General features: G+C 30.4%; 27 protein-coding genes across 55 annotated transcripts; 15 read left to right on the forward strand and 12 right to left on the reverse strand.

Moving 5' to 3' along the window:
• Positions 1 to 4,319: 4,319 nt before the first annotated feature.
• On the forward strand, positions 4,320 to 29,178 carry LOC126832955 (uncharacterized). 5 transcript variants are annotated; one of them, XM_050564022.1, is made up of 5 exons: positions 4,320 to 5,127; positions 17,627 to 17,958; positions 25,814 to 25,954; positions 27,548 to 28,021; positions 28,263 to 29,178. In XM_050564022.1, exons 2-5 carry the CDS (start codon positions 17,716 to 17,718, stop codon positions 28,560 to 28,562), a joined length of 1,158 nt encoding a protein of 385 aa, XP_050419979.1. In that variant the 5' UTR covers positions 4,320 to 5,127; positions 17,627 to 17,715; the 3' UTR covers positions 28,563 to 29,178. The 5 variants fall into 5 exon arrangements, with proteins under 5 accessions (XP_050419979.1, XP_050419978.1, XP_050419980.1 ...); XM_050564021.1 differs by having other exon boundaries at positions 17,644 to 17,958; XM_050564023.1 differs by having other exon boundaries at positions 17,654 to 17,958.
• A 1,220-nt stretch (positions 29,179 to 30,398) lies between these two features.
• Positions 30,399 to 38,491, forward strand: LOC126832954 (importin-4-like). Its single transcript, XM_050564020.1, has 19 exons — positions 30,399 to 30,603; positions 30,761 to 30,933; positions 31,020 to 31,194; positions 31,802 to 31,987; positions 32,047 to 32,304; positions 32,375 to 32,557; positions 33,353 to 33,571; positions 33,641 to 33,905; positions 34,187 to 34,303; positions 34,368 to 34,618; positions 34,688 to 34,805; positions 34,870 to 34,948; positions 35,505 to 35,656; positions 35,740 to 35,924; positions 36,075 to 36,242; positions 36,790 to 36,998; positions 37,070 to 37,202; positions 37,545 to 37,725; positions 38,143 to 38,491. Exons 1-19 carry the CDS (start codon positions 30,532 to 30,534, stop codon positions 38,253 to 38,255), a joined length of 3,237 nt encoding a protein of 1,078 aa, XP_050419977.1. The 5' UTR covers positions 30,399 to 30,531; the 3' UTR covers positions 38,256 to 38,491.
• A 1,264-nt stretch (positions 38,492 to 39,755) lies between these two features.
• LOC126832739 (serine/threonine-protein phosphatase 6 regulatory subunit 3) lies at positions 39,756 to 46,642 on the forward strand. The gene is made up of 16 exons (XM_050563634.1): positions 39,756 to 40,174; positions 40,255 to 40,334; positions 41,773 to 42,049; positions 42,290 to 42,460; positions 42,548 to 42,708; positions 42,776 to 42,892; positions 42,955 to 43,069; positions 43,150 to 43,302; positions 43,396 to 43,512; positions 43,581 to 43,630; positions 43,717 to 43,918; positions 44,022 to 44,191; positions 44,270 to 44,482; positions 44,553 to 44,656; positions 45,255 to 45,485; positions 45,557 to 46,642. Exons 1-16 carry the CDS (start codon positions 40,121 to 40,123, stop codon positions 45,778 to 45,780), a joined length of 2,439 nt encoding a protein of 812 aa, XP_050419591.1. The 5' UTR covers positions 39,756 to 40,120; the 3' UTR covers positions 45,781 to 46,642.
• A 457-nt stretch (positions 46,643 to 47,099) lies between these two features.
• Positions 47,100 to 62,347, reverse strand: LOC126832724 (JNK-interacting protein 3). 6 transcript variants are annotated; one of them, XM_050563602.1, is made up of 26 exons: positions 61,833 to 62,347; positions 61,642 to 61,762; positions 60,278 to 60,467; positions 60,009 to 60,165; positions 59,740 to 59,930; positions 59,251 to 59,345; positions 58,954 to 58,989; positions 58,755 to 58,793; positions 55,577 to 55,594; positions 55,384 to 55,498; positions 54,999 to 55,143; positions 54,756 to 54,937; positions 54,410 to 54,607; positions 53,597 to 53,834; positions 53,327 to 53,512; positions 53,070 to 53,247; positions 52,058 to 52,300; positions 51,845 to 51,955; positions 51,070 to 51,229; positions 50,749 to 50,968; positions 50,514 to 50,685; positions 49,815 to 49,928; positions 49,579 to 49,743; positions 49,388 to 49,519; positions 49,145 to 49,275; positions 47,614 to 47,730 (listed from the first exon to the last, which is right to left on the reverse strand). In XM_050563602.1, exons 1-25 carry the CDS (start codon positions 62,124 to 62,126, stop codon positions 49,190 to 49,192), a joined length of 3,786 nt encoding a protein of 1,261 aa, XP_050419559.1. In that variant the 5' UTR covers positions 62,127 to 62,347; the 3' UTR covers positions 47,614 to 47,730; positions 49,145 to 49,189. The 6 variants fall into 6 exon arrangements, with proteins under 6 accessions (XP_050419563.1, XP_050419557.1, XP_050419561.1 ...); XM_050563600.1 differs by lacking the exon at positions 49,145 to 49,275 and having other exon boundaries at positions 47,102 to 47,730; XM_050563606.1 differs by lacking the exons at positions 49,145 to 49,275; positions 51,845 to 51,955 and having other exon boundaries at positions 47,100 to 47,730.
• Positions 62,348 to 63,587: 1,240 nt separating this feature from the next.
• Positions 63,588 to 68,051, reverse strand: LOC126832775 (uncharacterized). Of its 5 annotated transcripts, XM_050563710.1 has the most exons (13): positions 67,870 to 68,051; positions 67,668 to 67,785; positions 67,415 to 67,596; positions 67,067 to 67,336; positions 66,543 to 66,988; positions 66,154 to 66,481; positions 65,936 to 66,088; positions 65,609 to 65,868; positions 64,961 to 65,126; positions 64,517 to 64,804; positions 64,308 to 64,455; positions 64,011 to 64,084; positions 63,588 to 63,927 (listed from the first exon to the last, which is right to left on the reverse strand). In XM_050563710.1, exons 3-13 carry the CDS (start codon positions 67,541 to 67,543, stop codon positions 63,772 to 63,774), a joined length of 2,418 nt encoding a protein of 805 aa, XP_050419667.1. In that variant the 5' UTR covers positions 67,544 to 67,596; positions 67,668 to 67,785; positions 67,870 to 68,051; the 3' UTR covers positions 63,588 to 63,771. The 5 variants fall into 5 exon arrangements, with proteins under 5 accessions (XP_050419667.1, XP_050419666.1, XP_050419669.1 ...); XM_050563709.1 differs by lacking the exon at positions 67,668 to 67,785 and having other exon boundaries at positions 63,589 to 63,927; XM_050563712.1 differs by lacking the exon at positions 67,668 to 67,785 and having other exon boundaries at positions 63,589 to 63,927; positions 67,415 to 67,663.
• Positions 68,052 to 68,440: 389 nt separating this feature from the next.
• LOC126832744 (RNA-binding protein 45) lies at positions 68,441 to 78,353 on the forward strand. 4 transcript variants are annotated; one of them, XM_050563643.1, is made up of 12 exons: positions 68,441 to 68,497; positions 72,201 to 72,363; positions 72,779 to 72,893; positions 72,967 to 73,152; positions 73,219 to 73,349; positions 73,407 to 73,570; positions 73,857 to 73,993; positions 74,965 to 75,071; positions 75,147 to 75,243; positions 76,197 to 76,353; positions 76,432 to 76,539; positions 78,086 to 78,353. In XM_050563643.1, exons 1-11 carry the CDS (start codon positions 68,456 to 68,458, stop codon positions 76,528 to 76,530), a joined length of 1,398 nt encoding a protein of 465 aa, XP_050419600.1. In that variant the 5' UTR covers positions 68,441 to 68,455; the 3' UTR covers positions 76,531 to 76,539; positions 78,086 to 78,353. The 4 variants fall into 4 exon arrangements, with proteins under 4 accessions (XP_050419600.1, XP_050419599.1, XP_050419598.1 ...); XM_050563642.1 differs by lacking the exon at positions 68,441 to 68,497 and adding an exon at positions 69,281 to 69,526 and having other exon boundaries at positions 73,413 to 73,570; XM_050563641.1 differs by lacking the exon at positions 68,441 to 68,497 and adding an exon at positions 69,285 to 69,526.
• A 9,850-nt stretch (positions 78,354 to 88,203) lies between these two features.
• On the forward strand, positions 88,204 to 95,135 carry LOC126832745 (transcription factor HES-1-like). Its single transcript, XM_050563645.1, has 6 exons — positions 88,204 to 88,557; positions 93,180 to 93,275; positions 93,362 to 93,493; positions 93,591 to 93,770; positions 94,161 to 94,364; positions 94,480 to 95,135. Exons 1-6 carry the CDS (start codon positions 88,339 to 88,341, stop codon positions 94,645 to 94,647), a joined length of 999 nt encoding a protein of 332 aa, XP_050419602.1. The 5' UTR covers positions 88,204 to 88,338; the 3' UTR covers positions 94,648 to 95,135.
• A 784-nt stretch (positions 95,136 to 95,919) lies between these two features.
• Positions 95,920 to 106,140, reverse strand: LOC126832828 (uncharacterized). 3 transcript variants are annotated; one of them, XM_050563815.1, is made up of 10 exons: positions 106,066 to 106,140; positions 104,419 to 104,801; positions 101,052 to 101,284; positions 100,861 to 100,975; positions 99,253 to 99,379; positions 98,208 to 98,394; positions 97,921 to 98,065; positions 97,118 to 97,231; positions 96,499 to 96,594; positions 95,920 to 96,414 (listed from the first exon to the last, which is right to left on the reverse strand). In XM_050563815.1, exons 2-10 carry the CDS (start codon positions 104,470 to 104,472, stop codon positions 96,274 to 96,276), a joined length of 1,212 nt encoding a protein of 403 aa, XP_050419772.1. In that variant the 5' UTR covers positions 104,473 to 104,801; positions 106,066 to 106,140; the 3' UTR covers positions 95,920 to 96,273. The 3 variants fall into 3 exon arrangements, with proteins under 3 accessions (XP_050419772.1, XP_050419773.1, XP_050419774.1); XM_050563816.1 differs by having other exon boundaries at positions 96,254 to 96,410; XM_050563817.1 differs by having other exon boundaries at positions 96,320 to 96,429.
• Positions 106,141 to 107,463: 1,323 nt separating this feature from the next.
• On the forward strand, positions 107,464 to 114,381 carry LOC126832827 (GTPase-activating protein skywalker-like). 4 transcript variants are annotated; one of them, XM_050563812.1, is made up of 9 exons: positions 107,467 to 107,773; positions 110,279 to 110,410; positions 110,484 to 110,606; positions 111,879 to 112,021; positions 112,093 to 112,262; positions 112,331 to 112,507; positions 112,580 to 112,620; positions 112,699 to 112,815; positions 113,616 to 114,381. In XM_050563812.1, the coding sequence occupies exons 1-9, from the start codon at positions 107,701 to 107,703 to the stop codon at positions 114,014 to 114,016; spliced, it is 1,377 nt and encodes a 458-aa protein (XP_050419769.1). In that variant the 5' UTR covers positions 107,467 to 107,700; the 3' UTR covers positions 114,017 to 114,381. The 4 variants fall into 4 exon arrangements, with proteins under 4 accessions (XP_050419771.1, XP_050419769.1, XP_050419768.1 ...); XM_050563813.1 differs by lacking the exon at positions 107,467 to 107,773 and adding an exon at positions 110,090 to 110,213 and having other exon boundaries at positions 113,616 to 114,379; XM_050563814.1 differs by lacking the exons at positions 111,879 to 112,021; positions 112,331 to 112,507; positions 112,580 to 112,620; positions 112,699 to 112,815; positions 113,616 to 114,381 and having other exon boundaries at positions 107,464 to 107,773; positions 112,093 to 112,232.
• Positions 114,382 to 117,763: 3,382 nt separating this feature from the next.
• LOC126832888 (glutamine synthetase 2 cytoplasmic) lies at positions 117,764 to 131,036 on the forward strand. Of its 2 annotated transcripts, none has more exons than XM_050563919.1 (8): positions 117,764 to 117,905; positions 127,244 to 127,437; positions 129,096 to 129,257; positions 129,351 to 129,496; positions 129,571 to 129,699; positions 129,845 to 130,044; positions 130,467 to 130,606; positions 130,824 to 131,036. In XM_050563919.1, exons 2-8 carry the CDS (start codon positions 127,251 to 127,253, stop codon positions 130,970 to 130,972), a joined length of 1,113 nt encoding a protein of 370 aa, XP_050419876.1. In that variant the 5' UTR covers positions 117,764 to 117,905; positions 127,244 to 127,250; the 3' UTR covers positions 130,973 to 131,036. The 2 variants fall into 2 exon arrangements, with proteins under 2 accessions (XP_050419876.1, XP_050419877.1); XM_050563920.1 differs by lacking the exon at positions 117,764 to 117,905 and adding an exon at positions 125,393 to 125,521.
• Positions 131,037 to 134,481: 3,445 nt separating this feature from the next.
• LOC126832890 (N(G),N(G)-dimethylarginine dimethylaminohydrolase 1) lies at positions 134,482 to 137,356 on the forward strand. Its single transcript, XM_050563922.1, has 6 exons — positions 134,482 to 134,908; positions 135,315 to 135,417; positions 135,809 to 135,906; positions 135,970 to 136,065; positions 136,729 to 136,857; positions 136,920 to 137,356. Exons 1-6 carry the CDS (start codon positions 134,648 to 134,650, stop codon positions 137,049 to 137,051), a joined length of 819 nt encoding a protein of 272 aa, XP_050419879.1. The 5' UTR covers positions 134,482 to 134,647; the 3' UTR covers positions 137,052 to 137,356.
• LOC126832891 (NADH dehydrogenase [ubiquinone] iron-sulfur protein 3, mitochondrial) lies at positions 135,025 to 139,857 on the reverse strand. Its single transcript, XM_050563923.1, has 6 exons — positions 139,685 to 139,857; positions 139,457 to 139,540; positions 138,415 to 138,662; positions 137,734 to 137,979; positions 137,490 to 137,666; positions 135,025 to 135,381 (listed from the first exon to the last, which is right to left on the reverse strand). Exons 1-5 carry the CDS (start codon positions 139,743 to 139,745, stop codon positions 137,505 to 137,507), a joined length of 801 nt encoding a protein of 266 aa, XP_050419880.1. The 5' UTR covers positions 139,746 to 139,857; the 3' UTR covers positions 135,025 to 135,381; positions 137,490 to 137,504.
• Positions 139,858 to 140,878: 1,021 nt separating this feature from the next.
• LOC126832889 (nucleoporin SEH1) lies at positions 140,879 to 143,308 on the reverse strand. The gene is made up of 6 exons (XM_050563921.1): positions 143,067 to 143,308; positions 142,848 to 143,004; positions 141,890 to 142,148; positions 141,584 to 141,823; positions 141,379 to 141,524; positions 140,879 to 141,277 (listed from the first exon to the last, which is right to left on the reverse strand). The coding sequence occupies exons 1-6, from the start codon at positions 143,175 to 143,177 to the stop codon at positions 141,120 to 141,122; spliced, it is 1,071 nt and encodes a 356-aa protein (XP_050419878.1). The 5' UTR covers positions 143,178 to 143,308; the 3' UTR covers positions 140,879 to 141,119.
• Positions 143,309 to 148,986: 5,678 nt separating this feature from the next.
• LOC126832892 (membrane-bound transcription factor site-1 protease) lies at positions 148,987 to 155,339 on the forward strand. Of its 2 annotated transcripts, XM_050563924.1 has the most exons (16): positions 148,987 to 149,605; positions 149,906 to 150,057; positions 150,120 to 150,275; positions 150,341 to 150,461; positions 150,540 to 150,760; positions 150,819 to 151,003; positions 151,069 to 151,185; positions 151,240 to 151,377; positions 151,445 to 151,621; positions 153,072 to 153,579; positions 153,641 to 153,859; positions 153,923 to 154,151; positions 154,211 to 154,342; positions 154,549 to 154,693; positions 154,753 to 154,863; positions 154,922 to 155,339. In XM_050563924.1, the coding sequence occupies exons 1-16, from the start codon at positions 149,512 to 149,514 to the stop codon at positions 155,262 to 155,264; spliced, it is 3,048 nt and encodes a 1,015-aa protein (XP_050419881.1). In that variant the 5' UTR covers positions 148,987 to 149,511; the 3' UTR covers positions 155,265 to 155,339. The 2 variants fall into 2 exon arrangements, with proteins under 2 accessions (XP_050419881.1, XP_050419882.1); XM_050563925.1 differs by lacking the exon at positions 149,906 to 150,057.
• Positions 155,340 to 155,739: 400 nt separating this feature from the next.
• On the reverse strand, positions 155,740 to 160,522 carry LOC126832897 (testis-expressed protein 2). The gene is made up of 14 exons (XM_050563931.1): positions 160,045 to 160,522; positions 159,755 to 159,841; positions 159,369 to 159,573; positions 158,893 to 159,241; positions 158,635 to 158,820; positions 158,317 to 158,555; positions 158,110 to 158,255; positions 157,940 to 158,052; positions 157,350 to 157,679; positions 157,046 to 157,201; positions 156,761 to 156,978; positions 156,388 to 156,699; positions 156,206 to 156,329; positions 155,740 to 156,137 (listed from the first exon to the last, which is right to left on the reverse strand). The coding sequence occupies exons 1-14, from the start codon at positions 160,082 to 160,084 to the stop codon at positions 156,075 to 156,077; spliced, it is 2,568 nt and encodes an 855-aa protein (XP_050419888.1). The 5' UTR covers positions 160,085 to 160,522; the 3' UTR covers positions 155,740 to 156,074.
• LOC126832893 (uncharacterized) lies at positions 160,344 to 169,659 on the forward strand. Of its 3 annotated transcripts, none has more exons than XM_050563927.1 (23): positions 160,344 to 160,790; positions 160,857 to 161,114; positions 161,194 to 161,271; positions 162,005 to 162,113; positions 162,199 to 162,349; positions 162,418 to 162,489; positions 162,692 to 162,915; positions 162,986 to 163,083; positions 163,162 to 163,302; positions 164,040 to 164,207; positions 164,403 to 164,542; positions 164,628 to 164,754; positions 164,819 to 164,938; positions 165,000 to 165,191; positions 165,794 to 165,916; positions 166,004 to 166,208; positions 166,280 to 166,436; positions 166,507 to 166,709; positions 166,848 to 167,305; positions 167,367 to 167,576; positions 167,658 to 167,857; positions 167,924 to 168,190; positions 168,726 to 169,659. In XM_050563927.1, the coding sequence occupies exons 2-23, from the start codon at positions 161,097 to 161,099 to the stop codon at positions 168,994 to 168,996; spliced, it is 3,732 nt and encodes a 1,243-aa protein (XP_050419884.1). In that variant the 5' UTR covers positions 160,344 to 160,790; positions 160,857 to 161,096; the 3' UTR covers positions 168,997 to 169,659. The 3 variants fall into 3 exon arrangements, with proteins under 3 accessions (XP_050419884.1, XP_050419883.1, XP_050419885.1); XM_050563926.1 differs by having other exon boundaries at positions 160,983 to 161,114; XM_050563928.1 differs by lacking the exon at positions 162,418 to 162,489 and having other exon boundaries at positions 160,345 to 160,790; positions 160,983 to 161,114; positions 168,726 to 169,657.
• A 3,314-nt stretch (positions 169,660 to 172,973) lies between these two features.
• LOC126832919 (uncharacterized) lies at positions 172,974 to 178,455 on the forward strand. Its single transcript, XM_050563959.1, is given in 10 exon segments — positions 172,974 to 173,062; positions 173,132 to 173,286; positions 173,542 to 173,741; positions 174,243 to 174,546; positions 175,465 to 175,628; positions 175,710 to 175,901; positions 176,001 to 176,189; positions 177,373 to 177,590; positions 177,665 to 177,741; positions 177,744 to 178,455. Coding segments are annotated over 10 exon segments (2,133 nt in total). The 3' UTR covers positions 178,289 to 178,455.
• LOC126832900 (uncharacterized) lies at positions 178,273 to 195,696 on the reverse strand. Its single transcript, XM_050563936.1, has 8 exons — positions 195,513 to 195,696; positions 182,730 to 182,894; positions 181,449 to 182,538; positions 179,824 to 180,395; positions 179,615 to 179,744; positions 179,015 to 179,528; positions 178,764 to 178,944; positions 178,273 to 178,408 (listed from the first exon to the last, which is right to left on the reverse strand). Exons 2-6 carry the CDS (start codon positions 182,884 to 182,886, stop codon positions 179,486 to 179,488), a joined length of 1,992 nt encoding a protein of 663 aa, XP_050419893.1. The 5' UTR covers positions 182,887 to 182,894; positions 195,513 to 195,696; the 3' UTR covers positions 178,273 to 178,408; positions 178,764 to 178,944; positions 179,015 to 179,485.
• Positions 195,697 to 206,412: 10,716 nt separating this feature from the next.
• On the reverse strand, positions 206,413 to 209,693 carry LOC126832905 (WD repeat-containing protein 89). Its single transcript, XM_050563944.1, has 10 exons — positions 209,484 to 209,693; positions 209,090 to 209,315; positions 208,896 to 209,018; positions 208,639 to 208,748; positions 207,760 to 207,935; positions 207,546 to 207,677; positions 207,328 to 207,471; positions 207,175 to 207,269; positions 207,003 to 207,108; positions 206,413 to 206,677 (listed from the first exon to the last, which is right to left on the reverse strand). Exons 1-10 carry the CDS (start codon positions 209,506 to 209,508, stop codon positions 206,528 to 206,530), a joined length of 1,287 nt encoding a protein of 428 aa, XP_050419901.1. The 5' UTR covers positions 209,509 to 209,693; the 3' UTR covers positions 206,413 to 206,527.
• Positions 209,694 to 210,433: 740 nt separating this feature from the next.
• Positions 210,434 to 213,431, forward strand: LOC126832896 (DNA replication licensing factor MCM4). Its single transcript, XM_050563930.1, has 2 exons — positions 210,434 to 210,658; positions 210,748 to 213,431. The coding sequence occupies exon 2, from the start codon at positions 210,750 to 210,752 to the stop codon at positions 213,318 to 213,320; it is 2,571 nt and encodes an 856-aa protein (XP_050419887.1). The 5' UTR covers positions 210,434 to 210,658; positions 210,748 to 210,749; the 3' UTR covers positions 213,321 to 213,431.
• A 333-nt stretch (positions 213,432 to 213,764) lies between these two features.
• Positions 213,765 to 216,524, reverse strand: LOC126832903 (dnaJ homolog subfamily C member 2). 2 transcript variants are annotated; one of them, XM_050563939.1, is made up of 3 exons: positions 216,389 to 216,524; positions 215,852 to 216,133; positions 213,765 to 215,588 (listed from the first exon to the last, which is right to left on the reverse strand). In XM_050563939.1, exons 2-3 carry the CDS (start codon positions 216,079 to 216,081, stop codon positions 214,091 to 214,093), a joined length of 1,728 nt encoding a protein of 575 aa, XP_050419896.1. In that variant the 5' UTR covers positions 216,082 to 216,133; positions 216,389 to 216,524; the 3' UTR covers positions 213,765 to 214,090. The 2 variants fall into 2 exon arrangements, with proteins under 2 accessions (XP_050419896.1, XP_050419897.1); XM_050563940.1 differs by lacking the exon at positions 216,389 to 216,524 and adding an exon at positions 216,246 to 216,382.
• Positions 216,525 to 217,216: 692 nt separating this feature from the next.
• Positions 217,217 to 218,441, forward strand: LOC126832908 (barrier-to-autointegration factor-like). Its single transcript, XM_050563946.1, has 2 exons — positions 217,217 to 217,521; positions 218,062 to 218,441. The coding sequence occupies exons 1-2, from the start codon at positions 217,399 to 217,401 to the stop codon at positions 218,206 to 218,208; spliced, it is 270 nt and encodes an 89-aa protein (XP_050419903.1). The 5' UTR covers positions 217,217 to 217,398; the 3' UTR covers positions 218,209 to 218,441.
• LOC126832907 (diphthine methyltransferase) lies at positions 217,934 to 223,027 on the reverse strand. The gene is made up of 5 exons (XM_050563945.1): positions 222,859 to 223,027; positions 219,446 to 219,758; positions 219,126 to 219,386; positions 218,872 to 219,010; positions 217,934 to 218,805 (listed from the first exon to the last, which is right to left on the reverse strand). Exons 2-5 carry the CDS (start codon positions 219,756 to 219,758, stop codon positions 218,439 to 218,441), a joined length of 1,080 nt encoding a protein of 359 aa, XP_050419902.1. The 5' UTR covers positions 222,859 to 223,027; the 3' UTR covers positions 217,934 to 218,438.
• On the reverse strand, positions 219,915 to 222,517 carry LOC126832899 (DNA replication licensing factor mcm5). The gene is made up of 3 exons (XM_050563935.1): positions 221,559 to 222,517; positions 220,744 to 221,471; positions 219,915 to 220,637 (listed from the first exon to the last, which is right to left on the reverse strand). The coding sequence occupies exons 1-3, from the start codon at positions 222,357 to 222,359 to the stop codon at positions 219,977 to 219,979; spliced, it is 2,190 nt and encodes a 729-aa protein (XP_050419892.1). The 5' UTR covers positions 222,360 to 222,517; the 3' UTR covers positions 219,915 to 219,976.
• On the forward strand, positions 222,640 to 226,115 carry LOC126832902 (zinc finger protein 883-like). 2 transcript variants are annotated; one of them, XM_050563938.1, is made up of 4 exons: positions 222,640 to 223,306; positions 223,375 to 223,429; positions 223,735 to 223,983; positions 224,076 to 226,115. In XM_050563938.1, exons 3-4 carry the CDS (start codon positions 223,757 to 223,759, stop codon positions 225,721 to 225,723), a joined length of 1,875 nt encoding a protein of 624 aa, XP_050419895.1. In that variant the 5' UTR covers positions 222,640 to 223,306; positions 223,375 to 223,429; positions 223,735 to 223,756; the 3' UTR covers positions 225,724 to 226,115. The 2 variants fall into 2 exon arrangements, with proteins under 2 accessions (XP_050419895.1, XP_050419894.1); XM_050563937.1 differs by lacking the exon at positions 223,375 to 223,429.
• A 1,779-nt stretch (positions 226,116 to 227,894) lies between these two features.
• Positions 227,895 to 271,258, reverse strand: LOC126832898 (V-type proton ATPase 116 kDa subunit a 1-like). 2 transcript variants are annotated; one of them, XM_050563933.1, is made up of 19 exons: positions 270,773 to 271,258; positions 255,581 to 255,700; positions 247,793 to 247,975; positions 246,742 to 246,870; positions 241,457 to 241,477; positions 240,038 to 240,141; positions 238,111 to 238,237; positions 237,698 to 237,874; positions 236,754 to 236,966; positions 235,818 to 235,968; positions 235,599 to 235,738; positions 234,125 to 234,361; positions 233,063 to 233,172; positions 232,856 to 232,980; positions 232,677 to 232,792; positions 232,059 to 232,169; positions 231,747 to 231,957; positions 230,910 to 231,081; positions 227,895 to 229,741 (listed from the first exon to the last, which is right to left on the reverse strand). In XM_050563933.1, exons 2-19 carry the CDS (start codon positions 255,695 to 255,697, stop codon positions 229,642 to 229,644), a joined length of 2,544 nt encoding a protein of 847 aa, XP_050419890.1. In that variant the 5' UTR covers positions 255,698 to 255,700; positions 270,773 to 271,258; the 3' UTR covers positions 227,895 to 229,641. The 2 variants fall into 2 exon arrangements, with proteins under 2 accessions (XP_050419890.1, XP_050419891.1); XM_050563934.1 differs by lacking the exon at positions 241,457 to 241,477.
• Positions 271,259 to 271,690: 432 nt separating this feature from the next.
• LOC126832895 (putative leucine-rich repeat-containing protein DDB_G0290503) lies at positions 271,691 to 278,230 on the forward strand. The gene is made up of 18 exons (XM_050563929.1): positions 271,691 to 271,833; positions 271,975 to 272,464; positions 272,568 to 272,658; positions 273,355 to 273,492; positions 273,569 to 273,673; positions 273,763 to 273,957; positions 274,312 to 274,400; positions 274,468 to 274,668; positions 274,747 to 274,986; positions 275,047 to 275,280; positions 275,451 to 275,725; positions 276,051 to 276,223; positions 276,290 to 276,369; positions 276,585 to 276,788; positions 276,868 to 277,096; positions 277,180 to 277,373; positions 277,452 to 277,628; positions 277,717 to 278,230. Exons 2-18 carry the CDS (start codon positions 272,327 to 272,329, stop codon positions 278,023 to 278,025), a joined length of 3,072 nt encoding a protein of 1,023 aa, XP_050419886.1. The 5' UTR covers positions 271,691 to 271,833; positions 271,975 to 272,326; the 3' UTR covers positions 278,026 to 278,230.
• The last annotated feature ends 2,374 nt before the right edge of the window (positions 278,231 to 280,604 follow it).

Raw genomic sequence — 280,604 nt, forward strand, 5'->3', positions numbered from 1 at the left:
TTGTTTCGGCCATCTTCGATCATGATTCATGACGTAATCTAAATATTCATAATGGACTGAATGGACACGCTTTCCATTGTTTAATTTGTACACTGTACGTTTTGTTTTTGCCAAAAACTCTGACTCTGGGAGTCTAGAATATGATACAATAAACTATGTATCTGACAACTCGAATAGTATGTATATCAACAGTGAATAGTGTTACTTGAATAATATAAATCATAAAGGTAAATAATAAGCTGTACCAATCAAAACAATGAAAAATATACCATACAGTTATGTCATAAATATTTAGCACACATAACTCATTCAACGGACAAATATTATCTTAACGTATTTTAAAACATGGCCTACTATTAGTTATTATAATAATTAGTTTACTGAAATGGACCTGAAAACAATTAGCTACCTAATCATTTCTAATGGTCAGATATCACTATACTACTATAATTTGTTTATGTAATTGTACTACTTATAAGTTTGATTACTGACGTTACTAAAAAAATCGCACTAAGTGTAATTAAGTTCATGTGGACAATCTATTGGTTTTAATACTGGTCTATGTGGTTATGTACTTTTATCACACTCTCACCCGTACTGCGGTGACATGCGAAATGTAGGTTATAATTTGTCAGTACACGATATAAAATGATTATTCGGAATTCTAATTTGCTTTTGTGATTTATGAATGATGCATGGATTTTTTAATGTGGGGCAACATTTAAAAATATTTTATTTACTCAAGGTATACAATAATATTATTGCGTTTATGGCATTATACGCTTGTGACAACATTGTATTTAAAGTTTTAATTACTTCAGTTTGTTTTATGATAAACGTTGTCACAATTAATACAATTAAAACGACACAATCAAACATATTCAAAATAGTTGACATTTTCTATGGGCAGTGTATTAATATACTATATTAATGTATACATTGCAGACATATTTATTGGAGTCAAGATCCCGGACCCGTCTTTCAGTTAGTAGTTGTTCGACGTTAAGTTTTATCATTTACCCAACTCTCCCGACCCCTCCAACCTGTTAACGGAGTTCATATATTTTCCGTCTCTATTAAAATGTTAAAAATATATCATCTCCAAAAAGGAGCACAAGGACTCCGTACGTAAACAATATTTTTATCAATTAACCTATTAGTTCGTTTTTCTACTGTTGTTTAATGAACGTCCGTGAATCAATAGCCATTTCGTGACCCTTGATTGGTCCATTAAACTTAAAGGAACCATTAAATTTATCAATTTTTTATGTAACTAGACATTTTATTTTAGAATTACTACTGATCAGTGCTTATAATGATTGACATAAACACGCTGTTTACATTCCTTTCGTCCACGTACAGCGTACTATGTCACAGGTTAAGGTAGCATTTTTATTTTACTAATGGTATTATAAAAAAAAAATATATATATTCGTACTAATAGTCATCAGGATACTACGCGCACACGTTCGGTCTATATAGTGGCATTGTCATACGGTAAATAACTCACTATTATATTCGGTTAAGCACGGCTAATTAAATAGGCGAAGCGAGTACATTATATTATTATTAAGGCGCGTGACCCGTTATTAAAAGAATATCATAAATATTTTTGAAATTCCACGATCAAAGACCGTACATCACCGTTAAATATTTTATATCCAGGCCAGGATCCAGGCGCGCTTATTTATTTTATTTTGATCACTTATTAAAACGCTTGCACTTGTGAAAACAATATTGGTGTCTTGTGGCTTTTGGTTTGGTTAACAAATACAGACATGGTTGATTTTCGTTTAATTTTGAAAACGTGCATGGGAATAGAAATAAACATGAAGGGGTACCGGGCAAAAAATTTCTTTTCCATCCAATTTAATGTTTTTTTTTTTTAACAATTTCATAGTTGGCGGAAAATATTAACCGAGCAAACCGTTCATTTAATTTTAAATATATAGATTATTTGTATGTGGACTTGTGGAAATCTCTGAAATAGTGTTTTTTTTTTCAAAGGAAAATACGACAGAGTTTTTTTTATTGATAAATAACAATTAGTGAGTATGATAAGTCCGCGTTTTCCTGCTTGTTTCATAAGTACCGTCAATCGCGACGTGTTCTCGGAAACAAAAAATATGGTGTGGGGTCAATGCTGTTATATTAAAAATAGTAATTAGTATAATTATGATTATAAAAATATACTTCATAGTTCATACTTCTGAATGCTAAATCATACACGTCACATCAGAAATCATAATATTTTATGGCCACGTTCATGATCAATGGTCGTTGAAAGTCACGTTTCCATTGTAAGATAAATTCCTACTATCCATATAAACGCACACGCTTATTGTAACTTACCGACATAATATTAGACATTATTTTATTTTTAATTGTCACCGAAAACGGTGTCAACGAAGAAAAATCCATATGATTTTTTAATTAAACATTAATGTACCATATGCCGATAAACACATAAATATATATATATATATATATTTTTTTGAAACTATCCAATACAATTATTACATTTTTTGTTTCAACTTAGCATTGTGCAAATGACTTTTAAAAATACATTTATCATATTTACAACATATTGTAAACATTACATTACAAAAATACGTTTCAATTATATCGGTTTGCAGTTTGCTGTATTTCAACCATTTACATTTATGGCTTATTTTCAACTACACGTTATAGTGACAATTACCTCAGGTATTGATGATGAATTTAATAAATGTCGAGCGTGTCTGTATTCTAAACAAAAATACCCACTTAATATTTTATTACACATTATGCATTACGTAATGTCTAATAACCAATTTAACTGATCGATTTTTTGGCTTTACTTTTATAAAATATGCTTCACAGTTCACACCGTTTTGTTTTTTAGTATTTACTCAAATTCTTTGCGTTTTTCTTTTATTACTTATTATAAAGTTTTTATATGTTACACACAATTATTAAAATATACTTTTCACCTACCCAATAGTATTTTTATAATACTTCAGCAATATTTTTGAAACATTGGACCTGGATAAAAACATTTTAAAGATGATACTTAACAGTACTAAAACAATAATTAAAAAATGTCCCTTAATAAATGTTCACCCGCAAGGTTCTTAAAATCGGTTCAGTAGTTCTTATACATATTTGTATTAGAACTAGCTGTTGTACCTAATTTCGCATGGGTAGTGGAATTATATTTCCCTATTTACCCTCAGACCTTGGAGAATCCCCTCCATCATGCTTTTCAACGCTTCAAAGCAGGGATTTAATGTCAAAAATCGACCCCTTACTTAAGTAAGGTGTGGACGGGGTAGATGGCCGGATAGTGCTTAGGTGTAATATTGATATCACGGTTATAGGCAAAGTAAATAGAGCACCTTGGTGTTATTTTCTTTGACTTTTTTCCTTACATTTAAACTTACCTATGTTCTTTTCTGAAAATCATCTACAAAATAAAATAAAAAAACACATGTAAAATGTAAATAGCATCACTAGTTTCGAAGATAAATAAAGGACTCTCTTTTGTATATAAAGATAAGAAGAGAAGATTTGTATCTTTAGTGTACATACAAAACAGAGAATCTTATTTTTTCCATCAATTCTTTCAACTATTAACACTTTTATTTCACTTTTTTTCTCTCGCTATATTAGCTCTACTCAGATTTGAGATTGTTAATCAGTTATGAGTGACTGATTGAGAGGTCTACGAACCTAATAAGTAATAATGTTAATATTTTTCCTTTAATAGCTCTTCTGGCGCCTTTCGTTATTTAATATGTTACGGACAGATCTAAAATTTAAAAGCCAATGTCTAAATGTCCAACAGCTGTCTCGTCAATGACAAATGTTTAACAAAAAACTAAATGAATTAAAAGAAATATTTAACCTAATCTAACCTTAACCCAAAATCGACGTGTCAAATAATTTTTTTATGTCACCAAACGGTTTTTTTTATCTTTTTAATTACCGATTCTTTAACCTAATCTATCAAACATTATTTGCGAGTTGAAATGCTATTATGCTACGTAACGATTATGGGTTCTGATATTTAATTATAACGACAGTAGAGTATAGGCTTCGATTTGTATACTTTATAAATTCTCGAAAAATATCCACTTTCTTGTGTAATCGTTATCATTACAAGGGTCAACTTCCCGAACGGCGATTAGGGATATCCTGTGGGCCACACTGCACCGCAGCCGACTACTACAACTCCTCCCCGACTTCCTTGTCAGCATAGACAGCGTGCTGCCGTGCTTCCTATATATTATGGCAACAATATCGATACAGCGTGGTCGGCAGGGCGCGCATGGCCATAATATACAACATTATGCGCCAACGATAGACGACACACCGCGGACTTTGTGTAGTACGTTGCATATTAAAATGTATTTAGTTCTCGGTTTTTCGGACACGAACGATAAAAAAAAACTCTGTCAACAAGTTAACGTTATCTCAAATGTGCGGTGATGTGTGTGGCGGATTTCAAGTGGTGTATGTCTGTGTGCGGGTGTACAGTGTGCCCTGCGCGTCGATAAAATCCAGGGACTTACGCGGCGAGGGGAAGCGACGGCGGAGGTGTGTGGTGACGGCGAGGGAATCTCGGCGCGGGGCATTGCGCAGGAATGCTTATGATAGTCTGCAAGAAAAAAAAAACAACAACAACTACTAAACAGAAAACCCAAAGAGGAAAGGAGCGAAAATCGTTTACGATCATCGTAGTATATGCAAAACGCGTGTTGAGGGTATTAAGGATTTTCCGTTCATTGTACAAGACATTATACCGACTGTATTATCACACACAAACACACACACACACGCCGATTTACTGTACACTTTCCTTAACGATTATTATTATTATTTTCGGTGCATATACCTATACGCACGCAGGACACGGTTCTGTTTTTGATTTATTTACTCGGGTGATTTTTTTTTTTTCGTTAATAAATCGTTATCCTATTACATGATTTAGTTTACCTACGTGATAATACACCGTATTTATTGTAATAATTTCTCTTTCTGTTTTCTTTAATAATACGTTTTTTGTTTTGTGTTCAACTAACACGTTTTTTTTTTTTTGATAACGCTTCCGTTATTAATCATGTGCTGAACTTTTGCCGATGGAAGGTGAGTAAGTCGAATGGCCTACTGTCGAACATTTAATTAGAGTAGCGTACATAGAGTAGATGCAGTTTCAGTAGATGATAATATTATAATGTTTTTATAGCGTTTAGTCTGTAGTAAAACCTGGACAAAAAACATCACCAGGTGTTTCGATTGTTTTTTTTTTTTTAATTTTTACAAAACATCCTACATAGTAGGTCATTCGGGTTTTTGACCCTTTAAACCACCGGCATTTTTTTTTCGCTGTGACAAAACAAAAGCGCTGTATAGTTATTGCGTTATAAGCATTTAGTATGTTGTGTATGCAACTGGCAGTGCATTTGTGTAGATCAGTACGACCGTCTGATCAAACATTTGGCGCATTCGATGCTAGTTTTTTAGGTAACCAAACTTTTATACAAAGTATAGAATTTCACAATATTAACTTGTAAACTACTTTCCGTTAAATTGTATCGAGTTTATGATAATTATATCGATAATTCTACTCAAGTTAGTAACAAAGAAAAAAAAAAAGAGCTGACAAGCCAGCTGTAACTGATAATATTAACTAACTACCTGTATTGATTGATTTATTGATGAAATACACTACCGCGTAATTATTAGATACAAATTTTGCAATTCTTCCGCAATTAATATTTTGCACTAATTTTAAATCAATGGTTTTGGAGAGCTTTATTTTTTTAATAAATTATAGCTCAGCGATTATAGGAAATATTAACGATGAAATACACTATGACTACATAGTAAACAGGATAACACAAATCCTTCTGTTGAGAAATAACATAAATTACCGTAAGCAAGTAAAATATTTTAATAATATCGTCATCATGTCGTTATTTTAGCAATACTTATGATACAGATTTAACAGTTTTGTGCGACGTATATACATAATGAGCTCTATGGCATGCATGCGTCCACCTACATTGCAAAACTATTTTGTTAAAACAAAGCTAGAGGGCGTTAGTGTTATACTCTTACTTATAACATAATAATATTTGATGTTTATAAGCACGTGAATACCAAGTTAAAACAAATATTTGATACTAGAATCAGAATGTGTATTTTAATAAATGTTTCCCAGGACAAAATCAGTTACATTTAATGACTGTATATCATGGTCGTAATTTCTAATTAGTATTAAATCTAGGACGAGGAACATTTTGGAGAAACGGGAAAAATATTGGATTAGATAACTTTTAAAATAATATCAAACACTTTAAAATGTACAGTTTTCTAGTAAAATATTACTGATTTTTCAATGTTATTAAAGTTATTTGGGTTTAAATGTTATTACGGAATGTAGAGTGCAGATGTCTAATGCGTACGGAAAAAAAAATAATATTTCCCTCCACCTTTGAAAGTAAATATTTAAAAATGGTTATCGACCAGTTAACATTTTCAGCAAATTATTCTTATTTTAAAAAGTTAACTCAATATGTACGTTAAGTTTCGAAACTTATTAGCGTTCTGGAAAAGACTAGAGTTTGAAAAATTGATAAATAAGTCACTTGTGGAATTCATAAATACATTTTAGATAAATATTATTATACTAACAACTTATTAGTTATAACTTTAAATGTTTCCTGAATCCTGAGTGCTATCGTACATAAAACCCAATCTGCAATAATAGTTGATAATACTATTAGTCACGTAAATATCCTTATTATAACCGATATATTGCGCTAATGTTGTTTCAGGTGTCAACAAATGTTTCTCGAGTTCATTAAAAGAATCATTATAGAGTCTAGTGACGGTTATATTTCTAAATGATGGGACATATAGCATTTTTTCATAACGGGCCGATGTTATGGTGTCCTACCGTGTCTTTATTGATTCCACGATTGGACAACACATGTTATTTATTTATTTAACACATTATTAGCTACATCGTTAGTAAAATTTTCAAAACTTTTAGCAGCTAGCAGAACGGTTTTATATAGTATATTATTATTTGTTAGAACTAACGTGTCAACAAATTCCAATGCATCGCTCATAAACTTAAACGTCGACGAATCTTTGTCCATTTTAGTGAGTAGTATAATAAAGCAATAATAAAACAAGTATAAATTACTTACTTTAGATTTACCTCTACAAGTTCTTTACCCAAATCCTATGCAATACATGAACTCGATTACTACACATCTGACTAAAAAACTAACTGTATATGTATCTACAACGCTAGAGAGCGTTAGTGTGTTATAACAGATGTAATAATGTTCAAAATTTCTACCCAAATATCTTTAACATTAATATCAGAATATCAATTATTAATGCTTGATTTTATCAATCAACTTGGTAATGTAAACAAATTAGATAAAAGTTGTATTATATTTTTAATTACAAAAGAGTAGTGTACCTCCATCCGAGATTCAAAAAGACAAAAACATGTCCATTTTGAACGTATATAAATATGAATCTCACTTTACAAAATTGATAGAGTTTTTAAAAATTCTTAATATATTTTTACCATACATTTAATTTTTATGTTTACAAATACCTATTTAAGCGTCGAACTTGGTTTACGAAACTAAAAGATTGAAAATATTAATTCAACGAATTAATGTTTATATTCTTAAAATTTTAACATAAGTTTAAACTTTAAAATATACACAAAGGTTTTTGAAATATTAGTAAATCGAAAAATAGTATCTATCATCAACGGGCAGTAGTATTCGTACAATCAAAAAAATGTTTGTTAAATTATTTTTTAGAAAAAAAGAGGTTTGTCTTATAAGTATAATCAAATTTATACAAAAGTGATAAACCCTTACACAATATTATTTTAGTATTTTTTCACTGATATTATTTTTAATCCGAGTGTAGATATTAACTCTAACTTTTTTAAGTTTCTATGTGGAAAGTGGCAATTGGTATTGTGTATCGTGTACTAATGGTGTAAACTGAAAACCATTAGTTTTTTGTAATTACGCAATGAAAATTTTAAGTGAAGGACTGTATTAAAAACAGTAAACGGTAAACTAATGAATTCATCTGTATGTCTTATGTGGGTTTATGAAGTTGAGATAAATGGGTTTTTAACTAGTGGTTATAACAAATTATTACTTCCCATAAGCGTTGACGGTTGTTTTATATTCCTAACCATAAAAACATAGAATAATTTTTATTTAAGTATCTATTGGCCGTAAATTAAATGTAGAGTTTGCATAAAAATAATGATGCAGGATTTTGTTTAGTTTTTATAGATTATTTTTTATGAGTTCACTTCACACTATAATAATTAAATTGTCTTTAGATAAACTTATAAACTTTTTTATAAACCGTTCCAATAATTATACTTACGTTTTAAACGTTAAAACAATTATAGTTTGAAAATACATTTTTATTATTAGAATTAAGGGTGTTATTATATCTTAGTGTCAGCGGTAGTGCTTAGGAATTTTACCATTCGTTATTAAAGGATATTTTTAAATTTTATTTTAAAGTGCTTTTAACTTTAAGTAGTTTTAAATACCCACTAGCCGAAATTATGTATTTATATTATATACAACTCTAATGGTTTTACTTTTTAATTTTGGTAGTATATTCATAACAAAACAGTTACAACTTATAATTTTAATAGTACATTTTACTATTTTAGCTGGACGAATAATGAAATATTATACCAGACTATTAAGAAAGTAATAACTATAACAATAATATTACATTTTAGTCTTTATGTAAAATTTAATTTTTTTTCTTATTCTTCTGCCGAACAAGGACATGTTATCATACAATTTTGTTCATTCATATGCTGGGCTTCGTGAAATAAATATACACAACTCACAAGTGCAAACAATTTGTTGACAACCTAGTATTTATTATAACGTCAAAACCTACTTGTTTCAACTTAGTTTAAACATACATAGAGGAGTAGTATAAATGTTGTTTATGAGTGTGAAATTATATCTAATGTATAACTAAACTGTAATTCTAAAATTACAAACATGTCCTTCTCAAAAAAAAAAATCATAAATGTATAATACTGTAGTTTCTACCTTTTTAAATTTTATCAGCAATTTTCTGGTCATTAAAATATCATAGAAATCCAAACTTATTTCCATTTTCGTTTATTGCCGTTATTCGAGTCAACCCGAATCGTGATCGACTATGATCGAGAGTATTAGTTGTATAACCGCGATTGAACGTTTTTTTTATTAATAGTTTGGTAGATTTGACGTCCATAAATAAAGTCTTACAATGAATTATAAAAAGACCCTTAAAAGTATGTATCCAAAATTGGTTATCGACCAGTCAATATATTCAGTAAATTATTAAAAAAGTTAGTTAAATATTATATACGTTAACATTTTAAGTTTTAATGGTGGTCTGGAAAATACTAAAATAGGTAAACGTCTAGTAATTTTATAATATTGTATAATACTACATACGCAACAATGTTTTCAAAATAAAAAACTACAAAGTTACAATTTATTATTTCCGAGAAAATTAGTGTTTTACGTTAAAATTGACGACACTGTATGTAGTGCGCCTTCAACTGTGTTGTCTCCGAGCAAGTATCGACTATATTATGTACATCGATTAAGTATTGTATAAGACCGACAATAACGTCATCAATGGCAGCATTGAAGAACCAGCGTGATAAAAGTAAAACAAAAATAATAGCATTGCCGTTTAATATCGCGAGAGACATTTCCCACACGTTCTGCGGCTTAAAAACACCGATATGTACTCCCTCGCAAATTGTCTTATTCGTCGAACCGAAAATACCAATTATGCTTTTGCCCCAACTCGTTTTTCGTTTATAGTTACTATTATATAATATGAAGGACACAGGGGAAGAACGGTAGTAGTCCATTTATGAACATTTTAGAGTAAAGCAAAACCAAAGTTCGTGAATTCCTCTCCCTCTTACATAAGAACAAAAAAAAAATCACATTGAATGCTATCCTAATAAAAAATGTATTTATTTTAACAATCTATTGACATAAATAAAAAAAAATTAATGGCATATATTGAAAAAAACTATTTGAAAACGATTTTTTCCATAGATTGACTACTACCGTTCTTCCCCTGTGCCCTTCTTATAATATTAATAAATTTAACAAAATCCGAGAACTGGACCATTAGACTATTAAAAACGCAGTTTTTTTACGTTACACCTACTAATAAAAAACCCCATACTGTTTTGGTTAAATATACTCTGAGCTCAAAGTTGATAGTTGATTACACTAACTGCCGCTGTTTTTTCTTTTATACCTAATTACCTACTGCAGACAACCACGATACAAACTCGAGTCGTGAATAACACCTTTCGGACTGTCGAGTGTGTAAAAAACACTGAGCACATGACCTACATGTGCAAATGAAAACTGTTTTTTTAATATTATTCCCATCGGACGGCCACCGGACGACTTTCCTCGGTAAACCACTCTTCCGCTATAAAGCCCAGCCCCATTCAGAATAGTCTATAATATGTAACCTTCCGAATGCGCCCGTCCTACCCTAGAGCGTATGTCTTCGAACGCGGTTTGCCAAGTCTATAAAAAATCCCACTGTGGACGGATATCGTGCAACACGCGAACGCTGCTTCGCTAAAGCAACAGTCATATCACGAAAATATTAACATCCCCAAGGTATTATATTATAACATACCGACATATTTTGATTACCGGCATTCGATCGCCGTCCGCTCTATATTCAAACACACGAGCACTGACGTATAGGCACATCCATACCTACTATGAACATCTTAATGTATCACATTTGACTATCATTGAGAGCATTTGCCAGGCTATCATCTATAGCTTAGGAAATTTGCCTTCAACGTGCACAAGTGATTAAACGGGACGAACCCGCTACATATTAAATGCATGCAACCTTTCGGATAGGAGTGTCAACAGATCTGATGTACCGTACACGTTTGCGTTGCATTATGAAAATCAGTAGTAGACTAAGTAATAGCACCGTTATTCCTGCCCAGACAAAAAGCTATTGTATTTGTAGTCGAGACGCTTTCACCCCCATTACACTGTCATAAACCTATCTTTTCGGATCTGTATACCGTCATTTACCGCAGACACAAACCAATCAACTAAAACCCAGCGTCAGAGTTAAACCGCGTAGTTTTCCAATAAAAACAATCGCGAAACAACCGAAGAATTCGATACGGTTAATTCTTTTCAGCGAATTGCCGTCCATCCAATTTTCTTAACTCGGACACATAATAATAAATCTCGCGGGAAAACTCGAGCTTGCGTAGCGTGTTGCTAACAACACACACACGATCCTACATATGTACAATAATATGTGATTAGTATTAAAAGTTCATACAGCCTTTATCCACGAGACTTCTAATGAAACAATCGTTATATTGTTTATCACGATCGTCGAGGGTGTGCATTATAAATTGTTGTACAATGTCTCGTACACACTATTCGGTTATCCATTATTTATCAGTAGAAAATTGAAAAGATACCGGTCGTAAAACGCCCGACGTTAAAACTATAGGCAATCGCATATGCTTATTCGAATAACGCGTTTATTAATCATAACAATTAGTGTCAATTTTCCATAGAGAAAACTCAAATGCTGTAAAAAAAAAAATGATTTTTTTGTGACTAAAGACGGATTAGGTAAAAATAAGACTACGGTCTTAGAAAATGAAAAGGCTTCATGGGAAAAATCACTGATTATTATTGTTCAGATCGAAAATCCTTGTTGAAAAGTTAAACGTAGGTAACATACTGGTCAAAAATATGTCAGGCTTTTATTAATTTTATTATCTATTCATCACATGTGGGCATTGATTTACTACGCAAGCATTAAATTATTTTAATTTAAGTATAATATATGTATGCGATTTAATAAAAGCGTACCGACTAGCGTTATTAAAATTTCAAGGTGTCCATAAACGTTTGTCATTGGCATGGAAATAGCGTTCACAACATACCATTAATAATTTCTATATTATTGGATAACAGTTTTGCTATGGCATCTAACCCAACCCGATTTCGATTCTTTAACGTCCTCATACAATTATTATTATAATTATGTTTACATAGTACGAAAAGAAAACGTCACAATAATATCGTTCGTTCACAATCACAAAACTTAAATATTAAATTTATGTTATTTTATTCTTGATTCGACAGCTATAACAAAGCATTAAAAATACTGTTACTTATGAGCTTTTACCTTTCGTGTTAAAAATCAAGTTCGCTATGAAACTGATCGATTTATTTTGACCAACCGTGTGAAATCAACAACTGTTAGACGCAGTGTTTACTGTTACTACATAGTATATGTGTAGAATATTATTATATACACGTATAGAGAGTACTTCATTTGGTCTATACACATATACGTATACATAACTAGTTAAAATACACCTTTCGGTTTTTTTAATTTCAATACAAGTGTTTCGAAATCGACTAATGCAATACAGAGGCGAGAATATATTTTTTCTTTTTAATGTAGGTGAGCAAAAACGATACTTGGACGCTACCATAAATCATATACCTGAGTATAAATAAATATATATATATATATATGTGTGTGTGTGTGTGTGTGTGTGTATGTGTATTATAAAAGAAGCTATAAAAAAGATATAAATATGTTTTTTTTCGCACCGTCTGTTTGTCATTTGAAAAATTATCATTTATCTTGCTCGAACGCGTACTTACTCGAACGAGCCTCCACTTGTAGCAGCGATATAGGCACTTACTATACTAAACTGAATAAGCCACTGTACGCTTAACCACATCCCCGCAGCTGTAGTACACACATATTGCTAGTGTCTTACCTTTGTATAATACACGGTGTTTACGGCGGTTTTCTATCTATAACAAATGTTTGTAGAAGTCTTGAGTCGATGAGCGTTTGGTTTAATTTCATTATAGTGTTCACAGTCGAATGAATAACATATACCACCCAGAGTTGCTACATGTACATGCGTATACTACTTTCGATTAAATCTTTTGAGACACGACATAGACAAAGTGCCTATATCGAGTACCCTGAAGCCTTGTCGTCGAACCGAGGAGGCGTTCATTGTTTAAAGTTTGGCATTCGAAGACGGTGATGGAGTGTCGTCTGTGTCGAATGGCCGTCAACCGTTTAACCCAATTTCGTTTTATTGTTTTTATGACGACAGCGGTTTAGTGGGAAGCGAAAAACGCAAAAACGATGACGCCCACCTTACGGCCAGGTAATCCGTTACGCCGGAACTAGTCCCAGCTTTCACACCGTCATCTGCTAGGTATTTTATTAAAAAAAAAATATGATCCTCGCCGGAAAGTATAGAGGGCGAAGTATTATGATGAATAAAACCGCCAGAGGTTATTTTTGTGTCGACGACGATAAGCCAGGCGCAGACTAAGGATTTTCAGTTTTCCCGTCACGTCTGCCGGTAGCATAAAGGGTGGTCTGGGGACAAATAATAATAATGAAGGTCCTACATCAATAACCCTATTATAACCGCTTGAAGTATACGAAGTCTATGTTCCTAAGGAAAGAGCGAAAAGCGTGTAGGCCGCAGACCTATACTTGGAAGACGACAAATCTCACGTTTCGATCAAAAACGTAATCGGGTTACCCGCTCTAAATTGTGATATATTCAAATGCACCAACATACTAATAATTACTATACACTTTCTACCCGGAATGGGTGAATGGTAAGGATAACAATAAAAAATAATAGATTTCAAAAATACTTTAAGATATTAGGTTGCAGAACACATATTCCACAAAAATATTAACATCTAAATATAACTACCACTCATTTTGAATAAATTTAAGATAAAAAGGAAAAAACCATTTTCAAAATAAAACTTGGCTTGGTTGATATTTGCGGCTATCCTCAAAATAAAAGTCATGTTCATAATTCAAAATATCTTAAAAATAAATTATCCTTCCATATACGAAAAAACTTGGAATTTTCATTTATAATAAACATATTTTACTGCACGTGTCAAGTCTACAAATTTCCTAATGAATACATTTTCGTCGTATAATTCTCAATTAGCGGTCTGGAAAAAAAATAGTGTTTTAATTAATAACTGATCCACTATATACCTAGCGTATTATACATTTATACAATTTCAGTCTTTAGCGCACTTTAAGTACGTCTTACATAAAACCTAAAATATTATTTTTTTCATAAGAGCACACGCTTTAAATACATTGTTATGGAGATATAACGGTTTACTGGGCGAGCTAAAAAACCAACGACGTCTTGCCTATGTGCAGATGTAGCAGATGTAAGTATGCAGACCGCTTGTCTACATATTTTTTGTTCAATGATAATATTGTCCTGACGACGAGAGTCAATAACGACAACGTGATACGCCCAGACTTGATTAGTGTACAAAACGATTAATAACACTTATATACGTACAATTACTTATGTATAATACTTTGTCGGTTGTCTTCTCAAAAACTGTTGATCGCCAACGGCCGGCCAAAAGGGACATGCGCTCGTTCGGGCTTTTCCACATAACACGCCTGGCGACCATAGACGACAGCTAAGTAGAAACAGTGCCGCGTTGGTATAATAGCGTTTAACAACCCCGCAGTTGTTCAGTATACGTTGGGGCCCTCGTGCTCGTCGCTTTCCTTCCGTCTGCACCGCATTAGTATACGAAATGTGTATTAGACATTGTAAATTATAATATACTACAGTCTGGGCGTATTACTTGCACTCTTTTAAAACACACACACCCTCAAATACAGAATGACCGGAATCGTGTGGCATGAGACAACCTGTTGACCGCCTTCGTGCCCGTTTCGTCGTACAGAATTATTACGTTTGTTCTATACTCTCGCATACATATTATATTAACATTGTACTTAATAGTTATGGATCTAAGCGATCATAAGTTCAGGCCGCAGGGTTCGACCGCTATTAGGAACCCGAAAGCCGCGACAATGTTTTGCCAACGTTCTTGGACGCTCGTCGAAAACGATTTTCGAAAAAGAAAAAAAAAATAATTCGCAATTGGTATTTAATTTGGTAAACGCCGGTTTTTTCTTTATGTCCATCGAAATCAAGTGAGTGAATTTTCAATAACGCGCATTAACGTTTTGAATTATTAACGAGTACATATTACAGTCGATGCGGATCAAAAGTTGTGTTTACGTCCCTATTATACGCCTGTCAAAATGTTACATAATAAACACCGCAAAATTAAAATCATATTTTACAAGTAAATGTTATTTTATACGTGTAGGTTACGGCTGTATATTATTGGCCGGGTATTTGCACACGGTCTTTTGCCTAATGGATTTTTAGAAATTAAAAGCTACTATTAAGTGCTCTGTTTATAAGGCAATTTCATATAGATAGGCGAGTGTTTATATATACGCCTATATACATTAACGGCACGCGTAAAACGGACTTTTCTAAGCACCTAATGACACGATTGCCATCGAGGGCGAGGAAACTGGGCTAGTGCAAGATAATAAAACGACAGAAAAGTCATTTTCATCTAATTGAAAATATCTAGTTCTAAAAGCAAGTGTTACGTCTTGTCCTATCGTTTTGCATTTGTGGAATACACAATAAATTTGAATTGACATCGCTTAATTACGCAATACCATAACGCATAACATTTTAAATATTTTCTAGTATAATATATTATAATATTTAAATGATATTTAAACAATATTTTGTAAATAAAGTTTTCGAAACATTGAATTTCGTTGTAAAATGTTTTTAAAACGCAAATATTAATATTTTGATTATAGGTAATGAAAAATAGTTGATAAAAGAAATAAAACTATTGGATACAAATGTTATTTTTCGATGTAAAATACCTCAAATCGAAGAATTGAAAATGTCAGATTTGTAGACTTGGAATTTGGTATACCTATCATATAGTAAACTATTATAACCATTATTTAGATCAACATTTAAAAATTATTTATCTGAAACTTTTTTTTTTTAACGAAATAGTATTATTTCTAACAATATGATATAATGTTACTACATATCTTAGTTGTCTAAAACTTGTTGAGTGGATTTAGATTGATACATTTTTCAAAAATACATACTATTATATTTAACTTCACATTCGTCAGTTGGTGTTTTCTTTATTTGTTATCAACTCTTAAATTGGGTTATGTCATTCCTATACTAGTTTTCTCGTAATTGAGATGATTTCATTTACCTATCACTAAGGTTATCATTTATTTGGTGGTTTCCTCATACTTTTCACATAGCTGTGCTATTTTTAGTACTAAATTACTTCCAGATTTGCTGCCTTATCGTTACTAGTTTCTTTTATTCGCTTTTTATGGTGGACAGCCGATACCTCATTTCTACTATGGAAAACAAGGATTGGTGTATTACGGTTATATATGATGGATTTACATAAATAATACATCATGTTATTAAGTGATTGATAATAATCTTGATATACCCAATATATTTGAATATATTCGCTCCTTACGAAAACTAGCGTCTAGCAAGTATCAAATTGCCAACATGTTCGTTGGCAACACTTTTGCATGGATAAGCACGCACTGTTGAAGTGTACTTCTTCGTGAAATTTACTTAGTGCAAACAGACTTCAGGAAAGTACTTTTGTAAATTTATAGGCATATCGTTACAACTTAAGGTCCGTGAATACCTAGAAAAATTGAATGAACTATTGTTACCTTTAAAAGTAAGTAACTGATGTTTTCAACAAAAAATAAAACTTTTTTTAAATACCAGCTATGGGTTGTATAAACATGGGTTATTAAAAGTAGCAACTATTTTAATATTACACACCTCTATATTTGACGAGTTGAGAATTGAAAATACATAAAAATAGAAATAGAAAAGCTATCAAGTATTACAAAATGTAACCTCTTGGGGTTTTACCAATTTTATTATGTACATAATAAAAATAAAAATATGATATATTATATAACATAAACGGTATTGTTTTTGGTGTCAGTAAAGCCTTGAAACCCAAGACTTTTCGAACATATAAAACAAATTTGAATTGAGTATTAAATGATTCTTATCTAAGTTTTTCTTTACCATAAACACCAGTAACTGGAGCATATATTATGTATATTCAGACACTAACGTACTAGGCGAACTGTTAACATATAATGGTATATGACATTATGCAACGTGCATATCTTATAGGTCGTTTGCGAAGCGCGATGATGACACAATAACATAATAGATTATGATATTTGTTTTTTTTTTTTTATTAAATTACACAAACTCCGTGTACATTACAGGGATTTCGGACAATATAATCTTATCGAAAGATCGTTATGGAATATATAATTATTAAGGGACTAATGCATAAGCCCGTGCGTTAGTCTTATTACCCGTACCTATTAAACACTAAGTTCGTCAAATGTCAATACAGCGTATAGGGTGTTTTTTGAGTTCGGAAATGACGTACTAGCTGTAAATTCAGAATACAAAAGCTAGTTATGTTTTGTCCAGCGAAAAAAAAAATGCCAAAGACATGTGTTGTTTTAGCTTCAGTGCGATAGTTGAGAAGGTATTGGTTTTATAATGATGTTTTTTTTCGTTCAGATTCTGTTATTTTCCAGAGTGAAAAAGTTTCAAAAGTAAAGCCCTAAGTGAAAACATCCTCAACCTGAGTTGAACTCGACCCGGCCACCATGTATGCGGCAGCGGGAGGTGCGTCGCTGGCCAGCAGGCGGCATAAGCACAAACAGCGAAACACGGCTGATACGGATGCTTTGATACATCAGCAGTTCCAAAAACGGTTCCAACAGCACCAGCAACAGTATGCACCCGCCTCGATGGACCATCACCTGCGCGCCTCTTCAACGCTTACTCCGTCCACGCCCATAACGCCATTCGGTCAAGTCCGGCTGCCGGGTCCGTTCGATCCCGCCGAGGTAACACCCGATGTAGTGGCTTAACCGGCATTTGTTTTTGGGAAGGGGTTAAGAGTCAGGGTCCCCCTGACAAGTTACTAGATTGGGAGGTTGAGTGGTTGCAGCAAACGAACGCTTTTTCCATAATATTCTTATGTCACTCCTTGCACGAAAATGGCGACAAATTTCAACGCGGAATTTCCACTTTCAACGATAAAGTTGCCTCGTTATTGCTTAGACGGGTGGAATTCAAGTGACACCATCACATCCGCCCATGACGAGGCATCTCCACCGTGGAAAGCGAGAAACCCATACAATCACATAAAATCGATCGCCGTTATTATGTACGTATACTACATTGTATCAATGCTAAAAATAATCGACTGCCAGTACAATGAACCTTCATTAATTAGCGCATATTCCATACATTTTTCTCACTAAATTTTCAACCCTGCAAGTGTTTCGGTTTTGACAATCGTCACGTTTTGCAAACAAAATCTCTTAATTATTATTTTAAGTGTCCCCCCAAACCATAATTTTTATGGATTTGGTCACTTTATTTTTGTATGGAAGACCGCGTGTTTCGTGTTTGCGAACACTTGCGAAGACCTGCTAACGTTGTAGTACGTATATCGTGTACTATAGGCACTATAGATATATAAGAGTAAAGATAGTATAGATAGTGAAAGTTTCGTGACGTTTGAATAATATTGTATACAACATATCATTTTTTGTACGCTTTTACGGTTGTCGGTAATGGGTTTAATATTTGACGAGCACTTCAGAAGCAACAACGCAACGATCATATAGTACAAAATCAAGATAAAAATTGCCATGGTAAACGATCGCACAGGCTTACGTTTTATACTTAAGTACAACACGTGGGAAGGAGAAAGTCAGTACATTTATGTACAAAATGTCGTATACTCATTGTCCACTACGAACCTTCAGTCACGTGAAACCGATTATTCGCATTTAACTGTCCGACTTAGGTCACATAAGGTTTTGTACAACATTTTTCAACCCACGCGATCACAGCAAAGACATAAAATACAACGCGGGTGCTCTTTCTTATCTTTGACGTCCAAGTTTTGCTCTTTACTATCGTTTACACTATACAGTTGTAAGTATTCAAAAGGATAACGCATCGAGTAATAGCTACAAAATCGTTGAAAACGGCATTTTAAATTTATAATTCTTCTTTTCCTTTATGAAAGGTTAATGCCGATTAGTCCAAAAGCCAGACCCTTTCAGTGGCGTTTAAATCATAGGCGCGACTAGAGCTCAAATATTGGGGGTGCTGAAATTATGTCATCCTCGCAAATATGTAATTCACAATTGTTTTTGCATACACATATATATTGGTAGAAGCGACTAAAAAATATGTTTACTGTTTTTGTTAAAAAAAAAAAAACACAAATTATTTTTAAATATTTTTAAAAAATACCTAATAAATAAAAATCTCATTATTTTTCGGATTTTCCTAGTATTATACAAAAAGTCGCCTAAAAATGTACAACAGTATGATATGTTGAATTTTTCAAAATCGATCAATTCGAACGGGCGTTAAGTGTAAGGTGAATGGGTTTTGATAGTCAATCGCGTTTACGGTAAAATGTCAAAATTGATAGATCGTTTTCGGTTTGCTTATAATATACTTTTCTTTTCGTTGGAGCTTGACATTTTGTTATGTAGTTTCCGGCGAAACGACGTTCGACCTCACCTTATACATGCTTAAAACAACGCCAAACTTAGAGTACAGTTCCGGATATATTAGCAAAATCGACATTTTTTGCACGCGCGACAGTGAATACAAATTCGGCCGGCGTAAGTACTCTCAAATGTGTCAGATAATTTTCTATGAATTGATGAAATGCATATTTCAATGTACATACTTACGCGTCGATAAAAAAGTCGAAGAAAAATTCCCGAACAGAGCTGATTTATCACAGACTGACAACCGTGGACCTAATACCTTTGAGACACTCGACTGGACCATATACTAATTACGGTTTAATTGAAACGGTTCGGGCAAGCGTATATAATAATATACATTAATAATTGAACATTGAAATCCGTCTCATTTGTTTTGAAACTCGAGCTAGTCGCCACGATGGTTCCTTGGTTATCTGCTCGGAAGTAATGGCACTTCAGAGGGTATCAACGGCGCACGATAGGTCGATTAACAAATTATAATTATTACAAACATTTTTACCATTCTTTAGCGTAGCAATTTATTGTATTATGTATAAATAACAACAATACATGGATAATTTATTCGCGTAGAATAATAACTCAGCGGCATCAAATAGAATAAAATTATTTCACAACTGTTTGCATTCAATGCAGTGTTCGACGTTGTGACTGACTTCAATTATTCTGTTTACCCGTAGAGTTAAAGGGGTGCACTTTTCTCCACACAATTCTATCGGTATTCATTATGTAATCTGTGCATTAGCTACCCCAAGCGACCACCGCTGTATATTAGCATGCAATCAAATTATAACACACGCCGCGCGTTATGGACATTTGTTAGTAATTCAAATACAATGCATAAGTGATTGCATTTTAAATAATTACTTAAAAGAGTTGCTTTGTTTTTATTATTTTACACGATAATTATTATTTCGCGTAATGTACTCATTGGCTTATGACCACACAGGTTTGGCGTTGCGTGCTTACTGCAATGCCGCAACAGTACATTGTGTTGTGACCTATATTTTAACTAAAATAACTCATCAACAAGTCATGATCAAAATTTCCGTATTGCCAACAAATATTTTTATGAACACAGTGCCAGGACAGTGATCGTTTGAAAACAAACTGGAAATACCAAATGATTCTTTAACAATAAAAATGCCGTCTCACTTAAATTTCTCTTTTATACAATGTACATTTTTTATTTGAAACATTTACTTCAATCAAAAGTTTAAATTAATCATTACATAACTTCATCAAAACAACTAAATTGAGTTTTATATACTATTTGGGTTATTATTATGGGAAAAATCAAAACGGCGAAACGAATAGGCAATGTTGGTACTGTGGTGTAATGAACGTTAATAGTATGTTGCTACGCAATAATTGTGTTGCATGTCTGCTATTGTACTTACTTATAATTATTATTTTCAAAATCGTACAAATAAATGAATTCTACTTGTAGAAAAACATTAGGGCATCATTTTTAATTTTGAGACATTACAAGCAAGCAAACGCATATTATTTTCAAAAAATAATTTCTAAAAACACGTTAAGATTTTTCTATTGAGATAGTAGGCAAATTGATCGAAATCAATACGCGCTGGTTTAAGTGTGCTAAAGTAGTTTTTTATGTTGTCATTTACGCCGATAAAATATTCATGTACCTAAGCCATTAAAAACCAAATCATTACACCACATCTATCCGGTTGGGTTATTGTTGTTAGCGTTATTGATCGATGAGAATATTTAAATAGGCATCCATATTTTATAGGGAATCTTCCTCGAACACTCGACACGGTAAACATGTTATTATTGTCGGTATTAAACTTATTATTAAAATTATTTATTGAAATATGCACCGAGTCGACAGCGGAGTACAAAACAACAATAGTAATTAATTGATACCGTCTCTAAATGCAAAAATGCCTAGTGGGAAAATTCTTGAGACGCAACCGCCGATAATTAGGTAAAGATTTGTACTGTAATTGTATTCCAGTGAGCGGCAAAAAAAACATAAATGCATTAAAAAAAATAACGTCGAGGCGAGTAACTAACACTCTCCCGCAGACTTTTTTCCTACTGTCACACTGTGCACACTATCACACACTACTATTATAGTATTAAAATATGCAATATGCCCGCTTATAGTGTATAGGCACACTGTATTTTCTACAATCATTATTACATGTTATTATAAATGCTATTACAATATTTTGTGCTGTGACATTCAAATAACCTTTTATCGGGGCTCTACACTTTTTTTTTTTTATAATATTATAATTAACGTACCATCAAACAGGTTCTGAAAATAATATCATACTGTCTATGTAGGTGAGCTTTTTGTTTAAAATCAAAAAGCGTTGAAGAACGTTGGCAAAACATATATAAAGCGCAAAATGGGTTCTTTTTTATATTATTTACAATTATAGCTAAATCTGAATAGATTTCATGGTATTTTTAAGAGGATTTTGGCGCCGTGCCACACACGTTAACCTATAGAGTACCTATGATAATTCTTATAGGTCATGCCAGTACCTTCAAAAAATTTGCTACATTCGAAAAATTTCATTTTGACTTTCATATCACCAACACGTTTCCCCCAAGATCAAAGTATTATTTTTAAAAGTATTTTCCAGTTACTCAAATTGTTTTAAATATTTGTGTAAAACATTAGCAAAATGTTTTATGCCAAAAGATCTGCACTCGGACGAGCGTTCTGATTGTAGCGCGCCAACATCCTCTTATTGTCAGAAAGATAACATCAATCTTGATTTTTTAGCCTGTTGTGTTCCACCTTTAATGTGATACCGTGTGATTTACAAACAACTAGGTGATGTCGTTGTTCAGTCGTCCTTATCTGTCTGTCAATCAAAATTTAACTTAGCGTCATACTACGGTCCAAAAAATAATACAAACAAAAAATAACCAGTATCAACGTGTAGCGCGCGACAAACACCAAAAATGTCTTAGACGCGCAAAGGGTTAAACGCCGCACCGCAGTAACATGCCGACCGGCGAAACGGTGGAAGCCATGTTACCCGCTTGTGTGTACTAGTGATGGCCAGCTCTGGTATGCAGGCCGCACTTTACATACGAGAGAGGCAGAAGATCCGCGTGAAAAAGATCCGCCGGGATAGATTTCAGTTGCCGAGTCATGTGGCAACCAAAAACATTGCTCGGTTCCCAGAATTCCCACCTACCACGTGGGTAAGTATTGAACAAACTAAAAAAATCTACACTGCTTAAAAATATTTAAAGCTTACATTTATACTTCGAGGTAATAACATGTTTCGCATATTTCGCATATTATTTCGTTCTATCCTATTAATCCAACTTCTCTTCGAACTCAAAATTACCATATTTTTCCAACTTCTCTGATTTGAATTTTATTTATTATTTTCATAAACTGTTACACTATTTTCTTCATTACTGTTTTGAAGTATACAATTTCACTCTAATTTTATTTGGATGTTTTTCAGAATTTTAGCATAAGTTTTTTTTATAAATTGATTGGAGTTCGTATAGAGTTTTTTTTTGAAATATGTACATGGTTAACTACATGGACTACGCCTATATATTTTACAAATTATCTGGAAGCTTTTCATCTTCCTTCTTCAGGGCTTTGTTGCGTGCCGGTTACAATGTAGTTCGCTCCTCTGCTGCCTATAGACTGAAGCGATCTTGTCCTCGGGCGTAGTTCATATATATCCGATGCATGTTCTATCCCCACTATTCTTTTCTTGTTACATACCTTATTGTTTGTCTTTCACTGCCGCAGGTTCTACCGCTGCCACCAGCTTCTCCTGTCCCATCGTTCTACCCCCTCTCCGTGGCTCTTCTCCCCCTCCCTCTCCGCCTGTTGTACCCCTTGTGTCCCCAAGTCATCCTTCGGATAAACATCCAGAGAAGTGAAGAGAAATAGAGTAGAGAAGAAGGAGGAACGTCCATGAAAAAACGTTCTCGGTCATTTAAACCAAGTTGGTATCGTACCTTTATGAACCTAACCGATCGCGGTTAGGTTGATAAACGCACAGTCTTTCGTCAAAGGCAATTAACGGATAAAATATAGTAATTTAAAAATAGCACGTGTACCTTGACAGATGATCGCAGAATTAATCCAAAATATTTAGGGTAATAGTGACATGATCAAAAACAACCGACTGCTATATACATTTTTCATCGCAATAACTTTTAACACATGCTATGTCCTATGATGATCATTGCTTTAGCCTTTCTATGTAGAAGAAGAAAAAAATTCGAAAAACACTTGAGCTAATTACAGAAACTGATCGTGTTCTGGCGGGAAGGTCTTTTGTGTTTTACGGTAAATTACCCGATTATCGAAATCACTTGTTTCGAGGTATTCGTCTAGGCAGTAGACCGTTTCAAACGGTAAAACTGCTTTTTTTTTGGGCCTTGGATCGCTTTTTATTCATCGAAATAGAAAACCAAAGTTATTTCGTTCTATCGAATAAACGTATTCTAATACGTTATAGCAAGGCCTGTCGAAATTGCGTTGTTACAAATTTAATAAAAGATCAACCATATTATGTTAAATCAGAAACGAAACTCTTATTGTTCCTTCTAAAAAAGCATCACCAAAACTACCGAAGGTTTTTTTTTCCCATTATGTGAAATGTTTTAACGAACAATTCGTCTCCAACTATTAGACGCCATTAACCTCTGTTTTTTCTTCTATAATTTAATTCGTATTTGTTGTACATACATACCTCGCGTTCGCTCCGAATTCCCAAAGCATACTCGATATAATTACATTGTTTGAAATTCCTAGTTAAACTACTATACTATCACACTAAATGCATTGCGAGTGCCTATAATGCCGTCGCGTTAAGCTCGGCTTAGTCGTAGGCGATAAAAGGGCCACCAAATTAATTCCACAATTTGCAATAGCTAGAACAAAATTTGTATCCTTATTTTGAAAATTTAGTACAAATCGCGTGTAAATTAATAATTGTATTCAATAGAAATTATTAATTTGCCAACGACATTTTCAAATATTATATTGTTGACAACTAGTAAAAAACACAAGACCTATTATTTTATAGTTCTTATTTTTCCATTTCTTACTCTTAATACTTATCTAATGAATAAAACTTCAAAATACGTTTAAATTCTCTGAATAAAACCATAAGTTAAGCATAGTTAAGATTGGGAAATGCAAGGTGAGTCACGTAATACTTATCGAATGTCATGAGCTCAGATCAAGTGGTATTTTTTTCTTGTTTTCTTTAAGACTTCAACTAGTCTCTTAATTTTCTTTTCCATCAAACCGAAGCACAAAAATTATACATAATAAAAAAGATTTTGCAAAACCTATACGGAAATTATGCTTCAAAATAAGTATGTTCTTATAAAACATACTGTGGCATAATATTTATTATTTTGTGTGCATTTCGGATAAGCTCGTGTCTAATAAAACTTTGATGGAACGCCCACCACTATACCCGTACTCGACACATTCCTAGCTGTTCTCTACCGAAATGCAATAAAAATACCTCTGAAACTATATAATTATATTCAAATACAGTTACCGTTAAGTCCAATTAGCACGAGCGCGGTTATTTAAATATGTGTAAACATTTTTGATTTCCTCGCTAGCATTCGTGACCAATTATTAATTTTATGTAAATTTGATTCCTATAATTAGTTGAATTGCCAGTGTGAGCTGGAAACAGAACATATTCTTTTGCTAACATAATAACTAATTTCATACTAAACTTAATTGTGATTGTTGCAATTCTACATGGTTTTCATTTTCCCACATAAAAAAAGGTTTAACCTAATCAGTCTGGTGGTCATATGTATACATGTATCTTTACTCTTAATGGTGTACTCAGCAGAGCTGAGAATGAATTGGTAAAAAATGTTTTCCATCGAACGAAATCTAGAAATAAACTTTAAAAATTATCATATTTTTCAAATTTTTTTTTTATAGATTTCAGTGCAAGGATAGCGGAAACTACTAATATGTGTATCGTTCAAAGTAGACAGCTGAAGCCCCGTGCCAGTTGGCTTAGAGATTATAACCCCTTCCCCTAAAAAACAAATATCTGAGTACGCTACTGCCTTCAATCCTTACTCGGCGGTCAATCGTTGCAACTTGCACTGTAATATGAACTAGCTGTAATGTTGTTGTTTATTATGGTTTTCGCAGAATAAAACAGCAGGGGCGTCCGTGGCTTGGCCGGGACCCGTTGGTCAGACTCCGGACAGCGAACTAGGTACTGCACCGGACGGTTCCATACTTCTTCCCTTACCTGGCGATCCGCAAAAGAAATGGACGAAAAAAAACAAGGCAAGTAAAAAATAACTAAACGAACATAACAACAATCTCCGAAGATTAAACAAATGGCTTCGAACAAAAAGTAACGAGGTGGTTTACTCTTACAGTGTACACTACTCTTGGAGTAAGGTATATAGAACTGTCCAAAAAGAATATAGATAAAAATATTCGGTAAAAAAAAAATATCCATAGGCATAAAAATCCAAGTAATAAAATGTTTTTTTTTAACCGGTTAACATATACAAAATTACATAATTATAGGTAGTATTTAAAAAGAGTTAATCACTTTTTTTTCCGTCGATTCAATATTTCGCACCCCGAGATAAAATGGTTCGCATGCCTTATTTTGCAGGCTGTTTTTGAGTACTGTTTTCTAACCGTGCCCGCAAATGAATTCCATTGTCGATTTTCTCATCGCACGTCGTTCCACAATGCAAACGTTCCGAATTTTATAAGTACAATATGCCTTAGACGTTGACGTTTAATATTATCTCGGTCACACGTCCTTTATAACTGATGTTTGGCATTTTTTAATAACGGCCACGAAATCGATATCGGCGCTTTTTCGTTTACTGCATATTAAATAATATTATAAGTATGTGAATTGTGGACCGTTAAACGTAAAGCCTTTATAAAGAATAGACGTAGTGTTTTTGTAGGTACTTAAAAAAAAAAAGTCACGCCATTCGCATAATAACCCAGCGCATGTGTGTGTGTGTGTGTGGTGTGGGTGTTTGGAAAAAATCAGTGGGTACGTGACATTATTTTTAAATGTAGATTCAGTGGTGCAATATTATTTCCGTTATGAGAAAGAGGAAATGACGTGCTTTAGCTTAGATTTTCAACCTGTCCGAGCCACGTCAAAAGTAACGGCGTGTTAAAGAGGAGGTACTTTATTTAAAACGAAAAACTTTTTCTAAGGAAAGTCTATAATAAAATGGATACATGTACTACATTGTAGTAATAAATTAACGCTGTTGGAAAAAATAGGAGTCTTGATAAAAAGTCAACATTTTCAAGAACAGGATTTAAATACAACTAGGAACAATATTGGTTCTTATTACTTCGACAGTTCGACTAATAAGCGAAAAATACTTAATGTAAAATATAAAAACTTAATTTTGAAAAACAAATTTCCCTATACTATTCATTGTGCCATATGAGTTAGGTAAAATGGTCTTCTCAAGTGTAATTGGCCGCAAGAATCATAAATCCAGAAACTTTTGTAGTATTTTAAGAACTAGATTTTTTTAATGCACTTGTTTTGTTGCTCCAATGCTAATTAATACGACCGTATAGCAAAACAATAGTGCTCCTACGAGCTTCCGAGTAACACACAGAAAATTGTATGTGGGTGTTACGAGGTTTCTCATATCGGCTGATTGAGTAATTATTGTTGTTATGTCATGTGCACCGCACCGAGCCGAAAGTTTCACGACAAAAACTTTGCGGAACGCGGTCGTTTAAAAACTCATTATACTTAACCGCAGCGGGAATGTGGTATGGTGAGCTGGCCTGCGATCGGTTTTTTAATTATAATTTATAACTATAATGCAATATCGTTGTAAAATTATTTTTTAATTACACCATGTCGCTGTCGTGTAGATCCACGACGCGTTGTCGTTCGGCGACAGCAGTGGCGACCGTCGCCTGTACGAGCTGCAACAAGGAGCGGCGGCCAACACGTTGTTGTACGTGGGCCTGTGCTCGGTGGCGCTAGGGCTGATCATATCGTTCGTTGGCACCGGCGAGAAGGGCTTCAAGACCGTTCAACTAAGGTTCATCGGGCCCGGCATGATTGTCATCGGCGTATGCTGTTGCGCCGTCCGCATCATGTTGTGCTTCTGCCCGGCTTTTTGTTTCAAGCGGCGGAGGCACAAGGGCCCATCCGGTAAGATGGCCGAGTTCTACAAGTACATGCCGTTCCGCAATCACCCACTGGCGGCCGCCCCGGCTACCGAAGCGGTGCCTATGACCGTCCTAAAGCCGGCGCTCAAACGTACGTGTGATGCGGCGGTAACTTCCACGGCCCCTACCACGACAGCTAACAGCCAACACTTACAAAAGTGCCAACAGTCGGTAAATAAGCATATACGTGTACATGGTAGAGTATAAAAAATACATTTTTTTTTGGTTAAATAAATCTCGAAATAAAGCTATTCGGACTTGCTAGTTAGGATTGTACAGTATATTGAATTCAGATATACTCCGCATATGTATAATAATATATATTACGTATACACACGCGCATATCATTTGTGGACACAAACGTCGCTAGTTCTAATCGGTTTTACTCATCAGTTTTTTTTTTTTTGTGTAGGTCATGCGGCCGTTTCCCATGGCCACGCCTGAGGCCAGTCTGGAAAGCAGCCTAGAGCACCTGATCGAAGAAGACGACCATTTGTACACCAAGGACGAAATGGACTCCAAGAAGAATCTGTCGAGTCTGAAATCGACCATCACGTTCGAGGACTCGCTGAACGTGGGCACCGAAATGATGGTCAAGTCGTTTGAGGAGCTGCACGACACGTCTTCCTTGCCCGGCGGTAGCGGCGGCGGGGGGCCTGCAACAGTCGACCCGCAAGAGCTGGTACTGAGCGCGGCTAATCTACCAAAATAATCGCTTCATCGTATCGGAGTCCATGCACGGCTGGACGCATTTGGCTGTGATCGATGTACTCGTACTTATGTATAATATTACTGTACAGACTTGGGAAAAATCTACATTTGTACGGCACAAACTCAAATAATAACCCCTAAACGCAACAAAAATACATAAACGACACTTGTAAACAATTTAATATCTTTCTAGATTGTATTGTTTCTGATTTACGTGTAAACGGATAAACCATAAAGGTCTAGAAATTAGAATACAGTCATTACTAGTATTGTACGACGCGTGTAGCCTGTAGAGTTCAAAACCAATATAGATGCAAGTTACAACGTTTTGTAAATGTTAAGTTTGCGTTAGGTATAATAAATGATAATAGTGTACCTACCCACGAAACGGGTCGGCCAATAATTGGTATGTACACCAATAAACTATCCATAGCATGTAGAATATCATACCATACATCTCAATCTTATTGATAACTGCCGACTAATTATTATTTAGTGTTTACTTGCAAATGTTAGTGTTACGATTAGTTATGATCATGATCATTATGCAATTTATAAATTATATCAAACGTTTACATTTATTATTGTTATGACTTATGAGTGAAGTGGTAAAAACACAAAAGCAATTATATGTTTACTTTTGTTGACCAATGAATAAAATATATGTTTTAATAAAAATGTAATTATATATTATTTTATTGAGAATACTATTAAACTATATACTTAAAGGTACATGCACAATGCGCAGTGATCCAGAAAATGTAAAAATTGAACTAAGTACAAAGAAAATAATAACTAGGTTATAAATTATAAAATATGATCTAGAAAAATACTTAAGCGACACTTGTGCTCAGATCCGTGCTGGCGACCTCTAGGGGGCGCTGGAAAATTCAACTTCAATATTATTGGAATCCGTTTTTTTTGTAAAAACGATGCAATTTTCCAAAACTTAAGTTTATTTAGTAGGGCTTTTTGTAAAACTTGTTAGTATTTAAAAACCCAAAATGAAAAAATATTGAATATTTTTAAAACCGCGATAGTTGTATGGCTTTTTAAGAGTGATTCCCCCTATAAATTATAAATAGGGAATACATGGTTTGGTTAACTATGTTCAAGGCCATACATATTCAATTGAACTTATAGCAATATTTTAGCTTTGATGCAAATCTGAGAAGCTATTAATTTTACAATGATGTGTTTCTATTTTTGTGTTTGGACAATAAATTGGACCTACAATATTTCCTAAACCGCCATAATCGATTTATTCGTGTAGAAAGTCATGCTGCATCTCATAGTACTATATTCATCCCAGTCATTAACCAGCACCACAACAGCGTGATTTTTCTATTCGAACGATTTAAGATAGTCGTTGAGTGTCCTGCGATATTATGTTAAATTCTGATAACAGCGGCTATTGCCGCCCAAGATTTTTAGCTTAGATCATAATAACACTGTATAAAATCAAGGGTTTTTAGATATTACTTTTATTATCTAAAGTTATGTATATCTAAAAATCTTAATTGCCGCCACAACTACAAAGGTACACAATTGGCCGATGTTAATACGTGTTCCAAAGACGCAGTTCAGTAGAAATCCTAGGGGATACCAGCTGTCGGTTGTACTTAAGTAAAATATTAAATTAATTTCTGTTAAGATTATTAAATTAAAATTATGTTAAATTTATTGTTTAACAACAATGGAGACTAGAGTAAAAAAAAATGTATTTATTTTGTTGATCATTTAACTGTGTTGGTCTCACTGGATTTTGTTATGTCAATGTGGAATTCTCAGCCAATGACTTGTTTGCTGATATCTGATAAGGTTGCCGATGATAAGGAAGAACCGCCGACCGCGCCATGTGATTTCCGCCATCTACCGTATTTTCTTTCTTTCTTTTCGGTTGTCAATTGTACACGAGTAATTTTGATATTTATATTTTTAATTTTCGTTAAGGCATAGATATTATTACAATGACGGATATTGCGGAAATGGAACGCATTTTAAAATGCTTGCTGGAACCGGACAACGAAGTCATTAAACAGGTATCTAACTTTTATGAGAATAATGTCAAGCTTATTAGCATGATTTAAGTATTAGAATAAGTCGTTGTGATTCCTCAGAAGAGATTTTTAAATATAATTTAATAATTAGACATTATTAATGTGTTTTTTAATACATTGTTTGATCGTACATTTGTAGGCCACAGATGAACTAACAGCAGCATTGAAAAATCCTCAGGCTTACGTAGTATTGTGTTCAGTCTTAAGTTCTAGCAAAGAAGACAGGCTAAAAGAATATGCAGCTCTCGTAATTAGAAAAAAATTACATAAACGCAATGCATGGATGAATATATCTCAAGAAATCCGCCAACAGTATTAATGATTTATTATAATTAAAAAACATATTGTTTGTTGAACTGTTGTTAATTTTTTTTTATTATTAATTTTACAATCTATAGAATGAAGCAATTTTTGTTGAAAGTTATCATCGATGAACCTAGTCTTCATGTGAAAAAACATATTCTTCAGTTGATTGCAGTAATTGCAAAACATGAACTCATGAGAGGTACATGGAATGAATTGTTCAGCTTCATTGAAACGTACATCAAGAGCAATGATATTGCCGAAAGACAGGTAAATATTGTTAGGTTCAGGGGCAGACAACGTTATACCACCTAACTGATAAACGATTGTGCGCTACCTTTTTACTCAACTAATTTGTCTTTAAAATAGTGATGTCGTGAAGGTACGTCAAAGAAAGTGGAAAGGATCACCTGCTCAAAACTAGCAGATACCGTGATGCGAAGTGTGTAAGATGTGTGAGGGAAAATTTGAATAAATAAACAAAATAGTAAAATTATAAAATTGCTATTGAACGCAAATAATAAATTAAAAAAAATATATAATAATATAAATTTGCCCTTCTGACCCATCTGATTCTTTTAAATATAATATTTTGGATAAGGCGCGATAATGTGTTAGCACTCACCGTCGCCGGTTCCCATACTCCTGTCATGGGCACTTTGTTTGTCGGGCGAGCAGCCCATTAAAAAGGAGCCGCCATCCTCCTCTCCAGCGGCGGACTGACGACCCGTGTCAGACAGCGAATTCGTCTAGAAACTAACACCATCTGAAGGCCTCCTTAAAGGCCCATTAAGCTGATGATGTTGATGACTGACAATTTTATAAAAAAAAAAAGTATAAAATAAATAATTAATTTAATTTATTTATTTTTACATAGTTTGGAATGTTTGTCATCAGAAACTTGTCAGATTATATTCCACAAATGTTTGAATCTCATATTGTAACGTTTGTGAATTATTTCACTACCATGTTGTGCTCCGTTGAAGATTGCACGTCATCTACTGTTTATGATGCTATATCAGCAATGAACAATATCTTGGAATTAGCAGTTCAAGTTCCTGAGGTAAGTAGTATTACTTCTTGGAAATTTTTGTTCATCTATAAAATTGTTGCATATTTTAGGTTATACAAGTATATTCAAATTCTGTGCCTCGTGTATTAGATGTGATAATTGCACTTTCAACAACCAACCCTGATCACGCTTGTGATTGTTACCAATTACTTGCGTCAATGTGTGAGTTTTCTATTCAAGCCTTATTACCACATTTGAAACCGGTTGTCCAAGTTTCTGCACAACTGGCTGGTAACAAAGACTTGGATGAAACTTTAAGGTGCAACAGTATAAACCTTATTTCTACTATAATCAGAAGCAAAAAAAAAGTAAGTAATAATTTTTAACACGAAAACAATATAACAGTTAATAAAGTCTTATATAAAATTATTATTTTAGATTTTAGTCAAATTAAATCTGTTACAACCGATAATAGAATTGATGTTCAGTATACTGAGTGAAGAAACTGACGATGACACTTGGTTCTTAGAAGAGTATGCGTTAAATCCCATGAATTCGGCTGGTGACTGTATGGCAGCGATTGCTGATGAAATATCTGCAGCTGCTTTTATGCCAATAATGGTATGATTTAGATTTTTAAAAACCATTTTAACTAGAAATATTGAGAAAGAACAGAGGTGGTATATGTAATATAATATACTCTACTCAACTTAGATGACAATATTTTGGAGACAATGTCATATCCTTTTTTTGATAAACTTTATATTTAACATTTAAAATCACATTTTTTTACTTTTTAAAATAGCTTTAACTTCTTTTCATGCTTTTTTCAAAATCGGATATGACATTGTCTCCAAAATATTGTTATTTTTCGATTTCATAATAGGCGTTTTTGCTCTTAAACAGCTATGTACTTGGTAAAACCGCATTTTTGCGTTACTATGTTTAGATGAAAACAAATATTTAAAACTGCTGACATTAATGCTGTGATAGTCCGAAAAATAAATTAACTACCAAAATAGAGTTATAATTAGTAAACTAATAATTAAAAATTACAGTCTAAGCTTTTAATTAAGATTTCGCTGACAAATTGTCTATACCTAACTCCTTAATAGATAAGGGGTATTACGTCCTCTTAAGAAACACAGTGTGCCGAAACTAAAATACATTTACATTTTTCAATGCTTTCTTACGGGATGAGTAGCTTGTGCTGTTGTGTGTGTCTACTGCAGTCCGCAGTGCTGTGTGTCCTAATGCACGTTGTCTATATGCGTTTTGGCTCCTGCACGCTACGTTTCTTAAGTTGAATAGAGTATCAAATAATAATATAGAATTAATGAGCTTATATTAAAACTATTAATGTCAAAATTGTTGTCTTAATTTAATTACTATTAATATTTTTTATTTATTATTTAGATTAAATTGATAGATGCTGCGTATAGCTCACAAGATCCAAATGCGTTAAAAGCATCATATATGACCATGGCTTATGTCTCTGACGGTTGTTCTGAATATTTAAAAAAGAGTTATTTAAAGCAATTTGTAACGGCCATTAAAATGGGATTAAACAGTTCCAACGAAACAGTAAAATCGGCAGCCATGTATGCGCTGGGTGAAGTTTCTCAATACGTTCAAGTTAGTAATTTAATTGTAATTTGAAAGTAATTAAAAATTGTAAATATTTATGTATATTTCTTTTTTTAGCCTCAAGTTAGTACATACGCATCGGAAGTGTTGCCTGAGTTAATGAAAATGTTTAAAGAAAAATTAATCAAGGAATATACTCAGCCGGAGTGTAGTTCGGAAGTTCGCATGATATTTTTCGCTCTTGATAAGTACATCGATAGTATGGAAAATGGAATTGAAGAGTATATACCAGAAATGACTGGGATTGTTATGGACATATTAAGAAATGAACAATGTTGTATTGAGCTGAAGGATAAAGCTATCACTATAATGTGTAGCATTGGTACATAATGAACTAACATGCGGATTTTATTAAATAAATTTAGATAGTCAAAATGGATCAAAAAATGCAATAACTTAAACGGAGTAAAAAATATCTTTTGATCTGAAAACTAACCTAGAAAAATTAAAAGACAATTTTTCTGTTAGATTCCCAAAACATTAACCATGTCTACCTAAAACCCAACAAATTTAGACCAGTTTTGGCTCTCTTGTTTATTTTTAATTAATTTATCTCGTAATAAAATGCTGATTAATACAAGTTATTTTTATATTATGCTATAGTTAAAGCTGGTGGACATTTAGTGGCCCCATACTTTATCCCCATAATGGAACTTCTAAATGATTATTTGAAACCAGGAATTAATGAAAATCTAGAAAGTATTCAGATTATGGTGATTCGTAAGTTTTTTTATCGCCTAGATGCATTAAATCTTCTTAACAAATGTTTAAATTGTATTTTCAGAGTTACTTTCTGAATTTGTGGACGCACTTGACCCCAAACTTTTCGAGCCCTATTTAGATGCAAGTTTAAAATGTGGACTAGCGCTGCTACAAGAAGCTAAGGATGATCAACCAGAAGTCAGAGCTGTGTGCTATGGTCTTTTCAGTACTGTTGCCAAAGTTTCGGTTGATCATTTAGTACCTTACATGGATGTTGTCATGCAGCACATAATGAAAAGCTTGGAAAATTCAATCGACAGTGAATATACTGAGGTTAATATATAGTAATAAAATAAAATCACAGTTTATACAGTGGTCATTACATAAATCTTTAAAACTTAGAAAAACAGCTACAATGCTTACGATAACAATGAAGAAGACGAAGAAGATCTAGATGAGTCATTGGATACCGATGAACAAATTGATATTGCTGACAACAGTGACGATGACAGCGAACAATGTTTGTAGAACTTGACTTTGTTTTTATTGATTTTTTTTTTTTAATTATTTTATATTTATTTTAGTTGTCTACGTCGATGCCCACGTAACTGAGGAAAAGGATAATGCTTGTAGAACAATAGCTCAAATAGCAAATGTTACTGGGTAATTACATTATTTCTGTGTTTGGATGGTAAACTTTAATATGTCACTTTTTTCTAACTTTTGGGAAAGTGCAAGTTAATTGTTATTTAAATTCTAATATAGTTTTTCAAAATTGATTTTTGGTTAACATAATATGTTGACAGAAGGGAGAGAAGGACATACAAGAAAAATTGACTTATAAGCTGTCGAGAGCAAAAGTTTTGTAAGTCACAGAAGTTCATAGTTGAGAAATGAAAGGTTAAAATCAAAATGCTGTACATTTTTTACGAGAATGTAAAAGTTCTGCCATCTAACGTAAAAACAAACAAAGCAGGACTCGCACTACTTTCGCAGGCAATAGATTGTAGGTAGAATGATAATGCCTGGTTGTGTTTTTTCAGATTGTGTGTAAACGTGACTTATACTACTTTGACTCTCAACAGCTCACATCAACAGTTTCACTTATAATCTTATCACAATTTTGTATGAACATGAGTTTTACTCATAATTTTGTGTAGAAAATTTTAGATTATCGAATTAATAATCATAATATTGGTGTTTGTTGTTTTAATTTTAGCGATAAGTTTTTACCTTACTTGAAAGATAGTTACAATATAATATCAAAGCTATTGGAAGAAGACGATGAAGACACTATTGATTCAGCACTTGAAGCATACGGGCAATTATGCATTAATTTTTCGAGATTATCTGATCCTGCTAGTCAAGAACGTAAGTTTTTTATTTTAATATTAAAAACGAAATGTTATTATCTAAATAAACAAAATTAATACTTGTCCTTTTTTTTTTTTTAGTTTTAGAAAAAGCTTTAGAAGGTTTCTTAAGTTACGGACAAAAGAAAGTACAAGATGATGGATTGGAATCTTTAGATATGACATTTTTTGAAGTATTAGCCGAAATGCTAAAAGAAATTAAAAGCCGGATGTCAAAATACGCAGAGCCAATTATGATGCTTTCTAAAAATATTTTGGCTTTAAAGGTTAGTAATAAAATTATTTTTTCTTTTTTTTTAATTATAATTCTTATTTATTATTAGTGTTTGAAAACAAAGTTGTGCCGTAAAATTTCATCAATAAAATAAAATTATAATTTTATAATTAATATAGTATATTTATATATTTTTTTGTAGATTGGAGATGCTAGCAGCCCGGGTGAGTTAGACGAGTTAGATAGTGAGAATAATGAAATACCAATAGAATATGCTGGAAATGTCATTTCAAATTTAAGTTACGTTGTTCCCCCTCAAACGTTTACGACTTATTTTATTTCATTGGTACCGTTATTGAAGAAACTACTGGTGAGTTTGTTGATCGTTTGTTAACCCAAAAAATACAAATATTCAATCGTTAAGTGCCTTGTTGTGGATATTTGTTAAGGGTAAAATTTTAGTAAGGCACTATTTGAAAAAATTGTTTCAGTGTCAATTTATTTGTGTTAATTTGTAAAGCATTGGAGTATATCTATAATGTAGACAAATTTTTCTTTATGTCATAGCCATTGTGTTGGTGAGAAATGATTACAGCAAAAACATAGTGTTCTGATCAATCATTTTTTTTTTACTAAAGATTGAAGGGTGAATAAAAAAGTACAGTGCTGACGGAGCATTTTGGGGCATGGGAGGTCACAAGTCTATATGAATAAAATAAAATCACTTTTAAATAAATGCTTTGATATGAATCTGAAATGGTAGAAATACAAATATCGATAAAAGCATTGTACCTAATGACAATATTGTGCTAAAATCTATATTTTTAGTATTAGGATAGATAAGATTAGGACAACAGGCAACATTAAGACTATTATTAAAATTAAAAAAAAATTATTTATATTTTTTTTATTTATAGTCAAAGGAGTCTTCGGATATATTGCGAGCTAGTGGATTAGCGACTATTGGAGAGTCTGTGAAAGGTTTGGGAGAAAACGCTGGAGAGATATCAGAACTTATGCTTCCTCTTGTGTTGCCACTTATCGAAACTAACGATGATTCGGTTAGAAATAACGCTGTATTTGCTTTGGGCGAAATTGCATTTTACGGAAAAGGAGCCATCTATAAGTTTGTCTTACATTTATTTAGAAATAAAAGAAAAAATGAAAACATTATGAAAACAATTACCATTATTTTAGATATTATCCAACAATATTAAGCACATTTTCTCAAGTTGTTGCAACAGAGCAACGTTCCAAAGTCTTGGACAATGTGTATGGAGCACTGGCAAGAATGATTATTACAAATATTGAAGGAGTACCTTTGGATCATGTAATTATTTTAATTTACTTATATTTTACTTTCAACTTGATTGTTTTTAGCTTTGATACGGATCTGAGAAGGTATTGTATCTACAATGATGAGTTTTCATTTAATTTTTTTTAACATTTTTTTGTGCTATCTTTTAAACCACTAAACGAATTTCTTCAATAGGTACAATTTCTGATCTATAGAGTTAGATCAGAAATTGTATCTATTAGGTACTTTATTGGGCCAAGAATTTAATAAGTTTCATCTCTTCCCTTCAAAATCATTTATACCCAAAAAATTTACATATTTTTAAACTTAAAATTACAGCAGTCTATAACTTTTTATTATTTATGTTTTTATTAGGTGGTGCCTGTAATGATTAATTATTTACCGTTGCATGAAGATTTTGTGGAAAACCTGACCGTGTTTCGTTGTTTAGTATATTTATATGAAATTGGTAATCAGTATATGGTATCTCTCTCCGAGACCGTTGTTAAAGCATCACTAGTCACACTAAGCGATAAACGGAAATATTGTGATGAGGGTAAGATAATTTTAAATAAAATACACATTACTTAGAATGTTTTGTAAAATAATTTTAACAAGAAAATTAACGGGAACTTACACTGAAGTTATATATTGTAATTAATTATTTTGCTGTTGGCTCATTAATGTAAGTATGCATGGTAGAGTTAATTAATGCCACCCAAAGTATATTTTAATTCTAAATAGTATAACCCTCACTATAGATTCGTTTTTGGGCGTTTTTTACTAACTTTAACACTAATTAACACAACTAACTTTTAAATTAATTACTATTTTTAAACTTTTAGTACCCTCAACAGCTCTGTTTATTTTTTTTATATATAATAATTTTGAATGATAAAAAAACATTGTTTAAGTACACAAAATGCATTTTAATAAGTATTATATTAGTTATACCATTTTTAAAAAATTATAGAAGTCAAAGGAGAAATCATCAAACTTCTGCAAATGTACAAGAGAGATTTTCCTGAAAAATGTATGGCTTTAGTTTTACCGGAAGACCAGGGAAGACTATTTAATGAAATTTAGCTTTATTAAAGCATACTACATGTTTTTTATTTCTTACATTATGTTATGACTCTTCCTTTATTATTCATTTTGCCGTTACATTATTCCAAATATTAAGTATTTAATTTGTTTTGATGTTTATATTACTTATGTTGTTTTAAAAGAAAATACTTCAAGTTCTTTTTAATTAAAAAAAGTTAATTTGTCAAATATTGTGAGATAAAACAAATAACATTTTTACAATAAAATCAATGTTAAGTTAAATTTGTTGTTATTAACATTTTATTTGAAGTTGAAATATTTTCATAGCTGTTATTAAATTACAATCCTATTGTTTTTAATATATAATTAATATTTTGATTGTTTTTTTAATTGCTTTAATTACAATATATATAAGTAAATGTCATTATCATACAACGTTCTTGTAACCCATGCTCTATTTGTGTTAACTAAATTGTACTGTTGTAACAGACATTTTATATTTGAAAATAAATGTAAAATTTTACATGTTAAATTGATATCCATGATTTCTTTTAAAATAATAGGCCAAAAATATGTTATTAGTTGTTTTGATGATATTACACGCAGTTTTAGCATCGACATCTTTATTTGTCTGCACTATGTTGTTTATCTTATTGTAGGTTATGGGCTTTCTCATATGAATTGTCCGATACTCGAATGTAAAAGCTATAACCATGAATATATGCTAACAAAAATAAACAACTTATCTAGATCGGTGTAGGATTATACCTGAGTACCAAAAAAACTAGTTTTTGGAAACTTGGCGCACAATATGCTGTTTTAGGTTAAATAACATGCGAGTTTGTATTGCTTTTTTTTTGAAAGAGTAAACTTTTCAACTTAGCATTATTACCTAAGTCCTTAAAAGTATTTTAATACTTGATTTCGAAAAATTTTTTTGTAAATACTTACATCTAATAAACATAATTAAAAACAAACAGTTATAAAACGTTTATTCAAAAAGTAATAACAATTTTTTTTTTTTTATTATTAAAAAGTTCATATAAAAGAGTTATGAGTTGTAATAGAAGCTTAAGAATAAATAAAAGTTTATACACTTAAACTTATTTTATAATGTAAAAGTTTTATTTTATTTGATCCCTGATTTAAAATTTTTTTTTAAACAGCATTTGTATTTCAAGTGTACATAATTTATATTTTTAAAAGTATTAACAAGTTACTGTCATTACTGTCAATGATTTTAGATCCATGCGGACAATAATATCTTTGCGACTTTAAAAGTATCGCTACGGTGTACTTTGAGCGTGAAGAATCGAAATTTGGCGGTTAGGTTAGCTTAATGCCTATGTAAAATTGACAAATAAGTTTTATTGAAATGTTACATTATTTCATTTAATAAAAAAATGTTTGGAATTTGAAATAAGCAGTGATGTCGAAGAAACGTCGGTGATTAGTTTATTACATAAGACCACACTGTTTACAAATTTACCGACCGCCATTTCGTGATAGTCGATACGATACGACGTAGGTAATAAGTATTTGTTTCTATACAATTTTTCTACATGTTTTTTTTATTAGATATAATATTCTGCATTTGTTTTTCTTTAATGTTGATATTATGTAGGTAAATGCAATTTAGACGTGAATAATAATATTAATTACAATAATTGTATGTTAAAGTGTTTATGCTGTAAAACTTTGTCTACATTAGACGTTCAGGGTTTTCCAGATGTGATAACCAACATTTTTTTGGAAGTGATTTTTTTGTTTTTGTTCGAACAAATAGCCGTTTTGTTGATTTTCGATTATTCATCGAAAACGGTCGTTCAATTAGAAAACGCCGTAATTAGTTACTTTTTTTATTATTATTTTTAATTTACCCAGACCTGTGATACGTTTCGACCATGTACTGGAAAAATAATCCAGCATCTAATTGGGATTCAATATTCGATAGAGAGGTATTTACATTGTATTTTCCTAATTTTGTTTTGTTCTTTTCACTCATTTATAATAATACATTATTTTTACAATGTGTTAGGATGTGTGCCTCAACGATCTCATGAGAGAACAAAATCTCTTGGAAGAACTCAAGGGTCAAAACAAGAAACTGATTGATTTGTAAGTGTTTTTGTGTTTTATATTTTGCTATAAAGCTGCAGTATATTAAGGATTATAGTGTATATATATACAATGGATATAATATATTAAAAGTCGTAAAAGTAATCTATAAGAACAAATATTTACTCATTGACCTTTTAATTGATTAACAAAGTCAAAAGAATGTCAATATATTTAAAAATTTATGTTAGATAAATAATTATTGGTTTGATAATATTTTATCATAGATATCAATGAAATCATTATGTTTACTTAAAAATAATTGACGTTATAAAAAAATGCAGTACATACTTTTTTATACACAGTCAAACTGTACCTATATTATAATTTATTAAACATAGTTTGGACATTAAAAATGTATGGTTTTATAAATCTCCATGAAGCTTATATAACTTGATCAATCCAAGTATAATTAACTCATAAATAAATTTAAAAGTTTTAAAACTTTAAGTCAATTTACTTTAATTAGTTTTATAGTCTCTTTAAATATTATTTACGTGCTAAATATATAATTGTACTATAAAATTGTTTACTTGTAAAGAACTGTTGAGCAGCAATATGTTAAGACACTTGAAAATCCTTGTTAAAAGCTTAAGAAATGGCCAATTTCTCTAATATCTTAATGTACGCTTTAAATAAATGTAAGCAGACTTACAGTTGTACTGCAGAACGCCTGACAGTTATATTACTGTGTGTAAAAAATTTTCCATTAGCATACAAATAATTTGTGAAAAATTAAAAATAGTTGAGATTTAACTATTAGTTACTTAATTACTTGAACATTTTAACTTAATACTAATTTATGATTAATAAATGTACTTAATAGATATAAAACAATTTTGTTTTTTTTTTTTTCAATTTTACATTGGTTAGCTCCCTTGAAAAACTCATATCTGTCCTGAACAGTGTTAATATATAAATCGCTTTAAATGTTGTCTAAATAATTTGCCAGATCACATGATATTTAAATACTTTTGTATAATACTTTAGTAGGCTAGAAATTTGTTTTGGTCATCAACATTTGTTTAATTTATTTGACCTTCATCAAAAACAAGAAAAACACCTATTATACATAAGCTAATGTATATTTAGGAAAATGCAATTAATTTTGCCCTATTGCAAAATTAAAAGTATTATAATCATCAACAGTTTTTTATTGTTTTTATTTTATATTTCAACTTTTTAATCACTTTCATTTTAATTGACTTACTGATGCAAATAGTTATTTAAATATTTCAAAAGTTTTTTGTCTGCCATATGATTTACGATTTGATCAAAATTTCTTAAATATTTCATTATTTTATTTCTTAACTTTATATAACCACAAATGTTGCTTGAGATTTTTCTAGACTAACTCAATAACATCTGACATAAATCAACTATTATTGCATAAAAAAATATTTACTGAAACATCATGTTTTTTTGTATTTTATTGTAGCTTAACTAAGCCAGATATCGCGTTGGAGTTGGTTCGTCTGGTAACTCAAGAGCCTACCGATAACACCAAACCAGAAACTCGGTTTGTTTTGCCAAATTTGGCGTGTGAAATACTAACTAGTGATATTCAGCCAATGTATAATGTACTCTCACACGAAGAAGACATTTGGAAATGTTTCTTCAGTTTTTTAGAAGACAATGAACCTCCTCTTAACCCTTTGATGGCATCATATTTCAGTCGAACAATATGTAGCCTAATTCTAAAAACTGGTAGTCAAGTAAGTAGTGTTTCCTATTGTCAAGTAATAATATTTATTACTTAATAAATACTCTTTGCCTTATCTTATTAAAATAAGGTTAAAAAAAACTAGAAACTAGATAAAATTGTAAACTAAAAAATTATTATTTAGTGTACAAATTCATTAAAAAAAAAATGTTAATAATAATAATTTGTTGTATAATTAACTATTCCCCCAAAAAATTTACACATTAATTTTGTTATTTATAATTTAATCTAGGATTGGTATACATATCAATTTAATTGTTTGAAAGCTCTTGAAAAAGTGTCTGATAAAGGAGACTTTATAAATTTATTACTAAAACATCTCGACACATCTGCCATCATGGATCTCATCATAAAGATATCAACACTTTTGGAAGGACCTCCACTGCGGAGTAACATTTTTACTGTAAGGTTCTTTTTTATTTCTAAGGTTATTTCTAATTATATAATTTGTTCAAACTCTTTATCTAAATTGCTTTCTATGAATTTGCAGTTATTTGAAAAAGAGCAGCTAGTATTAAAATTAGTGGATACATTAGATACTACCAGCGTTCCGGTAAGGCAGTTAAATGCTGCAGAAATAATTTGTGCTATTGAAGTCGCGTCAGAACTGCATCCATTGGAACTAAATCCACTTGTCGCATCAATTGAATCGTAAGCATTCACTTTTTAGATTTTATACTAATGATTTTAACATTTTTTTTTTACTATTGCCGTACAGGCCAGAGACTGTAAACAGGTTGTTGGTCAAGATGTTTGGCCAGCCCGAGAAGACTGAGAGTACATTATTGGGCGGTATCTCAATATTGCAAACATTGTTGATGGCTACAAAATTTAAGTATGAACCCATTTTTTTAAGTCAATTATTTAAAATATATAATTTTCATTCTTTTCTATCAGGGGTGACGATTCCAATGAGGTTTATACTAAAAAACAATCGATGGCTGAAATTTTATGCATCACAATTTTACCATTTTTAGAACATATTCACAACGTATTACTGGTTCCCCCTAAGGTATTTATTTTTTATGGCAATATTAATTTTGTCCACTAATACTGTGAATGTACATCCATATTATTATGTACTTTAAACAGATAGAGAGTCTGGATTGTATGGGTGATGTAATTAAAAGTCCGTTCGGTAATGTTCGATTGCAAATCGTCAAACTGATAAGTTCACTGTTAAGTATGCATAATCAACAAATTAACGAACGATTTGCTCAACTCAACACCATTAAAATACTTCTAGTAAGTACACTTTTAAAATTGTGAACCTTTTTTTATATTTTTAAATGTACTTTCTTGTTAATACCTAGTATTTTTCTTTTTTTATTTACTAAGGATTGTTTCTTTAATTATGATTTAAATAATTTTCTCCACACACAAGTGGTGCAATGCTTCCATGAAATCATGTGTTGTAATCATTCGGTTGCAGAAAACAGCACATTTATTGCTCACGTAAGAAAAAATAAAAATACACTACTTTTAACTGTGACTACATTAGTATGTTATGTTGTTATTATTAGGTTATTAAAGATTGTAAACTAATTGAATCCATACTTGATAATGAAGAATGGTAAGTTTGCATAAATTAATAGTTGACATTGTTTTCATATTTGTTAAGCACTTAATAAAATGGTCAAGTTAATTTTATGTTAACAGTATTAAGCCAGGAAAAAAGAGAAAGGGCTACATTGGTCATTTAGCAGCAATCGCTAAAAGCTTGCACAACACTGAAGCATTTTACTCGGACCATTTTAGAGGTATAATTGTAAATACATTAGATTCGTCTATTGTTGAAAGATGGGATTTGTTTACATCCACAACTTTAGAAGAAAATGATGAGCGAATTTCATCATGTTTGGTAAGTATGTTTGTATTTTATAGTGTGTGTGTGTTTCTCTCTTTCTATATAATACCTTATTTTTAGTTTACTGTTAATAATGACATTTGTTTATAATTAATAGGGCGGGCTACATCCGAGGGATGAAATAGCGATAATGAATGTAAGAAAGGACGAGGACGAAGCAATATATGGACGACCGGAAATTGAATTTAATAGTAATGACAATCAACTAGGCGTTTCCAGAGTAGATATTAATTTTGATGATGACGATGAAGACGATGATGACGACAAGTAAGTTCTTGCGTTGTTAATTTACAAATATTTAACAAATTTTGTATGGTTTATTTTACTTACATTTAACATTACTAGAAATTCAATGGAAATGTTTGATCGCATGTGTTCCGTACGATCGTCTGAAATGACTCTCGACGATACAGGTTTTAAAGGTGCGATAATTTCTAGTGATTTCAATGTTGATGATAACGAAATGTGGAAGGATGAAGAAGAAGACGAATCAAATAAAACAGACTTCCCTTCAGATATCTTCAAGTCAGCTGGTTTACACTCTACGGCAAATGATTTGTGAGATTATATTATTATGATACTAATTCAATCTAGTTATAAATCAATATTTTTAATATATCATTTTTAGGTATTGGTCACCAGAAACAACTGATTGGGAGACATTTAGTGCTAAAATGAATTCAAAATTACACGCAACGAGTGAAATGAAATCAAAAGATAACACAATAAGCAGTGAGTTTAAAGTAGAACTTAATAAAATAGTTATAAAAACTTAGTTTACATCTCAAAATCTCCAATATGCATCAATAATTTTGAAATTTGTCCTAGACTAGCAATTATTATTTCTAGAGTACTTACGCTGAGTAACTAACAACAACTTTATTTCAAGTATTTTTCATTTAAAATATACCTATTTTTTCGATTTTATTTGCTGAATTCAGAACTAGGCCCAAAATTAATGTAGAATTTTCAATATATTTTTTTTCATTTCAAATGGAGTATTATAAAATTACCATTTTTGTTTTGTAAGTTATTTACAACATTATAGGTGATTTCATTTAGAGAAACAAATTTTTTTTTAAATATTTAGATTTTAGATTTAGTCTTAAAATATGTAATACAAGTCAGAGAATGATGCGCTACAAAGACTGTGTTAATTTATTTACATAGAAAAATCAATATATTTCATAAAACTAAATTCTACAATATTTCAACTTTATTATTACAGTGAAATTGATAAATTGTTTTTTTACAATTTTGTTCACAATAAATTGGTTTTGGCACAGAAATATATGACATAAAGTTCATAATAAATTTGTGGTTATTTCAGACTGTGCTTGTCCTTGGGGAGAAAACGCCACAGAGCAAAGTCCAAAATTAGAAACAGGGTGGGCTAATTTCGATTCTAGTTTTGGTGAACCTATAGTGCTCAACGGAGAATCGGGAATAGATCAAGAATTGTTTACTCATTTGACCGACGACTATGTCCAAGATATTATAACTTCTCCAATCAAACCTGCCGAAGAAAACCAAACTTTGTCTCCAGTAAACAATTCATCACGTGAGGAAGAATTTACTAATAATATTTAGCAATTGAAAAATAATAAGTATATTTATTGCGTGCGTTTATAGATTCTCAAATCGAACAACAGAATATTGTCTCCAATAATGGTGAGATTGTAGAAAATCCATTATCGCCTAAAGAATTGGTTTCTCCTTTGAAAGAAGATGCTACTAATCCGTTAAGTAGTAGTAACGATTTATTGTCGGAAGTGTTGGTAACATCGCCAACTAATACCACATCTGATATTCCTTTAATTACCGACAAACCTAGTTTGAAGTCTGTTGATAGATAAAAGATTTAGTGATAATATTTATTTATACTATTTTATATATAGCTATAAAATTATTCAATAATTATGTGGCATTACTATACTTTGAAATATATTTTTTTTTAACAGCAAAGTGAAAAAGTAAATACAATTTTAAATTTTAAAAAAATATAATAATACGATTTTAACATTTTAATTATTTATCATATATATTATGATTAAACATTTTCATGTTTTGTTTTGTTTTGGTTTTTTTTAAAGGTCCGTCCGTTTTATATTTAACCGTTTTGTTTTTTTATGTACATCCTCAACATTACAAATTATAATTGAATGAAATTTTATATATATTTATTATATAAACAAAAAGACAATTTGTGTTACCTTCGTTATTATTTTAACTACTGTGTTAAATTAGGTAAATTAATTAGTGTATGAATTACAGGGATTGTAAAAAAAAATATTATTTTAAGAGATATTTTTGTTAAGTTGTAATAATATAACTAAAGTAGAAGTTTCAAAAAAAAATTATTAATGCTTTTATTATCTTGAAAAAGTATTTGATTGAATTGTAACTTTTATTTATACCCACCTTATTATTTTTTATTTGTATGTTCAACTTCTTCAAGTATAAATATTTACTTATTATTAATTTATCATGTTAAAAATGATTATATATTTATGTATTTTTTTTCTCTCGATCTTCTGTTATTAAGTGCATGTTTTCGAATTATTGCATTGTTTTTGTGTTATATGATTTTAATTATTATTGTACATGGTGAATTCGTTTTATTTGTATTATTTGCACATTATTCAGTTTAAACCTTAAAAAAGATCGTACAAAATACAAATATACTGTGATATGGGTATCCATGTTTGTGAAATAAAAGTTACGCTACTACTAAACAATTTTTTTTTTTAAATTTGTTGTGCTTCAGCCAGAGGGAAATCTCTGGTGAGCGGTTTGGTTTAGTCTTGTGTAATTTTTGCATGTCACAAATTTTATATTTCGTGATTATGTTAAAAAGTTATACCAAAATAATAAAACACCTGGAATTAAAATTGCACTATATATTTTCTTTCACTAAATTATAATATAATACAATAAATTACTAAATAAATAAAAATAACTCAAAACAATACATACAACTTGATTACAAAAATGTATAATAAAATAATTTTTATATATATATATATATATATGTACAAAATAATGTCAGTAAACAAATTTAGAAATATTTATTAATAAAATAAAAGTTGTAACATTCAACTAAAAGGAGTATTTTAGATTTTTCTATGTAGGTATATTATAAATAATAATATATAAGTACATAGAAAATGTTTATGATTAATAAACATTTTTGCCTTAAAATTAGTAATATTGTTTAATGAAGGCTAATAAAACAAAAGATTAACAAATATGCATGCACTAAAAACATAAGACATTGGATGTGATACTATAGTTTTTAATTCATAGTAAAAATAAATAATTAAAACGAATTGAATTGTTTAAAGTTGGTTCAAAAACAATTCAATTCGTTCTAATTATATATAATAAAAAAAAAACAAAATTTTTCGTCACAAAAACAATAATACATAGTTAATTGTACTTATTGAGATATAAATCACAGCACAAACATGATAGCATATAAATAAAATAAAAACAAAAAACAAGGGTATATTTAAGATGTAAGGTAACAAAATAGCTGTTAGCATAATATAAAAAGGATGTATAATAGTTAATAATATGAGAAAAAAATCTTATAAAAACAGATTAAAATAAATAATGGCACTTTAAAATGGAAAAAAAAACCATAACATATATATTTATCTTTTTTTTTTAATTGTCAACCATCTTTTATTTGATAATGGAATCCATTTTTGTCCTAGATTTATTCTTAATTTCCGATAAAACTTCCCAGAGGAATAACTGGTGTTTTTCTGTACGGTCGAGGTAGTCGCTGTCTTCTTGTTCATCTAAAATATTCAAGTTGTTTTTAGAACATACGTTTGTGTTTTGTCGTTAAATTCACACACAAAGTTAGTTAAACTATAGAGTTGTACTGAATTATTACGAGAAATCAATCGATAATAATGTCGTTCACAAATACGGACCAGATAAAAATGTATTTATGTACAATATTCGGTGGCGCAACTAGACACTTAGAGGACCTAAAACCATATTATATAAATTGGATGCCCCTCCTCGACAAGTATAAATAGTCTCAAATAAATTAAGACACTACTAAATATAAATTATTGCTAGTTGCTTATTTTGATACCACCCATCAAAAGTATTTTTTTCAAACCATTCCCGAGACATGACTTTTTAAAACACAATTACTATTTCTAATATTGGGTCAACTAAGAACTTGGTTGACTTCCTAATTGGATCATTTAATCGTTTTGATGTGTAAATTCGTTTTGAATTATATAAAAAAACGTTTCATTATTTTTTCGATTTTAACAATCAAATTGTGTTTTGTATGTAGTAATCGATTTTTTTCAGCATTTTAGTCATACTATTGACCATTTGTCATTTTTTAAGATCAACCCTATTGTGGAGAAAAAATGTTATCTATTTTTTCTTCAATAATTTTAAGTTTTTATTTCACTTTTTTATTACTATTAACAGAACATTTTAAATTGTTTGTTTTACTTTTACTTAATTTTTTAGAAATGTATACACAACTGAAAAAGGACTACGGACTACCAATAGTTCAAAATTAAAAATGGAATAAGTTATGGTCGGGTACTTTTTATCGCTTGTAACATGGGTGACCACTTGCCATTTGTGAGCCCTAAAAATCTAAACTTTTTCTCTAGATGCGCCACTGAGTCAAGGTTAACATATTTTAATTAGTCCTAAATTGAAGGTCCATAAATTGTGTGGAACTACTAAAATGTTTAGTTTTATCTTCTATTTCTGCTGTATAACTTAACATATTTTAAATGTTGGATATACAAAAACATAACAGGTATAGTTTCATCGAGCATTTTGTGATTTGTGAATATATACATTCCAATTACTAATCTAGTAAAAAATAAAATATACTTTTATGTGTGGACACGTTAAATGGCTGTTATTTTTACAATATAAAATACAAAATATATTTTAATAGAATATACAACGATGAATATTGTAGACGATAGAGCAAATTGCTAATTACACAAAGCTATTTTTGTAGTAACTTGAGCAACCAAACTATATTAAAAGAGTGTAAAAATCTCTCCATTTTTAATTATATTTTAAAAATTTTAACTATATCAATATTGTATTAGTGCTTATGTCAATAATTTAGGACAGAAATCAAGAATGAAATGCCGCAACAGTATATTATTAGTGAAAATCAAATGCCAAAGCTAATTATGGACCGACGATTATAAATACCAGTTTAACTTTTGAAGGAAACTATATTTAGAACGTTTTTTTTTATTAACAACTGTTCTGTTCTATAATTCTAGACAACATGGACCAGGCGAGCAAGTGGCCAGTCGAGTCGTTGGTTTCTTCCCCATCAGCTACAGACAAAACATTTAAAAAATATTTCTTTTCCTACAAGTTTCTAATTTTTTTTTTTTTATTTAATAAAAGAAAAATATTAATAAATAGATAAAGGAAAATAGAACATACCAGATCTAAAATCTATGTAGCCTTCGCCACCGGCAATGATTAAAGTCGATATCAAATGTTCGGCGTCTGGTACACTTTCAACAATAGGACCATCCTGTTGAATGGCTGTTGCGGCTGAAAAACCTCCGGATCCTAAGAGTCATAAAATTTAGTTAACGGCTGTTCATACTCAACATCACTATAACACTTACCGGGTACTGAAACAAAGAATTTTACTGAATCTCTAAAGCCGTGCACAGACAATTGAGCTTGAGACATTGAGCAATAAGGTGTAAAACTACTGGGAGTCACTTCTTGAGTTTTAGGCTCAGAAAAAACTTTTGCTTCTTTATTAATCGAGAAGCCCAATAGACCTTCTAATTGTTGAAAAAAAGTTAAGTTTAATTGTGTTTCATTATAAAATTAAGAGTTTTAACTGCACACTTACTATCTAATAGAGGAACTGATATAACAACACCAATTCCAGTACCGATCCAGAGTCTATTTGAAGCAACTAACATAGCTGTGATGCGAATACACGATAAATGAGGTTTATCTGAACCTTTAGAAGTAAAAATATAAATTAATATAATGAATTAGTTATTAAATAATAATTATTATTTTATCACTATTTGGAAAATGCAATCATAAACAAATTATAAGAATGAGTTGACAAACTTGTTCAGCTTTACATCTAACATAAATTATTTTTGAATCGTTCATTTCCATGATGACATAAAGTTAGTTTAAATATAATTTTTAACACTAAAAATATTTTTTGGGAACTGTCCTAAGTTTTTTACAATTTTGCTTAGAATAAAATTGCCATATAGTTAGAAATATTTTTGAAACATTAACCCAATAGGCCAAAAACTTTTCAAATGTTTAAAACAAAATTTAGACATTTACATTATTTCCTGTACAGGTTTAATATTTGATAATGATTTAAAAATATGTACCAAGCACCTAAATAAAATAAAATGAAGAACTTTATTATTAGAAATAATACGAGACTTATTTTTTGTTAGTATGTCAACATAGTTTATTTGGGCAATGAAAGTGAATGTAACGATTTTAACTTTTAAGAGAACGTTCATAACACTGACTACATATATTCTGTAACATAAGACTGAATGAAACATTTTACCAAGCATTTTTATTATAAATGGTTGTACGTCCACATCTTGTAAATGGGAATAGTTGTATGCATGATATAGTCGTATTGTGGAATCCAGACGTATGGACACCCATACACCATCTCCCACCCAAACCATAGTGCGTACTTTGCTCTCTTTATGAGGATGAGCTTCTAGAGTATGCTGTAAATTTAAATATTTATTATGTTAAGTATAAAAAATTTGACTTGTATATGTATTACATACAATAACTACTAATGATCGAGGATGTAAAATGTGAATTTTGTTTTTATAACCGCACCAAACTCTTTTACTGTTGACGGATACTAAACACCGCGCTGCATTCTGAGGCGGTCCTAAAGTGACGCTGTAGTATTTACTTAAATCCCAACAACCGTCTGCATCACGTTGAAACACAACCACAGTACCATTGGCCAAAGCACATAATACGCGACTATCGACATAACTAAAAGAACAACATAATAAATGCTATCAAAATTAGAAACAAGACATTTATTTTTTATTATAAATAAGAATACACTTTTTTAAAACAAAGATCACGCTTACACAATGCTAAGAACGGCGTCTTTTAATTTGACTGAATGTAAACATTTTCTCCATTGCGATTTAGCCGAATGAACAAAAATACAACCGTTTTCAAAACCCAACCACACGGTAGGTAAAACGCTAGACATTTTATCCAAGTCTTCTTTAGCCACTCCAATATCTAATATATTAAATATAATTACTTATGATAACATCTGGTTAAATAAAAATGTCACTTTAATCAACTAATACGCCAAAACCATTATCGCATAATCTAAGTTAGTATAAATAAGTTAGTAGTAATAAAACTATAGTAAAAAGCATCGTAACACAAATAGTTGTCAGTATTAAATACACAATAGCTCATTATTTCTTGCAACATTTTAATTGCTCTCAATTGTTCATTCACTTAACACAACTTATGTCAATTTATTTGAGTTATAATTTACAGGATTAACGACCAAAGTAACTTGAGTATAATTCTAATTAATAATTTAGCTAACAGTTTGTTAGGTTGAATTTTTCATATATTTTAAGAACACATTTGATATAATTACGGAAAGGCATAACTATAATAATTTTACCGTTATTTCAGCAGTTAAAAACAATGGACAAATGTAAAATGAGGTGAATATATTTAAAGATATTTATATAAGATCAGGTTGGAAAAACTGTTTTAAACAGAAATTCAGCAATAAAATATAAGTCAACGACATAAAAATCACATGCTAATAATTAGGTAAGTGTCAATTCATTTTTTTTTAAATTGATTTATAAAAATTAATTGTATGTTTACCATTAGGCGGGTCGAGTAATCCATCCTTTATGATACCTTCTTTCATAATACTAGATTTCTTTGGTACGATATTATTACTATCTGGCTGATCAGTCTCTGTTACGCTATCGTCTAAGAGCAAACAATAACAAAAAAAAAGACAATAGCACAAAACAAAAAGCAGTGATATTTAGGCACTGAAAAACAAGCAAATTACAATTAACTAATTCTTACCACATAAAGCTTCTATACCAGACGAATTTTCTTCACTTTGAGGAAGTTCTTCGTTTTCATTTTCTTTGATTATATTACTTTCTTCGCTTCCCGTTGCACAGCTGACAAAAACTATTTTACCAATTTCCACATCGCGTTTATTCTCTTCCGGTACTTGTTTATCTTTTTCAGTAACCTCTTCAGTTTTTTCAAGTTCACAATTTATAACATCATTTTTATCTGTATAATCACTCTCTAAAGCACCTATAAAAATATTATTATCATAATTTGATCATTAAAATAAAAGTTTAAATTTGAACGGACTTGGAGAAAGGTATTGGTTTTACAATGTTTTTATTTTTTCTATTTTTGTGCTGGATATCACTAATCCGCTAAACTGATTTCTTCATATAGCACAATAACAGATCAGAAATCATACCCAAAGAAACTCTATAAGGCAAAAAGTGGAAAAGTTTACCCTTTCCTTCAAAATCAGGAAAAACACTTTAAAAATGTATTAAAAAAAGTCTAATTACTTTCAAACTTGTGTGGGATATTCTTTAGAAATAGTACACCAATATACACCGAAATAACAAGAAAATATCATAAACCCTTTCTTTCAGAAGTTTTAAGACTTTAGGTCTAAAAAATAGACTGAAGTTTAATCTAGCGTGGCTCTATAACACGCACAAACATTTGTAATCAATATAATTTTTTATTAATGAAAAGAAAAAAACTAAAAGGTCGAATACAAAATGTTTATAAAAGTTTATATTGTTATCTGTTGATACTTATTTATTATGATTTTTCCTGATATTAGATTTTTTTCATGTGTACAAGATGATTAATTTAATGACACTTTAGTATTAAAAACTAATAGCTATTTTGCAGTTTTTTTTAGAGCTTTTTTTGATCATCAATTGAGATTTAAAGTTTTTAGTAGATTATTCCAAATTTAATAAGTTAATGACCCACATATTGTGCTTGTTTTTTTATTACTATTTAATTCGCACGATTATAGTGGTATTCATACCTGGTACTGAAGCTATACAACCAATATGAGCCTGACAAGATATATTGAACGTCTCTAATACAATATCAGGTTTGTTTGCATCAATGATAACTACTTTGCTGTTATTATTGGACGTAGTACAAATCCATATTAGTGAAGACAACACCATCTCAGATTCTATATTCGTTCTACTATTTTCCTAGGAAATATGAATTGGATCATTAATAATATTATTTTCAGTCGCCTTAAGGCCAATATTATTAAGTTTTCAATTTTACCATTAATTCGTCATCTAATTTTTTCATTTCCATACTTTCGTCTGTAATCTCTAGTTTTTCATTATCGTCATCTTTACTATCATTTTTATCTGTACCATTGTCTTTGTAAAATACGCTAGCTCCAACAATTGATCCACCGTCGCGTGTAACACCACCACTGAGATTGACTCCAGTTGCACACCACATCTTAAATATAAAACAAATTATAGTTAGATTGCGGGTTAAAAGTTATGATATATTTTGCATTCATAAAGTAATGATAAAATTTACTTTCATTCCGGGTTCTGTGTCTGCAAGAGGTGAACAACAATTAACTAGAACCGGAACTGGGTAGCTTGTTCCTGAATTGTCGGGTTGTTGTGGTGTGTTTAACATGGGTCTGCTTGCTGACGTATCAGCTGGCATACTCCACCCGTAGGCTTGTAACCAACTATCCTCCCTAGGTATATGAGTGCGAATACGACTAAAATGTACTCGTCTATCAGGTCTCTTTGATTTATCTGCATATCTGTAGAATATTAAAACAAGAATACCATTATTGATAGTAAACGAGTGATAATTATTCTCTAGGACCAACCTAATATGAATGTACATAACTTTACACTTATAAGTTCAAATTGCTCAGATATGAATTTGTTTGAACAAAGGTTTTAAAAAATAATATTCCAATCTGTAACCGAATAATTTGTATTTATGAAAAACAAAAACAAATAAAAATCTTAATTTTCCAAAATTTCAGTGAGTATTAAAATCAGGGGTCCGAAAGTCAATACCTATTTGACTCCTATCACCAATAGTGTTCCGAACTATTTATAGACCAAATAAAGTCTATTCGTTCCTTTTGTTACTAGTTCCGGAGAAAATAACAGAAAAAACAAATAGATTTTATTTGTTCCAGAACAAATACAAAAGGGAGGTAAGTAGGTATTTATATAAGTTTCGGATCACTGATTAAATTTCATTTGTCATTATCAGATGTTAAATATAGCACAACCGCCAGCCCCATTGGCCATGCATAAGTTAGTCCTTGAGAACGACAACACAATATTAATTAAATAAATCCCAAATTAGATATAAACTCACATATCGTCTTCGTATCGACCATATCGTCCACCTTCAATCATACTACGTCTTTTCATTATACTAGATGGTCCCACCTGATGTGACGATGGGTCATAATGAATAGATCTAGGACGCTGTGCCATTACGCCTCCTCCGCTACTTCCACTTCCAAGTCCTGTATCATTAGGTTTGGCACCACTTCCAAACAAGCTGCTAAACCTTTAAATCAAAAAACAAAATGTTATTATAGTAACTGAACTAGGTGATTAATGTTAGAAGCTGAGAAACAGAATACCAAAACACCGATAGCCATACATCTACACTATACATCGTACACCATTCAGAATCCTGATGTTAAAACACTTACAGTCTCCACACACCCTGTTTTTTTTTCTCGTTTGGCTCCAACCGAATTGCACGTACAGTTTCTTGCCAACGAAGTGATTCCTCCAAATCCATAAGCTGTTCTTTAAATTTGTTACGCTCCAGAATGACTCTGGCCATTTCGACACGAGTAAAACGTTTACGTTCCGCATATGATTTTTCTTCCTAAAACGCAAATTACAAGCTTGTGAATAAGAGCAGTAAATTATTGAAAAATAATAATTACATCAGAATCGGATTTATTAGCTTTTAGCTGTTCTAATTCTTGTTTTGTTTTTTTCAAATCTTCTTCAGCTTCGTCAGCTTTTTGAGTTAAGCGAACATTAACAGTTTGCAACGCTTTGACTTGTTCACGTAAAATATGTTGTTCACTAAATATTTAAATGATGAAATTACTATATATTAATAATAATTATAAAAATAGTTAAGTAATAAAATAATAACAGACTGTCTGTTGTGAGCATTGTTACCGAAGTATGAGTATTAACTATTTTTGAAAGTGAATCATGGTGAAAGGCAGTTTTAATATTTTATTACTGAACTATGTATAACCACGTTTTTTCTAGATGAATTATAAAAATATCTCTATGTAATAGTAGAAAAAAAATTACCTTGTTAATTCATCTACTTTAATAATTAAATCATCTTTAACAATATTGAGGGCATTTTTGGTTGCCAACAGCTCTGTATTTTCTTTTATGAGATTTTCAACTTCTTTTCCCATTCCTTCAATTGCCAAAAAAAAAATTAATAACAAAAAAATATTACTTTTTTAAATTTGTTAATGTTAGATGTTAGTCTTACCGAAAAAGTTATCGTTAACTGTTTTATTTTTCGGACGAACACAAGAATGCATTGTTTGAGTAACAGCCATAAAACATAAATGAAAAAGTTAATTTTAGTTAAACATTAATTATAGGTAAATTAGTAATACTATATTAGTTTACAACACAAATTAAACTATTAATTTAATAAATACAGGATCCGGCAGAAAAAGCTCCCCGTTTTTAATGACTTGTTGCTTTAGGTGTGAAGAGGGTACATTAGTGGGGACCACGGCTTTGTTTTTGTTGACACATGCCGTTTTTAGTAAACAGCGTGGCATGGTTAGGAGAGCATTGCGCTTTTGTCGTCTAAGAGTTTATTAAAAATGGCGGTTCACCACAACACATCAGTCCTATTGTATATGGACCAAAACATGTGACCTTTGTAAGAGCTTTCATTGCGCAGATCTGCAGAGAAACACACAGCTACCTTGTAGATGGACAACTGTCGAGAGTGCATAAACCAATGTATTGCCAACAGAAACCACAACTTAAGTGATATTTTATTCAAGCTAAATAATTTAAAATCGCATTATGTATGGTTCTTGTAAATAAATTTTCTTTTTGTTTCAAATTTCGTTTGGTTTTTATTAGTAACAATAATCGGGAAGCTATTTCTGCTGGACCTTGTATAAGAGAATGCAAATTATTTAAAAAAATTAACATGTTGTAATGTTGCCTGAAGTGTAATTTAATTATTTTCTATAAGCCATAACAATCAAATGTTAGTAATAGCTACAAAACAAATGCAAACACTATTCACCTATAGTATCTACCTTCTACTTGTTATATTTGTAAACTAAGAGTTCTCCAATACAATGTAACCAAAATTCTTAATATTGATTTAACAAAACCAGATTTAAACAAAACTACCAAGTAGATTTCCAATTCAATTTAAAACGGTCAAAATATATTTTTCATAGTTTGTTTAATTAAACACACAAATTAATAGGTGTTTTTTATAACAAGCAAGGCTATAATAAATGAGCCACATTTTAGGGAATTCTTTATAAACGGTTTAAATTTTAAACTGAAAAGGTAGGTTGCATAATGTATAATATATGTTTTTATCAATAATAAGTAAAAATAAGTTTTGCGCAAACCGCCATCGTAAAGATTTAAATGTTCATTGTGTTGTCGCTTTTTTTATTCTGCTATCAATTATCGACCATCCTTGTAAAGCAGTCTTGTTAAATATGATGTAATTTTTTATTATATTTAAAAAAATCGGATTCAATATAGATTGTGATACAGTTTAATTAGGAGAGTTCGAAAACCTGTTTTAATAAAGGGTGTATACCACAGAATAAGCAGAAGAGAAACTTCATAAAATACATAGATACATCAATAAATTATTAAATACTATTTTTAGTGACAAATAAGAGCATTTAGCACATAGAAGCAATAAATAAATTTTATTCAATCATTGCGCATGCACGAAAATGAGAATAAATTATTGTAAAATATCAAATGTTTGAGGTCCCTTATCTATCCATATAATATATAAAATTTTTGTGAAACTGAAAAACAATAATAACTATAGTCTATAACTTGTTGAAATTCCCATGTTGTTTAAACATAAAACTTTAAATCGATTTTCACATGGATTAATTTTGAGATACAGATAGGTAATTTTGAAAGTTTTTTTTTTAAGCATATAAAACCAAAAAATGTTGTGAAATATATTGTAATACTTTTTTTATGCAAACACTAATTCAATTTTTAGTTATGATTTTCCAAATTCAAAACAACACCCAACTTCTAAAATTAATACTGTTTTTTAGACATTGTAATATAACAAAATTATACACATAGAAAAAATAGGTGATTTCAATAGTAAGAAATAAAATTGTTAATAAAAGCAAATGTATATCTTGTATATTAAAATAGCAAAAACACAACACTTGAAGTTTAAAAAAAAGGTAAAATCATTGATAGCTATAGTAGTGTTATTATTATTATTCTTACATGAGGTATCTAGTTTCAAAACCAGCTAAAAATTTTTTAGAAAATGTTCACTAACAAATAATTTTTTAAAATAGCCGATTTTAAAACCAACTAAGATTTTCTTAACACAGTTTGAGTTAGTTATAATCTTTATTTGATATTCAATAATAGTTTTACATACCATGTAATACAGTGTGGTAGCTTAAAAAAACATTATTTTCAAAATGTCTTAGCTGGTTTTGAAACTAGAGGCCTCATATAAAATATATGTATCATGGCCAGAGTTGTGCATCATTCGAATAAAACGTTATCTAAATAATATTCAAGTAAAAGTTATCGAAATAATTTAAAAAATAATTATTCGAATAATTCCAATTCAATTATTTGAATCAATTGTGTAAATATTACTGAAATAACATTTTATTCAAATAATTTTTATTCGAATAAATTTTTAAAAAGTTATTCCAATAATGTTTCATTTGCTATAAGAATAAAAATGTATTATTTTTATTCTTATAAGAATTTGCCAGCTCTGGTTATGGCACTCTACTATTAATCAATTTCTTTAGTAGGTTAATATTTATTTTAAACAGGTAGACATTTCAAAAAACTCTGAAAAAGAAGAAAAGAAATATATAGTAAAGTGATATTACTCTTAACCCTCAGGCACCCACACTTTCTCTCAGATGTCTCAGTATGTGGCATGGAGTGCAGTCGCATGGGCACCCAAGGGTTAAATAAATAAAGTGATAAACACTTTTTTCTATACATTTTATACTTAAAAGTGTATATTTGCAATAAGCTATTATAACTAATTAATAAAAAATGTGAATCATTACTTAAAAAGTTAAAAGATTATTACTAACTCAATTTGACCGATTTTTTATGTCAAAAAAAAGTTAAAATAGAATGTTTTTAACAATAAAAATTTAAGGTAATATAAAAGGGCTGATTAAGAAATAATTAGCTAAATCAAATCTCAATTTCATTTGATATTGTACTATGCATTTTAGTTATTATTTTTCAAATGTTTCTATTTTACATAAACACAAAAAAAAATTTCCGAAATGTCTAATTTATGAAATATTCATTAATATTTAAACAGACGATTTCATGAAAAATTAGCCTTAGTAAAACAAAGTAAACCATAAAAAACCGGTCTCTAATCAAAAAGTAAACTAAATGAATAAGTTTATAGAGGAAGCTCATACCTATTGAGAGCGGAGTCTCAGGTTCAGTCTCACTGCTGACTGTAGTTGAAAAATTATGAAAATAAACCATGCAAAATAAAAAGTATAATAAAGGCTGTGCACCATAAATAAAAAAATAATAAAATCAAAGCCAAGCTAAAAAGGCAATGAAAATAGTTAAATCAAAACGTTTTTGCAGCTTAAAAAAAAAAATTCATACCTGAAGATGCATAATCACCGGGATGTACCCAATTGCCTAAAATAAATAATATATATATGATAAATAATATTAATATTAATAATAAAAGTATGCTGACACTCCTTAGAAAAACAACACTTCAGTTAGGATAAAAAAATTGCCGAAGTGTTGTTTTTCTTTTGGCAGTTAAAATAATTATTTTTTAGTGACAAAGTGTATACTATTATTATATTTTTTTATGTATTTTTAATTTTATTAGACTTATAATCTTTTGTTTTCTTCATTTATATTAATGAATTCCTTTTTTTCAATATGTACCTGTAATATCCGGCATTTCTTCGATTTCATTTTGACCTTCGTTATCTTGAAAACTAAATTCTTGGTATAGAACATTAGAAGCAGTCCTCTGTTCTCTAAATTAAAAATTAAACATGTTTTGTATAAACCACAGGCATTAAATGTAAGATAGAAAGTATGTTTAATTTATCAATATTATTATCTCAACACAATCTCTACAAACTACACAATAATAACTCTAATGTTAAAACATGTAAGGGAAAGCAGATCAAATACCGGATTGACTGCCTTGCACGGACGCACCTTGTTAAATTAAGTAATTTGTATTAAATTTATTCACTTCCAGGCTGATTTGCTTTGTAATTACTATTCAATAGATAAACAGCGCAAAATATAATTGTTCTTATTTATATTAGTTCTACTATTATCGCTCACATTGTTAGACTCCCCTCACCCCTCCAAATTTACAGATCAAATATTTTTACAACTAAATCTGCATTATGAACTCACCTTTGTGTATGACTTCGACCACTCTGCATTAAAACAGAATTTCTAGGTGTTGTTTCAGCTTCTTCTACTATTTCAGGCACTTCATCGGGACTACTATCCGCTTTGCTCATAGAATTTAAGGTTTCAGACCATCCCCGTTCCGATAGTGGATCATTACGAAGACGAGATTCTGCTTCAGAGTTTTCTTGATCCTTTTTTAAAAAATAATATATGGTTCACAACTTTAAGTATGTAAACAGTCATTTAAAAAATATTTTATTAACTATTACCTGAATTTGCAGTTCATTTTTAAGACTAGAATTAGATTGCATACTTCCAGGTGGTGAATTAGAAGCAATTATTGGATATTCATTGGACACATCAATTGATTTGAGCGTAGACGGTCCTTCGAGAGAACTGAATCCAAAAGAAACGGGCCCTGAAGATCTATAAATATGTATTTATTATTTAGAATATATATTATATTACTGCATTCATTTCAATAAGTAATAAAAATACTATTTAATAAAATAATGGGCATTTTTTTTTTTTTAGTTACCGGCTCATGTGTGCCATGCTCATAAACGGCATTCGAATGCTTCTAGTGCTGTCCATGCGATCACCGGATCCCATTAGCATTTTGGCTCTTTCTATGTGATCCATATGTGTTTTGAACAATTCCGTATAACGTTCATGCAATTTTGTGTACTCTTGTTTCATGTCTTGTTCTTTTTCTTCTAACCTGTAGACTGTGAAGAAAAATGATAAATATTAAGAACACTTTACAATTTTTACAAGTAACTAAAAATGTTAACAAATTAGAAACTGTAAGAATAATGAATAAGTAATAAGAACAACACAAATATTATGACAAAAACAATTAAAAAATATACTGAATGTAATGTTATTTCAAAATGCACTCTACTTAAATTAAATAGCTAATGCTAGCTGCTTCCAATAATTACCAACTATATTTTCTAGGGTAGTCTTAAAAATTTGATTAAACACCTTTAATATGGGTAAGCTAATAAAAATATTTTTGCTATCTAATATAAACTATCTAAATTCAATTTAAGAAGAAAACAAATTTATATGAGTAAATAAAAATTTAATAATTTTTAATATTTTTGGATAGTACAAATTGTATTATTTTAATAAGTGGTTAATATAAATATTAGTTAACTGCTGCCTAGAAAAATATTCTAGTTAGGACATATTATTATGAAAATATTTTAGTTTTGTAAAGATTTGTGTAATCAACATATAATAACATTCAAACAAAATATTAAGAATTATAATAGACTATAAAAAAACAGGATGTGATCAATAACTGTATCTTCAAAGTAATTAATTTAATTGTATTTTTTTTAAATTATACAAGAATTAACAATTAGAATCTTATCTTAACATATAACCCCTGTACAACCGGCAGCTGCTGCACAATTGTTTATAATTTTATTGCTGTCCATAATTAAAATATAGTTGACCTTCATGAACCATACTAAGTGTTATCTACTGAAGTAATAGGTCTAAAATACGTTATGTTCTGCCGCCGGCGTGCTTACTTGTTCATTGAGATTTTTTTTATAATAATAAAATTATTTTATTTTAGGTGTTAAAAAAATGTTCACTAAAATTTAAACAGTCAAAATTTCCATTTAACATTGTCATAATAAAGTAAATAATACATGGTTCGAATTTTTTGTCCTCAACGCCATGATAAAATTATATAAAACATAGAATAGAAGACAATATTGAATAATATTATTTAAACACAAAAACAATGATTATTTAATCATAAATTATTTAATTAATCATAATTTATGACAAAAGGAAACAAACAAATATTCACTCATCAACATTAAAAGAAAAAAATGATCAAAGATTGAAACATTCTAAAATGCATGTTATGATAAAACTTACCATGATCCGAAGCGTTCTTAGCTTTTAGTTCTAGCATTCTAACAATCGATTCTAGACTTTCAATTTTACTTTGGTATTCTTTTTTAAAATCATCCAATTCGTAATCCATTTCCAATAATTTCTGCAAAGTAAATAGCCTTTCTAATAAATGAAAATACAAGTAGAATTTTTACATGACATTGTTACATTACCTGCTCAGCAGATTTCCGTAGTTGTTTCTCTCTTTCATATTGGGTAACAAGTTGTTCGTTGTCTTCACGTAACAACTCAACTTCCACTTCATGTTCTTGATTTTCTGTATGTGACAGGTCTAAACACTCCAACACATTGACTACCAAAGGCATCAAGTTTTTAACCACTTCTTCATCGTACTTGGCTATCATCTTCTCGAACTCTTGATATATGCTGCCTGCCAATGATTGCACCTTTTCAGACATGACGATGTGGCTGTCATCCTGTGTTCCATACACAATTTCATTCGCCATTTAAAAAGAGATAGCCTTAAATAATTAGTTTAAAAAAATTTTAAAAAATCAATATCAAATTGATATTAATTGAATTGCGTACAAACAAAATTATAAAGATTTAAGTATTTTCTAAACATTATAAAAAAATATATATAAAACACTTAAGCTACATTTAAAAATAATGTAAAACAAAAATTGCGTATTAAAAGTAAACTATGAAGACTGAAATGGAAATTATGGTCTAAAAATTAGGATGTTTCAGATAATTGATTACAAGTTACAACACACTGATATTGATAATGGCGTAGCAAATAATAAACATATGGAATGTTACAGTGTCGCCATGACTAAACGTTTTTAAGATGTTGTATTTCACATTGTTTCTACTTTTTTTAAATTTTAATTTTCTAACCGAAATTTTTTTATTTTTAATATTGTTTTTATTTTGAACAGAAAAAGTAGACCGTGTGTTGGGCATTGGCTTCTTAAATGTTCATGTAACATTTTTAGTTTGGTAAACTGATTTTTGACTTGGTAGGTACATTTTTTTTCTATTTTAACCGATTGTCATTTATTACATTCAGGTGTCCAAAGATTTTCATTTTTCCGTATAATAATAAACTAATAATAATTAGGGATCCGTTATTCATTGATAAAAAATAACTAAACATTTTTTTTTTCAATATTCATTAGATAAAATAATTTTCTAAAAAAAATGTGTTTTTATTTTGTTCTATTTAGATTTTGGAACAAAATTGATCAATAATCGAACAACCAATAACCAAATAATAAATATTATACAAAATACCCTAGATTAAATATACCACTTAACAAAAAAAATCAAGAATTATAAATTATACAATACCTATAAATAGCTTCAATTAATACATAAAATAATTGTTTTTATTTGAATAATGTTCAATTGAATATAGTATGACATTACAGATTGATTCATAACCGTTCTTTGGTATTAATATACAATAGTATCAATACTACATAGTGACCTTATAGCACTTATCAAAAATATGTTAAATCAAATGTTAACTTTCTTGGCAATTTATTCTTAAAAATAGGTATGTTAATACATAGTTGATTACTTACCCATCACTTAATTTTACTATTGAAATGTCGTCTTATCATAGTTAGCACATATAATATTAAACTAAAAACAACTTCTCTCTTTGATTAATGTGAGGCATTTATTTAGTATGCATTATAATATGAATTGTTATAACTTGTGCTGAATTAAAGCAGGGAAAATTTAATAGACATTTAAAATTTTCTGGTGTCTTTGTAAAAACATAATTATACAAATATTATACAAATTTTCGCTTAGATTGTGACAAGATTAATTTGATGTTTTTATCAACTGGCAAAAGAAATGAAATACCCCATAACTTAACAATAATATTATGATTTTTAACTATAGAACACCAAAAAGGTAATAATTTTTAGGCTAAAATATACATTCATATATAATATAATACATCATATATACTTTACATATAAAGAATTTATTAAGATTCAGTAAAAATTCAAGTCAATTATAAAACATCATAATTAATTAAAATTAAATAAATTATACAATAAAAAAAATTGAATTTTAGTTATGAATAATACTAAAAATTATAGTAATAAAATTACATTGTCACTTAACACAAATTTAAGGTTTACTGGATGTAGCAGCTAACATCTGACTAATCATTTCCCGAACTCTATGTTGTTCTTCGAGTTGCTTACGTAAATCATTTATGTCTTTCTCTCGATCAGAGATATTATTTTCCAAATTTTTAATAAGAGATTTCTTACTATCAATTTCCTGAAATAATAAACAACAAAATATAAATAATAGATAAATTAATTAATGTATGCAGTCTCAAGTTAGTAAATAATTATTTGTACTTCGACTTTTTCATTTATGAAACATTGTTTTTCTGTCAACTGTTGTTCTAAGTTCGAGACTTGTTTCTTAGTTTCTAAAAAGATAAAATCGCAAAATTAAATAGTAGAGAATTAGAGTAGCCTATTAATTGAAAATTACTTAAGTAGTAACTCTCAAAATGTACACATTCGTGACAGCCAGTGTAGTAAAACTGTCTTTGTTGAATAATTGAAGACTTCAAATTTAATAACCATTAGTATAATTGGCTTCTTGTTAAAAATTATTTTACATTAAAAGAAATTAATAAAAGTTCTTACCCATTTTTTCGTTTTGCAACTGATTTAATAAGTCCTCTCTCATTCGGGTACTTTCTATATGCAGCTCTTCTAATTGTTTTTCAATTTTTTTAATAGTTTCATCTTGTTCTTTGATCATTTGACGTTTTGATTCATAATTTTGAGTCAACTACAAAAAAATAGCATTTGTAATGAACATGTGATAATAATTTAACTAGTATTTAGATTACATTTGCTAAATTATTATTGGCAATAGAAAGTTGTTCGGTAAGTTTATTAAACTTATATTTTAGTTCATTATTTTCCATAGTTAATGCATCAATTGATTGATGGCTTTCTAGTAAGATATGGTGCAGTTGTGAAGACTCATTGTGTAAGCCTACTATTTTATGGTTTAAATGTGTAATTTCTTTAGAAGCATTATTTAAGCTTTGCTTTAACCAACTTTCTGAATGCTGTATCAAATTCACTTTGCTCTGATACAACTGTATAACACGACTTGTAGTTACATTTTGAATCTAAAATTGTACACAGAAATTAAATTTTAAAGGAGTTAACAGTTATAATACATTTTTATAGTTGAATAAAATAAAAGTTATTCCCTTTTTTTAAGTAAACTTTTTTTATTAGGTATTGAAATAGTTCAATTGTTAAAACTTAATAGAATATCTTACATTATCACAAGTAAACATATTATCTAACTGATTGATGTATGTTTGTATCTGGTTTTCTTGAGCTAAAGTACATAACGGTTTCATTTCGATGTCTGATGAATATGAGTTTATTTGTTTTTGTGGTATTTGATTAAGTTCTTCCAGACATTCAGACAACATTAGAGTACTAAAATAATTGCAAAACCATAACTATATCAATATTATTATAAAGTCTAATATTTTTATATATATCACACTGGGGTTGAAATTTTCAGGACCCTCTTTAGAAAAACTTCAATCTTGATGCAGCACGTGAAAGGGTTAAGTAATCGAACCCAAATTTTCACAAAATTATTTTTTTATATTATAGAAAAAAATGGGGAGGTGCTGCAAACAAAATTCTAAAGTAAGGTTTTTTTAACCATATATATATATATATATATATATATATATATATATCAGTTTGTAAATGGCTTTACAAATTCATACTAATTCCAAATTAAGTATTTGTAGAATAAAGGACTCCTTTTATACAATGTATGCATGATAATAGCTAATGCCGTTATGACCAGCACTGAAATGTCATTTTCCCTTAACGGCCATGCTGAAAAGTACTATTCCCATAAAATTATATGTTATAATGTTATTAAAAAGTACTATTTTATTTACCTCTGCTGTGAAAATTTAGTAATTAAATCCAGAACTCTTTGTTTCATTTTTTTGGAACCGTTATAGATAACAAACGCTAGTATGTAATAAACATGTTTTTGATTCAATACTTCTGAATATAAACTCATCCATTTTGGATTTTTATTAACTAAATCTGATAGAAGGCAAAGGGCTTCTACGTAAACAAATTGAATATTTTCTAAATTGCACGGAATCTTTATATCAACTAACATCAATGAATGAAATAATAATTGTAGGGACTGTAAAAATAATAAAAATTAATCTAAAACAATTAATTTAACACATGCTTTATTTAGCAGTACTTACAGAACAATTAAGTTTATCATCAATTTTTTCATACAAATTACGTAACTTTAACATCTCTTGCAAAAGTCGAAAGCATACTGTATACTTTTCCCATGTTTTGTTATTGCACGAAATCTCTAAATTACTGTTATTATCGAACAAATTAAATAGTACCTAAAAATATAGATAATAAAGTATTATTATTCTCATAGAAAAATAATTTTAAAAATAATAATTACATTTAAGCTTTGCTCGAGTTTGGAATTGACGCTGTTCAGAAGATTTAATTCTATTGAACTGTTTCGATTTCGAATATCATACGTGATACTTTGCAGAATTGGCAATGTTATCGTACAGAGTTCATCAAATTGAGCCCAGTAACTTATATGCAATATAATATCAGGATATAAAATATCCGCAATTCCAATTTTTAACTGAATAACATAATGAATAAATTGTAAAACCAAATGAACACATTGCAAAGTAGTATTGTTTCCATTTTGAAAACTATCACGATTTTCAGCATTTTTCATAATTTGTAATAAACTTGTTAGTTTTGATTTGTAACTAGAACAAAGTATGTAATATAATTGAAATATTAATTGCACTAGATTATGTTTTATCTTACTTAGAATATGTTACAACCGAATCTTTCCAATGTGAATGATCACATATATCAACAAAAAAATCTACAACATGGCGTAAAACACAGACATTTTGTAATTTCAATCCTTCTTCTAAAACGGCAAAGGTTACATCAATAAAATGATTGACATCTACATGTGGTACTTGGCCAGAAACTTGCTCCAAAACCAATAATAATTTATAAACTTGAACTCTAATAAAAATGTTGTTGGATTGAATTTTTAAAAGCAAACGCATAAAAGATTTAGAATCTGTGCATTTCACTAAAGTAAACATTGCAAGCTTGTTTTTACAACACACATTAACTAGAACACCTAAAGAAAACGATACCAAATCTTTATCGTTATTTGATATCCACTTTACCAATAAAGAAATTAATTCAGGCAAGTAACTTTCTTGCCATTGCGTTTTCTGACCGTAAGTCAATTCCTTGAAACAAATAAAAATTACATTTATTAATAATTAAAATTATATATATATATATATTTATAATTAAGAAACATTTACTTGCAGTAATTTAAGCACTTTAATTTTTCGATCTAATGATAATTGATCCTTGAGAACTTTGGTCAGAATTAACGTAAAATTGTATTTATGTATGATTGAAGGTTCTGTGAATTCCTGCTTGATTATTACTTGTAAAACATTAATAGCAGCCCAAATTATTTCAGAATTGTCATTGATTTCATTCATAAGTTCATACAAGTTAATAAAAAATTCTTGTTCTAATGTACCAGCAACATTGAGTAAAAATTGATCAGAAGGCTGACCAAGTATCTAACAAATCAATAAACAACATGTACACAACAATAATGAAATAATTAAAACTAGTAATATTAAATATTTATGAATTACTTTTAGAGCACATAATAGACCATTTGATGATGGATCATCGCGACAATTTGAATACTTTTTAGCAGCTAGAATAAAATTCTTTATATGTGTTTGAAATGATGATGTTGACAAATGATCCATTTTCGACATATTGTAAAAATTTCCGAAAGTGAGTGTTTACTGGGCAGAAGCCAGGAAACCGTCTAGTGAAAAAGAATTGGTGACAAACTGAAGCATCAATCTTGGGTATTCAAATTCATCAGATAATCCCTACATGGGATGTTGAAGCTATTTCTTTACTTATGATCAATTTAGCTTATTTCTACCATGTACTATCTTGATCTTTTTCTCTCTTCACGCTCAAACTTTCCTAGCCTAGCTTATTCTCTCTACTTAAATTACACAATTGTTTTATATTACTTTTATTTACATGTTATTTTTCAATGTATGACGTTTAGATAAAAAACAATACTTACTATTGATTCAATGATTTAAAAAAAAAGAGCTATTTATTGTTACACTGTGATAAATATAAAAAATTATTTCACAAAATTTTAGATTTAAAACGTCGAATTAAATAAAATACTCTCAACTCCATAAAAATAATAATGATTGGTAAACATTATATTTTTTTATAAATGTAATCCCAATTCTCATATTACTTAATAGTAAATACAAAAATGTATTATTACTGTTTACTTTTTTAAATGTTATCAATAATCTGTTAACGGTTGAAATTTTTGTGATAAGGGAATTGATGATTTAAACTTCAACAATAGCAATAATTTTACAAAAAAAAAACTGTAATGACTTGTCACTTAAATTTTGATACAATTTGTGAAGTGACATTCCATTTTTTGTGAGGAATAGACTATTAGCCAATAGGTAAAAAAGTTTGTCCGGGTAATTCATTTGTGAAAATTGTAACAAACCTAACTGTGATAGTAGAATAATTAAGTTGTAATCCATGAAGTGTCTTCATGAATCATGGTATTATCATTGAGCTCATAGATAATATATTAATATGTTGTTTAGTTACTAAAATTCTGAGGACGCGAAACCATGCGTATTTCAGCCGTAACTTGTGCGCGGGACAAGTATGTGGTATGTGCGTGCAATATTTATAATAGCCTTATAAAATGTTTACAATGTATAGAGAAAAACTTATCAATATAGTAGCATTTTAATTTTTTTGATAAACAATAAAAATTATTCGTTTTTTAAAGAATCATTGTTTTTCAATTGTTTATGAAAAAATAGTGAGTATAGATATCAAAGTAATTAAAACGCTATGGCTTAGATAAAGTTCTACTCTATAAAACTAATAAATAGACTATAGGTACGTCTAAAACGAGGAAACGTGAAAAAACGTTTATTCTGGCGAGAGCCTCACATACTTTTCCCGCGCAAAGCAGTTATGATGAGAAAAAAATTGTGATTTATCCTAAAGAAATTACTGATAGTTTGAAAAAAAAAATTAGCATTCAAACTCTGAATTAATATTTTGCAATACATTTCTAATTTTATACTGCTTAATAAATGGGTGGTTTGGCGTCCGTAATAATTTGAGGGAGGCTCAGGTATACCATATTCAGATGACGTATACTCATACTAATAATAGAGGCTCCCAAAGTTATTTTGAAAAATGGCAAACGTGACAAATCATTTAATGCACAAAAACTAAATATTTTGTTAACTGTAGTTGACCAATGATGATTCAGTTGAAATTTCATACTTCGTCAGCATAATTAATACTAAATACATTTACAATGATGTGTCGTGTATTTTTCGAGGCAGTAACATTTTAACCACCATTTTGTTTGGAGTGGGTACTAATCAGTGGGTTTCTTAAAACTTAACCTCAACATTATCCATCTCGGTATTATTTTCAGTTTACACATTTATTATATTATTTTGTAAATTGTTTAGATCTAACGTTTTTATTTACTCGTCTTCTAATCATTTTTATACCGGATTAGGTGGTACCATTTTTTTTAGTTACCAAAACTATAATATACACATCTAACTTAAAAATGTCATTTGTGTACTACCTCAATGCGACAACATCGATCAAACAAGGATCACACCGCACACGGAAAAAAAATTACTAATACCAGTTTCAATACAGAACAGGTAAACTAATGAGTTTATCAGTTTTAACCGCCGTATTTACTTTTTGAGTTATAACAAAAAAAAAACACGAATATGCGGTGTTTCATAACACGTTACCATCATATACCTTCATTTTTACATATTAATTTCAAATGTGATAGCTCAGATATTTTTACTTAAAATAAAATAATTTTAGTCATGAAGCGTCACTGTGATATTATGATATCGAAGACTTCCCTACATGATACATCACAGTATACAATATAGGTATATTTGTTTCTTCACGCGTGCTTGGTCCGTAACGTGTTCGTTGTATTGAGATAATGAGTTACTTTGTGAGAAATGAATCTATGAAATCAAGGCCCCGTTCACACGGTAGCTGACCGACAGGTCGAAGAGTTATTTTAAAATTATGTTGTAGTATTATATTGTAGTAAACACTAAACAGTCAAATTTTCCCGCATGGCACGAAAAGTTAGATAAGCTCCCGGCTCCTCCGTTTAATGCAAAGTGCCGTTCTAACCGTTACCGAGCTGTAACGCTTTTTTTCTCTCTCGTTTCCAAGTATCTACCGGTATAAACCTACATTATTTGTCTATGTAAATTATACTATTAGATATAAATCAATGGTTACAGCGAATTTTTTGTTAATTATATCGAAGTAGCCGCCGACGGATTGTGGTTGAGAATAGTAAGTAGAAATCTTTAAAAAAAAAAAAATAGAACTATCAATTTTTCTACCTGTAAACTTAGATACATATATACAATATATTAAGAAAATTATTTTCTTTTGAAAATATAATAATAATACGTTTCACTAGAACACAATGAGTTATTACGAGTATTCAACTTCGATCAAATATGCTTACATTTTGAAAAATCGCATTGATCTTTCCTATTTAAAAAATAAATGATGATAGTTAATATACAATATTCCTTCCCTCTTATTGGTTTTTTGTTTAATTTAGAAACTACTTATTCGAAAAAATTAACTGAGTTTTATTTAACTTTTATAGACCACTCATAGTTTTTTTACACCTGAGATAGCGATTTCCGGTTTATTGTTAAAATAATTTATTAAATAATAATATTTAATAAAACATCTTCCAGTAAAAAATTGTATAATTGTTTTTTTTAAGTTTTCAGAATAAATCATTGACACGGATATATCTGAAAATCATCCACGTGGTTATTTATTTATTTCGAGCGTGCATTTACCTAGATTAATCTTTAATTGATTTATTATTTTTAATTTAAATTAACAAAAAACAGTTACTTTTCGAAATGTTTGGTTGTGGGTCGAGTAATTTTTAAAAGTATAGCACTGCAGTAAAACGTATTATTTCAAATTGGAATCATTTTTAAAAAACTGTTTGTTTTGTAATACGGCTTTAAACTTCAACAGCAAAGGTTAGCCTAGGATATTTATGACATAAGTTGTTTTATAGAAAAAAACTCCAGCAACATTCGTGGTTGCGTAATATATGGTAAAAAAATTTAAATATTAAAAAAAAAACTTATCACAAAAAATAATAATACCTATGCTTTTTAGCGTATAAGATTACTTCGGTTGCAATGCTGCTATTTCTTATTTCTTTAGGTTGTTTTTACAATTTATTTACATTATATTTTATTAATAAGGATTTGTTACTTCCATTAATAGTACTATGTTTAGTGTGGTTCTCGAGTTTTGAAATTTAGGGCATTACGTGACCATATGCAATTGAGAGTGGTAGATGCAGAGGTGGAGGTGTGTACATTGTTCACATATTGGACGAGATTCTTTTGTAATGAGATATATCTTTAGATGTGATGACGTGTGATATATAGATGTGTAAATGGAGTATGACCTTATGCGAATGATGATGAATTGTTGGTAACGAGTGAAACCCGGTTGAAGGAAAATAATTGTACTTATATTTTAAACAAATGGGGCAAATATAAATTTAATTTGTATGATAAAATATCGTACTTTTTTAGTTGTTATTAAACAATTACAAACAAAACGTTTTTTTAACTTCGAGAAAACATTTATAAGTCTTGATATTCCTACTTACCTATGCCAACTTATAAAAATATTTACTGAATGGTAACCCTTATTTTAGAAAATGTTGGCCAATTGTAATACAATCTGGCCTAATTACTAAAAAATCAGTCCTCTTTGTAATAGTCCTCTATATAACAGCGATTAACTTATGAGCTTCCAATCTATTCCGCACTGCCTCCTAGGCTTTATTTTAGTATCCATAATTGAAACCTACCCCCCTGGGGTACGTCAATAAGTAACTGGCAAGAGCAAAAAATTTTTTACAGGACACAAGCTGGATAAAATCTGTTATTTATTACAATAATAATATTAAAATTAAATTTGGTTAATTTCTATTCTTTGATTGTATCCTAAATACTAATTCGCTATCAATCGTGAGATGAGAGATCTTGACAAAATATAACAACGTATCTTCTATCAATACTTTGGCCACACTGTTTTTTCTAAGATAAGAATGATAGTGGACGACAATCGCCACATAAAATATTTGGAGACTCGAAAGTCAAAACTCGGTAGCCAGGTCCCAGGATAGCGTTGGGGACTCTTATATAAATTTCGTTCGTTATATATTATTGATCTCAAAATTGCTCGTGATATATGATTGTTTAAAATAGTGGACAATTTTTTTAACTTATTATTAAAATGAAGGATGAACAAAATGATACCAATGAGCCAGAAAATTCAAGAATATTTGTTCTATACGACAAAAACAATCCAATATCAGAGAATGAATTCAGTGACATGTTTGGCAAATTTGGAGTTGTGCAAAATATTTACATAGTAAAGGATCGCAACAATGACAGTGTTAAAGGTATGATATAATGCTTTAGTAACGATCAGTCAAAAGCCAATAAAATTAAAAACTACATTAAAGTGCCCAAGTCTAAGTTTTCTAAAATTATTATATTGTTAAATATAATAGACATTAATTAATAATTTAAAAAATATAAATGTATTATTTATAAATAACTTTTTAAAAAATAACACTAAATTATGATTTTTTAAAACTTCTGGTTTTTATATTTGTTTTTAAATAGTTGATTAGTATTAAATAGTAATATTCTTATTCATTTTTTTTTTGGCTTACAAATGTTTATATATTTTTTAGTTTTTTACATCTCAATTTATAGTTAATAGTTTAATATCATGATATTTATATTAATGTATAAATCTAACTGATCTCTAAAATAATATATTAAAAGATTTATGTGATGTTTTTCGAACAGGTGTTGCTTATATTAAATATTCAAAAGCGTCAGAAGCTTTCAAAGCTATTGAGGAAATGAATGGTTACAAAATGGAGTCCACACATCGTCGTATGAAAGTATTAATGGCAACAAGGTAAATATATATTTTTGTTTTTTACATAACTGATATAGAGCTAATAAATTAGAATTGTATAATAACTTTACAGTCCCGGACAAACCAGAAGCACTTCAGAAATGGAATACAATAGATTGTTTGTATTTGTACCAAAATCAGAAAAAGAACCAGATTTAGAAAATTATTTTAGCCAATACGGAGATGTGTCCAAAGTTCACATTGTCACTAATAAAGATTCAGGAGAGTCTAAAGGGATTGCTTTTATTACATTTAATAAGTAATTCTGAGCTTTTGTTCTAAAATAATACCATTCGAATAACCATTATTTTGTGTAATTGTATAGAGCTTCATCAGCTGCTCTTGCCATTGAACAATGTGGATCAAACTACAAAGCAGTTTTTGCCAAACCAAAACATGAAGATGGTCCTTCTGCATACCCAACTCAAACTTATAATAGACATTCCGATTCTAAAAGTGATTTCAATTAATATTATTATGTTATTAAATAATTTATAAAACTAATAATTTTAGATGTAGCAAGTAACTATGCTCTACTCGCACCGTCTTCTCTTTCTCGCCGGGATGATCCTATTATATTAAATGCATATACATCACCAATTGTTACTTACAATGAATTATATAGAATACTTAATATTGCACCTGAATTGGAACAAGTGAAGGAACTGCCAAGACAAGTAAATTATAGTTATTTACCTGACTTTAAATAATTCAAAGATGCTTAGGAAAAATGTGCAAAGTCTGAAATTTTAAATGTTTAGTATTCAAAATTTAAAACTAAAAATGTAAGCTGTATAAAATAAAAATATAAATTGACAAAAGTATAATGACTAATAAAATTGTATGACTTTTTTTAATCTAATATGTAATAAACCCATTTTTGAATTAGCACGTTTTTTCTGAGCACAGTCAAATTGTGCAACTAAGGAAAAATAATATTGATCAATTATTTTTTTTCTGCAGCAAGGCTATGAAAAAAAAATGTTTCAAGTAGTGTATAATACAGCATCTGCTGCTGATCATGCAGTTAACAGAATAAACGGATTTGAATATCCCCCTGGTCATCCTATAATGTTGGAGTTTAGTAGTAGCACTTCGCTGTGAGTATTTTTTTGTTTCAAAATTTAAAGTGTTTATTTATTTTGTAGCACTACGAATAACTATTAAAAAACTGTACTATTAGACTTATTTTTTTTAATATAATACAAATGATTAGTTGTTATTAAGTAAAAAAAAAGATTACAGAATATTTTTATAACAAGGAATAATTACTATAAATTATCTAATTAGAAACTATTAATTATGTATGATCATGTGCTCTAAAACTGATTAAACAAATTCTTTAGATCCCCTTTATCAGTCTTCTTTTAAATACAAATTATCGATAATTGATAATAAGTTATTTTCAATTATTTAATTGGAGTAATTTTTTCAGTAAGAGTAATGATGTATCTATAATATTGCTTATTAAACTAATCTATTAAATATCCAATTGATTGTAAAAATGTCTCCTCTTTTCAAGCCCAATAGAAACTGCGTAGTAATCAAGATCACAATTGCTATTTACGAAATATTTTAAATTCACTTAAATCTAACAATTTTGGAGTTCCATAAAAAATATGAAACGTTTCAATGGTCTCCTAAACTCAGTATCCTTTAATCAGGAGGTAGCTATCACGGTCAAAGTAATGTCAACTTATTTAGTAGTCGGTATTTTGCCTCCACTTATAAAAAGCTACTATTCTGCCACATATCACTCCAGTTATTGAATCCTTTAAATCCATAAATAATTAGATACATTAGAAAATTATCCACATAATATTTCAATCCATGAATTCTTTAACACATTCAGCTGATTGGTTGTTGTGCAACTAATTGATTTTTCGATTAAATACCTAAAATCACAATCAATCAGATAAAAAAAATATTGCACATCCTTAAGCCAAACTATTCATATAATTGATTTGAATAATTGAGATAATTCAAACTATTTGATTAATCAGTTTAAAAAACAACCTTATGAAAAATATATATCAAAATAATTATAATTTGGTAATATGTTATGAAATAGATCAATTCCGTCTGCAGTAGATCCATTAGTTGCTAGTAAGATAACAAAGGACATAGAGGTACTCTCTAGTACTGTAAATAAAGCTTTAGCTGTGATTAAAGAAACCGGTAAACATGCTGAAAAATATTTAAAATAAAATGTCTCAAAACGTTTAATTGAAATACAATATTCTTGTTGTTTAGCCGAAAGATTTAAGATACCAGATGAGTACAATTCACCTTCAGCACCTAAAAGAAGAAGTGAAATACCTCTTTTGCAATCGCCCGATAATATATTTAGGTATTGTGTCTGCTAGCTTTTTCGATTATCATATATGTATGAATCATTTTTATTTGTCAAAAAAATGAAATGTTAAAAATTTCATTATTCTAGGACAACTTGTAAGTGATTCCTATAGAGTTATATTTTACCTATTTAATTAACACATAAAAAATACATTCTTCATTAAAATGTTCATAACTTCAACTTATAAATATTTTTTAAGCTTAAAAAAAGATTCTGTAAGCTGATTTGTACCTTTTAAATATGTAGTACATTTGTAACATTTTAGCTAGTTACAATCACTTAAAGTTAGTCAGTTCAACAATAAACAATGACTAAAAATGTATTTATATGTATCTCTAAAGCATTCTGAAGGTGAAAGTGTCAGCTTTCAGAAATTTTTTTTTTTTAATTGAAAAATAATTTATAAGTTTTCAAGTATGACAATTTTAATCATTTCTTCTCTAAATAAAAATGATTCAGAGGGCAGCAAACTTTTTTTTTCTGAGGCAGTCTAATATATATATTAGAGTGGTCTTTATTTTGTCAACGCCCCCTAGAAAAGCTTCAAATTGTGAAAAAAATGTCCTCTATATATGTTGTATTTTTATTTTCCTTCTTTCGCCCTTCTATTCCAACGAGAAGCCTTTACAGCTTTTCCGCCGATATAAAATATCTTTTAAGTAGATTCACAACCGAATCACAATGCTTATATTGCAGCCATGTGTTTTTATGACAACTTTTTAATTTATGAGATAATCTAAAATTCATTAACATTTTGCTGTAGATTTTTAAATGAAGAATATTTTAAAATATTGTTGAGATTCGGTTGTTAATCCGCTAAAAAAGATCAAAATACAAATATGTAGAGGAATATTTATTTACAATTTGGAGTCTTTTGGGGGACGTTGACTAAAATTAAAAAAGGATAACCTTAATACATCTATTTATTTGTAAATGTATTTGTGCAGATTATTTTTTGTATGTAAACCAGTTATTCCATCAGTGAGGTTATTAGACGAGACGTTTAGAATGTTCAAAGGGCTGAGAAATATTAACGTAATCGACGGCAAGAATTATGGCTATGTCACATATGACAACCCGGAAAGTGCAACACGAGCTATCGACGTAATATTTTATGCATTCAAAAACAGTTCTTTATACATTTTTGACTTGGTCTAAATTGATTTTTTTATCATTTTGTAGTACCTAAACGACAATAAACTATACAATAGCCGTTTGAAAGTCATGGAAGCTGAACCAAGAGAACCAAACCGTAAACGATTGAAACAAGAAACTGTATAATTCAAAGAAGTAAGTACATTTCACTTATCATACTGTAAATAATTAAAATGTCAATAAGAAATGTTTTAGTCATTAAATTTTATACAGTTTTATACTATGTATAGTTTTAAAATTATGTTTTAAATTCTAATATCTCCTCGTGATAAGCAAAAACTTAAGAGCTTGAGTTAAGAGATTGGCAAATTTTATTTTCAGATTGTAAAGAAATGGAACCTAAAAATTGAGTTCTGTTTAGGTCCTATCTTTAATTTTCTGTAAGAACGCGTTTGAACACGAATCATGTTGACTTTATTGTTGGTTGCAAATTTATTGTATTTCATTACAAACAGTATTATTTTAATTACCAACTATTTTACAAAGCTTTTAAGTACTTTTTATATATTTGTTTAGTTACTCTGGCATTTTTTAATATTTTATAATTATTAGGATTTGTGTAATCATTTTTGGTCTAGTGTCAAACATTGTAACAATCTTAATAGCATTTTAAACGTCCATTAAACGTAAAAGTTTGCGTTCGTATTAAATCCAAAAAAAACAAATGTTCAATGCGTTTACTTTTACGTAACTTAATTTTAAAATGATCTTGTTAACGAATTCATCTAGTTGTTAATTTTTTAGCTTTGATGAGAAGCTAAAAAAGTATTTTTTATTTTTTAATCAAAACCAATAATAGATTTATACTATGATATAATGATATTAAATGTAATCATTGTGTGGCACATAAAATTAACAAGACACAAATATTTAACGATTATCAAAAAAAAATGTTTTAAGCATTTAAAACATTTTAGACAAGCTCTTTAGCTTGTTTATGAACATGTTCAAGAACTCGGTGAATGAAAAAAGAATGATTTCCATAAACGTGTTTTTTTCAAACTTTGGTTCTTATGTTTGTTAAATATGTTTATTTATTTAATTCTAATGATGGTAATAGACTATATTGGATGTAAACAATTATTTTTTTATTTTTTAACAAATACTTGACATTACTTAAAGGTTTTTCTTTTATGTTAACACTAATATAAGTTATAACTGTTTTTTTTTACTTACGAACTTAAACTTGAATTTAATATTTGTACCTAACTACTAATTTATTCACCAAACAACTAATCACAACTAATTATAAAACATACTAGTTTTTATTTTTTTAAACTTTACAAATTTGCATTTATAAAAATGTTTTAACACTGAAGTCGAGGAATTTTTTCCAGAAAGGAATAATCAAGGAATAGAATCACGTGTTAGACACATGATTCATCTTCAAAGTGTTAACTGTTTATTTTCCTCTCTTGGCTTAAGTATTCAATATTTAATTTTTTTTTACTATGTGTAGTTATGATGTAGCAAGTAGTAAATAGTTTTCACGATTCGTACATACTAACTCGGTTATAAACTTTTAAAATATATAATGCAGGTATTGAAATATCTACTGGTTTGTTTATTACGTTAAATACCTTGAAATAATATTGAATGTAGTATATTGGTTACAAGTAGAATTTTATTTTTCCAATGACTGTGATTTAGGGTTTACATTTTGTTTCCTTTATGATTTCAGGACAGTACATAGAACACACAACAAATTTAAACGATTTTCTAACCCACTAAAACTACAGATACTTGTGTTTGTCTACAATGACAAGATAATACATCACAATTCAACCAATTTCATTAGACACTACGAGATATCCAACAACTGTTACACTGTGGACAAAAACCATTCTTAAACTAACTAACGAATATGTGTACACCATCATCTATTCAGTTGGCCCCAATTTATTTGCATTGTTAAGGCTGGGAACACTTGGTATTAATAGTGTTAAGTATTTAAAAAAAAAAAAAATTTTATTCGTAACAATTTTTTTTCTAATAATTTAGTAGTAATATTTTGATGGGTTTATAAATTAACCATTAAATTAAAAGTATGATAAAGACGGAAAATAACAGTATATAAACTTACACTTTTTATGGAAAATTAATCGAGAATTTTGCGATTCGTTAAGTTTTTACTTTATTGATTGGAGCTCATGTATAAAATTAAGTTTTTAACAATTTCCATAATACATTTCAATGTGTTTAAACATTTCCCAAAGAAAAATTATTTATATACATTCAAAAACCATTTTAAAACTTATTTGAACTACGTACAAATAACTAACTGTTTTTTATGTATTTATAATTTTTTACCATTGATTTTAATAACAATAGTACTTACTATCAATGATTTATTTTTGTTAGATGTATGAGATGTCTATTAAATTAAATTTAAATTAAAATATATAAGTGTATATTTATACTATTTTTATATGCGTACTCTTTTTTTTTTTTAAATGAAAATCAAACAATTTTAAATTATAATGCAACTAATTACTTATATAATATATGTTGTAATGTTGATTTAACAAATGACAAAGAGATCATTATAGGATATTTATTTTCTCGTTACTTTCATGAAGTTATTACTTACACAAAATATATAAGAAAACGAGAATAAAAATAAATACTTTTTTTAACGATAATTTATTACACAGATGACTGACACTGGTTACAGTAAACTTATTAAAAATCAAACATATTTTTTTTCCTGAATAGAGCAGTGATGATAAAATATACATGAACTATATTTAAAATTGTATGTTAGATTTAAGGTAGAAATTCAAAATAGCTTGCATAGACAATAATATACACGTGTATAAATGAATAATAAGTAACAATAACAAGAATACAATTACTAAAACTATTTTTATGGTAAATAATTAATAAATTAAGTTATTATAAAACTCAAATATATATATAGCTGTCACACAAAAAAAAATATTTGTTTATACCATTTATTATATATATACTGCGATAAGGATACTCTACGACAATGTCTATAAATAAAAATAACCGTTGTAGTAAAGTATAAGTGTATATATAAAAACAAATTACACGTATAATAAGTATAATAGATATTATAAAAATTATTTGTTTTATCAAATTTGTTCAAAATTCATCGAGCACTGAGATGATATTCCATGATCGTCGACTTGCACAATTTTAGAGGCCTGGAAAAGCCTGACTCGGCTAAAATTTAAATTTAGTAGCTTTAGTCACTCCTCGCGTTACCCATTTTCAAGGTTTTCCTTTTAAAACACAAATTTATAGTCTGTCAGTAAGAAATTCAGGATAATTACAAATTTGTTCAAATATTTTGAAAACGAAATTATTACTAAAAACTTATTAATCGGTGATGTATATTAACTTAATAAATAGTAAATAACAATAATACCATGAAAATAATCTTTGTTGAGCAAAAGTCAACACTAATTAGTGTTTATTTTTGTAATTGCTATGAAAAAAAATGTGAATTTTTTAATTCACCTTGAAACTATACAATTTGTATAGTTATATTATATATACTTACATATTATAATTTTATTTACAATTGTATAACAAATTAAAATAAAAAGCCAGCACATAGGGGACGGAGCATATTACGAACTGGAAGGTCTTAAGGAGTTATTTTAACAAAAAGTGATTAAATGCTTTGATGCTAATCTTAAGATGGTACAAATATGAAACATCGATAAGAGCTAAGAAAAGGTGTGAGCTTAAAATGTTATTGTTTAAAAATTGATAAAGAAAAAATAATAATTGTGCATAATGATATATGCATAACATATAATTCAAAATGCCCGCTCTTTTTTTAACTAATTTGCGGTGCACTGGCGAAAATCCGCCGGTAGGGGTGTGCGTATCAGCGGCTACTTTTCGTTCTCTCGACTATAACAATTTCTTCTTTAGACTTATGAGTTATGTATAATTATTAATTTTATTTGTTTTATATTTAAACGTGCCGAGTCGTCAGACAGAGTTTAAAGTTTATATTATTACATTTGTAAAATAAATAAAATATTATTTTCTTCAGTAGTGGCTTAAACCTGGTTAATAGCAGTCAAAACCAAAAAAAATAATTGTAAAAACGTTCTTAAACTAAAAGCCAAAATGTTTAAAACCTGTTTTCAGCCCGAAAATAAAACAAGGAAAAAGCTAAAAAGGTTATTGATTCGGTTTTTTGACATTTACATGTCTTAGCTCTGGCACATAACCGAAAAAAGCGTAACGAATCAGTATCTCGGTGGCAGATAGGGGATGGGAGATAAGGGTAGAAGATAGGGGATGGGAGCTAGTGGGTAGGGGATAGGTAAGGATATGGGAGATAAGAGATAAGAGATATGTTGTACGTTCAACGTTCAAATTAGAACTAAATAATAAATTCAAAACAGTTTAAGGGCCCAAATTCTCTATGAATTGTTTTAAGCCAAATATTAAACACTACAATATTAGCCAGAAACTTGATGTTTTAATATACTAGCTTGTTACTGCTTCTTAGTATACTACATCATTATTTATAATTCCACCACTACTCTAAATTTATCTCGGTACTACAACGAGACATGTAAATGCTCTTTCGTGGTTGCAGACTTTAGTAAAATCTGTTACGAGGAATAAAAAAAATGTTTAAAACAAAAATATATTGCTATATAATGCTCACAGAATATCGTTGACTAAGCAATCATTATTATATTTCCCAGAAAAATTCTTCGAAACGTGTTTTGGATACAAAAATAACACACAAGTAGGGCCTGACTGTTATATTAAAGATGAAAAAAAATATCAATATTCAATATAGCTTTGTTTTTTTAATACATGAATGTACTAAATTTGGCTTGGTACTATACAATAAAGCCCTAACTTGAAAACATAGCTTTTTAAATAGGGCTCTTGATTTTTACAGGGTAATTTCCGTAAAATTATAATTATTTTTAAATAAATATAACAAATATATCTGATGAAGTATGCACCTTTGCCACTCTTCATCATCATCTACCTTCTAAATTATAAAGTCATTTGTCTCAAATTGGCAAATTTCAAGTTATGGCCTTATATTGTATTGATAGCGTGTGGTCAACGTTTATCAAAACTTGTTTTTACTCCTTAATAAATAGTTCGTTTGGCTTGTTAGTTACCTATGTACATTCCTTTTGTAATGGCCAACTGATACACGTCTAAATACTAAATTAGAGGGTACAAGGGGACCCCATTTGCTTTCGCCGCTGAGAGTAAGTACAATTTTTCAGGGATGCGCGTAAGTTACTCACGTCGAAATGCGTGGTCATGTATTTTTATTTTTTATTTCCTTCGTAGTTAAGTTTTTGATTACTTCAAGCCGCAGGACGCAAACGAGACGCACGGTCGCGTAGGCGTTCGCTTAAATAATACTTGTGGGAGAGCAATAAGCAATGTGCCTCCGGGGCCGGTTATGCGTGTATTTTTTTGCGTTGGTGGCGGGAAGGTGGTGCGGTGAGGTAGAGGACTACGGTAGCGGTTCGACGGCGTTTGATAATTACACGGCACGACGACCAGCAGACGGGCCAAAAGCACGCTACCGTCGATGGCGCCTCGATCGATCGGACCACGCACCGCACGCACGATACAGCTTTAATTTTTTTTTGCTCGTCCTTTTCTCTCATTATCACTCTTAAAATAAAAAAATGTGTTTATATGATTTTATGTATACATTTCGAGGGGCTAAAATAAAAAGAGGCAACATCGATACGGAATGGGTGGCTATAATAAAACAAATAATTTTAATTTTTACCTAAAAACTAGGCATAAGTTACGCTGCAGTTAACAACGGATATGAAGGACTTTACGGTGTGCCGTCGTCGTTTACGAATGATGAATACCAACGGCTGGTTTGCCGATTAGGCTTCGGGCGGCTAATAGCAGATTTACCGCCGCGTTCTATGGTATGTGTATATAATAAATATACAACGTGGTACACGCTTATAGTCTGTGCCGGTAAAGACGCACGTCCGCGGTGGTGCTGGCGGTGGTATTCGCGGCGGCGGGTAGTGGTTCAGACACAAATGTGCCGCCGCCCGAAGCTGTCTGAGACCTACTCCCACCGCGCGTCGTTCCTCCACACTTCTTTTGCCTCTGCCGACTGCCGGCTTGCCCATAGCGCGAATATATACAAGCCTGGCGGCCGTCGCCGCCCGACCCGAGAAACGCTGTGGTGTCAGTTGGCGGCCACCGGCGTGTGAGCGCCGTGCCGACAACGTAAGCCCGACACCGACTATACAAACCTTACACGACTCGTTTGCGTTGTATTCGATTTTTGGTCAGGTCATGTGACAGTATAATATAAATTTGATTTTTTTTATCAATATCAAAATACTTTACTAATTAGTAATTGCTATTCTAATAATATGTATTTCCGCGTTAGTTCTTATCGACAACTTATGTGGATCGATATCGCCTAATTAGGCAAACCGCAAAATACTTGTTCAAAAGTATGTAAAAATAATATTACGTTGGCACCTATATTGTGTATTATATTCATTATTCAGAGATGTCTCAAAATAAAAGTATCAAAGTACGATAAATAAATAAGACGTAGGTATTAATTAAATTATTAAATTGAAGAAATTTCTAAGTCATAAGTTGTATCAATATGTAAGTTTAGTTACAATGCGATTGTTGAATTTATCAAAATGCAATGCAAAACACTTTTTTATACAAAATAACGTAAATTTAAAAACATTTCCTTTTTAAAACAAAATGCATCTTAGTAAAAGTAATTTTTTATTTTTATCTCTGATCAATGATCGTTGTGTAACTATTAACATAATACCTTAAATATTTGAAAATTGAAACAGACCTAATGACAACCATTTGCGTAACAATGTAAAAATTAGGTTTTTGGATAAAAGACATATTATGTATTTATTATAAAAACATTTTACCCAAGTTTAGATAATATTGTATCTTGAATTATAACATAATGTCTTCCTTTGGCAGTATTTAAATTCTTATAAAAAATAACTTGGTTTGCTGGCTTTAAATTCACATGAGACCTGATGTCTACTTGGTACTTCTTATACTTAAGTATTATCAAAATTCATAACTTATTTTACCTACCACGGTTTGGGTAAGCCTATGACTGAGTTTGCTTCTATGGCCTCATGCGTCGACACATTTATGATTTTTGGCCAATCAACACAGGCGGGACTTCAATAAAATAAATTATTGAATAAATTTATTCTATGCTGAATATATTTATTCAAATCGTTAAAGTTTGCGTTTAATACCTATGACACTTCACACAACTGGAATACTGGGTTTCTATAAAGAGCGTACCCGAGGGCGATTTTTGGAGTACTCGTCTCCCTTTGTGAGCCGTGAAATAAAATTTTTACAACAGGGCCGATAACGACGCGGTAAAAAAAATTACCCACAAAAAATCTCTATAAAAATAAAAAAATATTGAATTTGCAATTTATTTTAGCAAGATATTTGTAATTCCATTTTAATTTTTTTTCCTGGACTTTATTTTTTTATATAATTATTTTGTTTTTGATAATACTTTAACAAGTTAATAATAATTCTAAGGCATGTGGTCTTTTTTTTTTTGGAAACCTAAACGACCTTAGGACAGAGAGCACAATGATATGTACCAACTTCCAAAAATTAAGAACATTTCTTTTTGTGGGGTTATTTGTCCCTAAGCCGCAATTTTACTCTATACTTAAGAAAAAAATACATGTATACGTATAAAGTTACAGTATCAGTCTTGATGTAATAAATAAAAATGCGCTTATTCAAAGTACAAAATATGACGTAATAGTCAAATCGACACTGATCGCGCCGTTCTTCGATATTCTGGTGATGCTGCTTGCTGTTCACTGTTGTTGTTTTTGTTATAACATTTGTGTGTGCGCCACCCGGTAACGGTTGCCCGTAGATGATTGCTGGCGGGAGGTTTATGGCACGCGACTACCGCTGCGGTTCGATACCCCGCGTCCGCACCGCCCCGACGCGACCGCACGTCGGACTCTACACGCTATCGCCGTCACTGCCGCCGCCACCGCGTTCGCCCCCGAACCCGAGGTGCCTCTTCAACCATTTATTAAACCCGTCACGCCCGTTCCGGATAAGCCCTAGAGACCCGTAACCCCCTCTGCCGTCACCGCTCGCCGCACGCTCGGTCTCTTCAACAGTCACCGGAAGTTGGACCGCAGTAGGCTTAATGCCCGTAGGATAAAAAAAAAAAAAAAACCGAAAGAGAGATAGAAAATACCGAATATCTCTCTCTATATTTTTTATATATATAAATTTATTATAATATTATATAGGTAAAATATAAACATCTATTGGTGTGGTTAATTTCCTATTGACAGGAAATTGTACGATAATTAAATGTTCGGTCCAAATAACGAGCAAAGAACTAATCCGTAAGTTTTACAGTATCAAAGAAAAACAAATTTTTTTTCAGTGCGTTTGATAGGAATCCACGCTTAATTATGATCTTCGTGCATTCTTAAATGCGATACCGTGGGTCCAGGTACAAAAAAAAAAATTAGAACACATGACAAATCATTGTAATAACAATACCTTCTCAGCTACGCATCGAAGCTAAAAATCCGAACATAATGATGTAAAATATCCCTCAAGGCTCAATTGTTTGTATTGGAAAACGTCAGATTCCGTGAGCAATTTCGAAAAACCCGTTGAAAAACACCTTCCTTATAATACATATTTTTCGTGCCGACGGGCGACGCATTATGGAAAAGTCCATATTGATGAGTTTTGAATCTTAAACAAACTAACGCCCAGAATCAATATCATAACGACGTCTATTGAAGTTGGATGGTCGTTTTAGAACGTTTTTAATTTTAATTTAAAAAGTATTGGAAGCTTAGGTACAGTATTATGTTAAGTCTTATTTTGCAGACGTTTTAGTTCAACGCAATTATGAGTACTGAGTAAGTGTCAAATTATTTTTAGACGACACCCTTCAGAGTTAGTAGTTTTAGTATTTCTTCGTGTAGCGCACATTCAATTTATCTACCTAATATTTGTTACTTCGATGCCTACTGAGGATCTAACCTTAGTTTTTTTGGACTACAAACATTAAAAACTTTTCAAAAAAACATCATTGTAAGTTTTAATGTTCTTAATTTTAAAAACATGTTACTAAGTTTAGAAATTGTTAATGCATTTTTTGCCACGAAATTAATATCTACATTGCATAATATTAATTGGAGGGGAGATGAGTGAAATAGGCAGTCAATTTTTAAAGTAGCTATTTTTGATCTTAATTTCAAAACAATTAACTATTTGACGGACAGCTACGTTGATATTAGTTTATCAACCAGTTCGTTAGTTTGCAAAAAAGTATATTGTATCGCGTTACTAGCCTAGGAACGAATATAGGTAAATTTAAGTTTTTACTTCAATAACTAACCACTGGAAACCATTGTTGTATAACCTCACACTCTTCACCTCCGCATCGGAATTTAATAAGACTTAATACGTATATAATGATAATTATAATTTATATGTATAATTGGTGTAGAAACAAATAAGTATAGATTTGTATTAAAAAAAAAAGTCAAGTTCTTGCATCATCAGCTTCGGAATAGAATGTGGACCTATCATTATCCGTTGTGGACGACCGGTTATATTATATAGGGTCCGTTACAATATTATGCGCCATCGCCGCCGTTATCGTTGTCGTCGGGGAGAGTTGTGGTTTTAGGCTGCCGCGGTGGATAGGTGGATTGCGGGTGTGTGAGTGAGGGAAAGGGGAAATTATAGTCGGTGTCCGACACCTGTGACCGGGACTACCGCCGCGGTTCCACCGTAGTGTAATTACAGCGCGCGCCATAAAATCCCCTCGAACGTCGCACGGCGTAATGTGGCGTACTACAGCAGCAGTGGGCGGTGTGGTGAGGCGGTGGTGGCGGCGGCAGTGGTCGTTGGTAAGCTTTGTGCCGAGGCGCGTGTACTCATTACACACGCCGTAGCTCCCCGCGCATCCGCTCACGCGGTAGAAACGCTGACACGGTCTGTCGCGCACGGTGTATCTGATTCACGGCAAAATATTCTTTACAGTTTTAATTGCTCTCTGGTGTGATGATATCATCTATATAATTTTTGGGAAGACAAAAAAAACCCCTATCGCCTTTTATTGTCGCTCGGATTCCCTTGTCGATACTAGGTTAGCTGTTGTATTCGCTCATGTCCAGTTTTCGCTCTAATATTTCTTTTTTTTTTAAGAGAGGGAAATATCGAATATATCCAGAAAGAGAATAAGTTTTTTTCAAAATTGTAAGGTTTGATTTTCTTATTTCCTAAAACATATATTTTAAATACATTTATAATTAACTAAAAAAAAGGATAATAACAATATTAAATATGAAGTATAAATATATTTTTATTTTTGTAAGAAATTTACGCACAAACATATTGGATAACATTTGAATAAACTAAAAATGAATTTGACATGTATATTTTATATAATGATAAATGTAGAAAAATGTTTTTTTACATTTAAAATTTAATGAAATAATATTGTGAAATGTGAATTATGTGTTTATTGTTCCTTCATGATTTTTAAAATCTGTTAACTATAAATGATATTATGAAACATTTGTATATGGTCAATAAGAGAATAAAACGTGTATGTGTTTTTCAATAACTAATATTGTGTTACCAACTACATAGTTATAATTTAAAAATTACTGTAAATAAGTTTTATCTGATAATTTATATCAAAATAACTTATTCCAAAAACAAACAAAAATATTTTAAACATTTTAGTGAATGTGGGAACAAAAGCTGGACAACTTAAAAAGCAGGAGACAGTTAAAAAAATCAGGAAAATCCTCCTTAATGTGAGACATCTGGTCGCATTCTATCTTAACTCTATCTATTCTGTATGACTTACACGAATACGTCACGTATAACGTATGATTGTTAACTACCCCACCTTCAACCAACAGTAATCTGTAGTAGACAAGCGTCAGCAGTTGATTGATAATAATGACGATAATAACGAGATAATAATAAATAAGTTATTTGTTTATATTTTTTCTGTTCCCTGGTGGTTTTTTTTCCCGTTTAGTTCAGTCGCCAGACCATGCGAGACATGAGACCCTCTAAAAATTGTATAATTATAGGGTTAGCTTTTGTGCCGTGTTAGATAGTTCTTTTCTAATTTTTTATCGGTACGCAAGTTTCGGGTAAATATAGTTTGTTTACTTTTTACATCCGCTAAAACTTAACCTATTTTTCATGAAAGTATATTATATGTATAGGTATTTTTAAATCTTGGCTTACGGATTCGGCAATAATATATAAATCCCTTCGGATAGGAGTATTTTTTACTGTACCTACATATTATATACATACTTATACTTATATATAGCAGTAAGAGCACAGAGGGTAGTAGCGAGGAGATTTTTCGTATAATTTAATATCACGCGCGAGGGTGGTGGGCGTGCCGTAGGCGCCCAAAGCGCGCGCGGGTCGTCGGTGGCGTCACGGCTATTACACCGATCTTGCGGCGGTGACGGCGGGTGGGCGGCGGCGCGAGTGTTGAACGACTAGTGTGGCGAAGAGGAAGTGTGTACGCGCGCGTGTGTGTGTGTATGGCGCGAGGACGTCGTTGTCGGTGGACGGTGGTGTGGCCACGCGGGCCGGAGGGACCACCGCGCTGTCGTGCGTAGGGCCGGAGGCGTGTGGGGTTGGATCGCCGAGCGGGCGGAAGAGAGGTGTCGACACTGCGGTCGGGTCACCCGTGCCGCCGCCGGCGGCGTCGAGTTCTCGCTTCTCTCATTACCGTCGTCAGAGAACCGAGCCGCGGCACCGCCAGCCGCCGTGCCGCAGTCATAGTAGTAGTCACACGTCGGTTGCGTTCGCAACATGTGACGGGCGTCCGGCTACAAAAACGATTGTCGTAAAACGCGCGCGTGTTTGATGATGACAGGAAAATGTGAATCGGACCCTTCTTTTCCCGTTCCGACGTCCGAATCCACTTCTAGCAGCGTCCACGACAACAACAACAACGCCGCCGCTGCCACCGTCGCCGTATCCCCTGTGACGGCCACCGTGCATCCCTTCAGCAAGAGGGAACCCATCGTTACTAGTTCTTCTTTGGTGTTTTCACAAACTTCTAATCAAAAGGATGGTAAAAGGGTAAGGGAGTCTTTTGATTTTCCTAGATCATTCGTAGATGTTTTGAGTACCCACACTCGGTAAATTTATAATCGTGTAAAGGAATTACAAAATATATGTACAATTTATTTGTAATTGACAATTTTCCATAACTGCATTATTGTTTTAATTATAAGAAGTTAATTTACTTTATATTTGAACAAAATACAAACATTGTTGGTTTTTTTCTAGAAAAAAATTGCATTAACATAATTTGCCCAATTCGGTTGCAATATATCCCCATTTTGGTCTATGTGTTATTGGTATACCGTATATGCGAACTAGACTATTAAACAATAGATTGTAGCCTGAGTATTTTTTTACTAGAAAATAAGTTTTTTTATAAAAATACAAAAAAAGAGCTAAGACTTGAAATTTGAAAAAAAATTTCAAAGTAATTTAAATTTTACTGTAGGAGCTTGTATAAACAACGCTTATTTTACAAACAAATATTGTCTAGTATATTTTAGTTTCAAAACTTGATAGTATAATTTTTTAAATGGTGTTTGAATTTTAGTTCTACGAAGAATATGAATGAAATGTTCGGTTGAACTGGTTCTACAAAAATGTATAACTTAATTTTCTCATGTAAAACTCATCTAACAATTAAATCAAAAATCAAGTAGACAACTCTTGACAAAATATCTCATGTATAAAAACGCGTGCACTGATTAGTTACGACTGACTGAAAAGAATCCGTGACAACGACATCGCATGTAGAATATTATAAACATTAATGTTATGTTCGCAGCAAGTGAACTCTGCATTGCACTCAACCGATGTGATGTGAATATGTGATCAAATACGGTGACATATGATTGAGTGTACACTAGATGCAATTGTGTATATCGTGTTAAATTACCAAAGTCGATATATACCTACAATAATATTGTCTTAGTAGACAATTATATTAGATTTAAAAACTCTACTCTCAGACCTCAGTAAGGCGTCTTGAAAGAGCTGAACTCTTTACACTATTTTGCGGCAGAATTGGTACGAGCGCAGACTCTAAAAGTTAAAACACGTCCTTTTTAGTAAAAATGTTGCTTGTTTACCATGTTTACACTTTTTAACAATAGTATTTCAAACCCCAATAATTTTACATAAAGCAGACGACGTTTATTCACGAATTCGTATTTCTCGCATTTTGAACGTTATCGAAATTTATTATTTTTCAAAACTTTTTCGTTTGGGTATTTTGTACTTATTCAAACTTTTCCAACGGCCATCAAACTGCGATAATTTTGCATTTTCTCTCCGGCTCAGTCTTCGACCTATTAAGGTATCGTACGCACGCAGTGTTATGGTTTCTGTACATACTTATTGTGGGTATTCTGTACTCGTTATTAAAGCATTAAGTATACGTTTGCAATAACGTTAAAAGCAGCGAGAAGTATGGATATTATTTTAATTAACCATTAACGTGGCAGTTGGAATTGCAATTTTAAGAAAACATACATTGAATACACAACTTCCATGACCAACCAACAGCTTTGTTTCATCTGTAAAACTAAGGCGGCTAAGCTGATCTGAGCTAAACTAACTCTGATAAACAGGCAGTTCAGAAATTAATAGCCTGCAATATTTATTTCAAAGATCTATACTAGATACATAGAAACATAGGCACGTTTCCTATTAAACAATTTCCTTCATTTTTAAACAGGACTAAGTGCTTAAATTATTTTTTTTATCCTCTGGTCTACTTTGAATTTGAAACTCTTGATCAGTCGTGTGTGCTTCGATTTTCGAGCATAATGTGTTCTCATACTATTTTGTATTTCATAGTTCAAACAGCAAAAGTGCCTAAGTCCATCTCTGGCTGCAGTGGCGACAAAAAACAAAAACAAGTAGGTTCACATATTGGACATACTGATAGTACCTACTATACATGTTTTAGCTTCGATATTTGTCGTTTGCCCATTAAGACCGAGCAAACGTATTGCCATTGACAAACAGTGGCATCGGGTGCGCAACGTTTGTATAATATATGTATATATTATATTATGTTATAATAATACAACCGATCCCGTCGGATGGGTTTGCGTGCGCGAGCCTCGTATACCCGGTGGCCCTCCCGCCTCCGGTGTAGCATGCCTACGCGTGTGAACATTTTCGTTCTCCTCCCATGCGTGCGCGCTTGTTTGTATGTGTGTGTGATATCTGGTCGGCGGCCCGTGCTGCCGGTAATAATAATTGCGCGATGTTGGATTCGTCGGCGGTGGGCGGTGGTGGAAAGCGTGCCTGCTTATTTATACACATATATATATATATATATATTATGTGTGTACGTATATACTTGGTGGCGGCGGCGGCGTTGTTTGTTGTTGTCTGCTGCGTGTCTACTACCGCCGTCCGCCACCACCACCGCCGCCGCCGGCGGACCTTCTATACTAAATCGGGACTCGGAGTGTGTTGCGGAGTGTACACCCCATCGTCCACCGTCGCGTCGGCGGCGGCTTTATGGTCCGTCCGCCGCCCGTGCTTCGTCGCTTCGGTTGTACACCGTGATCCGCAAGGACGCCCTCGTCCGTGACCATCTAGATTCTAGACAGACATTGGTTGCTAAACGTGTCTCAACGTTATTTTTACTTGTATATATATGTTATATATATATATTTTATAATATATTATTTATTATATTATTTATATATATTTATATTTATACAATCGAACTAAGGCGATAAAAGGACTGCCAAAAGCAAAACCTTGTGTTGACTTGAGATCAGAGATGTCTAACTTTAGGATGCCAAAGCGTTAGTGCGGGGTTTTTTTTTTTTTTTGAAAGGTTAAATTACTTTTTTCGCTGTCACACTCGAAATTCCACTTAAAGTTAAAGCTGTTTAAAAATCGTTATTTATATTTATCGAATTTTTCCTATGAGCTTTTCGTCAGGCAAGCAAATGCCTACTCAATTTATCGTTAGAAAAATATGTCACTGGAAACACTCAATTCTCAAATTGTACTATTAGATTACTACAATTGTATAAATATAGACTAATTTCATAATTTATCTGGCAAATATAATTAGAAAATTAATAGTTGGCATTCGATATCAGTATATCCCGTTAGGGGCACGTGTTCAAGAATAAAATATTTAAATATTTTGAAGATCTAATGACATTTTTCAATTTTTTAAGGGAAAGTATATTGCTATGCACATGATGAGGTCTATTATAATACAGGGTGCGGCAAAAAGATCTGATGGTTTTCCGTTTGTTTTTATACTCGTTGACTCTCCCGAATATCCTTTTTCTTGATTTTTTTCAATAAGTACTTATTTTTCTTCATTTTTTTTAATGGATTATAATACGTTGCACTGTGGTATAGTTCATAATATTAAGCGACAAAGTGTCGAGTATCTTTTCGATGATTGATTTACCACGGTTGTCCTGCGGGATCGTTTTTCCTGTTGTCGTGTACACTCGAATCTTTATCGCGACAGCGTATTTTGCATTAAGTTCTTTTACGTTAAAATTAAAAATTGTGTTTTTATTATTACTTGACCGACCGTCTCTACTTGAGACCGGCGGAGGCCACGACGCGCGCTTTGCGGACCACTGGATAGTCGTCCGCTCGTTAGCTAAAGGCGGCAGCTTGTTAAAACCCGGTCACATTATAAAAGCAACGACTGCCACCCGTCCGGGCGCCGTCGTTATGTTGCCGCATCGTTTTCCCATCGTTGGCGCGCAGTAATAATAATAATAATAATAATATTATTATTATTATTATTATGGAAACGCAAAGCCGGTTTTATCTACGGCACCGAAGATAAAACCGAGGGAAAACAATTGCGTCGTCCCGGTGTGCGGTTTATTTTTACAGGCGTCTGGGAGGCCGCGTCAATGTGCGGTACCGTGTCACGGTGTGATATAGCATTGGAACGTGTCGACGGCGGGCAGCGCGACGTCAGTCACGACACGGATAACCCTCCCTTACCCCGGCGGCTTGTGGACCCCCCCCCTCCCACTGTCCGTGCTACTTGGCCGTTTTTGCCGCCGCATACACGCGCACTCACACACACACACACCTTACCGTCTGTCACGGGAGGCGGCACTTTGTGTGTGTGCTCGCGTGCATAAATCATGGTCAGGCCTATGTCCCCGCAAACACGTCGCGTACTCAGTATACCTCACTTCCACCGCCTACTGCCTTTACGGCTTTACCTCTATGGTTTTTTTAGGATAACACTGTAAAGCTTTTTTTTTTACCTTCTGCCATTTATTTGCTTTTGGCTGGTTCGTAGATATTAGAAGTTCAAGATGGTTCTACCGACAACCGGGACAAACCTAATTGAATAAAATATGATGGCTTGCTTTAGCTACCAGTTCAAAAATCATAAAAATAACAAGTATTCTTAGAAACCTTTATGACATTTAAGATGATGTGTTTTCTTATAATAAAAAAACAAGACAAATTGTAAACTAAATATGTTCCAACGTTAAGGGTAATTGATTTTTAACATCATCATTCCCAAATTGGTATGACATAATTATTTTAAAATTTGTTAGTATAATTGTGCAGAGTTACACTGTAGGTACACAGTTCCTTGCACTAGATTAATAATCTTAAATTTGTAATTAATGTAATTGTTATGTGTGTTGCAGGCAAACAAACCACTAATGGAGAAACGAAGACGAGCGAGGATAAACCAGTCTTTAGCGCTATTGAAAACTCTCATTTTAGATTCCACCAGGACCGAGGTGAGCATTTTTATAATAATATGCTCGCGTGTGTTCTGTTATTTGTATTGTACGCTAAACCCGTTGGACGTGCTGTCGTTTTTTAGAACACCAAACATTCAAAATTGGAAAAAGCTGACATATTGGAGCTTACTGTACGCCATTTGCAACGACAGAAAGTCCTGAGCTCAGACGTAAGAAACAAATATCGGGCCGGCTTCCAAGAGTGCGCCAGAGAGGTATTACAAGCATGGGACTCTCATCTTGAGTCTGCCTACCTTAAACCCTAGTTAATTTTTGATTATTTCTAAACATGTAACCGTATGATTATCTTAGGTTACCAGATTTTTAGAGTGCCCCGAACTACACATGTGTAGTACCGGTACGGGTACTCTACTCACGCCTGGCGCCACGGTGATTGAACCGGCCGTCAAACAACGACTCTTAAGGCACTTGGACACCTGTTCGTCGGAAATCGATTTGGACTTTAGCAACTCCACGGTAGTCATACCCGACGTAAGATTTCTTCTTAGTACAATAATTGAATATTTTCATATTTCAACTTTGACACTGAGCTTATTTTTCGCGACTTTTTAACAAAAATATATGTTAAAAAAAAAATCCATAGTTTTTTGCAAGTATAATATAATAGTACAACTAAATATTACATAACCAGCTAATCTAAAACTCGGCCAGGTTCGGTCCGAATATCGAGCTAAGAATCAATCTTTAAATTTTACAGTATTAAAAAAGAACAACATTTTTTCCAATGGGTTTGACAGGTTTTCACACTTATACAACATGCCGATTATGTGCTATAAAAAATTCTAGGACGTGTAATGATTCCTAAAGTAGATTTATAGAATAATATTTACTGCAACCTGAAATTTGAATAATTTCTATCAGGACATGATTGGCGGAGACGATGAATCAAACTGTAGCACCAACGACGGCAAAAACGAACGCGTCAAGTGCGAACCTCCCAAAAAACGCACCCGGAGCAAATCCGTCGGCATAGAAGATAAGACGACCATCGATCGCAGCGGACTTACAGCCAGCGTAGTCGTAGCGCCGTCCAACGATCCTACACAACCCTTGTCCGTCGTACAGGTTAGGTTATAACACAAATAGTATAATAATAATTGTATTATTTACTGTTGCATTATGCGTGATTGTAACCAAAAAAAAAAGGCGACATTTTCATTGAAATTTCCGACACTTACAGGTGATACCCTCACAACTGCCCGACGGTCAAGTCGTGTTCTTGTTGCCAAGTCACTACGTGCACTGTCAGCAAAACCAAGGAGGAGAAGGAAGACCCCAAGGCGAAGAGCCCATCGACTTTAGCGTGAAAAGAGAACACGAACACGACAGCATGTGGAGACCTTGGTAAAATCGGGGGCGTTTTTTTTTTAATATTAAATCACCTGATATCTTGTGTAATATTAGACTTTATTTTGTAAACTTATTGTTTTCCTTTTACTATCTCTTGAAACAATAACTTTTTATTTTTTATTTCCCCTGTCTGTGATACAACTACTATAATAAAATGTATTAATTTCATAATCAGTGATGCACGATTTTTTGACTGTCCGTCTGTAAAAACACACACATTGAGTAGGTACATATAATAATATCAAGTATCATTCACAGACCAAAAAATTATGTTCTCTAGACGTCGATAATTATTAATTATAATTAAATTAATAATGAATAAATACCTCTTCATAACGTTCATTACGTTAAATGTTAATTTTGCTACTATTATATAATTATTATTTTTCTTAAATATTAAGTTTAGAACTTTTGTAGTTATAAACAAACTTGACACTGTTTTCTTGTTGTTTATCTTTTTTTACGACCATTGTGCAATATACTATATAATCATATATATATATATATATATATATATATATTATGTATTTAACTAATATAAAATTAGAACGTAAGCAGTTTTCATCAATTAAAGCATTAATCGACATTATTAAAAATATTTGTTCGTTCACATTTTATACTTGAGTAGCGTTCAAAAGTTAGTTTTAATTTTATTAAAAATCACGTTTATTAGACATTTGAAGCAACTTTGTTATAATATATGTATGACATTTTGTTAATTTACTATAATTCATAATCATAATATTGTTTATTATATTCTGTAACGTTACTTATGGCTTCCCTGGCTTGCCTTGTAATGTTAATTATTCATTTTACATATAGAAATTAAATTAGACAAATATATTAGATTAATTTATTATTATATAATACATTTGACTAAGCTGTTTTTAAGAGCTTCAAAAAATACTTTTCTTTTAGACATGGAGGTTCGCAATAACTTTAGTCGTACTAAATAACAATTATTATGTAACAATAACTTAGTACTCGTTTATTTTGTTTAGCTATCAAATGACAAAATTACATTTTTATCTCTCATTATTTTAAGTTTATTGTGTAAATGTAGATTTATTTTTTATTTTTATTATAATAATTTATTGAAACTGTTATCGAGTGTTTATTGAAAAAAATAAAGATAGTCGCCTTGTTAATAGTTTTTATTCTTTTGTAGCTATTTAACTACAAACTACAAAGATTAAATAGTTAATAGTTATTCCAGTTATTGTATTTAGACGGCTGAGCTCGACGAAGTGACTTTATATTATACCATGACTAAAAAATTGAAACTATTGATAATTTCAAACTATATTTATTTTTAGATTGATTTCAATAGATATAATTATCATATTGTAGATATTATCCTAACGTGTTGCATCATAATTTATACTTAAATACGGTTATGTTGACGAGTGTGAATGGAAATAAATTATGGCAAAGTAAAAGGTTAGAGGTATAAATAGTTTTAAACGTAATGGCGAGTTAAAAGAAATGGTTTAAGGTTTTATACTATTATGTATACAGTAGTAGTAATAATAAATGACCAAATTACAAGAATAAGAAAAATGTACATTTTTATAACGCCAAAAATAATTACTGTATAGCTAATGAAATATAGACAATAAATAATTCATTTTCGCAAAATAGAGTTCAACTCTATGTATTCTTTTTTTGGTCCAATGGCGTTTTCTAACCATGTGTTGGCCATCGGTTGCCGTGATGTTAATGGTGTGCTGCCGTACCGTTTTGTAAATGTCTCACTGAGCCCTGTCTAACGGAAATTCCTCTTTAAAAAACGATAATTTAAGAAAATAATATAATAAACAACGATATTGACTAATAGCAATAGTTTTACCCCCAAGAACAATCTCTCCCGGTGCAATCTCTTGACTACCTCGCTGATACGATCGTCGACTTCTTCCACGTCTTTGTGTATGGTATCGTCGGTAGTCTAAACACGGCACAAGAACAAAAGTGTTAGAGGTTAAACTGGAGATGCAGATAATCGTTTAGGAAATGGTTTGAGAAAATAATGCTTAGCGTGATTTGAGTAAAGTGATGAAATGATTACAGATGAAGGGTGTTCTGCTTAGAAAGTTAGTTGTAAATATTGTAGACATGAATAGAAATCAATTATGCAAGAAGAGAATGGAGGAATCGAAAAAGTGCGAGGAGAAAAAGTATGTTTGGGTGACTGGGAAAAGAGACAACAGAGGTGTTTTGTGACCAAAAAGAGGTGTCAACGTGGCATTCAGAGAGAAATGAAAATGCGATACATCTTTAGTGAGGACTGAGGTCAGTAGAGATGCGTGGAAATGAGAGTTGGACATTGAACAAGAGGGATAAACTTAGGGAAATAGATTTTGTTGAAATGGACGTGTAGAGTGACGTGTTCAGATTAGGCAATTATACTATTATCAGGAAAATGTTGTGGAAAAAAAAACGTTGTCTACAGTTATGAGCAAAACACATACTTGTCTCAGCCAATTGGTTAACGCCGTAGCTCTTTTATTGAAACTTTTGTACACTTCAAGTGCATGACTATATCTCTCGGGTACTTGCAAATCGGTGAATAAATACTCGATTACCTTAAATTCAATTCAGCCTGGTTTAGTTAATAAATGTTGAGCTAAAAACGTTGATGCATCAATGTGTTTTTTTACTTAAGTGGGCTCCATACAGACCATTTTTTCAGTCAAAATACATCATTTTCATTCCATCACACAGGCCTAACCAGTGATTCGATAAGCAATCTAAAAACAGATTTGAATTCGTCATGAAGTTTACTTAAGATCGGTCGAGGTACTTTTTTCAATTTTTAATTTTAACCCTTTCTAAATTTTATTTTAAAATGTTGAAATTTTATAAAATGTTCAAACGTATTTTATACATAGTAGGAATAAGATATCAAAAAAGTACGTCGACCGATCTCAAGTAAGTTTCATGACGAATTCAAATCTGTTTTCATATTCCTTATCGGATTACTGGTTGAGCCTGTGTGATGGAACAAAAAATGTATGTTATATTAACTAAAATGGCGTTTACTCATAGACAAAATGATTTAAATAAAAAATAATACCTTGAAGCTTATACAAATTAACCGGTAAATTTATTGACATGGTCGAAATTTATTTAAGCCAATTTTTTCTTAAATGTTGCCTATACAAAACTCCTTAAAAATGGTCTGTATGGAGCCCCCTTGAGTAATCAAAATTAGCCTAATCCCCGTACAAAAGCCCAAAAAGCACAATGATGATAACATACTCAGTTGACTTACTTGAAGAATAGCAAATATTTCTCTTGACGTGCAGTACGGGAATTGCACACCGGGCAACATGGTCTGCGCCATACGAACACACAGTGCGGCTTGATGCATCGAATCTCTCGTTCTCAACGCTTGCCGAAATCTTATTGATTCGTCTCTGTGGAAAGCATATTAGGTTATTGTAATGGAAACTGTATTTTATTTTGAATCATACGATTCACAAAGCTTATATCCCAAACCTCGAAACCTCCCCTTTAGGCATTCCACTGTTCGTAACCTTTTTTTTTATAAATACTAACATTTCTGTTCTCATAGAATGCCAACTCCTGTACGCCGTAAGACTATAGTCCGCCGAATCTTGGGCGAATAGCGTGGCGTCTTTCCACGATAGTTCGCCGCTGACCAACGTGTCTCGGTAACTCCGAACCCTGTCTAATTCCCTTTCCAGATCATCGGTATTTACCTGTTTGCCTTTCGATAACTCCCCTGAAAATAAAAATAAAAACATTAAATAAGACAAAGTTAAACTTAGAGTCACTTGTGGAATTTATTCTTATTGAATAAAGACCATTTTCACAAAAATATTTCACTACAGACTGCTGTTTATGCAGCGTTAAATTGAAATATTTTTGTGGATAGGATTTTTATAATCCTAGTCTAATAAAAACAATAGATGTTAGGCAATCTTTAGCCGAGATGCGGAGCTAAGAAGGTATTGCTTTTACAATAATGTGTTTTTATGTTTGGATCCACGATATCGTCTAATCTGCTGAACCAATGTCTTTTTATTTATTTCGATTTTTAGATGAAGTTTAAGGTTTGAAAATTAAATGAAAGGTAGAATGACGCAGTAACATATGCAATTATTTTAAAAATTTGTAGTGAATATTTTTTTTTATTAAAGAAAACCTCCGAAAAAAGTATGTAAGTTATTCAACAGTTAACAGGTATATTTGAAAATATTTTTATTATATTGTTAATATTTAATTACAATATATAATGGGTAACTGTGTCAATAAATTATCATAGACAGACGATCGGCCCTAATTGTATCCACCCTAATACCAAAAATACATTTTGAACACATTATTGCCATTAATTACAATGGTTTTATCTATATTTATACCATTACAGATTCGCATCGAAGCGTTATTTCAAAGTGACTTTATCACTAGTTGTAATAATCCATATAGACCTGTGACCTCCCTCTCCCTAATATACTTTGTCCGCACTATGCCCCGACCCCATTGGCTTTTTAACTAAGTAAGTGTTGCTCGTATTGGTAGATCGTCAACATAGTAAATGTACGAGGTGAATAATGTTAAAATGTTGTTAATTACTTACTAGTTAACAGCTCTTGGCTCTCGTAAAGTTTTTGTAAATGCTGTACTCTTTCGCTAAGTTTTGATATTTCTTCTTCGCTCCTAGCTCGCATTTGGCTTAACCAGTTTAAATGGTGTAATTTTAATGACTGAAAAATACATAAAAGTAGATAATACTTGATATGCGTATTAAATTATAAGAAAATGTCTTCATTTAAAATATACAGATTAAAAAAATTATTTATAGAAAACTTCGTTTGCATTTATAGAACATTTTAACTTTTATCGGTTGACAATTTTGGATGTCGTGTATTTATTGTCTACTAATATCTAATTGCAAGTTTGTTCTTGATCCATGGAATTATATTATATACATTTATGGAATTGCAATAAATAAAATAAAGTTCTTAAATATTAAGATAAAACGTATAGACTTATTGACTGATGTATTTAAAAACGAAGTTCAGAGACATTTTATACCCTTTGCTTTGTTTATTGTATTTTCCCAATTAATTATAGTTGGTGGCTGTCAAATAAATCAATTAGGTGAGTTTCTGGACAGAACATATAAACATTATAATATAATCGAATTATTTTAATAAAATGTACACAATGGGACAACTGACAAAGGAATTGGTTGGTGTATGAACACAGTGGTGTTAGATGAACGATAAGACGGCGCTTTAGTTATGCAATTTTAATGCATTATCGAATACGTGGTTCCCGTTTCATTTACTCCTTATTTATTTTAATGATCTTATGCCAGTACTTCTTAATTTTCACACTAACTATTATTATACAATAATCCCAGTCTTTATTGATATTCGACTTACAATTAAATGATTTGGAGTTGTCTTAAACATACGTGTAGAACGCGAAAATGTTTTTTTTTAAATATTGACAAAATAATATTACCTAAAAAAAAAACTACTGTAAAAACCAATAAACACATTGGTCGTATTTTACCATTCCCTTGAACATTGAATACATATTTTTTATAACCGTAATATTAATTGAACTGATTTTTTTATTTTGTATAAATAATTTACATAACTTTTTACGTAATTTGTTTTAATAATATATAATCATAGTTTTTCAAAAAAATATATTAGTTTTCTGTCGTGTATTAATCAGCTTTTACTAACACAATTTGTACATCCTAGACGGTAGGCCCTAAGGTTTTTAGAAAAATCCCGAATAATATTATCATTTTCCGCTTTTATTGAGTACAAATAGTAAGTCACGCGGGTATTTCGTATAATTCTACTTTCTGAAATAAGGAGTAAATTTTCCGTATCATTTTGACTTTTATACAAAAAAACTACTGATTTCTCAACAAAAACACAATGTAACATAAGATTCAAAAGATGTGATGTAGTATGGGAACTTAGTCAGCCATGTAAAAATCTAAATTTAGAGTTTAGTTTTATGTATGTTTTTCTACAATAGCTTACTTATTTCCACCTAGTAAATTAAATTTAGATTTTTGCATGACTTGCTTAGTTCACATCTGTTAAAGTTATGTTAAAAGAATTCTGTTTTTAGCAACTATTTACACTGAGCCGATGAAGTGTTTTTGTTGAGATTTACTGTTTCCATTAACTACATTTATGATTATGATATTATGTACTTTTCTATTAAGATTAGCTATGAATTCTTCGTGTTCGATCGCGAGCGATTGATTCATGTGCACCTGCAACTCTGTCATTACGATCTTTATAGCGTTGTCACTCTCGTCCATAATCCTGTGGAAAATAAACAAATATAATTAAAATCAATGTAAAATGTTTGCCTGTGTAAACGAATAACGATTGTATGTACTTGGGATTAAAATTTTTCTGAGAGAACCTATCGCTAGAAATGACTTCGACGTCGGCAGATCGTTCTTGACTCAGCTGACCCATTAGATTTTCTATGTCAGATACAAACCGATCCAGTTTTGCCATCTCATGCCCTAAGGCAGGAGCTGGTGCCGTTTGTTCTTCACGGCTGATGTCACGTTCCAATTTCTGATACATTTCGATATTGGATTCTTTACCGCCCATCATGCTATCCTATATATATATATAAAAAAAAGTACAATTAATTATTTTCACCGATTACTTAGATCATGTTCGTACCGTATCGACACTATTACAATAAGGGTATAATTAAAAAAAAAAGATTTTAGAAAATATTTAAATAAGAAATGGTTTTTTAGTCTTGCTCTACAAAACTATAAACTTTCTCTTTTTATTTATCCCAACCTAGTTTACATTATAGAGCTTCAACATTTTAGTTTTTACAATATGGATTATATATTTATATAGCATTGGACAATCGAGTATTATTTCGATATCTATGAATAATATACAAGAAGGAATATATATTGTAAACACAACCTTGGATGTAACTATATATTATTTGTTTTCATGTTTGTTTATATATTTAAAAACGTACCTATATAGTTTCTCTTATAATCAATTGGTATTATATTGTAGGTCAATTTTTGTTTAGCTTGAATACTATATATATTAATTGTATAATAATGTGTTTTTTAAGTAGTTATTTTAATCTGTCAAACATAATTTGGCATACGCTGGACTGAAATTCGACATGAAGTATTGCAATTAAATTTAAATAATTTTCAAATATTCATAATGTTGAAATTAGTTTTTTGATTGATTTCGCCTTGAAAGTTCAAGTAAACAGTTATTATTTTCACGAGTGCATCGAACCTGCTTCTTTATAAATTCATGTATTTTATTAAATTCCTGTGGTTGCCAAGGAACATATAAACATCAAATTATATAGGGTATCTTATAGTTTATGCAACCGAATAAATAACATTCTATACTAAAATACTATAAAATGCGTTTATACAATATTATTATGTTTTTGATTGTCCGAAGTCCGAACAATACTTCATTGTATTACATCTAGTTTTTGATAATTTACGCACGATACACAAGACCCAAAATGATCATTTCTGATTAGTGATTACATATGCGCTCATTCTCGATAATCTAGTTGGAATTTTTTTAATAAACTAAAATACCTCTTTTTCAACTAGATGTAGTTCAGTTGCAATTTGTAATACTAAGAACTTTAATAAGCATTTATCTCATAATAGATATATTTCCTACAAAGAGTCTATAGACTATACTTCTACATGGACTATTGGTTTATTATCTATATATATAAAATTAAAAGTAATTCTTTGGTTTTTGTACAAGCACATTTACATTTCAATTGAACGTTATGATTGTTATAGGTATTTATTTTACTATCACGCGATGTCATAATAATAACAGCATTAAATTCCACTTTTAATCTACCGTCTAGACCTATATATTACTGTCATTGTCATATTATATGAACTTGAAACAATTGATTTTTGTTTTACCATTTTTTACGCATGTATAATTTATGTTCAACTAAGAACATAATAACAAACATAAAAAATATATAATATGTTCACTAAGAAGACTCCTGCAATTTACCTAATTACAAAGTACATGCCGTGAATAACTAATACCTACATAGAAAGCATTTTTTAGAATTTAATCATGTGCAACTGGTTATAACATATATAAGTTAACTTAAACCAGTTAAATCTTTGGTTTTACGATTGAATATAAGGTTAAACGCTTATCATTTAAACTTGTTGAGCCAAAATCAATTTTATAAAATTGAAGTATTTACCTAAATTTAACTTTTAACTTCATTGAAAATGCAATCAAAAATAAAATGAAATAATATATAGCTGAAGTCAACACACAAAAATGTCTATTGTGTGCTAACGTCCAATGCAAAATAATATCCAATTAACAAAATTGTCCAGTGTTGATCATGTCCAATAAACGTCCAATATGAAAATTGGGTTATAATACGAAATTGTCTATTTATTAAAATATATGAAATATGAAAATATTCCTATTAAATAACGTACAAAGTATAATAAAATATAAATGATTATACTTTATCTCTATCCGAACCAGAGTAAAAGTGTGTTAGTCAAAAATTTCAATTTCACGGTTTTTTGTTCACCTAGATTTAAATTCCGCGCTCTATTTACTGGTCTACCTCTTACGACATTTGAACTCTTAGTCCTTAGATGAGTCCATCTAAGTTCATCTATTTAAATTAATTAAATACATTTAATTTGTATCAAAATATTAATGAAATGTCGTTAAAACCCAGAGTAAAATGAAAATAATTGTTTCGCATAATAATAATAATTATCTAAACAAGTTATTGAACTGTTAATTCCAATTTCCATGAATAGATAAACTAGATTTCTATAGTCATTATTTCAAATCAGACGCATAAGCGCGACCGTTTATGTATGTCCCAAATAGAGTTTAGTTGCTATATTCTATTAAATTTATTTTTATTTCATTTTTTAAATTTATTGTTGTTTATCTTCGAATATTTTATATTATAATTTATTTATTTACTATTAGAACATCTACATTTTACGAAAATAGACGCTGTAACATTGAGCTGGCATAAGATGAGCTTTTAATTTTAATTTTTAAACAATGCCTGCATGTGTAGAAAAACAAAGATAGTCGATAAATTAATAAATAAGTGCGCACTTACATTTCTTATCACTCTTTTTTAGTAAAAACTAAAAGTAATTCTTATAACACTAGTGTCTCAACAGTCTTTATTTCAGTTTAAAAAATAAAAAGTACAGACGTACGTCTTTAAAAACTATTAAAAAATCAAAATATCCACTTTCTACGCAATAACTAGGTTTTAAACGTGGAAACTTCTGCTGTTATTATTGCTTATTTAATAACTCATAATTGTTATTGCATTTCTCTAAAAATAAATATTAGCTTCTAAAACAAAAGTCCACGCTAAAACATTTTAATTCGTAATTGATGTTGGCGACCTTAGCTAACTAAATTTGAAGAAAATACCAACATTTTAATAAATAATAAATAAATTTTAAATAAATATATCATACAAAATGATAATATTATTATATAATTTACAAAGGGCAGAAATCTGAAATAGGTGAACGTTCGTTAAAAGTTTGACTGTCCACTTTTAGTGGACATCAACTTATAACTTGTGATTGAACTACTCAATTTTAATGAACCATTAATTTTTTTTCAATTCGCTGTTCAACCTGCGGTTTATGGTAATTATTAACACTGATATTAAAAAAAAAATTCCCTTAAATATCAATACTCACACTTATGCTTCCGTGAGTGCTTGGGGCACATCCCATATTTTTTAGACTTCTCATTTACCATGTCGTTTTTGATATCTTCTCCTTGCCACCCGCCATCCTCCATTGCGAAACACTTATAATGTAAACGACCAAGAAAATCTTATAGTTACGGTAAACTCTAATATATATATATATATTTATAATATAACGATAAAAAAAAATATAATGTTACACGTCGGATCCTGGATTTATAAAGGCTACTTTTGGTTTCCCTTTCTATATTTTAATTAGAAACAATACCACACTGCGGTCAACGAGCTCACAGTCATCAATATAGTACAAATGCGTATAGAATGCTGAAGTTTTACCGATTTGTAGTGTACGTAACCATAGTGACGCGCGACCTTGCAAAACACACAGTACATATATATTTTTTAATACTAATAAAAAAATTATGTATGCATTCTCGATAAATATTGTATTTTTATAGGTGCTGCCCAAAACGATGTGTATGAAAGTTATAAAACACATAATAGGTTTCATTTTTTCGCAAAGAGGTCAACATTTTTCTACTACAGATAGGAGGTCTCAAGGTCTCCTGTCCACGTACGCAACCCTTAATCCAAATTACTTGACCTAAAAATTCTGTAGCGATAGATACCGTTTTTATTTTATTGCTATAATTCTTATAATGTACACACTCAAAAGTAATTATAGCCAACAGAAATTACCGCGAGCTCTTTCCCATGTAAAACATATTGAGAGCAGGTAAAATAGAATTTTAATAGGGTAACAGATTTATTTTTAGGTTATTGGAAGTCGACCTAACACCATCGAGGGTTCTGAGTTATGGGTTTTGGCTTTACTTTTATGGTAACATTCCTTTTTTGTGTAAATCATATACCTATGCTTTTAAATTTGAAAGTTAATAACAATCCTTAGAAAAAAAAAAGAGCACCGGGTGAAATACTTTTTGGCCTTTAAATCTATTATTAGCATATCCCATATACCTTAGGAAGGCTACAGTTGGGCAAAATCCAAATGTTTTATTTTCAAAAGTCCCATAATCTAATTTTGTTAGTTATAATATTAAAAATCTAAATATATTATAGTGACTAATATTTCAGTCCACTGTAGTAAAGTAGTATTTACAATTTTCTTTTGTGGGGATTTAAAAAAAAACACATTTGCCCTCTGAACCCCTTCTTTTTCTTATGTTCATGCATAAGACAACACTAGGTCGGGCGCACATTAGGACGCGGGCGACGTAGCGGTAAGCGCAGCACACAGTGAAATTTTCTGTGGTCTACTGGTTTGAACATAAGAGTGTATATTGAAGGACAGAGCAGTACTGAGCCTATGTCGTCCTGCATCATGTGTTCACGACACAGTTTACTGCCCTCTACGCTACGCTACGTCACGTGCGTCTTAATGATCGGACTACACAAGATGAAAATAAGTCCACAACTGTAGATCCGCCTATTTTTTTTTTTTAACTCGTTTCTTTCATATATTTATATAACTAAAATTAATAAGATAGACAATACGATCCAGAGGCAATAAAATGCCCTCTCCTCGCTACTGACAGTATGTAACACTAAACAAATTTGGGGCGCTAATTTCAAAACTAGAGGTGCTAAGCACGCCCAAGATCTATATTATACTTACTATATTACAAATCCATTTGGTCACCTATTTTATCTGCATTTTCCCAGGTGAAAATATAGTCCGAAACACTTATTATTTACGAAAATCGAATATCAACAAAATAACTATACATCAATTATATTTCTTAGTTTAATTAAGTTTTTAGGTACATTTTCTTGAAACATAATTGCAGTATTGTAGTTTTCAATTTTGCTGTATCTATACGTTAGACTATAGACTTATAGATTTAGGCGATACGATAGATTTACAATTTTTATACTTATAATACTTAAGTAAGTTAGACGTTAGATAACTTAATTAATTAGTAAGCTACCGAACAAAAACGTAATGTACGTTTTTGTAATTCATTATACACTGTGAACTTTGAACTTTTGAGGTTTGCTTATATTTCTAGTGAGAACTGATTTATTATATTGTATTTATGTCTGATGTCTCAGTGTTTACTTCCCGTGAGGTTAGGTTATCGACATTTATTATATAAATAACTAAATAAAAGTTTGTAAGTACCTATATAGGTTATTACCAAACGCCAGTTGGCAATTAGGATGTAGATGAGTTCAGCGTTTTGAAAACTGCCAATTGGTAAATAATATATTAGAATAAACGGCAAAATGGCAATTGTACGAATGCTGACTCGGAGCGCTTCTATTCATTACTCATTGTGTTGTATATTATATCATGTTGATTGCAACATTTCTATATAGCAAATTGTCCTCGTCAATTAGTAACAGGTAGGTATTTTTTGCTACATCGTTATCGGAATTCAAGTGGATATATTATGTAAGTGTATAATATAACTAAATAATTAAGGTCGTAGTACATAGTGTTAGGATGTAGGCACTAAAACAATCAACATAAAATTGCTTTACAAGTTGGGTTTTTTTCGATTTTGTAGTACTGGCCTATGAGATAAGGCGTGTTGAAGAGGCAAATCGAATGTCCTATTCGTAATGCGAATTCATATATTTTTCAATAAACGAAAGAAATCTGAGCAAAACACAGAAGAGTGTCACGAATGTGGTCTATAAATGGTGTTCTGCGTTGGCTTATAAAAAATACGTTTCCATTTGACTCTGGATGGATTACAGTTTACAGACATAATACTATACTGTTGCACCACGAAGGCCGCTGGGCATGCACATACCTGTGTAATAGTTATTAGTCACAATACAAATTAAGTATGTGCATCATGCGCTAGGCGTGTCACAGTACTCGGGCAAATACTTTTAAGAGTATTTTTTTTTCTATTTTTATGGCCGCTTTTAACAGCGGCAAATTCCAATCATTTTCGAACTCGTGTAGGACAACGAGTTCAGGCTACGGGTTTTTTTCTGCGGTACGGTTTTTTTTTTTTACTCGACGATGACAAAACGTCGGCACTGATAGCGGTTATCACGGGTGGCTTATCACACACACGGCGAGAACGATTTTGAAATTAGGTACCACGTATAGAGCCGAAATATCTATAATAATTTCGGTTTCAAAGTTTTTTGTTTGATGTTTCGGCGAAAATGATTTTGCACGTTAGCGTCTGTTCGTTTTCCATTACTGTCGACCACACTAAACGGCGGTCGATGCCGGTATAAACCTACCGCCGTAAACGCCGTTGGTACTACACATTGTCGGCGCAACACAATGGCGCTCTACGACAGCAAACATTGGCTTCTGTCGCACATCAGAAACTCGTTTATTTCTTCGGACGATACAGGTAAAGTTTACAATTCATACGTGGTGTTCGGGCCGAGCGTTCTTTGGAGTCGACCGTTGAACATATTATCAAATCCATATACGTACATACATACCTAAATATAAATAAATAAATAATACTATTTATTCCACGGAGGTCGGAATGATAATAACAATAATATGAGCGTGCGCCGTGCACTTCACGTAGTATTGCACAGGTAACACTGTGTGCTATCAAGGTGTCTTAAGGGTGGGGCATGGTTATCTGGAGAAATTTTTTTTTCAACGAAAGTACAATATTCTTTACACATTTGAAAAAATATTTTACCGCAATTACATAGAAAATCGTCGTAGTGTTAACAGCCGCGAAAACCGACATTATGTTCGCGTAACGTCTCACGTATATTTCTGGCAAACGACATCGGACCGAACGGATATCGTTTCGATTATTTTAAACGAGTTTTATTATTGTCTATTTTTTAAACTCTGGACCGCCCAGGTACATAATCCAATCGATGCGAGTAAACAACAATCTGTTATATACATAAATCTGTTATATATATTCATATATATCGGCTGATGCAGCATTTTATTGTAAAAAAAAAAATTCGTAATTGAAAGTAATTGATTAAGAAAATCGCACTGCATTCATTCCGAGTAGTTAGTACTATAAAAACCGTTTAATTTATTTTTGTTGAATTTTGTGTATGCGGGAGCAATTTAAATAATTTATTATTATTAATATATCAATAAAAAGGAATATTACAAGTATGGTTTTTAACAACGAAGTAGATTACCAACCTTTTCAATCGATCGTCAATGTTGATAGCATTCCGCTCATCATTCCAGAGTGTACAATCACAAAGAAACAGCCAACCAAGACGTTTTTGGAAATTCAACATCTCATCTCAAATGGAAGGTATAAGGAAGTAAAAAAACTCTTACGTAGCCATAACTGGCCGGCGGATAATATGATTAGAAGTCAACTATGGTCGGCTCTATGCAAACAACACAACAATAATAATATGAGCGAAGGATTTTATTGGGATTTAGTTGAACAATTGTTTGGGACTAAAGAGCTACCGGACAAAACTAGTGTATTGCCACCATTTGTTGATTCAAAACACAGACATATTCATCATCTCAATGCGATTGGAAAAGAAGTAGCGGACCGTGTTGTTTGTGTACTTGGGTTTGCCTGTCCCGACATTACATATAGTCCAGCAATATATTCGTTAGTATCATTATTTTTGCATTTTATGCCTGAAGAAGAATGTTATAACAGTATAACCAGTCTAGTATCTTCAAAGCAATTAGTATTTATGACTCAAACAAAATCATTGTATGAAGTCACTTGGAGAACAGTAATGCGAATAGCTAAAAAACACGCAAGCAGTGCTGCAGCCCATTTAACTAAGTTTTGTTCAGCATCTAAAGTTGAACATGTATATACCGAATGGATATGGTGGATTTTTCAAGGTCTTCCGTTTTATCATGCTGTACGTTTAATGGATTGTTATCTACACGAAGGTATTAAAGTATTATATAGAATTGCCATAGCTATACTAAAACTTTTCCATAAATATTCATTGAAAAGAAACTCATCTTGGGCTCAAGAAGCTATAAATAATGGATTAGAAACTACATTAATTAAATTTTGTCGACAAATTCCCGTGAATCCAAGGAAATTATTGAAAATAGCATTTAATATACGAGCATTTAGTGCAGCGTATATACAAAGGGTATTTGTGAAAATCGAAATGTCATTGAAAACCAAAGCGGTTTTATCAAATTCTCACCAGCTGATTAGATCTCGCTCTACCGAAAATTTACCTACTAGCCAGTCGCAAGTTAATATACAATTAATGTCACATACACTTAGTACACGAGAACTATTTACATTATGGTCGTGGCTACCGATGCGTATTACAATGTATCAGCCAATTTTATTGTATACAACTGAAGAACACGGGTGCAGTTTAACAACTTTTTATTTTCGGGTTGAACAACATGAGCCAACCCTGTTGATAATTAAAACGTGTAGTAATGACGTATTTGGGGCATATTGCTCGACCAAATGGCTAGAAAGAAATAAAAAAGATGAAAGAGGAAACAGAACTGCGTATTTTGGAACTGGAGAAACGTTTCTGTTCAGCCTATATCCGGAAAGATCAAAATATCCTTGGGTCGGCATGGAAAATGATAATGTTTGTCACTCAAATGAATTGTTTATGGCGGCAGATTCTAAAATGATAACTATTGGAGGAGGTGACGGTCAAGCGATTTGGATGGACGAGAATATTCGATTTGGAAAGTCTGATAGCTGCTCTACCTTTAATAATCCGCCACTTTGTCCGGGAAAGGATTTCGAAATCAAAGTATTAGAGGTTTATGGTTTTGGAGGTGCAATATTGTAATGAGGTGGACACTGCGATTTTATAACAAACATTTTTTTATTTGAGGTTTTATTTTAAATTATTATATGCTTATACATATTTACTGATTTTAATACTAACATTATTTTTAGGTATTAGTGAAGTGGTTATGGGTGGAGATAATGTTCTTCAATCAATACCTACAACAAAATATGATACTTACCCGGGAATCGAAGACAACGATGAAGAAGATGACGTAGCCGAATCACTAGATATTCACACTGGTATGTTTCATTGGTTAACTTAAATTAACTTAAAAAATAGGTACATATTAAACTTTATTAATGTCCAACATAGAGTTTGGTGTCCGCCGTCAACGATCCCATACATCGGTACAATTGGAACGTTTACAGAGAAACATGATCAAGTCTGCTAATGTAAGGCATGTCAAATGGGAACTTACACCTGTTTCCTTAACAGGTAATTATACATTTATATAATAAATGTAATTTTGAAAATAAAAATCTACAATTTTAAGCTGGCTTAAGTTATATTTTTTTAAGTTGTTATTTTAAAAAAGTAACTTTTTTACTTATAAACTTAAAAATTAATTATTGTGAGTATAAGCTATACCTTCAATGCGATAGCTTAGAAGTTATTAGTTTTTTTATAGCTTATTATCCATATAATGGCTCAACAAATAAAATCTATAATAGAATTTTAGATAAAAGTTTTATAATATATTTTAAGCTGGAACTAACTTAAATTATAATCATCATGTATGCTATTTGTAAACTCATATTATATACTGTCTTAATATTGAGCAAATTCCAAAAAAATTGATACTTAATAATAATTATTATTTCTTGGTAGAATAATATGAATTTATCACATTTTTTCTGGGTATGCTTGATGCAAAAGTGTCCAAAACATGATATTTTTTTACATATGTCATTTTCTATGGACATAATTAACACATTCAACCTATACATTTGGAAAAACATCAATAAGCTTTTGTTTGTAAAGGAGTTTTGCCATAGCATTACAATTGTCAATATACGAGAAAACTGTTTTGATGTAATATCAAAAAATGAGATATTTCTGTTTTTAAGTTCTTAATTGACATGATGTTTTTTTTCTTTTACCGAAGTCTTCATAATTATCAATCATTTTTGCACTTAGATTGTTTTGTCAAATTTTCATAATAAATAAATTTCTGTTGTTAATGAAATATAAATTGTTGTAAAAAATAAATAAGGTCACAAACAGACTGTAAATCCAACCTAGATTTTTTTAAATTTTAATTAACTTTATTAATGTTCTAAAATAGTTTGCCACAATACACATATAAAAGACACAAATTTAAGAAACTTTTTCATTAATGATTATGCTTCTCTCTTACATCAGCTTTTTCTTCATTATTTATGTTTTTCCAAATAACTAAGAATATTATCATAATTGATAAAATCTAAGGCTTTTACAGATTCAAAATGACAAAAAAAGGTTTTATTGAGAATTTATAATAAAAATATGACTATTATTATATTAAAATTATAAGACTATAAATAATCTAAAATTAAAAAAAAAAATTTTGAAAATATAAACCAGGTTTCCCCTTCAAAATTATTAAGGTTATTACATCATACAATTATTATTAATGTTAAAAGTAACCGAAAAAAGTAATTTGCAACTCGTAAAAGCCCAGCTTTATCTATAGTTTAAGTAATTATAACTTATTAACATAATTTTTAGATGAAGAAAAAGCTGAGATGTTTCCAAAAAAAGATATTAGTAATCAAAATAAATCTTACGTTTCGGAGTTATCTAAACTACTAAAAGCTTGCCCATATCTTCCACTAAATCCATTTCGGGAATATTCTAAATACGATGGAAATGTATGTATAAAGTGGTCAAGTTTTATTCATAACTTTTTATTCACTAACAAAAAAATATTATTTTTTAATAGGCTCAACTAGGAGAAGCTACTAGAAAATATGGTATATTTATTACTATGCTGAATTTAGAACGACGAAATTACCCAATGCAAGTGTCTATTATAGCAACTGCAAAAGTGCACGATCTTATTGGTTTAGTCTGTTGGAAATGTACTATCGAATATCCTGATTGTACCTTAAAGTGAGTTCTCGCTATAAATGTTAAGACTTAATATTTTATCTACTGTAATAATTCTTAATGCATTCTAGAGATAGTGTTAACTGCTATGCTCTTTACATAGCTGAAGACGACGGTGAAGTAGACTTTGATTTTCCATGTTTAGATTCTAGAGAGACAGTTGCAAAATTTGGATTTGGGTTTTTAGCCATTGTCGAGCGAGATAATAAAGTCGCCCCTGCACTTTCAAACAATTCTCCCGTTTCTCAGTAAGTCAAAACAAGTAATTTAACTATTGTTTGTTTTAACACTAATTTATTAAAAAATGTATGTCAATTTAGGGAAGGAAATTTAACTCAGTGCGACAATATAAGCACAAAGGGTAATTATTAATGATATATATATTTTTTTTTTAAGAAAATATTATAAACAGAAAATTAATACTTAAAAATTATTTTAGCACATCAACAATTGGAAGGAGAACTAAACAAACTTCTAGCTATTGAAGCCCCATTATATCAACTGTATAATGTGAATATACTGAATAAAGTCAGAACGAAAACAGAAATTCATCTTGGTAAGTCTAATGTATATGTATATAATACGTTATTATTATAGTTATTTATGGTCATTCTCACCAGTTTGATAAAACATTTAAGTATAGTTTATCTCGTAGTTTTAGAACTCGTTAGCTATACTTAACTTTTTAGCTGAACTGGTAAGATTTGATATTCAATTTTAGAAACAAATAATTGAGGAAACTATAGGACATTAAATGTAGTTTTTTTAAAAAGTATTAAAAATTTCCAAAACAAAATGTACATTATATTTTATAACTACAAACAAATTTTGATCAAAATGTGGTATGATAACATTTTGAAAAGTCAAAACAAAACATTTTAAAGTTGGTGTTAATGAATTTTAAAATAACAAAAATGTCTTGTTCAAACAAAGTTCCAAAAATATTTTATACTTTGTTTCTCTATGGATCAAAATTCTCAAGGTCATAAAGTGTCAAAATACTTGCCAGCATAATATTATACAGTTATTTAATGACCAGAACTGCTTCTTGTCAACTAGTAGATAAACTTTTCTTTGCTATAGGTCAATGTGTTGATAGCCACGCCTATGACATTGAGTTCTCTATTATATTTATTTATGTCATAATATAATTCTTAAACAATGTATAAATTCAAATAATAATTTGGTTTATTATGGTTTTTAGAAAATAAAATTGTATATTTTTAAAATGTATTTGAAATTAACGCCATATAAAGCTAAAAGACTGTTGTCTAAATTTTATTTATTTAAAACATTTATATTAGATTGAGAAAAATAAAAGGTTTTTTTAATTTGCTTTACTATTTTTCTTTTTAGGGATATCAGGCCAGAAAATAGAGTTAGATCCCGTCGTAAAGCAAAGATCTACCTCCAAGTTTCCATGGACAAAACAGAAGCCGGCCACTTACGATATGGACTGTGTAGTTGCGTGTGACCTGACTGAAACAAAGAGTAATAACCGTGCTGTTTTAAGGCTGGTATATGATAGTACGGCTTTAAGCTCTAGCGTTGGAGATAATACACACGGACAACAAACGGCTCTATGGAGTAATTTCAAACATCATGATTTTGAGGCCGAACAAAGAGTAGCTGAAGAAATAGTACAAAAAATCAATAACATACTAGAGCTAAGATGTAGTGTACGAAGACAAGAGTATATATTACTTCGAGAACGTAAATCCCATCGTAGAAGAAGCTTTCATCTTGGACCTAGATAGGTTATGTGTTTTTGTTTGTTTGTAAAAACGTGTTTATTAATTTGGACATATATTATAAATTAAAAAAAGGATTTTTATAATAGGACTGTGAAAAAGAGCGGTTAAAATTTTACTAGATGAAAGTTTGTTTATGAAAAATTATAATTTTATTTATATTTTTTTTTAATAAAAAAAAAAGCATATTTAAGACTAAAAAATGTATAATTTTTACTAGGCAATTGATTTGTATTACCAATTTATAATATCATTGATTTTAAAATAATTCAGATGTCATTCTATGTTGAAATTTACAGCAGCTAATATGCATTATAAAGAATATAATTTAGAAATAAGGAGGTTTACCAACAAATACGCTTTTTAATGTATATTTGCTGCTTCTGCTTTTAAAATTACGTACCTACCTTTATGTTATAAAATGTATGATAATAGTTTTTTTTAAAAAAATTTAACTAATACATTTGTTGAAGTTTGTAATTTAATAATTTAAATATGGTATGATGAAATGTTGAAAAAATTCTAAATATTGTACATTAAAATTGCATATTTTTCCATGTTAATATTTAAGTAGACAAGGAAAATCTACTCATGTATAGTTTTAAGTTATATATTTTAATTTTAATTTATTATGCAAAATAGTTATATTAAACATATCCATTAGCGTTTTAACATTTTAACTACTTTATTTGTACAACCCTTTAAAATAGGCAGAAATATTTTGCAAAAAAAACTTAATTGTGATAAAGAATAAAATATGTTCTTCATTCCTATTATCACTTTAATTAGGTACTCACAATTTAAATTTAAGCATGTTGTATAATTGTAAGCTTTCAATAAAATCTGGTCATTATTATATTAAAATACAAATTCATCTAATTACTATTATTATTTTTAATAATTATTAAAAATAAAAACTAAAATTATAATAATTTTTTCAAATCAAATTGTTTAACTAACTAATTATATACTTTAATAAAAATGGAATAATAATTAAGTTAAATAATTATTATACCAAGTATTATTTAAAAATGTTTAAAAAAAAGTATTTCTTATTACTATACATTATGGAAATGAACAAAAAATATCCATGTTTGGACTCAATATGTCAGTATCAAGCATAGAGTAATAAAGAGACAGCGTTTCCTATCTCGGCAGTGTAACTGATTTGAGACAACCCGTCGGTCATTGACCCAGATCTAAAGTCATTTAAGTTCTAGGACTGTCTGGTAGATAGATGAAATATGTATATTTACTGTATACTGCTCTGTGTCATTTTTCGCCTCAACGAATTGATAAAACGTCGTCTAGCATGTATCAAGCAATAATGCTATAATTGATAAAATTGTACTCTGTCTAGTTTTGTAAATTTTTAGCCAAGAAAAGGTATTTAAAAAAAAAATTAGTTCGGAGATTAGTCAAATAGTAATAAGTAATATTTTCGTGTAATATTGCAGCATGTAAATGTTTTAAGAAATTTGCTCACATTAAATCATTTTAATTTGTAGATTCATTACTATAGTCATTAAATAATTATCATTCTCGGGGCTTTCGCGGTATTAAATCAGCACTTAAATTAATTATACCTATTTACAAATAATCTTGATGTTAAATTAATCAGAATATGACGTATTTAATGGGGACCATTATGTTAATCGTTTAATGGATATACTAATGACACTACTGTACTAGTGATAAGCTAATAAACTAAAGTTCGGATACAGTCTTCTTCTCTTTACTTTTATCCCAACTATTTGAGGTAGGCCCCCCTCGTCCTAAACTTACACTCGACAAGATCTCTCCCACAAATCAGAAGTCCTCATATTATTGTCAATGTCATCCAAGCACCTTTTTTTTGTCTTCCCCTTCGCATCTTCCCCCCTACGTTTATTTTCATTACCATTCTTACTGCTTCCCATTCCTTTCGCCTCATAACATGCCTAAACCATCTCGGCATATTTTGTTTAATTTTGATCAGAAATATTTATTTCAAAAATCTTTATTTGCCTATTGGAATTTTCGTTTATTTATTACTGATACGTTTTTTAGTATTTTTAATTCACTTAATTTGTTGATCATTTTATTTGGTAGTCTTTGAGCATTATATTGCAGCCAAAGTTCAACGAACTGGGGGTATTATGTTATATTTAAGACTATTTTTAATATACCGTGTACTGTTGCAGGTAACATTAATTAATGTAATAGCTGTTACGTATTCAGAACATAAGTATGAAATTTGGCAACTACATTAACTAAGTATGTATCGCGAATCAAACCACATACAAATTATAATATATTACACAACACTCTACTCAAATCGGGTGCTTTCACAATTATGTTGCATTGTCAATTGTAACGTGATCTGCAATTCAATCAAGTTTGTATTGTGTTTGCTTCCAACTAAATAAATAATAATGATTAGGATGCAGTAGGAAAACAAATTTTGGGAAAATGCATGCTTTCCAAATGCAAAATAAAAAAAAATAGCAAAGGTGTAATTTTAAATATTTGTATTCTATATACCTACGATTTTTTGCGTTTTTAAATATAACAATAGTAAGTATTCTAGTATATTGACTCTAATTGTATACAGTATTATCCAACAATAAATAACATTATATAAAAATATATTTAGCTGAACCCTAATCTGGCTAGAAATATTCTTGCTAGTACAATTATTTTTTTAACCTTTTTTGGTAATTTCAAAGTCTTCTGTATTTATACATTACCAGAAGTAATATTAACGGTCACAAAATTAATGTATTTATCTATAAAAAATAAAGTTGTTTACAACCTTAAGGTATGCCGATTAATAAAACAAATTGACGTGAGAAATTCTAAAACCATAATCGGATTTAGCAAAAAAATTGTATTGAACTAAAGTTTATTCAACTTAAAATACTAATGGATCGTATATAAATACAGATTAATAATAATCTTGTGTAAACTATGCGTTTGCCACCTTAAATATTTGATTTAAAAAAAAAATCATAATTTCAAGACTACGCATAGGTACTTACTAAAATTCTAAAATTGCTTTGTTTTTTTTTATAAATATAATATTCTTTATGATACTAACATTGTTAGTCTTACAAATCAGTACAACAAAAAAACAAAATTACATTTTTGTAGCATCACATGAATTATGGAACACACGTTCAATTGCTTTGTCGATGTTTTCGCTTGTTCGTTTGCTTCTAATCCGCAATTATTTTAATGATACACTAATGCAGTAATAATCATAATAATAAAAACGTATGGCGCATAAAAATTTGAATTAAACCTTTGAAGTACCTTTCTAGAAAGTACCGAAAACAAAACCATTAACCATATAATAAAATTATAATTTATAGTATTTTTGTATTGAAAAAATATCCAATAGGAATTTTCTAGAAAATACAATATAACTATTTAAATCGTAATGAAAAAATAAAAATGTATTTAAAAAAAAAACTCAGAATAAATATTTTTTATTATATACAAAGACATATTATTTTAGATAAATACTTTTTTTAAATGAACTCAAATAAAAAATATTTAAAATCCATTTTTTAATTTTTAAATAAGATAAAAATATTTTCAAATAGCTCCTATTATTTGCAAATTATTATTTTTTTATTTAAATGTAATTTGCTTAGGTTTTCTCGGTATAACCATCGTACGCAAATCAAAATAATGTGCATTAATGTCTAATGATAAAACGGATAAAAACTATTATTGTTCTATCCTATGTACGTTCCATTGTAATATTTTCCTACTGCGCCTGCACTTTAATGTGTGTAATCTACAAGTGGTTTTTTCTTGGCGTGACTCGGCAGTCGGCTGTTGCTTGTTAACAACAAACTGGTAGTCGGCGTTTTGACGTTCACAGCAGCACATCTCCAAACAAACAACTGTGAGTACTCTTACATATTACACTATCATTGTTATTAGTTACTATTATGTCACTATGTGCGAATTCCTACTTTATTTTGCAAGTTTTTTTTTAAATTTAAGTAAAAATTACATTTTTTTAAATTACTTTTTTTGTATAAAATCGACTTGATTTTTTTTGCAATCAAATCAGTCCTTTAAAATTAACACCGGCGGTTATATCGAGTGCTAATTTTATGATTGAATAATATACCGTATATTCGTTTGTATAGTTTTTTTGTTTAAAGTTTTTTTTAAATGTATAAATAGATTTATATTATCTTGGCGTTTGACCAAAAGTTATTTATCGCGAACGTAGTCTGTAGTCACTCACTCGCGAGTTCTGTATTTATCATTATCATGAGGCCAAATCAGTTCAAGAGCACGTTATTTGTTTTTTTTTTTATTATTCTTTGTCCTACAAAAAAAATCTGTCCAACCGCTGAAATAAAACGCTGCATAATTTGTAGTTTATATATTTTAAACCCGTTAAATATATTCTAATTATTGGTTTAATTATTGTTCATAATAATAAAATATATATCATTTTCGGTTATGACTTCTTTTTAAGTTTGAATTGACCAAAATGGCATAGCCAATATTAGGTAATATTCAAATTTTATCGTCCGGTACCTATACTTCCAATGTTTGTGCCCAACGAATTGATGGTGCCTGATGGTTTTATAATTATTTTCATGTGCTAATCGATTATTATCAAATAAATTCCGAATATCATTTTGTGCGTTCACTATAGAACTTTTTAGATTACTATGGAAATTAGTATGTTATAACGACCAACGAGTAATGACCCAAGAGATAAGAACGACAGGGCGTATACGGGTACGCGTTGAAACTTGTACTTTAATATTATAATGTCTACTAATAAAGTCGATAACAAGTGGTTATACCTACGTCATAGATACAATGTTAAAAGTCTCTGGGTTTTAGAGATAATAACGTGAAAAGTGAATGTTCCATAAAGATAACACGATCGTTCATAACCAAATTGAAAGTATTTATCAATTTACGCTTAAATGCGTTAACGTAAGAAAAATATGTGTTTAATAAAATGTATAACAATAAATTATACTGCAGTTTCCATGGACACCGATATAAAAAATAACCATTCAACGCATTTCTTGTACTTATTACGTTGTACTTCTTATTTATTAATATTATTATTTAATTCTCCTATTGTTCATTTAACTTATATACAGGGGTTAAAGTGGTGGGGGGGGGCGCAGGGGGACTCAGTCCCTTTACCTCCAATGGTGGTTAAAAAGCGTCCCCTTTAACAAATTATTCGTAAGGTACACCGTACCGCTCCAATTATAACTAAACATTAGTCAATATAATTCAGAATTCCGTTGAGATTAAATGTTGGTTTTTATTTTTTTATCGATTGTTACTTTACTTTTATCAAATGTATTTAATACAAATTATGTACTATCTAATATATGTGTAAAATTAATTGATTTTCTTAGTTATTGTAAATGGCTATACTGTGATAAATAGGTATTCGATTAGCCAATAAATGATAACATATATAAATAGGTGAAGTGTGAATGTGTGATTTTTTAAGCATGCTCACCCCACCATGCGTAGAATTTGAATTTTTTCTTGTACAATTTAAAGCACTAAAAACACTACTGATGTATATATTTTTTGTCTGGGTGATTTTTTTAGTTTTCTTAAAAGACAACCACTACTTACAACTTAATATTATTAGAAAAAATATTCTCTTTCAAAATGTTAAATTTATATAAAACACGAGTTATTCTTAAAAATGTTGTATCATTTGTGATTTAAATTTTTTATGAAATAAATTACATATTTGAACATTATTCAGGGATAAAAGTGGGATGAGTATGTTACACAATCACTGTTTCTATATTACATATACTATATGCATTAGACATTATACATAAAATTATATATGGAACGCTTTAAGCTACATGGAGACATTAGTCCCCCCTGTAATTTTTTCCCATTTTAAGCCCTGCTTATATAGTTGTATACATCAGTCATCACAATTCTTATCACCCCGCCAAAAACATTTTATACAATTACAGTCAAAAATATTATACCATCTTCACCGGCGTTATGGCTTTTTCCAACTAAAGTGATTGCAGTATTAAGAAATATATTTGATTCGGCTGGTTTCCGAAAATTTTCCAAAAACCGCCTATTCATATATTTTTTTAAGTTGAAAACTTGGGGAAATTAAAGTGTTTTACTTAAATATTTGTAAATCAACTCTTCATCAGCAAAACCATAAAAATAATATACTTTAAATTCGCTAGTGTTAAACTTATTGTTTTAAACTTTCATTATATTTTGTCTAGCCCTTTGGTTTAGGTACATTTTAATTGTACAGCAAGTATCTCTACCTTATCTTTTTTTTTTTTTTTATTGAGAAATTATCAATCTGTACAATTTAAAGCACAAGAAGTATACGTGATAATATAATACAAAACATGTGATAGATTTGATAAAGAAGTCGCCCATTAGTGACACTTAAAAAAAAATTCAAAATTAAAATTCTATATAATCCTTTATCGAACCTATCATAATTGTTTTGTTGACACATCATATCATTGCAGTAACAGTGTTTTTTTAATCTACTTAACTTTTAAACTTCGACCTGAAACCGACGATTAAAATTAAACAAACTAGATACTGCTAGATACATATACATGCTATTATATTATTATGTCACTAAATTCACCTTAGATAAGCGTTAAAAAATGTAGTACCTATATTATACTATTATATTATTGCACTTGAATAATAGTCGGTATCAGAGTTAGTCTTTGTATAGATGTAGATAAAAAAAACGTTTACGCAAGTACCCATAAAATAAAATAAACTTGGTAATATTACCATAAAACATCTTTTTTTTAATTCTGGTAATGGGTCGTATTTAAACCGCTCTTAAGTCTATATGTCTATCGTTAAATCTAGAATAACTCTAAAACTATTGTAGTTATATATAGTTAAGGAATAAAATAATGAAATATTTAAAACCAACCTTAACCACAAAAAGAAAATACAATATCGAAAGTGTAGATGCTAGAGTGAATTATTTTTTGTTGTTACGGTTTTTTTAAAAAATATTTTATTATTTTATTTCTTTAGCTATCTTTATAGTATTGACAATATAATATTATATAAACTATTCTTTCTTTTGCAATATGTTCATGTTAGACATACCGGCTAGTAGCCTATTATGGACTTTGCAAGTGTATGGTTTGCGTATATAATAGGCATTGTAAGTAATTACAACAATAGATTGTATTTTTAACAAATTCATAAAACCTTTGTTATGTGATTTTATAACAACGGTGGTTATAATAGTTATGTTAAAATCAAACTAAATATACCCATTTGGAATTACCCAATTACGCATTCGTTTCGTTTTATAATATTATTTAATTTAATATTATAAGAAATATAATTGTTTTTCTTGTATGAGTTGTTACAATAAAGTAGTTCTTACGATCACTAGATAAAGATGTAAACCTTTACTTACTATTTATGTATTTTTAAGCGTTTCAATAGTTTACCACGTAAACCTAAATAAACTATAAAACGATTTATTTAATTGCAGGAAAACTGACTTGTTAACAAATGTCACTATGTTAGTATGTAAATTAAATATATAATTATTAGAATATATACAACTTTAAAAGCCATAAAGTATATAAGCTAATACGTTTAGGTGTAGTTAAAAATAATTTAGATTAACTATCGTAAGATCATTTTCAAGGTGAAAATAATTAATTTTGGATTTTTTTTCGTTATTAGTAACCGAGTAGATTGGTCAGTACACCTTCCTACACAAAAAGTTGTATAATCGCAGATTTGTATAAATTTAAAACTGACAGCTAATCAACAATGTATATAATGCTCGACACTAAAAGTAAATACCTTAGATATAAATTAAGTAGATCTCCACAAATAAAAAAAACATTTATGTGCTTTATCATTTTAGTCGTAAACACCTAAATAACAACCTCGACGTTGTGTGGTAAATACATATCTTATAACATATTATAAAATAATATAATGGTGACGTATACGTCATAGCCAAATAAACATGATTGTAAAAATTGTTTGAATAATATTTACAACTTTTCTTTTCTATAAATAAAAATAGTAATATCTAATTAGTATTCGGTGAACTGAGTATTTATTTGGAATACTATGCTCGTTAGTCGTTACCTACTGATTTAACTTCCAAACGTATAATTATTATTTTAATATGATATTTTGAAACACTGATACGGGTATGTAATTACTATTTACTACAAACAACAATTGTTTTTTAACATGTAAACAGTTTTGACAGTTACATTTAACAACATATTATTGTTATTGATGTTATTACTCGCAACATCTAAACACATACTCTGTCTGGAGATAATATTTGCTCACTATATTATGTACATTTTTAAGTAAAATAAAAATAGTCATTGTCGCATTTTTCTAAAGAACAGAAGTTTTCTAATAAAAATAATTTATAACAAATTAGAGGTTGAGATTTTATCTTTATTTTTAAAATTGACGATTTTAAATAAAATAATTTCGACAAAGTTAAAGAGCTTCTAGTTTGTTTTAAATTTAATGTCTTATAATTTAGTTTTTAAAAACTTTATCAAAAATCACCTTTGTCAAAATCTAGATAAAGTATATATAATTTTAGCTAAATATATAAAGTTTTAATAAAGAATCGCCAGTCGCCTATTTTTAATATGTGGTGTGGAATATTCTTATGTGGCTGTTTTTTTTTTGTACTGCAAGTACGTATTTATAAACTTTCGAAACTTTGTGATTTAGGCTTAGAAAAAGAGTTTTGGACAGACTCGACACTTTGTATACATTTTCTAATCGTTCGTACAAAAGACACGTTTGGTAGAACTGCTGGCTTAATATTGTGAATACCTAGTTTAAAAATTCTGCTTAACGACACAATTATGACTTATGAGCGTGGAACTATAGAGAATAACTATTAGATAGGATAGCCGTTAGGTGTAATTTATACCTGTTGTTGGATTAGTAGTTCACCAAATAATGTAGTAGTAGACGTACCAAAAGACGTGTTTTGTACTGAAATAAATATAAGTCATTAAAAACCGTCGGTTACCGATGTATTGTACTAATAATAATGAACCGCTAATTTAGAATTTAACTTGTTTATACTAATTGTAATATCATGTTAACATTTACATGTTTGTTTCATAATTATAAATTATTTTTTTTAACCTTAGATATTTTGTTTTTTTGAATAACGAGTTTTCTCTTTCATAAACAAACATTTTTATTCTGAGTTAATAAAATATGATGCTCGGAGATAACAGAAAAATATAAACACATTATATATTTTACAAGTAGGTACATTTTTTATAGAAACGTTGTGCGCTATTAAATATAATTAATGGGATTTCTATAATATTTTTTAATGAATATAACCATTTTTGCGGGTTAAAAAAAATGTATACAATCAGCTGTAATGAACAGTTAATAATTATATACCGTTGTAATTTTATATTTAATTTCTTGTTCGATTCATTCAGTGCGAGCATGCAAAGAAAATATTGCCTTATTTGTGAACTCTTACTGGTATTGAACTATATAAGAATACCGATAAAAATGATTTAATATCACATTTACATCTGAAGCTTTCTCTTGACTCTTTCGAAGTACTTCATATTGGTATGTTATTACCTAATTGTCTTTACCCAAAGGGTAATTGTGTATAATATGGTCATGACTCGTTTGACTAGAATTATTTTATTTTTATATTATCATATTCATAGTATAGATACTGTGTTACAATCGAAACCGGTTTACAAGTTTTGTGTTCAAAAACTATAGGAAGTATGTTTAATAATAACTTATTTAAACGGTTCGGTGTATAATAATTGTATACTTGTTTTTTTTTAAATTTATTTACCGCGTCACGTTTTAATATGGAAAATAGGTCTTGTCAAATTATTTTCTTGTAGACATTGCTGTCATTTTTATTTAACAAATTATTTTGAAAAACACAACAACATTATTTATTACACGCGTACTGTTGTCTAATGGTTTCAATTAAGTAATTATTCTATAATGAATTCAAGTTTTCTTCGGAAGATCGTTGCCCGAGAGTGCCGTTAATTGAATGTAATACAAATGCATTAAAACATAAAAAATTGCGAGAAACATGAAGTTTTTGTTTATATTTTCAAATGAAGTTTACTAAGTCTAAGCTACTTATGTACGACATTTGTATGCTAGTCGATACTATATTTTTTTACACAATTTGTTTTGTAAACAAGAAACACCACTGTTATAATTTCACTAGTATTTTTTAAAATGAATTGTAATTTTATTTAAATTTTGAATAATTGAAAAAAATACGCAAAAGTGTATTTTTAACCTTACTGAAATAATTATAATACTAATTTATATAAACCTTAAATGAGCAAAATCCGTTTAACCTACAAATGGATGGACCACTTTGACTTATACGACAATATTATTTAGAGATAGGCTATCGAATATTTAGAAATTTATCGCTTTGTATTACAATTATAATTTAAACGTAATTTATAAATTTTGTGAATACGACTCTTTTGGTTCCTTGTAAATTATACTTCGAAGTACATTAATAAAAATTAGATTTTTGTTTTATAACAAACATTTCACTTTATTGTTAAAATATTTTGTTTTTTTTTTACAAAGTTCAGAAAGTACTGATTTATCAACCATTAAGCTTACAATGTTGTGTAAGTGTATTTTGTATTATAATTAACTATTCATCAGATTTTAACCAGAAAATAAGAGAGAGATTATTTAAGTAAATAAATATTCATAAATTGTGTTTTATATTTACAATAGGTTTTTTTGAAAGAGGTATTGATGGAAAATAATCAATATCGCACAAAAGAACACATTGTAGATATGGGTAATATTTATTTTGCCATCCTATAAAATTGAACAGAAATCATAGATCACTTATATTCTTTTTGGGTCTCACTGCATATCTATTATTTTATCTTATTTAAATTTTGCCGAACTCTAGTCGCATTTATATCTGAATACATTATTGAATTTCAATGCCTTTTTAATTTTAATCTCTTAAAAATAAAATAATGACTAGATCTTTTCTAGGGTAAGATAATATATTACGTGTAATATTATAAACCTTTGGTCTTTGGGTGGTTGTATATAGTATAATATTGTTGTTTTGTACATTAACAAAGAAGGCCAGGCTGACCCTCGTTTGTCGTTGCTTACTGACACCACGTTTTGGACTTCGCTGTGGCTCGCAATCAATAAATGGCGCCACCAGCTGTATACATATCTCTCTCGCGTCTCAGTCTACCCTGCACCCTCACAAAACATCTCGTGCTTGTGCAATGCTTGCTGAGCCTAAGAATTTGTTGCAATTTATTATTTTTTTTTATGACACAAAGTGAATTTTATCATTACAATAATTACACACGTTTCGCGCACATTTATCCGTAGTTACAGCTGTCTCGTTTATTACAAAAACAGTCGCACAATATAGAGTAGGTTCGCGTAAGTAGCTATTCAGTCTGTTTGATATAGGTAAGTCGTCATTATCTTTGCAACACACTATGTACTCGCACACTCGCACAGTCCAATGCTATAACGATCTCGTATACATAAATATAGATTTTTATATTTAGTCTGCAGTCAAACTTATTAAATATATAAATATTTTATGGATATACCCACAATTATACAAATTATATGTATATTTATTACAGATATATGTGTTACTATAATATTATATGTGTGGGATTTCTGTTCAAAATAAGTTATAATAGCGACACAAAATACATCGTCTCTAGGTCATCGTCTATAATAAACGGTTAAGATAATATGACCTTGTCCGTGTTATGCATTTAACACACATTTTAGTAAGGACTATACATCATATTATGTTGACAAATGAAAATAGATAAAATAATATTTTAAAAATATATTAGCTTTGCCATAAAATGTTTGAAATCGTTTTACACAACATGTTTTTTTCTGCTGTATGAGAAGTATTCTAATGCCTAACGAATGTTAAGGAGTGATTATCATTTGTATGCACAATGTTTATAAAATATTATACTTAAATGTATTTTAAGTCTGATTATTTGTTGTTAAGAGAGATTTTGGTGGGGGATATCTCTGTTTGTGCCACGTCATTTCATACATGTTATTTTACTAAGGCCTTATTAGTTATTAAACTCTTGCATACTGGTGCAACGAGCGGGAAAGTTGAGAATGTATAAATTTGGGGGTGTCCAGTGTCCTAACTTACCAGCGACTCCCCAGTATTAAATATCAATGCGCCTAAAGACAAGTTATAGAATGTGTTAACACATTTGCATTTTTCAACTAATACCGAGTAACGATTATTGTTTATAATGAAATTTAAAAAACAGGGTTAACTAAACATTTTTTTCTTTTTTTGTAAATGAATTATTTTGCTCCAAGAACAATAGTTCTAAACGTTATGATTTTTTTTTAAGAAAAAATTATATATAAAATATATTTGAAACAGTTTTTGAATGAAATAGCAGTAGAGGAGATGAGCGGAAGAATGAAGGGTGAAACAGAAGTTAGGAGCCCTTTCCTTTCAGGGTTCTTATGAATGTGTGGCCTCTGATTTATGTATTTCACTTTAGGCAAGAGTGGGCGAAAAGAACGAAACCTCCAAACTTAGGTTAGGTTAGGCTTGAGCAAATGTTTGATATTTAACTAAAAATATGGATTTTGTTGGGCTTAAGCTTAACCCTTAGGCATATGGTGGGACTACATCAAAAGTCCAAAAATTTACAAAAGGAACCGAAAGATGCTATGATTTTTAATTACCTATTGATGATACAGATAAATAAACACATTTTTAAATAAAAGATAAAAAATGTTAAGTAACAATACCGAACGAAAAATCGACGAATTAAAAAATATTCATAGTATTCGATGTTTTTTAGTTTTAAAATGTTCTCATTTAGTTTTGACTTTTTAACATATTTTCCCCAAATATTTATAATTGAAATACATGTCTACAAATTGTATTTAAAAATAATAACACTTTTTTAGTCTTATTACTTACCCAAAAAAACTAAGCTGGGATGGGCTTTAAAATATACCGATTTACTACCGACTCTGCTTTGACCCTCTGCTATAGTCGCACTATTTCATAAATTGTAGACATTAATTTGGTTTTCTTCTTATAATTACTAGTATATTAGTTAAAGTAGTGGTCACGTATAAGTTTGTAATTAATTTTTTTTTTGTATGTCCTATATACAGTTTAACCATGCCAGGTAACGGATTATTGGAAACATCCCCCAACTATGCCATCAACAAGAATGTTGCGGCAAGATTCCAGCAACTGCCCCAGCCCAAGGACAAAGTGCAGGTCATGTACGTGTGGATAGACGGAACTGGAGAAAGTCTACGAGCCAAGTCCAGGACTTTGGATTTCGTGCCAACTAAACCAGAAGGTAAAATAGTGAAGTGTCTTGCTTTTTATTGATCACCTCTATAGCTCTCTGTAGTACAAATTTTAAAATTACCTTTGGGTTAACTACTCACATATGTTTATTATTTTAACTGGCTAAACGGCTCTTTTTTTTTGTTACTACAACAACATAAAATATTTACTATTGTGACATTTGTATGAAACGTTTCATAATGTTTTCAATGTCCAACGGATTGTAGTGGTTGTATAATAATAGGTAGTTTAAAAAAATAACGACATCTGTTAAAATTTATTTTCATCAATAAAATGTGTGCCATGGAATTTTACTGGCGGCCACACACTCGGGATTAGGATATCCTGTCAGTTTGAAAACAATTTGTTCTTTCCCAATGACCCACATGTGTACTTTATAGTTCGTGACGTTATAGTATAAATTGATGCCTAATATATACGCCCTATTCTAACTAATTTGTAGTCAAGGTCTATAAACATGTCATGTATTTTAATAATATAATAAATAACAACACGCATTGTTTGGGCAAAGATAGAAAAAAATAATTGTTGACAACACTATTTTTTTAAATATATTTACAATGGACGTAACTGCTTCAATTTTAAAATTAGGAAAACCAAAAAAAAATTACGAGTTTTCAATTTTTAACTTTTACTAGCTATAATTTCGAGAGAAATGGTCGGATCGAGTTGAAACTTATAAGGAATGTTTATTTGGTGTTCTCCTTTACGGCAATATTTTCATGTTAAAATTATACCTATTTCTCTCCTCCAATGGTGGAAGTTTTTTGTTTTTTGTATTTTTTAGCCGTAATTTTAGGACGTTATAGCTAAAAAAATGATAAGAGGTAGGACTCATTGTATAGGGAAAACAATTGGGACTATAGTTGGTTTTTCACTGTCGGCAAACTGTTTTTTGCAGATTTTGTATTTTTAACAGAAACACGTTTAAACTTTGAAAAAAAAAATCATGTCATGTCATTTTTATTTATTCGTATGGCACTGCCAGAGGGGTGATAGAACTTTAGCCGTCTAAAGACGTTAACCGGGGTACACTACGTGGAAGCGTTCTATCATTGTACCACCATGTCATGTCATTATTGCTATGGACATTTATTTAGAGTGAATAGTGTTCTTATTATGATTTTGTACAAGTTCTAGTTTTTTTTATTGAATTGAGGCATTTATTATGTATAAATTAGAGTACAACAATAAAGTAGACGTCTCATAAAAGACACTATGATTGAAAGCATTATATATATATATATATAATATGATACGCATTTGCCATTTACTTAGTATTGTATCGTGTTGTTAATAAATGTATAACTAAGTAGGCGATCATACTTACATTTATGCTTTGATGTTATCTAAAATATAATATATTATTTTTAAATACTAGAAAATGGTTGAAACTTGTAGTAATAAAAAAGTACAGCAAAAAGTTGTAAAAAATGTATAAAATCAGTCCCTAAATCTGAGAATGTAAATTGAATACATTGAAAAGAAGCATTAAGTAAAAAAGTAAAATCACAGACTTAACTTTATTTAACGGTTTATATGTACCAAAAAATTGCTAAGCAAATACAAATTATGCTATGCTTTTTGAGTGGTTTTTTTTTTTGCCAACAAAAAAAGCAACTTTATATGAGTTATTATTTATTTTAGATCTTCCAATTTGGAACTACGACGGCAGTTCTACCTACCAATCCCAAGGTGAAAATTCTGACACGTTTTTGTACCCAGTGGCGATATTTAACGACCCATTCAGGCTGTCGCCAAACAAACTCGTTATGTGTGAAACTTACAAGCATGACCACACCCCGACTGGTATATATTTTGATTGCCGTTTCAAGTCGCAAAAGCGGCATTATTATATTAGCATTAAAGAATTTTCATTGTTTTTTATATAATCAATTCCAGAAACTAACCATCGCAAAGGTGCTTTAGACGCCATGACCAAAGCCGCTGACCAAATACCGTGGTTCGGTATTGAACAAGAATACTCCTTGTTGGACACTGACGGCAAACCTTTCGGATGGCCCAAAACTGGATTCCCCGGCCCACAGGTATGTGTTTTGGTCTGAAATGGATATTTGAAATTTATAATGTTAAATATTCGGATTTGAAATACTCATCGCAGGGACCATACTATTGTGGTGTTGGCGCCGACAAAGTATACGGACGAGACATTGTCGAAGCTCATTACAAGGCATGTTTGTATGCCGGAATTAACATATCGGGAGAGAACGCCGAAGTCATGCCAGCCCAGGTAACTACCAATTACATGTTAAAATATGTTCGATTAGCTCATATGAAATTCCGAAATTGGAATTAAAAATTGGGTTAATATTTTTTTAAATGGCCTACGACTTAAGTACACGACGAATAACAAATATAATTTTTTTTACTTCCAGTGGGAATTCCAAGTTGGTCCTTGCGAGGGCATCAGCATCGGTGACCATTTGTGGATGGCTCGTTTCATTCTGCACCGCGTTGCCGAGGAATTTGGCATTGTAGTGACACTCGACCCCAAACCAGTGCCTGGAGATTGGAACGGAGCTGGTGCTCACTGCAACTTCTCCACCGTCGCCATGAGAGAAAACAACGGAATAATGTACGTTTGGGATCTTGTACAAGTTTTGAAATACTTAACAGAGTTTGCCAAGTTTTTAAATAAACTCCATAAAAACAGATTTTTAGGGTTTGCCAACTCTGTTAATATCCCGTACAAGTGTTACCCTAGTCCCCATTCTCTGTATCTTCTCTACGTTTTTCTTTCTACTCCATGACATGAACTCACGTCCCATAGCGGCACTTAGGTTTACTTTTTGCCTGTAACTTCTTTTTCTTTATAATCACTCTCTTTATTTCAACACGTCACTCTCAGAACATCTTTCACATACTCTACTGTTTGAGTTTTAGTTTAAGTACATTATAACATTTAATAGTCCTCTTTAACATTGACACCTGTATTGTTCCAGAAAAAAAATGCTCTTATAGGGGCTACTAACGAGTAGTGTTTTTTTTTTTTTTTAGCGAGATTGAAAAAGCTATCGATAAGCTGTCTAAACAACACATGAGACACATTAAGGCGTACGACCCTAACGAAGGACGGGACAACGAGAGACGTCTGACTGGTAAACATGAGACTTCGTCCATTCACGATTTTTCGGCTGGTGAGTACCATTACAAGGGTTTAATTTAGGCCTTAGTCATATAGTTATATACTTTAACTAGAGCTGGGATTTCTATGCAATTTGCATCATTTTCCAAAGCTAGTTTTGCGATGCTCGCTTTGTTACAAATCCGTTTCATTTATTTTTGAATAAATTGTATAGATAGAGCATTACATTACCAGCCTTAGTAATAAACTTACTGGGGAATGTGTTTTAGGCGTAGCAAACCGAGGATGTAGTATCCGAATTCCTCGAGGTTGTGCCGAAGAAAAAAAAGGTTACTTGGAAGACCGCAGACCTGCGTCCAACTGCGACCCTTACAGAGTGGCCGAAGTTATCGTTCGCACCTGTTGTCTTGACGAATAAGTCTTCATCGAAAGCCATGGCCACAAGGCCTTAACAAAAATTAAAAAAAAAAAAAAATGTTTTTCTAGCACAAAACATAATATCAACACTGCACCTTCCTTACTTCCTTCTATATTCAGAATTGGATAACTTAAACATTATTTCAACATCAGACATCATACATAATATTGTCTAAGTTTATCATAAAAAAAACAATTATATTATCAATTTGTATTAAACAAGAAAAACCACAATCATAATTTTTATATTATATACTTTTTACGGTTTGTTGAATTTAAATATATTTTATTATTAATCCTTTGTGTTAAAACCTTCAATCGTTGTTTTATTTAGGTGTATAACTAGTATAATCATGTACAGTATGTAATTTTTTTTTAATGAATTTTACAAGTTTGTTTTTGGGATTAAGAATTTTCGGAAATTATCGATTTTTGTTGTATTAAATATTTAAATGTCTGAAAATGTCTGACTGTATTTCGATGATTGACGTTATAAATGACAATATACAGGTCACTGATGTAAAACAAAAGTGTCTCAATAAAATACGTGATCACATTGTCATCATCATATTATTATTAATATGATACAAAAAACGTTTTATTAAATAATTCGTTTATTCCCCGGTTAAAATAATATAATATATAAGCGATATAAGGACAATACATAATTAAAAAATATTATTAACATTATTATTGAGATTGTTAAATAAATGATATTTTAATGGATTCCAATCGATTTGTGTGTATTTTATTTTTACAAAGTAAAAGAAAAACCTCTATGTTAATGAGCCAATGTTAATTATTGACAAAAAATTAATTAATTAGCTACTAAACTGTAAATTAAAACACATTTTTTGTAAAAAATGGCCATCCTACGACAAAAATGAAAAAATGTTCGAAAAATTGAAATGACAATTTAAAGTTAATTTTTCAAAAGCTACTTAAAAGGCGGTTGACTTATTTAGACTAATTTACAAAAATGTATCGTAACCGAGTCTCTACTTCAAACAATGTATAATAGTTTCATGCGAGTACAAGCAGAATTGGACATTATCTGTTATTTATTCGTTAACAGTACGATTTTTAACTTCAAACCTCAATAAATAATTCGTTTATCCCTAATTTTAAATTTATTTAAAATACATTTCATACATAACAAAACATTTATTTTTAATTTAAAAATAAAAAAAAAATCCTAATAAGCTTTTTATTTAAAAAAAACAAATTATTATTTGTAAATATTTGTCAAATATTCGTAAATAATAAATGATGGTGTTCGCGAATAGTAAACAAACAATAGTTTGTAATAAAATGAAACAAATATATTTTTGTTATAAACAATCGAATAACCGTGATTACAATTTACATTTTGTAATTATCGCTACATCTAGAGACTAAATAAAAAATGATTCGATCAAGGCCCAACTCTGCTGATTAAAGCATTTTTTTAGATTAATTTCAACTTTAACAATATCCCAAGAACTTTTGTGACAGTCTCAGATCTTAATGTGTTGGCTTTGTCAAATGAAAATTATTATTATTAGTCTAAATGAATAGGAAAACATGTGAGAAATGCAACTTATTGAGTTGAGATGAGTAATATGAAAACTCTGGGTTATGAAACACATATTCATAACTATTTTTAGTAAGTAAAAATATTTTCACTAACATTGTTAACAAAGATTAAAGTGGATAATAGACACGTTTTCAACAATGAAGGTCACATTCGATCTAACCAAAATCGATATAATATAATATAAATGTGAAATGAGAATCTCTGTCGTGGGTTGGCTCTGGAACCAATATTATCCGATCGTACTTTTTAAAAGGACGTCATATCCTTTAAAAATAATCGTTAATGGATCAGAGGATAAGAGTGTAGGTCTAAGCGAATTCTTTCGTCGGTTATTTTAGAAACTTAAATTTCACATTAAATAAAAGCACTTAAAAAAAGCAAAAAAGATTTAGAGTAAAAATATAAATTGTGAATGTTTGGTTATAATAATATAAAAAACCCGATGAGAGAACCTAGATAAAGTTCTCATTATTTTAAATATGTAAAAAAAAATTGTCTACTATTATTTTTAAGTCGATAATAGATAATATGCGTACTTCTGGTTAGATTCAATTTTTTTTAAATCGCTATCAAAAATGCTGCGATAGTCCAAAAAGTAAATGAATTGCCGAAAAAGAGTCTTAATTACTAGACTAATAATAATTACACATCACAGTTTAACCAAAAAATTGCCTATACTTTACTCCTTAAAAATTAGTGCAGTGGCGTTCACCTAAGCGTAGTCATAAAACGTAGCAAGTAGTTTCATAAAAAAATTAGTTTTGACCTGACTATAAATTTATAAAAAAATTATATTTATAAATCGTAAAATGGTAAATTTCGAAAAAATAAAAATCACTACAAAGACACACGTAAAATACACGAAGCATATTCGAGTATTTACTTAATTCTAAACTAGAATTATTTTGGACATTGGTCATTAATTAACTTAATATTGAATATAAATTAGAATGAATTAATCTGTGCAGTTTTTTAAAGTGTGTGAAAGTAATATAAATAATTGTTTTTACATTTAAGGGCTAGATTGATTACAATGAATTAACACAGACCTAATAAGCTTAATCTTGCTCTAAAATACTTATTAAAATTTATTTTTTTTAAATGAAAAAATAATTAACTATTAGGTTGTACGAATATAATAAATTAACTTTATCTAATAACTAATAAGTAATTGCCGAGAAGTGATTTCTATTCTTCTAAACTCAATCATTTATCATTTTTATAATGTAATTTAAATGTTAGTTTTTCTTTTAAGTGCAGATGAGTCATGGTGAATAGATATTGATTCCTAATGACTTAATCGATTTCATTTTAAATAATTAACCGTTATATTATTTTATCAACTGTGAAATGGGATTAGAAGAATAACTAATCATAAAATCGTCCAATTATTCTTTTATTGACTTACCAATGCAGTAAACACCTAATAGATCCAATATAATAAATACATTAATTTATAACAATTTTACTTAAATGCATCTTTTATCTTACGTTTTTTAAGTTATTTTAGTCAAATTATAATGAAGTATTTTAACTTACAGGCGATAATTACTGCAAAAAAGTAATTTTCAAACGTCTTATTTAAATATTTTTTTTTTATTGGATAGTTAAAATTGATTTTTACATTACTTTTAAAATTTTAAACTGATATTAGTTTGAAACATTATTATAGTATGGTGATGACAATGTTTTTTTAACTAGGATTTTCTTGATGTCCGGTGACAAAGATTTTCCTTTGAATTTTGATTCTGTTCATAGTGCTTAATAAATAATATGTACAATTCATTTGCTATATAGATATATACATTAGGTATATACTGGTATTAGGCTGTATTCATATACAGCACTTCGAAATACCGTGTGCACCGTAATTTCAAGTAGCTGTTATGGTAACACTACATTATACACATTAATATCAATACACCAACACAGCACGTCAAAAGTCAAAGATATTATCAGTCTTCATTTATAATATAAACAAAATATTGTTCGTATAGTGAATAGTGCCCCTATTGACTAATAGCTGTAGTAAGGCTCAAACGAATACGGTTGGAAAGACGTTCATTCACGTTATTCACGTTGCCTTGCAATATAATTAAAATGTCAACTTCTCGGTATACACATGCTGTGGTTAGCCGTATACCGCATTCGCTTAGAGAACATCATCCGTCGTTGGATTACGATAAAGCCAAACGACAACATGAAAATTATGTCCGAATATTGCGAGACATTGGTCTGGACGTAATCGAAATGCCACCAGACGAGAATACGCCTTGGAGTGTATTTGTGGATGATACAGCGTTTGTGTGCAACGGAACCGCAATAATAACTAAACTTTCTGAACCCGATCGAGCTAAAGAAGTAAGCAGTCCTTAATTTTTTTAAATAAACAGTGTCAACAGCAACTTATGGATTCATACAAGTGGGCAGATTGACAATTTATTACAGGTACAAAGTTGATCGAAGTTGAAGACCCATTAATCAAATAAACATAATATATTAGCGTAGACGTCAAGTTTTGTATATTATGAGAATTCTAATAAGGACAAACATTAGATTGTAAAGCTTGAAAATTAAATACAACCAAAGTACCGCTCTTAAATATACTAATATATAATATTGTAGAAATGATACTTGCAGTATTTGTTTACTAACAACTATTTATTTTGAAAAGAGTAGTTAAGAAATAACAAATTAATTATTTGAACAACTGATATAAAAACATTGTACCTCAACTATAATTACATTAAAATGCTTCAATTTTCAGGTTGATATTATTCGTGCCGTGTTGAAGAAAGAAATTGGATTGCCTATTGTTGAAGTCTCTAACAAATCTGCAAAATTACATGGAAGCGATATATTATTTACTGGTATTTTGTTTATTTTAATTACCTTTAATAAAAATGTATAAAAATTATTTTCACTATTATTACTATACTTTGTAGTGTTTTTGAAAATTTGTTTGTTAAAATTTAACTATTATTGTCCTTAAGCAAAAAACCAAACCACCGTTATAACAAAGAATAGATTAAATTTAACATATCCTGTTGTTATACATTTTAACTGTTTAAAGTGGTTTTAATGGAGATAGCATTCAACCCACTATTTATAGTATAACAACTAATATAAATTTATCACTTTGACCTAACCATAACCATTATTAATGCTGTCAGTATTAATTTATAACATAATGACTAAAACGTTACCGAATGCTGTATGATTTCTTTAAGTGTAAAAATAATAAACTTAAAAATATTTTAGGCAGAGAATTCTTTATTGGAATAACCAAATGGACAAATGAATCTGGAGCAGTAGCGGTTGCGTCTGCTTTTCCAGAATATCCATGTGCTCCTATTAAGGTAAAAACTCCATAAATTATATAGGAGGATACAATTTATCATATGGTATTTTGTTTTCTAAAGGTCAAAGAAAACAAACATCTAAAAACCATTGTTTCCATGGCAGGACCGGATGTTATGTGTGTTGGATCAAGTGAAGAATCAAAACATATTCTTAAAGTAATTACAATTTACTAAATCTATATAATTGAAGAGTACAAGGCAAATAATAAAATATGTCAATTTTTACAAAATTGATCATTTAAAGGTTTGGTGTCGCATAGGTGTAATTTTAGGTATGGAAACTAGCTTTCTTTAACCGTAATACTTGTTTTTTGAGTAGTCATTAGAGTTTTGAATTTTATGAAATGCGATTATAATATTAGAACACCTTGTATGATGCTAGTTTTTGCAACATCTCTAATAGTTTTATTTTTTTTAAATTTACTTTTTCCTCTTTTAATTACTTTAATTAATAAAAAGGTGTTTAAATTACAGAATAAAAAAAAACCTTCTTTGTTGTGTAACATTTTTATTTTTTACAGACAAAATAGAGCAGCCTATAGCTAATAAATACCAATGAATAAAAATAGCAAAAAACCATTCATATTAGGTGCTATCATAGTCTAATAAAAATAATTCAGAACCTAAGAAGTGTGCTTATTACTGTACTTAAAACTTAATTTTACTTTTAATTTAAGGTTATGATGAAAATTGATTATATCTAACTCTTTTTTAAAAGGGAGTATGACGTCCTCATAAACAGTCCTTATTTTTGTACTCTTTAATTTATAAAATTTTTTTTATTATTTGCCATTAAAACTGATAAATCTCATTGGTTAGCTATTAGAACAAGAAGCGACTTATAGTTATCAAATTTTAACATTGCCCGAAGACGAAGCTGCTAATGTTATGTATATCAATGGAACATTACTTCATCGGTCTGCGAAAGAAATACCAAAATCTTTTAAGGTAAAGAATTTATTTTTTCTAAAACTAACAAAATGTTGTAACTTTTTATTTTTATATTTTAGGTTTTAAATGAAAAAATATCCGACATCTCTCTACAATCAGTTGACATTTCTGAACTTTTGAAGTGTGACGGAGTAAATTTAAACTCATGTTGCCTTTTAGCAAGGCGCGCCAAACACATCAGAAACTTATAAATGCACTGAACTAATAATATAGTGAATCTCTTGCCTAAGTCAGTATTATTTTTAACACTAATTCTATGCATAATTGTTTAACACAACTTAACAAATCGTGCTGAACAAAATTTAACAAATATTGGATTTCAGTTATTTTATAGAAAAAATAATATTCAGCACGAATTAAAGTATTATTGCATTGACTTTTGCAAGAAGGAATTAATGTGAAAAATAACTGAATGTTACATAATATTTATATTGATAATAGTATAGTATTAAATTTGTTCCTTTTAAAAGTATTAATTATAATATTCACCTATATAATACTTATGTTGAGCATATATATGAAACTTCATATAATAATATACCTATTAAAATATAAATTATTTTATATTATTAAGAAACCTGTTATAATAAATGTTTTGTGGAATTATTAACATCATTAGTACGTTGTACCTTTTTATCAGTATATTATTTCTTTTCTTTGTCTACCGGCACCTCTTCAGTGGATGGGGAAGCATTTCTAAAGTTGGGAAATTGTTCCCATGGAGTCGACAATTCAAAACGTCTGAATTCTTGAGTCATTTCTAACGGTTCCACAACGACTCTTTTTTTGTCATCGTCGTACCTCACCTGAAAATTAGAAATAAGAAAATATTTAAATATTGAATCCAATAAATAGTATGTACCAACAGCAGACCTCAACATAACCGGACAGCGGAAAATCTTTACGGAATGGATGACCTTCAAAACCATAATCTGTCAGGATTCTCCTTAAATCCGGGTGATTGCTGAAGAATACGCCGTACATATCCCATATTTCACGCTCATACCAATTAGCCCCTTCATATATGGCTGTGATTGAATCTACTGGAGTTAGCTCATCAGTGTATGTTTTCACTCGGATACGCGCATTAAAACGAACGGAGAGTAAATTGTATACAATCTGTTTAAACATAAAAAGTAATTACTATAAAAAGTACAGCTAGATTTTTTGGGTATCCATGAACCCAATAAAACCCATATTTTTGGTTATAATAACTTAATAACCTAGATTATTTTTTACCAACTCCCAATATTTTTGTTTGAATTTTAAAACTTGCGTTTCTTTACTGCGTAAGTATATATGTAATTATGATTAAAAAATTTTTTTTATAATAATATGAAATTGAATAACTCAAAATTCTTTTTATCTCATATCAAATTGAAGCTCCTAACAAATAGTAGAATATCAACTTGGCTAAAACAAGAGCTGGGATGTTGTTTTTAATCGGCAGACCAAACGTGCTATTTTTGCTATTAGTAAAAATTGTTTTATTCAATTTGAATTATATGTAAAAAGAGCTTGTAAAATATGAATTGTTGGGTAAACAGAAATTACCTCAAATCTGTTTGTGCGCGATGGGATATCTACGGCACAAATGTCAGTCAAATTTGCAAACTGGCAATTATGATGATCTTTTAAGAATTGCAATACAGGTAAAACTCCTTCTGGCGCAATAAGTACTTCTAATTCATCTCCAGTGGCTATTTGTATTTTTTGAACATACTTTGGCAAACATTCGGCAACATACTTACCGAATTCTGCCAAATTTTGTTTTACTACTTCACTCACTTGTCGAACAGTTGCTAAAAACAATAATAACAAAATTGTTAAGTGAATATTTTACAGGGCGCCAACATAAAGTAAAATATCACAACACCCTAATAATATGATTGTTTTTTTTTTTATTTCAATGAAATTTCTTTTAAAAATGTGTACATCACATTTTGGGCTATCTAATAACAGTGAGAGTGAAAAATATTAATTCAAACCTTTCTAATATCTTTTAAGATATTGACTGGTTCATAGTTAGTAAGTCACGCTGTATATTTTAGTTTGCGAAGCTGAAAAGGTACTGGTTTTACATTAATGGTGTTTTTTTGTATTTATGTAGAATGGAGAAGGTATTGTTTTAACAATGATGTATAACAATTAAGATATATGAGTAAATTATACCATAATAATAAAAAATACAATTTTAAAAACATTATTGTCTTTACAACAGTTTTTACCAATTATATTGCTAAATAATATTATCATAATATTTCTACCATCTGTCATTTAGAGATTTACATCGGAGTTTAATTTAAGTGATTATATCACTTAGTTATAAGAATTTGTACAATCCTGTAAATCAACCTCATTTTCTCTGTTACCCAACGCACAGACTCTCCTATTTTTTTTAGTAACACAACACAATATCCTGATAATATCATCATAAGATCCTGTAGACTGATTTATTTGTACCCAACTTAAAATATCTAATCATTTATGTTACTAATAGACATTAATTTCATTTATAATATGGTGTTAATAATAGTATACATATACAAATAAATACAGTATTAAAAAGTTAAAATAGATATTAAAAAATTCTTACGCTTAGTTTCCTTTGCTGCTTCTGTACTTTGAAATCGAACCTTACCGGCAATATAATTTGGCACCCCGAATGTATGAGTTGCAACTAAATTAAAGTAAATATTTGTTTTGTTTTTTATAACATAAATTTGTAAAAGTTAAATAACACATCCGATTTAAGTTTATCAAAGGCAATTTTGAATTGCATCAACATTGCTAATAAAAAATATAATATAATATTCAACATTACCTTTATGAAGTCCAAGATATTTAGATTGTTGAAATATTCTGTTCACTATACGCACAGCCATGTTTACAAAATATATTTATTACAAAATATTTTATTGAACTTTAATGAAATAAATAATATGTGCGGAAAATTAACAAATCGCGATAGTGATAATTTGTAGGTCTCGTCTTGCTTTCGTGAAAAAAATTATCGTATGTTTTTAGAACAATGATAACATCATAAATTGATAACAAGATTTATCACTATATAGAATAGATAAAAACAAAAATTGTAATTATTAAGAGGGCGTCTCACCGCTAATTTTTAAGGAGTAAAGTATAGGCAATTTTTTACAAAATCTTAATTTAAAGGTTAAACTGTGATGTATAATTATTAGTTCAATAACTAGAACTCTATTTTGGTAGTTAATTTATTTTTTGGACTATCATAGCATCCTTTAAAGCGATTTAAAAATGTTTTTTCATCTCTACATGTTTAAGCAGACTGAAAATAACTCGCTTAATTTTGGTTTTAGAGTAAAAGCACCCATTATAATATTAAACAGTTTAGTTTTATCTCGGATGACAATACAATATCTTGTAATAATATGGGACTCGGGCATCTAGGTCGCCCTACATATATATGGTCATTCCCCTAAAATTTCATGTTTTTTTTTTTAAATCTACCAAAATGAATTTAGTAATCTATTCACCAATTATTAAGTACCTTTAATAAGACTAAAAAGTAAAAAATTTAATTAATTAATTTAAAAAAAAACTTTTTTAAAAAAAATAGTAAAAAAGTTAACTAAAAAGTAAGTATTCGACAGATAAGTTCACTGATTTACTATTTTTCAAAAAGTTTTTTTTAAAATTTATTTTTACTTTTTAGTCCTATTAAAGGTACTTAATAATTGGTGAATAGATTACTAAATTCATTTTGGTAGATTTGAAAAACACCCATACAAATGTACACGTTAGCAAGTTCAAATCTCTAGAAACCTTTTAAGGGTCATCACAGCTTTCTAGAAGGAGCATGTTTTTTAATTAATAAACTCACCCTTCGAAAAAGGTTTTTTTAAACTATCATCAGAGAAGGGTCAGCAGTTCTTTTTCATTAGTCCTAGTCAATAAATACTTACAATTAAGAAAGAAAGTAAAAAGACTAGTTAGGTATAAGAAAATATACTACCATTTTAATTATATTATACAATTAATACTAACAGATACAAAATGTAACAATACTCCAAAAAATAAAACAATGTTTTTTTTTAACTAGAAATAAATATTTACACTTAAAGACAATATAAAGTTATAACCTCATTGTAGGTATTGAATGTATACATAAAAAAAAAAAAACTAATTTTTATAGACATACCTCGTCTTTGCAGCCGCAGGTATAGTTAATAAAAAAACTGAATAAATAAATAAAAACAAAGTCGCTTAGTACAAATTACTTAATGCCAGTGGACTTCGCTAGGATGAGTTATTTGACCTAATTTAAAGAATCTAGTCAAATTATTTTGAGTAGTCGACTTTGCTGCATTTGACTGCAACTGAGGTAACTTGCCATCACGCTTTAAAATTCCTACACATTTCCAATCACCAACTGTGGCTAAAAAAAAAAATATATATAAATATAAAATTTACTAAATCTGTTTATAGGCTTCCTAGACTTCAGCTAATAAATTGTAAAAACAAACTTATAGAACTTACATTTCCATAGTCTAACACATCCATCATCTCCAGATGACGCTAAAACAGTACCGGTAATATTCCATGCGACACGCCAAACTGTACAATAATGGTCATCACATTGCATTGCGGTTTGAATTGTATAAGGAAATCCACTGGTTGCATCTCTGTAATTAAATCAAATGCTTAAATATAGTTGAAAAATAAACAAATATTCACTACATACGCAATAGGTTTGAGCTTTAAAATGCGGACATTGTTGGTAGCTATTGCTAAGAGATGATATGATCGTCCTAAATTTGGAGCAAATATCATGTCATGAACTGGGTGAGTGACACTTGAGACTGACTCCGTCTTAGCCCATCGACGAGAGACTTCATTGTATTCACAAATGAAAACTTTGCTGTTTGTAGTATTGGAGTTTTCATCACTACCAACTGCTATCATTGCATTTGGCATTTTAAAACTAAAAAGTATACATTGTAAATTAATACAAATTTGTAGTTAATATTTTAAGTAAATAATTTTCTACCTAGAAAGCAAAGGATTCCATGTGAGACAACTGCTAGGTATTTTAAGCGATACCTCGTGTTGTAAAGGCCATTGAGCTAGATTCATCGCATCTGGAGCTTCGTAAATTCGCATCACTCCATCAGCTGAACAAGTTGCTAATATTAATCCAAACGATTTTGGACCAAACTTTACATCAGTAACAGATGTACGAGAGTCTACCAAATTAGCTCTTCGTACCCAATGCCTTAATAATGTACCTCCTTCATTACTTTCACCGACTAAAAAATATAACAGAACAAGAATAAAATAAAATAACAATTATATGAGATATTACTATCAAAATTTCAAATTTAGTTTCTTAATATTTAAGAGATAAGAAGACAAAATCCTTCTACCCATATGTAGATGTACAATACATATTTACAAACATGCAAAAAGATAAGCGTTGCTCTAAAAGATATTTAAAGTTATCATCTAATACTGTTTAGGCTAAAATCCCAAAATTTCACCTTAATGACAATAAGCTTATTTTGATGTTGAAATTTCAAAATCTTTAATATCATAACTCTGAATTTATAAACAGCTTAAGCTACTACAATATCTATTAAAAGTGGTTAGTTAATAAAATAAAAAAATTATTTAACAGTAGGTAGGCGGGTAAAACAGTATCATTTTTACACATGCATTTTATCAATAATAAACTAATAATAATAATAAACTTTAAATGTTTCGAATTATAAAACCAAATCAATCGCGGCACTAAAGTTTTTCGAGTTAGTAATTAGCACAAAAATACATTCGTAAATTAAAAACACAAGCAAATGCAGGTGGGAGCAGCAATTTATGGATTAAGTGCAAGTATTTTCTTGTTCAAAAGATTATAGTATAAAAACACAAATATAATGAAAAAATTGTTTAAAAAAAATACCAAAATATTTCCATTAAAAACAAAGCCATAATATAAAATAGAAACTAACTTATTTCCTCCCAAATAGCTGCAGTTCGATCAAAAGAACAAGTTGCTAAGACTTGACCGAATTCTGGATGAGCCCATGTTACCTTCCAGACTGATCCGCTATGGGCCTTCCAGCTAGCTGTTAAATTCCAATTACCCTGCTCATCTTGATCCCATACCTAAAAAAAACTTTGGTTTGTAAAAAAGAGAAACGTTAAAGCTAAGAATATATTAATTTTACCTTAACAAACTGGTCAGTAGAACAAGTAGCCATTCGCTCGCCATAATAATCGAATGCGACATCATGTATTAAATCCTTGTGCTCAGCATTAATACTATGAGCCTCCACCATATTTAACTTCTTAATGTGATATGAAGTTGTTTTATAATCTTTAAATAAATCTTATTTAATCCTGTAAATATTTGAAATGCAAATTACTTTTACTTTTTTTTTAGTCGTTTTTGAATAATTGTAAATAATAACGATAACATGGGTAATTACTATTTTGAGGTTAGGCACATATGCGAAATTGACGATAAAAACGAAATTTTCTAACCTCTTTGGTTGGCGATCGATAGTTACACGTCGGGCGCCAGGATGTCGTTGAAGATACAATAGGGTGAATTTATTATATGAGTTTTTGAACGTCATGTATTCAGTATTGATTTTTGGAACTGAGTATGAGAATACTCGTTCAAATGGACCAGAATTTATTAACAGAACTATTGTTTTTGTCACCATATATTATGTAATAATTATGAAATTTTAGTGTGCACGATAAACGGGTACAAAGTATTGTAAAGTAATCGAAAACAGTTATTTTGATTCCAAATGAGTTTAATATGTGTATACAACTTATTTACCTTTTTTTTTTAACGAATCCGAACATTTGAAAATATGAATTTTGAAAGAATTTTTTCTGTCGAATTTAAACTTCCTCAGAATAATTGTACGAAATGTAGAAGGATTTTTTTTAGCGTTAAAAAAATATGGAAATCGTAATTAATTTTTAGGAATTAATAATTTTTTTTATTCAAATATTACTTATTTTTTTGTAGTATTTCGAAAACTTGTAAGATATAGTTCAAAACTTGTACTCCTTCTATGTACAACAGCCGATTTATAAAATTAAGTACCTATAACAAAAAACAAAACTTTTAAGTTTTGTGATAAGGCTTGTAAGTTAGATGAAGGCAACTAGACTATTATGCTTAATTTTGTTTTATTGAACTAACCACACAAATATAAATAAAATATTGCATTTATAGTGTTTTTATTGATAAATATTTAAGATTTTTTACCTTAAGAGATTTGCATCGAGGCTTACTTTTTATTCTATAACTATTTTAATAATAGTGGATTAAAACAATTTGAAATTATAAAAAGGAATTTTCTCCCAAATTGATTATGTAATCGAATAAACTTAATTTTAAAATGTATTATTTTAATTACATTTTCTGTTTATTATTTTAACCTTATCAGACCCAGCAACATTTTTTGTTAAAAACATTTTTTTTTCTTCAATTTTATGTTTTATTGTTATCTATATAAAACGTACAAAATATGTTTAAAACAATTTTACAATTATCTTGTAACATTCTTGCTAGTACACTATAGTGTACCCTAGGTCTAAATGGATGTTACTATGGATTAATAAATTTATTTATTTATTTAAAGTCGGTACACTATAGAGTACCCGGGGGTCTGATAAGGTTAAAAAAAACTATCGAACTTTTAATGGTAAACCTCATTTTAAAATTCATAAGTTTTTATTTTATATTATATTTATAAATAACAAGCTTAGAACTTTATTTATATAAACTAAATAACATAGAAAATATTTAAACCACAATTAGAAAAAAAAAATGTAGCATAATATAGGCGATTTACAGAATAATTCTTTACTTAATATTTACATTTAGGAGCATTTGCTATTTTAAAAGCCAAATATCTATGGCTACTAATCATTAGCATTTTAGCAGTGGTTTAAAGACATGTTTTTCTCGCCTTTGTTTTTGTCATCATGTCCAAATTTAAAAAAGCTCACGTCACAGGACAGTAGAAGGACGTCCTTATACATTTTATGCAGAGTCATCCCAACATCATAAGAGGTAAGTTTACTTCCTCACTTATAGTAACCTCCTTCAAAAGGTTATGGGGTGAATGTCGAGATATATTGAATAGCATTCCCAGACCGCAAAAAATAGTGGTCCGAGTAGTAGTCAAAGTAAGTACCTATAACTAGAAAAAATATACTTAATGATATTATACTTAAAAATATTTTTAAAAGAATAAGATACTTGATATAAAATAATTTTTATCACATATAAAAACAGCAATAATTAACACACATTCGTTAAGTCCTTTTTTGTCGAGTGAAATTATTTTCACTATATATATATATATTTTATACTTAATTCTCTAGCAACTTTTGTAACAGAGAGTAACAAAATCACTTAAAAATACGCTACGATGCGAATCTACAAAGATGGTGAAATTTTTTTTAATATTATTACAATATAAATCACTGTAAATAGACAATAAATGTTTTAATAAACAGCTCAATTCTAGATCCTAAAAAAGTGAGTTAAAATAAAAAGTGTTCACCACTTTTCGGGAAAATTGTTTAGATTTTTAACTGTAATCTGTAGTCCTATATCTTATAAGAATACCCTAAAAAAATGTGTAAATGACACTATTGTTATTATTGTTATAATAATAATTTGATAAATATGTCTATTTTTAAGGTGTTTTTCTTAATTTTAAGGGATAAACATTTTTAAAAGTGCCTCTCCCAACTAGCCAAGTTCTATCCTTATACTGCAGGCTCTATTATTTGTAAAATTTCGGACTACACACTTAATTTTATTCTCGCTACTGCCTTAGAAAAAGGAATGTATCATATATATATATATATATAATAATTTAACAATGCAATTAAATAAAACAACAAAATATTATCTTTTAATCAAAATCAACGAAATTAAATAGAATGTTATAATAAAAACTTGAACTTAACTTTCTAATAATTAAAATCATAACAATGCTAAATGCATATTTTTTATAAAATATGTAGTTAAAACGAAACTTTATTGCTGAACAACGACGGTTCATCACCCTTTAATTTGGCTTCAGGGAAGACACGTTCGTACCATTCCTGTTGTCTACCCAGTGGATAAATTTTTGAATGCTTTTTTTTTACTATTTAACCATTTTAATACTGCAGGTTGTGGATCGAATTCAGCTACAACAGGCATATTTATTTTTTTATACATTGAAATTTTGATAGTTTCTGGAGATAAAGAAGATCTCTTACAAGTTTTCAATACGTTATAATATGATATCATACGTTCAACATCAGCTGAATGTGGCTTGGCAGCTATAATTCGTGCCACAGCAGTACTTAAAGATTTCCAACATTCATTACTTAACAACATTTTCAACATATCCTTAGATATTTTTTTATTTTTAAATTTCTGAACACATGATGCTTCTCTGTAAAAAGTTACAAATTCAACTAATTCAAAATCTGAGCATATTAAACCATGACTTTTACTTAATTATTCATCTGTAGTATGTTCACTTATAGTTGCAAGTGGTTTTAAGAAATTCCATTCCATAATGTCTAAACGCTTACTAACATAATTTAAAAGGTGTTCAATAATATCATTCCGAACTACTGAAAATGAACTATCTTCCGAAACATAAAGATTACGGTTCTTTTTCTGTCTTCCCAAATTTGATTTATCAAATAACTCAATGTCTTTTAATTTTATAATTGTTTTATTTGAGTTTGGTTTATTTTCAGTAATTATTTCTTTAGTGATTAATTCTTCCCAGCCTCCAACTAAAGGTAGACCGTAGTGCACACACGTTCAAATCGTAGTGCACACTTGTACATTCGTGGTGCACATTGTGTGTCGTGGTGCACATAAAAATAGGGCCTGCCTTATAGCAATTAACGGGTACTGATTTGAATTAAAAACAATATTATTTTGGAAAATTGAATCGTTGAGATAGTTATGATAATTATTTGTATAGTTTATAAATATTAAAAATACTAATTAGCAAAATTAAAAAAAAAATTCAGATTTTTGTAACGAAAAAAATAGTTGTCTAATTGCTATATACAGCCATTTAGAGATTTATTTAAATTTGTTTACAACTTTTTTATATAATGTAAAATAATACTGTTTAAATACCAAAAATATAATTCATATGTACATTTTTTTGTTCCTTAGATTAAAAAAAAATCTCTTTGGTTGGTGTTGCAACAAATGTAGGCGCCAGACGGCTTCCTGCATGATTGGTACAGGCGGAAAAAGTTTGAGTCAGAAAAAAACCTACGTAGAAAGGAACGAGAAAACGAACAAACAATTACCTAGCTATACTTTAAAATAATTTTTATTTATTTCCTACATAACTTTCAGAAAAAAAATCAGAACATTTTTATTTTGTATATTAAAAAAAACTAGAAATTATAAATTATAAGCCTGACCAGTTAAGCATAAAAAAAAATTACCTAAATAAAAAACTCTATTTAAAATAAATATGTTGGAAATTTATTCAGATGCCTATATAGAGAACATGTTGAAAATACCAAACACGAGTAGAGACTAAGTATAAACTCGTTTATGATTTAGGTGTTTTATTTTTGTAATTTCATCATTTCCAATTATTAAGAGAACGTCAAAAGTCGCATCACTTGGTACTTTTTAAGGAGTAAAATGTAGGACATTTTTTTATAAAAATGTATATACATTAATCTTTTTTTTAAAGTCATGTTATAACTTAGGCGTAGCAAAAATGAATTTATATTAATAATTAATATTAGTTTTTAAATATTACATAGTAGTCGTTTAGCTATTATTATCCTTACTAAAGGTTAAGTATAAACAGTTTTTTGAGAAACTGAGTAGTTTTACTACATTTTGTAGTACTACAAAATTAGTGATTGAGACTTTATCTAGATTTTGACTAGAGCGATTAATTAAGCTATCAGAAACTGAGATGTAAGGAATTCTAATATTAAACTTGTTAGAAGTTTTATAACTTTGACCACAATTATTTTATTAAAAATCGACCATGATAAAATTTGTATACATTTTTTTTACGACAAGACTACTCAGTTCTTCAGTAATTTTCAAAAACGTGTTTTTTGCTGAAATAAAAAGTGGTATGATGCCTTTTGAACGTACCCATACATTTATTTAGTAAAATTAATGTAAGTGATATTGGTTTGTTTCAAACTTGGGCATTTTTATTTAAACAACAAATCACAAATAATAATTTAAAAATAATGCATTATTTCAAATAAATTTTTATTTACTGTTTCACATAATAAGTTATTTGAAAATAATTTATTTTTTTTAATTTCAACAATTGAATCGGTCATTTCAAAAACGACACAAGTCACAAAATTGAAATTTTACATTAGCCACAAAAAACTTCATAACTTCATATCTAGTCTTAGCAGTGATTCTAATTTCTTGTATTCAACATTTTTATTAAATATGAGTCTGACAAATTTGGTTTTCACACAGAATACGTAACTAAGTATATAATTATCAAATTTGACAAAAAGTAATTTTTGAAAATCGGTGATATGTCGTTTTTGAAATGACCGATTCAATTTTTTTATTTGACTATTTCAAAGACCTCTGCTATTTTAAAAATACTGTTGATTAAATTATTACTTCCATTTTTATTTAAATTAAAAATTATTTAGTTAAAATTAAAAATGCATATAAATCTTTTTTTTTGTTTTATAGGTACATTTGTTCAAATAAATATCTCAACTTATTATTTGTATATTCGTTCAAATATAAACAAAATGTTTATTTTGTTATTAAAGGTGTTTTTATTTAAATAATGTTCACGTTAAGTTTGTTTGTTGTTGTCGTTCGTGATTTGTGGCTTGCCATTTTCAATAAAACTTAGAGCTTGACCCTAGTCCTTGGCAATCACACCGCGAGATTTTTGGTTTTACTCGCCGTGTTTAGCGAAACGGATGATATTCAAATATTGGAAAAAACAAAGAAAAGCCGTAGACCGGCGGCAGTGGCAACACTGCGACGACGGCGATTGATCCGCACTGGGCCCGGCCAGTCTGGCGCCAATACGACGACTGAAAGTCTGAAATCCCGTTGGCTCGCAGCATCTGCCGCCGCCGTCGTTCGTGTCGCCGGTCCTTATCTTCTCGGCGCCCCAAAAGTTCCATCCCCATTGCCGCCGACTTCACCGCTCACTCCCGCCTCGTCCCCGGTTGTTTTTCCCCCGGACGCACGGGTCGTCACTCCACTCGCACCCCACGCGCCGCCGTTTCACGGGTGGGCGCCGCTGTGGCCCGTAGTGCTTCCCATTTGACAAACTCGAGCTTATTGATCGGTCGGCCCGTGCGATTATTATACGCGTTCCCGCTCCCCCCCGTGTGTGAGTGTGTTGTACGGGCCTCTCACCCGCTTTTAATTCCATTACGCCCGGCTCAGTCTTCCTCAAACGCTCTGCTGGCACGGACTCGTGTCGTCGTACGTCGAGCCGCACCGTCGTTGCCCACAAAACACTGCTACCCTCAGCACTTTGTTGGTGCGAAGAAGGAAGCAGTAAATAACTACGACCAACAACAATAATAAAAATAATAACAATTTTTTTCCCCTCGGAGTCTGTCTCCTCTCAGAAATGCATAATGTCAGTAGTGGTGTATACGCTATACCTCTTAGCGTTATTTGTGCGGATTGGATGCGCAGAGCCAACGTACAATGCTCACATAATAGATCAAGGTAACAGAAAATAGTTTGTTAAAACAAAAAAACTTGGAATTTTGCTAGGGTAAATAATGTCTACAGGACTGTAAGATATGTTTGATATTCTTGGTTGTCATATTTGAATTCGACCGGGAATCAGACATATTGTACGGCCGTAGAATCATTCAGCAGCCTTTCTTTCTCATAAAATGTATAATTTTTTAAATTTGATTTTTTTATTGTGAACAATTTTTTTTTTTAAAAGAAATAAATTTGAAAATATTTTTGTTTTATACTTAGGTACTAATATTGTATTTATTGTATTTGTTTTAATAGAGTATATAATTACGTTTAATGGTTATTATTTAAACAAGACAAGGCATAATTACATATCGGCAGCGCTTTCATCGGCTGATGTTGATAAGTGGAGAATCATAGATAGGAAAAATGCTGCGAGTCAATATCCTAGTGATTTTGATGTTTTATTTGTAAATATATTTTATATTTTATCATTTCTAAAAACCCGTTTAAGTTATATATTTATTTTTAGATAGACCAGTGGTATTCCTTAAAAGCAGTAGACGCATTAACTGGTCACCCAATGATCAAAAAAGTATCGCCCCAAAGAGTAGTACAAAGAAGTTTAAATTATTATAATAATGATACAAAAAATGAAATACCTTTACGGAGGAGAAGCCTTGGTCAAGTAATAGTTGTGAATGATAATAAATTATACTTAAATATATTTAAAAATAATTATTTTTATTTCAGGACATCAAATTATGGCAAAAGTTAAATAAACGGCACAAAACGAGACATTTACTCCGCGCCGTGCCCAAGCAAATAACTAAAGTTCTTAAAGCTGATATATTATGGCGCTTAGGCATAACAGGTTCATTTTATTTTTACTGTTTTGTCCCATTTGTTACTAAGTTACTTAAAATATTTGTTTTTTTATATACTTGTTTAGGTAAAGGAGTGAAAGTGGCTATTTTTGATACCGGTTTAAGTATATCTCATCCACATTTTAAAAGAGTGGCTGAAAGAACCGATTGGACCGGCGATGGCAATCTAGACGATGGTCTCGGCCATGGAACATTTGTGGCAGGACTCGTGGCTTCAAATAGTGAATGTTTGGGTTTTGCTCCTGACGCTGATTTACATATCTTTAGAGTGTTCACTAATAATCAAGTAAGATAAACCAAATTCCCCAAAATATTAAATATTAACTTGCATAATTTTTCTGTAGGTTTCATATACATCGTGGTTTTTAGATGCATTTAATTATGCTATTATGAGAAAAATTCATGTACTCAATTTGAGTATCGGCGGACCAGATTTTATGGACCAGCCGTTTGTTGACAAAGTTTGGGAACTAACCGCCAATGGTGTAATCATGATATCAGCCATTGGTAACGATGGACCTTTATATGGGTAAGGAAACTCAAATGTCGTATTATTGATAATATGCTGGAGTATTAATTTATTCTTATTTTTAGCACTTTAAACAATCCAGCAGATCAAATGGACGTTATCGGAGTAGGAGGAATTAGTTTTGAAGACCATATTGCAAAATTTTCCTCTCGTGGAATGACTACTTGGGAATTGCCTCAGGGGTGGGATAAAATAAATTTAAATTATTCCAAATCACTTATGTTATTTTATTTTAGTTATGGCCGTTTAAAACCCGATATAGTTACCTATGGTACAGATGTTTATGGATCTAGTGTTAGTGGAGGTTGCCGAACACTGTCCGGTACCAGTGTTGCTTCACCTGTTGTAGCTGGAGCCGTGACACTTTTAGCTAGGTAGAATAGAAATATTGCAAAGCAGTGTTGTACTGAAAATAACATTATGTTACTTGACTTTGTTTAGTGGTGTATTGGCCCAAGGTAAAAATATAAATCCAGCCAGCATGAAACAAGCTTTGCTGGCCAGTTCCCAGAGGCTCCCCGGAATCAACATGTTTGAGCAAGGACACGGCAAATTAGATCTTTTAAAAGCATTTAAGATTTTATCTAGCTACAAACCACAAGTCAGTTTCAGTCCTAGGTACATACATTTTAATTAGTGAAATAACTATAAACAAAAAAATTAGATAGCTGTTGAGAAAAAAAGTTCCCTGAAAATATGTTGTTGAAAAGAAAATTACAATTCAGAGTTATATGAGCTAAAAAATAAGTTCACCGACCCTTGATGTGAGTGATATACCTGTCACACCCCACAATCTTATTTCACTTAACTACACAGTTAAGTACACACAAAGCCAGGTGTAAAGAAAAAAGACGATTTTGCTAAAACAAAGTCTGATTAGAACTTTTTCTAATTCACTAAAGAAATATTTATGTTACTATTAATTTTACCAGTGGTGAAGTGTATAGAAGGCTGTCTATCTACTTTTATTTAATTTAAATAACAAATATTTTTGTTACACTAGTGAATTGTATAACACACAGATAGTTTTGTAAGATAAAAGTTATCTTATCTGTAAAACTTAAAAGTAACAGCAAACACTTGCATTTAAAAACTGTATTTGTGGACATGCGAGCAAGTACATCTGTTTTCTTAATTTATCCTTCTCGAGTGCACGCTAGTTGCTGCAATTTTTAACAATAGGATAGTTTTATCTGGATATTATAAAATCAATTATGTCACTGATTACAACACACAAATAATTATAGATATTATATTTAATAATAGTAAAAAAAATATAATAAAGAAGGTAATACTCACTTTAGTATAATACTGCCCCCATAATATGCCACTGTTATATTTATTATTGTTTGATTTAGTGCTTAAAACCGAAATAACCACTAATATTACAATATAATGTATTAGACATTTTATACTACTATGCTGGGTGCTAAGCAAATTTTTTTTTAAGTGCTATGCTACTTCTCTACATTGTTCGTGTAAGACATGAAACATATTTGCGATTGAAAGAAACGTTAGATGAGGTCATAACAAAATAACATGTAAGAGATAACCAATCACGACCGCTATGGTGATGAGCTTTCAACCACTTACAGTAGTATATTATGTCAAGTATCATTAGTTTTCTTTTCTACAAATGGTAGTTTTAGAGGAAAGACAGCAGGGATGAACTGGGGTAAAATTCCTACCCAAGTGACTACAGTTTGGGCCACTAATTAAATCATCCCTTCTCGATTAATTTTAGAGTACTAATGGTTCTAATGAGCTCAAGTGTCTCTATGAGCGATCGCCCTCTGGCCCATTCCACCAGATTTGGGAGACTGTAGATGTAGGAAGAACATAACAACACAAAAAAACTATCAAGATGTATATGTATTGCAGTAGCAGATTACTGTTATTGAAATTGTTTGTTCTATAGTTCTTTAAGTTTATTTTTTTTTTAGACTTAAACTAAGGGTTGTAATAATCTATTTAAACAGATTAACTTATTATTTTATATGCCTTTAATATTTCCTCTTAAGTATCATGATACTTAATAAGTGGTATTAATTGTACTTAATAATTACAGTTATATAGATTTGACCGAGTGCCAGTACATGTGGCCTTATTGCACACAACCCTTGTATTATACTGGAATGCCGATAGTTGTAAACGTTACAATACTGAACGGTTTGGCAGTATTCGGCAGTGTTGTTGAAACTCCAATATGGCATCCATATGTACCGGACAATGGTCATTATTTGGACGTAACAATTCGTTACTCTCAAACCTTATGGCCTTGGTCGGGTTGGTTGGCTGTTGCTGTAACGGTATCAAATACAGCTCCAGACAACTGGAGTGGTACTGCTGCAGGTCACATTGAGCTCACTGTTGAATCTCCAACTGCAGGAGCTAATTGTACAGTGAAATTACCTTTACGAGCAGCTGTAATACCTACACCGCCCAGTATAAGAAGAATCCTTTGGGATCAATACCATAATTTGAGATATCCTCCAGGGTATTTTCCTGGAGATAATCTAAACATAAAGAATGATCCGTTGGATTGGAATGCAGATCATATTCATACAAATTTCAAAGCAAGATTGTCAATTACCAGGAAATTGAAATAATTTTATTAACAATGTTATTTAATTTTAGGGTCTTTATCAGCACCTCCGAAGCTCTGGTTACTATTTAGAAGTTTTAGGTGAACCGTATACTTGTTTTGATGCATCAAATTATGGAGCTTTGTTAGTGGTAGATCCTGAAGAAGAATTTTTTACAGAAGAAATCGCCAAAATCAAAAACGATGTTGCCAATTACAATTTGTCAGTAATAGTTTTTGCCGATTGGTATAATGTTTCTGTTATGAAAAAAGTAATTAATGAAGAGCAAAATTATTGATTAATTCACATACATCAGGGTATATAAATTGTTTAGATCAAGTTTTTTGACGAGAATACAAAACAATGGTGGATGCCCGTAACAGGTGGGGCAAATATTCCAGCACTCAATGATTTACTAGACCCCTTTGGTATATCGTTCGGCCCTAACGTCTACAACGGAGAGTTCGATATGGGCGATAGAAAAATTCATTATTCTTCTGGTTCTCATTTAACGACATTTCCAAGCAAAGGCATTGTAATAGCAAAAACTTTAAAGAATCAAGGTTAGCTATAGTTGTAACAATGTTAAAATAAATTATATAATAGTTATAATTTGACATAGGCGAAGAATTTTTGGACGGCGATAAGTCTAAACAAGAAGTCAAGGTACCAATTTTAGGTTTATATAAAACAACAGGACATATTATTGTTTATGGTGACTCAAACTGTCTTGATAATAGTCATATGGAAATAGGTATAATGTTTTTAAATCTGTATATTAATGTTAAGGCATACGATCAAGTTTCAATTAAAACTAGATAAGAAGCCATTTTACTGGATTGTTATTGATGTAATTTTAATAAAAAAAAACCATATAGCAATCTAAAAAAAAATATGTTTTCATACATTTTAGTTATTACGTTATTTGCCAACCTAATAATAATGTGTTATTTTCGATAGATTGTTATTGGATGTTGGATGCTTTTATGGAGTACATCTCCACTGATAAATTAGCACACATTTTTCTTGAAGATAACATTCAAATTTCTAGCAATGAATCGATGTATGCAAAACCGGAACGCTTAGAAAACAATGGATTACACAAGTAAGGACAGAAAGACATAATCATTACAATTGGTTGTTGATGTCATTTTTTTTTTACAGGCATTCTAAAGTGATTAATAAAACTCATACAGGAATTATCAAGTTACCCCTTCCTTCTTGTATTGTAATTGAACCTGCCAAAACTCTGAATTTAAATATATCTGCAAATAGGTAAAGTTTGAAAAGTAAATAATAGTTATAAATTTCCTAATTCACTTATACTTTGCAGTGATGATTACAAACCGCAAAAATTAAAAAGCGATATTACTAATGAAGAAGACGAAATGGAATGGTTGCAATCGCTTTTACGGAATTCAAAAATAGTGCCTGAAGAAGTAGAAGAATTCAATGGATTATTTGGTGGAATTTTTTTTCCATTAACAATACTAGCTACGGTTTTGTCGGTCGTAGCTATTTTCGTAATATGGAAATATTATTGCTGGCGAGCCAAGGCCAAACAAGGTCTCATATCTCTTAGCAAAAAGAAAACAGTCGGCGGTATTAAGAAAAGTTTTACGTACCTCCTAAAACATAACAGCAGACTTCAATCTACTAGTGGATATAATTTGTGATTACTAAGCTATGAATTACAATCTTACATTTAATGTTTTATGTACAATTGGTTGATAATTTTTAAAATAATGTCTTCCTTACTTATAATATTTCTTTTTAAATAAATATTTTTATACATTGTTATATTATAATAATTTATTCCTTGCTTCTTTAACACATTAAATTTATATTACAAAAAAAAAAAAAGTCAAGATATTTAATCATAATAGTATGAAATATAAATTGTTTATTATAATTTATAACCTTGCAAATGAGTTAAAATATGAGGATCAGAGGACAAGAAAAAAAACATCAATCACTCGAAAAAATACTTTGATTTTTAACGACCACACTAAAATATCTAAAAAAAGGAAAAAGATAACATAAAAAAAAAAATCAAATAAAAAAAAAAAATACAATTAGGAATATAACAATAAAATAAGTAATTCGAACAAATTACAGCCTTGGAACATGGAATTTAAACTTATTTACCTCTTAAATATAAATATAATATGCTTTATATAATGTTTATTTGGCAAATGTGCAAATTTCCCCACTAATAGGACAACTTTTAAAAAAGTATTTAAAATATTAAACAATACTGTGATAGTGGCCAAACATTGTTAAATCGTTATTAAGTTATAACTGAAGTCGTTAAGTTTTAAAATTAAAACAATTCATATAATGATTTGGCGTACATAAAATATTATCACAGCCAATAAAAATTTGTTTTTTTTCTTTCAATGGTAACAAATAATCAATTCTTAATATAAAATAAAATACATTTTACTTAAAACTAATAATAATTCTTTGTGCAAAATTATAATTAATTAGTATTCACTATTCATCATTGGTATCGAAAAATCCGTCATATTTGGTAGAACTATAATTTTCTATAAGGAAAAAAAATTACAATTTAAAGAATTAATGTATTTATTTTAGTTAATAAATATTAACGTACCTCAAATTCTTTAATTAATACATTGTGCAACCATTTTGTTAAGAAATCGATAAGTGGCACATTTGTATCGTTTACTTTAGGTTTTGCTTCAAAAGTAATTTGAGGACATCCTCTAAACGAAACCCTACAAGAAATAGTGGTATCATTCATTAATGCAGTTTTTAATAGAAAATATTGATTACCATATACGGTCAGTTGGTGGTGGTGGTAAATTGACTATGAGCGTTCCTATTAACTGTTTTACGTCAATCACAAGTGTGAGTTCTTTCTTGGCGACATTTTCTAAAACTCTCTTCACGTATTTCAGTTCAAAAAGACTAGACGACATATTCTCAACAAATCTACTGATACGACTTCCTTGAAGAGGCGGAGGTTCATTTAATGCTTGTTGCTCAAATAGCCGTTGAGCAAAATTAACATCTTCTCGTACTTGGCCTTCGTCGTTAGACGTTTCACCACTATCTTCTTGATTGGAGTCGTAAACAGCCTTCCTCCTTTAAAATTTAAATAAATAAATAAAAAGTTGCAAATAATTTGAAATATTATTTATTGTACATTTCTTCTTTTTGTTGTTGAGTTTCTTCTTTCTTTAATTTCATTAAATTCAGTTTGGTGTCGACGGATGCTTGAAAACTTCCATTGTAAACAATTTCTAACTCGAACCATATTCCACGATGGTCAATCCAAGGCTTAGAAGCACGGCGGACAGTCGGAATTTCTCCTTTGCCAAAGCACAAGCTTCGAATAACTATCATGTCCATTACTTTTGGTAACTATAAATAAGAAATATATTTTTAGTTGAACACCAAACATTATCTATCATTTAATATTAAAATATACCCTGATGGCATTTAACTTTCTTTGAAATTTATCAGCAACCATTTCGAGCACTTTAGGATTTTGTAGATAATCAAAGCACACACGACCGATAAGTATATTCAGCCATAAATATAGCTGCTCGCCTGGTATATCATTGAGTTGAATATTATGTAATTTCTAGTAAGCAACAAAAATAGAAAATTGTACTAAGATACTGTACTATACAAAAACTAGCCGGTTTCATTTTCCTTACATTCATTAATAAATAATAATTTTAATTATATTTTTCAATAATTGATTAAAACCTATTTTAACTTGAACTCACAGTTTTATTCTTTGAACTATCAATCTTTATTGGTATATTGGAAAGCTCGTGAGCTCTATGTATGTAAGCCAAATAAGCTTTGTGTAACTTAAAACGTTGTTCTAATTTTTTTCTCATCTCATCATTAGGTATATTAATAGAAGCTGCAAGGTTTAAACGGTGATACCAAAGTTCTTTTTCAGGGTCGTTTCTTGCAAACAGGTATATTTTATCTGAATCAGTTTTCAATCCATTGTCAACATCATTTTCTTCCAAGTTTTCCAATTTTTCAGGACCCTTTGATGTACTAGGTTCTGGTTCAGAATTTCTATGTTCTTTTTTAGAATCAACCTAAAAAGGTTCAATGAAATATGTTTTAAAATTATTATGTACTTAAAAGCAAAGTTGCATAAAATTCAATATAATAATATATATTTTCTTTTTGATACAGTATTAAATAAAAATAAGTTTTGTCATTCAGCTATATGTTTTTGGCTATTTTTTTATGGATGCAAGCAAAGAGATTCAAATGACATTATGTACTTTAGTTTTTTAACACAACTTTTATTTGTATGTAATTTTCCTACTAATTAAAAAAAATGTTGACATACTTCCGCTTTTACAACTCTTTTTTCACTTTCAGTGTAAAAACTTTCATCGTTTAAATCATAATCGTCCTTGACGTCTATGACTTCACCTTCAAACATTTCCTTGTACAATTTTTCTGTAATAAAATTAACAAATTATAAATAAACTAAAATATTATGAAGTACTTATTTACCAGCTTGCTCTGATCTAGTAGTATAATCTTTAAGAAACCATTCATCAGAATCTGTAATAAATCGTTTAGACTTTACGGACCGACGAACACCAATTAAAGAATCTGAATTTAAATCAATACATATGGGATATTTTTTACTCCATTTTCTAAAAAAATAATTATAAAAATAAAATTAAAAAAAAAAAAAAAAAAAACAATAATTTTTACCTTTTATTAACTAAGTTGTTTGGCAGTAATCCAACTTTGCACCGTGACAAATCATACATACATTCTTTTATGAAAACCAATTTAGGTTTTGTTTGATTATACAGTGATCTTTTAGGAACTTTGTAATAAGGATAAGACATAATTAAGACCGATCCTTTTAGTCTCGAATACACTGATATTGTAAGTGAAAGTCTATAGGTTTCTGGACGATATTCATACAAAAATTGATTCATCCAGCCCTACAAAAAATAAATACAAACAGTTATGCACAAAAGATATGTATACTTTTTTAAGATAATGATTTCCCCTTCTAAATACCTTATACAACATGAAACGTGGATCCATATGATATAATGCTTTTAAAGTTTGGATGATAGTATCTTCGTTATCCGGAAATTTGTTTTTATTGAGTAAAAACCGATTTTTTTTATAACTTTCAGTAGTTATCATTTCTATAAAGTATCTACATTTGAAAGCAATAAAACCTCCAAGAAAAAATGTATTCTAAAAATAAAGCACGATATATAATTTTAATAAAAATATACTAAATCTAAATTTTTATCTTTTAAATCTTACAATGTATAATGACATGTATCTATAACTTAAAAAGCATCCTGTTATTCCAAATAAAAACCACATTGCGTATTTTATTTTGTCCCTTATTCTTGGAGGCGCCGTCACTGGACTGCAATGAGCTATGGGTTCTAAAATATTCGTATTATAATCTTCTAGAGCGTCTTTTGCCTTTTCAACATCACTGAATTCTCCAGCTCTTTCAATGACATTGGTACGTCTACGGCGAATACTAAACCAATTAGTGTCAACGAAACTTGAACTTATTTTTTCATTTTCATCTCTTATTTCCTCAATCTCGTCTGATATTAAAGATACGGAATCATCATCTTGGCCTGAATCATCATACTTCCTAAGCATATTAGTATATGATCAATACAAAAAGTGTAATCGTTAAATGAATTAAAAAAAAATTATCATTCTTTTTTTTATAAATTTTATACGTATAAATTATAGAGCAGTATATAAATTATTATTACTTAGTTGACATTCCAAGATCAATGTTATCACTCTTGCACAGACCTTCTTTGATATCTGATAAAAAACTATCTAAACGCCGAATAGTCGTATCGCAAGGAGATGGTTCTGCATCAGAACTCGACGATCGTTTTAATCCGAAAAGACCCAAGTATTGTGTACTTCCCAAAGACTGATCAGGTGTTCTTGGATACTCTTCAATTGATCCTAAGTAAATTATAAAATTAATAAACTTTCTCGTTTTACCAAATATTTATAAAATATATGATATATATATATATATATTGTTAAAAAAATCTATTATTATAAAAATTTTTGTTTTATTCAATAATTCTAAATTATTTTGTTTATTAATAAAATAGATAATCTCCATGCCAGTGATGAGTACCTGTTGATCGCAATAATGTAGGTTTAGAATACAGCCCTTCTACCTCTTCATCTTCCGCATTGAATCGCACAGAAAAAGACATTTTTTCTAAGATATTAACAGACAAAAGCAAAACATACAAAAAAATGTTAGGAAACTTAAATTACAAAAGAATGTTTTGTATAAAATATTTATAGAGGTTATTATGCATATTGAAATTTTGTATGTACAGGTATTCAAAAAAATTAAGATAATAGTCATCTATAAAAGTATAGATGTTGGGTCAAAGAAAAAAAGTTGTTATTTCTCACCCTTTTTCGAAGTTCTACGGGCGTTTGAAAGTTCCATCATGCATAATACGGAAAGATGTCTACATTAGTAATAATAAAGCTAGAGTATTAGTTAGTAGTATTTGTAAGTACTCGATTTGATTATATACATTAATAATACATATTTTATCACTATAGTCTATAGAAGATATTTCTGAGAAAAAAAGTTCATACTATTATCTTCTCGTTAAAATAATAAATAATAGGTAGGTGTGCATGTTATCAAGCTAATTATCTATTATCAAGTTGATTTTCTAAGGCCCGTTCTCACGAATCAAGTTTAATTGACCGATTATAGTTAATCAACAAAAGTTGAATGAAATCTATAGGAAGAGGCCTTGTTTCAATGGAGTTGATAAACTTTTTAGTCGATCAAGAAAAGTCGGACCCAGTCAAACTTTATCGTTCAAGTGATAATTCAATTGATCAACTATAATCGGCTAATTAAACTCGATTCGTGAAAACGCACCTTTAGTTCAGCAATTACAATCGATTGTTATTGTTATCAACAACTGTTATCATAAATAAATTTGGTGTCAACAAACTTTGTAAGATTTTCAATAAACTTACGTGATTCGTGCTCGTTTTTTTGTTACCAGAAATATTCACCAAGCTGTAAACACATTTTTTACATTATGGAATTAAAACAAAAGTCAGCTTGTTGGAGTTCGATTTTTATTCGATTTAAAAATCGTCTATTCGTTTGAAAATATTTGACTCCCTGTGTGGTAAGTGGCTTTGTTATGCACATCCTGTTAGTGGATACAAAATATAACTCACCCTTTTTTCTTTAGTATTCCTACAAAATGCACGCACTTCTCTGCTTTCTTTGGTTTAATTCAGGGTTAAATTGTAATATAATATGTGGGATTCTTGAACCGTGAATTTTAATACTGTAAAACCGGTTATTTCCTACACAGTACAATACACTACAGTATGGGATATGACGAAGATAACGCCAAGTTCAGATGAAGCTCTATGTACCCAATAAATCTCTCAACTCGTCTGAACTGTAAAATAGTTAATTGATTAACATGTCTATTTTGCCAGAAGTAATTATAATATTATTATTAATATTTGTCTTTTTGTATCTTACAAATTAATAATGTTTAAATTTATTAACAACCTTAGAAAGAATCCCTGAAATTTGATGTGAACCTTTGCGGTGCTCCTGAAGAAATTGTGCATTTAGTGGATAACATAAAACAAGTATGTTAATAAATAACAATTTTGTATTTTAACAAGAAATATCGTTTTTATTACGTACAACTATTATAAAAAAAAAGTTTGTGAGTAAATTGTATCAATGCTATATTGAAGATAGCTGTCATCTGATAAAGAATTCAGTTGTATGAGGACGTAAAGTACAGAGTGAAACAGTTGAGTAGTCACAGTTGTAGTGGCCAGTTCTACTTGTATAGAATTTTGTGAGGAAACACCAATTTTGAGTTGAATTCTCTTTACCAGGAATCTTTTTTTTTGCCAAATTATAGTGGTTTTTTTATGCTGATTACGAAGCTGAAGTCAGAATTCTGCCGACTCCTGTAATTAAAAAATTACTTTGGGAGTTATTGTTTGGCAAGTACATAAATAAACTACAAACGATTAGTGAATAAAGACGCCTGTGACTGGTGACGCAGGGCGCCAAAGCCAACTAGCATATATTTATGTATTCTTGCAAAGATAATTCCCAAAGTTCAAGTAGCTACAACTTACTGAAAGAGTCTGCGGATTTCCAATTTCATATTTAAAATCTGGGTAAAAAGCCTTTTAATCGACATAAAGAAATTTTCAAAAAAAGAGTGCCTGGTAAAGTAAATTTGTTTCTTAACCTGTAATTAGCACGGTGCAAAGTTACAAACTGCAAATCAATGTAAATCTTAGGAGACTTCTTATGCTGATCAGAGTACCAGTTACGGATAAATTAATTGGTTTTTTACAGGTTGGTGAACAGTTTTTATATCATTGGAAAACATTTCCAATTGTCTTGCCACCAACAGCCATCACAACTAAATGTCAAACAAACGTAAACGACTCTTCGTATGGAACTGGTAAGTTATTTTATATGCCTAAGTTTAAAATAATTCAATCATAACTAAATAATTAATGTAGGCTTTAATTCATGTTGTACTCTAGCTAGACGCAGTGTTGCTTCATATCGTTCGATCAATTGCCGTGACTTATTTATACCGCCTTCATTTGATGAGTTAGATGCAGTGGCTGTTAATAGTAAAGGAGAAACAAAGCACTTAAATAACAAGCAGTTAGAATCACTTCGTGAACAAGGGTAAGCATACATTAATGACATTAATTTTATAATATTAAAACGGAGTAAAACAATATGTTATTATTAAGTCTGGACAAGGATGTACACGGAAAACCAAAGATGTTAAATGCAAAACAATTGGATACTATACGTAAATTGGGGTATGTTGGGTCAGGGAAAATTATTTGGGATTTGATTTCTAGTTGTTCTTTTAATTTTTTTTTATTTTTTATTTGCATCAAATATATGTTTTAACTGTAGAATGATATACGTTGAGTTGAAAGTTGGTTTTTATTTAGCGTAAAGTTAAAATTTTTTTTTTTTGTTGATGGATTAATAGTAATAAAATAATAATATTTGTAGTGAGTTTGAAGTAGCTAGTATAAATTTTGCTGGTCAATCACACAAATGGAGATTAACCGAATGGTTACAAAAAGGCACAGAGAGAAATCGTGAAACGCTACTCGATGATTTAGCATTAGCCTTAAGATTTGTTTTGGTGACAGCTAAAGCGAGGCTAAGTTCGCATTTCTTCAGCGTTACAGAATCTTTCAAAGCTATTTTCAATGGTGTCATCAAACTTATAGGTAATAAAAAAAAAAAACAATTTCATTCATTTTTATAAGCAATAATTAATTTCTAATCTTCTGTTTTTAGATGTCGTGTTTGGCGTACCTTCTCTTCAAGCTCATAATTTGCCAGAAAAAATAAGAGAAGAACGTTGCCGATATCTTGTAGCTGAACTAATGTGTCGTGTAAGATTTAATTAATACACATCATATATCATTATTGAAATATTATAATATTTTTAAAACAATTTTTTTGTTATTTAGCCTGAACTAGAAGATGCTTTGGATCACATAATCAATTTTGTTCAAAAACAATTGCGCCGAGCAGCAACTGAAAAATTTGAACCATCAAAAGAAGCAATGTGTCCCCAAATTCCTATTCCCTATAAGTTTTTAACACCAAAAGTAAGCTTAATGTCTTAAAAATCATTACTAATAAATTAGTCTTCACTGTTCAATCAATATTTGAGCATTGCTTATACATATTTATGCCGGTTCTAAAAATTATCATAAAAAAGAAATGCGTGGTTGAGTGTTGAAAGAAAGACAGATTGCTCTAAATGTCGCCTTACTCTCTATATCACTTTTCCTCCCCTACTATGAATACAGGTGTACAATATTTTGATAGATTAAATAATTTTTAAAATTTAGAATATTTTTAGTATTTTTTAATAATTTTTTAAATTAGTGAATAGAATTAATAAAAATTAAAAAAAAAAGAAAACTTTTCTCTATTTACTGTGAACATTTGATTATTTTAACGACAATTTCAAGGTACTTTAGAATTGATTCATGCAAAACTCTATAAAAAAAAATGAATTTTTTTCTATAGAATTGCCTGTGATAATTTGACAAAACAATTAATATCCTATAAAGAAGCCTCATTATTATAAATACACTAAGTTTAAGCCCTAAATTAAAAAATTTGAGAAAAATTGCCTTTAATTTACTTTTATTATGGAATAAATGGGTGGGTAACACCTAATTAAAAAAAGGCTTACGTGTTGCTTTTTTTTGACACAAATTAAACGTACTGACTTTACGTGACATGCACAAATATTATATGTAACTAATTTATGCTAGTAATATTTATTTTTATTATCAAGTCTATGAAACATGGCCTAAATTTTTTTTTTTTAAAGCGTGAAGAAATTGATTTAAGTCTTTTCAATCGGGACATAATGAAAAAGGCGTTACCAATATTGATGGCTGTGTTAGAACGTGAAACACGTGGCTGGTTTTTACATTTTCGAGAAAAACTTATTTACGAACTAAAGACTCAAAAATTATCAGATGAAGAAATTGAAAAAGTAAGATATAACATTATGTTATACAGATATAAAATAAAAAAGTATGAATTTTCAATTTTAGCTATAATTAGTAATTAGAATAGATATACAATTGTAAAAGTGAGTTTAATATTTAGGATTATATATATTTAAGACTCAGTAATAATATAGTATAATATGTGTAATGGAACATTACTTATTGGTTTTTTTTTCCAGTCAGTCAATGAAGCTGTGATGAAAGAATATTTGCATCGTGTTTATAAAAGTATAATTAATAATAATGAACTACAAAAGCTGGGCGGTAATATTCCAAAACTTCTCATTAATCAGGCACAGAGTATTGTTTTGATGCATAGGTAAAATTTAAAATTTATATTACAACAAAAATTTTAATTTGGCTCTAAGAAGTTTTAAAGAAAACCAAAACATTTGTTTTTCTAGAGCCGTTGAAAACGTACAACGAAAAATTATGAAGCAAAAAAATACATTGAGTCAACGAATGCAGTATACCTATCCAGTTCTATCACGTATAGGACCATGGATGAGAGATAAGCAAAGAAAAGCAGAGGTAGTATAAAATAAAAATGTTTTTGTTAGATATTTATTTCTTAATTTTATTTAATATTGTTCAGGAGAGATTTATTCATGAATGTCAGTGGAGTGCACATGAAGAAGCTTTAATGCTTTGCAAAGAATATAATTTAGATCAGGCAATTTACTTTTTACAAAGAGATTTGACTTTTATGAGAGAGGTAATTAATTACAATTTATGCATAAAATAATATGTTTAGTACTCATTTGAATGTACTATAGAGAGAACCCGTGTTGGTTAAAGAACTAAGAGCTGTAAAAATACCAACTAGAACATTTCATTGGTTAACACAAATTTGGCATCCAACTAACTGGATTGTTACTAGATCATTTCAGGGACAATCCGAAGTCATACCAACTGTTCTGAGTTTGACGGCTACAGCAATTACAACACCTCGATCTAATCCTAATCAAGTAAGTCAGCAAGTAAAAATATATTGTTCTATACTATTTTTGATGGCCAGCATAAAAGTTATTATTTTACAATGCCCGCGCCCATGATAATATATTAGACTAGGTCAATAATTTATTTTTTCGCCTCCACAGCGAAAAATGTACATCTCAGTCAAAAAAGATGTCTAGGAAAAGGAAAAAAAGGTAAAGGGTCGTCTTTTAAACTGAGAAAAAATTGATATATCTTTCAACTTAAAATTACAGCATACTATAAGTTTTTGAAAAATAGTCTAATAAGTTTTAATTTGTATGTTAAAAATGTTCTTTAAGTACACATTGACAAAATCTTTTCCTTTAGAATGGTTGGATACTTTCTTTATTTGGCTTTTTTAGGTGTAGTTTTTGGACTTAAAAAACAAAAACTGAAAAAACAATTACAAAACCATAGTTCTTATAAAATTGATTGATATTTACTTATTGTGATTTTGTTGATACTTAATGTTTTTGTTACGAATACAGGGAATCACTTTCAGTTAAAATAATAATTCCCATAGGCTTGTGACCTCCAAGCTGGCTTTTTTTATTAGTTCCGTTAAGACTAAAACCAAATTGTATTGTTTTAGGCCGTGTTTTTGGTGGAAAAGGAAATCACAAGAACTACAACAACTAGATGGCCGTTCTGGAGAGTTATCAATTATTTTTATCGCACTTGGACATGGACATGGAACGCAATGTTTTTTTTTGGCGTAAGAGTTATTTTATTATATTTCTATAAATGGCTTATTAATACAATAATAAGTTACTATAAATTTGATTTACACATTTCTCTACAGGTGGTTATACCGTGGTGTAGTCCTGTTAGTGTGCGGTCTTTATTTTGTTCCGAAGCATTTTTTCCAGATTTAGAGCTCTCCCAAATCAATGGTACGTTATTTCCTAGAAAATCATCACTTACTCCAACACTTTTATCAAGATTAAATTCTCTGTGGAGACATATATCCAAAAGTCGTACCCATTTTGAAACCAAACCTGATACAGGTAAATTTTAATAAATATTAAATGTCAAAAATACCAACATTTGCTAACATTTAATTAAATGATTTTTTTAGGATTTATTGGTAAAGGGATGACTAGACATATGAATCGTTTTTGGAACTATATAATCAAAGGAATATTTGGCACACTGGCTATGATGATATTTTTTCCGTTAGCCTGCCTTTTATCGAGTTTTATGAGTTTAATAGTCGCTTTGACAGGTCCAATATGGTAAAACAGCTATTATAATATTAAACCATTCTATAAATTATTTACTAACTGTAAAAAAATGCACTTGCAGGATGCCGCTAGTAACATTGTTGTTACACGTATTCAATGGCTTAATTTATGATTTAGACTCTCCGGCTGAATGGAAAAACAGATATTTTGTTATAGCCGAAGCATTGGTTTGGAATATAGCTTTACAGGGTGTCGTTCAACCATTGTTAGCTTGTGCTATTGCATTTGTATTTTGTCCAGTTACTACAATTGTTTTGTTTATAGGTAAATTTTCTTTGAGATTATTTAGTTAGCCAGCACCCAGCTTGCTTACATGCTATTAAGCTTTCCGTGTGATCATCCTGTTCCTCTTAAAATGTTCAAAACGGTGTTAATTATATGTTACATTTATTTTGTCTTTAGGAGCTCTTTTGAGATATTGGTTCCGTTTGGGTTGGGACAGTGTAATTTTTCATCTAGTGATTAAAAAACGTGGCAGAGTGCCTGCATGTGACAGCTTTATTGTTAAGCGTGTTGCCGGCCCTGGTATGGCTACCAATTATTATTTTCAAATTCGCCCTGAACAAGCATTGGCCGCGTTAGAAGCGAAAATGGAGTTGGACGAGTTGAATGTCTATCAGCATCTCATGGAGCAAAAAATTCATCAACCACAAAAAGACTTTGCACGATTTGTTGAAGTATGTTTTGGACCATTTAGTGCACATTTAGCTAAAAACGGAGCTTACCGGTTGTTAGAAAAAGAATCTCAAGATTTATCCATGACTCTTCAAGATAAATTAGAAAGACGATTGCGCGAGCTTCAGACTGGCCTATCAGCTAACTTGAAATCAAAAATTAGACTCACATCAATGGATCTTAAAGTACTACTTGGAAAAAACTGCAACTATTTATTGTAACATTTATATTGGTATTTATTCACAGGTAACTATTGCACTAGCATCGAAAATGTTAGAAGGCTGGTATCCACAACATGTGATTAACAAATTATCGATAAGCGAGGAAGAGTTTTGGGAATCTAAAGGACTGTCTATAAATGACTGGTCATCACTCGCCATTGTATTCTTTACTGATATATTTAGTTTAGATTTTTTCACACCTTTGGACGACGCAGACACTAAATTTAAATTAGAAGTAATAATTACTAATTTTAAGCATGAATAATTACTGTATTTAAATTAAAAAATTTGTGATTTTATCAATTTTGTCAATTAGACTGATCATAATGTAGATCTATCACGATTTTCTAATGCAATTCGTAATACTGATATTCATGATCATAATTCGGATATGCTGGGACCATTGTATTCTACACGAGGGAACATACAAATACAATCACCATATTTGGAAGTCACCGTGTTTAATCCTCGCTCAAAATTATTGCATTGTAAATTTAAGAAATTAGACAATACTCGGTAAGTCTTGACGGTTCTTATTTTATTTATTTGCTTTTAATTAAATAAACATTTTTTTTTTTTCAGGAATAGCATTTCTTATACAATGTTGTTAGGTGGACGTTTCAAATCAAATGCTCACAAACGCAAATCATTTTCAAATTCGAATTCTACAGGCTCGCACAAAACAAAGCCATATCGGCCGTGGAAACGAATTCATCAATCTTATATGGCGGATAAACTATGCATACCGCTACCTGTACCTCATCCTGCTCATATAGCACTGATAATTTACAACAGGGATTCAGAAAATCCCATTTCCTTAGAGTCAGAAAACTGCATTTCAATTCTACGGTAATGAGTTATTCATTTGAATTTTTTTGTAAAACAGTGTTGGTCATTTATAGAGGTTTTATTTTTTTAGCAAACATTATTTTTAAAGGCTCTATTAGTCTGATATTTTGATGAACAAATTAACCATAAACAAAAAATTATCATTACTGTTATGATTAAATTATGATTTAGCGAAAAATTGACTATATGGAAATTAATTTTATTAATTAGGGTTTGTGACATCTGCTTGTATAAACAACTAGAATAAACTAGTGTTTGGAAAGAACATTTTAACTCGTTCGTTCACATAGAAAAATAAACCAAAAATTTTCTTAAAATTAAACTTTGACTTAAATTAGACATGTTTATTTTTTGTAAAACCGTAGACGTGTTTCATAAAAAATTAACACAAACGTGCTGGTTATTTTATAATATAACAGAAACTGGAAAGTGTAAATCTTTTTAGTGAATCACTGGTTTATACTAATATATGTATATATATTACAATTATTGTAATTTGATCAAATTAAAACTATTTGTTATTATTTTAAATTAGAGCCTTAGAAGAACGATCTGCTGATCATACTCTAGCCGAATACATTCCGGCCAGTAGTTTTGATAGCACAGAATCTCATAGTTCACTAACGTCGGCCAGTATCGAGCCCGAAGAACAAATTGTCAATCCTTACAATTGGCAACGTGACGATTGGATGTTACGAGCTGAACAAACTGGAGCAATACGCGTAGAGTTGGCGTCACCAGAAGATCTAAGTTTAGATTCAGAATCTACACGCGTTGTATTCGGTACATTAGGAACTACAGTATGACTGAACTAGAATTAGTTTCGATACATCCATGGCGAATGAACAATATTAAGTTTTTGATAGTAAAAAATAAACACCAATAGAAGGTTATTGTAAAGTTTAACACTCTAATCAACTAATCATAGGAAAATTGTTATAGTAATTTATAGTAATTGACAAACGATAATCTCCTCATTATGTATACTGTTTGCAAATTTTGTGTGTATTCAATACTACGCTACTATTTACTTTCATTATACTTTACTCTAGTCACCAGATTTTTATATCATCTATTTTTCTTTTTAATAATTTTCTTATTTTTTAGACCTTTTAAATGAGTATCGATGTAATTATTTGTCTTCTGTTATTTTTCATATTATAATTTTGTATGATTTTCTCATCTTCTATTTTACTTTTCTTGTTATTTTTATGTTTGTGCCAAAGATCTAATTATTTAGGTTGTATATTATCTAAGATGAGGTATATAAAACAAAATATGTTTATTTCTATTAGTTCCAAACTACATTTCACAGTACTTAAATGTTAATTTTTTATAAAAATGTGTATACTTTACTAATACTGCTTACTACATTAGTTACTAAATATATAATATTCCTATTTATAATTATCTACGAGTAACATAAAATAAACTAATTTTTATTAAAATGTTTAATTTTTTTAAATTTTATTATTAACATAATTATTTGTTTTTACAACATATTTGTTTTTTTTTAAACTATTAAATAGATTTAATATTCATATTTAATGCCTCGAGTTCTACGGTTGTGACTGATAACAATATTGACATAGAATAATTCCTATATTATTATATATAAATTCTATTACTTTTTGTACTATTATTTATTTATTCTATATGTAAAACAACAATTTTGACTTACTTCTTGCACTTACCATGTCCCTAGTCCATTATACAATACATTTAATAGTATCAATGTTTCTATTTTACAAATTTATTTTTACTTTTTGCTTACTAAAAAAAAAAAAAAAAACTATGGAACATTGTAATATTCCCACGTGCATTCTTTTTGTAACTGAAGTATTGTGCTCTTAATAAAATATATTTAATAGAAAATGTACAAATGTTTTGTAGTTGCTCATATAATGTACCTACTATGCACTAAAATCTACATTTATGGACTAAACAATACCTAAATATGCGTTTAAATTTTTTGAAAAAGTCAAAAAGCCATTTTCGACCAGTCTGTAAGTACGTTTATAGTGATATTGTTCGTATGGTATTTGTTTAGTACAAAATAAGAAAACCCTTTTGTTGTACCTTTTCGTGTTCAAAAAGCAAAAATTAAAATACATATATATTCTATACATAGAAATTTAAGGTGAAAAATATCAATTAATGTCAGCTCCTTGTGGTCGAACCTATAGGACACTCCCACCCCCTTCACTCAATTAAGGCATTGCTAATATATCTAAATGTCCCAATTTTTGTACATTCGAGTATAATTTTGAATGTAATTAAATAACATTTTTTGTATTTTTTTTTTTTGTCATAGTGGTATTATATTGAAACCATCTTTTTAATTTTTTTTCTGCGATTGTTAATTGCGGTATTATATTTAAATCGACGTTTAATTAACTAAAACTAAGTCGGTCGACATGTCTTCTGCTGCTGCTGTAATTATTAGCTCATTTTTTTTATCAATCATTCGGCCAAAACGTTTTAATCTAATCTAAATATATGGTTATTTCCAGATTCGAGCAAATTTGAAGATTTAATATGCTATTGTGGCTATTTTTCTTCCCGGTTTGTATCTTATTTTTCGTGGACTTCTGGCCATTATGAGCGAATTACGACTAAACTGATGACACTCGGGCTATGTAAGACCACCTATAGTTGTTGCGTGGCTGTCAAGGTCTACACGTGCCCAGCTGATATCAATCAGTAACAGATTTTAGTTAATAAGTATAGTTTCCAAGTTGTGCACGGATTATTTATTTTTGTGTACGTTAAGTTGCCTAACTATTTTTTTAGGCGCTAAAGTAGTTTTAACCTTTTAGCCTTATTGTACACGTTTTGTTTCTCGTCGTTTATAAATTAAGCATTTATTTTAGTTAAATTTTAGTTATTTAAGTATTTTTGTTAATAACATTTTTAGAAAAATATATCACTTATTTCTTATATTTTTTTTGGTGTATGTGCTCAAAAAATACTTACTTAAGAAAACGTAAATCGGTCTGGAAAGTAGTAGTAGTTTACTATAAAGAGATCTACAAATAAACCAAAACGGCTTTTACTCGTAGAAAATTGTATTTAAATTAAAAATAATACCTTAAGGCTCATACAAATTAATCGGTAAATTACCGGCCATGGTCGAAATTGATTAAAACCTATTTTTGTTTAAATATTGCCTATACAATACTCCTTAAAAACAGACCGAATGTAAACGAAAAAATATATTTCAAAGTAAAATCATTAAAATAAATTATATGACCAAAATCTACGTACATACTATTAAGTGTATATTTTACTGTCTATGGATAACATTTTTAGTCTATACTCCTAAAATTTAAAAATAATCTAAATCTTTAAAATAGCTGTTGTTTTTAGCATTTTTTTTGTTTTTGAAATTATTAAACTATCTAAAATTAGAACCTTTAACTGATAAGTTTCAGATATACAATTTAATCGTATCATAAAATGAAATTCATGCCAAAATGTTTTTTGTTTATTTATAAATGAAAAGCTATTGTAAAATGTGAATTACAATTTTCAAGTGTCACGTAGAAAAATGTTGATTGAATATTAGATTTTTTAATTTTAATAGAAAATAAATTTAATAGACTGTTTTATGATTTAAATGTACTTGTTAATAAATAAATAAAAACAAACGTTTTTCTTATGGATAGAATTATTGTCAAATATAAGCTATGCAAATAATTCATGATTTTTACTGGTGTACAACCATTAAGGTTAACTATTAGGCACCTTTGATAATAACGGTTACATTGAGAATATTTATTATTTTACATATTTTATTAAGTAATTATTATGACATAATAAATAGGGTCTGGTATGCACTACCTACTAAATCAAGCTACCAATATGATTGATTATAAATTATAATAACCGCATTAATAAATAAATCTAAGTTTTAACGATTAATTATCGTTATACAATAATATGATAATGTATATTCTATACAGGTTAAAAATACTAATCATTTAGGAAATGATTTACTTGTGATTTGTTACTATATGATTTTCCATAGTAGGCTTAACTAGGGCTTGAAGTAGTCGTAACTCGTAAGACTTTTTCATAAAGTTAAATTTTAACAGTTATTTAATATTTTTATACAAAAACTCCAAAAGTTATTAAAACAAGTTTTTATAAATGTTTTAAAATTAAACTTTAAGTTCCACAGAAATTCTCTATAACATAACTTCTTGTTAAAAAACAAATGGTACAAATTGTTGTATTTAAAAAGTTTACATTAAACAGCTGTGAAGCAACATTTTAAGAATAAATAAAAATGCTTTACATGTTTATTTTATAAAAAAAAAAGTTACTGTTATTAAATTCTTAAAAAAAAAATACCCATTAAAATTAACTAGTGTATAAATCTTAATTTTCAGTTTAAAAAAAAACCAATTATAACAGTCTGCTTCCAAAATAGTTAAGACAAAAAACTCCAGTGAGATATTAATTTTTACTAGAAATTATAGAAATTATTTTAAACGAAAAATACTGGAAACAATATTACCCATAATATAGTAATGCATGCATTACCTACTACGCTGTGCATGTAGTATACCTTCTGCAGTCGCTCATTACTTACACACTTGTACAATGTACAGTTTGCATTATTGTATATTATTGATTAAACAAAAGGTAAGTACGTCGTTCGCTACACTATTTCAAACGATAATATTCATTCATTCAATGTTTTTATTATTTTACTTTGGTTGTTGTTGAATCGTTTTAAAAAAAATTATATTTGTAGTAGGTGTACAAGCGTAGTACTATGAATTCATCAAATAGTAGCTGTTTAGATCCTTTGGACAGATATTCGGTTACTACAGAGGAATTATCGTCGATACCGGATTCCTGCGAGTAAGATATACATTTTATACATTATAAATATAATTTAAGAATCAACATAAAGCCTAATAACGTTTTTAGTGGTCTTAAAGTTAACAAACGGCTCACGCTAATCGATACACTGGAAGCATCGCACATAAAAGAATTGAAAAAATACTTCTTCTTCGATGACGATTGCAGGAAAGGACACGCGCTAAACAAAAACGATTTTGTCGCAGCCGTTTGTTCAATAACCGGTAAAAAAAAAATGTAGAAATAATTGTACAAGTTAAAAATTACACCCTGATTAAAATTAATCTGGAAATAAATGAATACGGTAAAAATGTGTTAAAACCCTTTTTTCTTAAATATTGCCCACTTAAAACTCCCCTGCTTTCACCAATTAATAATTAAATATTTTACTATTGATATGGAGTTAACATAACCTCAAATCCCTCTATCGGTCAATAATTTATTATTTTACTCTCATTCTTCTACAATAATTATATTAGGCAACGAATTACTCGTCGTCGAAGCAGAGAAATTTTTCGAAAAAGTATGCGTCGAAGATGAGAAATCCAAAGGAGATGTGTTGACGTGGAAACAAATATTAGACGAGATTCGCCGCAGCACGTCGTTTCCTCGAGATGCCATCGAAGTCTTTTCCACGGACGAAAGCCACATATCGATGCACTTGATGTTGCATTGTAGAGTAAGAAGATTTTACATACACAACATAGAGAGAGAGATTAACAAAGTGTGCACAAAATGATGGTTACTCCGAAATTCACATAAAATCTTAGATCCCAGCAGGCTGGTAGGTTCTAAAAGGGGGGTTGTCTTAGGTACATCCCAAAATGTATACATACACTTTAGGAAAGTTACAAAATTCCATTTTTAAGGATTTCAATAACCCGATAGTCGAAAATATTTTAATATTAAGATACTGAAGCTATCCTAAGTAACTAAGGTGGTAACTTATACAGAAAAAGTCAACTTTTAAACAGTATACAACCGAGTTTATGGTTTTCATTAAATGCGGATTTCAAATGTGCCAATTGAATGCTAACTTAGCATTGCTAAGGCGCATGCTGCAGTGATGCAAATAGTATGTACCTACTTTGGTTGGCTTGACAGGTTTTGTTTTTTAATAATTGTGTTTTACTACAATGACAATTTTTGACTTTCATAAAAAAAACTGCTTGTCCCGCAGCACGAGCCCGTGGTCAAAGTGCTGAGCATAGAAACGGAGGAGTTCTTTTGCTATACGATTTTTTCGCAATTCGGTCAGGTGGGCATCTACGACGGTCGGCTGAAATTGCTCAGGGAATATGTGCTACAACTTTCGCAATGTCCAGAAGATTCGGCCAGGACTACCCGTCGACGTCGCAACACTTGGATCAACGATGCCGTTTACATGTCCGATGCCCAGTTCATAGCCGTTGCAGCGTCTGATGGAACTCTTCATTTTATCGACACCGTTTGCCTCGTGCACGTGCCCACGTTTTCCATTATGGGTTTGTAGTGTTTAATCGCTCTCTCTATGTACAGTTAATATATAAATCCGTGATTTTTTAATCGCTTAGGTTAATTTTTGATTGGTATAATTTTTGTATATTACCATAATTATTTTTTAACGAGTACTTAACTTTGGAGACACCTAAATTTACATTTTACTGGGTTTTCACATAACGCAGAACTGATGTAAATTTGTTAAAACATTATATTATATCTATAGTATCACTCACCATACTCATGTTTTAAACTTTACTCCTACCTCTCTGTAATTTTTCCTTTTTGGTAAGCTTTACCAAACCCCGTGGACCCCTTATAAAGTTATCATTATAAACTACAACAATTAATGTTAAATATCTACTCAAGAGTAATAACTATTAATGGTAATTACCAGAATAATTTGTACACCTAATCCAAGAACCTACATTATGTATTGTGTTCGGTGATAATTACATACCTAATTTATGTTAAACATAATGACTTGATATAGGCGAAAATCAAATTAAAATAACTAAAATGACGCACATATAATCATATAACATACGTAATATATTTATATATTTTATTCTTATTCTTAACGAGTGAACCTCGTCAAAATAGCGAGGCCAGCCACATAAAATCTCTAGCCAACAGATTATCTATACTGATCAGAATTTTCAGATTTAATTAAATTTTAAGAATGGTAAAAGGATTTTATACCTAACAATAAAATAGGTCTGTGAAGTAAAATCATAAATGTTTCAAAATTACAGTGGCACAACTAGATAAAGAGGGAATTTTAGCTCCTCGAATAATCTATAAAAGCCCCCTATAGATTTTCCAACTAGCTCTTGTTGTGTTCACTTATGGTGGTACTTAAGCCAATCTAAGATGGCGTCTCTAACCAAACGTGTTCTTTATATTAAAATCTGCTCGAATAGGTTTAAAGAACACACCCACTTGTCTGGAATACTGCCCCGGTAATACATCACTATTGTTCATCGGTGACGATAAAGGATGTATCACTCACATGGAGTTCAGGCAACCAAAGAGGTCGTTGTTCAAACGGGATCCGACGAATAAAGTGGACACGTATTTGCTGAAAGTCAGTGTGATGAAAATGCAAGAGTTGCCAATTTCCGTATCGGTACACCGGATATATTATAATATTTGTTTCTTTTCGAAGGATTTGGAATTCCAACAGGAGTGGGTAAAAATCCACACGAGCGCTCAGCAGATCCACCCAGACGGTATAATACACATCACTTACTGTCAATCGGACAACACCACTCTCAGTTGCTGCCAGAGCTCGAAGAAATCGCTGGTCATCAAACAAATCCGTGACCGATGGAATCCTTATATATTCAACATAAGACGTGTAATTTATTTATTGCGTATAATGCGCTCGATGCTCACACGAATAATACTGAAAATAACAATAATATCATATCACAAAAACCATAACAAATTATTGCAGGGAGTGCGGTGTTTCCATTACAGCGAAAAGTCAAAATTATTGATCACCGGATGTTCTACAACGGTTTACGTTTGGAATCCGGTAGTGACAAAATTGTACTTGGCCAAATTGAACGGACACAAGAAGGCGGTAGTAGACGTGAGAATTCTGGAGCATTCCAACGTAGCGATCAGCATATCCAAAGACGAAGTATATTCATATTTCTGTACATACTTAAATATTTTAGCTTATTAGTACAGACTATAGCACACATTGTTGGAATTCTGGGGGACTGCTCCACCCCACAAGCACATAGCAAATATCTCACAGGTTCCCTCTATTTTTAAAGTTTAAAACTTACAGTAGGAGACAAGATGGAGTGTAGTATAATATATAGTATTGTTATTTAATAAAACAAACATTTTCACAAGAAGAATTACAATTAATTTAAGAGAAAATGAGTGTCTTATGTTGAATTGATTACCTGACACTTTGCATATTAATGATAATAATATTGTTGAACCTTACTAATATAAAAATGAAAATACATGACTCGACAGTGGTCATAGGTCATACTCTTAATTAGTGATGGGAATCCGAAAATACGGATTTTCACAAAAAAACGCTATTTAAGCTACTTAAAAAACATATAAGTGTTAAATCATTTTACAATATAAGTACACCTAAGTAAAATTCTTTTTATAAATATGTAAAAATAAAACAAAATTTGTTATCAACAAATTTTACTTAAGTACAAATTTTATATTGTAATAGTATTTAGTACTTATAAATTTTCAAGTGGCTTAAATAGCGTTTTTTTTTGAAAAATCCGGATTTTCGGATTCTCATTACTACTCTTAATTGTAATACAATACCCTCTGTATGTTTTCTATATTTAATTTTTTTTTTAATATACTCTAATCGATAGATTCTAACATTATTTTGTCTGTTTGTCGTAGAAATAAACAACACTTCAATTTAAGATTTTTTTATTTGTTCATAAAATATAGCTCATATATGTACTTTCTCAATATTGTTATTTATAACCAAGTTAATTTACCAAAGTTTTTCGAAAAAAACATTAATTGTAATTATCATTTATTTAAAACTAATATTCTTTCAGCTTAGACCCGAAGCTAAAACAATTTTAGAAAATAGAAAAGATTATAGAAATAATTTTACAATAGCAACTTCACTCATAAACACTATGTCATTAGAATCAAATGACGTTTATGATCAAACTTTTGTGAGATAAGGATAGGTGGTTTAGAAAGTGTGGAGGCCGCAGCATTCCCAAGACTATTTACACCACGCCAATGTCCTTATATTTTTATATTTTAATACTACCTGCACCGTTAAGACAGTAAAACCCGTATGTTTTTCTCACTCGCAGATAGTCAAAGTGTGGAGCATGGGCAGTTACGATTGTTTGCAAACGGTTCAGTTCGACTTTCCCGTTTACAACGTGCTGGGTAAAGCCGTGGAGTTTAGCGGTAAAATTTTTTATCCGGGGCCTGTCGTCAAACAACCGCCCGAAGAACAACAGGCCTCTCTGAAATCCATCGACGTCAGTAACATAACCAACGTGTCTTCAAGCGACTACGTGCCCGTGTAAGTAACGTTAGCATTTCTGAGGCAAACCATGCGAACCACCAATTAAGAACAGAGCGTTTGTCGATTTTCAGAGAAAACTGGGATTCCGACACACTGCTGGTGGTGTGCTCTAACTATGTAGCCACGCTAAAACAACATTTCAAGGCAATGTCCAGCGGCATTCTCCTCTCCCACCTCCGCTGGAAGACAAAGAGCCGACTCTGCCCTCGGAATGGAGTTTCAGCGACGCCGATCGCATTGAAATCGACGAGGTGAACGAAGTGCGTTTAGAGTGTCCCCGGGTCGAGAACGACTCGATCAGAGAGGCTCTAATAGGTTCAAGACCTTTGTTGGACCACGCGGCTTTCGACTTGGACACGTATAAAAGGGTTATTGATTCCGGGACCAAGACAAACGTGGAAAACATGGTTAAAAACGGTACGCCTCATTTGGCCATGCACTTGTGTCCGGTAAACAAGTTGGAATTGTCCGAGGGATTTCGGCTAGGCGAGGTAATTAAGATTCAATTTCCTTTTTTGGACCGGATAGGCGACTTACTCAACGATGGCGTTGTATACGACGATAAGGTCACATGCCCGATGGAGGATTCAAAAACCGTTAGGAGGATCGACGTGGATGAACTTATGGACGTAATCAACAGGTTAGAACTAGACGACGATGACGATTTTGAAAAAAATATACACCATTTATTTTGAATATATTATGTAGCAAGTACAAGTATTGAAGTACACACATTGTTTGCTCTGTCAGCGTTCATCCGTAAAACGGTCCGCCCCAAGGTCCGTCCCACGGTGCGCCTCCAGGTCCCCACGGTCCTTAAAAAAAAAAAATAAATTGAAGTGAGTTAAAAAGGTAGTTTTGATCATTTTCCATTACAAAACGCTGTCAGCCAGAATTGACGGAAATGTAAAAGAGACTTGTGATAATGAAAACCTAACCTTACCTAACTTGAAGTTAGTGCTGTAAAAAATACCTACACTATTAGATTTGTTAAAATATATAATCAAAAAAATGGTCACAAACAAATCCGATTTACAGTGTAATGATAAACTCCGAATCTCTAATGCCTATTTGATTTCCGTCAACGCTAGCCAGCTCAAAAAAGCAATTGTGTTTGACGATCAGTACAAATATTTTGCCGTCTAGACAAAGCAAAATATATTGATTTACCAGGCCAAGGAAAACCGCCAAACAACATGTTCATCAGGAAACCTCCTGTTTCTTCTGTCTGCATGTCTTCGTCGTGGTTAATTTCTAAGGACGGATCAAGTGCTGGAACGGTTTTTGCCAAACTCGTTTGCCAAATAAACGTCAAAACGACGGCGGCTATAAGAATCCCTTGACGAGCCATCTAAACGCAATAATTATCAAGTTGTAATACTTTGGACAAAGATAAAATAAACGAAAGACTTTAATCATACCTTAACTGAATGAAAACGAATCGACTTGCTTGTACGGTTTGCGCGGGCCGACTGATCCGCTACGAGTGGTGTGCTGTACTGCGATTTCGATTCGTTTGGGGTTTTATATTATAGTAGAGGACAGCAATTATTTCAAAGTAATTTCCAAACTGCATAAATGGTTTATTCAAAGGAAAAGAAAAGTTAACATCAAAACGCAATCACATTAAAAACCTATAATAATAATTATACATCTAGATATTTTATTTTTGGAGTCATTAGGCTCTAACGCAATATACTATATTGTACAACAATGTTATTTTTCACGATATCCGTTACAGACAAAATGTATGCAATTAAAAATAACTAATAAATAATAATAATAATACAAATAATAAATATTAATATTAATCTGACTATCATTAGTAAACAAATGTAAGTCTTGTATCACAGGAAAATATAATATTCCGTTTAAACGATTTCGACGGATTTTCAGAATTTGTCTAATTCATCGCAAGACTTAGACTTACTGTTCCTGAAAAAGTATAATATGTAGTTAGAGATTTACTAGGATTTTCAACGATAATAATAATTTAGTTAGTACATATTGTTATAATATACCTCCTCGACAAATCTCTTCGTCCGACCTGCATGGTAATTTGGCCGGATTTGATTTCTTTGAATAGAGCTATGGCTTGCGAATGTCTGAACCCTTCCAAGTTTTTGCCGTTTACGCTTATGATTTCATCGCCTATAATCAGAGTTGGACATGCAAGCGTTAATAACGTATTGAAAGGCTAATATTATTCCGGTTAACCTGGTGCACTAACCTTCTTTCAGCCGTTTCGATTCGGCCGCCTGACCGCTGGGAAAAATTGTCTTGACAAAAATGCCCATACTGCCTTTAGGAGAATCAATGCCCCCGACGATGCTGAACCCTAGAGACTTGTGACCGGGTCCTTTGTAGAACACGACCGTGGTCAGCGACACGGACAGCGACCTGGGCCTGGGCAACTGGGGAAACTGTGCTTTTCTGGGGGGTCTAGTTTGGTCCACGTTGTGGATTGAAAACTTTCGCATGCCGGTTATTTTCGGTTTCTCCTCGAGCTTGATCTCTGGCAACGACGACTGTCTGGATGCGCTCCAGACAGGTTCGTGTGGGTCTTCGGGTTTGACCGAGGTGTGGTGCTTGGGAGCTGTTGGGGGTTTCTGTACTACTTTAACGGTCGTTTCGGCAGCGTCGGTAGACTTGGGGGGTAGTTGACTCTTGCATCTAGACACGACAAACTCTATGTTGTACTTGGTAGGCCGCAGTAAAGATTCGACGTCTTGCTGTTTCATGCCCCGCACCCGAGTACCGTTCACTTTGACTATCTCGTCGTCAATGCACAACCTACCGTCTCTAAAAATAAAGTTCAACAAAAAATCCATCAGCACATTAAAGTAGCCCAGGCGTTAGCGGTATGTCCAACACTGGATACAGATATTTTAATGGATTTTAAATTACTTAAAATGAATTGGGGTTTAAAATCGTGAGCCGGTGAGAATAAAAATTGATGTAAGTCAAATTTAAAAAAAAAATCCGTAATATCGCTAGGGTAAATTACTCTAAAAGAGTCATTTAGTCAGTAGATTAAGTCAAGTTGAGCCTTTGTCCGCGAGAGAGCGCCAACTAAAATTTCGTTGTTAATGTGTGTAATACAAAACGTAAACCCTTCGATTTCTCATAACAACATAAATGTGACTTACGCCACTTTTATTTTCACCGGCTCATATGATTCGTTAAACTTTAATTTTAAACTATAAAATAAAAATGAAAATTGTTTTTTTATACTTTTGAGTTTCATAGTTTTATCCTATAATTCTATTTAAACCACGAATTTGAAGAAGCCAATTTTTCTATTTTATTTTAGTCTCAATAAATTAAATGTTGATTGAATATCAACTACTTTTTTTTATTGTCACATGGCTTATTGAACAATATAATTAGTTGTTTCGAAAGCTAACGTTTTAATCGTTTCTTTCCTTCGAAATTCGAAAACCCCTTTAATTAAATAGTTATAAAGACATATATTGAGGGGCCGAGAAATAAAAAAAAGTTAAATCAAGAACAACCTTAACATATATTTAGAAATATAGATTTGACGGATTATCCAGTTTTTTAAAGTGCAATTTTGTTTTATTCGAGTTTAACGATAAAATTATTATTTTAAATAAACTATGTATATTGCATAATCAAATTTTATAACATGCGTTTTAAAAGCCTGGATTTTAACCATGTATTCCAATCAGAATTATCCGAAATTCTGGATAATCCATCAAACTGATTTAAATCCTAATACTTCAAAAATCTATGTTCACTCCAATTCTTAACCGCCAATGCAATTTCTGTATTTAAATAGTACCAAAAGTCGTGGTTAATATATTCCAATGGGTTGTATATTGTTCTTGTTACCTTGCCGCGGGGCCGGATAGTGCCGTGATGAAGTACATGCCCGATCGGGAAGTTCCAGAATCGCGAAATTCGATTTTAACTCCGACGTCTTCCCCGTACCGTTTGTTAATCCGCACGGTTTTAATTTCCGCAGCCGCATGATGGTACCTGTTGTTGTTCGGACCCAGACAACTGCCTTTTTTCATTAAAAACCTCTGGTACAGGCTGATGTTTTGATCCGCCGGCTTCTTGCATTCGTCGCACGCCAACGATAATTTTTCCATGCTGGTGTGCAGCTGCAATTCCTTAACGTCGCCCCTGTTCAGGCCTATGCGAACGTTCTTCCTGAACTCGTTGTCGTTGTCGTTGGAAGACTGCGACTTGATCGATCCGCGGGGAGAATCTCCGCCGTTTCTGGTCGAGTCGCTCTCATAGCCGCTCTCGTCTGCTTTCAACACTATTCCGCCGCCGCCGCCGCCGCCGACGGTCTCGTGCGGTTTGCTAAACATCAAAGCTTCGCCGAAAGTCGTGTGCCTTCGTCTGCGGTTTTTCAGAGTGGCGTTACTGCTATTCTGATCGGCGGCGGTCACCCGGTTGAACACTTTCAACAGATCCTCGTAGCTAAGGTTTTGCAAATCGACGGCCGCCTTCCGGTCCAACCCCAGCGCTCGTTTGTTGGCTAACAGATATTCCAAGATGCACTGTTCTTCCAGAGGGTTTTCCACGATGCCCGCCGGCAACCGGGTTCTTCGCATTTTCACGTTACGGCCCGGCGAAACGTTCCTAACGTCCGGTGGCCGCTCCATGGCGTACAGGTCTTCCAAGCCCTTTTGACATTTAGTCTTCAACCAGTCGGCGTCTTGGGTTTCCGTCGACAATAATAATTCGGGACTGACCGCGTTCCGAATGTTCTCGATTCTCGACAACCGTCTGGTCTGCAACTTTTCCATGTAGCGCTGGTGCACGTCAGGCTCTTGGTCAGCCATGTTGGCTTTGGACAGGGGCGACCACTGTCTTTTGCGGATCGGCGACACTTGAAGCAGCTCGGAAGATTCGCTCCTCTTCAATTGGTCCCACTTGCGCCCGACTTTTTTACCCCATGTCGCTAAACCTGAAACGCGTTAAGTGTAATTAATTCATATTTATCGATAATCGATTGACCTCAACAAATCTATCAATTATAGTTCATTATACAGACCACGATGGTGAAAAACGTGTTTAAAGACTAAACACATAATCATACTTTGATGTCATTTACAAAGGGATGTTATTTTATTTTTATTAAAAAAAATATACAAGTACATTTTTTATGCGGTTTAGGTGAACCGTTTTCGGGCGTAATGCATCCCTTCGGAGTTGTATAACCGGAAGTCGCTTCTTTCTGGTCCTGATGTTCGATCGGTGATAAACTGACAAGCTGTGGGCTAGGATCGGAACACCGCCTTTTGAACAATCTCATATCTGATCCTATACAAATTAACATATAATTAATATCAAATTTAACACTTTGAAAACTACAAATAATTATTAGTACACATTTGAATAAAATCTTCTTTCAAGTTTTTTTACTATGATTAATAGCTAACGTGTTTTATTGTAAATACTGAATATTTATTAAAGGTTATTGAAGGTTATTGAAGGTTCGGTTCAAATAACGTGATATTAACCACTTTTTCAGTGTCGGAATAACAAGCTATGAAACAATCTAAACATACAGGCAAACACAGTACGAACAACATCGAACCACAGCTCTGAAGATGGAATGTGCAAGTACTTATTCCGAAACGTTGGCAAACCAGTCAACGTGTTCAAGTGGGAGTAGCCGCAAATTATGTAAATAGTGTAAATCTAAACATATTTTAAGAATTATACCAATTTCTAGTATTTTCTAATGGCATTTTACAGTTGTACAATAAGTGTGAAACCTATGCTATAGGTAGTAAAACACATTGATAAAAATGTTGTTTTCATTTGGCACTGTAAAATGTATTGATTGGTTCTAAGCACGTTATTCGGACCGAACCTCTCAGAGAAGCTAGCCAAAAAATAATTGAATTTCCGAAGACCACTAACTTGCGTAATAACATGACGTAAACTCATACAAAAGGATGTTAATGTTTTTCAATTATGTGTAGGCAATGACCAGTATAGCCGAGGCTGAACAAAATATAAAAAATAATAATAATGGATTTATGGCTAATCTACTTGTCACATCTATGGACGCCCAAACTCAACGCACAGTATATTAAGTGTTGACAATAATAATTTGTATAAGTATTTTTACAATATTATTGTTAAATATATTTATGCTAGGCGCAAGCAGAGTTTAAAAAACGCAGACATATGCATCTTCCAAGGAAGAAAAAAAACATAGAGCATAATTAAACTAGAGTAAAAATATATAGACCGCCCTGAGACAACCTTCCGGTAAGAGATTCAGAATGGATATTAAAATTAGTTTCCGCTCTACGTCTACCGAGTGATTTATTTACTTAGTCAGTTTCTTATAATACTCATGGCGCCTATCTTCCCACAGTACTATATATTTATAACTAAAAAACTACATAAACGCATCTTGTAGATAAACGCGTTTACCGTTCGACCTAAAATAATAATAATAAATACTCCATAATGGTAATTAATAATTTAGATACAATAATTTTTTTTTATACATCCGATACAAGTTTTTCCCATGTAGAAATTATTGTTATTTATTGTGTACGCATTTTTTTTTTTAAGGCAACGATTTATTTTAAATTATAGGTTTTGTAATAACAATGCAAGTCTAATGGCTTACTTCTATGCTATTATATTATTATCGTGTGCACAGTATACAACAGTACCTACTAGTTACCTACTAAAACATCACTAGAATATGAACGAAATAGGTAAGAACCTAATAATATTTTATTATGTTTGTTATTGTTGTAACATGTAAACGGGACAGTCTTATTATATTTCTACCTACTTGAAAGCATATCGATAGTTTATTAATGACCACGGTCAATTATAATCAATTACAACTGTGAACCGATTAATTTCGTAAAAACATTTCAGTTTTTTATTTTGGCATACTATACTGTTTATGTTTATTTAATAACAAATTCATGGTTGCGCGTAGGCGAGTAAGGATAGGCAAAAAGTGACTACACATTTGCATTTATTTACTGTAAAAATGTAAATATATGTTTTCGTTCGTTTGTTATAGTAAGACCACTTTATAAGGCGACTGCAACTATTAAAACTACTACTTCACAACATAAATTAAACAAAAAAAAACATAATATGCACATTATACCTCGTGTAAGTGTAATTCTACTATAGAAAAAAGGGCGAGCTTCGAAGCGGAACAGAGTAGAAATGTTTTTTTTATTTAGTGAGAAAATTGATGTACAATTACAATAAAAAAAAAAATAAAGATTACATAAAAGAAAAATAACGTATTTAAGTATTTATCGTATTCCGCTGAGGAGAATTATTAAAGTTTTTGTATAGGTACAAGGTGAGACATGTTTGTCAAAGCTGTTTTTACTAACGAGTTTGAAAGAATTTTGATCGAGTATTTGTATGTACTTCGAACCTGTTGGTAAACTAGTTTCTTACATATTTAAATGGCGAACAAATCTCTGTAATACAAACACTGTTTCGAGTTGTTTTCTACCACAACTCGACCTATGTAAAGGTCTAAATGTGAAAAGTCATGTATGTGTTTTGTTTTGAAGATGTGTTGAATAAACACTCGAAAAATAATAGATAATAGGTACGTTTATATCTAAAAGAAATTTTGTGAAACCGCTTTACATAGAAAGCTAGGTGTTATGTAGTAGTTATTATAAAATACCAATGACCGGTCAGCGATAATAACGCCCAATTATTATGGTACTGTAAAACTATGTTTACCAATTCCACTTAACATGCGAATAAGAGATACATGTATTACGAGTTTGACTATTTTTTTTTTGAAAAAATATAACAATAATAGACAGATATCTAAATAAATGTATTGAATAGTCGATAATAATTATTTACTTAATTGCTATAGTTTTTGAAAAATATCAAAAAATATGTTTAAAAACAATACTGAAAAAAAATATATAAAATTCAAAAAGTCCAATAATTTCAACTTTTATAATTTTACGGATTATTTTATTCAGTTTTGATTTTTTTTTTTAAATTTAGATACATATCGACAAATTGTAGCTGAAATGAGCAATTTTTAAGACTTATTAAGACATATTATGGCCAATGACTAGATCACTAGAATAACATATTTTTTGCAAAAATTAACATTTTTAAGGTCTTGTTCAGAGTACTATATCATTACAAGTTTATCCAACTCTCAACCCGATGTTTTAATTCAATTTTATACATTTATACTTATATTTCGACGGTACAAATAAAAAATGTTGTAATATATTTATTGTTTAAAATGTGTTTACATGTCTGTAAATAGTCCATATTTCAACTACAACAAAATGTAAAAAAATGTGTGAAGCATTTTAAATAAATGTAAAAGAAAAAAAACATTTTTGCTTGCTTGTAAAATTGGCATATTGACTATTGTACATATTATACAACATTTTTTAAATGTTCGCTCCTACCACAGTAACCAATTGATTTGCGAAACAAAATGGTAATCTAAAATCTGGATTTGCTAGAAAAATATTATATTATTGAAAAGGAAAAACAAATTTAAACATTTTGATCAACGTATTGGAAAAACTGCCATGTCAACTCCTCGGTGGAGTTTGTCAGAATGCCAAGTATATATTTTTGAACACCTTTTAAATAAAATTAAAAACTATATGCTACATGCACACTGCGTAATTGGCAGCGGTCGTTCGAACTCATCGTATACTTAGAATTATTTTCCTCCTTATCGGTCTGCACGAAAATTCACGATAGAAATCGGGGGCACGCATATCATTTTAATGGCGCGTACACGCTCTGTATACCGCGCTGATATTATTTTTTATTATTATATATTATTGTTGTTGTTATTATTTTAGCCGGCCCATTACTATTTTAATGTAATTATAACGACGGCAGAACTTCATGACCCGAAAGGAAACCGAACTCGTAAAGCGAATAAAACACACAGACGAGTGCTAGACAAAATGAAGTACGAACCACGTTAAAACCAATGACCTGGCAATATTTTCTATACTATAATATTTTTCATTCGTTGCTGTTGTTATGTGTTCGTACACGATACACATACTTTTATGTAAATATTATAACAGGCTTGTACGTTATAAGGCATGTCTCAAATCATACTGGTTAAAATTGATCAAGATTGCTGTTTCAAGTTAAAAATAAATAAGCTGATTCGCGACCGCGGTGAGCGGCTTTGGTATAGACAACTATTTAAGAGTCACGACGGACTCATATTGAGAATATTTTACTGCATCGGGCAACGGTGGTTAAACTGCGTAGTAAATTTTATCACCTATCGTTATGGGGTAGTAAATTGCGGCAGAAATATTATCATTATGATCATGATTGTAGTGAACCGAGCACAGGAACATTCGGTTTAGGTGTAGTAGTACTTGCATAGCGATATGGCTGATTTCGAAGTGATATAAAGGTAGGTAACGTGGTGTCAACGTTTGATTATTAAAAACTGATACTATTTTCGTTTTTTTTTTAAAGTCGGTATTCGGCCAAACTAGACGGTTGTATACGTTATGGTGTCACCCTGTATAATGTCTTAGCTCCCACTGCCAAAGGAAACAAGTAGAAGATGTTTGGACGTTATTTATATACATATACGAATCGATTCGTGCGCCTTATTCACGCGAGCAGGTGGCCGGATAGGGGGCGACGGATAACCTGACTAACAGACGGTGTAACAAAAAAAAAAACACTGACAAATCGCATTTTGCCACTATAATATAATAATAATATATCGTCGTGTGTACAATGTACGTATACATATGGAACACGAGATGACGAGTCCGTGTATTTCCGCCAAACAGACACACCTGTACAATACAGTACACGGTTTTATAGGGGGTTCGACAGTAATAATTTTATGTATAGGTAAGTATGTATATTATTACTGTTGGACTCGTAGGCGTCTCGAAACGAGTTGTACGCAGTGTATAGCATAAAAGGGTCCGCATTGTTTGTGTATATGTATTTTTATAAGAAATTCGAATGCATGACGTTTACACAGAGACAGTTGTTGGCAACTTAAATTGAAAAAAATTTAACTCCCGTTGTAGACGGTCTACAGCTAAGCTTTATGGGGAGTCGAACAATAATAATGATAATTTCGATTTGCCCGGGGTCTAGTAGTATTTCGGTTAAAACGAAAAACCGTTGCAATTAAAATTATTAACCAAATACATTTGGAATATACGCACAACGTCGACACGGCCGGTTACCTTCGTGTTCTTCGCCCATGGGAACGACACACACACACACAGAGTCGATGTACCAACACGCCTATGGGCATATGCGTGCAATATTATAGGTATACATGTATATATAATAACATATACTTTGTGTGTCGTTTGACCAAGAACGAGTACTGTTATAAGAGAGCCGCCCCAACTTGGAAAACTACTCTTTAGAACCGGTTTTTGTTGTGAGACCATTAAAAAAAAAAAAAAAATAATAAAAAATACTATAAGCGATCGGCGGGTAATGCTCATTCAGTGGAATAATTTTACACGCGTTGATTTTTACATATTATTATATTACATAGTTCAAACGTGCGAGTATAGATATACCTATTATATTTGAAGCTGCCTGTTATGGATAATATATAACGTATGACGAAACATTTACCGGGGAATAACCATTACGGTTGCAAAAATATCATCAACTGGTCACGAATGCATTCAGATGTAATGATCGGTATTGCAACTGCGCCGGTCAAAGACTTTTTCGACTACATATGTACCTATATTATATATATATAATATATATACACATTAAATGGGTCAATGCGCCACCCCGCGGATTTGTTTTTTGTTGAAAATAACACTGCATGTCAGCTACAATAAAAAGAATGATCTCAATTTTTTTTTTCGATTAATTTAGCTATGGTCGTAAAAAGTGTTTTTAGTTTTTTCTCGACACTTATTTTTTATAGTATCTTTGGCCTTCAGAAAAAATGATTAAAAACCAGTTTCTTATGTAAAATAACCTCAGATTTGTGAAAAAAAATATCAATTTTGTTTTCACGTAACAGAAAGTCATTAAAATTGAGTTTAAATTCTAAAGAGTTGTATTTTTTCGTGTTGCTCAAAGTTTGAGCATATTTCTAAAAAAAAAAAAAGAGGTGAATTTTCATAGAAAAGTCGAAAAACGGGGAAAAACGACCAAAGTAATCTAAATAATTGTGTGTAATAATTATGTGTGAAAATATTATCATTTTCGACTTTTCTATGAAAATTTACCTCTTTTTTTTGTCTTTCAAAGCATTTTTATGGAGAACCCATTTTGAAATTTACACATTTTCTGTAAAATTTCCTCAGCTTTCTGAAAAAAAAATATTAGAAAAATTCTCAAACTTTGTGAAACACGAAAATAACAATTTATATTATAAACTCAATTGTAATGACTTTCTGTGACTCAAAAAAATAAATCAATATTTATTTCAAATAGCTGAGATTATTTTACACAAGAATTAACTGGTTTTTAATCATTTTTTTCCGAAGGCTGAAGATACTATAAAAAAAATGATAAAAAATTAGTGTCAAGAAAATAACTAAAAATACTTTTTACGACCATGGCCAAATTAAAAAAAAAAACTTGAGAACATTCGTTTTATTGTAACATACATGCAGTGTGATTTTCAAAAAAATCGGCGGGGGGTCGGTCCAAACCCGTTTTTTCGTGTATTAGGTGTTTTGACTTTTGACCCATATTAATAATATACATATATAAATATGTCATTTGTACCGTTTGGTTCTTACTACATCATAATTCAAAATCATTTTGTAAATAATATTTTTGAGATTTTGAAACTGAACAAATCGTTTTGAAAAATATTAAATATTTTGATTTTTGATGTCCTACGTGAAATTGTAATCATTTTATTAAAGAAATTCGCTTAAAAATGTACATCTTATATAATATACATAAGTATTGAGTATAAACCAAAAGGAAAGTTGAACATTTACTGTGCAAGTGTGATAATACAATTTAAGCTGAACTAATGTAAGAGTTAAAATAATTTTGTTTAAAACGTAGTGTCTTATATCAAGTACTACGAGAGTAACGAGTACATACCGTCTATTAAAAATTAGCTACAATGTAGCAACATTATCAAATAGATATTATTTTAAGTACTATTATTATACATAAAGCATAACAGCTTTACACCGTTTAATTTATTACATCATGTATGAACTATCAATTACTTAGGTGTAGTTTTTTCTTCAATTTTTTGTGATCATCAATATATAGTGAAAGGTTAATAATCGTATGTAAGTGGCTCATAGATTATGGGTTGACTGTAAATCACACGCTTTCGTATAACGTTTACATCGCCATAGTCTTGATAGTACCTATCTGGTAGTAAAGAGAATTGAGATCATCTTGATTTTTAGTTATAAGATCAAACAGGACATAAAATATAAATATTTTAAACTAAACCGTTCAGTAGCAGTCCAAATTGTATTTTTTTTTAAAAACTATTTGCTATCCATTTTTTAATTTTTTTTTTAAATGTATGTCTTGGAAGTCCATACGTTTAAAAGGAAGATTTTCCCTGTTTTTTTTTTCCTTTTGTAAAATAAGAAAGTAAAAAATGTATACACACATATAACGTAAGGCAATAATATAAATATGCCTCGGTCACTATAATTATATTTGAAAGTTATAGCAATAGAAATACAGCTATAACGCGTTAAATATCTACTGCCGGCTCATTAGTATCAATTATATGATGGGTTATTTCTGTTAATAAGTAAAAATTATAAGTTTAGAAATGGAAAGTGTAGTCGGCACAAAAAATCGATTTGTATCATATTATAAACCAATTTATCCGTTACCAACAGATTTCAGATAGCAGGCATAACATAATAATATGATTAGTGTAGGTATATATTTTAATAATTAGAAACTGTCAAAACACATTACATTCACACATGCTGCTTGTACAGTTTTACCCAATAACTCTTGGATTATATAAAATTCTAGTTGTGATACGAGTATATACTATTATATTGTTACATTAATTAAACTAAATGTCATAAACAATTTAGACTGAGTATTTTATTACTCGCATATCAACTTGTATACTATGCTTACTGTGAGGTATTGAAATTCAATATGGCAAAATAAACACTGGCTCGTGTTGGAAATCCATACCAAATATCCTATGGATATATATTGTGGGGAGAACCTAACTTTTTATCGATATATTGTCTAAAAACTCATAATAACATTTTAAGTGATTATTGTTTAAAACAGGACAATAAAAGAACATAAAAGGTAATTTTCTCCGCTATTCGTATGTATACTCTTTCTGAAAACATATGTTGCTTTAGAGCCTGGAGGTTTCATAATTGACACGATCGCCAACTGTAACCCTCATAGCACTAAGACATTATATTGTCATATTGTATGCCATATTGTATAATATTATATAGTTCTTGTATACAAATACTACACACATAATATAATAATAATTATACAATCGTCAAATGGCTTTAGTTCAGTTGGTGTATTTGAAATGTAGAATCAAGGTCATTTTTCCTTTAAGACATTTCATTTTTCCCCAACAAAAACGAATTCCCCATAATATTAGAAGGTTTTCTCATAGTAATACAAATGTATAATATTATCACAAAATGGGGTACCTACACACTATAAGGATATTATTTGTGTTCATTAAAGTTTAACTCAAACGTTTTAAATTCGATGTGTTGTTGAAAATTATGTGATTTTGATAACATTTTAATCGAATTGGATAAGAGTACGAGGGTAAAAAACCCTCTAAAAGCACATGTACTATAGTATAAAGTGATATAGTTTGTGTATTTTGAAATGAAGACAAGAGATATACCTCTAGAAGGGAGATGAGAAGTTTGTTAAGTTATGTCTGTCTGAACTTAAGCGAAATTGAGTTCTTGAATAAAATAGACCAAAGAAAAAGTAAACTCACATATGAGTAGGTTATGAGTAGGTATATGTTAAAAAAAAATATATATAAATTATGTTAGCATGTAAAATTAAATAATATATAATTTAATAATTCCCTTCTCCTCCGCCATCTATCTGTTTTCTACTCTATTATTTTTTGTTTATAAAAATATCTAAATTACTTTGTAGCTATTAGCTACACTATAGGGTATAATTTTATAATGTGGCAGGCGACAAAACAAATATTACTTTTGAGGATGACAAATATTCTTAAGATCCCTTTTTAACAAAAATTATATTATTTTTTACCTATTTAGACAACAATAGGCCAACGTCCACTTTGCATTTTTATTCTTAACCATACAATTTTTATACACATAAACTTTAATAAAATCTTTTATCTGATCATCTAAAATAGTTTGAGTAAAACAAAAAAAACCTCGATTATTGTTATCAAAGGCGGTGGTTAAAATTATGCTAAATATGAATTTTATGTAATAATAATAATATTATACTTAATAAGCAACCACTTCTCCACCATACACAAAAGGACATCTTATGTTACATAAGCGTTTAAAAACCCCTACTGTACAAAAACGGCACGCGCTAAACTAATTCTACGAAATCGGTAAAATAGAGATAAGTCATCAAATTAATGTGATCTGATCTCCCATTCTTTGCGTTGGTGTTGGTGGATCTTTTAAAAATTCAGATCTTCAGGTGTGCTACTTTTCTTTAGTTTAATCTTACTTGTTATTTGTGTTGTTTAGCTAATTAATAGATTTCAATAAAAAATAAGTATTTACTGGTAGGCTTGACTCCTAAAAAACAGTTAAGGTGCTCAGTGTCCCGTTAAGTCAAGCATTATATAAAATATTTAACGTACCTAACTTGGATATAATATAATTAAAACCAAGTGTGAATAAATAAGCATGCCCAGCTAATACTTTAGAACTTTGCCTGAAGGTACTTGAAGGAACATATTAGAACAGACCTTCGTCCTTCGTTTGCAGCTATCAATGTTGTGTATTGGTAAACTTCCAATAGGACGTATTCACCGCATACCACGAGCTAATATAATACCCCACATTGTCACGTATAATAATATAACGATACCTATTAACTGTTTATTAATGGTTTATTATAATAATAATAATAATGTCTCGGTGTAAAGTCACCCACTCAGAACTGAGCCTACTCCTAAAACGATTGTTGTTTGCCTTGCTGTATGCTAATCTATACAAGAGACTATAATAGCTAAGCTATGTCTACTTATTGGCTAATTTGTACAATAATTATTACTTGTTATGCGAATCTCACAATAACGTTGACTGTTTAGCATAGCAATTAGTATAATGTTCACGAGTTTGTTTAGCATTACCATTGTGTTTTACACGCTTTATACCTATGTATACCTACAAGTCAATAAGGTACACCCGTCTTATAAATTAGGTACCACTAATTGAATTCTTCTATACAGTTATACCAGCACGAGAAGGACGGGTGGTACACTTGGTTTTTTAAAAGATCAGTTTATCGACCAACTAAGAAGGTACATGAACTTTTATAAACACTATTACACGTACGTTAGTTGTTGTGATGAATTTATAAGGTATAAAATACGGAACGATAACATAATAACATTATACTTGTGTGTAGGTTAATTAAACGGGATACCTTTTTAAGACTAGTATAGTTAAGTCTTACATCATATATAGGTAAGTAACAAATGGTGTTCGTTTCCAGAAATGGCGCAGAACAATCGTAGGTTAAACATATTGAAATAGCCTGGTTGTAAGATTACAAAATAATAATAAATAATACAAAATTGGAATAATTGTGAATACATCAAAGCAATGTCACTCCACTGCCATAGCTCGGAAATAAGGTTGTTATTTATAGCTTGGTGCAAGTATTCGCATTGCACATTTAGTCATCCGACCACACGACCAATTAACTTAATGTGTCATTTCGAAACGGTCAATAAAAACAATTCCAAACAATATTTAGGTACTAACCACACGAGTACACGCCCAATTTAATAACACAATACAAATATTGGTAAATCTCAATACATATCTACCTGTTTTCAATTTCTTACAAAATAAATTTAAGTAAATGTAAAATATCTTATTAGGTATAGAAAAAACAAAAGCGTTGCTCTTTAGAAATATTGTTTAGAAATTTTAATTTACCCAACAATTTAGAATTTTGGTAAAAAACAAAATAGATTTTAATTGGATACCTAATGTTGATACTTATCATTACATATTAAATATACACTAGGGAGGTTCTATTTGGCCACATTTAAGATCTATGTGACGTTTTTGTATACTGTAAAATAATTAAATAATAATTTCATGTATTTTCGTAGGATTATTGATTAGATTAAATAGGTACATTTTGTAACATGGTGAGAAAATGTTTCGGTTCAAACAAGGAAACGAAGGGATTCAATTCAAAATCTCAAATAATCATAGTAGGTATTTTTTTTAAACTTATCTGTAACATGTTTTCAAGAACCCAGCATGAAGTCAAGAAAAACGACACTTATGAAATGCACAAAACCGTTTTTAAAAATATGTACTCTTGAAGCTCAAACTTAAAACTAAAAACTATTCACAGGATTTAACAGGTGCATGTACATACATTAGACGGTAAACGGTCAAATAAAAACTTTAAACTGCCATTCGTGATCAAGTGATTATTGTGAAGAATTATAATATAAATATATACTCTTATGTAAAAGCGTCTGTCGGTTTGACCACGGTGATATAAGACGTAGGTAATATAATTTAATGTTCGTTATATATATATTATTATTATTATTATAGATACTTAGACGGTACAGTAGTAATATAGAGCTGGACTGTCCGAGCTACAAAGGAGACAATGGAGGCCTTGGCGATTAGGTACGGACGCGGTCGTATGAGCATCTCGCATAATAATAATAATAATAATAATAATAATATATAACTTTTAGTGCACACTATGGCTGTATACAATGTAATGTGGCGAAGGAAATTCATATACATGCATTTAAATTGGAACGCAGGCGACCGAATGAGAAAGAAAAGCGGGTTTCTAAAATAATAATAAGCTAGCGATACGGAATCTGTATCGTTGATCGTTCAGTTTTATACTAGTATAATATATTATATAATTTTTTTTAATGTTGATTACACCTATAAAACCGTTGTTACAGCCGTAGGAAGTATACCGGCTTATCGTATTTAAATAATTAATATGTATGCAGACACTGTTTTAATGTGTTTGAACACCATAGAAATAAAGAGCGTAGGTGTAGTTTTAATTAGTTTACTTTCCAACATTTACACAATTAGTTAGATGCCTACGGATAGAAACAATAACGTATATTAAAAATATGTATATATATATATATTCGATATTATCAGATGAAATAATGATTTATGACTTAATTTCAAACTAAACGCGTTGTGCACTACATAACTTATAAATGTTAACCTACAATAGCTATAGCGACACCAGAAAAAATAATTATAGATAGTGCAAACAGCAGAATACACAATTTGCAAGTAGGCATTTAAACAAATACTTCTCTACGATATTAAATTTTAACTGTATAGCTGTGTAAACTACAAACTGGTTGACAATATCACGCCGTTAAAACAAAAAATGAAAAAAATTTAGATAAATATCGAGTTTCCAACGATTTATGGTAGTTTTGAAAAATATATTTTTTCAATTCAAAATGTTCGAAGGGGACCAAATAATTAAACATTTTTCATTAAGCATTGTTTTAATTTAACAATAAATTTAATATATATATAAATGGGTTTGGTAATAATTTGGACTGAAACAAATGCTTGAAACAAATGAGTATTGGCATTGAGTGTAGATTGAAAATACTTAATGGTATTGTTTTTGGCATCCCAATTATTAGTACGCCTATTGTTACTAACGAAAAACAGTAAGAAATCATTAAAATAAATGTTAACTTGCTTTTTTCCCGCGCTTAATAGTTTTTCTGATAGATTTTGTCATAAAAAGTTGTCTGCTATACACACATTTATCGTTTAAAAAAATACGCTAGAACACTAAAAAAACAAACGACACTTCGATTACACAACCAACAGACACGACCGTTCAGCACACACTAAACAGAAACTGAACCATACTCTATATCAGCATTACAGGCTATACAGCTATCGTTGCGCTCTATCTAACCATAAAAAAAATGTGATCCTATCAGCTGTCTGCGACTGCAATCACCACATGCGCATCTTTCTTTTCCCCTCCTCGACCACGATGGTCCGTGTTTAAGCGCCAGAATCCATTAGAAATATACGCAAATTAAAAAACCAGAGTTTACTATATAATATATATTTACTATTTTTTTAGTACACGCGTTAAATATATAAATACAATTAAATTTTCCATAATTATTCAATCCGTACTAAAAATATATCTAAATAGACATAAACTGAAAATTTTTAAATTTTGATTAAACTTTGTCCTTTTTTAAAGGCGATTTAAAAAACAGATTTGAGTTCAGTAAAAAAATACCTGATCATAACTATACTATATTTTTTTTTTCCAACACTATGTCAAAATTTGAGTAATAATTTTTAAAAAATTTTAAAAGAAATACTTTTCACCAAGTTTTACTTTTTTTGGTCTCCAAGTCCTTCTATCATTTGTGGTTATTTTTAAAATGTTCTTAAATTTCTCAAAAACCTACAAAAAGTACTTCATGAGCTGAATTCAGCAGAGAAAATATTTAAAAAAACATGAAAATTTCAAATCGTACTGATCATGATAAAAATGGCACAAGTGTTTTTTTTTTTATTTAAAAAATATCAAGACGACTTTAAAAGTCAACTAAACGTGCCAAAAAAATATCTGTGGCCAGATTCAAACTGAGCAAAAAAAAAAAAATACATGGGTGATGATTTTTGTTCCAAAATTATATTATATAGTGTTGTTTTATTAAAATTGTATAGTAATATAAATAAATAACAGCTTTTCTTATAACTTATGTATGTACATTACACCTATTTTTATACATGGGGCGGCGAAATTTTAAATTCTGGCTTGAATCTGATACATAATCATAAAGAAAATTCGTCGTTTAGTTTTTGTTTTAAATCATTTTACCTAATGGCTTTTGTGGTATTATACACACTCAAAATAAAACAATAAGATTGCGGTAGCAAATAATTAACAAAATATAATTGTCTACCACCTGCCAATTTTCTTTATTATACAAATACTGAAATGGTTGCAGCTGCTATTAGCTGTTATATTAATTATTATAACGAATTTTACTGCCTTAATTGTTTGTATATATGTGTTATGTTAGACTGGTTATAAAATTTGTTTTATATTTTTTCGCCTCCATAACGAAAAATGCATACATCTCGGTAAAAAAAAGTATCTGGTAAAAGAAAACTATTTTTCGTATTAATCATAGTTATAGTATTAAGAACATAGGGGAAGAAGTGTATTTGTCCATTTTTTAAAATTATTTTGAGATAATGACACCATTCAATGGTACATTGCGTCACAATAATGTATGGAACTAACATTTTATCAAACATGAGTTTTATATTATTTTAAAATTCCAGGTCGTACACCTAACAAAACATTCGACTTCACATTCTAATAGTACTTTGTTAATTAACAAAGTCGCTTGCATATATTTGTGTAGAGAACATATAGAGAATAATATAAAAATGCAGTACTCAATTAAAATAATCTAATGCAATGCCCACAGCATAATAATATGCAGCCAAAAGGATCAGTTTCTAACGTGTGCTGCTAGATAGCTCCGTCTCTTGGATATTAAAAATTAATCACTTCTTATTTTACAAATTGCTCAGAAAATACAAATATGGCAATAAAAGTGCAGTTTTAAAAAATATTAATAATTTTACTTTTTACTTGACATTTTTGACAAAGCACTCGATTTGTTCGTTGGTTAGGTGGTCTAAAATGAAAATAAATGAATTATTAACGTTGGAAAATATGACTTTTTCTTTTAGGTTGTTACAATACTAATCTTAAATTAAAAATATTCATTTGTGAATTTACTTACGACTTCTTGAAGTTAGAAGAATCCAACATAGTTTGATTGCTAAGTTAGGATTTTAGCTTCGATGCAGGGCCTATTGGTTTTACTGTGATGCAAGCTTTTTTATAACGTTTTTTATAATTATTATAACGTTTTTATGAACTCACAATCTTGTTTGTCGTTCCGGGTGGAATCTTGGAACTCAAATTTCGAGCACTTCCCGATTAGCTATCCGGCTGAAACTTTCAGGGTAGCTCACAATTCGATGACAATGCATTATTAATCCACAAGAGGTTGAAAATTCCACCTCTAAGGGGGATAAAATGGGGTCGATTTCTTGTCCGTCGTTCCGGGTGGAATATTGCAATTTAAAAAGACTTATTTTTCACGCGCCAGCAAAAATTATGCGTGGTGCGTTTGGGCGTGAACGGTGCTCAGATATGAGCGGTACCAGGTTCAAACCCGTTCCCATCATTAGACTTTTTGCATTTTCTTACAACTTTTATGATAATTTATATAGTAATTATAACTTAATTTCAACTTTTATGATAATTTATACAGTAATAAATCTAAAATTATAAGCTTTTAAACTGATTACTAATTCTTATGATAATCCTTCTGACCATGCAGCATTTTCTATAACATGTTATAAACTTTTTATAACATTGTACATTTAAATATATAGGTACGTACATACGAAAACGAAAAAGAACAAAATAACTAAAGTAGATTAAAAAATTAATCTAAAAATAACGTTTTTATGCGTCTTAAAAAGTATAAAATAACCTTCCAGGGGTCTTGATAACCAAATAGGACAGGTGAACTAGAAAAACGAGGGGCGCATCTTTACTACTTCACATGTCTGAATATATAATAACATTCGCTTCTTCAAAATTTAAAATTCCAATTCTTGAATTGTACGCATAACATTTTAATAATGTACATGTTGTGTTAAATTGTTTTATTTTACAATGTTTTGGTTTTCAAATATTTTATTTTACATCTAATGGTTTGAACATATGAATTATGTGTAGTCAGGTATACATAATTTTAGCACCCCTTAAAATGTAGTTCTAGTTGCGCCTATGAAGTCCCGCCCCTTCAGACATTATTCAGCAATTCATTTTGTCCAAGTGTCTCAGTTTTCGTACTTTCAAGTATGATTTTGAAACGGAATTAAATCAAACCAGACAATATTGTATAAACGTCACCACGTTACCGAACAAGAATATAGAAAAATATCTATGGTAGCATTGCTAGGTAATTGTTGTTTGATGAAAAGTTTTCTGACTATAGTCTGTAATAATTGATTTATTTATTAACCATTCATTATCTGACAACAATTTGGCGTGTTTAACGAAAATATTTTGATTATTCGCGAGTTAAAACTAAACGGTTGAACAAAAGAACTTTAATAAAAAAAATACCAGAAAAATGCTGACTAGTTTACTGGAGAAAAACTAGGTCAATAACTGTATGGTTCCTGAGAACCCTACAAGGATACGCTGAAGGTAGGAATGGAAGTTTATACAATTATACTACAAAATGTATAATACCACCACAATATTTTAATATTTAAAATTGAGAGGATTGAATGTGGTCTATTTTTTTTTTTTTTTTTTATTATTAAAAAGCCTCGACTGCAGGGTCATTGGCGTACAATTTTGGTATACATATGTTATAGTATAATAGGGAGAATTACAAATAAATTAAGTATACAATTGTTTAGATAAGAGAGAGTAGATTTGATTTTTTTAGAAATTGGATGATGTTGCGTTCAGCCTGAAGGTTGGGGTGAAGTGCTGCCTGGAGGTGATCTGGGATGTTGGATTCCTTTCGGATGTTTTCATATTTCATGCATTCGGTGAGGGTTCTATTTTTTGGACGTTTTAGACCTAAAATCCTGACAAAATTAGCCCTACTTAGAATGGTCCGATTTCAATGACTTTTACTCATAGAAAACATTTTACTCTTTAAAAAGTATACAATTTTTAAACGGTAATGGTAATTTTTGGAAAGGTGATCCTCGGTCATCAGATTTTTAAAATGTTGAGTTTATATAAAAGTGAAATTAAAAAAAACACGTTTTATTTGTATTTAATTTCAAAATTAATTTGTATAAAGGACGAATAAATAAATAATATACATGAATAGTTTGCTCATGTAATAGTATTTAACATACTTTTGAAGTAACATTTGTTTTAATTAATTTGATTTTAAATTTATAATAATGAAATTTATTACATTTGAAATCATTATGTATTGTATTGCTAGTTGCTAGGTTAGGTTTGGTTATTAAACAGCGTATTTTTTTATTATTACTTGACAACAGTCAACAATACGGCGTTTTTTTTTATCAAAACAATTATTTGATTTACTCATGAGTTTGAACTAAGCGTTTTCGCAAAGAATTTCACTAAAAAATACTAGAAAAGTTTGCCTGGACAAAAACGTGGTCAATAATTGCATAGTTTGTAAGGACTACTGAAGGTAGGAAAGAACTACATAAATACTAATACTACCGCAAAATCGCATGCTACAGAAAGATTGAAAAACCAAAGGGTATGTTTTTTTGACGTTTCAGAATTAAAAGCCTTACAAATTTAGCCCTACTTAGGATGGACCGAAAAAATATTTAAGTATATTGTCCCCAGTTCAAGGTTATTTGTGGGAATCGATTTTTGATATTTCAATTAAAATATGAATTTCTATTAACAAGTTCAATTTATCAACTATTTTGTATTCAGTTATTAAAAAACGACTTCAACAATAACTTGGAAATAAGCCGATGAGCTTAAATATGTTTACAAAATTAAAATTCAATCATTCTAAGTAGGCGTAATTTTAGGTCTAAAATTTTTTTCTTGTACAACCAAAATAGCTTTAAGTCATAGAAAAAATTGTATACGTTAACAAAAACAATATCCTGAAACTTGTACAAATTAACGTAGACGATATATGGCCGACATTTATTACAACTACTTTTTGCTTAAATATTGCCTATATAAAACTCCTTAAAAACCACCCCCTTTCAAGCCATAGCCATTTGATATTACAATTTGAAATGTGATGTTGAATCTTTTGATATCCAATATTATAATGAAATATCATCTTTAAATCTTTTCCACAAAGTTTAAACAACAGTGGTGGTTTTGGAAAGGTGACCGAACCGAGGGAGTGCTAAACCTATTTATATACTGGATAAATAAATAATACACACGAATAGTTTATTTATATAATAATATTCAAAATATATTTTTAAACATTCTAAAGTAACATAACATACCAAGTCGTTTTGTTTTTGATTTTTAACAACGATAAATTGTATTTTATTATATATTTGTCTGATTAATAATATTATAATGTAGGCTTTCAAATATGTTTGGGAAATCGAAAATCCGGATTTAAAAAAAAAAACGCTCTTTCAGCCACTTTAAAAATCTTAAAACTATTAAATAACATTACAGTATAAATCTGTGTACCTAAGTAAAATGTTCTGGTGAAAATTAAAAACAAAACGCATAACTTTGACTATTGAAATTGATTTCTGATGCGGGATTCCATTTCAACAAATCCGAAATACAAAAACAATTTATCTTTTTAGTGTTGTGTTTTATTTTTACAATTTGAACGAGTATATATTTTAACCTAAGTACACAGTGGCTTAAATAGAGTTTTTTTTTTTTGTGACAATACGGATTTTTGGATTCCCATCACTATAGTTAATATATTAATATTTGGTCGTTAAACACGACTACTAATGTGCTTAGCGACAAAAGCCAAATCTCCAAGTCGATAAATAAACAATAATCATTACCTAAGATTTTTACTTTTACGACTCGAGAATTTTTCTCCCTGCAGAAACCCAATTATTTCTTTAGACATTTTTTCTAATTGTTTGTTTTTTGTGACTTTTTAAATGGATAACAGTGATCGAAACTAGAAATGATTGCAGATTGTGTTACTGAGACGGTAGACTTTTTGAAAACGTCGAGGCGACTGTTGGAAAAGCATTTGTCGACCGATTTCAATACAGGTATGTTTATACTAATGTTATTTGAATAGTATTTATTATTTAGTATAAATTAGGAAAATATTCAAACAGCATACAACTTTCTGATATTCTTTTAATTTTAATTAATAGCTTTAACAGTAATCTTACAAAAATTAAAAACCCTTTTTAATGTTGCGGTCACATACATTATTAAATTCAAACGTTTTTTGAGATTTGATGGGAAATCAATACAAATGTTACTAAGTCGATACACATTTAAGACATTGTAATGTTTTATATTTTTAAAAAAAATATATTAAATCAAAAACGGTCAGCTAAATGACGATTTTTGTCGGGGATAAACACAACATGGTAACAAATTGCTATAGACAAACGACTGACCCTAATTTTAACCGGTCTAATTCTAAAAATACTATTTTAAGCACATTATTGTAAGCAAAATACACTTATACACAGTTTAGTGTTAATGATAATTCACCCAAGTATAAAATACATTTTTCAAAAATGTCTTAAACACAATATGCTTTGCTCGTAAACAGTTTTCTGTATTAAAAATTATATTTTCGATACCAAACCGTTTGACCTGATGATAGAATATATTGAATTCCGCATTTATGGTGGGTAGCCCTTGTATAGATCTCTGGATAATTTTTTTTCTGGCATTTTTATTTGAACACCACCAGTCTAAAAGCCAAAAGGGTTTCATAACATATGAATGAAAAAGTTTTCATTTTTTTTAAATTATTGATTTGCTTTACATTTTTCTCCGACAGTAACAGTAGCCAATGTTTGTTGATAATTTAATGAGATAATTTCCTTCTAATTACTTGTTTTATAACGTTGCCAAGTTTGTTCATTAAACATGATTAGTAAGTCGCTTAGTGACGGAAAAACAAATTTGCCTAGTTAATAAATAAACTGTAAACAATAACCATTATTTGTATTTTGACGTCAACTGAAAGATTTTTTTTCGTAACAAAGTTCAATGTTTTTTCTTAAATTCGTTCAGTTTTTTTTTGCTGTGACCATCTAAATGGAACAGTGATTGCAAAGATTAAGAAGACAGAATTTTCCAGAAGCCGAAATAGCATTTGTCGAGCAATGGGTAAGAACGGATTATATTATGCGTTTAGTACAACTGAGGGAAGTTATTATTTACATAGTACCTAGTGAATACTTAGAAGGAAAATATTCGAACTTAAATACATAAAATTATCTAATATATTATTTAATAATAATTTATAGCTATGACAGTAATATTACAAATATTTAAAAATGTTTTGGTGTTCTGTAGCTATCTGTATCTAAACTTTTTGATCAAAAGTAACAAGTAGATGTTAAATCTTTCTTCGTTTGTCGTTGACTGTTTAATTTATATTTTATAACGACATTACTCATCGCTCACTTGTACGCCTATTATAAACTTAATCGTTTTCGCGATGGAAATCATTTTTTTATAGTTAATTAGTAGTATCATGGACGCGGAGTCCTGGCTCTACCTTAACGTCGGATTTTCTTCCCATCTCCTCACTCCGAAATGGTGACGTTCGGCGAGTTCCCTTCCGCGAGTGTCCACCTTGTCGTGGTGGGAGGGCTTGCGTATCCCGATGACCCGAAGGGCTCTAAGGGGACAGTAGCCCCCCCCCCTTTGGGATTAGCTATTTTTTTTTTAAGGCAAGTATTATGATATATCAATAATTATTATAAAATATCGTCATTGAAGAATACGGTTATTTAATATTTATGGATATTTGAATATTTAGGTTTCAAGCTATTTTTTTTTTTGTTGAAATTCGGATTTAAAATACAGCTAGGTAAGTTGTTGATCCCTCCCTCTCGGTGAGTGATAAAACCCGCCCCTGTATAAACTTACTCATTTACTCGATTTCATTCAGTCGTGTATTATAGTACTGTATTCCTGTTTTCACGATGGAAATAATTTTTCATAGTTAATTAATATTATAATGGCATTTTTTTATCGTGGACGCGGAGTCCTGGCTCCACCTCAACGTCGTGCTTTTTTTCCCATCTCCTCACTCCCCCTTCTCTCGCATGGACTTTCTCCTCTTGCCGTTTTCCTCAGTTTCACTTTCTGATGCCACCATGACACTAATTAATCCCAGTCCGGAAACGAAATGTTGACGTTCGGCGAGTTCCCTTCCGCGAGTGTCCACCTTGTCGTGGTGGAAGGGCTTTTGTATCCCGATGACCCGGAGGGCTGCTGGCAACGGGTCACCCAACGTCAGTAGGCCAAAGGAGAGGGATCAAACCAAGAGACACTCCGGGTAGGCGAGCCCGTAAGTCCGGTAAGACGATCGCCTAAGGGAGCAAACCCTGACAAAAAACCAAACCCTTTTTTTAAACATGAACAGTAAAAAGAAAGAAGCAAACGTACTTGGGGCCCTCCTACCGGGGGGGTTCGGACCCCAAGAAATGGCAGATAGGGGTGGCACGCCCTATAGGTCAAGATCACACACAGCCACTGAAAGTGCAGGAACGTCGTGGGATCCTGCCGCCAGCTACGGAGCTGGTACAGCAACCACAGCCGAGGGTGAGAAGCAGGCCCTCGGCGGTGTTGAAATAGACACCGGCATGACTGCAACGGCACATCTTGGATTTTACGGCAACGGTTTTTGTGATCACTCTCGCATTTTTAATGGACTACAACCTCGGAATTTGGAAAATGGACAATTCGAATTTTACGGCAACGGCTTTTGTGATGACGCTAACGGTTTGTACGGACAACAATCTCGGTATTTGGATAATGGACAATTTGAAATTTACGGCAACGGCTTTTGTGATGACGCTAACGGTTTGTACGGACAACAATCTCGGTATTTGGATAATGGACAATTTGAAATTTACGGCAACGGTTTTTGTGATCACGCCAACATTTTCAACGGACTAAGACCTCGGAATATGGAAAACGGACAATTTGAATTTTACGGCAACGGCTTTTGTGATGACGCTAACGGTTTTGACGGACAACAATCTCGGAATTTGGATAATGGACAATTTGAAATTTACGGCAACGGTTTTTGTGATCACGCCAACATTTTCAACGGACTACGACATCGGAATATGGAAAACGGACAATTTGGATTTTGTGACGACGATACTTACAATGCATTTGATAATGGGCAAGATGAGCCTCTTACTTTGGTTAGTCGGAGGCTGTTAAGGCGTGGGCAACCTTTTGAACTGCATCCCGCTCAATCCATAACCCGTCAAATGGATATACTTGGCACCGAGCGGACCGGACGTTTCGACATCCGGTCAGTTGGTGTTCACGGGGACCTCATCAACAAGATGGAAGAAAAAACCGAAATCAATAAAAGCGGACCACCGACCGTTGAAACGGTGGACACACTACGGAAAACGATGGCCGTCGGAAGACAGTCTGCCAACGGCCCTGTTCCAGGAGGAAAGGGATTGTTGGACTCGATCAAATGCGTTGAACGTGCAACGCCCACGGCTTTCGAACAGTCCACCGACCACATAAAGGACATAATGAACTATGTAATTCATTTTTAAATGGTCAAACGATTAAAAAAAATCTAACGGTTTTTAAATAAATTGTTTTTCTACGCCTAATTTCAGTTTATCAATACACCACCACCAACGTCAGTTATCGGCGGAGTCCCCAGAAACCGATCTTACGAACCAGACTTAGCTGAGCAAGCCGAAGCAGCTGGGAGATGCTATATTGCTGAGAAAACTAAAGAGGAACCCCCCGACAGGGAAATACCTTTAGTGTACGAACGTCAAACGCAGACCGAAAATCAAGCAGGTATACCTATAAAATAATAATAATTAAAGATAATATTATAAAGATTAAAGTCTGATGTGCAATTATTGTTGTTAGTTCAGTGATTAAGACCGTTTTTTTTAGTAATTCATTTATTTTTCAGACTATCACATGGTCATCGACAGAGATGTCGACTTCGTGTTCGACGAAGAAGATTTGGTGAGAATTCCGGATGGAATATTCTCAGCACCGGTGGAGTCTTCCCAGTGTCCCTCCGAAATCCTCCCACCAGTCCGACGGTCTTTGTGGAGAAAGTCCAAAAGATCTGTTGGCCGTGGGCTAAGGTCGATTTGTCGGAGGCTAGGTTCTTGTTTGTGAGATTTGTTTTTCATATACACGTGTTGTTTATTGTTAATTATTAAGATTATTTTGTTTTGTTTACATTTATTTTGTTTATATAGTTTATTTGATATATTTAGTTACATAGTTTATTTTATATATAGTTTATAAAGTTTAACGTTAATTATTTAGATTATTTGATTAGTTTACCTACTTTTTTTTATTATTTTGTAATACACTATAGTCTATAGTCATGTCAACTGTTCAAATTGTATTAAGTATTTTTAGTTTTTTATAACACTACACTTTAGTTGTGTTCGTTTTTTATACAAGACAGATTTTATGTTCATACATTTTTTTGTTTTAAATAACTGTTTTATTGTGAACTTTGTAATATAAAATTACAATAAACTTATATTTCTTTCGGTATTATGTAATATTCATATTTTTCTCATCCTTAGTATATTCTTTGCTTATCCAGTGACTGTCTGCGACAATTAAAAATATACTGACAATTTCAAGGTATAACATAATTAAAAACTACAATTATTGACTTATTTAACTTTACACGCAGCTGAATAAGCAATTTGGCAATTCCTTTTTAAGTCGTCGAATTATTGGACCCAATTCACACTGTTTGAGTGACGATGGAACAAAAATATTTATGCATGCACATAGATTTGGATAAAGTTATGTATAGTAACAAATAAATAGCAAGAATAAAAAATATCAACATCATAATGTTTATTGAGACATACATTACAAAGTACAAATTATTATTATACATAAAATCTATGTATGTTGGTCATAAGAACAAAATAATTAATTCTGAAATCGAGTCATCAATATGGTTTACGAGTTTTATTTTTTAAACTTACTTTTGGTATATGTTTTAATGACGATTTATCAATAACAACTCTTGAACTGTTATCATCCTTTGGAGTCCAAACATTTAATATACCAGCTTCTCCCCCTGTTATAATTGTTTCACTCTGAAATTAAAAATATATTTTTTAAATTAGTGTAGCTTAAAAAAAAAAAAGTAGATATGTTAAAATTATAATTAACTATATTTTAGTTTAGTCGATAGGAAATTGCCTCCTGAGAGTAAAGTGGTGATGACTTTTAATGTGCCGTACAAGCAAAATTTTGATTTGAGCAAAGTTAATTAACTGTTGGGCGTTTGGATAATTATGGTAGGCTTGCTCCAGAGACCCGACTCCAAAGGTCATTATGGAAAGTTTATTTGATAAATAAGAAATCAACTTATATATTATTATATATTGAAATAAATCAATGCAACTTTAAATAACTTACGTCATAATCATACCAACTGCATCTAACTATTTGTTTGTTACCCTTAAATAATGTTCTGGGAGTGACTACGTGTTCACCGTCAATATTTAAAGACTGTAAATGTTCTCTAAGAAAATTAAAATAACCATTATTACATTATATGCAATATATTAAAACACGTGTAATCATTTACCCTTTGCCATGATTATTTCCAACTAACAACATGACATTACCATTTTTGTCTGCTTGGTGACAATTGATTACTTGACTGTATACGTCAGGTTTAATCTAAAAGTTAAAACAAATGTAATTGTTGTTAGCGTAAATTAATAGAATCGGTACATACGTTCATTGATTTACTAATTGTATCTCTGGGAACAGTTGTAAATGGTTCAGAATCTGTGGTATGCCATAGTTGTAAATCTTCTGTATGTGTTACACAAGATATAATCCAATCTTCATTTTCATCTTTCAGCCAATTTAACATACTCTAAAATATAATACTGCTGATTAATTGCTTCTATAATAGTGTTATGATAAAAATCATATATTATCCATGCTTACAACAGATGAATTTGTATTATACGTCAATTGAAGTGCATCTTTTTCAGTTGTTTGTGTAATATCAAACATATTAATAATACCATCAGTAGAACCACTTATTACAGTTTTTTCTTCTGAAGGATGAAACTTAACCTAATAAGTAGTATTATAACATTGAGAGTACACGTTTAATCAAAATAAAATTACAAAACAAAAATATTTCATGTCCAAGTACTTGAGTTATGTCGTCTTGATGGGTATCCCAATAACCGCCTAGTAGTTTTGTTGATCGTAAATCCCAGAATAATAAAAATGAATCATCTGTCAACACTTCTGTTCCTGCTACTAAAAATCTTCCATCGCACGATACATCAAAACAAGATAATGGCTTCAAACTTTGGTCAGTGTCATCTAAAAAATATATAGATATGATTAAAAGACATTCTCAGTTTTACACAATGCAACTAGTGTATCATACAAAAAATGTAAAATGTTTAATTGTTATTATGACACGATCACCCGATGAAGAACTAAAAACTATGCAAAGGATATTATAATTTAAATTACATTTACTTCATAATTCTAACGTGCTGCACATTAACGTCACATTCCTTACCAAAAGTATAAAAATTTACCTATATTACATTATATTGAATTACAATATAAATAGTTGTAAATTATATGAATAATTTATATATTTAGTTGATGGTGGTGGCCACACAATACGGGCCTGTCAGAGTGTCTTAATAATATTGACCGTTGTGTGCTCTAAATATCTATTTATATTGTCATTAGTTTTGACTCGTGGCATGTACAATATACAATAGGGTATAGAGACAATATTTTTTGTCTCACTTCTTTACTGAACGACCATGAAGCCGACACTGATCAAAGCTCATTTTTATATGCTAACGTGTTCATAGTTTTAACCTATTTATTAGAACAATAGAAAGTTTTGGTTTAGAAGTTGGCTTAATGCAAAGAAGAACTAGCTAGATATTACATCAAACGTTCATCAAGAACATTCTTTGATGTTTAAAACCACGTCCACATATACTATTACTCCTCTTGAACTACTTGACTCGGGCTCAGTAGATAAATTCATGAATAGTACCTTTATAAATTGAAGAACATTTTTCTTTGGTACGCAAATCCCAAAGTTTGATGGTTCCATCTTCGGATCCGGTAAACACTATTGAAGAATCAGTATTATTTTTTCCAAATCTAAAAAAATGTATAACTAATAAATTTGTACACTTAAAAGTGAATAACTTTACTGCTTATTTTTGTTAATAGTATTTTTTCTGTTAATAAACGTTATCATAAAAAATATCAGAAATAAAATGATGTAATAAAATAAAATGTAATTACTTAATGTCAATGATCTTTCCATCATGCTCATTCAATACTTGAACATCCTTATTTTCAGAGTTAAGATTATAAATTTTAGATGAATAATCTGATAGTGCAATTGCTACTTTCAACAAATTTCCTCTAAAATTATTTAAACAAAAGTTATTAAAAACAAAATACATAGCTTGGTATATAAGACGTGTATTTCATACTGTTTTTGAGCATCCAAGTGCAAAATGTAAACATCGTCTAAATTAATAGCTTCTTCAAATGATAAATCATATTTAACCGTGTATTCAGATTCTTTAGAACTGTCAAAGACTGGTGGTAGTTCATCATTATCTTCATCATCAGAAGAATTTTCTATTTCGTCATCAAAACGAATTTCTTGTGAACTTTCATTGCTAGAGTCTTCAGATTCATCCGAGGATAGTGTATCTATTTAAACAAAATTTAACACTTTTTGCAACACCGTTCATTAAAGGTTTAATAATAAATCAATAGACGTTTAGTGGTTCCTTAAACTTAATTAAGTAGCCGGTGATTGGTCCATTCAATTTTAATGAACCATTAAATGTATTATTTTATGTTATTAACTGTACCCACCATCATCGGTTTCGTTCAAAGTCATTGCAACAACTATAAATTTGAAATACAAATGATTTTATTAACAATAAGTACAAATTGATGAACTTATAGACGGTTTATATTTTTATTGAATTATTATTGAATTAATGTGATTTAGTACGATAGGTAGAAATTAGAATACTAGAATGTCGATAGGCACGTGTTGTCGTTTATAAAAGCATGTTAATTGTTATCATTTATGATTTGAACGTGTGTTTGATAACGATTTTAGTTTTCACAGGACAGAGATTATTCATTATGTAAACTTATAGTACTACCACTGAATAATTGTGATAATACCGTCTTATTGTCAAAGCACCAATGACCGAGCCACAGAATAAATAAATAAATTTATAATAATTAATAAACTAATCTACGATTCTAAAATAATGCTAGTATTACGTTTAAAACAACATAGACTATAGCTTATAACAAGACAAAATAGCCAACCGTTGTATAATATATTATAATAATATACCTATCGATGGTTTTTTATATCGCTATTCGTTATTGTTTAAATTTGTTAATGTGTTAATACTTACGTGTTATGATTTATGAACTATAATAATCTTTATCAACTAAAAAAGATTGCCTTTCAATTTTAAGGTATTTTCCTAATTTTTCAAATAATTTCTAAAAATTTGTTGTTTTTAAAATAATTATTTGTTGAGACATAGGTACATTAATTCTCTAATTTCTATTGCAAACAATAATAAGTATAATACCACACAGAATATTGTATTTTCAAATGACAATATATTATTATGTTCCTTCTTACTTTCTGTTTTTAAAATTTAAATATTATTACTTGTGTAAAAAAGTGACCAGTGTTACCACTGGTTACATTTCTATATTATAACCTATAAACTACTTTGTACATAATTATTGTAAAATATCCAAATTTTGCCGCCAATTTTGTTGATGTTTTGTCCATTGAGTAGCTATGGGCTATCTCTTTATTGTTGTCTGTCGATCGCCTTTTAAATTTTAGAGTCTAGAACTGGATTTATATGACTTTGTTATTACTTATTCGTAACTAGTAATTAGTCTCCCAATTGTAATTTGTGTTGTTCAAACCTTTTTTTCGTTCTACTTAATTTTCTGGAACGGATAATAATCGGTTTCATCATCACAACTTTTATTATTTCAATCAGGTAATTGAAAAAATAATATTTTGATTATTATAATGTTAAAGAATGTGTTGTTATTCACCGTTGTAACGATATTTTAATTATAATTACAGCTATGTCTGGTCGTACGCCACAAAGAAACGGCACCACAACACCGAGGGGAGGTCGAACCCCTTCGAGAAATAATACTACTCAAAGGGAAAGTCGAACTCCGTTGAGAAATGGCAGTACAACACCTAGAACTAATGGTCGTTCCCCAGGCGTTAGGACACCAGGTTCTGTCGCTAGTCGTCGAGGTTTAGTTTCTGAACCATCGTCGCCCGCACGTCGTTTTATGACTAGTCCTCTAAGAGGACTACGAACTAGTGAAGTGGATTTGAGTTCGCCCATTAATTATGGATCTCCTCTAAGCTCGGTTGATTCACGGGCTACAGGTTTCACGGCCCGTAGCGGTAGTTCAGCACAACGTAGTAATTTATCAGTTAGCCGTCGTCAAAGACAAGTGGATATCAGAGCATACGAAAATGGTGTGCCACGTACAGACGCGGATAATCAGGATGTTGCTCCTAATTTAGTCATATGGGGTACTGATGTTGTGGTTGACAGATGTCGCAGTAGATTTCAAACGTTCATTGAAACATTTTGTGTTAACGAAACAGAATCCCCGCATTACATGACCAAACTGAATAATGTGTTAGAAATGGAAATACCCTATGTAGATGTAAATTGTGGTCATCTGTATCAATTTGATTCAGAATTGTACCATCAACTGATATGTTACCCTCAAGAAGTTATCCCTGTATTTGACACTGTTGTAAATGAAGTATTTTTTGCAAAGTACCCGGCTGCTGATTTAACACATGTGACTAAAGCCTTACAAGTCCGCCCTTTTAATGTTCAAAAAACTAAAAATATGCGATTCTTGAACCCTGAGGATATGGACCAGTTGATTACGGTGTCCGGAATGGTAATTCGCTGTAGTGATATTATACCTGAAATGCGTGATGCATTCTTTCGCTGTATTGTTTGTTCTTATACGACCATAGTGGAAATCGATCGAGGTAATATTGCTGAACCTACACTGTGCCCTCACTGTAATACAAATCATTGTTTCGAGTTGATCCACAACCAGTCCCATTTTACCGACAAACAGTTAACTAAGCTTCAAGAATCACCTGAAGAAATGCCGGCCGGTCAGACTCCGCACACTGTAAATTTATATTCTTATAACGAGCTAATTGAAACTGTGCAAGCCGGTGATCGGGTTTCTGTGACTGGTATTTATCGAGCAGTTCCAATGCAAGTAAACCCGAGAATGAGAAATTTTCGAAGTGTGTATCGAACACATGTTGACGTTCTTCACTTTTTAAAATCTAACGATAGCCGCATAGCTTTTTCTGTCGAAGAAAAAGACAAACTAACCGAGGAACGAGTTGAGTTATTAAAACAGCTATCAAAAACCGAAGATATCTATGACAGATTAGCCAATACTTTGGCCCCGTCTATATATGAAAATTGTGATATAAAAAAAGGCATATTAATGCAGCTGTTTGGTGGAACAAGAAAAACATCCAAAACAAAGAATCACCTAAGATCGGAAATCAATTTACTTTTATGTGGTGATCCGGGAACCAGTAAATCTCAGTTTTTATCCTATGTCTATGACATTGTACCAAGAAGCCAGTATACCAGTGGTAAAGGCTCATCAGCTGTCGGAATGACTGCCTATGTTACCAAAGATCCAGAAACCCGACAACTCGTTTTACAAACGGGAGCGTTAGTATTGGCCGATAATGGTGTTTGCTGTATCGATGAATTTGACAAAATGAGTGAATCTGCCAGGAGCGTTCTACACGAAGTAATGGAGCAGCAGACTTTGAGTATTGCTAAAGCGGGCATTATTTGTCAGTTAAATGCGAGAACTTCCATATTGGCTGCAGCAAATCCATGCGAGTCCCAATGGAACAAAAATAAAACCATTATTGAAAACATACAACTACCGCACACTTTATTGTCTAGATTCGATTTAATATTTTTAATGCTGGATCCACAAAACGAACAATATGATAGAAGATTAGCTAATCATTTAGTTTCATTGTACTACAAAAGCGAGAATTTCGAACATGATGAACAAATGGATACAACGTTACTTCAAGACTATATTACGTACGGGCGAGAAAAATTCCAACCCATTTTAAATGAAGAAAGCAGACAAAAACTCATTCAATACTATGTCAACATGAGAACAGTAGGTAGTGGTCGAGGACAAGTATCAGCTTACCCGAGACAATTGGAATCTCTTATTCGTTTGTCCGAAGCACATGCTAAGATGAGGTACTCAACTGTTGTGGAAATGCAAGATGTAGATGAAGCTTGGCGGTTGTACAGAGAAGCGTTGAAACAAAGTGCTACAGATCCTTTATCTGGAAAAATAGATGTTGGTATTTTAACTACGGGTCTTAGTTCGGCAGCCCGGCAAAGGCGACACGACCTTGCGGAACATTTGGCTAAAGTAATAGGTAGCGAAGCCAAATCTACAGTTTTTAATTATCAAAAGTTGTTAAACGAAACAAAATTAAATTTTAAATTCCAAGTAACGAGAGAAATGTTTGATGATGCTCTTAAAGAAGTTCAAGACATGGGACGTATTATTATAACCGGTAGAACTACTATCCGAAGCGTATAAGTTATTTTATATTATTTCTATTTTAAGAAAAAAAAAAATCATTATTTTACTTTTAAAATATAATTTTTTTTGTGTTTAATTTTATTTATGAACATTATTTTTCATTATAACTAGTTATTTAAGTTAATAAAGTTTAATAATAAATAAAATTGTATAGTTTTTATTAAATGAAACATTATTTAATTTTGAAATAACCAAAAAAGATAATGGACTGAACTTGCTGAGGCTAAATAGAAATGATAAGACATTTTTTTTATTTTGTACCGACTTAAGTTAAAACCGTGTGATTTATTATTTTATAACAGAACATAAGTACACTAATTCCACTATTTAAAAACATGTTATATTACCAAACGAATGTTTTAATAGCATTGAGCTGTTTTTCACTATTTAGAATTTTAGGAAAAGAAAACGGGTCTGAAAATAACTTGCAACTGAGAATAATTGAAATACAAAAATAGTTTATTATAGGCAATTAGTTTATATGAGAAAAAATAGTTTCCTCTTGAAACAGAAATTAATTTGTATATATGTATATTTATTAAAAATAATTATACATTGGTACCTTTACTGTATACAGTATTTAGGATGGAAAAATGAATGAATGGGTGGCTGTGTATCAAATGTCAGTACATGAAAATAAAATAGTTTTTAAACCTATTTGTTTAGATGTCCATAATCAAAATATACTTTTAAAAAAAATACATTTATAATCATATTTTATTATCATTGTGTGTTATTGTTATTCGTATAAAATTATAATCATAAGTTTACACTTGAGCTGCTTTTTTAGCTTTAACTAGTTCAACAATTTCTTTGAATCTTTTCATACATTCCTTTTTCGTTCTAGTTGGTACACATTCAGCTATTCTATCCCATCGATCTTTAATGGCCACCGGATACGTTTTGAGTGCTTGTTCCAACAGCTTTTGTTCTTCAGCCGACCAACCGGCTTGGCGTTCCGAAACCTCTTCAGGCATATTCGCTTCGCATTTTTTCTGTTTTTCAAATTGGTCATAAGCGTTGGCGTTCATCTCAGACTTCAATGCGTTATCAGTGAAATTAGCATTTTGCATCGACTTAGCTTTCGCTAATACTTGTTTGGCATTACGACCACCAATCTTACTGTGCTGATTAATAAAATTAGCGACGGCTTCCCAACGTTGATTGGTCCCTGCTGGGAATAAGTTCACAGCCTTAATTAATAATTGTACATCTTCTGTTTCCCAGTTGTTGTTGTTATTTTCTACAACTTTGACTTCATTTTTAATTACGTTGTTCATTTCAACTCTGCATTCCATTTGTTTAAGTTTTTCTATTAGCGCCTTGCGACCTTCTTTTTGAAGAGCCGCAGCCAGTTGTTTGAGTTGATCAACAGAGAGCTGATCGCATATTTTCTCAACACCAGACATTATTTCTATCACATTATCACCGTTTTGGATATAATAGTTATTTGTATTACACAAATCTCTAATATGTTTACGTTCCTTTTTTAATGCTTTCTTCTGACTTTCTTTTTCGGCCTTCAAAGCATTTCGTTGTGCTTTCTCAGCCGCTTCACGTTCTTCTTTTTCTTTTTGTGCTTTGGCTGCTTCTTCTTCTCTTTGCCTTATTTCTTCTTCTTGTTTTTGTCTGATTGCATCTTTTTTCGCTTGTTTCAAGGCCGCTTTCCTTTCTTGTTCTTCTTTTTTGAATTTTAAGAGTCTTGGGTCATTGGCATAGGCTAAATCAACTAATTGTCTAATTCGAGTACTTTCTTCTTTTTTTAATTTGGCACGATTTGCTCGGTTTTGTTTTTCAATCCATCTACGCTCTTCACGATCGGTAGCTTGTTCTCTATCTTCTTCATCAAGATAAGAGAACTCTCGCCAAGAGTTAAAGCTATACCAAAAATTGTAAAAGCGATCAACGTGATCACGGCTACTATTAATATCCCCTAATTGTGGTACTGAATTCTGTTCGGACCATATACTATTACGAGCAAATACTGGACCAAATAATTCGAAGAAATTAGATTTTTTTGCAGTATCTTTTGATGGTATGTCATTGTCAAACTTGGGATCAATAGAGTCAAACGCACGCCTTTTTAATTTGTTGCCAAGAATTTCCCAAGCTCTTGTGATACAGGTGAAATAATCATCGTCTCCTTGAACTTTTTCTCCAAGCTTTTTTCTTTTGTCTGGATGATGATTAAGAACTCTTCGTCTATACGCAGTTTTGATTTGGGCTTCAGTTGCTTTAAAACGTAATTCGGAGAGACCTAATACCCTACATAACAAAAAAAAATGTATAAAAAACATTAGTTAGCTTTAACTCAGAATGCATGAAAACTTAGATTAAATATAATGTAGACGGGCAACACCCATGTTAAATGAATTTTAAGAGATTTTCTTTGAATTTCATTATAGTATAAGCAAAATTAAAAGCGCTAAAATAGTGCTGACAGTTGTTACATTGACGTTGCCTATTTACAGTATATTTTACCTAAGATATAAGTAATAAGTCATTAACTTTTCTTTTGTATTACTTACCGATAATGATCCTGATCTTTCCATTCTTTAGGATCTAGTGTTTTCAAATAAATAGTATCCGATTCACTTTCTTCTATAAATGAAAAATCAGTATCTTCTATTTCATCCCCATTAGCAAGACTTTTATCTTGAACAGTCGATCCTGATAATAATGTCAATATCCAGGGGCCAACAGTTTCCACTTTGCGAAGTTGAACATCAAAAATAGGAGGTTTTTCTTTGTCCTTCATTGTATAAATTGATTTATCACAATATACTCACAAAAGTGACCGTCATACGAACCTAAACCATAATAATAAATTATTTCTAATGAAACACATACTTAGATAATAATAATAATAATAATAGTTTGTTTTATTAATTAACTGCTAAATTAATTTATATATATACACACTAATATAGTGATGATGGTCGTACTCTCATGTACCTACTGTTCAACAGTGAACATATTTTAAGATACTTCAATGTTAAGCAAAATTATCAATTATACCTAGCTAAGCATTACAACATAAACTAAAAATGAAATATTGTTTTTACCGTCTAATGAAGCTAAATTGAATGCCAAGTAAAGCGGACAATCTTAACTCAACTAAAAAGATGAATTTTATAGTAACATTTTTTTGAAAAATAGTTATTCAACATAGTGGTTTTTAGGTTAGGTGGATTTTTGCAAAAACCAGGGACGTTAACAATTATCTTCAATGTCAAGTTTGTTTAAGATATCTTTGTAAAATGGTATATTACACCGAATGTACATTTGTTCACCAATACTGTCGCATTTTAGTTTTTACGCATATTTAATTAGTAAACCCTGAAATTGCAACTAACGATTGTGAAAGAACAAAGAAAAACAGGTTTTATTATAATAAGTGGTATAGACAAATTAAAAATGTACTAATTACTAATACATACACAAAATTACCAACCGAATAGATAAATGTACTACATTTAAATATTCGAAAGTTAGTTTTTGAAATAAATAAATTATAATTATAAGTATAATAAATAAATTATAATAAGTTATACATATTATATATAAACAAAAAACAAAAATGAATATAACTATTAGGAAGCACTTCGAGTATTCAAATTTATAAGCACTATCAGCATACAGGGAGTGCATATAGGTACTATGGTCTATGGTTCGTGACTTATGTCGAAGGACTTAATTCTTAAACCACAGAATAAAGAAGTAATTATAATATGTAATTACTAATTAATTCTAACAGTACAATAATATCTGGAATTGTAAAGCCACAGAATATTATTATTATGAATGAATTTTAATTTGCAACTGTCAACATGGCGGCATTGGCTCGTTATCAATTTTTATCAATATTAATTTACATACACATTGTCAATTCAGTTCTCAAAAGAAGGTTTTTTGAAAACGGTCGTTAATATTATCATGTTATTGCGTATCAAACTTTACTACTTATTGAAATTTGAATAATTTTAGGAAATAATCATTTCCAAATACTAAATAAACTACATTGAAAAAGTCAAACTAATAATATTATTTTTCAATTTGATATAATAGTGCAAATATGACGACCAGCCAAAAGCATCGCGAGTTTGCAGGAGAACCTATGCGAGACAAGCCTGTTGATGACCTTGCAGGTATTGGACAAGTAAATGCTGGAAGGCTTAAAGAACAAGGTTTTACTAAAGTAAGTGTTCAATATTATTGTTTTAATAAGTTAGCTTGAATTTAATAAATAATAATAGATTTTCTATTTGCTAGTTAGTTGTCTTTAGTTATTGGTACTAATGTGACTAGCTCCTATCTTGTTAAATTAGTCACTTCCTTGATCGTATACTGTAGAGTCCTCTTATTTTGAGTAAATTGTTACTAGTTTCTAAATTAGATAACGAATTTCAATTAAAAATAATTACTAAATAATAAAATTGATTGAATATTATTATATAAGTTTATTGAATATAGTTTCCCTAAATTTATAATTATGTATACAATTATGCGGACTTATTATAAAACAATTAGTAGTGTGCATTACACAAAATTACTACTTGTAGAAAAACAAAAGTTTATAATATAATACAAATATACAATAAATAATAATAATTAAAGTAGAACATATGAGATAATTTACGTTTTAATATTTTTTTAACCATAATGGTTTTTGTTTTGTTTTATCATTGTGATTATTAATTTTTAATTCAACTAGTGATATTTTTTATTTATCTTGCAGGCATACAATGTTTTGGGCCAGTTTCTACTTCTACAGATGGATGAAGAATTATTTTGTGATTGGTTAAAAGATTTAATTAAAGCAAATTCAAAACAAGCAAAAGATTGTCACGCTTGTCTTAAAGCCTGGTGTGATGAATTCCTTTAGCTATTAAGACGTGTAAAAAATTGGAAAATTTATTTTGTATTAATATTACTTCTACAATTTTAATTTTATTAACATTATACATAACTTGTAGAAGTTTTAAATCATTTTGTTTTGAAGTTTTGAGCATTAAATCTAATATAAGATGTATTACATTTATTTTCTTTGCTTACAATAAAATATAGTACTTATTTTATAAACTAATCATATAACAAAATATACCTTGGTTATGCTCATGTTTTTTTATTTTTCATGTCTAAATCGTCAACTAAAAATAAATCTAATGTATGATCATAAAATGAACAAGTAGCAATTATTCTACAATTTTTTTTTGGAAATTCGGCTGCTTTTTCAACGTTCATATGACACCAATCTGCTCCGTAGAATAGCCTGGTTTCTTTTTCACCAAACGATGTACTAATATTGGCTAATTTCTCCGATGTGTCAATTATGTGAGCTGCGTTAAACATTGACGCGCTCAACAAAAATTCTTGCTTCAAAGGTTCCCACTTTAGTCTCCAAATACCTCCGCCGACTTTGGTATTGGAATAACTATGTTTCATATTACGTGTATCCCATAATCTGACAGTTTCATCATAGCTAAATCCCAAAATTACATTTCAGTATTTGTTTAATGGCTTTTGTCGAAATGTTTGTTGTTAATACCTTCCCGTAGTTAAAATATTTTCCCTGACCATATTGGCTGTGCACGTCGTAACTCCTTGCTCGTGTTCACTGTTAACAAATACAGGTTTATCGAAATCTGTACGTTGGTCGTAACATTTAAACTTACAATCATCACCACCTGAAAAAAAAAAATGTAATATTTAAACAACCCTCCTACTTGGTATATATATTTTGTAGGCAAGCGATATTCAGAAACAATGCTCCTCTTAAACAGAAATAGTCTTAAGATTTACCTGTGTACAGGATATTGTGATTCCAAAAATCGTATGCAACTATCCACGATTCATAATCGTGTGCCTTGAAACTACGCAGTATTCCATCACTTAAATTAACTAATGTGATAAACCCATTAGAGTCACTAAACGCTAATTGAAATAACCCATTTGTATTTGAATTGGACCATGCGATCGATAAACTCATATGGGACTCGCCACAAGTTTTTGGAAGATCAAAACTGGTGAAAATATTCAAGCATGGGTTCATTTCTTGTTCATCTAAACAATATTTTTCAAAAATATACTATAGTTCATAAATGAACATGTAAATTATCAACCTAAACTGTAAACGCTTATATGGTTTCCCGACAATGCAGCAGCTAGCAATATTTTTCCAGAATATAAACAATTGTTCCATTTCAAATCTAATACTGCATCTTCAGACAAACACTGGATTAACTTAATTGTAGATTGATTTTCTAAAGTGAACAAGTTTATAGCTCCCGTTTTAGTTTTACTTTCCTCGTTAAGTTTGTATGTACCACATACGAATATATGATGGTATTTTTCAATTGGACACCATTCCACTGTATCGGCTGGATAAGTGGTGTCAAAAGAATCCAAAATAGTTACATTATTATCTGAATACATCTAAAAATAAAAATAAATTACAGTAACAGGACATGATAATTACAACAATTTAATTATAGGCAGAAAAAGATTTAAGAACTATAAAAATGTATATTAATATAATGTAAAAAATGCACATAAAAAATAACCAAGATTTAGTTTAAGTCTTTATTTATATTAAAATGTTACAAAAGTATATATAATATGAAATTAAAATAGGAAAAAAAAAAATACTAAAATTATTTGAGTCGTATTAACATTTTACGTTGCATAATATGTTGTATTTCGCCTCTTCTAATCATTAAATAAATAACTTTATCGATAGCTCTTTGGGGATATTTTTGCCTTAGAAAATCTTGTATTATGCTAAACTCAGATACTTGGGATCCTATTGGGAATCGACGTTTTAGTTGTTTTTCAATACGCTGCAATGTTTCCGTGTCTTCTTCGGTTGAAAAACCTTCAACGCCAGATAAACAGCCGGAAGTAGCTGCACTCAGAGTAGACACTTGGAATAACCTTAATGCTTCATCTACGTGGGTATCTGTGGCAAATGGTTGAAGTTGCATTTTGGCCAACGACTCGGAAATACGTATTATAGCTTCCAACTGTCTCACGGTGATGGGAATTGCAAGTCGCTTTTCGGTTTCCAATTCGTGGCAGCCGGTTCTCATGAGGACATAACGACTCTTGAGTTTCTCTCCCGCGTCTTCAGACAATCTAGGACCGCAGCGTTGACGACAATAATTCAAGAATTTTTTTATTGTCGCCAGTGGTAGTTCTCCTTCCACTTCCTGTTGACTTTGACCGTTCATCAAGTGAACATTCATAATGTGTTTAGCTAACGTCATATCTCGGTTTTGATTATGTTCATCCTTAATAATGAAGATCATATCGAATCTGAAAAATATTTCAATACAAAAATTATTATAAAGACAATAAATAGTAGTTTTCACTACACGTCTTTTAAAACACGATGCCAGACAGCAGTTTACAAGATTGTTACCTTGACAAAATTGTAGGCATAAAATCTATGTTGTCTTCGCCTTTACTATCGTCCCATCTGCCAAACACTGAATTTGCTGCCGCCATTACTGAACATCGGCTATTTAACGTAGTCGTAATACCAGCTTTTGCTATTGAAATTGTTTGTTGTTCCATAGCTTCATGTATTGCAACTCGATCGCCTTCCCTCATTTTGTCAAACTCGTCAATGCAAACAACACCACTATCGGCTAAAACCATAGCTCCGCCTTCGACAACAAAATTATGCGATGTTGGATCACGGGTAACAGAGGCTGTTAAACCGGCTGCAGAAGAACCTTTGCCCGATGTGTACACGCCAATAGGCGAAACTTGTTGAACAAATTTAAGCAGCTGTGACTTAGCTGTACCGGGGTCTCCCAAAAGTAAAATATTTATATCTCCTCTACGAGTCAAACCGTCCGGAAGTCTTTTACGTGAACCTCCAAATAATAAACAAGCTATTGCTTTTTTAATATCGCCGAAACCAAAAATGGAAGGAGCAATGGACTTGGCGAGACGGTCATAAATGTCAGGCGAGGATGCTAATTTACGGAAAAGTTCTTCATCTTCCACCGATGTAGGAACTGCAGTAGTAAAACCTCCTACTTGGTCATCAAGCTGAAAACCCAGGACTCGTAAATACGGAGCACGGACACCAACCACAGTTCTCGAGTTTTCAGCGAGTTTTTGCTTCCTTGAAGTTTTCACCTAATATTTAAAAAATATATAAATGGATAAGTTTAAATTTTCATTTATATTTTATAAATTGACATTAAATAACAAATATTTAATTACCTTTTTTATAGAGTATACGCCAACCACCATGACTCGATTACCAGGCACAACACGTTCACATAAGTAGCGGTCGCAATACAATTGTACGTGACGAGGCATTTCTCCTTGAGGTGTGGAATCACTTAATTCTTGAAGTTTTAATATTTGAGAATCAACGCATTTGCATTTATCGGGTATGATAAAATACGGATCCAAAGGGCACTGGGGACGTCCTGCTTGTTCGGTTGAACATTTCCTTGGCAAGACATAGCCATCCATACCTGGTTTCACGGGCAGATGAGGCAAAACATTGCGGCAAGCTCGACATTGCAATGTAATCTCTGTTGCTTTTGCACGAATACTTGAAGCGGATACAACTATTCCAGGAATTTTGACCAAACGAGAAACTGATTCGGATTTAATTGAGCGCAACGAAGCAGGCAAAGAATTGGTGGCCAACAGTATTTGAATGCGTTCTATATCATCTGGATTGTCTGTGGCCACTAGTTCTTGAGCTAATTCAGTAGCGGCTTCTTCAAACGCGGGTAAATGTTCAACTGGTTGCTTATACAACTTGTCCGCAAGGTTCTCGTCGAACCCGGCTAGGTCTTCGATATTGATTTCCAGCCAAAATTGGCCTAAATTGCAGTTCCGTTTCAACGAATCCCTGTACTTGTAGTTAAAATTGTCTTCGTTGTATGTTTTCAAAAAATCTTTAAAGGACTTTTTCAAAGTTCTTGAGTTTTGTAACGCCGATCCCAAATTATCATCATCGCCGAAAGTATCGGAAAAAAATATACCAGGTGTATCAAAACCTTCCATATTTATAGGTGTATAATGTAACACTTGGAACAATAAAATGTAGTAATTATCGTTGAAATTCACTCAAGTTAATTTGAAACAACACAATATATATATATATATGTATAAAGATTTTAATCATAAAACGAAATACAACGTGAAATGTGAACGGTAAAATTCACAAAATGAAGTCAAGTTAATTCACAAAGCGTAAAGATTAGTAAAACGCGGGAAAACTTGTTGATTGAAATTGAAGCTAGTAACGTATAAGATGTCACCTAAAGAAAAATGATAACAGCCATAACAGTTTAATCATAAGGAAAGTGACATGTTTTTTCGCTTATAAAAACAGTAAATACAAATTCTCTTGAGTTAGGCAAGTGATTTAGGCACGCGTGGAAACGATTATTTAAAAGCGTGCACACATAATTTACAATAATATATTATATTATATATGTCAATTAATACTATAAATAAAAATAGTTTTAATTTATATTTTAAAATGATTTTGTTAATTTACCACTAATCTGGTTGGTTGCCGTCAATGATTGAACATTTAATACCACCGAAGAACTGTTGATTACATAATATATTTTTTTTTTTTTAAGTAGTTTGCATATTATTATATTTAATAATATATGAATTTGAGAATCGATTCTCCTGATTAAAAATTAAAATATGTTTCGTTCGGATAGTCGGCTCAGTGGTTCCCAAAATAATACAAATTATGTTAACCTCACAGTCGCAGGCATAGATAATAAAAACATTATTTTATTGTTTTTATTATCATTTATCTATTGAGCATGGTCTCACTTCAAGACTCCCCATTACCCAAGTCTTAATGTAACTCCAATATACAAACAAAATTATATTGCGTGTGGTCGTATTAAAAAGTTTTCGGTTTTATTGCTGTTGATTTATATCAAGAAATCAGAACCCTGACCAGTGGTCTCGTAGCTGTTTAAATAGTAAGTGCCGAATAACATCATCATTGATAACATACATTGTTTTATTTATTTTAATTAACAATCTACAGTTTACGGCTTACGGAATCTGATGGTATGATAAACAAACAAAAAAATAATTACCAGGTAAATGCAATTATCAATAACATTAGTATAAAAGAACTTGTTTCAAAAAAACTTCATATTATTTAACTTCTTTTGTTTTTTAAGTATGAAATAAACATACTCAGATGATCAGAAACCAGATAATTTGTCGTCATAATCTCAATAAATTAATAGTTTTTTGTAAATACTAATGTTATGAAAAACATTTCGTTTCACTAGTGAACTAACTACACTTATTATAATTTGTACACAATTCTATGCATTCATTGCTCGTAGCAGATATTTTCTATTGCTTTTTGAAAAATAGTTTTATGTTTGGCTATTAGTTTCAGAGAAACTTGCAACAAAATGAGTGTCCATGTCGAAGTAGATTTAGTAAATGGATATATTTTTGAGTCTGAAATAGAAGTGGAAAAAAATGTACTTTTCGACGAAATACAGCCATTTGTCTGCGATGTATGTAAGAAATCTTTTAATACCAAAAAGATAATAAGCCGACACATAGCTCAATCACATAGTTCACACTCGATAGCCCAGAAAAGCACAGGAAAACAAGTCAACAAAAAAACTTTTATGTAAGTCATTTTTTATTTATTATAATTAATTATCAATTGTTTAGTCCTTAAAATGTTTGCACAGTATCGCTTATTACTCATATTTGTTGTAGTGTTAACAGTACGAGTAATGAAGCGAATAAGAAAATTAATAAATGTTTTTTGAAATCGTGGATGGAAACGGACAACAGTAATCAAATAACAACGAAGAATAACGACAAAGTTTCAAATGAAAAGCGGTTATACCAATGCGATTTTTGTCAAACTTCGTATAACACTAAAAAGCAAATAACATTACATATCATAAAATCCCACAAAACTTTAACTAACAAACTTGGCAAAAAAACCAACCCCATGCATCGCGATAAGTATGCTGAGCAATTTGCCAAAAACATCGGCCCACCCTACAAATGTGGTATATGTTTAAAGGAATTTACTTGTAAAGCAGGCCTCACAGTACACACACGAGTGCACACCAGAGAAAAGCCCTACAAATGTGTTATATGCTTAAAGTCATTCTCTCATAGTAATACCCTTGCACTACACCTACGCATGCACACCGGAGAAAAGCCCTACACGTGTGATCTGTGCTCAAAGTCATTTTCTTACAGTAGTAGCATCAGAGAACACAAACGAATGCACACCGGAGAAAAGCCTTATAAATGCAAACTTTGCTTAATGTCTTTTACTCGAAAATCCAGCGTCAAAACGCACAAACGACGCGTACACACTACAAACGTACAACTAAAACCCTACAAGTGTGATTTATGCTTCAAGTCATTTTCTGAAAAAAGCTACCTCGCAGCACACAAACTTGTGCACACTGGTAAAAAGCCCTACAAATGTGCATTGTGCCTAAAGTCTTTTATGTTTAAAAGAAACCTTGCATCACACTTGCGCGTGCACACTGGTGAAAAGCCCTACAAATGTGATGTGTGCTTGAAGTCATTTTCTGGGAACTCAACACTCAAAATACACAATCGCATACATACAGGCGAGAAGCCTTACAAATGTACGGTGTGCATAAAGTCGTTTACTTTTCGTTCATCCTTAATAGCCCATGAACGCTTTCACTCTGGTGAAAAGCCCTACACGTGTGATCTGTGCTCAAAGTCATTTTCTCATAATGTCCTTGCGGTACACAAACGCACGCACACCGGAGAAAAGCCTTACAAGTGTGACGTGTGCTTGAAGACATTTTCTCAAAAACCCCATCTCACACAACACAAACGCATGCACACCGGGGAAAAGCCCTACACGTGTGTTGTATGCCTAAAGACTTTTTCTGGAAAATCTCAACTCACAAGTCACCAACGTGTGCACACTGGTGAAAAGCCATTTAATTGTGATGTGTGCTTGAAGTCATTTTCTTATAGTGGTGGCCTCGCACTACACAAACGCGTGCACACCGGGGAAAAGCCTTACAAATGTGATGTATGCTTAAGATATTTTGCTGAGAAAAAAACACTTACAATACACAAACGCGTGCACACCGGAGAAAAGCCTTACAAGTGTGACGAGTGCTTTAAGTCATTTTCTCAAAAACCCCATCTCACACAACACAAACGCCTGCACACTGGTGAAAAGCCTTACAAATGTGATGTATGTTTAAGACCATTCACTCAAGGCTCCGATCTCACAAAACACAAACGTATACATACTGGCGAAAAGCCCTACAAATGTGATATATGCTTAAAGTCATTCAATCAAAAATCTCCTCTTACAGTACACAAACGGTTGCACACAGGTGACAAGCCCTAAAAATGTTGAAATATTTTCTTCAAAACTAATTCATCACATTAGTTATAATTTCACAATTGCGTAGATGCCGATAAATAGCTATAGTATGTGTACTTATAATATTTTTCTCAAAAATCTAATCTTGTATAACATAGCTGGGTGCACAGTCAACAATTCATTATAGTTGTTTAACAATTTGGCATATTTTATATTCTTTGGATTATATTTTTATTTCATTTTATTTATGTTCTTTAATTTTTTTTTACTAAATGATTTTAGATCATTAGATATTCAAGCGATATGTTAAATAAATATTTTACAAAAATGGTTATTTATCTGAATGATTAAGATGTGACCCCACTTCACTCTGCGGACATTTTGTTAGTGATTGCTCACATGACGTATTATTGATAGTGAAAATGTATAGTTTTATTATTAACTTTTTTTTTCTAAATAAAATTATATATATATATATATATATATATTATAGTTTGTTAATTTTTTAGTTAATATATTTTACTTATTGACAGTTTTGTAGCAAAAACCTTTTAATTTTTACTTTAACTGCAACTTACAAATAAATTATTATTCAAGTTTGATAATATGTATTGTAATTACAAAACGCTCAATATTCTACATAAATAGATTTGCCTGTCCGTGTTTTTTTAAAATAATTGTGTCCGTAAAGCGTTATGTTTTCAAAAATATTATTTTGTCAAGACGAAACCCGTGCACATTGCGGTAATGAAATTTCAAACATGATCTTTGCACCTTAAGATTTAAAACACTATAGATTGTCGTTGCTATTCAATATGGTGTTTAATTGTGACGTTTCTTTAAAAGTGACGTCTCTTTAATTTGGGCATATTGAACTTGAGTATACATTTAATTACGATAACAATGTTTTATCAAAACGACGAGACGTTAAAATTTTGAACAAACTAAAACACACAAATGATAATTCTTTTTTTTTTTTTAATTATAGTAGTATATTTCAAAGAATAAAATACATTAATATTAATTATTGAAGATTTGTAATAAAAGAAAAATTTTTTTTTTTTTTTAATCATGTTTGTTTTCTACTAAACTATTAAAATGTATAACGTAATAATATATTCAAGTTATCATTAAATACCTCAGTCTGTAATATAATATATTATTATTTAAAAATAAACAACAGTTTCAAAATACAGTACAAACTTACCCAAAACATATGGTACTTTTAATGAGATAAAAAAAAAAAAATTAAAATAACAACTATTATTTAAAGACATGTTGTAAATAATATTATATTAAAAAAAGACTTTAAGGTTAAAATTTTACAAGTATAATATAACTTTATAATATTTTTGGTAAATTCGGCTACTTAGAAATCGTTATTATTTTTAATCGCGATTCGATATATTTTACATTTATGACACTTTGGGTAGGTAACAAACGGGCGCTAAATATATGTATAATATTACTTTGGTCCCACTAAAAAAAAATCTTAGAAAAACAAAAACAAACAACTTGAGTAAAATGTATAAACTATATAATAAATAAATATAATTAATTAATGAATACGATAAACAAAATATTTAAACATTATTTATCGTAATATACGACAATATTGAGGGCTTAACTATAGATATATTATCATAACTTCTACATTATATATTATAATAGAGTAATGGCGACAAAAATAAAAGATTATTATTACAAACAGGTGGGCTAAAGGAAAAAAAAATCATTTTAATGATATTTTTTGTAAATTAATTAATTCGAAGGGAATAAAACAGATCGATCGGTTTCGGATGGGAAATTGTTCCGACAGTAATGGTACGATCGGTCGATACCTACACGGAAACCCTGTACAACTATTCTCGTCGTCCGTCGACTGACCCGTAAAACTGACTAACTCTAAATGATTATTGTTTGTGGTTTTTTTTAATTTAAAAAGTAATTTTAAAATATTTAAATTCCAAACTTATAGCTATAGAATTAAATTCCAATCATTGAGCATTACGAGTATTGAAAAAAAAAATCGTCTGTAGCTAATCCGACGACAGATATATTATTATTAATTATAATAAATCTTCCATTGGGTTACAGATAATATATTGTGATTAAATTAAAAAAAATAAAGTTAAAAACTACTTTAGAATATAATATACATATATATATATATAAATATATATATATATATAGTAATAAGATGTTTATTGCTACATAGATTCTCTTAATGGCGGCGTTTTAATTTGTATACAACTTTGTATATTACAAACTTTAATAATAATAATAATTAAAAGAACAGAGGTACGTTACATTCTCACAGTAACAAGAAACGACAATATTATAATTGCATTTGTAAAACAGGTAAGTCAAGAAGAAAACTATCGTTATTGTATTAACGAAGAGTCGTGGACAAATTAGTAGAAATACTATAATACAGTATTATAAATATATATATATTAAATAAATAACATTACGATATAAAGTTATCATTTAAATTCAATAAAATATCTGAGCTTTCACGCAAACGTTACAGATAATAATTACGAGTAATATTTTTAATAGAACAAAGAAAAATTATACTTCAGTCGGAATGGGTTTTTGCGAACACGACTTAAGAGAAACTATTGTCGTAATCGATAAACGAAGAAAATATGAAAAATGCGCAGTTACAATAATGGGATTGTCAAAATACAAGATACAAACAAAATCAGCATTTTTAAACTTTTTTTTAGTAAATTTAGAGTAAATTTTAATATTTTGATTGTCAAACAAATAAAAAAAATTTAGAAAATGTGAAGTTTAAATTATCCTTCATTGCTCGTCTTCTACAAAAATATATGTAATCGTTGAACGATCGCTTAATTCTAATTTAGAATACTAATCGAATTTAACCCGTACGACTAACGAATAGAATATAATAATAAAAAAAAATTGATGTTTTTTTTTTACAAGCGATATAATAATATAAGGCACTGAATATATTAATACAATAAGATTATTAATGTTTTGTTATTAAACATATAAATATTTAAACAATTAGGTTATTAGAATATCGAGGTTCGAATGCACGTTGAAAAATTGCTCGTGATTGTCGAGTGGCGTCGTCGTGTACGTTATATATTTGTTATTATAAATGCGCAAGTTAAATTTATAAAGTAATTATTAGTTTAAATTAAAAATAGTGATTCGTAACGATAATAAAAATATATATATGTATATATAATATATAAACATGTTATTATTCGATTCAAACAAAAATGTTTTTTCCCGACGACTGTTACAACGCTGTGATGTGTGCCATTTCGAATGGGCAAAGAGGTAACAAAACAAAAGAAATAGATATTTAATACATATTTTTTTTTTATAAATAAAATGGCTATCACGCCATATAACACCTAATAGGTCATAACCCTGTACAAGTATCTAGATGAAAACAAGTAAGACAAACTTAACGTCTTTTACATTGGTAATGTCAAAACAAACGTAAACGGTCTTCGTAGACGATAAAAAAAAAAAGAAAAGAGTTTTCGTATGATATGCGTGACGGAAATATTATCAAAATCGGTAAACGGTCAAGACGCGATACAGTATCGTAAAGCTATTATTTATATTTAGTGGCAGTGCACACTAACAAAAAAGTAGTTTGATAAATTATGTAAAAGAAAAAAATAATAATAAAAGTAAAAGAAAAAACTCTTAACTAAAGTTCGATTATTTAAATACAAGTTTTTCAACAACAATAAAAATATTATTACGTACAACGATAACGAATAGAATAAAAAAAAAAGAAATTTTAAATTATTATATATATGTAAATATTAAAACATAATAAATATATCGTACACATTATTGGCTAACTGGTATATATAAAAAAATTGTTTTTTAAAAGAGACGCAGGGAGGGAAACTAAAAAAAAAAAAAAATAGGTACGATCGTAAATTTTCAGTCGTCGATAGATTCTTCGGTCTCGAGTACGTGTTTGAACCAAAACGGCTGGAATGCGTGTCCGTTGCCCACGTAGAACTTGCTCATAAATTCCACCCTGTTGGTAAAAATAAAAATTGTCAATATTATAAACATATTTTTCAACGTGCTGCTTAAATAATATAAAATAAATTAAATAGACAAAAAAAATAAATAATAATACAAATAGTTAGTCTAGTCTAGTCTTATCAAGGATATTAATTAGTATTAACTTTTTTGTCTTTTTAAATAATTCATATTATTTTATACACCATAAATATTATATACATATATATATATATATTTTTTTTTAAACAAACAAAATACCTAACAGAGTCTAAATGAGTACAAAAGTAGTTGGCAAAAAGTTGGGTCAAAGCAATTACGTTAAATCCGAATGTTATTCTATCACAATCAAACGGTTTAAGCCTTCAAAATCCATTAAAAAAAAAAATTGTCTTGCCTTTTGTTTAACGTTATATAGAGTTAGTCCAAAATCAAACTAGACTAACAACTTAACCTTTATCTATAAACGAGAAAAATTAGTCGGCATATCATTTTTTTTTTTTTATTATGTATTTTTAAGGATATTATGAGTTTACAAAATAAATATACCAAATTCGAAAAAAATGTTTAAAAAAAAAATCATCGTCAAAGGTTAAAACTAAAAACTATTACCAAATTTAAAAATCAACGACCACAAAAGCATTTCGCTTAAGATGCAACACCTGACCTGATATGTTCAATTTTTGCCCAAATCATCAAGTTGGTCACACTGTTTTATTTCAATTTACGCGTGAAATCGACTGTCGGGCTCAGATTGTAGATGATAAAGTCAATAAAAATGAAATATAAGTTGTTGCGTTTCAATCGTGATTTGAAGCCTATACCTTATAGACAAGTCCATACTTTTAGCTTCGATGCGAATCAGTGGATATTATAGTGGTCCCCACTTTGGTAATTTCTTACTGTGCTGAATTGTTACAATTTGCAAATTCGCATATAGAACCGTTTGATCGTGATAAAATCACATTCGGATTTCATATAATTATTGCTTCGACCCGATTTTGCCAACTACTTCTGCAGTACTCTCATTTATCGGTGTCATTATCATGGGATAAGTACTTTTACCTATTGAGAATTACAATAGTACCTACACTCGACGAATAACAATTAAGACACAACGCGTGCACACAATCAAAAAAACGGTCGTTAATAATGTAATACAATGCATATCATATACGTACCAGTGCAATCGGAGTGTGTGTAGGAATGCAGACAGGCCTTCCATCATGACGAGTATGGCCAGCGTGAAAATCGACCAAATGCCGAAAGTCAAGTACAGTTTGATGGCACCCCAATGCGTTTCGCTCGTCAATCCCATCCTCAGCACCATGTTCCAAAGTACTTCGGACAATTCTAATATAGAAAATGAAAAAAAAATTAAAAAAAAAACAACAAGGACACGGAGGACGTTATAGGATGTATACCTTCGGTGTTATAACTTTCAGACCTTAAACCCTAAAAATTCACATAAAATAGCGAAATAAAGAAAAAGTTTACACCCCTCCTAGTTCTAGGTATTTTTTCGGTTTGTACTATGCCCGAAGAAAATTTCATACAAATTAAAAAAAAAATTTTTTATTTGATATAAACATTCTATTGTATAGGAACTATACAGTATGTACAACTAGCTTATGTGATAAGACTAAAATTATGGTCACGAAAGACTTTAATTAGAAGCCAAAACCAACCTAACTCAACGGCCCCTCTCATATTCATGCAAAAAAAAAAACGTTTCTTCTTCTTTTGAAAGAACATTGCACCATGGATATGTTTTTTAAATTTTATAAAAGTCCACGCATAATTCGGATTCACGTCGAAAAACGGGAAAGAAATTTCTTCGTCATAAAGGATAAAAAATATGAATTATGAATGTTTTTTAGCACCCATTCAATAACGATAAGTGATAAGAGATAAGAAAATGTGATAAGTGATAAGGACATATGATAAGATAAGAGATAAGAAAGCTCCCCCTCCCCTCTCCAAGTCAAACACCGGACATTAATAGTTTTACTACTCACGTGCATGCGCCAGCGACAGCGCCCAAAGCCTCAAATACGAAGCCGTATGCGAAACCGTGCTGAGAACGTATTCGATTGTTTCGATGGATTGGTGTATGAACAATTCTGATGCCGGTTCTTCTTCTTCGTGACTGGCCGGATCGTCGATCATGGTGCTCACTTCAGTCTCTTTGAGTTCGATACTGCCGTTGACGTCCGTACAACCCTCGCCCTGCGCACACGTTTGATGTTTAAATACAAGTATGAACACACAAACACACACATTGATACAATAAAATATTGTATAGCAGTCCTAGATAAGTAGGATAGTACCTGACGTTTTTTACGACGCCTCTCGTATAAAATTACATACAACGGTTTGCCCAACAACATTACAGGTATGCACATTATCGCAACAGTGACGAATATTTTTTGCAAACGTTCCTGAAAAAAAGATTTTTATGTAATTTAAACAAATTTCCCCCTCTTCAAAGGAGAAAAATATAAATCACAAATATGTCTTATGGCACCCATCTTCTTCTAAGAACTAGAGAGCCTTCATAGTCAGAGAACGGCCAATCAATCTTATCACAACTTCGTTGATCGCCATTAAAGTTCCAGTTAAACAGGACTATCAATGTAAAATAATAGTTGGAATAAAAATGGCGACCCGTGAAACATCGTACAAAGTATATACCGACCACTCAAAAAGCATTAGCTATTATTAGAAGAGTGCCTCTACAACAAACTTATCATTCCTTATCTATTGTCACAATTCCTTATCTCTTGTCAAATCTTCTTATCTCTTATTATATAGGTCAACTGCAATGGGACAGATTTTGATGTCACCGTAAAGCGGTTTAGGTCAACTTTTGAACCGACCCCAGCCATAAAACATATTCATGTTAAAACGTTAGCTGTTTTGTGTGTGATTTTAATAACTCAACGTACTTGTCCTTCGAACATGTATTCGTCGCATCCTTCGAACGGTACGGTGTGTTTGAACAACATCATGTTGATGAACATGATGAGCACGGACGGCGCACACCTTGGGCTAGTTTTCAGAGCTGTAAAATTGTCAAAATTAAAAATCAATTCTCGTACGAATACGAAACGGTAATGTTACGTACGATTTTTCGGACCGTACCAGACCCATTTCAAGAACATCAACGACACCATGTAAAAAAAGAGCAACACCAAAAACAGCATTTGCGGGATGAACTGCAGTAGGATGTTATGCTTTTTCTTAAAATGTCTACAACAAAAACAAAAAAACACCAGTGTTAACGGTATTGACATTATTTTAGGTATTATTCCAGACCAAAATGGAAACTCACACGTGATTGACAACGCTTAGTATGACGCCGAACATCATATGAACGACACCGAATATGATCGACAGTTTCATTTTGTACGAATTGAGAAATATGATTTTATTCACAGCCACCTTTCATAATTAAAACAAAACAATAAATATGTACAAACAATTTGGCCCGTGTCCTTATTTTATCGGGATTAACAGCATTTTAACGAGTAAATTCCCTGTTAGTTCGAAATGAATATTAAAAAAAAAAATGTTGCACCAATATTGTCAGGTTTTGAAAAAATTGTATGTTTAAAAAAAACATACAAAATGTGTGTTTTAACAAGTTAATATATCACTCAACAGTTTGAAAATTAAATTTTTTTTTTCTTTTTTAACTAAAATGTTTTGATCGAAAAATGTTTTTTTTTACTATTTGTCCTAGAATTCTTGTTTAACACACGCTATGTAAGTGATCACGGTTGTTTTTTAACCGATTATGTAATTTGATTAATTACCGTCCTTAATCAAGGAGATTTGCCAGTTGAAATTTCGCTAAACCCAAATTAAGGACAACCCTTAAATAATTATTAACAAATTACAAACAAAATAAAAAATATTATCACGAACATGTCATATGCCACCATTTGATTTTTTATCTCTTATCAGTTATTCAGGAAATTTTCATTTCCCTTATCCATCACCCCTCATATCACTTATCTTCTCTCTTTCCTTTATCTTTGCCATAAGATATATTTATGTAAATAATTACATATTTTATCTTGAAAAGAATTACATTTGTTTCGTTCGTGGGAAAAACATTAGATCATGAATATGTTTTATGGAATTTTCCAATTGATCGTCTCTTATCAGCCGATTCACTTATCATTCATCTCTGACAGGCTCATTCGCTTGTCAACAATATCCGTTATCCGTTATCCAGAGATTATCGATTGTCCCTTATCACCATCCCAATCTCACTAATCACTTATCGCAACCTCTCCCCACTACTTTATGTCACAAAAACGTCAAAGAAATTTTCTACAGGCCATATGACATATTTGTGTATAGAAAAAAAACTGAATACTGTATGTACCTGCCAAACGGGATCCAATCCTAAGGGGTACGGTTTTTGTGAATAATCGACGGTGGCCGGGTCCAACGTGATGGACTTGTTGCCCAAAACTTCTTTTGCGCTCACGTGAACGGACCAACTGGAACCGAAAATATTCACAGACTTTGAAAACACGTCGTTGTAAATGATGCCGGTGTATATGGAAAATAATCCCATGAGCAATATGATATAGCGGCCACCGAAAAAAATATTCCAAATCTAAAAAAAAAACCAAAACCAAACGTTTAATTCGTACAAATTTTTACATAATACATAGCGACTGGACTCGCTTGTACGAGAACATTTCGCGCAGACATAATTAATTGTATATTTATTTGTAGTTTAATTTTTTTTTAGACAACATACAATCTGCAAATATTAAATACAATAAGCGTGTTATGTGCGATTATATAAAACATAAAGACATGCATTTTTATAACAGATAAAAAAAATCACGCAGCGATGTTACTTTTTAACAACAAGAATTAAGTAAAATTAGCTAAGGCATTTTTTTTTAATTTAAACTTTTTGAATTTAAAGACTCTGCACCACCGGCGTTTGAGACGTCTTTGGGGATTTCCAGGAATGAGTATGGTTAGAAGATAAAAAGGAGCTCCGGTATTCGATTTACGAATATTTGATGGCTTAGCGGCTCCCATAAAGATATAATCCTTAAGTCTAAATTGGCATTAAAAGAGTTTTGTATAAAAGTATTTTGGATTTAATATTGAGTTTTTAATTTCTATATAATAAAGAGGAGGGATTTTCTCCTGATAAAGTCGTTTAGTTTTAACACGAAGAGCTCAGGTAAGTCTTTGATGCAGTTTGAGTTTGATTTTATTGAAGTTTATATTTTTTTCTTATATTTTTCGCTTTTACTTTTTTTGTAAATATGTTCGACACGAGTTCTCGAAACCAATCCATTTGGCGACACACAGTTGTCCTCGAAAAAGGATTTATTTATACATAATACTACGGTGAGGATTAAACTACCCTGTCGCTCACGATAGCCTATTGGACAACTATACAATGTAAGTGAATAAAAAAAAAACTCAAACGTAGGTGTAAATAATAACTTAACACCTTTAACAGGGTTTTTTTTACTACACACATTTGTTGAAACTAATAAGGTTTTTTTTTGCGGTCTGCGACAATAACGCCTTCGCAATTAATTTTTAACCCTAGCAAAATAATTGATATTTTTAGATACTAGTCTAGACCGATTGTAAAAGATATACTTAGCCAAAAGAAAAAAAGATATGATCCCACACTTTTTAATTAAATGAACAAAATAGCTTTGAGTCACCTTTAAATATTATCCAATCAAGTTCAAATTTTGACATTTTCTTTTTTTTACTCTTAATTAAAGATTTCCCGGGTAGGACAGGTTAGGTTATTTTTTTTTTTTTGGGTCGGTCTAATACATATAATAAAATATATTATTTTTATCACAAACCTCGTTTGAAGATTTCGTTTTGGACAGTTGTTGTTCGTACAAAACCATATAGGCGCCGAATACGGTCAAAATAATTCCGTGTCCGGCATCGCCGAACATGATACCGAAAAGAAACGGGAATGTGATTATAGTGTACAAAGCTAAAAACAAAATAAAAACATATGTTATAAACAAATACGGCACAAACCAAAGAAGACCATCGATGAAAATAATACTCACCGGGATTGACTTCTCGGTAGCCGGCTATGCCGTACGAATCGACCAAATTTTGGAAGCCCTGTGTGAATCTATTGGTCCGATTAAACGTCGGTGGTTTTTCATTCGTTTCTATGATATTTAAAAAAGAAGGTATTGAGCTGCCTACGGCTTTCTGCAAACAAAACGAAACAATTGATATACATCGGAAAACGTTTACCTATAAATACATATTCTAATATTAGAAATGGCGCGATTTAGGAGAGGGAGGGGAGAGGGCGTAACTGTGGTATGCAAAATTCGCAGTACAACGTGGTAGACGGCCATCGACTAATTTTCAGCTAAAGCTAAACACATTAAATTCGTGTTATTTTATCAGTTATCTCTTATCGGCTGTTGTCCAGGGATTATCGTCAGAGCGGAAGGGACAGTTTTCAAGAATTACACGGGTTCTCACAAGAGTGATGATTTGCCAAACCCGCGGACAAATCGGGGAAGACGGTATGAATATGTCAACCCTTTTTCTCTTACTTCTGGCAACACTGTTAATTTCCCAACCGGAGTACGTGCGAAATCAGTTTCGACAACAAAGAGGAAATTTTAATTATGGTCGATTTTTGGCACGGGTTTGTCCAACGATTTTACCGATTTCGATAATTCATAAGAATAAGTTATCCCGTGTTATTCTGTGTTGTCGTTTTCTTCTTATCCGGGTATTGTTTATTATCATTATCACACTTGCTTATCTCTTATCACTCATCACTTATCTCTTATCACTTCTCCTATCACTCGTCCTTATTTTATCAGGTGAAATGTTTAGATAAGATTAGAAATGTCATCAAATATATTCATGTTTCATACGTTTCTCCTATAAGAGAAGACAATCTCTTTCTTTCTCATTCCTCCCCCCGATTCGCTCTTAAATACACGAGTATAAAATTAATAAATTCGTATCATTACACTGCCTTCGGCCAATGTTTGTCTAATGAACTGCAAGTCTTTGACCGGTATCCAACACTCGCCGATCAGACATTTCTTGGTGACGTCCATGTTGAACAGGTTGAGCGTGTGGTAAATGGCCTTCATCTTGCGCACCATCACGCCCCAGTTGTGCAATTCTTTTGCTACAGTCGTCAGCACGCGTTGCCTATGATCCCTGGTTTGATTTAGCACCTGTACACGATAATATAAAACAAATGGTTAGTTTTCAGTAATGAAAAAATTGTTTTCAACCTTTCCCTTCGTTATCATTCAAAGGCCAAAATCCAAATACGGCGGTCATAGAAAAGTTTGGATTTTTATTTACCCAATAAACTTGTAAGTCCAATTTTAAGAGGGCCAGGCTCAGGAGTATGATAATTCCCATTGCAACTGACAACTGTGATCATCTTAGTTGTTTTGGGGAATATCAAATTTAATTTCAATTATACGAATCTACTGCCGTAATAAACTGTTGCCCGGACAGTGAACGTTATAAAGCAATGTTGCCAACTTCTTAACCTTTCCCTATCCCTGACGGAAAATTCAAAACTCAAAAAGGGTGTGAGGTACCAATGTTGGGTGTACAAACCTAGGGGAAACGTGATCCCCATAATTTACCATGTTAAATAAATGCTACCATAGTTTTCCAATGTCGCTTGTTTTCAAACGACCTATCAACATGTGAGGCGCGGCTTTGAAAGGATCAGCCAGGAATGACCTATCCCAGACTTGGGGCAAGCCAGGGGTGTGGAGGAAGTGGCTATTAACTGATTTGTCTTCTTTGTTTTTAATAGACAATTTTTCAGATATGCCAAAAACATTGATAATGACATACGAATAAACTCTTTTGGTACCCGTTTATCCTATTCATCATTGTCTTGTGTCATTATCTATATTCCACACTAAATCCGAGAAAAATTTACCATGTTCAAGTCTTCCAGTCTGGTCTTGACGCCTTTTAACATCTCCTGTCTCTCAGAATGAGCGCTCGGACAGTTGTAAAAGGACGCGTGAAAACCGGAACACACTTTTTTCACGCGGGATTTGAGTTGCTCGCCTTGGAAGAAGGCGACAAACACCGTTTTAAAGATTTCATTTCCCTGAAAACAAAAAAAAAAAATCGTTTAAGAGTTTAATCGAGGGCTCAGACAAAGTATCGATTTAAAGTGATAAATATTAAAAAAAAAAATAATGCTTAGTATAAAAAAAATTAATAGGTATATTATGATGAAAGAGTTTTACCGATTTCTTAGAATTTGTATTTTTTATTTCAAACCATTATTGAGATAATTATTTAACGGGTAATTTTGAAATTAATTAAAACTTCATCGTTTACCGTGGCTGGGTCTTCGAGGGATTCTTCGAGTTCTGCCCGCCGAAGGAACACATTGCCTCGACTGATGCGCCACAACATACGCTCGAATCCTGGTACTCGTTCTCGGGGCACGACTCCGGCAACGAACCTGCCGAACAGCCATGGTTAACGTCCAAATACACAACTAATTATTACATTATTGTTGATATAATTTTTTTAAGAATAGGCCGCCAATTTCTCAGTATTAATAGTATACAAACGTAAAACAGAACCTTATTGTGGCCTGTCTACTATCTAGTTACTTTAAATAAAATGAACCGAGATTTTTTTTTATTAATTTAAAATAATATAAGTCTACACTTTTGAAATTTAAACACTAATACTTCAAATTTAAATATAGATTTTAGAATTTCATTTTAACTCTACGTGTTACAAATTGACAGGCGCTCTTTAACATTGAATATGAACAAAAAGAAATTGTTCCTTTTTTTTAAATATTAAAACAGATTACATACAAAGGCCTGTAAAAAATACATTGCGACCTTTCTTAAAAAAAAAAAAACATTAGGAAATAACACTTCTTGTTAATATTGTTATATATTTTTTTGGACGCGTAAGTAGATCCAAAAAATATTTATACGATATTATATCGTATGTAATTTATTGGAGTCACAAATATACAAAAAAAAAAAATGCAAATTTCTAGGTACACACATACATCAATTTAAAACACCCAACACGTATAAATATTTGTTATTATTTGTTAAACACAACATGCGAAATCATCAACACAGCTGGGTAAAACCAAAATAAAACACTTCGTAAAAAATGTCATTAAACAAAAAAAATTAAACAAATTAACTTCCCGTTTTATTTCGGTGAACGCTATAGTTTGTGTGAACTAAGTTTTTTTGGAAATACACAGGGCGAATGAAAATTCAATGGTGCACTCTACAAGAGGTGCTAAACGTTCATTTTATACAATTTGTTTTCCAAAATTTTGGGGTTTTCCGATTTTAATCATAAAATAACGGTGTAAAAAAAAATAAAAAAATTATTAGATTTTCTAAAAAAATGGTTAAGAGAAACCGCAATTTTGTCAAGGAAAGAAATATTTCAAAATATATATTTTTAGCATCTCTTGTGGATTATAGCCCCATGTATTGTGATATTCGGTTTTCGAACACCCTGTATTTTGTCAGACTTACTGGCATAATACATTGTAACGGGTTGCGTAGGACGTTTGCAATGACGAATCTCAAATCCTCCAAATTGTATCCGCCGAATTCAGTGTTGCCAGATCTATCGATAATGACTACCCCAATGGTATTCACGAGTAAATAATAATAATAATGTATGTAATATATTTTGTATAAATGAAAATCATTTGGCTTTAAAAATTACACACTAAAAAGGTACAAAACATTTTAGGCTCTCTAAAATTACACTAAAAACAATTATTACGTGTAAATTAAGGATAAATAAACCGTAATCTGGCAACACTGATGCCGATGGAAGATAGTACATTTTTCAACATGAAAATGTTTTATGGCTGGGGTCAGTTTAAAATTTGCGTAACACTTTTCAGTAACATCAAAATATGATTTATTTTGACCGATGTGCCTCCTTATCAATCCTCTTTATCTCTTATCATACCTCCTTATCACAATTCCTTATCTCTTATTCTTACTTAAGTTGATAGGTGAATTGTGTGAAATGTTGAGTTAAGTTTAGGAGTGATTGGGTGCCATAAAACATATTCATGATACATATTATGTTTCTCTAAAAGAGAAGGAAATTTTTTCCACTTCTATTATCATTTTTTTTTAAAATTATCCCAACCCTTGTGTCCAAAAGTAATATTAGAATATAACTGGGTGTAATATGTTTTTTCTCGTGTTTGTGTGCCTATCGCTGTGTAAAAAAAAAAAAATGCTGCACTACTCACCCGAGACGGCCCCGAGTGACTTGGGACGAATGACTATTAAGAGCCTCGTCGCTGATTAGAGCTTTTGTCAGAGAATCCTGGCCCGACGAGTTGGTGCCGTCTTGCTGTTGAAAAGAGAAACTCTAAAGGACAAATCAAAAAAAAAAAAACACTACTATTTCTACTTCAAACAACTACTGTATCGGAGGTCTATATAATGTTATTATACAACTAGCATACACAATATTATATTATATTATAAAACAAAATACTACATGCCATAAGGCACAGAGTAATGTGGATATAGAGCAGCCGTTCCGTAAAAAGTTTGTTTTGGAGGGCGACTCGACTTTACAGTGCAGCCACTTTAGATAATACAGTGCTGCCATTATAGATAATACCCAATTTTAATTTACAGTCATTAATAATTAACAATCGTGGTGACACAATGTCTTATGTTATCACATATTGTAAATTCAGCTGTACTTCGTCAAAATAACATTAGCCAACCATTTCGGTGAAAGCCAATTTACTGAAAATTGACAACCCGCTAAGTTATAGCGTTACCAAAACAGTATAACCCGTCTAGATTATCTTGAGCTTGAGCGACTTTATCTAGATATTATGAGTTAGTAAAATCATCAGCACAGAACTGTTGTCAACCTTATTTTTTTTTTTAATGGGGTATTCAATTAGTATTTAGTATTTAAAATACTAAAAATGTGAATACAAACCCTATTATTATTATCCAATAAATTTGCTTATTTTACGTTTCAGATTTATGACGTACAATCAATAATAATATTATAGACGAGCTTTAGCATGTTGGAAACACTGATATCTAATACTGTGTTATCGCCATTTGTGACGTCAGACCAAGCTCAAGATGAAGCTTTTCAGTACAGTTTTCCAAATTATATTGTTACTTTTGACATTGTACAGCTGAATTATGGAAGTAGGCTGTTGAAATGTAAATTTTGGTTTTATGTTTTTGGCCAATCTGCAGAAACGTGTTGATGTGGAGTGCAAGCAATCCGGGGAAAGGCTCCTCTATAATACCGAATACTAAATACTATACAAGCTAAAAGCTATTGGTAAAATTAGGTTTTTTTCCAATCTGATTACAAATGTATATATAAAACAACCATCGCATACCAGACGGTGATTATAAGGTCTGAATTTTTTTTCTAAAACCTAACACCGATGTCAGGTTTATTATATATAATATTATATTATGCACGACATGAGTGGGTGTTCGGATTCAAATTTGGCACACAAATTATATCGTTTTCAAAACGAAACGTATATATAGGTAAATAAGTATAAAAAAAACAAATTCTAAAAATTTTCAAAGCTTTTCAGACGGCATATAGGCCTAAAAAACTAAATTAAAGAAAACCATGCAACAATTCGCTTAAGGCATTGTTCATTGTTACTTACGTCTAAGAAATCCATATCAAGCTCAAATGACGAACAATAAAAAAATAAAACTCAGTTAGACATAATATTATATAAGAGACACATTTTACTTTTAATTGAAATATTATTATTGGTTACAATAGTAATTTTATAAAATACAAAGATATATTATTTATCGAAACCTAATTTGTTATTTTTTACCAAATTGTACTTGGGCACGAATTAAAAAATCATAATAGTTTGTACCCCAAATTGCCACCACAACTTTAACTTATTGAGTATGTATTTTTTAATATTTTCAGGCATTTCTTTAGATACTTTTTAGTGATATTTCTATATAATTTCTAAAACAATTATTTTCAAACTTTTTTTAACTATAGGCCTATAGTTAAAAATATTAAATAACAAGCAGAAACCTTCTAATAAAATAATTTTTATCGATTTAGCAACTAGCTTTTTTGTTTATTTTATATTATTTGTATAATGTTATTAGTATTATTTACCATGTCAAATTATAGTGTAGACTGGAGTTGACGATTTAATTGAACTAACAATATTATTTTTTTTTTTTTACAATATAAATTGATAATAATAATAGTGTGTAGTACACGCAGCAAACGAAAATTATTATTTCAAGTACACCGTTGTTTGGTTTCATAAAAACATTATTATTTATCAAAACGATCAAAAGAGAAATCCAATATTTTATTTAAACAACTACATAATACCCAATTGCATATTATTAAAATGCATAATTTACGAATATCCCACTTTTAAAGTTAATACATAAAAACACGGTTTAATTCATTTTGTAATTTTATATTTTAGTTTAATTTAACATGAAATTATTTATTATTAGTCATTTGAATTCGTTAATATAAACGTATCTAAACTATTGTTGAAATAGATGGAAATTAATTTAATATTAGAATTTTTTTTTAATACGGTACATTAAATTGTAATCTTATAGGGTTTAAATAGTAGCTGATTTTTTCCGGTAGTGCTTTTAACCCCCTCCCAAAAAGGTTCGAAAAAAATGTAAACACAAGTATTTTTGTTAAGCTTTTCAGATGTCTATAGGTATAGGTATATTGATTATCACTATTTTTTTTATATACCAACACTGTCCTATCTCAGAAAATATCCATACTGTATGACATGAGAAGAGGTGTTTGCTAAGCGGCGTTACAGTACAAATGATCATGTTTAATTTTTTTTAAGAAAACTTAAAGAAAAGATAGATAAACTTACAAAACAAAGACATTTTAACTGAAATATGAACATTTTTTGTAAATTAAAAAAACCTTACAAAATAATGTGACCTATTTTTATATATATTTTTTCTATGGTTTTTTAGGTTCTTCTACAAGAGCTAGAAATAAATGAAAAGAAAAAGTTAAAATACAGATTCCTTAACGCCAGTTTTTAAAAAAAAGGAGTGGTAACTTACGACACCGCAAAGCTAATATTATGATAAATATTATAATGAAAGGTTTCTCTTTCAAATAATATAAAAAAAAATAAATAAATGAGCAAAGAGTATTAAATTAATAATCAATATGCAGAATTATATTAAACGGTTCGTTTTTGAAAAATAATTAGTTTTGTATTTATATTTCTTCTCCTTCTTCCCCTTCATTCCAACTAGTCGTGGTCGGCCACCCTTGTCCTAAACTTCCATTTGATAGGTTGACATTTCCACTTGTATTTATATTTGACTTAATGTATTTTTATTGACTCGAATTTTGGACGTTATCATCAGTTAGGCAACATTTAATATAAGTGATATTTTTTCAAATTTAAACAAGATAACTCAGAACTTTGAACAAGGCAGGTAAACAAAATAAATATTTAAAAAAAATTAATTATCTTGTGTTGCATAACGGTTAAAAACAATCGCCTTAAAATGTATATTTTTATGAAAAAAATATTTACAAGTAATAACTAAAAATGTGAGGATGAAATTTTTTCAGTGACCGTAAAAAATATTTAAAAAGTGTTGGATTTAGTTTCATATAGAACGGCCTAATTAATAAACAAGTGATTTTTTTGTAATCAATTTTACAAGCGAGCAAAATGACAATACTATTTTCAAATACCACCTTGTACTTATGGGGGTTATGTTCATTAGGTTTTTTTCTAATCAATCTTTCGAGAATTGACAAAAAATCGTTAAACAAGTACAGGTACAAATAGAATTTGATTAACAAAATATAACGTATGATAAAAAAAATTACCTAATTTTTGAAAAAGGGCACTCTTTTTTTGGGGTTTGTTGCGTTAACCTACATAAATATTTAAAATAATCAATTTGGATTTACGCCAGGGTGGAAAACATTATAAAAAACTAGGCGATAATGTATATAAAAAAATAAAAGGTCGTCCTCTAATGGGAATAGCAGTACTATCCTTTAGAATTTCGTCGAACTACACAAGTAGACATATAAAAGTATAAAATATTGTGTATTTCTGTCGGTTTCGCTGTATAATTGTTAAACTGCGACATTGGCTTGAGTTTGAATTTTTTAAAATATATTTATGTATTATCAAGTATACAACACTTAGATATTTATCAAGAACTAAACGGGAAAAGTTTTGAAAATCGATTGACTGCACCTAGTATACCTATACAGGGTGTATTAAAAAATCGGTTAATCACTATGCCATATTAGAATAGGCAAACCGTGCTAAGAATAGATTTTTTTTGGAGGGAGAATAGATTTCTTTATTAAAAACAATTCATCGAAAAAAAATACTTTGGATAATGAACGTTTCTTATGATTTTATGTCACACCTCTTATCAGCTGATTCTTTTATTAGTAGGGATTTCCTTTATCCCACCCCCACATCATCCACACTTATCATAGGAAAGAGATATGTGCTAAAGACGTCATAATATTCATGTCAATAATGTTGTACTAAAATAAATTTTGTACCATGATATTATTCCTGTATGCATGAACATTTGTCGCCAAATAATATTCAACGAATTTAAATGATTTCCATCAAGTTAAAATTGTATTGTATAATTATTAAACTTTGCTAATGTATACGACAAGTGCCTACGTCAGAACAGGAAATAGGATTTATGGTAATCGTTTAATGGTCTTTCGAAAGTTATTATTTTGTTATTCCAATTATAATAATATAAATATATTCACACCTAAGCGCGACAGCCATGTCCGGGAACGGTTAAATTTAACCCTAGAGTTTAAAATGCGTTACACCCGACCTCCTGTCATCTCGCCAATATGGAGATTCTGCATTTATTTGTGTACCAAATTTGATTAGTAATTATATATATTTATATATAACAGATACACTTGAGGCAAACGCGATAGGTGTGTACGTTTAGTTTATTTATTATTAAATTCACCAAACGGAAATGACTGGGACAAATAAATTGCATAACACAGAGAGCTGTGGAGTGTATCTTGGTAATATTTAATAATATTATCATTATCATAAAACTGATTTATGGCGATGTACATTGCATATATCATTATAATTTGGTTATTTATTAATTATTATTATACGCTGTGTGCACCATGCACGTGGTGAATAACTCACATACCCTAACCGGATTCAGATTCAGGCCTTGCAACTAATAATAACGATAATTTTTTTTTGTTATAATTTCATTATTGGCAGATATTGTTAAAAAAAAATGCAAACACTCTGAACTGCACTATTATTAAATTATAGTACTATTTGAATTACACACAATTGTATATATATATATATATATATATATATAAATAAAGTTATTGCAATTAGAGTATCTCATTCAATAACGGTTATATAAAAAAGTAATAATAATTTTGAAATTTAGGAGAACGAATCTTGTTAAATTTATATGTAACACTATTTTTCCGGCTACAAAAAAAGCGTCCACAGGTTGGCTGGTATGTGCCATATAATTTTGGGGTAGAATTTTATTCTCAATTTCAGATTTAATCTATTTTAAATTTTTTAGTATTTTGGTTAAGTAATCAAATTTTAAAAAGCAGTCTAATGGTACAATTTGAGATATAAATAGAACAAACAAATTCTTTTAAGTAATTTTTTTTTACTTAAAAGCAATTAAGAAAAACAATACATTTTGTTTATAATGTGTAAAGTAGTACAACAAATAACACAATGTTTTGCTAAAACAATAATTGTGCGTGGTTGAAACGATTAAAAATAATTAAGTAATTGATTTAATAAGTTGTGTACCGTTGTATCATTCAGGTCGTTCCAAAAGATTAGTTATTACTAAGTTCAACTGAGCAGATGGTACAAAACTAGTTCTTTTTATATGACTATTATCAAATGAGATAGGATCTCTATTATCAACTTTTAATAACAGATATCGTATACATAAGTCATCATGTAGGTCACATTTGAATTTAGGTGAACTATATAGGGACCCTGTATACATATGGTATTACATTAAAAGTAACAGAGAAAAAAAGAATAGATATTAAAGAAATTTCTTTTTTAAATTCACCTCTTAAAACGTCATACCAAACCTACCCAGTTGATTTTGGCCATTATCGGACATTTATAACATGTAGTATATAATATAATGTCCAATAAATCTAATGTAAAAATTCAGTAACAAATTATTATTCCAAAAAAAATTGAACAATAAAAAATAAGGCGATATCGATTTTTTTGTTATTCTTATTTCGACTGACAGTTCAGTTGATAGTCAAAATGAACTGGACGATGCGAAGCGTTTACAAGCAAAAAAATACCTTTTTTTCCCTTCGAGGGAAAACATTACATCACAAATATGTCTTATCTCATAATTTATTTCTAATTAATTAGCTGATTTAATTATCAATTAACTTTTATCAGTCATCCAGGGAATATCGATCTCCTTATCACCATCTTATCTCCAACGAGCGATAAATAGATTAATTAAATCTAGATTAAGTCTAATCTATTATCTTTTATTAATACGCTCTATCAAACGTGACCGATTTCGTAGTGCGAAGATGTTAACGCAAATCTTAAGTTTACCCCAGTCATAAAGCCAAATGTTCATGTCAAAAAATGAAAAAGAAAAGTAAAATAAATTTCCTCCTCTTAAGAATAAACATATGAATCATGAACATGTTTTTTGGACCTACCTAATAACGACAAGTGATAAGAAGTGTTGAGATGAGGAAATGTGATAAGGAGAGATGGGACAAATTTTTATCTTACTGAAAATCGTTTCGCTAATTTTGAAATAACATAAGACATATTCATGTCCAAAAAAAGTGTTTTCAAAGTGGTTCCAAGCCCTGATAAATACAATTTATGAAAATACATACCTCTTCGAAAAATGCATGGGTTTTTTCGAGAACGTGTTTGAGTTCTGTCAATTCGAGATAGTTGGATTTCAGGTTGACGGCGTTATGACTAAGTTCTAGAATTTCGTTTTCTGTGCGTTCTAGTTGCGACTGGAAAACAAAAAAAAACAATGCAACCGACACGAAATAATAGCATTCAAGTACATGTTATATTTACATCAGTGTAATAAGGTTGTTTTATCAAATAGGGAATTAATTAATTTCCTTGGTCCTAAAAAAAGAAATAGTAACTAAGTCTAACCTTTCATTCACTTTTAAAGCATAAATTTAGATGTTTTTTTATTTTGCGATAAAACGGTTTCGTATTATTTAAATTCTGAAGAAATGCTGTTTAGTGGCTCTAGCAATTTATTTTGTCTTAATATATGTACAAGGATTTGTATATCATTTGTTTTACTGTAACGTTATAGATAACGTATAATACGTTATTGGCTACGTATAACGTCATTTGTTTGAAAATTTTGATTTAAATTGTTACTGTTTAAAACATATTAGGTCGGGGTGCATTCTTTGTAGCTGAGGGTTGTGTTTTTTCTGTGTAGTATTCACATCTAAAATTATTATATTTTTAGTTTTAGGGTAAAAATACGATAAAAGTTGGTCGTCTGCGGCCTGTCTATTCCTTCGCAAAAAAAAAAAAAAAACCATTATTGTAAAAACAATACCTTCTCAGTTCCGCATCGAAGCTAAAATAACAATAATATTAATTAACATAGTTTATTATAGTTTTGGAATAAATTCAATTAAATAAAACCTAATGTAATTTAAACGGGGTTTCCAGTTGATTCTGTTATCAATATTTTCTTATCAGTTATCTAAAAATTATCACCGTCCTATCCCCACTTATGACTATTTGAATCAATACTTAAATTGAAATTCACACCAAAAACCGAAATTATTCCACGATGGCGTTCTGTTAGAACTCTTTCCTTAACAAACACCGATTTACAGTAATACATCAAATAGTAGTATATATATTTTGGAATTTCGATAACTTTAGAAAACAGCTCACCTCTAAGTTAATGATTTCCCTTGGATTGGGGGCGAACGGGAACACACTGCTCTCCGGTACGGGCACGAGCACGTGATCTTTATGCACCTCAGCTTGGATATAGCGCAACTTTCGCTCCAATTCGTCACAGCGGCGTACCTCACTGACGAATTTCCTCTGAAAGACGTTCATTTCGCTGTTTAACTGTAAACAAAAATAAAATTAAAATAATAAACCCTGTCATACGAACATGTTATAGCCTTCAGACTACTGTATAGATAATTTACTTTTATTTTTTTTATTAATACCGAGGCCTGAATTTAAAAAAAATTCTCTAGACGGAAAGACATTGGATCATACACATTTTGAATTGGATTTTGACCCAGTCAGATATGTATTGAACATCAGAGACATTGTGTATTTGTCTATTGCGCATAAACCAGGACGCTTTTAAAGTCCTAGGATTTATCTCGGGTGAGAACTACGTAGTGTCTTCAACCAATATAGTTAGTTGAGAATTCGTCGGTAATGGGATGTTGTGGCAGTATAATTTAAATAATGTAGTACTCAAGGCTGACCCTTGGGGAACTCCGGCTTTTATGAGCTGAGCTTTAGATACTTCAGTTTACTTAGAAAGATCTGTTAGTGATAAATGATTCTAGGATCTGGGTAATGTATGTTGAAAGGTAAAGAGAAAATGTCAATAAATAAATATGTATCGTTAAACAGCGATGCGATTTAACTTGTACTTGACTAGTAGATCGAAATTTCAAGTTCCATTTACCGGGTCGAGTCCCTCGAGGAATCTTGAAATTAATTTGACGGTTAGGTATACATTTAGAATGATAATATATTTTATACAACGAAACGATTCGATTTGCATTTAATACTAAATTTTTATTGTATTCTCTCCAGGGAGAATCCCATCAACAGTCTGAGCGGAATACAATAATTAATAATATAAAAACCGGAAACGTCAGTCATCAATCGATATTTAAATTATTTATACAGAAAATGTAACAAATTACAAGTACTCTTTTATTTATACAATAATAACTGTACTGTTTGGCAGTCCGTCATAACTAATAAATATTATTGTATCGTATGATACTTATGCGAGATACGGAATATTATTTTAAAAAAAATATGACATCCGTTAGAAAGTAAATATTGATTTTATAACATTAAAAAACGCATGACTGTGAATCTATAAAAAGAGCATTGAATAATACGTTGCTAAAAATTGGCAATTAAAAAATACTTTTGCATTGGATTTTAGTTTTGGAAAATTTAAAGTGTTTTAACTCTAAATTTGATATTAGCAAAAAAGGAAAATCCTTTTAATATAACAATAAGCAGCTCAAATAATATATAAAAATTACATTTAAGTTTTCTTCTTTACTAATAAAACATTTTGTTTAAACAGAAATTCTTAAACGAAAAACTTTTTATAAAAAAATTGAAATTAAAATGTAATTATTACAATTTCATAAAAAACGTTATAAATATTTTATATTTAATTATACATACTGTAAGGATACGCTTTATCTTTTCAAAATTGATAAAATGGTTAGAAAATATAACGAATGTTTTAAATTCATAATACTTAGGAAACGCCATTAAAAAGTATATACCTATAGTTACGTTATACTGTAATTTCCCATCTAAAATAAATTGTTTTAAAAATATTTTGGAAATGTTAGCGATTTTTATTGAAATATTTAAGAAATTTCAAGGAATTCCTGTGTGGGTAAATAGTATTAGAATGTCGTAAACGAAGCGAAACCACTTTGTCGTAAACGGTTGTAAGAGAATTTTCATACTACAAAAATAGTTGAAGAAAAAAAACAATTTTAGCGCCAAGTTAAATGGTATAGTTGTATTATTATTATTTTTTTGTACAATTTGGAACGATGCACGTTTTAAGAGGCTTTTTTTCGAATACACGGTCGTTCAAATAATTATTATTACTATGGGCAATTAACGGATTTGGACGAGTTACAAAAAATATTAGGTGTGTTCGTGTCTATTATGTAGATCAATAGTTGTTGTCGTTGGCGAGTTTAAAATAAAACAAAGATAAACATTTTTACATGCACTTAGGCATTTTTTTTTTTTTAATGACACGTTTATTTTACTAACTGCTAAGAAGTATTTCAGAAATGACAGGGCTAATGAAAGTGCTTAAAGCTCTTAAAAAAGGTGACTAAAAAGCTCGCATTTTACAGTTTGATAAAAGCATAAAAAAATTGTCCTAAAATAATCATATTCAAATTTATAATTAAATATTTTATAGTATAAAAAATTTCGGTCATTGTTTAGAATTTCTTATAATAATAATAACATAACCTGTGCCGAGGTAATGTCGGCAATCTCAACAACAATCATATGTATTTGTATGAGATTTCTTAAGAAATACATCACTAATATCTTTGATTTGAGCGTGTACCCAATCAATCTAATACCTAATAACAGGAAATTTGCCAATTGAAATATTAGCAAATTTTTTTGAAATAACAAAAATCAAAATTTTAATTAAAGCTAATATTTGGGGGAAATGTTTTTCGGGATAAGGGGTTGAACTCTACAGGCCTCACTGATATTGATTTCATATAATATTATACAGTTTTTGTATATTATTTCATTATTAATGATCGTAAAGTATGCTGAACAAATTGAAAAAAATTTAATAATTGTTAAATAAGCGACTAGTTTTCAACAATTAAGATTACCACTGATTTTTGAGAAAACTGTAAGTGTTACAGCCCCAAACTAGATTTTATCAATTCTACTTACAGTCGAATAACTCGAGCAATGTTACAATATTAAATTATGAGTCGGCAGAGAAATAATAATTTAACATACACACTTTGATTATGTCTCGAGCTCCCCCTCTCTCCATCCCATTTTTCTATTAAGTGAATATAATATTAATAATGATAATAATTGAAAAAGAAAGTCAATTTTATATTACATTTACTTTTTATACGCGTCCATTGCAAGGGACACAACAATGACGTTATTTATTCATCCGTTAAAGTTACTATCGGATGCACGCAATAATTTTAGGTTGGCCTTTAACAAGTATAGGTACGTACACACATACTCGTGTACAGGGTGATGCATGCAAGAGATCCACAATAATTTGTTCGTTTGCTATGACTTGGCAAGGATATTACATTTCCCCTTATAATTATTCGTATGTTCTCGCTTTTCATAAGTTCAGTAGCCCAATATATTCATATTTATGTTTGCATTGTGCGATAGACGAGAACACCGATAACGAGACACAATTAAATGTTTTGATATATTGATGGACACTCGGTTCTTATCTATCTATTCAAACATTTAGTAACGGTGACGGAGTTATCGACGGAGATTGAAATTATTATTTAATAGGAAATTACTGTGCAACTGTTTTAGAAACCGAACATTATTTTCTACAGATTTCTACATATTTATGGAACTAAAAACATATTATGTTCACAATTGAAAAAACAAAGTCCATACTCCTTTTACATATAAGGGATGAAGATGAAAATTGACCAAGTATTGAAGAATACAGTAAAACATTTAATAATAACTTTCAAAATACTTATATTATCCGAAAAGTTAGTGTCTTACATCAGATAGATCACCCTGTAGATTATCATCGACGTAGCCTAATCCAGCGATAACTACACTCGTCAAGGTTCAAAACCCGAAGTTCTAAGTAAACGTTTGAATATATTAACATATTTTATCTACATAATATACGGTTTAAAAAAAGGGGGACGACACACATACGCACACAAACGAGGACGGTCGGGTTTCATTCACATTAATTATTTCGAAACAACGTCGATATAGTGTGTCTCCTCGCTTGACGTTTTTTTTTTTAATAGCCATTTAAACTGCCAATGGCAATTGCGGTGCACGTCAAAATTGATTTTAAATAACGCCAATGGACATTTACCACAAAACACTAACAATCCGACAGTAGTACCTGTATTTTTCATGTTACAATACGTAATTTACTACAGTGGCTTATACCGTACTTATTAAAATTTATACCTCTACTCAATGAATTACCTCATATCCTATGAGCATAAAATTCATCGTGCATTAGGCCAAGGCGAGTCATTAAAGGCATTAATAACGGGTAACAAAATACTCTTACGGCCATTTTCCTCCTAGGATTGTGAGTTGCCCGGTCCTTAGCATCCGAAAATCATCACAAATAGTAGATAAGTTAAGGCTACATGTATTTTGGATCATTCGAAATAATACAAGGGGAAAAACCAAAATAATGGTACGACGCCAAACTTTAAACGATAATACAACCCATTAACTATGAATAATTGTATTTTACGTTTTACGCGTCAAGACTTTTTGACTGATCGATTGGAAATAAAAACTACACAAGTATTTTTTTTTTTCAAAAGATGTGATAACGTTTCTTACGATCACCCTGTATACATGGTAATAAAATTAAATGTCAACAACAATCATAAAAGGGTTGAAGTCGGTCTATAATAATTTGTCATTGTTACAACTGTTGACTATCGGTGGTTTCCATAAAAAAAATATTATTGAGATTTTGAGCAAAAGCTAGAAACATTTTTTTAAGCCTTGTTAAAAAATATCGAATAAGCCAATAAACAAATTCGGTAAACGAGTTCCTTGTAATGACTTTTTTTTTGTTTTTCCCAGTTATAAGGATGAAGGAGTACATTTTTTAAAAACTTTTACCTCATCAAAGTACCAACTAAATTACATTTGTGACCTATAGAGATGCAATTTGAAGAAGTTGGTCCAGCGGGTCACGTAAACAGTCGCGTCTAAAAGTATTTAAAAAAATTAATTCATACTTAAGTATCTTTTTATTATACTTTTTTGGTATGGGGTATAATATATGTGACCATATGAAATTTTATAATATGAATATAATATATACATTTTACACCGTATGTATCTACTTAAGTAATCGATATACTTTTTTAGTGTGAAGGACTTGGGTTATATAACAAGTAGGATCGGCCAACAGGTACATGTAGTACTAGGTAACATAATAGTGTATAGTAAAACGACACAAGTGTTAAACTACCGCTGGGGAACGATGAACATAATAAATTATAATAATTATATTTATTATTTTAAGGAATTCTTTACTGATGTGTGTTAATTCGTTATACATGTGTGCTAATTTTAAAATAAAATTAAACAGATTAATCAGTTATATAAGTACTTGGGATAGGTACACGAAGGAGAAATGTAAAGCATATCTAAGTACAGTAAAAATAGATAGCCACATAGTTCATTTTAAGTGTATGCGTGTATACCTAAATTACAGTAGTTAAATGGTTTTGATTTGAAGAATATCATATAATTAATACGGCACAATGTCAACTGATAAATTATCGGATTTTCTTGACAGATAATAATATTATGCTCAACATATTTTTACAAGTAGTTTGTTCAGGTTTCAGACGATATTTAGACTTTTTAACCTTACACTGCGCAAATTGATTTAATTAACTAACTTATTAATGCAAATATTTAATATTGAGGGTAAAACACCGCTGACCGCAACTGGTAGTTAACAACACAAACATTTTTAACACTCTATGTCTATGTTCTTAAATAATATCATTAAGAGTGTCATATATTCTAAAATAAACTTTAAATTGTCAAAAAAAAATTTTTTCTTTAGTCATGATAATACCATTTTACTAGTTAAATATAAACCTTCAAATAAAAACCCATTTCTGTCGAGAACGATACAATTTTAGAACAAAAGTTTAAACACCTAGTCACATTGAACATCTTCAAATTCTATGAATGTATTTTATTTTAAAAAAAACCTTAACATTTTTAGTACACTAATTACATTTCAATTTCGATTTTAATTACAGTTTTTACAACGGTTATTTAAAATATATTATTTTTAAATAACCAATATGCAATACTATATTATTACTATTCAAGGACTTCGCTATATGTTATTGATTTTAGCTTATCGAACGAAAAAAAAAAAATATATATATATATATTATATTAGCATAATTCGTGGTAGTTACCTACAGTACACTGTATATATTATAATTAAATGCACACAGTACACGAGATTATATTAATACTATAAACAGTTACATAAGTATTCATGATTTTGTATATGTATAAGCTTAATGAATATAAGCAGAAATACTAACACTATTAGTTGATGTACGTACGTTCACCTTAATATAGTTCATCTGGATTTACACACTAATTATTTAGTATTCCATTAGAACAAAATCCAAACGAAAATTAACAACTACAACAATGTCCCTTTACCAATATAACTGACATTATTTTTCTTATTAAAATTGTGAAAACTATTTTTAATTCAGATGGGTAGCTAAGAAGTTATTGTTTTCAATGATGTTTTATTTATTTTTGCACCTGGACACACGAAATCTCCTAAATCGCTGAATACTTGCGTTTTACTTAAAAGTCAATTTGTTTGTTTGTTTTTTAAGTAATTTTGAGTTACATCAAAATTATCACATTACTTGGACGGTTCTATTCGCCCCTTATGACTGACTATTAAACCCACGAGTGTGAATGAATCGAAGACTTTGTAGCGGTCTAGATATTTTAAAATTACCAGTCGTCAAGTTGGAGCTCAAATTTAACGTCGGACGCGTATAACATTAAAAACCCTATTGTTCTTTTAAACAATGACTCTGTCGACAAAGTCTGATGTAAATCTGTTATTTTATAATTTATCGCTCAAGTAAACAAGATAAAGCCGTTTTTTAACGGGGCAATACCAAAGATTTTGTTTACTTTTTTAACAGTATTTTTTGTAGACGATTTTTCTTACCCAAAAGTCATAAAAGATTAACACTGTTTTTGTTATATAATAGTATGTATAAAGTAGTAACAAAGAAAAAAGCTACAGAATATCATCGCGAGAGGTCTTAAATCGTTTTTAGATTTATATGTTTTCCTTGTTTTTTTTTAAAAAAGCTTTTGAATACTGTACAGAAATAATAATGAAAGGTTTATATTCATCGTGTTCCTAATTTTAAGATTAGCGATCATTTATATTTTTATATGACACTTGAGGACAAAAACCGAACAATTGAAAAATACATTATTACTGTGTTTCATGAAATTCAAAATAACTTTATTAAAAACACTTTTGTTAAAAAGTCACAAATTATTAATTGCAAAAAAAAAAAATGTATTTATTTAAAAACTAATAACAAATTCGAAAGAAAAACTATGTTACCAGTGGCAATTACATTTAAGTACTACATTTTTAATTAATTTTATTGACGATACAAAATGTATAATAGATAAAATAATTTTGAGGATTTTTTAATTACTGTAATAGTGGATATTTTGTTATAGAGATCAGTTATACTAGACATTTTTTAAAATTATTTCTCAATAACTAAAACAACACGTTTAGAACATATTTATAATTCAAACAAATTCTGTGTAGGAAATTCGATGCAGCTTTTTTTTACCCTGATTTATTAATTTGTTTTTTAATACAATACAAAGTTCTACAATATGTATAATTTGTTATAAAACAAAACAAAATTCGGGTACCAGTATAGGTATAGGGTATAGGTAGGTAAGCATAGTATGAACATTTTGGTATTCTTTGTGCGTCGGTTACAAACGTCCGGCAAATAATATGTTGTAAAGTCGAGTTCAAAACGATTAATGATAAATTCGCGTTACCGGAACGAGCGGTGTGTAGAAAAAAAAGAGTTCCATCATTACTCATACAATTCCGGTATAAACGTTATTTGTCAAAATCGCGGTACTTACGTCTCGAAACTGAACCACGCCCGCCTCTCCCATGGTGGCCACAGATGCGTAAGCGGCTTCTGGCTGTATGAAAAGCTGACACAAGGCCATTTCCTCGCTCCGGAACATGGAACCCATCTCCTGTGGATTAAAAAAATAAAAAACAAGTTCAGTCTAAGTCAGAGCAATTTAAACCGCCAGCAGTACAGTTCAAACCAAGTACAGAAAATTCGGTCAAAGCTATTAATATAAATAGGAATGTGATTTCATCACTACCTAAGCTTCTTTGCGAATTTGTGGATAGTAAAAATCCAGCACAGTCTAAACCAGTATCCATGGGTTGGTGGGTTCAATATCCAAAGATTTGCATCGAAGCGTTTCTTACTTTAGTAAAAAAAACCTACAAAAACTTAATAACATAAATCCAAATAGGTGTACATGCAAAAATATTGACATGATCTGTATTTGTTTGCAAAATTATAGCGTATTCATGTTAAAATTTACAAAATCTAAAGATTGATAATACCTATGTACTCTAAATAAATTAAAAATATTTGCTGAAAGAGTTATAATAAACAGACAAAACCTAATGTGGAAATCACTGAAAATTTGACAACATTTAGTAATTTACACGTGTTTTACACGATAGTCCAATAACGTGGACAAAAAATAAACATCACTTTTTCTATTCTAATGTTATTATAAGACATATTAGTCACTGGCGTAATACATTAAGAATATAATGGTAAAAACTAAACCAATGAATTTGGATAAGCAACAACCATTAAACAATATTGTCAAATAATCCAATTAAAATAAATTGAGTAGTAATTAATGCATCAATGTGACAGACTAATAGTCGAAAGCCTCGTGACGACTACGGCGATGTAATAAAACAGTTATAAATATTTTATAAATAATTTTGCTATAATAATCTAATATTCATTCGATTTATAATGCTTGACGACATTGACAAATATTTCATTTTTATTTAATACGATGCTTGTTTTCAGGCAACAATCTTTTTTTTTTTTTAATCGTGTCATGGATTAATTTTTTGTAGTCCTTTTTTATTAACTTGTTTTAAAAAAAATTCCAATAACTCTTATGGAAATTACTTCACTTGTAATAATTGTCTAAAATGCAGTATAACATTTTTTTTAAATTATATGTTTTTACTATTAATGCGTACAATTAAGGTGTACGTATAATAATTAGACCAGGCAATTGAACGAAAATCGCATTTGACTTGATTAAAATCATCGTTGATATAGACCCTATTATTAAAATGTTATCATAATAATTCTTGTTTGAATTTTTAATCTACTAATCATTTGTTTATTCGATGAAACATTTAACACCTTAATAAAAACATTGTATACATTTTATAATACCTATTATTGTCGAGACAATACTTTTATAGTTACAAATAATAAGTAATAATTTATTACTTTAATAAATACGATAATACAACATAAGCCAAAGAAATCGACATACATATTACATTATTGACTCTTAACTGTGGTTTTTCGGTGAGTATATATTAAATTTCAAAACCACCTAGACGGAAGAAAGAATATTTATATAATAATACTAGTGTAATTTAAGAAGAGAGCATAGATTTTAAGACCAAAACTTATAAATAAGTCAGACATAATAATATTTTACTTGGGAGTCATCAAATTCCCAAACAGAATATAAATACTTTGGACCCCTATCTAAATACTGAAAATATCACTGCTGTAGCCCTTATCAGCCCATTTCAATTTTATTGTTAAAGATTTTTATATAATATGTGCTGTGCAAAAATATAATCTAACAGCTAATTTGAAAAAAAAATTAAAGTTAAATTTTGACCTGTGTAACTTGTGTGTGTATTTATCAAAATATTAATTTATTTTCAAATGTTTTTTTTTTTTTTTTTTTGTAAACGTAAACCGTTTTACCATATTTTATTATTACACACAGACTTTTAATAATTATCGCAACGTTAATAGTTTTATTAACACTGCCAGACTGTCTTGCCGTCAGCCAAAGTCGTTAACTCTTTATGAAACAGGCCATAATAATATTATTATAGCCTACGGTCGGATGGCCGGAATATACACTCTCTCTCCATCTCTTTTTTACTTCTCTGTAGTTTTCCCGTCAAACAATCCGAATAATAATTATCATCGCCGTTTATATTATGATTGCACGTGTGTATATATTAGTAAATAACACACGAACGAGTGTTGTATGCTTCGACCGTAAACCTCGAATTCTTCGAGTCCAGAATTTCTCGGTTTGACTATAAAAATCAAAAAATATATGAAATCTTGTTTTTTTCTCCCCGAACATTAAATCGTCCAAAAAAATATTCTAGAGCACAGCATCATCGTCTACGACCGTAAGACTGCGATGGACTCTATATGTATATACAATTTATAACTATATGTGTTAGTATAACTATTCAGAATAGTACAGGAAGACCGCGTGGTTTAGACCACACACGTCATGTTAGAGACAGTCAAAAATAAAAATAACACATGGATTTGGACTATGTAACACAGTCGATGGTAACACACACGGTTAGCATTAGTCAGGTACTTGGTATAATAATGCATTTTTTTATAACGGTTATAAAATATAATACATGAAAAAGTATATATAAATCTATAAAATTATTTCAATTAACTACAGTTAAATTACTTCAATCTCCATGCTTATCAGTATCATATCTCTAATTATTTCAAAAGTCAATCTTGCCTTTAAATCTGACTTTTGATTGGAAAAAATACAAAACTTTAAACTATTCTTGTTTGATAAAAATCAAAACTGTGGACATTTGTTGATAACGCACATCATGGGGTCTTCTGGTTATTTGGGTATGCTTATATGTAAATAAATATATGTATTTTTTTTATAACGACTTGCTGTTTGTTAGAACTTTATAGCGTCGTCCTCGCGACAATATTTTCCAACTGCCTAATAATATATTAATAATAAGTCCTGATGAATCAATACCACATTCATGTGCGTCAAAGAATGAAAAAAAATGCACTTTTACCATGTTATAATAAAATATTGATGGATTTTCGGGTCTTTTTTGCATGTCATAGTGCATTAGTCCCATAGGTAAAAAACCTAATTATAATTTCTGGTAGTTAATTTATTGCGGTGAACTAGTATACGTTAGTAAAAAATAAAAAAAGTACTTAAAATTTCAATTATTCATTATGAACCTAAACTTTGGCGAAACAGAAGTTATTCATTCTATTATTAATAATATCGTTTTTGTATTAAATTTAAAAGAAATTGTATTATAAAATATAATTAAACCTTTTTTAGTCGTGCATTAGTTATTTTTTAATTAACTAAATCTAACATAGAATATTTGTTTTTCATTCAAAACAAAATACCATCAACATTACAAATTATCTTGTTCGGATAACTTTAGTTGAACGCGAGTTTAATATTGGTTTAAACAAACGGAAGTAATGAATGACATGGTAACCAAATGTAAAGTTAACTCGTTAATACGGTTAAACAAAACAAAGATAGTATAAGTTGACATTTTGACGGGTTCGGTCGCGCCAGTAAGTTGTGGTTAAAATAATGCCACAGACAATGTGAGCGAAAGTTTCAAAATCTATAATTCAACAGCTATAGATTGACATACGCCAATCGTAGTTCTCAAGAGAGTTCCCCCAACTTATTTAAGATAAATAAAAAATAATATATAGTTTTACATATTATTCTAAAACGAAGAAGTAGTTTTTGATTTTTATACCTTCATTCGTGTGAATTCTTTGTTGTGTTATTAAAATGAAATACAAAGCTCGTTTAATTTTAATACTATTTAATTAATTATGACAACTTAAAAAAAAAAAAAAGTTTAACAAAAACGTTAAACGCAAAAAGCATTTTACATTTGGATAAACAAAAAATTAAAAACGAATAATATTAAAAAGTTATTTTGTTGTGTTAATACAATTCCTTTTGGGTATTTTTCGGGGAATAAAAATAAAAAATAACAACTAATTTAAATGGTTAAAAAAAACGTTTCGTTGTTGATGATTGTTTAAAAACATCAAATACAGGTAATACGCGAGGCGTGAATTTTTAATTTTAATTAATTAAAAATCGCTAAACTTTTGCGGTACAAAAATTATATGTATATTATTATTAATAATAGCGGTTTTCGTGTAATATCATAATATTATAAGATACAAACGTCACCCGCAAGATTAAACGCGGTAAGTTCCATGTATTTGTTAAATTAAAAAAAGTTTTGTAAGGCAAAACCAATATTTCTACTTAACATTTAAGATAACACAATAATCTGTAGCAGACATAAAACAAAATAAATGTATACCTTTATTTGTTAAAAAAAACTATACGATTATTCTGATGTTAACAAATCAAAATGCGCGCTTTAAAAAATAAAATTTGTTAACATATGATATTTTCCCATAATAATCAATAGTGTGAATATGTTTTCCAGAGTGAGTACAGAAATAAAGAGGAAATTTGTGTGGAAAGTTTGGATGGAGAGAGATTTGGCTGGTCGACTCCATTTGTGTGGTTTAAGGAGAAGAAGAAAATTGGGATGTGGATAACGGAAAATTTGATAATCTATACATGGCGGATAAGAGATTATTAAATCAGCTTACAGGATACAATCAATTAGTCGATTTTAATATCCAATAAACTTGTACATACTATACAGTACAAATCCCCGATGATCCTTTTAATTTTTTAAAACATATTATTTGTTTATGTAATTCTACAACATTAAAAAATGACTAAATATTTACCTTGTTTAGTATTTTTTAAAAGTTATAAGCAATATACGATTCCATTATAAAGTTAAAAAAATCGATAATACTTAAGAAAATAGAAAATACTAAAAAAAGTTAAATATTTGGTTGTTTTATAATATTTTATTACAATTACATAAAAATGTTTACATCAAGAAAAACTATAACTAATGTTTAGTTATTTGCCGAAAAATGAGTGTTACTATAATTAAATATTAATGGATCACCCTATAATATATTATATATCTATTAAAAAATAAAAACTGTATTTTAACTTCACTTAATGTATACTACTCGTGCCTGTCTATACATTATTTTATATATTTTATTATTATTATTATTATTATATGTAAGTACTCAGACTAAACCACTATCGGGTTGTAGCTGTCCAACAAGCATAAATGCCAACGGGAAAAGTGGGGTAGAGCCTGTTGACGTCACGGGACACTTCCTCAGTCTGGGTCAAAGGGAGAGACCGACCGACCGACTGGGCAAATCCAATAACACAACGTGCTCGTGTACTATACTATTTCGTTTTATACATGCCACTAGTTGTTATTGTTGGCATTTGTTTTTCTTCCAATAAATTAGTATAATATATTATTATTAAAATCTAGGTAAAAAAAAAAACTTCCTCAGAATTAACCCTGGAGATCCACCGCATACGATTCTACATATTTTATCTTTGTTACACTCATTAATTTGAATATGAAATTATAACAGGGTCAGCTACCAGAGTTTGGCAACATTGAAACATATATCCTAAAAAAAAAATGATGATGACCGAGCATATTGGGGTGAGGGAGATGATCACGGGCTTCGAAGGAATTATCATAGACGAATCTAATAAAACCACTTCTTAATAAACGGTTCGACGCAATCGATAAAAGCATTGTAAGCCCTATTATGTGCTTAAAAAAATATTATTTTCAGTATTAGGGTGGATACGATCAGGGTTGATCGTCTGTTACAATAGCTTGTTGCCGTTGTTACCTATATATCGTAATTACCAACAAAATAAAAATATTTTTCAGTAACCTGTTGACTGTTAATTCTATTTAAGAACTATATCTAAAAAATATTTAATACAAATTTAGAACTATTTCGACTATTTTTAAATACGTTCCTTAATTTTAAGTTTAAAAAATATAATTTTTTTAGGCGTTTTTCTCGATTTTGAAGGGGTTTTTATTTTTTCGACCTGACATAATACCTTTCAGGTAGGAAGTCTGATGCACAGACTTGTTACATAAAGAAATCGGTTCAGCGATTTAGGGGATATCGCGGGTCAAGATACAAAATTAAAATAATAAAAACACATCATTGTAAAAACAAAATAGCATCTCTGCTCTGCATCAAAGTTAAAACAATAGCTCTCAGTTTCGTACGAAGTTAAAATATATAATTTTTTATTCGTAAATAACATTATTTCTGTACACGTAGATATGATATCACTTTTTGTCAATTGTTGTGATAATATTATACTGATATTATGTCAACAATAACTAATAATACTTTTTATAACAAAAGATAACGAATAACTAATAATTTAGTCATAAATAACCAAACAATAAATTATTAAATAAAAAGTATTTTTTTAAATTTATATTTTTATCTGTTTAAAAAAGTATTCGTACAATGCCCAACTCTGTCTGGAACTTGATGAACTAAAAATCTTTGGAATAAATATTACACTATAGATCAACTAACTTTTAAATTGTTCCAAAACTTGACAGTCTATGTCAATAAAATATGTTTTCGTTAAACACTCTGTGCACAAAAAACAATATATTAATATTTTTATGGTGTGATTTTGTATATTTAATTATAAACAAAATATGTGTAGTTCAAAGTAAGAAAAAATGCAAATAATTTCTCCAAAAAAGAAAACAGTTTCACTCAAATTCCTAAAAAAATAATCTCTTCGACGCATACGATAATAAACTTTGTAATATAATAATAGATGAAAATAACGTGAAACATAAGAATAAACGATAACAATAAAACAAACGATTACTGAAAAAATACTATTATAAAATAGAAATGTTTTGGCTACCGTAAGACGACATTGTTTGTTGAACATTATTTTAAGATTCATAAATGGGTCACTCGATTGGTTATTTACTTTCTTAAGAACCTTGAGACAGGAAGTCAAGACGGATACGAAACCGGGCAACGGAAATAAAAAACACATCCTTGTAAAAAAGTTGAAATATTCGAACGAAATATTATTATATTGAAATGATAATTCATTATTTGAAAAACCATATTTTATGTTACCATTTTGTATTAATATTATTAGAATACAAATTTATTCGGAAAAACGTTTTGTTACTTATAATGTTATAATAATTACTTATCTTGTTATAATTATTATACTATTTTGTAATTTACTAGACTAAAACAAAAAAATGGAATAATATCTTTATATTATTCATATTGTCTATACGAATGTGGCGGCTATTGCCTATATGGCTTAACTAAAAAATTACCTAATTAACCCTTTCAATGCAATTGACGCGTATATGCATCAATGAGAAATTACATTGACCAACAATGGCATTGACGCTAAAGTGCGGCAATAAGAAATTACATTGGTTTCTTAACTCTCATGATGCATAATTGCGGCAACGTTAGTGAAAGGGTTAATAATTCGACAAAAAAAAAATCAACATTACTATATTTATGTGGTCAGCGCCTGACAGTAATTTTAAGCCATGCTACAAGTATATTTGTTTATATATTATTTTTTCATTCGGATACTTAGGTATACGAATAATTATTATTCGAATAAAACAAAAAGTAGTCGAATATTCGTCGAATAATCGTTTGTATGGGAATACATTTTTTTTGCATCTGAATAGACTTATCAAATAATTAATATTCGAGGCGTTTTTATTAGTAATTTAATTAAATTTCGCCCAATTCAGCGGACTGTCGACGGTACAGTGCTAGATAAAGTTCAGTGATCAAAACAAGGACGTTTCAATATAACGCCCCGTGATTAATCGTTTGAGACGTTATGGCGAATAATACATTTTCGCTGGCGTTTTCGTAGCAATAATAATTATAATATGATATTACTGCGTGAACGTTAAAAACTCGAGTGGTTGGCTCGATACACCGTTTACAACAAACTCGTCCTGCCAATTAATTCCGTTCCACGTGTTGTTCGCAAACATTATAAAATAATATCAATGAATAGTGTACGTATAAACTATATATTATCATCATGATATATATCATCTTATGTCAATGTCGATAAAGTTTGATTAGCATAATATGATACGGTTTTATTTATAATTCACCAATCAGATCTACTCTCTCGACAAACGGATCAGAGTACAAAAAAAAACAAACAATCCATCACAGAAATAGAACAGTATTACTTATTTCAAAGTTTCCAGCCTAACCCAACTCAAAAACAAACGCAGCAGGTGTTTTAAGTTATGACGCTCAAAAAAAAAAGTGGTTTTAACTGGTTTTAATGATAAACGCTCTTAAAAAAAGTCGGACTTGGAACCGAAGCAATTTAATTCAGATTGATTTTTTTATATAAATAAAAAAACCTTAAGAGTTCTAATTTTTGATTTTTTCCCCATGCCATCTTTGCTAAATATATTTCTTACTCCCATTGAACTGCATATCGTTATTCAAAAGCGTACAAATCTAACTATTTACGAATGAGCATAGAACACCGTGTATGGTCAGAACTCACAAGAAAGATATTAACATGCATTTAAAAAAAAAAAGCCATAAAAAAATGACATTACAATGAAAACTATGATCGTGGGTTAGAATCCTTGAGTTTTTTTTTAGTTACCTTCTTTTAAATATACATCACAAACAAGTTATACTAGATAAGATACGATGATGCATAATTATATGTTTTTCATTGAACACGCAATAATGTACAAAATAAGTAGGACGTATTATGAAAACATATTTCGAACAAAATTATACTATGGTCACATTTTTAACAAGGAAGATTACAAATTACTACAATGTATCATAAATCACGGTAATAAACATTTTCTTTAGAGTGAGAAAAATATAAATGACTTTAAACGATGTTGGTTTAGCGTGATAATTAACGGTTAGATCATAATTTAACAATCGTGACGTAGGTTTCTGAATAAAATTATAATTTATAATGTCTTTTACTAGGTGTTCTCATTGAGACAATAAAAACCAAGTGTTTTTTTCCATTTTGATTTTTATACTAAGGAACCCACCTTACTCTTCAATAATCTCAGACTGAAAAGTAATGAGGAAAATGGAAATGTAGCTTTTGTCATATTTTATTTTAAGAACCGAAATTGCACTTACATATGCTTCACTTGTATACGATTATCCCACTCAAATCTAATCTTCTGATTTATTGTATATTAAGCAAAAAAACATTTTTTCATCCCTATTTACTAATAGATTATTTGTACATTATTTTAAAAATTGTAAAATTTTATTTTCATACACTTACTGCTATAAGGTTTTGGCGGTTACAAGCAACATAAGAATTACATACAAGTGTAATTTTTGATACAAACCTTAGAAACTCAATTTTAGGAAAATGCATTATACAAACTTATTTTCCTTAGTTTTTTTTTTTATTGATAATCGTCCGTGTCGAAAATGTAGTCAAGCTTTGATCTTTAACTTAGTATTGGTGTATTTTTAAGATAAAATTACTCAATTTCTCAGAAAATACATCTTCTAAAACATGTTTTACGCGCAAACAATTTCAAAAATAGGCAACGATTTTATGAGAACATTCGTTAAGGTCTCGAAGTGCCAATTCTTATTGTCTTACGTTCATATCGGCTCATAAAAAATTATTCTTTTATTACAACGTGTAATTTTTATTATTATTTTATAGATTTCTTAATAGAAATCATAAAGTTTGTCAACGCATGGCTAGGTAGTAAATAATATCCAATAACCAACAACGTTATATGCATATAAGTGTATCACATTTCATAAGAAATCTACGATTGTTATTTTTGAATAGAATTTGAAATAATATATTTTTAAATTTCTGTTATATTATAACTTAACAAAAGTATAGGTAAAACTTAAAAAAAAAAATCATTTACATTTTTTCAAACACTTTTTCGGCTAATAATAAAAATAACTGACTTTAAATAACAATATTTTAAAAAGTCTTCCGCTTTTTATTATTTTGTTCAGAATAATAATGGAGTAGACTAATTTCTGTAGTAACTGATCTAGTGTCACTAAACAAAAAAAAAACGGACAAAAGTGGACTCGTTCCATTTCCAAATAGTATTTTTGATTTCCTAATTTCTTATTATTTTTCGAAATTTTAATAAATTTTTTTCAAATCTCCAAAAAACGTTATTATAAAATATAATAATTATGTGCATTTAATATTTTTGATTGTTACAAACGTATTTCCATAAATATATCATAAAATGCATATATATATTTTTTTATTTTTTTTTATTTTAATACTTGTAATTTACTGCGGTACGTAATACCTATGGGAAAATAAAATACCGTATTTTAACATCACTTAGGCTTGGACACGAGTATTGACCAATTGACAACGGTTATATTACTAGTTATTAACTAAAGTGGATTACCGTGCTGCTCATGCGAATATCCTTAGCTGCTCATTAAACTTCGAGGCCGTCGTCGGATAGGGTTATTTTTCGTCAAAGGGTCAATGACATTTAATTTTTTTTTTTTTTTAAATGCCTATACTAATAAAATAATACAATGTTCGTTGTTGGACTGTCGTTCAATCGTCCCGAACCGGATCACCACTACACGAACCACTTCCTTATACTTACATATATTTTAATCAAAGAGTATTTTTATTATAATTGAGACACGAGTGTGTGGTGTCAAAACGAACGGAGACTGGATAAATGTATTAAAACGCACTGGAGACGACACAAAAGCCAGATCAGAGTTTTATCAACCGGTTTAAAATTACAAAGGCCAATATCCAATAGTCTACGGCGATTAGATATTACTGTTATAGTCTATTGTATAACATAGGTTATTTTATTTTTATCCTGTTTAACCTAATCGTCATCGTGGATAAGAGCACGGATCTAATTAACCTATACAACGCCATTATTGTCATTATTGTATAAAGCATTCGATAATGACAACGACACTATAATTATTACAAGTAACAAATGACAAGTTAAGTCTCTATAATATAATATTATTAATCATAGTAGTAAATACAATAACGATCACAAGCAATTAAAAAAAAATATCTGAGCGCACAGTAGGTATGATGTATTATATACAGCCTATACCGACTAATAAGTACCTGCTTAGATATTAATAGTAAGGCAGGTACGTTACATTGGCTAATTATTCACTCGTGTGGATTTTCTGAAAACTCTGCGGTGGATCACACAGTGCTTAACGGTCGACTACTGCGAATTCCAAATGATAATTAATATTAATTTTGCGATGGAGAGCCAAAACTCGGTAAATTTAATATAATAAGTTTCCAGCACAGCAGTAAAAAAACCGCAAGCATTTCCATACGAACTCACGGTAAAAAACAAGTTACGGCCGAAATAAATAGGTTAAATATTAAAATAATCAACATTTTTTCATTCGCCAGACAAATTTTGTTCAGATATTAATTACCTATTACTTTCTTGAAAAATCAAAAAGTATGGTAATTGAAATGAAAAAAAAAAAAAAATGCTACACACCAAAGATGAGAAGATATATATTTGTCTTAGGTTTAACATAGGACATAGGTAGGATTTCATACCCATGTAGTATAATGATACGAATTCGAAAAAGGTCAGCGTGCTACGATTTTATAACGCTTAATTTTCAATTTTCTCTTAAACTATAAGAGATAGAAAGAGCTTTCCGGCTAAGGGGTTTTGACATTTACTTGGTTTGTAAGCTTATGAATTGTATGTACTATACCTAAAGTGTATTCCATACGAATTTGGAACTAATTAGATTACTTTTAGAAAATGTATAGTACATCATAATTTTAAGTAGAAAAATATGTACTATTTCTCAATTTAGAAGGAGAAGGGATGAATTTTTTTAATTTTGGGCAAACAAAATTAGCTTTAAGGTACGATTTCTGATCCATAGACTTCCCACGTGAAGAAATCGGTTTAAGATCCAAACATAACAATTAAAAAAAACATATTACTGTAAAAACAATACATTCTCAGCTAACGGATTTTGGCCACAACCAAAGGTGCACATTTTGAGAACGCAGTTATGACAAAAGTCCTAATCAGTTATCATTTTACACGTCGAAATTTAATTTTTTTTATATCTAAAAAATTCGACAACTATTGTACACAACTGTGTTCTTCCTATGCCCTCTCGCGGGTTTAATATATATTGCTATTATTATATTAAATGAAACTTGTTAAAACTGCATTTTCGTGTGCGATAATTATTATTACTATACTTACTATAGTAATTTCGCAGTCTAGTAAAAATTTGGCAATTATCGCAAGCCTCGGGGAACGGCCATTATAAGCTATAGACAGGGATGCGACGGGTGGTCTTTGGACTCCAAAGGTGTGGCCAAAAGAATAAATCAAGTAAAAAAAATACTTAAAATTCGCAACTAGAAACGATCGACGAAAATGATAGAAAGGTACCTCTATTTTTTTAATTTTATAATTATAGCTGTAGGTACGGCGGGAAAACTTATAGGTATTGTTATGTAACATTTATGATTTTTTTTTTTTTAATTTTAGTTTAAAAACAATTAACAACATTAAAAAAGTATACCGAACCGGAAAAAAAAGAACACAGGTAATACTAATGATACTGAGCTACCATAAAAAGAACTGTTAAAATCGAACTATCAACATAATATTAATTACCTATACGTGCTTCGGTTTTTTTTTCATTTTTACTAACTACTAAATGAACTACTTGTTTTATCTTCCTCGACATAAACCTTTGACCTACTTTTTTTTGTAGATTACACGTTGTTGCATTGTTGAATTACCCAACGACTTATCGTATTATCATATCATACACTAATAATCATTAAGTGGTATACATATATATTAATATATAATATTATGTTACCAAACGCACTTGTATCTATTCAACACAAATTCAAACAATTATTCACCAAAAAAACGAGCGTGACACGTTAAGTGACGAAAATAATACAACAAAATTGAAATGTTATTATTGTGAATTTTTTGTTTTGTTTTAGGAAAAATGTACTTATTACTTGACACATTTTGAAATAGTTTTTAAACAAAACTGATCAATACTTTTTTTAAAAATAATAAATGCCTAAGTGTAATTTAAATGTATTGTTTTCTAGTGGTAATAAAATAATAATATATTTTTTGTGGATTAAAAGGTACTTTATAAGACCGATTTTTATAAATATAAGTTAATTACTTTTAATTAATTTATGACTAAATTAGATTTGAATAATTTTCAATAGTTGCCAATAAAAAAACCTGAGCTAAAAGGTATTGGAAATTTAAATACATTTTTTATAGATTTCCCCCTCAGTAATTGAGAAAACTAAAAACCACATCAGCCGAGCCGTATCGAAAACTCTTATTTAAAAGCTTAAATAGTCTCATTATTATTATTTAATACAATTTTTTTTTTTAATTAATTAGAATCCGTGACCAATTTTTTTTTAATAAATCAATTTTTTGTTGGTTTAAAATAGCACTAAATCTATTAAGTGATGTAAACCAACAGAAAAGTAAAATAATTTACTGAGTTAGCATTATTTTGTTCTCGTTAAGATATTTTACAGGTTTTGTTGGGCTTTTCAAAGTTCAATGGCAATAATTATTAATGAGGAAAAATGATAACGACTCACGAATAAACAACTGTTGTAATTTTTGATTATAATACCACATCCATGTATATTTTTAACAAATAATTAATTTTTTAATACATAATAATATTTTTATGGTGAAGGTATTATCTTTTAGAACTTAAGTAATGTCCAGAAATTATACGATTAATAAAACTCGTGACTAAATTAAAATGAAAGACATTTCCGACCGGCAGAGGCTATTGTCATCGACAGAAAATGGGCTTTTGGCAAAAATTCAAATTGGACTAGTACCAGAAAAAATCTAAACTAATATTCGTTATATGCCGAGTTCATAATACCATTTACGCATGCCACCAGAATATTAACCTTCTCGATTCCTTTATTTTAGTCGTTAATAATGTTATGTATTTCATAATTTGTAATGATGTAGTGTATTGATCACTTTTTAATATAGCCATTTTCATATAATATGTACAAATATCAGAAAATAAAATAGTCAATACCTAGTGGTATTTTAACTCAATTTGACCTATTACCTATTTTTGGACGACAGATATTATAAATGATATGAATATAATTATATTAATTAGGACTTGATACATTAATGAAAAACAAATTTTGAGTAAGGGCAACAATGCTGGTTGAAGTATCGTCAATACTCCTGATAGTTTTCATTGTTGATTTAAAGGACATCAAACTTATCGATCCAATTTTTTTTAATAAAAGGCCATAACTGTTCTAATAAAAAATAAGAAAAAAAAATTATTGCCTTCAAAATATATCAGTAAAAAAAAACTTTTCTATGCTACACTATTATGGTAAACTTAATATTTAAAAATAAATTAACTAAGTTAAGTTAATAAAACTATGAAAGGCAAATGACTTCAATTTTTTTTTTTTTACTAATTAAGTTGTTAAGAGGAAGTTTTTTAAGAAAATTAAATCATTTAAAATTAAATTATTCACTTCAATATTCTCAACTCATAAATACTAGAAAACATAATTTATAGAAAATAAAAATAAAAATAACAATAACATAAAAATACATTAAAAAATATATAAAAATTATACTAAGTTCTAAATTTCTAAAAATTAGTTTTTAAAAAAAAAGTAGGAAAATAAATAAACGTACATTGAACGTTCCAACCCACTGAGATACTATTTTATGTCGTATAATTAATACTTTAATCTTCATTTTTATTTAATCTAACTAGTCACTGATAGTAATATTACAAAGGTGTATAAACTCATTATTAATACCAATTGAATAATATTTAAAGCAATTAAAACTGCACTATCTAATATTTTTTTTTTTAGAAGTAAATTAACATGCAATTTAAAGTATTAATATTAGAAGAAAAAAAAGCTAGGTATATATTTAAGTTGTAGCAGATTATGTGTAACACTGCCTTTTTTTATTCAACTGATTGAATACTTTACTCGTCTACTAACAATATTTATTATACCTACTGAAATCTATGTTACAATATTTTCAATTAAATTTCCATTTATTGTATTAAATAGTTTTTAAATTGTAATTTGTATAGAATTGAAGATCCTAACGTAGAAGCACTACTAAATACTTGGTATGCTGTAGTAAAGGTTTTTACTTACGGCAGCGGTTCTATATTTTTTGTTTCTTAACTGAAACGTTAACAGCAGCCAGCGCTGATTATTTTTCCTTCACGGTCTAGACCCGGCAGTCAGGTTCGGTTATTTAATTAGTCGAAGCAAAAAACATGTAATTATTAACAAATATTGCTGCAATCGGCTCGAGAAAAAAATTAAAAAAAAACAAAATCATCAAACGGTCATGTTACGGATAGAGATTTCGTGACACCACGGCGGTTTCAGCGAATCTTCCGTCATTACGAAGAGTCGACGATGGAATTATCGGTGCTTTTTAATCGATCGACCGCACGGCGAGTGGACCCGACATGTGTGTAAACTTAAAGAAAAAACTAAGCGTAAACTAATTTGATTTGATGTGAACTAACTAAATAAAATTAAAAAATTAAAAAATAATAACAACACACCTAAAGCGACCGCACAGCGCACGACTTCCCACGCGACGTATGCCGACTTGAAATGAAATGGGAAAATTAAATTCTAAAAACTTTTATCACGGGCTAACAGCTAACGCGGACAGGTTGTGCACATGGCACGACCGAAAGTTCACTCAGACTTTAAACGTGACGATAAGTTCCCGTTTGCGCGCTACGAACGAGCCACGGCAGCTATTGCGGCCGTTCATAACACGGGCACGGCACATTAAATAAACATAAGCGCCAAAAATATTATTAATTGTATTCCAATCACTGAATATTCATAAGTTCAATGATTCCAGCAAACGACCTATTTTATTTTAATTCAAACAAAATTGCTCTTCTTCAAAAGTCTAAACTACAATTTTTATCTTCTTTTTTTTTTTTAATTTCAACGCGGGCAACTTGAACAACTTTTTATCAACGTCCAACACTGATAACGGGCTGCCGCCAAACCTTTACCGGCATGCCTGTTTGGTTTTGCCACGGTCGCAATGACTTTAAAGAGCTTTATTATAATCGTGGTATTACACTATTAAGCGTAGACATGTCATGTTAATTATTATACTTATAGTATGTCAATGCTATTAAGTGTAATTTGTCCATGGAGAATACCGATAATTTCTCAACGTTCGTATAAAAACATTTAACCTACGTTAATTAGTCCTTTTAAATCATTTGTGTTTATTACAACTATTCGTCCAATTTTTTAGTTAACCTATTTTGTAATAAATTATAATAGGTCTATGATTTACAATTTTCTTTTAATAGTTACAGGAACACTGCAATCGAAGAGAGGGAAGAATTCAATAATATTATCAACGTCGAGTGGATCAATTGTGTTTTCCCGCTTTTATTGACCGTGATAAGTGATAACGGTTTAATGACAATATTGATTTCATTGAGATTTATTATAATAAAATATTTACAAATTGCAATTTATAACAGTTCAACACGAGATTTATTTAAAAAATGGAAAACGCGAACAAATTTTTTTACTACTACATTTTGAACGCCGCTGTTAATTATTATAATAGTAATATGTCAACTGTGTAATTTTCTAACGTTTTTACCATTCTCGTCAATTATTATAGTCCTGTTTGTTTTAAATTTCGTCGTAAAAATGGCTATGAACACCTTTGGCCACGACAATCCAGGACAGAGTCTATTCCAAGGTTCTGATCTGGCCTGTATTCAAGTCAATAATGACTTCCAAGACGACGAAGAAGATCACTTGGAAAAAGAAAGACTTCAAGAAGAGGTATATTATTGTTCGATAATTTAAAGCTTTTACAAATTCAGTTATTTGTCACATTATAATAAAAATAATTAAGAATGTATAACTCGAGATACTTTGTTTTTAGCTGAACAAAGAGTTGGACGAAATGTTTAACCGAAGTGGGGCCAATATGAGCGTTATTAGTTCCAGTCGTTGCAGCGATGACTCTGACGATGGTAAATCAAATTATATTAAATGAGTATCTTTAAACAACGTTATACAGGCCTACAGTGTGGTGCCCGATGCTTAATGGCCATTTTTTTACTTACGGTTTTCGGTTATAATTTTACTTGTTGGGCAGTGTGGATTGTTGTAATATGAACGGAAAAGAGATAAATTTGTGAATGATGAGGTCGTTTAGGTTCATTACAGTCGGGCAGTATATCTTATGTTACTTTTATGTTAAAAGTAAATTATATATTTTTATTTGAAAATTATAGTTTCATTTTAAATTTATGTTTTTATGTTGTTGTTTTTTTAATTTTAAAGATTTTAAAAAATAACACAATTAAAGCTCTAATATTATTATCATTATAGTAAAGCTGTTAGTAAATGATTATTGTTTTTGTGGACTTTTATAAAACGTAGTATCATAGCAACAATGAATAACAACAACGTGGTTTTATTATGTTCGAGTGTGTGGTTTTGAGTTGCACCGTGGTTGATATACTCGTAACACATGTTTCGGCATTTTCTCGCTGTCGGTATCAGGTCTCTGCAAGTAAGCCGGCTGTAATTGTCTAAATTACAACCCAACCTTTTATGTACAATGTACAATGGCCAAGTAGCGTGGTAGACAAGCATAAGAGGATGTGAAACTAGAATTTTGATAATTTTAAAGTATATTTATGTGCATAATTGTAATTTTTCAGACCTGGAAAGTAATACAAGCCACAAGAAATCTATTCACAAACCAAATAGGAAAAAAACACTACTCGAATCTAATCCGGCTTATGGTCACTTACGACATAATGTAAACAAAAACTTTCAACCCGATTTCCATAAAGATGGTTGGTATTACATTATTTAATTTTCTATTGATTGAGATTTTAATGCAATAATGCACACTTGGAAACAATTTATTAGGTTCGTTTCCGTCGCCGATACCCCAATACAATCCTCAAGTCAAAGACAAACCCGTAAACTCCACCGAGGTCGCCCACAACGTTAGCAAGCAGTACGTTTACGAAGGTAAAACTAATTGTTCGACATAACAATCGTTATCGTTTAAGTGTATAGTTTTAAATTACACATATAATTTAAAAAAAAATTCTTTCTAGGAATATCGGGCACAAAAAATCACGAAACATTGCACGCTCTTAACGAAATGCGTCGTATAGAAATCGCGAGATTAGAAAAAGATCTATCGGAATATAAAATGCAAGCTGAAATGGAGATCGATAGTCTCAGGAAAAAATTACTTATCACTGAGTCTGAAAGTCAACGCGTTATATTACAGTACCAACATCAATGCGGTAAGAATTAGTTGAAAAACAATTACAAAATATTTTTAGAATATTTATGTAAAAAAATATATTTCTTTCACGTATTGTGACTTTAGTTTCAAAATGGGTAGTGCTCTAAAAAATATCAAAAATATGTTAAACATTTGAAGATTGTGATTAATTTTAAAAAAAATGTTTGCATCGTCAGCAAAGAGCAAAATATTATAACAATTCTAACCTAATAATAATATCATTGATAAATAATTTTAAAAAATGGGTTTGAAAGGATCAGAAGTATAATTTTTAAATTAAGCAAACTGTAATCAATAATAATTAATGAAAAATGAATCTAGCCGAAATGATAAAAGTAAATTTTAACTTTAGAGAATTTAAAAGAACGAGCTCAAAATTTAGAACAGGAGAATTCTAGTTGGAAACAAAAAGTGGAAGTCGCGGAAAAGTCTAACTCTAAGGTTGTTAAATCCATATAATATATTTTATTTCACGCATCGTCGAGTGTTTAATTTTTTGTTTTTTTAGTTGGTCAAGGAAGTGGAAAAAATGCGTTTGAACATAGTCAACCTCGAAGAACAGCTTACAATATTGAATCGTAACAATGGCGGTAAACAATTTGATACCAGCTTTGACGTTGTTATAAACGATTTGAAAAAAAAACACGCACATGAAGTCGATTATTTACAAGAACAATACAAGACTATTTTGGAACAAATGAAAGCCAAAGTATTATACATTATTATTTTTTGTTAAAAATAATATTTTATGGGACAGCGAAATTGTATTATATTAAAATTTTTTTAGGATCACCACTGTTCAATATTGGCCAACGAGTTGAAACAGTTACAGCAAGTACACCACCAGACTATATCGGAAAACAATCGTTTGATTGGCAACCTGACAAAAGACCTGAGCGAGACGCAAATGCAAAACGATAGACTTTGTCGCTCGAACAGTTACGAGGAAGTAGCGCAACTCAACAGTCAACTCATAGAATGCGCCAAGCAAAACCAACAACTCAACAGTACACTGAAGAAATTGACGGTAAATATAGCTTACAGATTCTCTCGATTTATTTTTATATTTTCCAATTTATTTACGTAGGTCGAAAATGAAAAATTGCGTGCGGATTTGAGCGCTTCGCTGGTTGTCGACAAACACGCAGGATCTGGCGATGCGAGCCGATTGGAAGAGGATTACCAGAATAACTTGCGCGTACTGCAAAAACAAAGGGACGAAGTGAAAAAATTAACCGAGCTGTTAACGGCCAAGGACAAGAACATTGCAGAAATGGAGAAAAAACAATTTACTTATCAACATTGTATGGAAAAAATGCAGGTATTAACAAATTAAAAAAAAAAAAACATTGATCGGTCGTGTCCATTGATGGGCGCTATCGATTCAATATTACGGAATCCTTCAGTACAACATGTTGAAAACTGACTATTAGATGTCTATCGACCATTAGTCGGGTGTTTCCAACATTGACGTATCGTGTACATTTTTAGAAAGAACTGGAGAAACACGCTCGTGAAAAAAATCTCTCTGGCGGCGTCCACTCAAATCACGATTGTGAAAACCTTAGAAGTACATTGGAAATGCAACTGGAGGACACCATGTGTAAATTGATCCGCGCTGAAGAAAATATGTCGGCCATGACAAAACAGATGAAGAGCGGCGATAAATTGATGAGCAACAGCGACGTTGACGAATATATGCACTATCATCAGACATCGTTGGAAAACTTATCTAAACAAAAAGACGAAGAGAACAAAAAACTACAGTAAGTAAACAGTTTGCACATTTTTTTAATATATTAAATTTTTTGTAATAAAGACTACAAGACTATACGAAAACATACAGTAATTTATTTATGTGACTATCGGCCCAAAGTAAAACATTTAGGTCAAGAGTGTGACGATTAATATTGTGTGTTATTTGTGTCACACTTAAGACGTACACGACCAATGATGTCTGCGTAAAGGCTGTCAACATAATAGGACATTCTATAGGTTCAGGATGGTGTCGTCTTGTAACAGCACGTCATTACTTGTAATTCAATAATTGTAATAAATAAAAAATAAAAAAAAACTATATTGTTTTTTTAGGAATAGAATGGAAGAATATGTAAAAGAAATTGACGAACTAAAACAAATGTACGTGAAAGTGTGTTCGGAAAAGGAAAATTGTTTGAACGAGAAAGAAAAAATAGAAAGGCGTTTGGACGAATTAAATTGTCAATTCACAACATTAGACAAGCAATATGAATTAGTAGTGAAAGGTAGTTGTTTAATTGAATAGTTAACCATTTAAAACGGTACTGAAAGTCTCCATTGTATTTTTTTAGAAAAAGAAGAAATGGCTATCGCTTTGATCGGTGCCAAAAAAGAGCTGAATCAAAGTCAAGATTCGTCGCAAAAGAGAATGGTAACTTTTTTTGGACCCTCGATTTTATCATTAAAATTATTTTTGCGGCCATATTTTAAAACAAATAAAACTGGATCAGAATAACTCGTCAATCGATCAACGATTGTATTTGAAATTTTTACACCTACGAATATAAACGTTTTTATATTATTTAGTGAAAATGTTGTTTTTTTTTTTTTACATTTTTGTTTTTCTTTAATAACAAGTATTTTTAGTTGGAAAAGGAAATCGAAGAATTGAAAAATGAATTAAAAATGCAAAATTGTCAAAAAGAAATGATCGCTCAGTTTAAAATCGATTTGGCCCAATCGAAAGAAAGAGTTTTGGCCACTGAACAGCGATTGCAAGCCGAATGCAATTCCAAAGTGGCTTCGTACAAAGAGCAGTTGGAATCGTTAAAGAAACATTACGACGAAAGAGTAAATATTTTACACATTATATTTATTAGTTTAATATATTATATATTTTGTTTTAATTGAAATTATTATACAACTTCAGCTAGAGGAATTGAAACTAGCCAAAGAGACTATATCCAAATTCACCGATTCGGACTTACAGAGTTCGGCGAAAGTGGTCGAGGATGAAAATATGATAAAATCAAAGTTATCAGACTACGAACATTTAATAGCCAACGTGGAAAGAAAACATAAACTGTCGACCAACGAAATGGTTTATAAGTACAAGAACGAATTGTACGAATTGGAAATGCGTTACGATCAAAAATTAAGTAAGATGACGTGTAATACTACCTTTTATTTTTAATGACCAAATGGATTTTAATTGTCCTTAATTTTTTTTTTTGTGGGTCAGATGAAGAAAAAATCATGTATGCCAAAAAGATCGAAGAGCTCAAGAGCAAACACGCGGCCGAGTTGAATTCGTTGAGTGTCGCGGCCAAACAAAACGCTACCGAATACGCTAGTCGAGAATTGATTCAAATAGTTGCCGAGCATAAAAAACAGTTTGAAAGAGCTAAAGAATTGTTAGCGTCCAAAACTAAAAACGTAATAAAGAATTTTTTTCCTAAAAAAAATCAAAAATGTTTACAGAGTATAATTAAAAACACTAAAATGTTTCTACAGATAAACGATTTAGAATTGAAATTGGAAGAGGCGGAAAATATCATCGCGATGAAATCAAATGAACTTCGACGCTTGAAAGAAATGCACGGAAATACCGACGAAGCCAATAGTTTACGAGCGCAAATCGAAGAGGAGAGAACAAAGTTTGCCAATATAATGACAAATTGGGCGCAAGAGGTCATTGGAATCCACCATTTTCAGATTATATTTTTCAGAACAATTTCAAACGTTTTTGTTGACTTGAACATTTTTAAACATTTTTTAGATGCGAGAAATGAAAGATCATTTGGCCGTGACGGTGGCAGAGTCGGAAAAACTGCGTAACAAGTACGCCAAAGTCAAACAAGCCGCTTTGGGTTACAAACACGCCAATTTGAAACAACAACACGTTTACAACGAACTGTTGGCCAACTGCGTTCGGTTTCTGGACCAACTCAAAGTGAAAACCGATCAACTTTTAACGCAGAGAGAGACAGAAATACAGGCAGCATTAAACGATTTCGAAAACGAGTGCAAACAAAGACGTACAGTTTTTAGTAGCGATAGTAATAAACTCAGTTTTAATGTTAGTTAATCTTAATAATAATAATGAATATATGTATATAAGTTTTGTATTTAGTATTTTCAAAGAAACATAACTGTGTGAATCTTTTCGTAAATTTGAAAAGATCCAAAAAATAAACGAATAAATGTTTTATACTTTTTATAATTTGTTTTGAATTGTCATTCGAATACTATTTATAGTTAAGCGTAGGCCACCTCAAAAAATAAAAATAAAATTTATCTAAAGAAAACCTGGAAATTAATAGTTAAAATAAATTAAGTTATAAATATATTTTTGTTAAAACTATCAAATAATTTATTATTTTAAATAAAATTGTATGTACTGCAGGTCTCAAATATGTGTGCATAACGTTTAAAACGGAAAATTTCGATCGAATGTAATTTTGTGTTATACTTGCAGTGTTGATGATTTTTATAAACTTAATTCCAAAAAATGTATACTTAAAAATAACTACTGGCCGCTATATGAGTTCTCTGTTTGTTTTTTTTTTTGGTAATAGAGTTTAAGTATCTAAAGGTAATTGGAATTAAAAAAAAAAAAATAACAACGTGTTAAGCGTAATAATTGTAATTATTATTTTTTTAAACCCTGCGATATACAATACGGTTAAACAATACACAGTTAAATACAATCATAGCGTTTTACATATTATAATATTAAGTAATTACCTCTACGAATATTAATCGGTAAAATCGACTAAGACTATATATATTTTTTTAATTTTATTTTATTGAAATTTTAATCAACACTAGAAATTATCATGATAATAATGTAACAATACTGAAGTAGGTACTAATTTTAAGTAGTCTATAGTAACTGAAAAAGTTAATTAATTAAAAGTCATTTAATAAGGAAAAGTTAACTAAAAGGGTTTTTTGATTTTTTTTTTTTTTTTTAAACAGAATAAATTTATAAAAAAATTCTCTACGGGGCTTATAATTTATGATAATTAATAATAATAATTATTATAATTATAAATTGACTAATCGCCGACGATAATGCGAATATCAATTAATTCTAACTAATTAAAACATATGATGGGCACAGGGAAAGAAGGTTAGTAAAATGGTCCATGTATGACAATTTTAGAGTATAGCAAAAACAAAGTTAGTGAATTTCTCTCCCTCTTACATAAGAACAAAATAATCACATCAAGTGCTATTCTACTAAAAAAACGTATTGTTTTTTAAACAATTTATTGACATAACTAGAAAAAATTAATGGCATATATTGAAAGAAAACTATTTGAAAAAAAAATATGTTCATAAATGGACTACTACCCTTCTCGCCCTGTGTGCTCTTCGTGTGTTATGTCCAACTAAATACAATCTCAATTAATAATAATAATAATAATAAAGATAAGGTCAACAATATAATTAATATTATTAGGTACATTAGGTAGGTAATACGGTGGTGTAATTGGGGATATGCGTCTGGGCACTTGTTTATTCGTACGATATGCTAAGTGTGTAATGTAAGTATATTTAATAGGTAAACAATAATAGTCACGATTTGATATTATTAAATATACAGTAGGTGAGGCTTAGGGTAGGATATGTGTAATTACTCGAAAAATATAAATAGTTTTGATAAATATTGGAAAAATTAAACATTAATAATACCAATTACGCAATAATAATTTTTTTTTTTTTTGTAATAATAATGTTTCGTTTTATATTTCTTGTCGATTAACGATTAATGAGATCAAACAAAACAAAAAAAAACAAAAAAATATTATATACTTATAAATATATAATAACACTTGAACACAATAAAATATTAAAACGTTATTATAAATCGTAATAGACATTAATTTAAAAAAAAAATGCATACCCTTTTTGTTTTACACAAAAAAAAAAATGGTTAAATTTCACTTTGATTTTTTTAAATAGTAATAATAATTATAATAAACAGCTAGAACTATATTATGTATATAAATATAAATCGCTTATGTAATAATAATAATAATATCTCATTAAACATGAAATAAAATAAAAATTATGATTTAAAAAAAAAACAAACAAATTATTATTTTTGAGTACCTACTTAAATGGATCGACCACTTTATACCATTTTGGCATATTAAAAACAGACCATTGTTTTGTATTTCGCTATTAATTCTTTGTTTTACATAAACTAATATTAATTTACATATTATAATCGGTTGTGTTTTATTTTCAATTTTATTATTGTTTATTTCCATAATTAGGTATGTTTTTCAAATCTTTTACCTACAAGTGGTGCAATTATAAAAACAATTTTTTTATCCAAAATAAAAATTATATCGTTTATTTGATTGTCTCTAATATATTATTAACGATAGAAATCATTATGATATTATTTTTAATTATATTTTCATACCGAAAAGTGTGTATTAAACAATACTATTCGTTTTGAAAATTGTGCGTTATTTTATTTTTATTTTAAAAATTGTTTTTCATATTTTCTATCACTCTAATCGACACTAATAATATTGATGTTTGATAGTATATTTTATCATAAATATTATAATAGGTTTTTTTTATTAAAATAAAATATGTATATTTATATACATATATTTCATATCAAGTCTCGACTACCCAAAATCG

Source organism: Adelges cooleyi, unplaced genomic scaffold (assembly GCF_023614345.1).
Source record: "Adelges cooleyi isolate 19-005CV unplaced genomic scaffold, UGA_ACOO_1.1 ACOO_flye_CR_arks_rails_tigmint_CR_PRNA_167, whole genome shotgun sequence".
NCBI lineage: Eukaryota > Metazoa > Arthropoda > Insecta > Hemiptera > Adelgidae > Adelges > Adelges cooleyi.

What these genes read in the sequence shown, in the direction of transcription:
- LOC126832745 (XM_050563645.1), top strand. Translation starts at nt 88,339, where the DNA reads ATGATGACAGGAAAATGTGAATCGGACCCTTCTTTTCCCGTTCCGACG. An exon ending in ATCAAAAGGATGGTAAAAGG is followed by an intron (nt 88,558 to 93,179) that starts GTAAGGGAGTCT and finishes TGTGTGTTGCAG; the next exon opens with GCAAACAAACCACTAATGGA. An exon ending in TAGATTCCACCAGGACCGAG is followed by an intron (nt 93,276 to 93,361) that starts GTGAGCATTTTT and finishes GTCGTTTTTTAG; the next exon opens with AACACCAAACATTCAAAATT.
- LOC126832744 (XM_050563641.1), top strand. Translation starts at nt 69,449, where the DNA reads ATGCGACAACATCGATCAAACAAGGATCACACCGCACACGGAAAAAAA. An exon ending in CAACAATGACAGTGTTAAAG is followed by an intron (nt 72,364 to 72,778) that starts GTATGATATAAT and finishes TTTTTCGAACAG; the next exon opens with GTGTTGCTTATATTAAATAT. An exon ending in TAGACATTCCGATTCTAAAA is followed by an intron (nt 73,350 to 73,406) that starts GTGATTTCAATT and finishes TAATAATTTTAG; the next exon opens with ATGTAGCAAGTAACTATGCT.
- LOC126832908 (XM_050563946.1), top strand. Translation starts at nt 217,399, where the DNA reads ATGACGACCAGCCAAAAGCATCGCGAGTTTGCAGGAGAACCTATGCGA. An exon ending in AAGAACAAGGTTTTACTAAA is followed by an intron (nt 217,522 to 218,061) that starts GTAAGTGTTCAA and finishes TTTATCTTGCAG; the next exon opens with GCATACAATGTTTTGGGCCA.
- LOC126832893 (XM_050563927.1), top strand. An exon ending in AGTATTGTTTTGATGCATAG is followed by an intron (nt 164,543 to 164,627) that starts GTAAAATTTAAA and finishes TTGTTTTTCTAG; the next exon opens with AGCCGTTGAAAACGTACAAC. An exon ending in AAGAAATTAGACAATACTCG is followed by an intron (nt 167,858 to 167,923) that starts GTAAGTCTTGAC and finishes TTTTTTTTTCAG; the next exon opens with GAATAGCATTTCTTATACAA.
- LOC126832888 (XM_050563919.1), top strand. Translation starts at nt 127,251, where the DNA reads ATGCCAGGTAACGGATTATTGGAAACATCCCCCAACTATGCCATCAAC. An exon ending in GCATGACCACACCCCGACTG is followed by an intron (nt 129,258 to 129,350) that starts GTATATATTTTG and finishes AATCAATTCCAG; the next exon opens with AAACTAACCATCGCAAAGGT. An exon ending in AGAGAAAACAACGGAATAAT is followed by an intron (nt 130,045 to 130,466) that starts GTACGTTTGGGA and finishes TTTTTTTTTTAG; the next exon opens with CGAGATTGAAAAAGCTATCG.
- LOC126832897 (XM_050563931.1), bottom strand. Translation starts at nt 160,084, where the DNA reads ATGATGGAACTTTCAAACGCCCGTAGAACTTCGAAAAAGG. An exon ending in ATAGTTCAAAGAATAAAACT is followed by an intron (nt 157,202 to 157,349) that starts GTGAGTTCAAGT and finishes GTTGCTTACTAG; the next exon opens with AAATTACATAATATTCAACT. An exon ending in GAAAGTTAAATGCCATCAGG is followed by an intron (nt 156,979 to 157,045) that starts GTATATTTTAAT and finishes TCTTATTTATAG; the next exon opens with TTACCAAAAGTAATGGACAT.
- LOC126832902 (XM_050563938.1), top strand. Translation starts at nt 223,757, where the DNA reads ATGAGTGTCCATGTCGAAGTAGATTTAGTAAATGGATATATTTTTGAG. An exon ending in GTCAACAAAAAAACTTTTAT is followed by an intron (nt 223,984 to 224,075) that starts GTAAGTCATTTT and finishes TATTTGTTGTAG; the next exon opens with TGTTAACAGTACGAGTAATG.
- LOC126832895 (XM_050563929.1), top strand. Translation starts at nt 272,327, where the DNA reads ATGGCTATGAACACCTTTGGCCACGACAATCCAGGACAGAGTCTATTC. An exon ending in CAGCGATGACTCTGACGATG is followed by an intron (nt 272,659 to 273,354) that starts GTAAATCAAATT and finishes GTAATTTTTCAG; the next exon opens with ACCTGGAAAGTAATACAAGC. An exon ending in CGGAAAAGTCTAACTCTAAG is followed by an intron (nt 274,401 to 274,467) that starts GTTGTTAAATCC and finishes TTGTTTTTTTAG; the next exon opens with TTGGTCAAGGAAGTGGAAAA.
- LOC126832896 (XM_050563930.1), top strand. Translation starts at nt 210,750, where the DNA reads ATGTCTGGTCGTACGCCACAAAGAAACGGCACCACAACACCGAGGGGA.
- LOC126832828 (XM_050563815.1), bottom strand. Translation starts at nt 104,472, where the DNA reads ATGAGAAGTCTAAAAAATATGGGATGTGCCCCAAGCACTCACGGAAGC. An exon ending in CAGAAAAATTTTAATCCCAA is followed by an intron (nt 100,976 to 101,051) that starts GTACATACAATC and finishes TATTTTCCACAG; the next exon opens with GATTATGGACGAGAGTGACA. An exon ending in TAACCAATTGGCTGAGACAA is followed by an intron (nt 96,595 to 97,117) that starts GTATGTGTTTTG and finishes TGCCGTGTTTAG; the next exon opens with ACTACCGACGATACCATACA.
- LOC126832905 (XM_050563944.1), bottom strand. Translation starts at nt 209,508, where the DNA reads ATGACTTTGAACGAAACCGATGATG. An exon ending in TTTGAACGAAACCGATGATG is followed by an intron (nt 209,316 to 209,483) that starts GTGGGTACAGTT and finishes TTGTTTAAATAG; the next exon opens with ATACACTATCCTCGGATGAA. An exon ending in ATAATACAAATTCATCTGTT is followed by an intron (nt 207,472 to 207,545) that starts GTAAGCATGGAT and finishes ATTATATTTTAG; the next exon opens with AGTATGTTAAATTGGCTGAA.
- LOC126832889 (XM_050563921.1), bottom strand. Translation starts at nt 143,177, where the DNA reads ATGGTGGAGGCTCATAGTATTAATGCTGAGCACAAGGATTTAATACAT. An exon ending in CTACTGACCAGTTTGTTAAG is followed by an intron (nt 143,005 to 143,066) that starts GTAAAATTAATA and finishes AGTTTTTTTTAG; the next exon opens with GTATGGGATCAAGATGAGCA. An exon ending in ATGTGTTAGACTATGGAAAT is followed by an intron (nt 141,278 to 141,378) that starts GTAAGTTCTATA and finishes TTTTTTTTTTAG; the next exon opens with CCACAGTTGGTGATTGGAAA.
- LOC126832724 (XM_050563600.1), bottom strand. Translation starts at nt 62,126, where the DNA reads ATGGCGAATGAAATTGTGTATGGAACACAGGATGACAGCCACATCGTC. An exon ending in TAAGAACGCTTCGGATCATG is followed by an intron (nt 60,468 to 61,641) that starts GTAAGTTTTATC and finishes TTTTCTTCACAG; the next exon opens with TCTACAGGTTAGAAGAAAAA. An exon ending in AAAGTAGATGAATTAACAAG is followed by an intron (nt 55,144 to 55,383) that starts GTAATTTTTTTT and finishes TTAAATATTTAG; the next exon opens with TGAACAACATATTTTACGTG.
- LOC126832903 (XM_050563939.1), bottom strand. Translation starts at nt 216,081, where the DNA reads ATGAAGGACAAAGAAAAACCTCCTATTTTTGATGTTCAACTTCGCAAA. An exon ending in AAAGATCAGGATCATTATCG is followed by an intron (nt 215,589 to 215,851) that starts GTAAGTAATACA and finishes TTTGTTATGTAG; the next exon opens with GGTATTAGGTCTCTCCGAAT.
- LOC126832890 (XM_050563922.1), top strand. Translation starts at nt 134,648, where the DNA reads ATGTCAACTTCTCGGTATACACATGCTGTGGTTAGCCGTATACCGCAT. An exon ending in AATCAAAACATATTCTTAAA is followed by an intron (nt 136,066 to 136,728) that starts GTAATTACAATT and finishes CTCATTGGTTAG; the next exon opens with CTATTAGAACAAGAAGCGAC. An exon ending in AAATACCAAAATCTTTTAAG is followed by an intron (nt 136,858 to 136,919) that starts GTAAAGAATTTA and finishes TTTATATTTTAG; the next exon opens with GTTTTAAATGAAAAAATATC.
- LOC126832955 (XM_050564022.1), top strand. Translation starts at nt 17,716, where the DNA reads ATGTATGCGGCAGCGGGAGGTGCGTCGCTGGCCAGCAGGCGGCATAAG. An exon ending in GTCCGTTCGATCCCGCCGAG is followed by an intron (nt 17,959 to 25,813) that starts GTAACACCCGAT and finishes TGGTTTTCGCAG; the next exon opens with AATAAAACAGCAGGGGCGTC. An exon ending in TACAAAAGTGCCAACAGTCG is followed by an intron (nt 28,022 to 28,262) that starts GTAAATAAGCAT and finishes TTTTTTGTGTAG; the next exon opens with GTCATGCGGCCGTTTCCCAT.
- LOC126832954 (XM_050564020.1), top strand. Translation starts at nt 30,532, where the DNA reads ATGACGGATATTGCGGAAATGGAACGCATTTTAAAATGCTTGCTGGAA. An exon ending in ATGATATTGCCGAAAGACAG is followed by an intron (nt 31,195 to 31,801) that starts GTAAATATTGTT and finishes ATTTTTACATAG; the next exon opens with TTTGGAATGTTTGTCATCAG. An exon ending in AAAATATTTTGGCTTTAAAG is followed by an intron (nt 35,925 to 36,074) that starts GTTAGTAATAAA and finishes ATTTTTTTGTAG; the next exon opens with ATTGGAGATGCTAGCAGCCC.
- LOC126832739 (XM_050563634.1), top strand. Translation starts at nt 40,121, where the DNA reads ATGTACTGGAAAAATAATCCAGCATCTAATTGGGATTCAATATTCGAT. An exon ending in ATACTTGATAATGAAGAATG is followed by an intron (nt 43,631 to 43,716) that starts GTAAGTTTGCAT and finishes TTATGTTAACAG; the next exon opens with TATTAAGCCAGGAAAAAAGA. An exon ending in GAAGACGATGATGACGACAA is followed by an intron (nt 44,192 to 44,269) that starts GTAAGTTCTTGC and finishes TAACATTACTAG; the next exon opens with AAATTCAATGGAAATGTTTG.
- LOC126832907 (XM_050563945.1), bottom strand. Translation starts at nt 219,758, where the DNA reads ATGTATTCAGATAATAATGTAACTATTTTGGATTCTTTTGACACCACT. An exon ending in TATAAGCGTTTACAGTTTAG is followed by an intron (nt 219,387 to 219,445) that starts GTTGATAATTTA and finishes AATATTGTTTAG; the next exon opens with ATGAACAAGAAATGAACCCA. An exon ending in TCACAATATCCTGTACACAG is followed by an intron (nt 219,011 to 219,125) that starts GTAAATCTTAAG and finishes TTTTTTTTTCAG; the next exon opens with GTGGTGATGATTGTAAGTTT.
- LOC126832892 (XM_050563924.1), top strand. Translation starts at nt 149,512, where the DNA reads ATGTCAGTAGTGGTGTATACGCTATACCTCTTAGCGTTATTTGTGCGG. An exon ending in ACTTGGGAATTGCCTCAGGG is followed by an intron (nt 151,186 to 151,239) that starts GTGGGATAAAAT and finishes ATTTTATTTTAG; the next exon opens with TTATGGCCGTTTAAAACCCG. An exon ending in AAAAACTTTAAAGAATCAAG is followed by an intron (nt 154,152 to 154,210) that starts GTTAGCTATAGT and finishes AATTTGACATAG; the next exon opens with GCGAAGAATTTTTGGACGGC.
- LOC126832827 (XM_050563811.1), top strand. Translation starts at nt 108,522, where the DNA reads ATGGTTTTTAACAACGAAGTAGATTACCAACCTTTTCAATCGATCGTC.
- LOC126832898 (XM_050563933.1), bottom strand. Translation starts at nt 255,697, where the DNA reads ATGGGTTCCATGTTCCGGAGCGAGGAAATGGCCTTGTGTCAGCTTTTC. An exon ending in GTCACTCGGGGCCGTCTCGG is followed by an intron (nt 238,238 to 240,037) that starts GTGAGTAGTGCA and finishes GCTGTTCGGCAG; the next exon opens with GTTCGTTGCCGGAGTCGTGC. An exon ending in CACACACTCCGATTGCACTG is followed by an intron (nt 229,742 to 230,909) that starts GTACGTATATGA and finishes TTTTACCAACAG; the next exon opens with GGTGGAATTTATGAGCAAGT.
- LOC126832899 (XM_050563935.1), bottom strand. Translation starts at nt 222,359, where the DNA reads ATGGAAGGTTTTGATACACCTGGTATATTTTTTTCCGATACTTTCGGC. An exon ending in GCGTATACTCTATAAAAAAG is followed by an intron (nt 221,472 to 221,558) that starts GTAATTAAATAT and finishes TTTAAATATTAG; the next exon opens with GTGAAAACTTCAAGGAAGCA. An exon ending in ATGCCTACAATTTTGTCAAG is followed by an intron (nt 220,638 to 220,743) that starts GTAACAATCTTG and finishes AATATTTTTCAG; the next exon opens with ATTCGATATGATCTTCATTA.
- LOC126832891 (XM_050563923.1), bottom strand. Translation starts at nt 139,745, where the DNA reads ATGGCTGTGCGTATAGTGAACAGAATATTTCAACAATCTAAATATCTT. An exon ending in AGCAGCAAAGGAAACTAAGC is followed by an intron (nt 138,663 to 139,456) that starts GTAAGAATTTTT and finishes TATTGTTTTTAG; the next exon opens with CAACTGTTCGACAAGTGAGT. An exon ending in CGCTGTCCGGTTATGTTGAG is followed by an intron (nt 137,667 to 137,733) that starts GTCTGCTGTTGG and finishes TCTAATTTTCAG; the next exon opens with GTGAGGTACGACGATGACAA.
- LOC126832775 (XM_050563710.1), bottom strand. Translation starts at nt 67,543, where the DNA reads ATGTCGAAAATGGATCATTTGTCAACATCATCATTTCAAACACATATA. An exon ending in AACTCGAGCAAAGCTTAAAT is followed by an intron (nt 66,089 to 66,153) that starts GTAATTATTATT and finishes CTATATTTTTAG; the next exon opens with GTACTATTTAATTTGTTCGA. An exon ending in ACTAAATTTTCACAGCAGAG is followed by an intron (nt 65,127 to 65,608) that starts GTAAATAAAATA and finishes CAATTATTTTAG; the next exon opens with TACTCTAATGTTGTCTGAAT.
- LOC126832900 (XM_050563936.1), bottom strand. Translation starts at nt 182,886, where the DNA reads ATGAGATTGTTCAAAAGGCGGTGTTCCGATCCTAGCCCACAGCTTGTC. An exon ending in CTATCCGGCCCCGCGGCAAG is followed by an intron (nt 180,396 to 181,448) that starts GTAACAAGAACA and finishes CTTTATTTTTAG; the next exon opens with AGACGGTAGGTTGTGCATTG. An exon ending in CGAAGAGATTTGTCGAGGAG is followed by an intron (nt 179,529 to 179,614) that starts GTATATTATAAC and finishes ATACTTTTTCAG; the next exon opens with GAACAGTAAGTCTAAGTCTT.